At 44.4% G+C, this 288,358-nt stretch overlaps 5 protein-coding genes and 2 long non-coding RNA genes across 9 annotated transcripts; 3 read left to right on the forward strand and 4 right to left on the reverse strand.

The window, feature by feature from the left end:
- Positions 1–2,327: 2,327 nt before the first annotated feature.
- On the forward strand, positions 2,328–107,997 carry Lonp2 (lon peptidase 2, peroxisomal). The gene is made up of 15 exons (XM_040735334.1): positions 2,328–2,672; positions 14,814–15,048; positions 17,506–17,637; positions 19,574–19,696; positions 20,955–21,118; positions 22,510–22,604; positions 30,521–30,779; positions 38,802–38,943; positions 51,726–51,876; positions 53,719–53,845; positions 57,512–57,645; positions 98,329–98,471; positions 104,157–104,364; positions 104,743–104,933; positions 107,596–107,997. Exons 1-15 carry the CDS (start codon positions 2,440–2,442, stop codon positions 107,815–107,817), a joined length of 2,559 nt encoding a protein of 852 aa, XP_040591268.1. The 5' UTR covers positions 2,328–2,439; the 3' UTR covers positions 107,818–107,997.
- Positions 90,569–91,027, reverse strand: LOC101843077 (histone H3.3A-like). The gene has a single exon (XM_005079188.4). It carries the CDS (start codon positions 91,010–91,012, stop codon positions 90,602–90,604), a length of 411 nt encoding a protein of 136 aa, XP_005079245.1. The 5' UTR covers positions 91,013–91,027; the 3' UTR covers positions 90,569–90,601.
- A 6,928-nt stretch (positions 107,998–114,925) lies between the features above and the next one.
- Siah1 (siah E3 ubiquitin protein ligase 1) lies at positions 114,926–141,523 on the reverse strand. Of its 3 annotated transcripts, XM_040735336.1 has the most exons (3): positions 137,458–137,521; positions 131,558–131,648; positions 114,926–116,827 (listed from the first exon to the last, which is right to left on the reverse strand). In XM_040735336.1, exon 3 carries the CDS (start codon positions 116,823–116,825, stop codon positions 115,977–115,979), a length of 849 nt encoding a protein of 282 aa, XP_040591270.1. In that variant the 5' UTR covers positions 116,826–116,827; positions 131,558–131,648; positions 137,458–137,521; the 3' UTR covers positions 114,926–115,976. The 3 variants fall into 3 exon arrangements, with proteins under 3 accessions (XP_040591270.1, XP_021088116.1, XP_040591269.1); XM_021232457.2 differs by lacking the exons at positions 131,558–131,648; positions 137,458–137,521 and adding an exon at positions 141,282–141,523; XM_040735335.1 differs by lacking the exon at positions 131,558–131,648 and having other exon boundaries at positions 137,458–137,592.
- Positions 124,372–125,519, forward strand: LOC101842538 (60S ribosomal protein L37a-like). The gene has a single exon (XM_040735337.1). It carries the CDS (start codon positions 124,479–124,481, stop codon positions 124,746–124,748), a length of 270 nt encoding a protein of 89 aa, XP_040591271.1. The 5' UTR covers positions 124,372–124,478; the 3' UTR covers positions 124,749–125,519.
- A 60,886-nt stretch (positions 141,524–202,409) lies between the features above and the next one.
- On the forward strand, positions 202,410–205,588 carry LOC110342660. Its single transcript, XR_002384800.2, has 2 exons — positions 202,410–202,453; positions 205,137–205,588. It is a non-coding gene; the product is annotated as an uncharacterized LOC110342660 (long non-coding RNA).
- Positions 205,589–205,745: 157 nt separating this feature from the next.
- On the reverse strand, positions 205,746–209,017 carry LOC121135948. The gene is made up of 4 exons (XR_005873064.1): positions 208,563–209,017; positions 207,793–207,882; positions 207,456–207,522; positions 205,746–207,108 (listed from the first exon to the last, which is right to left on the reverse strand). It is a non-coding gene; the product is annotated as an uncharacterized LOC121135948 (long non-coding RNA).
- A 26,353-nt stretch (positions 209,018–235,370) lies between these two features.
- Positions 235,371–273,455, reverse strand: N4bp1 (NEDD4 binding protein 1). Its single transcript, XM_040735280.1, has 7 exons — positions 273,177–273,455; positions 251,193–252,865; positions 242,663–242,793; positions 241,139–241,235; positions 239,684–239,791; positions 237,968–238,075; positions 235,371–236,151 (listed from the first exon to the last, which is right to left on the reverse strand). The coding sequence occupies exons 1-7, from the start codon at positions 273,372–273,374 to the stop codon at positions 235,794–235,796; spliced, it is 2,673 nt and encodes an 890-aa protein (XP_040591214.1). The 5' UTR covers positions 273,375–273,455; the 3' UTR covers positions 235,371–235,793.
- Between the last annotated feature and the right edge of the window lie 14,903 nt (positions 273,456–288,358).

Here is a 288,358-nt window from a genome sequence, read left to right on the forward strand (position 1 = left end):
ACGGACTGGTCCTGTAGAACGATACCCAAAGGACCTCCATGACTTGGGCAGCTGCAGGATATCCTAGAGGAGTTTCAGTGAAGATCCAGTGATGATAGTATACCTGTAGGGAAAGGGGACCTGTCAAAGAAACACACCCTGGGCAGAGCCAAAGAAACACACTTTGGCCCTGAAAACAGAACCAAAGAAAATATACCTGGACCCTGAAACCAGTGCCAAGGAAACACACTTTGGCCCCGGAATCAGAGTCAGTGAAAGAAATGCACCCTGGCCCTAAAATTGGAGCCAAAAGGCTGAAAAGGACCAGAGAAAGAAACACACGTTGGCTCTGAAATTGGAGCCAAATCTGACCTTAATCCTGTGCAGAAAACTAACCAATCCCTGAGCAGAGCTCTAGCCAGTCTGAGCTCAGCATTGAAATCGGACCAATCCCTACCCTGGAAAAACTCCCCCCCTTCACCCCCAAGAATCCCTATATAAAACCTGTGTATGTTCAGCTTGGCTGGTCCAGCTGCTTCCTTCCAATAAATGTAGCAGCGGCAGAGCAGAGGCTACCCTAGGCAGATCAGAGCAAGCAGGGCTGTAACACTTTTGCCTGGGAAACCTTCCCTTGGCAGAGCAGTGTTGTTACACTCTGCTCTCTGCAAGTAAAGTCTATTGGACAAATGGGTATACTATGTGGCATACCGCAGCTCCCAATGCCATCAGGACAAATGAAGAGGTGTTGGAGAGGAGCAAAAAGGGTTTTATTGTTTGTTAATTTTTCTTTTGGGGGTGCTGCAGGGATGCTGGGAGGATATGGGCAACTGGGAGGTGAACAAAATCAGAGCGCATGATGTGAAATTTCCAAAGAATCAATAAAGAAACTATGTGTTGTTAAAATGTCTAAAATTTACCCAGTAACAAGACAGGAACATGAGTCAACGGTCCCACGTGGAGTTTATTGGTAGGCAGGAAAGGAAGGGGGTGTGAGAGGTAATTAGCCTGTGCGGAGCTGAGAGGAAGAGAGAGAAATAGTGAGAGAGAGAGAGAGAAAGTAAGGGAGGGGGTGGCCACGTAGCTTAAAAAGGGGGAGCTGCACATGCGCACTGAGTCCGGTAACCCTCGATGATGTAGCCGTGTCACTGTTCATGCCCTGCCATTCATCAAGGGGCAGGGTTAGTATAATGTCAGGGTTCTTACACTATGTTTCTTGAAAAAGAATTCACAAATAAGAAGACACAAAATTTTGTTTACAATACCATAACAAAAAGGTGTAAGGAGCCAGGATGGGGCTCAAGTGGAAGAGAAAAAAAAGAACAAGGGAAACTCAGGAGATAATGGGTATGTTTCTGTCTTTGCAAGGCGATTGCTCCATTAGTCTGCACATGTCAAACGCTTTCAAAGCATATGCTATTAATATCTCCAGTTCACTGTATGTCAGCCAGTCTGTAAGACTGCTTAAAAAAAACAACTTCAGCCTTGGCTGAACTGTGTTAACAAGAGTTGGCCTCTTGGAATTAACCTCATTTGCAAATGATAATAATGGATTTCTTTAAAGCTTCAAGCTCACTGTATCATGTGAGATGATTTTTAAATAAAGAGCCATCTCTAAATAATATTTTGAAAGTATCAATTTAAAATACTAATAAGATAAAGCAAAATGGATGCAATGTCCCAGACTTAAGAGATCTAGGAGATAGGCAAAGTGAAAATTAAGGACACTAGTAAAACCCAGAAGATTGAGGGAAGGTCAGTGGGTAATGGTAATACTAACTTCCTCGTTTTGATAATGAACCCTGATTGTGTAATATAACAGTGGAAACCGGGTGAAAGGTGTATGAAACTTGTTAAAATCTAAAATCTATTCAACAACAGGTTAAAAAAATACTTCTAGTGTACACCGTTCAAATACACTCCTACTCAACATTGCTTTTATATCTAAATGTAGGCACAGTTCACGCTGACTGCACACCAGTTTCTTTAACTCGGACTGGCATCATAAGTTCAGTGCTGAGCACAGCAGCAGAGTTTGGACCCGGGGACCCACCGTATCTCTGGACTAGGCGGAAGTGGAGGTGTTCTGGTGTAGGGACCAGCCTAGAGGCCGCTGCCAGAAACTGAGGGGCCCAGGCCTGGGGGCGGGGCCAGAACCCGGTACTATTGGGCCAGGGGGGCGGGTCATAGCCCAAGGCCGGAAGCCTAGTCGCTCAGGCCTCCCGGGAGGGTTGTGGGCGGGCCGGAAGCGGCGGCACATGGGCCTGGGGGCGGGGCCGAAGCTGCCGGGCTTGAGCCTAGGGGCCTGGGAACGGGGAGGGGGCGGGGCCGGAAGCGTCGGCACTCCGGCCTGGGGGCGGGCCGTAGTGCGCTGTCTGCGGTGCGCTCGGGTGGCCTTGGCATAGGACGATCAGAGCTCTCAGCGGAGTCCTCCTGACAGTCCTGGTGCTAACAGCCGTCGCCATGTCGTCTGTGAGCCCCATCCAGATCCCCAGCCGCCTTCCGCTGCTGTTGACGCACGAGGGGGTGTTGCTGCCCGGCTCCACTATACGCACAAGTGTGGACACGGCCCGCAACCTGCAGCTGGTGCGGAGCCGCCTGCTCAAGGGTACGTCGTTGCAGAGCACCATCCTAGGGATCATCCCCAACACGCCGGACCCGGCCAGCGACGCGCAGGACCTGCCACCTTTGCACAGGTAGGCCGCACACCCCGAGTTTTCCCCACCCGCGCCCCGGCGGCCTGCGTGCACGGTTGTGTCTCAGCCGCTCACGTGAGAAGTGGGAGTGGCGCTTTTAACCAATGGCCATTAGCGAGCTAGATAACTCTCTGGAGCAATCGCTGATGCGGGTAGAAACTCTGTGCTGTCGCTTGATTGCCTGTCTGTTGCTGGTGATAATCTGATTGGAAACCCGGTCCGAACCGCTATAGGCCAGTTCTGTTTACTTTCCTGACCCCTCCCTTCTCCCTGGGTGCTGCTCCCTTCCCCCACCCACCTTTCACCCTGTTCCCTTTCTCAGTTTTCAACCGGCCTCCTGTCATGTTCTCCAGTTGAAACACTATAAATCTAGAGATTTCTTTTTTTGTCCTGCTCATGCCTAAACTGCGCAGTTAACTTTTGGGTGTTTTGTTTTACACTATGCTACCCATTTTCTCCGCCTCCAGAGGCCTTCCTATTCGCATTTTCCTTGGGGTCTCCCTCTTCAACCTTCCTAGTCTCTTCCTCTCACCTGGGCTCCATCCTAGCGCTTTTATCTTAGGCTCCAAGCCTGTCACTGGATTGTCCCGCGTCCTGGCCCTAGTCACTTGTGCCTGACTCTTCGTCTGTAACCTTAAAACTGCATCTGTCTCTCAGGTGCATTATGAAGGCCCCGTCTGTGTAGACTCTTTTGCACCATGCTTTGATCGATGGCTGTGCTCCCTGGACTGTACAGTGGTTTCGGATATAGAGCACTTGAAGTGTGACGGCTCTAGTATGAGTTTTAGCGCTGGAGTGGTTGTGTCCCAGAAAGGCTCCCAACTCCAGGCAGCTTAGGGCAGTTGGTCACCCTACATGTGTCGTAAATATGCAGTGCACACTGGGTTTTGAGAAAGCATGAAAAATGTTGATAATGTTAAAAGAGTAAATGTTGGAATGCTAATATTTTGGCCATTTCACCTGTTACTACTTTATTTGTGGATACTAAAATCACAGATGTGACTGGTATTTTTATTGAACAATACTGATCTACATATTGTATGTCTTAGCTTATCTTCAAACTCTGCTCCCAAGTCCTTGCTTCATATGTTGTACTGAAGGCATTTCTCCAGTTTGGAGAGCCTCCTTCCCCTCTTTATTTTCAAATTAAGGAATCCTGACTCTGAATGGATTCTAATAAAGTTTAGAATGCCTTCTTTTTACTTAAGTGGGACTACATTTCTTTGACAAAAATTGTAGCTTTTCTTCATATTTTCAAAGGAGACTTATAGTTCCTTAAAAACAAAACAAACAGTAAAACAAAATAAACCCACAACAACTAAATAATGGTATTTTACATTGCATCATCATGAGAATTTTTTAACTCCATTTGATCTGTTTTGACCATTGCCTAAGCAGGGTTAGGTTTCAGTACTTTATTCCAACATATATTTGATAATCATTTCCCAACATATCAACTCATTCCTTAAACCTCTGCTTATTTGTCCCATTTTTTTTAACATTCTTTGTTCAACCACTTAGTTGAGGCAAGTTCTCATGATTAGATTTTTTTTTTGTATTTCTTCTGGGGGGAGTACGTTAGAGATTGAACCTATGTTTCTCATGCTTGCTAGATAAGTACTCTACCATTAAGCTACATCCTCAGCCCTTTTTTTAGTTTTTTATTTTGATTCTGAGTCTCGCTGAGTATTCTGTGCTGGCTTCTGCTGTGGAATAACCCTCTGTACACTGTGAAAATGTGTTGCTCTCATTGTTCATAAAAAGCTGATTGGTGGAGGGCTAGGCAGATTTTTGGAGCAGAGAGAATGCTGGGAAGAAGGGTGGAGTCTCAAGAGTCAGGAAGAGATACCATGAGATGCAGAGTGAGTGGGACGGGAAGTACGAAGGTGAGGTAAACAAACCTCGGGGCAGAACATAGATTAATAGAAATGGGTTATTTTATTTTATAAGAGCTAGTTAAACACAAGCCTAAGCTATCAGCTTAATATAATTAATATAATATAACTAATATAATTAATATTAAGTCTCTGTGTGGTTATTTGGGAGCAGCTGGTAGAACAGAGCTGATCAGCTGTCCCCCCCCCCAAAAAAACCCTCTGCCTACAGGCTTTGAACTCTTCTGTACCTCAATCAAGTATTGAACTGGTGATTGTCTTGCCTCAGCCCTCCAAGTAGTAAGGTTTATATGTCTGTGCTACCAGGTCTAGCTTGATTTATTTCTAATGTGAGCAGTATGGTTTTTTATGTCATCTTGACACAGCTATAGACTTCTGTCTTAGGTAGGGTTTCTGTTGCTATGAAGAGACACCATGACCACAGCAACTCTTATAAAGGAAAACGTTTAATGATGTGGCTTTTGGTTCAGTCTATTATCTTCATGGAGGGACATGGTGGTGTGCAGGCAGACATGGTGCTGGAGAAGGGGCTGGGAGTGCTACACCTTGCACAGGCAACAGGAAGTCGTCTGAGGCACTGGGCAGTGTCTTGAGCATATGCAAGACCTCAAAGCCCACCTCCACAGTGACACAATGCCTCAAACAAGACCACACCTCCTAATAGTGCCACTCCTTTTGGGGTACATTTTCTTTGAAATCACCACATCATCTGAGAGGAGGGAGCTTCAATTGTGAAAATGTCTCTATAAAATCAGACTGTAGGCGAGCTGTAGAGCATTTTCTTATTTAGTAATTGATGTGGGAGGGTCTAGACCACTGTAGGTGGTATCGTGCCTGGTTGGTGGTCCCGTGTTATAAGACAGAATGACGAGCATGTCATGAAGAGCAAGGCAGTGAGTGGCTCTCCTCCATGGCCCCTGCATCAGCTCCCCCTTCACGTTCCCGCCATCCTTTAGTTCCTGCCCTCACTGCCTTTGATGATAAAAGGTTATATGGAAGTGTGAGTGAAATAAACCCTTTCCTCCCCAAGTTGCTTTTGGTCATGGTGTTTCATGTTTCTTTGGAGAGAATTGTGGAAGGACTTTGGAACTTTGGGCTAGAAAGGCCCATTGAGTGTTCAAAGCTTGGTGAGCTTTTCTGTGGAAACTTGGAAGATAAGAATATTGAGAGCAGTGCAGATAATAGAGGCCTGGCTTACAAAATTTCAGAGAAGAGCAAAGACTCTACTAGGACTTCTGTGTGAAGAATCTGTGGTGTCTGGTCAGCTGGAGCTGAAGAAAATTGGCTGTGATTGACAAGACCCCAGAACTACTAAAGCCTTTGCTTTGCTGGGACAATGAATGCTGGTCAACTGGGGCTGAAATATCAGTTGTGATTAAGAAGAGGCCAGCATCATTGACCTGAAATCTTCTGGGAAGTCCTCCTCAGAGTCAGCACATAGAAGTTGTATTCCAGAGGTGACCAAGGCTTTCCCTTGGTCTGGCAGCTGAACTTGGTAGTTTGAGTGTCACCTGGGTATTACTAGTTTTGAAGGCATGAGCGGGTCATGGAGAAGCTGGGACTTGGCACTGTGTGGCAGGACTGGAACCCCTGAAGAGAGCCCAGCTGGACAAGAGACCCCAGCGTTGATTACCACCAAGAATAGCAGCAGCAGTGGTGTGGAGCCGTCGGGAATGTAAACGACTGACTGTGTGCACTGCAGAGGGCACTACTGCAGAAGTGACCCAGGCCCAGAAGACCATGATGGAATCCCACATAATCGGACATGGTGTGACTCACACCTTTGGAGTCTAGTTTTGCTTTGTTTAAGTTGTGACTGGGACCTGGTTCTTCCGTCTTTTTTTTTTTTTTGGTTTTTCAAGACAGGGCTTTTCTGTGGCTTTGGAGGCTATCCTGGAACTCTCTCGGTAGACCAGGCTGGCCTCAAACTCCAAAGATCTGCCTGCCTCTGCCGCCCGAGTGCTGGGATTAAAGGCATGTGCCTCCAACGCCTGGCTTTCCCTCTTGAAGTAAGAATGTACTTAAGTTGTATTTGATTTTACAGGAGCTGACAGTTAAAAAACTAATTTTTAGAGCGATTTTGGGGTTTTAAAAGAAACTTTGGATTTTAAAGAGACTTAATTTTAAAGTGTTTGAGTTTGTAAAGACTGGGACTTTTAAAGTTTGTAAAATGTTTTATATTGTGATTTTGTTGTTAATGTGTAATTTTGGGGAGGAACAAGAAAGGAAAGACTATGGCTTAGCAGAGATATGTTTGTGTGTTCCCAGTTGACAAAGGGTCAATTGTCCTGGCTGGTTTTATGTCAACTTGACACAAGCTAGAGTCATTAGAGAGGAAGAGAGGAGGAGACCTCAATTGAGAAATGGTTCCATAAGATCAGGCTGTAGAGCTTTTTTTAGTTAGTGATTGGTGACTTACCAATTCTTACCCAGCACCAGGTTGGGTCACTCACAACTGCATATAACTACAGCTTGCAGGGATCCAATGCCCTCTTTAGCCTCTGAAGGCACTGGCATACACCTGACATGTGCTCATGCCCCCCCACACATAGATATACACACACATGTACGTGTAAGTTTAAAAGGTAGTGTTAGTTATATTTTAGGCTTGAGGGTTACCAATTGCTTTCACATAAATAACTACAAATATAGCAATAACTAAATTCTCTTTGCCTGAAACTAAGTAATAAGTGATGTGCAGTCTCAGCATGCATGTAGTGCCTTTGTTTTAGATGATTCAAAATTAACTGGCAGTGCTGTTGGTTTCTTTACAGTGTTGGGGAATTGAATCTAGGCTCTCAGCATGCTAAGCAAAGCACTGTACCACTGAGTCACACCCTAGTCCAATCATTTAAATTAGGTGTGTGTAAAAAGATTCCACAGAGTTTCAGCAGTGTAAGAACTCACCAGGCCATAGCTATATCAGAAATATTGTTTGTTACTTGAAAAGTTTATATACAGAAGGATTATACTATGTTCCCCAGAGTAGATTCTGAAGTCTTTTCTCTGTCGTGGGTTTCAAAATGCTTTGTTCTTTAGTAGTATGAACATGGGACTATCTAGTGTTCACCGGTTTCTACACACACGTGTCCTTCCCCGTTACTTCCTTTTCTGGATGCTAATAATGCCCAGCAGTGAATGCAGGTCTCTGCTCCTGACTGATTTCTTTTACAGTCTCCTTGTGACCAGCCCCAGTACCCAAGGACTTTGCTGTCCTCTGTTTCTTACCCCCATTTGCTGGCTTTTCCACGTAGCAAGACTCTTCTTTCATGGTTAGTGGATAGGCTTGTTACTGTTACTGGATAGGAGGCTTTTAAAAAGGAATGTGGGACTTGGCTTCCATGCCACTAAGGACCGCCTGTATTTCTTTGCTTAGCTGAATGGTATAATTACTGGATCCTGTGTGATTAGCTGTCTCAGTAGTAAAAATGTGCAACCATTTAACACCATTTGCATGGTATCATTCATTTTTCAGCCTTATATTTTAAAAACTTTTGTTAGTTTTTGTATAAATGGGGGGGCAGTCACACATGCACTCCATGTAGTACCTGTGGAGGTCAGACAACTTGGAAGAGTCATTTCTCAACTTCTGCCATGCAGGTCCTTGGTATTTAAAACACATTTACAAGGCTTACCAGCAGGCACCTTTATGCCTAAGCCATCTCCTTGCTTAACTGTTGTAGAATATTAGTTGAAGATGTGTTACATGTGCTTATGCTCTAGAATATTTGTTTAATGGTGCAAAGATGTGTTACATTCTTTTATGTTGTATTTGTTTAACTCTGTGAAGCTATGTTACTTTACCTGTCTAAAGCACCTGATTGGTCTAACAAAGAGCTGAATGGCCAATCACAAGGCAGTAGAAAGGACAGGTGGGGCTGGCAGGCAGAGGGAATAAATTGGAAGAGAAATATGAGAGGGGGAGATCTATGCTCAAGGAACGAGAAAAGAAGGAAGAGGACATCAGGGGCCAGCCACACAGCCAGACATGGAATAAGAAGGAAAGAGAAGATATACAGAAATAGAAAAAGGTAAAATCTCAGAGACAAAAGATAGATGGGATAGTGTAAGTTAAGAAGTTGGCTAGAAATAAGCCAAGCTAAGGCTGGACATTCATAAGAAAGAATCAGCCTCTATGTGATTATTGGGGTGCTGAGTGTGGGCCCCCAAAGAACAAAGAGTCAAAAGAGAGGAAAAAAAAACCCTTAACATTGTTCAGGGTCCATGGATGCCTTTCTTCTGAGTGTCTAGTGTCTCAAACCCTTTTATTTGTTGATTTTCTTACTCATTTATAAGACCCCAAGTTAGTTTCTTTGACATTTATGTAACAAAGTATACAGACATCAACAGATTCATAGTTCTATAGCTGAAAGAATCAATTTTTGCCCACACATCACTCCTACTTGTACCTAGCAATATTCTTAGGCATTCAAGGAACACTATCAGATAATAATAAAATGTTTATGCTTAATATTTAATATTGACATGTATGCAATGAAGAGTCTACTTAGATCTTCCAAAGTCTTTATCTACTCTTCTAAGAAACATCTGTTTGCAAGTTGTGTGTCTTACATTTGGAAATAATGTTTTAAGAAAAGGTGACAGTTAACAATTTGTAGCAACAGATGTCTTTTCTAATTTATTCAATTTGGGACTGTTCTAATAGAATCCTGACTTGTTTCTAAATAGTTATTAATAATGATACATTTTCATGAAATCATCACTGACATCAATGCTTACAGCATGCCACTAAGACAAAAAAAAGTAAAACCATATTTCCTAGAGATGTGTAACTGTTTCCACTGTTTCATTAAAGCTGTGTTTTCTGTATCTCACCTAGTTAGAAACTATCTATCCAAGTATGCTTACTATTGCTGAAACACCATGACCAAAGCAACCTGGGGAGGAAAGGGTTTATCTGGCTTACACTTCCATATCACTGTTCATCATCGTAGGAAGTCAAGGCAGGAACTGGGAAGCACAGGAACCTGGTGGGAGGAGCTAATGCAGAGGTCATGGAGGGGTGATGCTTATTGGCTTGTTCACCATGGCTTGCTCAGCCTGTTTTTTTGTCTGTTTGTTTGTTTTCTTTGGTTTTTTTTTTTTTTTTTTTTTTTTTGGTTTTTCGAAACAGGGTTTCTCTGTAGCTTTGGAGGCTGTCCTGGAACTCACTTTGTAGACCAGGCTGGCCTCGAACTCACAGAGATCCGCCTGCCTCTGCCTCCCGAGTGCTGGGATTAAAGGCGTGCGCCACCAACGCCCGGTTGTTTTCTTTGTTTTTTAATAGAACCCAAGACCACCAGCCCAGATATAGCACCTATAATGGGTTTGGCCCTCCTACATCAGTCACTAATTAAGAAAATGCTTGCCTACAGCCTGATCTTATAGAGGCATTTTCTCATCTGAAGTTCTCTCCTTTAAGATGATTCTATCTTTTTTTGTATTTTTTATTATTTTAATTTTAAATAGCTTGTTTTACATGTCAATCCCAGTTCCCTCTCCCTCCCCTCCTCCCGCGCCCTCCCCCCCTGCCATCCCCCCCATCCTCCCACCCTATTGCCAATTCCTTCCACATAGGGGATATCTAGAGTCTGTCATTTCACTCAGGGTAGGGTCCAGGCACTCCCCTAAGAGTCCAGGCTGAGAGAGCATCCCTCTTTATGTTATGGACACACGATGTCCAGAAGATCAAGGGGATGGGTGTCAGGCAGGGCATGGGGAGGTCCCCCCCCAGACTCAAGCTCACCTGACTGGGGTCGCTGGAGTTTGGGGCCTGGAAGGGCTGATGTCTTTCCTGTGTGGGCGGGTCTTCTGGATGCCAGGAGCGCCCCGGAAGATCGAGGGGATGGGTGTCGGGCAGAGGATGGGGAGTGTGTCCATCCCCCCCCACCCAACCCCAGACCCAAGCTCACCTGACTGGGATCGCCAGAGTTTGGGGCCTGACTGGGGTCTCTCTAAGATGATTCTAGCTTGTATCAAGTTGACATAAAACTAGCCAGGACACTCTGCTAACAAGTGTTCATTTTTATAATTCCTAATAGTACAAATTCATATCATCCATTGTGGTGAGATAGAGTGAGAATTGTCATAAGACCTAAGCCAGGAACTCCATTGCTAACAAATATCTTTGTAACTTGAAACTATGGGTAACCACAGAAAATACTTGGAGTTCTCATATGAATAGAGGGCTTTTGAGTGAAACAGAAACAGCAATGACAACAAAAATCACTTGTTTGGTAGATAGGACATGGTTTAAACAATTCCTTTCTGCTCTCACCTTAGAAAACTGCCTTTCTTGAGTGTTCCGTTTGGATTTTCCTACCACCATAGAATTTTCAAATAGTTCTCCTGGATTGCCCAAGGCAGTTTCCAGATTATACAAACCATAGCCCTCCTACTCAGACTTCATATGGAATAACATTCTGTAATGTTTTACAAGTTCGGAAGGTACATTGCAACTGGAAACTTCAAATTTTCTTTGATCTTTAACAAAAGCAGAATATTGCAAAGATGCATTTATTGCAGGGCAGCTGCATAAAGGGAAAGGCATCACTCATCCAAAGGTGTGAATTTGTGCCTGAAGTTGCAAATTCCATATCTTATAAGGTACATACTCTAGTAGAAGGGCAAGACTGTTTAGAAGAGTGAGTATCCTGGGTACTTTTCTTCTGCTGTGGTGAAGTACTCTGACAAAAGCACTTCAGGTAGGCAGGGTTTATTGTGACTGACATTTTAGGTGAGAAAGTCAGGGCAACAGGAGTTTGAACTAGCTTTCACATCACATCCCAAATCAAGAAGCAGACAGCAATGTGCTCAACTCATTTTCTTATTTATATAGAACAGTGTCATAGACTAGGGAATGGTGTCACTCACAGTGGACAGATCTTACCTTCTTAATGAACCGAATCAAGTTAATGTCTCACAGGCATGCCCAGAGTCCCATCAAGGTGACAATTGAGATTAGCCATCATAGTGACAGACAGGAGGAAATTAGATTCATTGGCTATTTCACTTGCTTACTTTCATATATAAAACCTGGAGCTAAGTAGTGTATTAATTACTTTTCTATTGCTATGATCAAGCACCATGACCAAGGGAACCTTGGTTTTGTTTGGGCTTGCAGTTTGAAAGGGATAAGAGATCATTACCACAATGGTGGTCAAGCATAGCAGCAAGAACCAGGAATGGTGGCAATAACAGCCAAGTGCTCACATCTTAAACCATACTAGGAAATGTTGTGGAATATTACTTTAACTATGTGAAAGTGTATTACATATGTTTATGCTGCATTTGTTTAACTATGTAAAGATGTGTTGCTGTTTCACCATGCCTACCTGAGGTACCTGATTGGTCTAATAAAAAGCTGTATGACCAGTAGCTAGGCCGTGGAGGGATAGGTGGGACTGGTGGGCAGAGAGAATAAGTAGGAGAGACGAGAAGAGAAAAGGAAAGGAAAGAGAGGTAGACACTGGAGCTACTCAGCCAGGCAGCTAGCAGACAGATAGACGTGGAGTAGGAGAGAAAGGAAGGAAGGAAGGAAGGAAGGAAGGAAGGAAGGAAGGAAGGAAGGAAGGAAGGAAAGGAAGAAAGAAAGAAAGAAAGAAAGAAAGAAAGGTAGGTAGAAAACCTCAAGGCAAAATGTAGATGAAAAGAACCAGGTTAAATTAAGTTATAAGAGCTAGTGGGACAAGCATGATAAAGCCAAGCATTCACGACTAATAAGAAGTCTCTGTGTCCTGATTTGGGAGCTGGTTGGTAGCCCCAAAGAAAGCATGCTATAAGGAAACAGCAAGAGCACACTGGGGATGGCAGGAGGTTTTGAAATTTCCAAGCCCCCCTCCAGTGATGCACTTCCTTCAGCAAGACCATACACCCTAAGCCTCACCAACTGGGGCTCAAGTATTTTGTGGTGATATCTTTCTTGTACAAATAAAGCCTGTCTGGGGGTCAGAGAATGGAGTTTGCCACTAGCTAACCATAGAGATCTGAAGGTCTATACAGATAGACAGGAAGTGACGTAGCTGGGCAGAAACAGGATACAAGCAGGGAGAAACAGGAAATCGATCTCCTGTCTGCTGAGACACTAAGGAGTAAGGTGTGCTGTGGCTTGCTCCTTCTCTCTGATCTCTCAGCATTTCCCTCTATATCTGACCCTGGCTTTTTATTATCTAGATCAATTAAGAGCCCCATTTACAGTATTTAAATGTGCAAAAATGTGGGGGGCATCATATTCAAATCACCACATTCTACTCCCCAGCCTCCAGAGTATCATGGCCATATTTTAATGCAAAATGCATCCAGTTCAACTTAAAAAGTTCCCATAGTCTTTTACAGGATCAAAACAGTTTTTAAATCCAAAGACTGAAATTTCTTGACTCAAGGAACTGTCTTAACTGTAATGCCTTGTAAAACCAAAAAACTAATTACATAATTCCAACATACAATGGCAGAGGATATGTAATACCCTTTCAATAGGGAAGAATTAGGGCATAAAACCCAGCAGGGCTAACACCAAAATTTCTAGCTTCTTATCCAGTGTCAAAGCTCTGTCATTCCAGCTTTGCTGTCTGCAACACACTCCTAAACTCTCCAGGCTGGTTCTACACCCTGTATATAGGTCTACTTGGCAGATGTCCCACAGTGCTGGCATTTTCAACATTTGGGGTCTCCACTGAAACTCAGGCTTCAACTTCACAACTCCATAAGATGGCCTGTCAAGGCTTCTTGCCCTCTCAGGGCCTTGATTCAGGGCCTTCCTTCTCACATGTCTGGCCTCAGTGGTTCTTTGAATCTCCAGAAAAGGTTCCACAACCTCTTTCCTCACATATCCCTCATGACTGTAAGGCCAAACCTGTGAACAATACTTCTAAGTTCAGCTGCCAGCTTGGGATGTACCCTGGCCCCTTGAATCACATATGCAGTAGCTTTTGTTTGTCGTGCCTTTCTAAGAGCAGGCGATTCCTTAGGTCTTCTTTTATGAGGTAGAAGCTTAGCTCAGTGGAATTTTGCCCAAAGGATGCTCTTTCCTTTACTCCAGTGTGGATTTGGTCCATCCTTAATGACACCAATCTTGGCCGTTTTTCAGCCTTTCTCCCAGCACAAGCCTTGCCTTTAACATTATGCTTTCCAGTGGCCTTTTCTTCCAAACTACATTTTTGTATCATTCCTGTCCCACTTACTCTGTCATCACTGTAGTCTGCATAAGTGTGATTACTAATAACTGTGTGACAGTCAATATTAGGCTGTCTTGAACTCTCCTCCACCAAAGAAATCAGTCCACTACCTTTTAATTTAGCCTCAGGAAAAGTTCTTGGAACGTGGATAGAAAAAGGCCTCATGTTTTGCCAATATCACCAGCAGTCCTCTAGCCCCTTTGCTAGTATTGTTCCCTCTAAAACATCTTGAGCTTGGCCTACACAGTCTTCATAGCACTGTTTTCCAAGCTCCTAGTAGGATGGCACCTTTATTTCTGATTACAATATTCAACTAAATTCTAGTCTAAATTTCCAGATTCTTGAGCATTTGTCAAAAAAAAAAAAAAAAAGAATAGTTGGTCAGGTCTGTCATAGCAATAGCCCAGTCCTTGGTACCAACTTCTGTCTGAGTTACTTCTTTATTGTTGTGATAAAACGCCATGACCAAGGTGACTTATATAAGGAAGGATTTCTTTTGGCGGATGGTTCCAGAGGGATAATGGTCTATCACCGTCATGGAGGGAAAGTGTGGCTGCAAGGTGACTTATATAAGGAAGGATTTCTTTTGGCGGATGGTTCCAGAGGGATAATAGTCTATCACTGTCATGGAGGGAAAGTGTGGCTGTAAGCAGCAGGCATGGTGGCAGAAATAACTGAGTGCTCATATTTCCTCCTCCCTCGCTCCCTCCCTCAGTCTTCTTTCTCCCTGCAGTGCTCCCTTTCTGCATTTGTGTGCTGTAGACATAGTGTACACATGCATCTATAGGTTTAGATCTGCATTTTGTATGTGAAAGAAAGCACGATATTTGTCTTTCTGAGTCTGGGAAACGCAGCACTTTTGTGGGGGCTGGGGATTTTCCTGTGTAGCCCTGGCTGTCCTAGAACTTAGTCTTTAGACCAGGCTGACCTCGAACTCAGAGACGCCCCTGCCTCTGCTTCCTGAATTCTGGGACTAAAGATGTACACCACCACACCTGGCTACGTCAGACTTTTTGAAGGGAATTTCTGTTCTGCACGTTAAGTGTAATGCTAATGTTTTGTGTATTTTTCAGGATTGGGACAGCTGCCCTGGCAGTTCAGGTTGTGGGCAGTAATTGGCCCAAGCCACACTACACTTTGCTGATCACAGGCCTGTGCAGGTTCCAGATTGTGCAGGTCTTAAAAGAGAAACCATATCCCGTGGCTGAAGTGGAGCAGCTGGACCGACTCGAGGAGTTTCCCAACACCTGCAAAACCAAGGAGGAGCTGGGAGAGTTGTCGGAGCAGTTCTACAGATATGCAGTTCAGGTGGGTGCCTTCAACTTTTCCTTAAAGCCTTTTGCCCCTTGGTTCTTTGCTGTCCTGAGATCAGGTGACTCTGTGAGGTGGTGAAACTGTGGGGCTGTCGAGCTGCATACATTGAAATGATTTGTGGTATTTTATAGTGTATTCCAGTTTTCCTTTGCCTAGGTTTGTTCTTAAATCATCCTGGACATCCTGGCCAACTCTTTCTAAAGGTATTCCAAAGTTATGATTACAGTTTCTTGAGAATCCCCAGACCTGTTAAACCTAAGTGTTTAATGTTTAAATGAAAATAATACAGAGTTGCCACCAAAATACTCAGTCCAGATAATAGAAGTTATACTGTTTCAGGTCCAGTCAGGCTGCACAGATTAGCGGCTGTGGAAGGGTGAAGCCATAGTGAACCAACTTCAAGAACAGTAACACTTTGACTAGCTAGAATGCCAGGAGGGAAACATGCTTTAGCTATGCATAAAGAATTACTCTCCTTAATTCTGTGTCAGTTTTTTTGTCAACTCTAGATTAAAAACTTTTTCCACCTAGTTTTACTTAAAACTGTAATAAAATGTGAAATTGTATTATCAAATGTAGTCTCCTACTTTTCTATTAGTGTAATCCACTGACCCTGACTGAGTCTGAGGACTGACTAGCTGGTGCCTAAGGTCTTGATTTCAGACACCCACTGATGACTGAAGTGTGGAACAGATGTACACAGCCTGTGGAATTTGCATCTGATGATCATTCAAAGTAATATGCGCTCCCTGGGAAACAGCAATAGAAATATGGAGGGTCTGGAGTTGTCCCTTCAGGGCTGAAGGAAGAGTGTGTGTACTGGAAGGAAGAACCTCCAGTACGTGAGGCAGGCTTATATGCTCGTGATTTGCAGAGGTGGGAAGCAGGATGACCCCATTTAACACAAAGGTGCAGCTCAGTAGCCTCTCTTCTGACCTTTACTTCTCCCGTGTGAGTCCACGGAAGCCTGTTAAACGTGAAGATTTTACAGTGACATTAGAAGAACTTTTGCAGGGAAATCAGATTTAGCTTCTGCCTTTTCCCCCCCTGTATTTGGTGTGTACTCTGCTTTGTTTCATTTTTATATGTGTGTTTTATTTTTGTGTTACGAACTTTTAATTAAGTATGTGCATTGAAGCCACTGGCTTTGCTCTCCTCGTTAGACTGTAAGAGTGTGTTTAGTGAGAGCGTCTCTTGCCTTCCCTTCAACTCCTTGCTTTCTAGCTCTTTCAGGGAGACCTGCTCTTCTGGAACTTTCTGAGTTCCTTCTACTCTTCCCTATCCCTGACTCGTTCTACTTGCTGAGCCTTTCTCCTTATGAGTCAGAAAAGGGAATCTGATTTAGTATTTCTGCCCAGAAGGAATGTTGATATGTCTCTTATGTTTCAAAGATTCGCACAAGCTAGGCAGTGGTGGCACGAGCCTTTCTTTAGTCCCAGCACTTGGGAGGCAGAGGCAGTTGGATCTCTGTGAGATTGAGGCCAGCCAGTCTACAAAGCTACACAGAGAAACCCTGTCTCAAAAACAAAAACCACCACCACCAACAACAACAAAATGGCAAAGATCAGCCCAAGACTGCAGCAGTTTCTGTATTCAGAGGAAGTGAGAAAGGGCAGCCCAACTGTGTGCCCAAAAGAAAAGGGAATCTCTGTCACTTGTCCTAATAACTAAGACAGTGGCTGGAAGCTTATCTTCAACTTAACTAGCCTGGAAGTTTTGTTTGTTCGGTGTACGCTCCCCAAATAAATTATCAGTGTGCAAACTAATTAACCCAAATAGTACACTGAAAACTAATATTTCAAGTAGTAATTGCCTGTTATATTAGCATCAACTGTGCTATCAATTTCCAGAGTCTAGTTACTACATTGTAGTTATGTAAGAGAGTGTTCTTTCATTAGGAACAAGAGGCATGATGCCTGCAGCTTCCATGTAGTATGTCTGGGAAGTGCACAGAGAGAAAGCAACATCACAAGACAGGAAGAATTAATGAATCTAGATGAGTAATACAAGGAGTTCATCATGCAACTTTGCTATACATTTGAGTTTTAAAGTCATAGAACAATTTGCAAAGCCTTGTACAATTTTAGTATTACTTACTAGCCGTTTTTGCTTTTCATTCATAGACATTTAAAAATATTTTGGTTTTTTGTGCATATGTGTGGGGTCAGAGGGCAACTTTCAGGAGGCAGTTATCTCCTTCTACCATGTGGATCCTTGAAGTCACGGGTCATCATACCTGGAAAGTGGTACTTGTACCTGCTGACTTGCCTCTCAGGCCTGAAGTACTTGTTTCTTCTGTGGCCTGTGAAATTCTTGCTGTTATGAATCAGTGGTCTTTCAAAGCAAAAGATACAGACGCAAACATTAAACCTGTATAAAAATCTGATTATTTTGGTTCACAAATGCCACTGCTTGATTTAATTAGACTCTCTTTTGTTTTTTTTCTTTTAGTTGGTTGAAATGTTGGATATGTCAGTTCCTGCCGTTGCTAAATTGAGACGTCTTTTAGATAGTCTTCCAAGGGAAGCTCTACCGGACATTCTAACTTCAATTATTCGAACAAGTAACAAAGAGAAGCTCCAGGTACTGTGGCCTTCTGGAATAGATCTGGATGGTACTTACCCTTTCACCTTCATAAACGCATTCAGGAGGCTCAAGGATGTAGTTAAGATGCTTTTACTCTAAAACATTGACTTCTTCCAGGCATTGTGACACTTGCTTGTGATCGAAGCGCTTAGGAGGTAAAGTGGAGAGATCAGAAGTTCAGGGTCATCCTTGGCTGCATGTGAATATCAAAGTCAACTTTGGCCACATGAGACCCTCTCTCGAGGAAAGAGGAGGAGGAAGTGGGAGGTGGGAAGGAAGAATAGGAACTGACTTTCAAAGGTGGTTATTTTTACCAGGCCAGTAGGTAGCACACAGCCATAATCTCACCACCCTGAATCAGCAGTTTAAGGCTATTTTAGACTGTGTCTCAGGACCAGAAGCAAACAAAACAGAGTTTATATTGTTGTTTGCATAATCAATGCATTTTTGGGGGGTACAATCAGTAGTAGTGGTGGTCAGTTTATGAAAACAGAAAGCAGAAGATGGTTTTTAAAGTAAATATCTAATTTTTATTTAAATGCCACATATTTGGGGTTATGGGGGATCAGAGATTGATGTTAGTTACCTTTCTCCATCACTTTATACCTTCCTTCTTTAGACAGGATGTTTCATTGAACCTGGAGCTCTCTGGTTGGCTACACTGGCTGACAGTGAGGTCTGGGACATCTGCCTGGCTCTTCCCCTGACCTCTAAGTGCTAAAGTTATGGAGATGAGTCAGCACCCCCAGCTTCTGTACGGTCCCTGGGAATCCAGACTCAGGTCCTCAGCTGATATGTGCTGCTTGGTACAGATTCAAAAGGTAGAAGCAGGAGAGTGCAGACATGCTTTGGAGTCACCTGACTGCAGCATTAGTGAGCACATTATCCCAAGGGAGTGGAGGGGAGCAGCTGCTGAATCAGGCTGCCCTCGAGATCTGTTAATCATCTATAGAAAAATTTAATATTTGGAGCTGGGGAGATGGGTCAGTGGGTAAAGTACATGAATGGGTACCTGAGTTCAGAGTTCTAGCATCCACGTCAAATTGAGGCACAGAGGTAAGTGAGCATTTGTAACTCCAGGACTTTAGGAGACAGTGGATCCTGGGAGCTCACTGGCTAGTGAGTGTCTAGCCAAAATGGCAAGTTCTGGCTCTCTGAGAAATCTTATCTCAAAAGAGGAGTTGGAAAGAGATAAAGAAGACATCTGACATTGAAACCCCTTTGGCCTCCGTGTATGTGTGTGTTCATGCACACCACACACCACACACCCCATGCATACATATTCAGACACATACACAAAGTAATATTTTGAACCTAGAATTTGCTGAGATCCAAAATACACATGGACTAATTCTCAGAAACGGTTGAAATCAATCATGTTTGGTTCTCTTCCTCTTTTTGTTTCTGTTACCAAGCCCAGCTATATATTTAGTTCTTGATCATTGGATTTGACATTTTAAAATAAAAATCAGTATTTTTGCTTGTGTCTTTTTAAAATTCTGCTCATTTCCACCTTGCTGATAATATAATTTGGTGGTGTTAGCTATTCTATAGCATGATTTCTATGTTAATGGAATTGTTGAGGTTCTTTCAGTTTAGAGGAAAATTGGCACTGAAAATTGGCAAGTTGGCTGCATCCCATAGTTACCTGAAGGAGACTGGCTGACCCAGGCCCAGTGTGGCCAAAGTGCCCGAAGTGGCCAGTAGGTTCAGGCTGGGCTAGAGGTGAGGCCTACCACAACACAGAGTGCCTCAGAGCTGTAACTACTCAGGCACTGCACACCACCCTGGTAGGGTCCCAGTGGGGCCAGGGCCATGTGGATTACAGTTTTGCCTTTCTTGTAATTTAAGGACTTAAATCATGGTTCAACCTGCTTGTGCTTAGAGCATGTGCTTCTGGAAAAGGTGCTATTAATTGACTCACGCTTCCTAGATCTTAGATGCCGTGAGCCTGGAGGATCGGTTCAAGATGACCATACCCCTGCTTGTCAGACAGATTGAAGGCCTGAAATTACTTCAGAAAACCCGAAAACCCAAACAAGATGATGACAAGCGGGTAAGTATCTTTCTTTCTTTTCCTTTTTTTTTTCTTTCTTGGCAGGGTCTTGCCTTGCCACCCACGGTGGTCTTGAACTCACGGCGGTTCTCTTTCTCTAGCCTCAAGATTGCCAAGAGTATAGACATGTGCCATCATCCTATCTCACTCTTTTATTGCATTTTCTTTCTCTCTCTTTAATATGAGATTAAGTTCTTTTTGAGAAATGAAAAACTTGGAAGCCAGTATGTGTCTGTATTTCTAGCTACTAGGGAGCAATAAGTAAGGTGATCTCTTGAGTGTAGGTGATAGGAGCTAGCATGAACTACCTAGCAAGAACCTATTTCACAAAGAAACAAGAAAACAAAAACCTTGAGAAGAATTTGAAAATAAAGAAGACAAAAGTTTATTGTTTCTAAGAAGATCTTGACGTGTTCAGAGCAGTTCTCTTTATTGCCTGGATTTTCTTTTAGTATATAAACCCCAATCATGGTTCTTAATAACATTCCCAAAATGCTGTCATTTTGGTCTAGCAATAGTTGAAATTAGTTCATGATACTAATGAGTTGGGAATTCAAAGAACACATACAGCATTTTTAAAATATGATAGCAAGATTGTGGGGAAAAGTCAGGCGGTGATGGCGCACGCCTTTAATATCACAAGAAGGCAAGTAAGCAAGGTGGCACTCACCCAGCCACGAGACAGATGAAGTTAAAATTAACGTGGAAAGGTTGGGAATGCTAAGAGACATTTACATGCAGGAGACCCTGGCAGTTACTGAGTGTAAGTGGCAGTGTGTGTGAGAAAGCTGTGCAGTCAGGTGTGGAGGACACCTGCTTCCTAGTGTGTCTCGTAGACACGTCCTATCTGTTGTGTGCACTGACAACCCTGCCTGCTTTATGCTGGTCTGTTTCTTAAGTTCTATGTCTGAATGTGTGCACCTACCTCCCAATAGTTCTGAACCCATTTCTGAAGGTACCAACTGTAGCCCTAAGTGTCTATGTAGCACCCATCCTGGCCTACCTTAATCTGGTACTTCTTTCCTCTCTTTCCCTCCCTCCCTCCCTCCCTCCCTCCCTCCCTCCCTCCCTCCCTCCCTCCCTCCCTCCCTCCCTCCCTCTCTCTCTCTCTCACTCATCCCCCCCCCCCACCTCTCCTCTTTTCATTCCTTGTCTTGCCTGTTTTGTTTTATTAATGCTTTGGACACTGGGCTCACTTTGTAAACTCTTTGCCTCCTGCTTCAGCTCCGATTTGTTTTGACATATGCTTTCTACTTAGGTTATAGCAATCCGCCCCATCAGGAGGATTACACATATCCCAGGGACCTTAGAAGATGAGGATGAGGAAGAAGATAATGATGATATTGTCATGCTGGAGAAAAAAATTAAAACGTCTAATATGCCAGAGCAGGCTCATAAAGTCTGTGTCAAAGAAATTAAAAGGTAAAAGTTCATTAGTGTCTTCATTTTGCTTGCTAATGTTAAAAATGATTGCTCGTGGAAACTTGATTATGCTACCTTGAGTCATGCTAAAAGCTACACTATTGTTTATTCACTGGTCTTTGTCTTTTCTTGTGCTTGATAGGTTCTTAGACCACCTATGCATATTACTTCATTGCCATTTGGTCTTTCTTGACTTTTATAATTAACTTTCTCTCTCTCTCTGTATTTATTTTGTTTGTGCGGGTATTTAGCCTGTAAATACATGCAGTGCTTGAGGAGATCAGAAGAAAGCATTGGATCCCCTGGGATTGGAGTTACAGATGGGTGTGAGCCATCATGTGGGCGCTGGAAATCAAAACCTGGTCCTCTGTAAAGGCAGCCAATGCTCTTAACTGCTAAGCCATCCCTCCAGCCCCACCCTCCCTAACTCTTGACTTGCAGCTGTGATTAGTGGAGTGTTCTTTTTTCATTGCTTTATATAGCTTACATCTTGAAACATTTCTTTTTCTCAGCTTTTTTGGAAAAGGTCTCTCTATGTAGGTCAGACTGGCCTTGGCTTTGAATTCAGTCCTTCTGCCTCAGCCTCCTAAGTGACTAGACCATAGGCATGTACCACCTTGCTCACCTGTGAAAACATTGTCAATATTCCTAAATTAAAACCATTTTCACTGATCTTTTCTCCAAAGACTGAGAGGCAATTTGTCTGTTCTCTTTGTATTCTGCTGTCACACCTAACTACTATAGCTGCCTTTTCAGTGTCTAAAAGAACTGACCAGATTCCTTTGTTTAGTTACAAATTGTTTACAGGTCAGGGGCCTGTTTGTTTCGTGGTTCTAAGAGTTTAACCCAGGACCTTGTGGACAGTAAGCATGGTTCTGCTACTGAGGTGTATCCCAGCTCTGTTGTTTCATTTTCTCATTAGGTATGAATTCCAGAGGAGGGCTAGGGCTGTAGCTCAACAGTAGCATGCTTGCCTATCATGTACAAGGCCCAGGTTCTGTCCCCAGTACCGCAATGAATTAATTCGTTAATTAACACCAGGGAATGGGACCTGTCAGTTTTTCCTTCTATAAGCAAAGTACAGGAGAACCGTAACAACAGAATAGGATATATTTTATTTATTTTTTACTTGTATGGATATTTAGTTTATACATACGTATAGCGGATTGAACATTCAGGATAGCCTTGGAGTTTAATAAAGCATCCATTTTCTGATATATATATATATATATATATATATATATATATATATATGTTAAATTTGTCAACTAGTTCTTTAAAACCTTGTTAAGGTTTTTCAAGCACACTTTATAAGGAGACATGCTTGTTTTTTCTGTTATTGTGGAATTATTGTGTTCTTGAACCTGTTGACTACATATTTTTCCCCACAGACTCAAAAAAATGCCTCAGTCAATGCCTGAATATGCTCTGACTAGGAATTATTTGGAACTTATGGTGGAGCTTCCTTGGAACAAAAGTACAACTGGTGAGCTCACAATGACACCTGCTTTTAAGTCTCATGGTCACTCAGAAATCTGATGCAAACTTTGGTTTTACAAGCATAGCAGGGCATGGTGTTACATGCCTATATTCCCACATTCAGGAGGGTTCAAGGCTTAAGGTCAGCCTGGGCTACATTGGGAAACTCTATCTCAAAAAACAAATAGCAACAAATTTTTACTTTAATTATTTTGAAACCACTTTATTGAGATGTTGTGGCATAGAAAAAGTTGCACACATGTTATGATTACATCTTCATGAAATTCAAAATACCTTTCATGAAATTATCAGGATCACCTACACTGTAAGTATACCTATCACTTCCCAAAGTCGGCTCCCATTCTTTGTGTTCTTCTTCTTTTTAAGATTTATTTATTTATTTAGTGTACTTTGGGGTTTTGCCTGTATGTCTGTCTGTGTGACGGTGTCAGATCCTGTGAAATTGCAGTTACAGGCTATTATAAACTGCCATGTGGGTGCTGGGAATTGAACATGGGTCCTCTGGAAGAGCAACCGGTACTCATAACCACTGAGCCATCTCTCCAGCCCTCATTGTATTCTTCTGATCGGTATGTGTGTGATAGAGAAGCAGAGTCAGAGAGGGAGAGGTGACAAAAACATGTAACAACTGCTCTTAGCAACATTTTTTAAGTTTTTTTATTTTATGTGTAGAGTGTTTTCGCTCCATGTATGTCTGTGTATCACTTGTGTGCAGGGCCCAAGTTGGCCAGCAGAGGTCTGTTGGATTCTCTGAGACTAGAATTGTAGAAAGTTTTGAAAAGCCTGTGGGTGCTGGACATTGAGCCTCGGTCATCTGGTAAAACAGCCAGTGCTTTTTACTGTAATCATCTCTCCAGCCCTCTTCTTAATAAATTTTGGTTTGGTTTGGTTTGATTTGGTTTTGGAAACAAGGTCTCACTAAATAGCCTTGACTGTCCTAGGATTCATTCATTATGTAGACCTCAAACTTACTGAGATCCACCTGCCTCTACCTGTTAGCACATTTTAAAAATACAAAGCAGTTTTGTTAGCTTTTGGCACTGTGTCACATAGTAGGTCTCCAGAACTCACACTTGTCTAACTGAAAATTGAGACTCTTTTACCATCACCCTCCACACCCTTCTTCCCCTAGATCCTGGCAGCCGTTATATCTACGTCTGAGAGTTTTAAATTCCACATTTTAAGTGAAAGCATGCAGTATGAGTCTGTGTCTGGCTCATTTCTGTTAGTGTGAGAGCTCTGTGTATTGAAATTAATTAAATTTCCTTATTTTTAAGTCTAAATATAATAGTTACATGGATATACCACATTTTCTTCATCTATTCATCTCAGTGGACATTTGAACAGCTTTCATTTCTTAGGTATTGTAAATAATATCATATTGCACTTTATGTCAGCATGTAGACATTCTCCAAGGTCCTGCTTTCAATTATATATACCCAGAAGTGGGACTGCTTAGTCATATGGTTTGTTTGTATATTTGTTTATTTGTGGTTTTTTGAGACGGGGTTTCTTTATGTAACACTCTGTCTTGGAACTGGATCTGTAGACCAGGCTGGCTTCAAGCTCAGAGATTCAACTGTCTCTGCCTCCCAAGTGGTGGGGTTCAAGGGGTGCACCACTGCTGCCTGGCTGGTAGGTTTATTTTTTAAGTGTTAAGAAACCTTTGTACTAGCATCTAAGAACACAGCAGTTACTGAGAACACATTCAGGAGTAAAAGAAAGAGTTAGAAACATCTTCTTGTGCTAGGCATGGTGGTACACTCCTGTAATCACAGCATTTGAGAAGCGGCAGCCAAAGATCAATAACACAAGGACCATGTAGTGGATTCAAGGCAAGTCTATGCTGCCTGAGGCCCTGTTTCAAAAAAGAAACAAAAAATTCCTCGGACCATTTTTTCTGTTTCTCAGATCTAACAAAGCTATTTATTATTTTTAGGCTGTCATGGTTTTTGTTTTTGTTTTTCCAACTTGACAGAAGCTACAGTTATTTTAGAATAAATAACCACAGTTGAGAAATTGCTTTCATAAGACTGGTGTGCCTGTGGGGCATTTTCTTAACTAGTGATTGATGGGGGAGGGCCCAGCCCATTGTGAGTGATGCCACTCCTGGGCTGGTGGCTCTGGCTGTGTTAGAAGGCAGGCTGAGCAAGCAGTGGGGAACAAGCCAGCAAGCAGCACTCCTCCATGGTCTCTGCATCAGCTCTTGTGGGTTTCTGCACTGACTTCCTTGAATGCTAGACTGTGATGCAAAAGTACAACCTCACCACTCCCATCCTGCCAAAGAAGAGAAACCTCTATACTGTTTTTAATTCTGGACATACCAATTCCCATCGCTGTAACTGTGTGTGAGGCTCCCATTTCTCCATATTCTCACTGTTACTTGGTATAATTTGGTTTGTTGCTTGTTTGAGACAGGGTCCTATGTAGGCCAGTTTGGCTTGAACTCACTGTATAGCTAAGGAGGATGCTCCTGCCTTCCACCTTTCCAGTACTAGGATTACAAGCATGCACACGCCCAGCTCTTGATTCTGCATTTGATGAAATGCCGTTGATGTCATTTTCAAAATTGTCATTGCCAAGAACAACTCTAGAACTTCTCATTCATCTGCATGTACTGTCTGGTGTTCCCTGCAGCATTTGTTGGAAGAGACTATCCTTTCCCTAGTATTCAGTTTTGAAGGCCTTATTGAAAATTAGTTGGCCATATATGTATGAATTATTACTGGGCTCTGTTCTATTCCATTCTTTTTTTTTAAATAATAATTATTTAGGTTAGAAACAATCTTGTTTCACATGTCAATCCCAGTTCCTTCTCCCTCCCCTCCTCCCCTGCCCTCCCCACCAGGTCCCCCAGTCCTCGACCCAATCTCCACTCCAATTCCCAGGGAGGGGTGAGGTCCTCCATGGTGGAACTCCAGTAACTGTCATGTCATCCAGGGTAGGGCCTAGGCCCTCCCCCAAGAGTCCCAGCTGAGAGAACCTCCATACTGTGGCATGGGCACTCAAAGTCTATTTGTATGCCAGGGATAAATACTACCCAAGGCCCCATAGATTACCTAGGCCTCCTCACTGACACCCACATTCAGGGGGTCTGGGTCAGTCCCATGCTTTCCACACAGCCATCAATCTGGAGTCCAGGAGCTCCCCTTTGTTCAGGTCAACTGTTTCTGTGGTTTAAACCAGCCCATTCTTAACTCCTTTGTCCATCAGTTCTCTCTTTCTGACACTGGATTCCAGGAGTTCAGTTCAGTGTTTGTCTGTGGGTATCTGCCTTTGCTTCATCAGTCGCTGGATGAAGGTTCTGTTTCCTAGACCCTCTTGGCAGTGGGATTGTAGGTTGGTAATCCCCTGATCCACGTCTAAAATCCATATATGAGTGAGTACATACCATGTTTGTATTTTTGTCACTGGGTTACCTCACTTAGTATGGTTTCTTCTAGTGCCATCCATTTGCCTGCAAATTTCAAGATTCCATTGTTTTTTTATTTTTCTCTTTTAAATATTTTTTTTTTTTGGTTTTACGAGACAGGGTTTCTCTATATTGTTTTGGAGGCTGTCGGTCCAGCCTGGCCTCGAACTCACAGAGATCCGCCTGCCTCTGCCTCCCGAGTGCTGGGATTAAAGGCGTGAGCCACCACTGCCCGGCTAAATAATTTTTATTTAAATTTAAAAGTCATATTTTACATACCAATCCCAGTTCCCTCTCCCTCCCACCCTCCCATTCCCTCCAACAACCCCCCCATCCAATCCTCAGGTAGAGTGAGGCCTCCCATGGGGGAATCGTCAAAGTCTGTCACATCATTTGGGGCAGGACCTAGGATGAGAGAGTATCCCTCCATAGAGAATGGGCTTTTGGGCATGGCAGTATTAATGGTCAATTTGATCATGGACCTGAAATAATCTTTTCCATGTGGTAGTGTTTCTCCAGCCACATGCAGCTACACCTGTACCGGTTTGTGCAGTTAAAGACCAGCTTCCACCTAGGTCATGAGTTTACTAAGTCACCAATAGAAGACAGCGACAGGCAGCCATGCCTTCGAGCACCTTACTTGGATTGAATGCATTATTTCTGTGTAAATGAAGTTCTTTAAATTATTTTTAAATTTAAATTTAAATTAGAAACAAGGTTGCTTCACGACAATTCCAGGTCCCTTTCCCTTACCCTCCCCTCCTCCCATGCCCTCCCACCAACCCCCCCCCCAGCACCCCCTCATTTCCCCAGGGAGTGTGAGGTCCTCCATAGGGGTGTCCATAGTCTGTCATTTCATCCAGGGCAGGGCCTAGACCCTCCCCCAAGAGTTCAGGGTGAAAGTGCATCTCTCATTGTTGGATGGGCGCCCAAAGTCCATTTGTATGCCAGGGATAAATACTGATCTACTGCCCAAGGCCCAATATATTCCCTAGGCCTCCTCACTGACACCCCCATTCAGGGGGTCTTGATCAGTCCCATGCTAGATTCCCAGGCATCAGTCTGGGATTCAAGAGCTAACCCTTGTCAGGTCAGCTGTTTCTGGGGGTTAAACCAGCCCAGTCTTAACCCCTTTGCTCATCAGTCCTCCATCTCTGTCACTGGATTTCTTGAGTTTAGCTCAGTGCTTAGCTGTGGGAGTCTGCCTCTGCTTCCATCAGCCTCTGAATGAAGGTTCTGTTTCCCAGACTCTCTGACCATGGGATTGTAGGCTGGCATTCCCCAGATCTATGTCTAAAATTCATATATGAGAGAGTACATGCCATGTTTCTCTTTTTGTGACTTGGTTACCTCACTCAGGATGGTTTCTTCTAGTGCCATCCATTTGCCTGCAAATTTCAGGATTCCATTGTTTTTTCTGCTGAATAGTACTCCATTGTGTAAATGTACCACATTTTCTCTATCCACTCTTCGGTTGAGGAGCATCTAGATTGCTTCCAGGTTCTGGCTATTACAAATAATGCTGCTATGAACATAATGGAACAGACGTCCTTGTTGTATGAATGGGCATCTTTTGGGTATATGCCTAAGAATGGAATTGCTGGGTGTTGTAGTAGACTGATTCCCATTTTCCTGAGGAATCTCCATACTGATTTCCAAAGTGGCTGTACAAGTTGGCACTACCACCAGCAGTGGACGAGTGTTCCCCTTTCTCTACATCCTCTCCAACTGTCATTGGAGTTTTTGATTTTAGCCATTCTGACTGGAGTAAGATGGTATCTCAGAGTTGTTTTGATTTGCATTTCCTTGGTGGTTAGGGATGTTGAACACTTTCTGTAGCCCACTTTTTTTTTTTTTTTTTTTTTTTTTTGGTTTTTCGAAACAGGGTTTACAGGGTTTCTCTGGGGCTTTGGAGGCTGTCCTGGAACTAGCTCTTATAGACCAGGCTGGTCTCGAACTCACAAAGATCCACCTGTCTCTGCCTCCCGTGTGCTGGGATTAAAGGCGTGCGCCACCAACACCCGGCCTTGTAGCCCACTTTTTAATTGGATCCTTTAGTGTTTTGGAGACTTGCTTCTTGAGTTCTTTATAAATTTTGGAGATCAGCCCTCTGTCAGATGTGGGGTTAGTGAATATCTTTTTCCATTCTGTGGACTGCCTGTTTGTCTTGCTGACTGTGTCTTACAGAAGCTTCTCAGTTTCAGGAGGTCCCATTTATTAATTGTCTATCTTAGTGTCTGTGCTATTGGAGTTATGTCCAGGAAGCTGTCTCCTGTACCAATTCATTCAGGGGTACCACTCACTTTCTCTTCTAAGAGGTTCAGTGTGACTGGATTTATGTTGAGGTCTTTGATCCATTTGGACTTAAGTTTTGTGCATGGTGGTAGACATGGATCTATCGGCATTCTTCCACATGCCAGCCTCCAGTTATACCAGCACCATTTGTTGAAGATGCTGTTTTTTTTCCATTGTCTATTAATGCTTTCACATCAAAACCACACTTTCTGATTATTGTGTAACACACTGAATCTGCCCAATGTTGCCCCTGTGCACGTGGTGTGGGTCTCCACTGGAGCATTGGCAACATACCAGTGGCCACAATCCCAGGGGAAATGATAACTCCCTCTCTTAGTAGCCTGTGCACTTAACCCGAGTGAGTTCCAGCCTCCTCCCTGCTTCCACAGCTTGGCCCATGTGTTGCGGGGCTGCCTGCCTCTGGGTGCCTGAGTCAGTTCTAGCCTTCTCCTTGGTCATTAGCCTCTACCCCAAAGTTTGCTGAAATTTTGACATGAAAACATAAAAAGTGAACTTTGCTGGGCTCATGGTGGTGCACACTTTGCCTTTAATCTAGCACCCAGGACGCAGAGGCAGTCGATTCTGTGAGTTCGAGACCAGCCTGGTCTACAAGAGTTAGTTCCAGGACAGGCTCCAAAGCCACAGAGAAACCTTGTCTCAAAAAACAAAAAACAAAAAAACAAACAAAAAACTTGGTCAAATGCTTTTCTGTATTTATTGAGATGATTGTATGAATTTGGCTTGCATTCTGCTAATGCTTTGACATGAAAGGGGGTTGCTGGGAAGAAAGATGCCTCAGGGGGTAAAAGCACTTGCTACACAAGCCTAACCACCCTAACCTACATAAATGTAAAGGAGAAAGCAGAGCCACACAGTTGTCCATTGACATCATCCCCTCCAGGTAACAACAGAAATGTAAACATTTAGGGTATTTTTCTCATTTCAGCAGTAGTATTATATATTCCCTCCCCTATTCTAGAAACCCATTAAAACAAACAGGAAAGCAGTTACCTGTAATCATCTTCTCCTAACAGTGTGGTGTGTCGTCTCAGGGCGTGTGTAAGTTCATACTGAACTTACAATGAGGGCTTCTGTAAAATGCTTTTCTTTTCTTCCCCATTTAATGTTACACAACTTTCAATGACATATATACATTTCAGCAAAACCTCATGGCTACTTTACAGTATATTATTTAATTATCCATATTCCCTTAACATTTCCTATACTGAACTGGATTCAAAAACACATTAAAAGACATCCCACATGGTTATGGCCTCTATATCATCTCCTGCCTCCCCTAAAGGAAAAATGGCAGCACAATAAATTATATAGAAAACATATGCCCCAAGCCGGGCGTTGGTGGTGCACGCCTTTAATCCCAGCACTCGGGAGGCAGAGGCAGGCGGATCTCTGTGGGTCTGAGGCCAGCCTGGTCTACAAAGTGAGTTCCAGGACAGCCTCCAAAGCTACAGAGAAACCCTGTCTCGAAAAACCAAAAAAAAAAAAAAAAAGAAAGAAAGAAAGAAAAAGAAAACATATGCCCCAAAGAAATGATGGATATATAGAAAATCATTACAAATTACATGATTTGAGCATGGGGTTTTAATAGGTGAGTGTCTCTGGAGACACTGAATCTTAAATAGAATAATCACGCACAATAGAGACTCTATCTTAGCTTTTTTCTATTGCTGCAATAAACACCATGACTAAAAGTAACTTGAGAGGAAAAGGATTATTTCTTTTTACAATTGGCAGTCTGTTACCCACGGAAGTCAGACAGGAGCCTGGATGCAGAGGCCATGGAGGGTTGAGGTTTACAGTCTTGCTCCTCATGGCTTGCTTCCTTATAGTACTCAGGACCACCAGTTCAAGGGTGGTACCACCCACAATGGATTGGGCCATCCCATGTCAGTCATCAGTCAAGAAAACACAACATAGACATGCCTATAGTCCAATCTTATGGAAGCATTTTCTCAGTTGAGGCTCCCTCCTCTTAGATGACTCCAGCTTGTACCAAGTTAACAAACAAACAAAAAACTAGCTAACATAATCAATTTGAAGACTTAGAGCGATCCAAATCTGTTTTTCATCAATTTTCTTTCTAAATAATATTTAGGCTCTTGTAAAGCTTGAAAAGAGTTCTTTCACTTAAAAGTCCCAAGTGTTGAAATGACTTCTGTTGGATTGTTTGACAGACCGCCTGGACATTCGGGCAGCCCGGATTCTTCTGGACAATGACCATTACGCTATGGAAAAATTGAAGAGGAGGGTTCTGGAGTACTTGGCTGTCAGACAGCTGAAAAACAACCTGAAGGGCCCAATCCTCTGTTTTGTTGGCCCTCCTGGAGTAGGCAAGACAAGCGTGGGGAGATCGGTGGCCAAGACTCTGGGTCGAGAGTTCCACAGGATTGCACTTGGGGGTGTGTGTGACCAGTCTGACATTCGAGGACACAGGTAAGACTCTGCTCTCAGCCTCACTTCAGATTGTGCTTCATGATTTAACTGACATTTGTGCAGTGGGCTGACTAGTCTTTTTGCAGTCTTACTGGAATAGAATTGTAATTTACTTTATGATTGGACATTAGTTGCCTTTATGCTTTCTTTGGTCTAATAGCATTGCCTAAGTAATGATAATAATCTTTTAGCCTTTAAAAGAATAATCAGCAGTGCCATGGGCAGATATGAGGAAGTGAGCAATCTTTGAGAGCAAATTTGCTCTACCTGTGGTCTTTCTTTATGCAAACCAGGCTACGGTAAGGAAAAAGATTCACATAACCATCACAGCTTACCTTACACATTGAACTCACTATCGGTTAAAAAAATGACCTATAGGAATGTTATATTTGATTAAACTACATTAATTATACATTATTATAATCAGATTTAGCGTTCCTTTCCATTATTTAGCTCTGTGGTTCTCCGTGTTGGCCTAATTGGAAGAGGCTTTAGGGAAGCCCAGGTCTATACTCTGTGGTCAGAGGGCTCCATGGCAGTTGCAAACTAAGAACACACACCTAGAGTATGTGTGTGTGGGGTGGGGGGTTTGCAGTGTACCTCTGCAGTACAGCCTGGCATGAAGAGAATGTAAAACATGGAAATCCTGAACTGCTGGTTAAAGTCCATGATGCACTTTTAACATCTTATTTTCCTAGTAGCCTTTTTCATAGGGATCACAGACCTTAGGTAATGATGGGGAAACTGAAAAACTTTTCTCTGGGAAATGGTTATTTTCTAGGTGGTCCATGCCTATAACCCTACCATTTAGGAGGTGGAAGCAGAAAAGCCAAGAGATCAAGGCCAGCCATAACTATATACCAACTTTAAGACCAAACTGGGCTACATAACTGTTTAAAAAGAAAAAGATTATTTTCTTTTATTTGTTCATAAATGAAGACTGTATGTATATAAAAGAAAAAGTCTGCAAAGTATCTAATAAGGAATGAGAGTACACATCAGCCATAGAATTGATTTGGGTCATTCTTTTGACAATTTCAAAAGATTTCTTTTTTTTTTTTTTTTTTTTTTTTGCCTAGACTGTCTTGTTCTCACTAGTACCACTAGAGGCTGTAGTTCACTTTTGTAATGAAATCACACCCTTATTTGTGAACCAACCGCAGAGAATTTGGGGACTGAAATCTGATTTTGACCATAAAACTCCTGAGGCTTACCCCTTCCCAGTGATGTGATTTGTATGCTCTCATTTCGGATTATTGCCTTTCTTAGTGCAGTTCTTACTGTGCCTGGTGGAGTTTAGGCCGTGCGAGGGAGTTTTGTTGCATGTACGTGGCTGATAGGGAGTCTTTGTTTCCTCCTCCATCGGTGCTGGAATTCTGCAGTGTGCAGTGCCTGGCATACAGGCATGCACTCTCCTCGCTGCTTACTGCCATTCTTGGATTTAGACACGTCTCTGCTCTGCAGTTTCACTTCAACCTTAGCTGTGTTTTCATTTTCAGTGTAAGTCCCCAGGAGGATGGGCCTAGGTTAGTGAGCTTCAATATGACTTTTTATAAACATTAAATTGATTTTTAAATTGCATTCAAACAATTTATCCTATTCTTGGTGTTATTATTTATGTAGCAGGATTATGAAAAAAAAAGTCTCTTGCCTAGTAGTGAATATATGCTATCATGAGTCTTTTCACTATTTTTTTGTATGTGTGAGATGAGGGTCTCCTATAAACCAGTACAGCCTTGGACTTACTGTGCAGTCAAGGCTGGCCTTAAACTGAAGATCCTTCTTTCTCTACCTCCCAAATGCTGGTATTGTGGACATGCATGGTCTCATCATTTCTTACTGACATTGTTGAATTTGAACACATCTCTGGTCTACATTTTTGCTTGCAAGTAAAATTTTCAAGCAAATATACTGTAAGTATTGTATAACTGTATTGAGAGCTAAGTCTACTGAAAATTAACATTTATGGTCTCCGTTACCTAAAATATTTGTAGCTATGAGTTCATTTAGAAATAGGTGAATGTGATTGTTGTCCCCTCCCCCCAAAACATATTTAGGTTTGGTTGTGAATTCAGTCTGACTGTAACTATGTTCTGGGCATGCATCTTCTGTAGTTTATTGAACAACACAGCAATTCACCCTTGTGCTGTTGGGGATAAATACAAAGTTCTAAAACCGAGTCACAGCTTTTCTTTGAAGACTTGTTGGAGGCTCACGGACAGTGCGGGGGGGGGGGGGGGGGGTGCTTGCTAAAGAATGGAGGCAGTGAGGACAAGCGTGTGTCCATGTCCCAGTTGTGAACTGAGGGTAACTAGGAGGAGGCAGAAGGAACACTCCAGGGTAGAGCATAGCTCTGGGTGTCCCCTGACAACTTGTGATTCCATGTGACAGTGAAGCATTTAGGAAACAGCCAGGTTTTGGCATTTGAGTAAGGGTCTATTGGCATTCATGGGAAGTTTTGTTCTTCCTCAACCTCTGAGTAGGGGCCGCTGCTCTGCAGTCTGAGAGAATAAACGTGGTGTTTTGTGCTGTCTCCCTGTCAGTCACCATTTTCCCATGCATGGAATGCCAGCCGTTTACTAGCATCACCTGTTTATAGAAAAGGAAGGTGCTAATAAGCCAGGGATTGGTTTTTAAAAACAACTCAAGACTTTTTGTTTTTTTTTTACGAGGCTGTTGTCCAGCCCGGCCTTGAACTCACAGAGATCTGCCTGCCTCTGCCTCCCGAGTGCTGGGATTAAAGGCGTGCGCCACCACTGCCCGGCTAAGACTTATTTTAAGTTGAAAGATGATGAGGTGAGAGGGAGACGGGAGAAAAAGAAAGGCTGCACTTACTCTTGTGTGTTAGTCATGATCTGATGAAGAGAGCCTGTCGCTTTCTTCATGCTATTCTCGGTGGCTTAAAGGAGCAATGAAGTGAAGCGTGACCATTAATTCACACATGCAGTTTTAGCTCTAGCATATTTTTCTGTCTGTAAGCCACGAAATTCCCATTACTGTTGGGTTTTGTGTGTGTGTGTCTAAATACACGAGTTATCAGAAGTACAGTATGAACATTTTTCATGTGTTGGAGCTCAGGTTGATGTCAGCAATCTTTTCTGATTGCACTTCCACCTTACTCTTTGGGGCGGGGTCTCTCAGACTGGAGTGGAGCTTGCCAGCTGAGCTAGTTTTGTCAGCCTCTGCCATCTGTCTCTGCCCTGCCACCCGAGGCTGGGGTCACAGACACTCTGCCACGCCACCCGGCGCTTACATAGGTTCTCGGGATTTGAACTCTGGTCCTCTTGTTTCCAGCAAGCACTTTAACATCGCAGCCATCTCACAGCCCATAAGTCTGTTTCTAATGTGTGTTCTTTGGTTTAAAAAACCAAACACTTATCCTTACATTATATCTCAAATCACTGTTGATATTGACTCTTTGTAATAACTTTGCTTCCTACATGTACAGATAATAAAGTTCTGTCATTGCAAGTTATCAAGGGGCCACATTTAAAACAAGATGAAAAGAAAATCTTGTGCCTTCTATGTTGATAAATTTTCACCTGTAACTTAAATAGGATAGTTATAAATAAACCATCTGTTCCTCTACAAAGCAAAAATAGCTGCATCAGTAGGTTCTTAATATTATTTTTACCAAAGTACTTTAGACCTGCTCTGGTGTGCTGATATCCTCCTCACCACCTGCCTTTGCATATAGCTCTTCTCGAAGAGATTTAAGCCCCCCCCCCATGTTTAATACTGACAGTCAACTTGACAAGACCTGGATCACCTGGGAGACAAACCTCTGGGTCTATGTACAAGGGAGGTTTTCAGTTGAGTTAATTCAGGTAAAAAAAACCCAATATAAATGTGGGCAACACCATTTAGAATGAATAAAAATAGAGAAAGTGGGCCGGGCATGGTGGTACACGCCTTTCATCCCAGCACTTGAGAGGCAGAGGCAGGAGGATCTCCGTGAGTTTGAGGCCAGCCTGGTCTACAGAGCGAGTGCCAGCACAACCAGAGCTACATAAATAAAATAACAAGGAGAAAGCATTGAGCATTCATCTCTCTGCTTCCTGACGGCCTCGCACTCAAGCTCCTGTGCCTTCCTGACCATTAATTATGGACTGACCCTCCCCCAAGCTATAAGCTAAAACAAATGCTCCCTCTAAATTACCTCTTGTCAAGGTAACAAGAAAAGGAAGAAATGCAGGCCTGAGTTTATGCTTCCCTTATTAGTATATACAACCAGTTACGATTATTCTTTTCTGTGTATGAACCATAGGATATTTATTGTATCCTCTTAGTGATTAAATAATGTAGGTCTCTGCCACTTCTAACACATATGAAAATATACAACATAAATACAGATTGGACACCCTTAGTATGTAAATTTGGAGTGTTCTAAAATATCAAAATTGTTTGAGTGCTGACATGATGCCCAAGTGGAAAATGCATACCTAGCTTCGTGTATATGTCTTAATCAAAATATGTGTGCTCTTCAGGGATAAGGAGGGACATAGTGGTTAAGAGCATTGACTGCCCTTCCAAAGGACTTGAGTTTTACTTCTAGAACCTACATATGACTTATGTCCACTTCTACCTATAATGTCCTCTTCTAGCTTCTTAAGGCATTGTATATATGTGATACATATAAAATAATAAAATAATTTTTAATGTAGGCACTTTAAAAATACTGTATAAATTACCTGTCTGCTATGTGTGCAAGGGCTTTATGTGTAAGAATACATATGAAATATAAATGAATTTTTGTGTTGATATGGATCCTAGTCCCAAAGCATCTGTTACACATACATGCAAATATTCTAAAACCAGAAAAAAAAATTAAATCCAAAACTCTTCTGTTCTCAAACATTTTGGATCGAATAGTCAACCTGTGTGTAAAAACAAGCTGTGACCCAGAGGATTTACTGTGTATCTTACACATGCTTGTATTAACTCGTGTTTATTTGTTTATTTATTTGTTTGTTTATTTATTTGGCACAGTGCTAAGCATGGTTTTTGAGTGTTTTGTGAATTCATGTAGGGTTAAAACCTAATTGCATGTTGGAATTCAGCCCTTTAGGTAAGTCCAAATTGTCTTTATAAAGATTTAGAAACAACTGCTGTAAGAATAACAATCAGATTTGTTTAGACATGATACATTTAAATCACATTTTTTTTCTTCTGAAGATCACTGAAATCTCCTTTAAGCATACTACTTTTTCAGATTGGAAGCATAGCTACATATAGATGCACAGGGGTAGTCAAAGCTTCTAAAACTAATGCTGTTCTTGTCCCTCAACCTGCCTTTTTCTCAGTTAAATCTTTTGCATAAGGAAATAAATGCACACATACCACTACAACCACACCACACCACACCATTGACAGAGATTGTGAAAAAATTAAGGAAGAAATACTGGTTTTTTTTTTCTTTCATACAAAGACAATCACTATCTATCTATTTATCTATCTATTTATTTTGCTGTTAGACTTTCATTAGAGACTTTTAGATTTTATTTTGAAGTGTGTCTGTGTGGGGGTTTGTTCATGTGATGACAGTGCCCACAGAGGCCATAAGAGGACATCAGATCTAGAGCTGGAGTTAGAGGTGGTTGTGAGCTTCTTGGTGTTGGTGCTGGAAAAGCCAGCAATATGCTTCCTTAGCCACTGAGCCTTCTGTCCAGCCCCTCATTGGGGACAATGATGATGGTGGTAGTGATACCATTTTTAAAGCAGCAAAGCTGTAGTATTACCCTTTCTGCTTACTATTATAATATCTTGTTTATGAATGGAGCAAGAGGAGGCTGGCTGCTGTAATGAACTCTAGACAGAAGGGTTTGGATCTCTTCTGTGGGCTTTGCGGGAAAGTGAGCCATAAAAGGGCCTGTTTGTTTGCTGTGCTCTAGAAAGGGTCCTGGGATATCATTTTCTCCCTTGATTTTAGGCATAGGATTGTAAGTACTAGCTTTTGAAATCTTACCAAAACCAGAAAAGCAAGAAATGACCCATAGAGAATTTGAAAGTTAAACAACTTTCTTTTCTATCACATTTAAATAATCAGAGTAGCGGAAAGTCTGTGTCCACTAGAGAAAGAATTTGAAAAAGTTTAGTGATTTCCCATGTTGTCCTTCTGTATTCCATTCTCACATTTCTTCTTCTTCTTCTTCTTCTTCTTCTTCTTCTTCTTCTTCTTCTTCTTCTTCTTCTTATTATTATTATTATTATTATTATTATTATTATTATTATTAGTGTTTAAACTTTTTGTTAAATTTTTTTCCACATAATATATTTTGATTGCATTTTTCCCTTACTCCAATTCCTCCCAAATCCTCGTCATCTCTGTACCCACTCAACTTAATGCTCTCTGTTTCTCTGTCTCTCTGTCTCTCTGTCTCTCTGTCTCTCTGTCTGTCTCTCTCTCTCTTTCTCCCCCTCTCTCTCTCCCCCCTCTCTCCAAAGACAAAAAAAAAAAGACCAGAAACAAACCCTCACCAAACCACAAAAATGAAAATCAACATAAACAAGCAGAAGACCAATAACACTAAGACCAAAAAAAAAAAAAAAAAAAAAAAAAAGCCCAAACAAAGCATAATGAGACAAAACGTCTCCAAAAATACAATTGAGTTTATTTTGTGTTGGCCAACTAACTACTCCTGGGCGTGGAGCCCGCTCTGAGGTGTGGTTGCTATACTGAGGGAGACTCCATTAGAGAAAACTGATTTTCCCTTTGCCAGTGGGTACCAGTTGCAGATAGCTTCTTGGTTAAGTGTGGTAGCCCATGCTAACTTCCCCCTCAGCCTGCTTGAACCTGTTTAAGTCCTGTGTGTGCTGCCACAGTCTCTGTGAGTTGATATGTGCATCAATCCTGTTGTTCCTGAAAGACACAATTTCCTTGGAGTCATTCATTACCCCTGGCTCTTACAAAGATGATGATTATTCTTAAGACGGGTCTCTTGCATCTCAGGCCACCTTTACTTGCTATAGAACCAAGGATGACCTTGAACTTCTGATCCTCTTGCCAAGCTTAGGTAGGGCTGGGGATCAAACCCAGGACCTTGTACATTGCTAGTCAAGTGCTCTACATCCCCAGACCTCCATTCTGAAACCTTGAATGTGCTCATTTCTTATTGTAAAAGAACACTATTGTTTCAGCTCCAGTACTGTTCACCTTCCTAGGAGAAAAGCTGTTCCCAAGAGTTTTCAGGCTTTGTGTTTTCAAAGGTCACTCTGTTCTGCCCTACTTTGTACAGTCATGTGACAGAGCTGAGGCCTGCTCTGTAAATGGGCTTTGTGGTTGTGTGGGTATGATGTAACTGCTGCCGCTCCCCTTACTGCTGCTCATTTCCTTCCAGGCAGGCTGCCCTTGAAGCCCTTCCAGAAGCAGAGTCTGCTCTGCCTGGTGGAGGCACCAAGGCTATAGTAAAGTCAATAGAGCGCTGCAGCACACTTGCCCCCTCTGGGGAAGACGCCTCTTCCAGTTGTGTAAGCATGCTTACATCTGCTGTAGTTACATAATGATTCTGATTCAGATGTGACAACACAGCCTCTAACATTTTCACTCAGTAATACCAGACTGAACTGAGTTATACCGTTTAGTGCATGTTGGCCAGGAGTAGGCCAGGGTCATGGAGTCTTGATAGATGTTCTGTTTACCTCAGATTATTGCTTTTAAAAGCTAGCGATTTGGTTCTCTCACTCTCTCACTCTCTCTCTCTCTCTCTCTCTCTCTCTCTCTCTCTCTCTCTCTCTCTCTCTCTCTCTCTCTCCATCTCTCTCCCTCAACCAGAACTATGTATGTGACTTATAGTTCTTTATAGTTCTTCCAATGTCATGGGCAACTCACAGTTAAAATCCAGCAGAAAATTAGGCTTGAATCTCACATCTTTTTGACGTATTATAATGCTTTTGTGTACATAGAGCTTCCTTCCCGGATGCTGGTGAGAACTAAGGACTCCCAGTCCCGAGGTCTCACTTCTCAGTGGTGCTGCCTTTTGCCTCTGATCCTCACTGCTGTGACCTTGCTGCTGCTCTCTCCAGGCGCACCTATGTGGGCAGTATGCCTGGTCGCATCATCAATGGCCTGAAGACTGTTGGAGTTAACAATCCAGTGTTCCTGTTGGATGAAGTTGACAAGCTGGGAAAAAGCCTACAGGGTGATCCTGCAGCAGCTCTGCTTGAGGTAGGGTCTAGAAAATTCCCAATGAAATCGTACTTGCGTATGAATGAATGAACGTAGGCCATACCCAAGTCACGTACATATTGGGGTGCTTATAAGAAAAACAGTAGAGCATAGAGTGGTTAGCATCTACAAAAAAATCACTAGTTCCTTCATCTTTTGATGTTTTTCCTTTTCATTTTTATGAAGTAAAACAAATGTTAGACATTAGCTTGTTGTTCACAGACTTAGTAGTAAGCTTATTGCAGAAAGAAGGTATAAAGTCCCCTTCCCCTGGACCCATCCTATTCCTGGGCTTTAGCCCCTCAAAGGCTTTGTTAATTTGCTCCATTGTCTACATTGTTTGACATAGCCAGGCACAGTGTTACAGGCCTGTGATTCTAGCTACTCAGGAGGCTACGATAAACAGACTGCATTCAACATCAGGCTAGGCTATAGAGCAAGGTCCTGAAGACAGGGAGAGGCAAAAGAGGGGCTTCAAACCTGCAGAACAGCTCGTTCCTCTGTGCAGACTGCTGTGGCAAATTGAGATTCTGCCTTTGTAAAAAGGAGGAAAATGCTGAGAGATCAGAGAGAAGGAGCAAACCACAGTCACGCCTTTCCTCCTTAGCATCTCAGCAGATAAGAGAATGAATTCCTGTTTCTTTCCGCTTATACCCTCTCTGCGCCCAGCCATCTCACTTCCTGTCTGTCTGTACAGACCTCCAGACCTCCATGGTTAGCTGGTGGAAAACTCCATTCTCTGATCTTCAGACAGGGTTATTTGTACAAGCATGCGCCTTTGCTTTCTTGACCCCATCTTCCTTTTAGAGCGTTCTCTTCGGTTGGCTTATCATTGGCTGCCCAGCTGTGGTGCTCTTCACACCCAATCATGCAGTTAGCCCCGCCGCCTGTGTCCCTGGTCTCATTTTGCTCACACTGCTCTGAGAATGTCTTCTCTTTACTTTCAGTCTCGCTCTGCTCTCAGGACAGTCAGGCACTCCCATGTCTGGGTTTTCCCATTGTCAGTCTTCCGGTCGGAGCCCACTGCTTTCTACCTGTGGTACATGGAGCTTCCCCATGTTGTCCTTCATTCCTGCCATGTTGAATTTCCTGCCTCCCCAGTCCGTGTTTTGGTTTACCTCATTCTGTATTGTTAATTCAGCAGGAGTTTCTGGAGAAAGCTCCTCTGGGTAGTATCTTTAAATGTACATTTTAAAGCATCTTGATGTTTTCCTCAGACTTGCTTGATAATTTGACCATGATGGAATTCCAGTTGAGAATAATTTCTTTGAGGGTTTTTGTTTTTGTTTTTTGTCCCGGTGACTTTCTGGATCTAGTGTTGCCATTGTGAAGTCTGAAGTCATTTTGTTTCTATCCTGCTTTACTCTCTGGAAACTTGTGGAAGTACAGCCAGCAGGGAAAAAAGTTGGGGGTGAGGGAAGCATGAAACTCCGTCAGCCTGATTTAGAAAACTGGTGTTAGGTCAAGACTTCAAGAGTTAGACCTCAGCTCATTTGTTTTTGCTATATTTAAGCATAGCACAATACCAGAAAAATGTTTTTTCAGATAACAATTAACTCAACCCATGAGTACAAGGCCTAAGACGTGTTTACATTGAGGCTCTTTACAAAGAACATATGGCTTCATCTGTAAGGAGAGTTCTTGTTGACTGAGGGATACATGCTCAAGATAAGGGTCTAGGGCTGTGGTTCTCAACCTTCCTAATGCTGCAACCCTTGAATACAGTTGCTCATGATGTGGTGACCCCCAACCATAAAATTATTTTGTTGCTACTTCAAAACTATAATTTTGCTACTGTTATGACATGTAAATACCTTTGTTTTACATAGTCTTAGGTGACCCCTGTGAAAGGGTCATTCATCCCCTAGGTTAAAAACCACTGTATGGGAAGAATGAGGTAAATGTAATCCCTGTGGGAGCAGGGATTTGGCCTGGACATAAGATCTCACAGAAATCAGTTAGGCTTTGTAGGGCACGAGTGACATCTCTCACAAGGATGAGTTTTATTGTCTAGAAGTAATGCTCATGGTTTTAGGGAGAAAGGGCCTGGGGTAAATAAAACATAAATTCTGAGAGACACAAGTAGAACTTGGCCCATCAGACAGCAAAGAATCACCAGGTTGTAAACTACATCCATTCCCAGCATTCCAGGAGGAGGTTAGACATCTTTCCTTTGAAAGAGGAGTATGAATTTAGCTTTCCTGGCTTCTCCAGTGCTGATCTGTTTGCATGCATGTTCACCCTCTATAGAGACTCATAATCTTCTCTATATTTCAGACTTGTACAACTTTATAATATGTATAAATATATACTAATGTACATATATAATCATCTTATGTACATTTTATACTGTTGTGGGGCTCTTCCCTGACATTTTTACTGATTATTTAAAGAATCTTTGCATTTTTCTTGTCCTTCATTTTGGAAGGCTTCCTTTGATTCTTTTATTGATAACATTTCCTTGTTTTTGTTCGAGCTCACATTTTTATTTCTATTTCATGTATATGAGTTTTGGTGGCACATATGTTTATACACCATGTTTGTGCCTGGTACTTACAAAGAGGGCATTGGATGCCTGAATCTGGAGTTACGGATGGTTGTGAGCTGCCATGTGGGTGCTGGGAAGGGAATCTGGATCCTCTGCAAGTGCAGCAAGTGCCCTTCCTCCTGAGCTATCTCTACACCCCAGAGATATGAGTTCTTTCATTGTTGTGTCTTTTCTGGTACTCATCCCCTTCAGTTTTTGTTCTACTTTCCGTGAGAACTTCTTCAGCTTTATCTTCTTTGGTGTGTGGGAGGTGCGTTTCTCTGCATAACAGCCCTGGCTGTCCTGGAACTCACTCTGTAGACCAGACTGGCATCCTACTCACAGAGATCCGCCCGCCTCTGTCTCGTGAGTGCTGGGGTTGAAGGCGTGCGCCACCACTGCCTGACAAGCCGCAAGTTCTCAGGCACTGAGTCCTCTCTCCAGCCCCCAGTGAGGTCTTCCTTCCCAGCTTTCTTTTCTTTGAAGAGACTCTCCGGCCCTCTTGAGCATGAGGGCCAGCACTGGGAGAAGATAAGAGACGATCTAGAGTATCGCCGCATTCAGCAGCTATGGGTGCCTTTTCCTGAGCCTTAGGAAAATAGAACACCATCTTCTCAGCTGTGCCGTGTCGCATGGGAAAACAAACAAACAAAACAACACTGTTTTCTTAGGAAAATAAACCTGTGGTGTTGGGAGGGGTGTGTAAACGAAGGGACACATGTATAAATTCTAGAAGTGACTCGATAATGATCTTACAAGGGAAGTGCAGAAGATAATGCATGCTTGCTTTTTCTGTTTTTTTTCTCTTCACCAAGACAGTGCTGAATAACCAAACCAAACTAACTTAAAAGAGCCAGGTCTTCTGTTGTTAGTTCTTAACTTTCAGTGCCAACGTCCTTGTTCCCAATTCATAAGGCGTCCTTGAAAACTAGACAAAAAAAGTCCTGCTTTCTCATTAGCCTGTTGCTCTCTCTCTCTCTCTCTCTCTCTCTCTCTCTCTCTCTCTCTCTCTCTCTCTCTCTCTCTCTCTCTCTCTCTCTTTCCTTTGTTTTGTTTTTCAAGATAGCATTTCTCTGTGTACTCTGTAGATCATGCTGGCCCTGAACTCAGAGATCCACCTATCTCTGCCCCCCAAGTGCTGGAATTAGAGGTATGTGCCACAACTGCACAGCTCTGTCTTTCTCTTACTTTTGTCTTTTTTTCTTTTCTACATTGTGCACAACTGCCACCCAGATGTGTACAAGTATGTAACAGCTCTTAGTTGTTTTCCTAGAAGTTTGTTCTTTTTCATTTCCAGCTTAGCTCTCCCACTACTAGATTTCAGTAGTGACTAAATTTCCATGAAGCTCTTAAGAGATGGGGAATTACTGTATGAACCATGACTGACTAATAATCCCCGACACTTCCTTTCCTCTCTGACATCCTAAGAGATACCATGTCAGGGAATCGTTGGCCAATATACATCTCAAATCCTGACACTGCCATCTTTGAGTCTCTGGAGGGACCTACCAGTGACTTCAGTAGTCCCATGTGAAAAGAGAAATATCCAGTTGAAGTTATAATGGGTAGTTCCATTAACAAGTGGAGAGAGAGGACCAATAGTGATGTAAGCTGCCACCCTCCAACTAAACCAGAGAGCTTTATCTTTTCAAAATGCATCTAGATACATTTTGTTGATTTTTAAATTTTACAGCCTTACTGAGGTATCAGGAAAATGTCAGATACCAGTAAGTACACCAATACATGTATTATAGGACAAAAGAAAAGGAATAATTGTCTCAAGAAATAATGACTAAAATCCCACAAAAAGGAGTTTTTAAAAACTGAGCTTGACTTAATTATTTCACATCATATTCATTAATCATATCACTTTGTACCCCACAATATATACATCTGTAATTTGTCATTGTACATTTTTTCTATATCAAGCATCAAAAAGAAACCATTGTTAAGAAACCATGGTTCTTTTTAAAAAATAAAATAATGTTATTAATTTTTTTGATAATTGATGCATTCAATGTATCTTGTTCATATTCACTGCCCACTCCTCCTAAATCCAGCCCCATCCTCCTACCCCCTCTTAACTTCATGTATTTTTATAACCTAACAAACTATTTCAAACATGAGAGTAAAATAAAGGCATTCCCAAATAAAGAGTAAGAATTCACTTTAAGCAAACTCATCCCACAGGAAACACAAAAGGAGAATTTCAGATTGAAAGTGAGCAGCTCAGAACTACAAACAAAAGTACCAAAAAAGGGATTACATTAGTGAAGACAGGAAAAAGAGTTTCTGCTCCTCACTGGTTTAAAAAGCAGTTATAGCCGGACGTTGGTGGTGCACGCCTTTAATCCCAGCACTCGGGAGGCAGAGACAGGTGGATCTCTGTGAGTTTGAGGCCAGCCTGGTCTACAGAGCTAGTTCCAGGACAGCCTCCAAAACAATACAGAGAAACCCTGTCTCAAAAACCAAAAAAAAAAAAAAGCAGTTATATAGAACAAATATATATATGGTGGAGTATGCATATGAACATACAATAATGGAGATAGGAGGAAACAAAGCTGTTCTTTTTTTTTAAATGTTTTATATATATTTTTTTTTAAGATTTATTTATCTACTATGTATACAGTGTTCTGTCTGAATGTATGTCTACTCGTCAGAAGAGGGCACCAGATCTCACTACAGATGGTTGTGAGCCACCATGTGGTTGCTGGGAATTGAACTCAGGACCTCTGGAAGAGCAGCTGGTGCTCTTAACCTCTGAGCCATCTCTCCAGCCCAACAAAGCTGTTCTTTACCAGGGTTAAAGAAGTGACTAATCAGAAACACAAGGCAGCAGAAAGCAGAACTACACAAGACCTACCAAATAGCAACAAAGAGTAGCTATGACTAACATCAAACAAAATAGAGTGTGAAGGGCAGTGTTTCCTAACAAGGAAAATCGACCAGGAAGTTACAGTAGTCTTCCCCACTACACACACACACACACACACACACACACACACACACACGCACGCACGCACGCACGCACGCACGCACGCACGCACGCACGCACGCACGCACCCCGGAGCCCCAAGACCTATGGAACAAAACTGATAGAAACAGACAGTTACCACTTTCAGTGGTACTGGAGGTTACTTAGATACTGGGAGGAATAAAAAGTCTAGCTACGCTGTGGAACACTTTCTGCCAACAGCAGCATCCACAATTTTCCAGAGCTCACATGGAACATGCTCCAGGATATAATATATGCTGCACCATGATGCAAGCCACAGTAAAGTTAAAATGATGAAAGCATGGGGTATGCTCTCCTGAACCATCACAGCAACTAGAAATCAGTAATGGGAATTGGAAGAAGTCACAAGTACATGGAAATTACGCATTCCTGAGTAACCAATGAACCAAAGAAGATACAAGAGAAATTAGAAAGTCATGTAAAATGATGAAAAAGGAAACAGGAAAGCAAGTGTGTTCCGGTAGATATTAGACTCCATGTTCTCAGCACTTATTCTGAACTAATAACTTACTGCAGTTTCAGTGCTGGGTATCCTAGAATGTTACTTAAACCATTTCTTAAATTTGGTGTTTATTAGAGTCCTTTTTTTTATAAATATTTAAATTTTGGAAAAGCTAGTGTTTTGAGATCCTCCAATTAAATTAAATTAGGGTCCTCCCAGAGCTTCAGTAAACTGGATGCAAGTGTTTGTGTGACACCTTCCATAGGACACTTCTATACTGGAGGTGGCCTGCTACCCTGCACTGTGTCCCTCACAGGAATCCTGGTAGTGGCAGATACTCCGTGGCTCTTGTTTGGTCTGTAACCAGTGAATGCCTCCTTGACCATCCAATCATTTGGCTCTGGGGAACTGACCTTGTATTCTTCCCAGTGGTGTCTTTGGGAAAAACTACACTGGGAAGTGTCTCCTTCAACTGACAGGCACAAAATTTATATACCACCACAGTAGAAAGTAAGTTCAGCTTTTGGTAACAAATTTCGGGCAAGAAGGGCACCATGAGACAGAATAGCCGGCAAGAAGAGAAGACAGTGCGTACAGTGCGTACAGGAATAGCTGTAAGCGACTTTATAGGCAAGCACCTGAGTGGTCAGGTTAAAAGAAGCAGCAAGAAAGGTCTTCTTAGGCCTTTCTGGTCATATGTGGCCCAGTCATGGCTTTCTAGATTCCCAGTAATAAATACACTGGGACTTTCAAAACAAAAATAAAACAACCAATGAGCATCTTAGTCCTCCCCCCCTTTTTTTCTTTTTAATGTTTTGTTTTGTGTGTTTGATGCCAAGGATAGAATTCAAGGCCTTGCACATGCTGTACAAGCTTCTGCTACTGACTACACCCTTCCTGCCCTCCTGTACATTGTTGGGTTTTTTGTTTGTTTGTTTTGGTTAACCATGTTACCTAGCAGGTATTATTACATCAAGCAGTTGTAGTGTTAAAAACAGTTGCCATTAATTGCTAGAATAGAAGTGGTTGCATGAACATTCTCTGAGGTCAAAAATGAGAGCTTTTCCAAGAACATGCCATGTGGGTCAAATACCAACAATTCTCCAGAGTTGGGGCTAGAGAACTCTAATTCTGCTCTGCTATATGTGTGGTGGTTGCTAGGTTACAGGTTTTCACACTTTCATAGTTACAAAGTTGGTGGTTTCCCAGGCTTCTGTCAATTTGGGAAAGAAGGTGGAATTAAAACAAGTTTAAATACCGCAGCATTGCACCTCTTGCCAGGATCCAGTGTTTTTCTGAAATATACACCACTCGGGTTATTCCAGGTTGGAATGAAACATCTAAGGTTGATTTGGCCCTTTTTGCTGGTGGGCTGACTCATTGCTGTTATGGAGGAGCAGATTTTTGGAGTTATGGCTGTGCTTTATCCCACTGGCATTTCAAATGATTGACACTTTTATTGTGATTTATCTCCTGTTTAGAGAACATTTATTTTCAAACTACTTTTTTCAAAGATTCGTCTATTTGAAGCCTCTTTGTCATCTGTGCCATTAGCTTCTATGTATTCTTTTCATAAAGCATGTTAAAATTATGTCCTCACATATGTCACACATAAACATTGACATAAAACAAGGATGGGTTATCTGTTAAGGCTGCCACACAAAATACTAGTGTAGTTGGCTTCTAAAAACTTGACAGCTTTGAAGACTAGAAGTCTAAAATTGGGTGTTGGCAGGTTTCATTCCTCCTAGGACTTCTGTGGCTTTTGAAGGTCTTTCTCTTGTGTATGTGTGTTACTAGGGACTTCCTGTTCTTGAAAAGATAACAGTCAAATTGCATTAGGACCTCACACCCAACCTCTTTTAGCATTAATATCTCCTTAAAAGTTCTATTTCCCAATAACCACAGTGTATATGTGTGTGTGTGCTGTGCATGATGCATTTTTAGTAAAAACCAATGTGTTTTAAATAAATAATTGTTTTTAATTCAAAATGTTATCATGAAAACTTATTTCAGAAAGAAAAATGACAACTTATTTTCTTGTTTGCAGTAGTCTTTTAAAACTACTCTGTATGTCTGTTTTAGGTTGTATAATTGCTTAACCTGGCACACAATGAAAGCAGGCGAGTGGGCACATCATAACTAGCTTTGCCCACTGGCTCTCTGCTCACTTTAACTTGGTGTGCTATTGACAGAGACCATCACTTCAATTTATTGTTTTGAAAGCCAATGTCTTATTAGTATCTTCAGATAAATGAATATCAATGTTTCTGCTTGTGCTTTGTAGGAGGGTCATTTTCCACTCTGACAACTCATCTAAAACAAATGTGGTCCCACCAGGGTAAAGGATTCAAAGTGTTCTCTTTGTTAAGCTTTATATCTTATATATGCTACATATTTTCTGTTGTATTCAGGATTTTGACAAGTTTAAAGTCCAGGCATTGTCCTTTTGTAAATATTTCAGTTCCTATCTCTAAAGGGAATAGATTTTTGTAAATGATAATAGATGGATAACTATACCGTCATGCCTCAATGTGGTGGTTACCCAGGTATCTCTGATCAATGGAATGTTTCCTGGCTTGCCTATAAAAATGTAGTTCACTTCTTTTCAGAAAACATTATTGATGAACACTGCTCAGTGGATACCTCCGTCTCTACACACACACACACACCACACAGATCACATTCCTGCCTCCTGACTTCACCCTCTAAGGAATAAAGTGTTGCATCTCAGCTGCTTCCATACTTCCAGGACATGCCATGTTAGACAGGAATTCCGTTCGTAGGGTTGATGTGAAGTTGGGAGAAATGGGGAGAGATTGCTCTAGTCAGCCAGGAAAGCCAACCATGCATGCAGCTGAGCTGGAGGGACAGATAGCCCTGGTGCTAAAAAAAAAAAAAAAAAAAAAAGTACGCTAAAAAGCAGAGGTTTTGTGATGATCAAGACCAAAGGGCAATGCTGTTCTTTTGTGTGTTCATCCCTTAGCCCTGAGGCTTAATCTGAGAAGCGTTGTTAGAAGTAGTAACTTTTCTCTGCTAGGTTATTGATTAGTATTTCTGGAGCTTTTAAAAAGCTCTGGCGTTGGTGGCGCATGCCTTTAATCCCAGCACTCAGGAGGCAGAGGCTGGCGGATCTCTGTGAGTTCGAGGCCAGCCTGGTCTACAGAGCGAGTGCCAGGACAGCCTCCAAAACTACACAGAGAAACCCTGTCTCGAAAAACCAAAAAAAAAAAAAAAAAAAGCTCTGATAGTGATTTTCTTGGATAAAAGATTGAGAACTACTAACTTTCTCTCATCACTTAAATACCTTATACTGTTTTTCCTTTCCTAAACTCCAGTGATCTTCCCACTTACCCTAGGATTACAAGACATTTGCCACCAAACCCATTTTTCCTATGATTCATTTAAAAAAGTATCACCTTGGAACTGGAGAGATGACTTTGAGGTTAAGAATGTTAGCTGCTTTTCCAGAAGACCTGGCTTCAATTTTGAGCACCCACATGGTGCCTCATAACCATCTGTAACTCCACATCCAAGAGATCTGATGCCCTCTTGTGGTCTGTGGGCACTCTGAATGCACATGGCATACAGACATATATGCAGGCCAAAACACCCACACACATGAAATCAAATAATAAAAAATATTTACTACTTCATTCACAGCTCATAGCTATTGCTTTTAATTTTCTACCTTTGAAAGACCCCTATGGGTATGGTGATACATACCTACAACCCAGTACTCAGGGAGCTAAAGGCAAGAAGACAGCAAGTTCTAGTCCAGGACTAAGTAGGGCTAATCACAAATGGTGAGTTCCAGGCCAGATTTAACTTTATAGCAAGACCCCATTCCAAAAGACAGATAAAGGCCAGGCATGGTGATGCAGGCCTGTAGTTGATTTTTTTAAAACTCTTGGGGGACTGCCTGGCTCCCAAATAAATACACAGAGACTTATTCTTTTGTGTGAATGCCTGGCCTTAGCTTTGCTTATTAATAGCCAGCTTTTCTTAAATTAACCCATTTCTTTTTTACTACATTCTGCCTCTTGACTTTTTACCTTTTTTCATTCTGTGTATCATTCTTCCTTTCTTACTCCATGGCTGGTTGGGTAGCTGGCATCCACTTCTCCTTCTCCTCCTTTTCTCGTTTCTCCCCCCCCCCCCCCCGTTTTTCTTTTTCTCTCTTCCTATGTATTCTCTCTGCCTAGCAGCCCCACCTCTCCTTTTCCTGCCTAGCTATTGGCCATTTAGCCCTTTATTAGACCAATCAGGTGTTTTAGACAGGCAAAGTAACACAGCTTTATAGAGTTAAACAAATGCAACATAAAAGAATGTAACACATCTTTGCATCATTAAACAAATATTCCACAGCATAAACTAATATAACGCTAGTATCACATAACACTTGCCTTTAATTACATTACTTGGAAGGCAGAGGCAGGGGGATCTCTGGAAGTTCAAGACCAGTCTGATCTACACAACAAGTTCAAGGACAGCCAGAGCTACACAATGGAGAGACCCTGTCTCAAAAAACAAAAAAACAAAAAAACAAAACAAAACAAAACAAAACAGAAAGCAGATGAAGCAAAGACCATTATATTAGTGAGAATTCTCTAGAAGAAAAGAACTTTGTAGAATTCAAATTGATAACAGGCAGGTGCACATACTTAATCAATGATATTTATCAGATTAGCTTATAGGTGTGCTCTAGGTAGTCCAACAATGTCTCACACTAGAGATGCCAAGAATCCAATAGTTTTTCAGCCCACAAGGCTGAATATCTGAGCACTCAGTTTCACTCTGGCACTGAAGGCCTGGAACACCTCTGAAGAGCTGCTGGATTTCATTTTATGTTGGAACCCAAAGAAGCTCACCCTAAAATCAATGAAGAGATGCAGCAACAGGCAGATGAACTTGCCTTCAAGACCGAGGGCAAGCAGCACAGAGCAAAGCTTCCATGTCCAGAGGAGCTGCCCCCGTTAATCTGGTCAAGAAAACCCTTGGAGGCATGCCCAGTGCTTGCCTTTAGCTGGTTCCAGATCCAGTCAGGTGGACACCAATATTAACCATTACACCCATTGTCTTATTTTTAAGGGGAAAATATCACTTCATCTCAACAGTCTGACTGTGATTATTCTTGACCAAGAATGTTGTTATAGCTTTCTTTGTGGAGTTGAAAGTACTTTATTCTTTTTACAATATTATACATACATTATAGTGTCTTATAAAAATGTGAAATTGGGATCTTCTTGGAAATGCATTCTAGAGAGATACAATGAGTTTCTGAAATTCAGGACTGTAATTCAGGCTTTGAATTAAAATTAACTTAGGTATGTGTGTGTGTGAGAGAGAGAGACAGAGAGACAGAGACAGACAGACAGAGAGAGATGGAGAGAGAGACAGAGAGAGATGGAGAGAGAGACAGAGAGGGAGAGACAGAAGACAGAGAGGGAGAGACACAGAGAGAGAGGACTTTCTTATTTAAATTAGAAACAAGCTTGCTTCACACATCAATGCCAGCTCCCTCTCCCTCCCCTCATCCCCTGTCCCCCAAGAGAGGACTTTTTAAAAAGAGAGTTAGAAGCAAGAAGAAGTTATTTTATGGTGAGCTTATAATGAACATTTTAAGAAACTAAATTTGGTATTTTGGATTTGCTTTTTGTTTGTTTGTTTCATTTGTGCTTTGTTTTTGAGACAGGGTTTTTTCTGTGTAGCCCTAGCTGTCTGGGAACTCATTCTGTAGACTAGCTGGCCTCAAACTCAGAGATTTGCCTTTCTCTGCCTCCCAAAAGCTGGGTTTAAAGACATGCACCATCACACCTGACCTATGAGTATTAAGTCATGCAGTTTCTATTTTGAATATGTTTATCAACCCTAGATAGTTCTGAGTGAATATATGTTGAAGGTTCAGGACATGCCTAAGGACTTGGCTAGCTTATAGACCTATGTAGCTTGCGAACATGAGCACCTGTAACTTGAAGTACATGAGCAATAACCTGAAGATTATCTCTTCAACACACAGTTGTTCATTTTAATAAGCTAATTACTAAGGGGGCCATGCAAATGGCTCAGCTGGTAAAAACACCTGCTGCCACCTGGAGCCATGTGATGACCATAAGCACGTGATGACCACATGACTTCCCTAAGCATGCATGTGTACACATATCTAAAATAAAAGTGATTAAACCACATAATTAAGACTAGTTATTAAATTAGCTATTGCATCAGTTTAACTAATTTTCTTAGGTCTATTAGTGTTTTAAGAAGTCAGTTTCTCATTGTGCTACACAGGATACAGTGACAATATGTATAAGTTTGTTTCATTTGGCATGCCCCTTCCAGCTATAGAATTTATACCAGATATTCAGGTAATGTTTGAAGAGGTATCTACTGATTACTAATCTACCTAAGAATTTCAAAATAATCTGCATATTTACTTTGTATTCAATAGTGACTAAGACAGTTGTATTCCCAAAAGTAAAAGTGGTTCTGCAGGGTAGTAGCTTGTGATCCACATAAGCTGTAGTAGAGAGGTCTGCGGACAGAGCTCGCCAGTGCAGTGTTTGTGGCTTTGTGTTGCTGTGGCTTCCTGTGCTTCCAGTTATTTGACAGTAGAACTTGTGACATTTTTTAAAAAGGATTTATCCTGTAGGAAGATTAGGTATTTTTGTTATCCCTGTATTTATCAGCTAACTCTATTGAACAGAAATGTCAACCTTATTAATACATTGAGTGGGTTTTAGTTTTGTGGAACTCCTGTTGCAACTAAGTTTGTTTAAATGTTAACTGTTCTTTCCTAGGTGTTGGATCCTGAACAAAACCACAACTTCACAGATCACTATCTAAATGTGGCCTTTGACCTTTCCCAAGTTCTTTTCATAGCTACTGCCAACACTACTGCTACTATTCCACCTGCTTTGTTGGACAGGATGGAGATCATTCAGGTTCCAGGTACTTCATTCATAAATATATAGACACACACACACACACACACACACACACACACACACACACACACACACACACACACACTTTGGAGCATACCCTTTCAAATTGGTCGTGTTCTGGAGTTCATTTGTCCAAATAAACTATTTAATCTTCAGGAGTTCTGCACAAGGGGTATAAACCTTCTTTTCTGCAGTTCCAGAGTCAAACAACAAGAGTTCATTTGTTGTACCACGGCAGGTAAGAGTCAGTGTATCTTGGAAGGCATCACGCAAGAGTCAGTGTGGACTTCACACTCAGCTCTAATGCTACCTTCAGGGATGATTACTTCTTAGAATGTCAGTCATTCATTATTCCAAATTGACAGGTGAAAAGGATTCATTTCTACAAAGCCAATGTCTAAGACCTAGATATAGCTTCACCTCTCTGAGGTTTTGAAGGCTCTCCCTTTTTTCTTGATGACTGGCCTCACTCTTATCTAAAAGCTCCTGGTGCTCTCAGACCACACTCTTCCTTCCAGTGGATTATGTCACATAGTTACACAGTTGTTGGTGTTTCTCAGCCATGCTTCTCCTCACTGCAGATTACAAAAATAGTCTTTTTAGTTATACTCAGAGCCTAACCTTTTCACCGTATTCAATTACTCAAAATTATTTTGTCTTAAAAGAGAACCAACATCAGTGAGTACTCTCTACAGTGAAAATAGGGTAGACTCTAAATATATTTGAAAATGTAGCAATATATTTTCTAAATACAGTTTTACTCTTAGGTAAATGTTAATTGAATTTCTCAAATTACCACAAGCCTTTTATTTAGCTTTAAAATGTAGTGGAGCAAAATGTTGCTCTTGTGTATTATAATACTAAAGTCAACAAAGAAGATTCAGCTGTCCAGAAACTACCAGTGAGGCAGCCAGACATGAACTGCCTTGGCGTGAAGTGAGGTGACGAAGGCAGCAGCTACACACGAGGGCTCTGGGCTCTGCAGTGCTGCCTCCTCCTTTGACAGCTGCGGTCCTGTCCTCTAGCCTGGGTGATGTTTTCAAGCCTCCTCTTCCTACCTGAAAATGCTTTATCAACCCATGTTTATTAGACACAGAAGGTACATTAGTTTAGCTGGGATTTTTTTTTCTTACAAAATTTAAGCTCATTGGGGCTTAAATAAGAACATAGTCTCTTAGATATGTAATGTGAAGGTAAAAATCAAAACTGATTTAGTTTAAATTTCCCTATCTTGGGGCTGGAGAGATGGCTCAGTGGTTAAGAGCACTGACTGCTCTTCCAGAGGTCATGAGTTCAATTCCCAGCAACCACATGGTGGCTCACAACCATCTGTAATGAGAACTGGTGCCATCTTCTGGCCTGCAGGAAAACATGTAGGTAGAACACTGTATACATAATAAATAAAATCTTAAAATAAATAAATAAAAATAAAAAAGCATGTATGATAAATATTTTTAAAAATTCCTTATCCTGGTTACAATATTAGTTGAAGTAACACTTAAGCTCATTCTAAATCTCAGGTCTACTGAATCTACGTTTGATTCATTAAAAATTGTGGCAGGGGCTACAGAGACAGCTCAGCAGTCTAGGGAACTTGTTGCACTTACAGATGACCTGTGTTTGGTTCCCAACACCCACATAGTGTCTTACAACCAACTGTAACTCCAATTCCAAAGGATCCTGTACCCTCTTCTGATTTCTATGGACACCAGCATGAACATGGTGCACCAGCATACATGCAGCCAAGACATTCATACACATAAAGTAAATAAATCTGAAAGACCAAACAAGATGTGACATGTGGAAGCCTGGAGGGTAATTACAGAACAGGTCTCTTCTTTTCCAGGGTATACACAGGAGGAGAAGATAGAGATTGCCCACAGACACCTGATCCCTAAGCAGCTGGAGCAACACGGCCTGACTCCTCAGCAGATTCAGATTCCTCAGCTTACCACTCTGGCCATCATCACCAGGTTAGTCATCTTGAAGATGGGATTTTTGTTTTTTCATGCACTGAAGAAATGTCTAACTGGCATCCTAGAGCATGGATTCCTCGCAATGGAAAGCATTGCTGTAGCTATAGCTAGCTCTGGATGAAACCATGTAGAATTGTATTCATTGAAAAGGGTCTTCATTGAGCCAGAACTTCTATGTTGTCACAATTGCAAACTAAGGGATTCTTTTAATAGGTTAAGAACCAAGCTCATGAAAAATATAAAAGTGCCTTTTTATACACATTAAACACTAGAGTCAAAATTAGGGGTGGTGGCTCACCTTTAATCCCAGTAGGGAAGCAGAGGCAGGTGGACCCCTTAGTCGTAGGCCAGTTGTAGCTTGGTCTCCAGGGCTGTACAGAGAAACCCTGTCTGGGGGGCGGGGACAAAAAAGCAAAGCAAGCAAACAAAAATAAGTTAAGCTGCTACTTTCAGACACCCATTTTTAGTTGTTCATCTTTTTCTTTTCTTCTCTGAGAGACTAAAAAACAATAATAATACTTGGAGTTTTTGATGTTAAAACTTAACACTGCAGCACTAGAGGATGTGCTTCCCAAATCTGCTACCAAGGGCTTAAGCCTGTGACAAGTGCCACATAAATGTTATGAGTAGAGCCTGCCATGGTGGCACCCGCCTTTAGTCCCAGCACTGGGAGACAGAGGCAGGTAGATCTCTGAGTTCAAAGCCAGCCTGGTCTACAGAGCGAGTTCCAGAACAACCAGAGCTATGTAGAAAGACCCTCTCTCTCCCCTGACCCACCCCACAAAATGAGGAGTATTACTTCATCTCACTTATAGATCATGAGTTTGAATAAAAAATAGATCCTGCTGGAATTTATATTGGCCATAGCCTCTTAACAGTTTTCCTGACTCACTGTTACAGATTGATTGCATCATCCAGAAAATTGGGTCTGCCAAGAACTCCAGCAGCCCTTTCCTAGTAACTGTTGTTTTCGAGAAATGTGAAATTTCTCTCCATGCATGGCCTCGCTGACTGCCTTATGGTCTGTGCCAACTTTCTTCTAGGTCTATTTACTTACATACAGAAAGCAGGACTAAGTCTGACCCAAGAGTTCCTTTTTCTTAATTTGTTTTGACATAAACTATGTGGATAATGCCAGAAGAAATAAACTGAGTGATTACCGAAAGCCTTCCAGCAGTGACATCACTCTGAACTTGTAATGAGCCACTTGAAGCTTTATGAAAGGGGAAGTGAGTGAACAGACACCTGCCTTGCTTACTTCTAAGACTGACACTGAAGAGTCCATTATTTGTAGTTCTCAGTTACTGCCTCTTACAAACTTGTTAGCTGTTAGCTCAACATGTGAGATTGTAAAAGCTGTAGACATTAGGGACTTTTTGCGCAGTCTTACTGTTTTTAATACTTAGAAACAGGGCATAGCAGCAGACAGTGCAGTGGACACCTCTCCACTTAAGCTCTGGGTACTGAGTTGCCAGACACAGGAGACAGCATTATGGCCAGACGTTTTCATCTGTTGCTGTGTGCTATAGTCATGCCCTTGGTGTTCATGTCCCCTCCCCTCCCTGTTTCAAGTTGATTCGAACCTTGAAGTTCTCAGGTGCTTACTGAGGGCCACTTCCTTGTGAGAACCCTGAATGTCGTATGTTTTCATAGTCACTGTCCTATGAATTTATACTCCTGACTTATAGAGACATCTGAAGCCAAAGTATAATTCCTCTGAAACTTAATAATCCTTCTGGAACTAAAAAGAAATACTTTCAGGTCTCCACACTATAAACAAACCTCTTCTCCAAACCACTTCTCAAGGGCTGAGGACAAAGAGCGTGTTTACGTCACATGCACAAAGCCTTGAGCTCAGTCCTAGTGTTTCCTCCCACTCCCCACAGTTACTTCTGTTGACTGGCTTTTAAGACTTCACCTTTCTGGTTAGTTGTCTCTTGATGAGCTGTGGAATCCTGTAGCCCTGCTCCCAGCTCCATTACTAAGCTGTGTGTGTGTATGTGTATGTGCACATTAGTTATTTTTTCAAATTAATTTTCTGGTTAGGATACAAAGAAATGAGGTTCCTGTGATATTCTCACACATGGGTGTCACACACTTTGTTCTTGGCTGCCCTTTGTCCCCCTCACTCTCCTCATGGCCCCATCTCTTTCACGTAGTCCCTCTTCTGCTTCTACGGCATATCCCCATACTCCCCTCTTGTTTTCCCTTCCCCCGTCATGTCACACAGACTCAAATCTAGATTCTATATTTGAGAAAAACATGTTATTCTTTTTGAGTATGGTTCATTTCATTTAACTTGAGTGATTTCCAGGTGCATCCATTTTCCTGCAAGTGTCATAATTTAATTTTTTTTTACCACATAGAATTGTGCTGTGTCTGTGTGCCACGTTTTTATATTCTGTCTGTTGATGGACACGTAGGCTGTTTCCATGTTTTGGCTACTGTTAGAAGTACAGCAGTCAACATGGATGTGTAGGCATTTCTGTGGCATGCTGACTTCCAGACCTGTGAGTGTTCACCCAGGCATAGTATAGCTGGATCATCTGGTAATTCTAGTTTGGGATTTACAAGGGACTTCTACAGGCAGTGTTTCTCAACTTGTAGGCCATGATCCCTGTGGGGGGGTCAAATGACCCTTTCACAGGGGTCAGATAACAGATATCCTGCATAGTAAATGTTTTATATTACATTTCATAACAGTAGCAAGATTACAGTTATGAAGTAGTAGCAACATAATTTTATGGTTGGGGGGTCACTGCAACATGAGGAACTGCATTAAAGGGTTGCAGCATTAGGAAAGTAGAGAACCACTGGAATACACTGATAGTTTACCTTCTCATCAGTATCCCTACATCCTCACCACCATCTGCTTCTGCCCCCCGAGTGATGGGATTAAAGGCATGCACCACCACCACCAGGCTATCTGTTGTTTCTTAAAGACAGCTATTCCAATTGACTGAGATAGAGTCTATATGCAGTTGTAATTTGCATTTCCTGGTGGCTGAGAATGTTAAACACTTTTTAGGTGTTTATTAGCCATTTGTGTTTCTTCCATTAAGAGAGAATTCATGAGCCTTTTCTTGATTTACAATTTAGAAGTTTTTTTGTTATGGTTTTATCTCTGTCACAGGTTTTAGAGATACTGTTTGTTTGTGACCGTATATCAGTCAGCCTGGGCTGGCCTCCAGCCCATTAGGATGACTCTTAGTCCCTCTACTTTTACATTCCATGTGTTAGGATTGCAGGTGTCACCAAACTCTGACCAGTTTCTCTAATCCCTTTATCTGTAGTTCCAGAACAGTACATTCAGAACCAAGTTACACTGGTAAGTTGTAGTTAATAAGCTACTTAATATACACCAAGAAATAAGTGGTGTGTAATGTGCTGCCAGGTTCACTTTACATGTGTGAAATTACAGGTCCAAAGGTCTGCTTTTAGATAAAGAATAATGGTTTAAGAGAAGGTATGTAAAGTAAATAGCTGTGGCTGAAAATAGTTAAAAAGCACCAATTTTAATGAAATGTGTCATGTGTAGAGAAGTTAGTATTTTTTTAATTAACTTTCAAATCTACATTGTTTCTTTAGTGAAGTGGTTGTTTCTCTTTTTTTAAATTTACAGGTGGTATTTATCCAAAAATGAAATGTTTTTGTTTGTAACAGATACACCAGAGAGGCAGGAGTCCGTTCTCTGGACAGAAAGTTTGGGGCCATTTGCCGGGCTGTTGCAGTCAAAGTTGCAGAAGGACAGCATAAGGAAGCCAAGCTGGACCGTTCTGACGTGGCTGACGGAGAAGGTTTGTGGCCTTGTTCTGGTATTCTCAGTCTGGCACTAAAGGTAAATGGTACTAGCAGTTGAGTATGGAGCAAGGAGGGCATCAGACAGTCCTTGAAACAATCGTGTCCAAGTGAGGATGGGATAACACAAGGTCTGATGCCTTTCTCAAGATGTTTTTTTTTCCAAATAGCAAAAAGTTATCTTGTCTGCAATAGTCTTCAATGTTACTACTTTAATGATACAGTTACCTTCTCCAGATTGCTGTAGTGTACACTTTACATATGGCTTGCTGTTCTCTTTCTCAGACTGGTGCAGGCAGTTGTTAATTCTTTATAATAAAGTTGTTAGAAGCCAAATGTGATGACACACACCTATAATCCGAGCACTTCTGAGGCTGATACACATTCAAAGCCATCCTGGTCTACATAGCAAGTGCCTGTCCTAAAAATGTTGGTGATGATACGATGATGGTGTTACATTTTTTTAAACATAAGCTGTCCAAGTCTTCCAGCACATATCTGTACACTAGAAGAGATTCATGGGGTTTTCTGACACCGCTTCTTTTATAGGTACACACTTGAATGTAATATAAACTTTGCTGCAGTGATTCCGCAGGTGACCATGTAAGGAGAGTTGTACTGCTGTAGTTATCCAAATGCACGTGTCTCCTATGCTCCCCAGCTAAAATGTGCACCCTCCTTGCCCCTGAACTTTAAGAAGCTTATGCTTCAGTTCATCACAGCATGTTGTTACATAATTTGCCAAATTTTGTTTTTGTAACATGAAGTAGTAAGGAAATGAAAATTGCTCCACAGGAAACAGATTTATTAGAGTTCTACCATTTCCAAAATTCTTTTTAGAATGCAGTTAGGTGACCATGAGAGAGTAACTGCACTTTGTGGTAGTTGTAGTAGACTAGATGATGTCTCAGTACAAGGAAGAGTAAGTACTCTTGGTTCTGTGTGATCTCACCTGCTCCCACTTTGCCTGGAATCTCACTGGTTCATTTGTTCTTGAGAAGAAACCTCCACTTTCGCTGAATTGGAGCGCTATAGTTGTGGTATGTAGAGTATAAATATTGAAGTCTAATTGTTTCTTATTAGGACAGAAGACATCTGTTGTCCTTTGTGTGGTTTGTGTCTCCCAAGTTCATATGTTGGAAACTCAACCTTCTGTGCACCAAGTGTTCCAAGGTGGGGACTTTTAAGAGATGATGATGAGCTAGGGCTGTAGCTCCGTGGTGGTGTGCTTGACTAGGATCCACAAGCACTGAGCTCTATCCTGATTAAGTCATGAAGGCTCTTTTCTTATGGCGGGGTTAACCTTGAGGAAGTGTATCTTACATCTCACAGTAGTAGGTGCCTGGTGAATGGATGAGTTTGGGTTTCCTTTACCTCTGTCTCTCAGGAGTTCTCCCGTCATGTGATTCTTTCTGCCATGTTGCACATAGGACTTCCTTGACATAGTTCTTTATCCTTAGATTTCTCAGTCTCCAAATTAGGAGTGAAACACATTTCTATTCACTGTAAATTACCTAGTCTGTGGTATTCTGTTATAGCAGCACAAAATAGGCTAGGTCAGTTCTCACCCATACTTTAAGGCATACCCCAAATTCCTGAGTCTTTTTAGGAGTTCATGGCTCAGATCAGTTTCTTGTAGATAGGGAGGTTTCTGCCTTCTTTAACCTGCTACATTTTCATTGTATTTGTATACTTTCCAAAATTTTGTCAACATCTCTTTATCAGTTATCTTTGTTCTCACCTTAGTATTATTGCGTTTGTACTTTTTCAATTCTGGTTGCTTTAGTAGAAAGTTAGTAGAGTCTGGTAGAGGAAATATAAAGACATGTTCAGATTACACTTTGTAGAAATTGTAGTTTTAAAAGTCTGTCCTAGGCCTATGAAGAGGCATGGTATGGCTCTTTCTCATGCCTCTTTAGAATTAAGAGCTGTGCTCTTCCTGAACTCTGATGTGCTCAGCCCTCAACCATCTAAGCCTCTGTCTTGTTGTATCTGTGATGTAATAGAAAGTAAAACCTAAAATGAAATGTGTTCACTTAACATTCAGGATATTATGTTTAAGATTAAGATGTTTTTAGAATTTTCAATACATTCAGAGGTGTCAAATGAATAGTTATAATGTAGTTTAATGTTTGTATATACATATATATACATAATATTTACAATATTTATGCTTATATTATTTTTACAAATGTCCAAGAACTTATTCAAAAAGCTTATGAACTGTTTGTGAACATACAGTTTTAATGAGAATATTTACTTGGGTTTGTTGTTATTTTCTTTAATCATAGTTCATCTAGTACAAGATTAGGTAACTAGGGAAAATTGAATATTTAAACTACCACCTAAGGTAACTATGTGCCTTCATAATTAAGAAGACATTGATGTTTCAGATACCTTGGCTGCAGTTCCTATCAGAGGTGCAGACATGGCCCTAGGTGGTTCTGATATCATGAAACACCAAGTTACTATGAATGACTATCCTCCAGACTTAACAGAATAATTGTAAGGACTATTATAATTATAATATATGTGGTATATAATATGATGATAATGATAATAAATGGTGTTTATGACCTCAACCAAACCAAAAGGAACATTTCTAAAAATAATCTGCATGAGGTTTTCATGCCAGAAACTTTAAATGGAGCTCAGTAACTGAGCATTTTTTATTAGAAAATGATTTAAGGCAGGAGTTATTTGTTTAAAACAGTTGTTTTCAGAGATTTCAAGTAATTCAGAGGTGAGTTATTTTTAATGTTAGAAATAATGCTGGACTCAGAGTTACTGCCAGGAAGAAAAGTAACTTTGGGCCATGAGCTTCAAAACAGGCAGAAACTGCCAGTGTTTTTAACAAGCTTCCTGGAGCAGACCCAGCATCTCTGGTCTATGAACGGTGTCTTTATGTTTGTGGGATTGTTTGACAATTAAACTGGCCACATAGCAATGGAGATGGGTGAGAAGGCAGATGAGCAATAAAATTGATCACATAGCAATGGGGGGTTTGAGATGGTAGATGAGGGATATAGGTTGATTAAGTGCCAGAAGAGGAATATTGACGCTTCAGTTAGCTGGGACCCAGAGTCTCTCATAAAAAACATTGGTTCCTGTTTTTCTACATGGTGTAGGACATTCCAATTTTATTTTTTCTTCTTGGGGTATTAGTTGGGCTGAAGAATAAAAACATGTGACTAAAGTTTTATTCTGCTATTTGCCTGTCTTTTGCTAAGCCAAATATTCCATGTGTTCAGCTTCACATACTTAGGTATTTCTCTGTGGAATTACACAAATGTCTGTTTATTCAGTTCCTTATGTGTTATGTGTGCTCAATGACATAGATTATCTGGTAAGGCTTTTCCTCGGAAGCTAGCCTTAGCAGGAAAATTGTCCATTTTGATCCTGATTCGACTCATAAATCTCTTTCTCATGTTCGCCACTAAACCCTGCCCTAGCCCTCCAGTTCTGGGAACAGACATATCAGACATGTGACAAAGTGATTTGTCCATTTATTTGAGGTTCTGGAGGTTGGACAAAGAGCCTTGCACATACTAGGCAAGTTTCTATTCTGAGCTACATTTTACCTCATTTTCTTTTTAGTTTTTAGTTTGGTTGTTTGTTTTTAGACAAGGTCTTATCAAGTTGCCCAGGCTGCCCTTGAACCTGCGATTCTCCTGCCTCAGCCTCCCGAGGTACTAGAATTTCCGCTTATCTGATTAATATTGTTTATATTTATTCTTAGGATTTCCCAGCCTTTTGGAATGTGTGAACTACTTTCTTTCATCAGTTTTAGAAAAATTATGACAATTGTTTTTTCACATATTCATTTTTTCCTTCTCCATTGGGACTCTAAGAAAAAACTATGCTGTCTTTTAACGCCCTTTTTGACCATTTATTTAACTCTCTAGTTCAGTTTGTGTATTTTTTGTTGTCCTCTATTCCAGTTTATAACTGCTGACTTCTATTATTTAAACCTATGGAATTATTGTTTTCATAAAGTGTGCTTTTTGCTTTTTAAATGGCCATTTATAAATGTGTGTATATGTACATATATTTATCCCATGGAATGTCCATCTAATTATATATATATGTTATATTTTTGTGTATATGTACGTATATATGTATATATATATGTGTGTATATATATATGTATATATATATATATAGTCACCCAACTGATTCTTTGCTGAAATCATCTTGAAAGCTGGCATTAAAGGTGTGCACCATCACATCCAGCTGCGTTTCATGTTGGATACTCAGCATAGGTTTGGGGTATACCTTTGAGCAGTCAGTCTGTCGTCATCTGATCCAGCTGTGAGTCTGTCTGTGTCACCTGCCCATTGTGGCTGCTGCTGTTGCTGGCTGGGTGTATTTGTTGTCTTCTGTTTCTGTGTTGTTTTGCTTTATTTCATGTCCGCTGTTTGTACAGAGCTGTAGGTTGAACCTAGGACCTCATGTGCTAAGGAAGCGCTTCTACCACTGAGTGCTGCCGCAGCCCTGTTTCTTCTTCTTGTTCTCCTTGTTATCGTCGTCATCATCGTCCTCCTTCTGTAACCTATTCTGTTTCTTAGGATTCCTTTTTTCTTTTTTGTTTCTTTTCCTCCTTATAATGAAAATATAAAGGCTATAACAATCATTGCACTCTAAAAAGGGTGATATTTTCTCCTCACAAATCCCTAGGGACCAGCAGGCCACTGTCAAGACTTTGTTTTATACTTTGTAGGACTACTCTATTTCTGCTTTAGCTTTATTCCTAAAATATGATCTTCTAGAGTGTGGTTCTCTAAGAATGCAACTCTTACTGCTGCCCTGACTCCTTACTTGTGAGTTCTCAGTTTTGAGTCTGGTTGGGCTTTTCTTTCTGGTTGGTTTTCCTCCTGGGTTTCCAGAATCCCACCCTGAACATGCTCCAGTCAGGAGCTATTCACATTTGGGAAGGATTTTAAGTTTTCTAGCTCCTTTGCCAATGAAGTCAACTGTGTTTCCACAAACTCAACTTCTCATAGTTGCTTTAACTAAATCCCTTCAAGACTGAAAACACAACTCATCTTCTAAGCATTCTGAAGTATGACAATGTACAATTCTAGCCCATATCTCCAAGTAAGGAAAGAGAAAAATACATCTTGGTCTGGAGAGTTGTAGCTCGATGCAGAGAGTGCACACTTGGCCAAAAGACAGAGGTGGGGGACTGGGCCACCCGTGCACCACTTAGCTTGTAAGTGACCCTGGTCTGATTCACAAGTCCCATCACAGTTCTCCTCAGCCAGCACTGTTCCTTACCAGTTCCTTACCTCTTTCATCTGGTTAGCCGCTTGCCTTCCAGTCCACATTAGGATGAGTAAGAGCTGTACTCTCAAAGAGAAAAGCTAGTGGTTGAATTATTTCCTGAAGATAGGCCTGTCCTCCCATAATAAACCTCTGAGTTCTGTGCTGGCATGGAATCCTGGGCTGGCAAGAGCACAGCCTGTCTCTGTTGAGGACAGTCTGTATTTCAGTGTAGATCCTGTTTTACCTGAGGTACATTTTGATATGTATAATTTCCCTTGTACTAGTCCTACAGTCTTCCAGAAGGTGTACTTACAGTGCCTCGGCCTAAGATAAATACTATATCTTAGTGCCTTACCACATCCTTTCTAGGCACTGTCACAGTTTAAAATGCAATAGAAAAGAATTCTACCTTACAATTTCTCATTCATTCATTTTAATTCTTGCCTATAAGCAGGAAAGGGGTGGGTGAAGGGAAGGTAACCCACACCCTGAGCTGTATACTTAGGGCAGGGTCCAGATGTCCTCAAGGACACCTGGCTGTCATTCCTCTCCCCTTTCAGGATCCAGTTCTGTAGGAAGAGTTGGTCCCCTGGTGGGCCCGAGCTGTCAGAGTTCTTTGTGGTAGCTTCCTGCCATTGACTTCTCAAGTTGAAAACATGCTGTGCTAGGTATTCTAAGTGTAGCTCCTTCCTAACCAAAACAGGAAGCTGTTCCTTCAAGAGAAGCCGGGGATTTTTACATTTTCAACTTCTTTTCTGACTAGTCTCCAAATTTGAAGATTTCCATTCGCCTGCCTATTGCCATAAGTGTGTTATGTGGTAATGAAAATAGTGTATACAGTCAGGTGCCATGGCTCACACCCGTAATCCCAGCACTTAGGAGGAGGGATGCGAGAGGGTGGTCAGGAATTTGAGGCTAGCCTAGGCAGCAGTATGAGACCTTGTCTTAGAACATAAAATAAATAAAAAATGCTATATATGATACTTGGAGGTAGTAAGGTTTGTGCTTTGTGAAACTTTTGCTAAATCCTTTTTGTCTTCATGTAGCAAACTTCTACTTGCTGCAAGATTTGTTTTTTGAATTTCAAATTACTTATCAGTTACTTTGTAGCAAATTATCCCCCATCTCAGCAAATTAAAACTATTTATCAAATATTTGTTTCAAGTTTTCTGTGAATCAGCAATCCAGGAGCAGCGAGGGTAGCTGAGTAGCTGTGGCCCAGGGCTTGCCCTGAAGTTTTGTAGTGAGGCTGCAAGCTCACCTTGGGACTGTCTGCTCACTCACAGTTGTTAACCAAGCCCAGTTCCCTGCTGACTGTTGGCTAGAGTTCTTTCTTTCCCCTAGCGGCCTCTCCCTGGGCTTAGGACATAGCAGCTGGCTTCTCACAGTGAGGATGTGATATGTTGTGTAAGAGAGGTAGAAAAAGCCAGAGGCAGAATTGGCGACCTTTCATAGTACTGGTGCCACATTCTTTGGGGTACACATACCACCTGTGATAAGCTGTGAAAGGGGACTCAATAAAGATGTCAATTCTAGTTGGTGGGGATAGGCTATTTGGGAGTCGTCCAACAGACCCTCTCCCACCAACTTACTTGTTTATCTTATTGCCTTCCTCCCTTCTTAGATTTTTTTGCTTTTGTTGTTTTGGTGCTAGGAATGAGCTTAGGGCCTCACACATGCTAGCCGAGCACTCTACCAATGAACTGTACTCACAGGCCAGCTTAAATATCATATATATATATGATATTTATATATATATATATATAGCATTTACTGTATGCTGCTCGGTTTATATGGCTTATCTCCCCACATCATAGAAGCTTCATAAAGTTAGGTACATCTGCCTTACTTTATGAAAGAGGAATTGACCATCCAGGGACCTGTTCAAGATCATACAGTAAACAACTCATGCATCTGAATTCACACTTCAACTAAATGCTGTCCCCCACAGCCAATAGCTAGGGCACCTTTCTGTCCACATAAGTGCCTGGGACTCTGCCAGAGCCTAGGAAGTAAGTCTTGAACACTGAAGGATTAATAGGGTAACATGTATCCCTTGCAGAATTTTAAATGACAAGGCATATTGAAGAGTCCTGTCTTGGCCTCATCTTTAAGACCAACAGGCAGTGCTGTTAGTCAGCTTGCCACTATTGCTGTGACAGTATACCTTGCAGAAGCAGGTGAAGGAAGGGGAGGGAGAGAGAGTGGACTTTTCACCATCTAAGGGACAGTCATGATGGTTGGGAACTTTCAGCCAAGACTCCTCAAATCTTTGATGGATCAAAAAGCAGAAAGCAAAGAATGCCGGGGAAGGGGGAAGTGAGCATTTTTGTACCCTTGAATGTGCCATCCTCCTACCTCAGCCTCCCACATACTGAGATAAAGGCATATGTCACCACACCCGGCAGTTTACTATCCAGAGACTGTCCTAGCCAGGTGGTGGTGGTGCATGCCTGTAACCGCAGCATTTGGGAGGCAGAGGCAGGTGGATCTCTGTGAGTTTCGAGGCCAGCCTGGTCTACAAAGTGAGTTCCAGAACAGCCAGTGCTATTACAGAGAAACCATGCCTCAAGAAACAGAGAGAAAGAGAGACAAGGAGACAGAGAGACAGAGAGACACATAGACTATCCTCCAAACCAAGCAGCCACTATCTTGAGACATTCAGCCACACCTCCTTGCTCCCTCGTACTTCTTGTGTACAACTCTAAGTTGATTGTATGTGGTCTGGAGGCAGGGTTAGAGTATTCAGACAGGTGAAGACCAGAGGAAGGGTGCTCCATTAATGAGGATACAGGGAAGCCTTCATCTGTTAGCTAATCGTTTCCTAATGGTGGCTTGTGATGGTAGGAGCACCTACATGCCTTTAAGTAACCGATGCTACGTAAAGAAGCCCAATAGACTCATTGGCTCCCTAGAGTGAACCTTGGTGGAACATATCTTAGTTTGTTATTGGAACCACAGGAAAAATGGTAGACTCTGTGTGTGTCTCTGCCTAAGAAGGAATTTTAACAAGAGGCCATGCTAATCTCTATATCCAGTTTTAGTGTATGTTCCACGAAGCACAATTTATTGCTGTTTTGGGGTTTCTATATATTTCATTTCTGTTGATACAGCCCCATTTCCCAGAGATTAATTAGTTTGTTTAGAATTCTAAATAAATCCTGTGTTTGGGTGTTAATAGAGAATAGGAAATTCTGAGACACAGAAGCAGTAAGAATAGGGTTGGATATTATTTAATGTCCTTGAAAGGAAAAAACAGTCTATAAAACCCATAAATGAGTAAATCTTTAGCAAAAATTGAGATTGATTGTCAGTATTCAGTGTGGATTTTGCTGTTCTTGCTTGAAGACATGAAGATTTCATTCCTGGGGCTGGAGAGACAACTCTGCAGCTGAGAGCACTTACTACTCTTACAGAGGACCCAAGGTTCACTTCCCAGCACCCACATGGTGCCTCATAACCATCTGCAACTCCAGTCTAGAAGATCTAATGCCCTCTTCTGACCTGTGCAGATACCAGGCATACACATAGTAGATAGACATATGTAAGCAAGATACTCATATACACACAAAATTAATAAATCTATTTAAAATGCCTTTCTTCACGTTTTAGTGAAGTGAAAGGAATTGGCAGGCTTCTAGTTACAGACAGGTCTTCAAAGACTTTAACCTGCCGTTCTTGCCTTTCTCTCTGGTTGGATTTAGAGTAAAGAGAATAATGGTGTATCTGCCTCCATAGGCCAAAGCCACAAAGCACAAGCCTCAGCTTCTTATTTTGGATTGCTACAGGACTCAGAAGTGAGCTTTAGTTTGTAGAGTAGAGCCTGGGTGTGATGGTAAAGGTGACAATTCACAATTTCTGTGTGACAGGAGCTGAATAGAGCTGGCCTCCTTTTTCCTAATCTTCAAACTGTGCAGTTTTGAACTCTGCCTGTCCCCACCAAACTTGGTCACTGAAAAGCTGTAACAGTTGACAGTCATTGTAGTCTGAGACACTCTATCAGAAGACTGTTTTAGCCAACAGTGAACTTTCTTACTCAAGACCCAAGGTATACAGACAGGGCATCGATGTGTGGACTCTGTTTAAAGTCTTCCTTCATCTTGTCAACTTTTTCCTTCTCTTTGGTTATATTGGTAGCTCAGAACAATTGAAAATCTGCCACAGCCATGGGCCTGAGGTTACTGTTGGGGAGAATGGATTTCAGGGACACGTTTCAAGACACTTGACCTTCTGGTAAAGTTTTAGGCTTTTGTGGTCTTCTGCAAACTAAAATTATAAATTTTAGGACCAGAGTTGATAGTTTCTATAGTAAATCCTTTGTGTTTGGTGGCAGTGAGTTGTGTCCGAACATCTAAAACCAGACCATATTCTAATGTTGAAGTGAAAACTGTTAATCACATCTGCCAATATCATGAAGATGTACTAAGTATTTCCTTTTTGCCTGACGCTTAGACTTGTTTACTGGTTGCTCCTGTATGGGACTGGCCTGGCTCAGGAGCACAGTGTTTGCCTGTACATGCATATATGGGAGCTGCAGTAAAGGGAAAACCAGCCTCTCTTGGCTATAAGAATACTTAAGGTTCTACTTAAATACTGTGCATGGTCATTGCAGCCAAACTAAGTCAAATAATTGCCTGAGAATATTTTCTGACCTCCACTATAGAAAATGAATTTTGTTAAGTAACTCCTGTAAACTCTTTGAGAAACTGGGGTACAGATTCCTTTGATACCAAACAAGACCATATGGCTTGGAGTATGTTGGTTCATTTAATCATTGGGTCAACTAGTACTTCTGAGTGCTTACTGTATGCCGTGCTCTCTATCAGACCTGCAAACTGAGTAGAACTTAAGACAAGTGTGTCGTCTACTAGTTGAAACAGACACATAAAGATATACCTATTAGTGTCACAGGTAGTGCTGAGTTTCATAAAGGCAGTTTCTTTCAAGTGTCTCATGTATTTTAAGTATATTCACTACCTGTGCCGCCCCTTTTCCTCTCTTCCCCCTTCCTTCTGTCAGTATGGATTGTTTCACTTAATATGATGATCTCATGTTGGTCAACTTTCCAATAAACCACATAGTTTCAGTTTTCTAAAACTCCGTTGTATGTGCCACATCTGTCTGTTAACAACACGTAGGCTGACTCCATAACTTGGCCTTTGTGAATGTGCTGCACCAGTGGGTATGAAAGTACCACTGCGATATGTTGACTTGGGTTCTGATAAATATTTGGATGGAGCAGAACTGTGTCACTCGGGAGTTCTGCTTTTCATTCTGGAGGAACCCCGTGTTGATTTCCGTACTCTCTGGCCTGATTTACATTCCCACCAGCATTAACTGGGTGCCAGCTTTTAAAGTTTATGTTAGCAGGCCTTCATGTTTTATAGATACTGTGGCTTTAAAAATAATGCTTTTAATAAATTGAAACAAAAATAATTCATGAGTGAAAAAGAAAGGTTGCAGATATTTGTTATTTTCATAATTGTTACTCAGATTGAAATGTGACTTAGTCATGACTTTCAGCTGTGCTACAGTGACTAGTGTGTAGAATGCTTAGTGGGCAAGCAGAAGTAAAACATACTTCATAATGAGGATTTTTAAATTTTCATTGCACTTTATTTATGTGTGCATGCATACATGTGTGTCTCTGAGTGCCAGTGGAGGTCAGAGGACAATCTGAGTGAATTGTTGTCACCTCCTTCCATGTGGGTCTGGGGAGCAAACTCCAGTCATCAGGCTTGGAGTCAAGTGCCTTCCTTCACCTGGGCACCATCCTCCCAGCCTTTTACATTGTTTTCCATTATCATTTTCATGTGTCGTGGGACTCCGTCCTTGTTTACCAAGCTCTCACCAAGCTATCCCCCAGGCCCTGTGGCTAGCTTGTTTCTTTCTTTAAAAACATAAATAAGCCGGGCGGTGGTGGTGCACGCCTTTAACCCCAGCACTCGGGAGGCAGAGGCAGGCGGATCTCTGTGAGTTCGAGGCCGGGCTGGACTGACAGCCTCCAAAACAATACAGAGAAACCCTGTCTCATAAAACAAAACAAAACAAAACAAAACAAAAACATAAAAATAAAATCTTGAAGCCAGTGTTGTGGTTCATGGCTTTAATCCCAGCATCGGGGAGGCAGAAGCAGGAGGATCCTTCAGACTAGGCCAGCAGCCTAGTGAAGTTCAGGACAGCCAGGGCTACACAGGGAAACCCTGTCTCCAAAAGAAAAAAAAAAAAAAAAAAAGAACACGTGAATGGAAGAAAGCAATGAAGAAAAGGAAGGAAGGAAGGAAAAAAAGAAAGAGAAAGCTTTTTGACTCAAATGCTTAGTCCACTCTGGTTGGTAACTTGACTCTCATTTCCTTTGGCATGCTTCCTTTAGTTGTGAAAAGGGTTTTCTGGAAAAGATTAACCTGAAACTGACAGCACAAATTATTCAGTTGGATGTATTCTGGCTTCTCTGATTTTTAAAAATACGCAGTTTTGCCCTTTCTGGGTTACGCTAAGAAGACTCTCATATCTGCCATATTTAATGGTCTAGTTTTAAGAGATATAAATTCTGCTGTTTTAGAAAATAACAAAGGTACTTATATCCTATCTTTTTAAAATGGTGTGTGTGTGTGTACATGTGTATGTGAAAGAGAAAATAAGGAATGTTGCTATGATTGTCTGTGGAAGCTAGAAGTCAACATCAGGTCTCCTGTGGTGCTCTCCACCTTGCTTTTTGAGACGGAGCCTCACTGAACCTGGAGTTCACCACTTGACTAGATCTTGTCTGCCAGTAATTCCAGTGGTGAATTGCAGATACCCCACCACACTCGACTTTACACTGGTGTTGAGAAGATAATCTCAGGTCCTCCTGGTTGTATAACAAGGTCTGAACTAACCGTCTCCCCAGGTCCCTCCCTCTTTCTAATGTTTTGGGGCTCAAACTCATGGTCTAGGCAAGTGCTCTAATCATTTCACTTTTAAAGATTTAAGATGGGGCATTGAGACAGGATCTCTCTATTATATAGATTTGACTACCATAGAACCAATTATGTAGACCAGGCTAGCCTTAAAAGATCTATTTTTTATTATGTTTATGCATCTGTGTAAGTAAATGTCACATGTGTGAGAGTGCCCATGGAGGTTTGAAGAGGTTGTCAGATCCCTTGAGCTGGAGTTACAGGCTGATGAGAGTCACCCCATGTGAGTGCTGGGAGCTGAACCTCTGCAAGAGCAGTTGAGTAGCTTTGGGACAATCATACCCCCAAACCAAAAGGCTATTGCTCACTCCCTGAAATCCTGCAGTGACACCCTCAGCTCTAGGTTGGCTGCTGTCCTAGTTTGCTTTCTGTTGCTATGATACACACCATGACTAAAAGCAACGGAGGAGGATGCTTCCATGTTGTAGTCCATCATCAAGGGAAGCCAGACAGGGACTTGAGGCAGGACACTGCTCACTGGTCTGCTTTCTGTGGCTTTCATAAATGCCCAGGGGTGTCACCAATCACATCAAGCATTAATCAAGAGAATGCCATCACAAACTGGTTTGATAAAAGCAGTTTCTTAGTTGAGGTTCCCTCTTTCCAGATAATTTCAGTTTGTCTCAAGATAACAAAAATTAACCAGCACAACTGACTCCTTATTCACTTGACACAGAACCTGACACGCACTGTTAAGCCATAATCATTCCTTTCTTTGCCACCAAGATCTTATGTTTGTATTAATATCATAATATAAAACACAGTCCAACTTTTTTTTTCTTTTCTTGGTTTTTCGAGACAGGGTTTCTCTGTATTGTTTTGGAGCCTGTCCTGGAACTTGCTCAGTAGACCAGGCTTAGTCTCGAACTCACAGAGATCCTCTGCCTCCCGAGTGCTGGGATTAAAGGTGTGTGCTACCACCGCCCGGCCACAGTCCAACTTTTAAAAGTTCCATAGTCTTTAAATTTTTCCAATGATGTAAAGTCATAAGGCCTCTTTAAAACTCTAGTCTTTTAACTATGAGTTCCTGTGAATCCAAAATAAGTTACATACTTATTTTAAAACAGAAGAACCAGAGCATAATTAATCAGATCAAGCCAAACGCTGTCGCGTCTGCTGCGCGGCCTGTGTCCGAGAACGTGTGGAGGGTGTCGGGGATTGACAACACAGAGACTCGTTCAACGATGTAAAGAAAACTTTAAACAGGCCCCAAAAAGGTTCAAGAAAACTTCCTAAGAAAGGCTCCCACCAGAGAAGCTTCTGCTCTCTCCTCACCCCTGGCTGGTTCTCTCTGACCCCAGAAACTGATCTGGGTGTGGCAGAAGAGGTGGTTAGTCTTTGGACAAGGTCCAGGTCAGGGTGGCTTCTGTGGGCAGGCCTTTTCCAGGAACTTAATGCCCCCAGGCATTGTATTGTTTTTAGTAAACATGTTTTTAGTAAACATTGTCTTACAGCTGCCTACTCCCAGGCAGAAGGGGAAGTGGGTCTCTGCTCAAGGTCTGGTGTTCCCACAATTCACCCCTTTTTATTTTTAAATGAGGCACTCCTGGCTTAGGTCAAGTAGGGTCACCCTCCCTTTCCCGTCCTTGGGGGACCTTGAACCCCTGTCTTAGGCGGGAGGGGTCTTCCCCACAGGTGGCCCGTCATCAGAGCACCCCAACTTTAAATCATCTGTAACCAACCTTCATGGCTATCGGGATTGCCATGGGCTAGGCTAAGCAATACTTGGTTACGGATCTCTTGCCTCTGGAACAAGGCACGTTTGAGCCCGGCATAAAGCCAGAATGCCTACCACCACTGCCACCATTTCCAGGACCCCCATTGACATAGCGCCTCTCCATCACCGTAGCCATCACCAGATCTGGGCCATAACATTCTACCAGCCTTCGTCTGTTACAAGGGTAACATGCACGTGATTTACATTCTGTTACAACGGTAACCCGCATGTGATTTACATTTACAATTTGATAAAGTTTACAATCGTTTCAAGATCTGCTCAGGAAAGCATTTAGAAAGTGCACTTGCACAGATACATTGGGCACAATCATTGATGTTACACATGTAGCATTATGAAAAATATGAACAATAGGCTTGTTGCACTATCCACAGAGCACCAATTTGTTCCTGTGGTGATGCAGTTTGTTGATTTAACGTCAGCTGATTATGCGACTTGAGTCAAAGTCTCCTTTTTGTCGCATTAGGACAAGTTGCATCTCTCTAGAAAAATACACTGGCCTAGTCGTGATTCCAGAAACAGGAACCATCAAGTCTGATATTTCAAGTGACCATGTCCTGTTCAATTACTTAAAAGAGGCTTTTGCCCCTCATCACAGTCCATACCAATGTCCAAACGTTTTAAATGGGTCCTTTTTTCTCTATTGGCTTCACGATGAAAACTCATGGGTCCGGAAGGTTGATGCAGCAGGTCTGTTGAGAAACTGGAAATCTCGAACCGACTGTTTTCTTTCTTTCTTGGGCTCTAGATTCGATGACAGCAAGGGTCAGGAACACTGATTTAGGAGATCTCACTCAAACTGGCTTAGGTAGACTCCCATGGTCTCAGGTCCAGTTTTTCTCTGCTCCATGCCGAAGCTTTTATTCTTTTCCTACAAGAAAACACAAACATGCCCTCGACCCCAAATTAGGGTCTTCTCCACTGTTTAGTGCATGGATGTCTCCATTTGACCTGAGCAATGGTTGCTCAAGTTCCATCATGCCAGAATCTGTCTGAAGCTCACTGGCATTCACATTATAAAATTTTTAAATGAGGAGTGTATTATTTGATGAGTCATGTGGGGACTGGGGACATTATTCCCCCTTTTTTATTTTCTAAAAAAAAATTTCTTTTTTGAACTGTTGAAGCTGGACCATAACAGTAGAAGGATTTGTCTACCCTCCTTGGTTAACTATCTAGGTAAATTGGGATTACTACTTAGATTATTTGTAGATGCCCATTAAAAAGGACATATCCATTAAATATTTCCCAAAAACTTCTGAAAATCACTCAAAGATTGTAAACTATACTGTGTCCAAATAACTTTTTAAAATTATTTGAAGTCTGTGAGCAGTCTTTCCCAATCTAACCTGTAGAGCTCTCACTAGCTGACAAGGCCTCATTTGTATCTTAAATTTTTCTGTTAAAACATTAACACACTGGCTGGATGTTCCTTTTGGCTATATATAAAGCAATCTAGGTAGCTTCTGAACTATTTTTGAAGGGATTTAAGTATCCTTTTAATCATATAAGCAGTTCACACTCACGCATTCACAATCACATTTCATACATACTGGTGTGGCCACACCATACATTCAGAACATACATGCATCTTTCAGTCATCCTTTTTTCCTAGGTCATGATTAGTCTGTTGCAATGAAGGTCCCTTAATTGAAATCTATGTAAAAGAACAACTCCAGCCAATCCTTGAGCTAAAAGGGTTAAAAAGTCCTGTATGTTCTTTATCATTCCTCCATTTGAGCTATAGTCATGGGGTACAGCTGTACCTACTCCTTGTAATTCTGTAGATGCAAGGTGGAGAGGCCAGGCTTTTGGCCAAAAGTTTTTAGAGATGACTCACAAAATAGAACTTAAATGTAAACAAAATTTTCCATTCCATATACCTTTGTCTTTTTCTTTTTCTTTACTTAATACCAGTACCTGATTTACTGTTACCAATACCAATTTTTTTGTTTTTGATTCACCCATTTTTTTTTCAAGACATGGTTTCTCTGAATTATTTGAGGCTGTCGGTCCAGCCTGGCCTCGAACTCGTGATCCTCCTGCCTCTGCCTCCTTCAGCAAATCCTACCGGCTGTGCCATCACAACCGGCTATTCACCAATTTTTAATCCATTCTTCAACTGAGGGTGATCTCTCAGGTTCCCCTTTCTTTCCTGACCTTGGTGTCAGGCGAAGGCCTGGAGATTTAATCCAATCCACCCCCCATCTGAGGGCAATCTCTCAGGGTCCCCTTACTTTCCTGACCTTTGTCAGGTGAAGGCCTGGAGATTTAATCCGGTACCCCTAGCTTGGTACCCCTTTTTAACATATCCGTATAGCCTTACTGGCCAGCCTTTTAGATCTCTCAGTTCCCCTTTACTTTCCTGACCTCAGTGGCCAGAATCTGTCTGAAGCTCACTGGCATTCACATTATAAAATTTTTAAATGAGGAGTGTATTATTTGATGAGTCATGTGGGGACTGGGGACATTAAAACGCAACCCATCCGTGGAGACAACACAGTGTGTAACAGCTTGGGATCACTGTGTTCCGGGCTCCAAATGGCTGGAGTAGTTCCATTTCTTAGACTCAGTCATCACAGCATTCGCAGCTCGTCCCAGAGCTTCATTCCGTATCTGTCATGGTCCTTGATCATTCCATGTTCCTGGCATCTCTAATATGCTGGGGTGTCCACTGCAGTGGAGGCTGCGTCTTCACCAGGGGCCTCGCCTGATCTCTTAGGGTGCCAAGCCTCAGTGGCTCTCCATAACCCATTCAGTGCTGCAGCTTTCATGCCTCCAAAAAACGGTACCATGTGGGAGACTCTTACACATGACCAAGTCCAAATGCCCGCTTGGGATGCATCCATGGCCTGCTCTGGATCACACCTTCTCTGTGCTGACTCTGAGGAAACACTTCCCAGAAGATTTCACCTCAGTTGTTTTGGTCTCTTATTAAGTGCAGCTGATTCTTTAGCCCCAGTTACCCAGCATCATTTGTCACAATAAAGCAAAACTTTCTGTTACAGTTTATCACATGAATGACCCTGACAGAGTCTTTGCTTCCCTCTGAAACTTGTCTGTATGTCTCTCAACATTTCTGTCTTCCAAACTCCCATAACAGTACTTTAAGCTTTGAGCAATGGCTTTTCCAGCCCAAAGTTCCAAAAATCCTTCCACAACCCCCCCCCCCAACCAACATGGTCACCATGATTGACAGCGGTTGGGGGGAGGAAAAGGTTTGTTTGACTTATATTTCCACATCAGAGTCTATCATTGAGGGAAACCAAGGCAGGAAGCAGAGCAGAGGCCATGGAGGTGTGCTGCTCACTGGATTGTCTTCTGTTACTTGCTCAAACATCTCCACATACAGCCCAGGCCCATCCGTTCAGAGACGGCACCACTCACAATCAAGAAAATGCCCATAGGCAGTCTGATGAAGGCAGTTCCTCAATTGAAGTGTCTCTTCCCAGGCAACTCTAATGTGTATCACATTGACAGAAACTGACAAGCACCGCTGCTCTGCTGGATAAACCACCAGTGTGGCCAAGACAGGCTTAGTGCATTATTCTGAGGAGACGTTTGAATTGAAGGGCCCTGTGCTCAGGAACATAACTTTGTTAGGATGCGCACATTCCATGCAGTTCATTCCAAACTCCAGATGCCCTGGTTTGGGCTTTTGATTTTGAAACAGGAGTTTACTATCTCACTATGCAACTGAGGCTGGCCTCAAACTCACAGTTCCCCTGCCTCAGCCTCCCAGCCCCTGGGGTTTTGGGCATACACCACCATTACCTGATGCCAAAACCTATCTAAAAGACATGAAAATCTTCAAATTGCATAGAATTGAAAGACGGATTAGATAAGTTCTGGGGTAGAATAAAAAGGTGATTTTTCATCTTTGTGACAATAATGCTGCCACACACATGAAATCCCCATATGCAGTTCTTTAGATATGCGTCGTTTTGGAATGGAACTCCAAGATATACTGTACTTCATGTTGCAGTTTTTAAAGAACTGCCAAACCGTTTTTCTGACTTTGAATTTACTGACTTCAAACCTTGCTGCACTGCAGTAGTAGTTGAAATAGTATGATAGTGGCCTAATAACAGAAGAACCCATGAATGTAATGGGATAGAGACACAAAGAATAAATGCTAACATGATGAATGGTACTTTAGCAAGGTCTCTAAGCCCATTCAATTAGGAAAGGACACTTTTCAACAAGTGATGTTGGGAAAACTTGATGCCCACATGCCACCAAAGAAAAAAGTTTGACTTGGATATTTAACACTGAAATTAACTAGGAATGGACCATGCTCTCAATTGAAGAACTTATTTGTAAAAGAACCTTAGTAGAACTTTTAATGCTATCATATTTTACACTGAGTTTGAGGACATGACACCAGAAACAGGAAACAAAAAAGAAAAATGAACTGACCATCATCACAGTTAAAATATTGTGTATTGATCTGGGGAGGTAGCTTGGGGATTAAAAGCGATTGCAGGCAATCCTGACAGCCTGAGTTCCATCCCTAGAACCCAGCTGGTGAGCAGAGAAAACTGACTCCTGCAAGTTGTCCTCTGATCTTCATACATTCACTATGGTAAGGTTGCATGCATGCATGTGCGCGCACATACACACACACACACACACACACATACACACACACACACACGCACACACACACGCACACGCGCGCACACACACACACACAGTCAGTAAGTGAATAAATAAATAAATATGCAGTTTTTGGAAATGTGTATATAAAATGACATGAACTGAAAGAAGGGCTGGTGAGATGGGTAAAGGTTCTTACTGACAACCCTGACAACCTGAGTTCAACCCCTGACTCCTGTTAGTTGTCTTATGACCTCCATACCTGCACCATAGCATGCATTTATCTGCACAATCCACACATAAAATAAATTTAGAAAATTAAAAATGAAAGTGAACAAAGTTTACACAGTGAAAGAAAATACTTGTAAGTCCCAAAGCATATAAAGAACAATAGCATTATTGCATAGAAACAACCCAACTAAAAATAGGTCAAGTATTGGAGTGGATATTTCTCTAAAGATGTGCAGATGGTCTGTGGGCACATGAAAGGATGCATAATATAGTTCACTGGGGAAATGCATATCAGAGCTACAGTGAAATCTACCTCAGGCTTAGTAGGGTGGCTGTAATAGTTTTTAAAGGACATGTTAATGTTGGCAGGGATGTGGAAAAATTAGGACAACTGTGCATTTCTGTCAGATGGTGTAGCCACTTTAATAAGAATGTGGCAGTTCTTCAAAGCAATTAAAAATAGAACTGCAGTAATCCAATAGTTCTATTCCTGGGCACTATGGATACCTGAAGGGAAGAACACACACACACACACACACACACACACACACACACACACACACACACACGTATGTTTACAGTGGAATTATTTCCATCAGCTAAAAGGCAAAACAATCCAAGTGTCTATCATTAAGTAAATTGAGAAACATGGTTACCAGGGCTATAGAGAAGGGGAAATGGATAATTGCAGTTTAACACAGTGGTTCAAAGTGGGTCAAGACCCCTTTGGGTGGCATATCAGATATCCTGCATATCAGATATTTATATTACAGTTCATAACAGCAACAAATTATAGTTATGAAGTAGCAACAAAAATAATTTTATGGTTCCTTACCACAATATGAGGAACTGTATTAAAAGGTTGCAGCATTAGGAAGGTTGAGAGCCACTGGTTTATCAGGTTCATTTATGCTAAAGATGATGGCAAGTTTGGGTAGAGATAATGGTGATGTTGTATCATCACTGTAGATATATTTTATGTGCCTGGATTGTTCATTTGCTGGCTACAATGGTAAGTACTGAGCTATACATTTTACTCTAATAAAAGCAACTTCTAGCAAAGGATACAAAGGAACTTTTCCAAAGTCTGTGTGCAAACAAAGGAGCTGGACTCTACACCAGGTTGTCCATCACGAGGCATCTTTGAGATAGAGTGAAAAAGCATTTGTACCTCTGCTGGGCATTTTGGAGGATTTGCCCCAGTTGTTTGAGGCAAGGTCTCTCTCACTGTTCTCAGTAAATCACTACTCTATACACAGTTCTCCTGTCTCTCCTCCCATCTCCCCAAAGGGGCATGCAGGATCACAACTGGTCACTCTATGAGTAACTCACCATGTAGATAGTCTGGCCCCAAGCTCACAGAGATCTTCCTGCCTCTACCTATTAAGTGTTGGAATCAGTGTACCACCATGCCAACAACCCCTAAATTTTTAAAATCCAAACTACATCCATTGTTCTTAGATATTAAAAAGTGTCTACTGAGTCAGACTTTTCCTAGTAGGCCTTTCTTTGGACTGCCATCTCCTGAATAATAACAGGAAGACTTCTTATTAATTATGAAAGCTTGGCCTTAGCTTAGGCTTGTTCCCAACTAGTTCTTAAAACTTAAACTAGCCCATTTATATTAATCTGTGTTCTGCCACATTGCTCGTTACCTCTGCCCAGTATCATGTATCCTACTTCCTCCATGTCTGACTGGTGAATTCCCGTGGCTCAGGTTCCTCTCCAAGTTCCTATCTTCCTAGAAGTCCAGCCTATCCTCTCCTGCCTAGGTATTGGCCCTTCAGCTCTTTATTAAACTAATCAGAAGGTGCCTTAGCAGAGACCTATCTTCACATTGTACAAAAAGATGATCCCACAACAGTCAACTCAGAAAAATCTACCTCTCTGTTTCCTGTACAGTATTTTAACAAATAATTAAAGTCACTACTAACATATAAATAAGTCAGTGTGTCAAAGATTTAAACAACTCATCAGTTGAGAGAACCTGTAAAGTTTTGCATTCTAGTTCAATAGAGAATCAAAAAAAAAAAAAAGGCCAATGTATTTGCAATCATGAGTGCTGAAACTAGAAGCCATTTTGTTTGCAAAGCATACTTCCTAGAGTGGGAGGGGCCGCCTATATCCCACAGACACAAATTATTTTTATTTCTAACAGTTTATGCAGCTTAACAGAATTGGAAGATAGATGGAAAACTGTACAGACAGCTTGAGGGTAAGCAGACAAAGACCCTTTCTCTTCTTATTTCCAAGTCTTTAGTGGTTTCACCTAGTGATAATCAAAAAAGTCCAGAGATGTTTTTTGTTTTACTTTGTTTTTGTTTTTGTTGGTTGTTTGAGTTTTTGGTTTTTAGAAACAGGGTTTCTCTGTGTAACAGCTGACTGTCCTAGAACTCATTTTGTAGACCAGGTTGGCCTCAAATTCACAGAGATCCACCTGCCTCTGCTTCCCAAGTACTGGGATTTAAGACATGCGCCGCTACCACCAGGCACAGAGGTATGTTTTGATACCACTTATGCTGGTTATCTTCAGTTAAGAAAATCTTTGTAGAAGTCGAGGGGTGGGGGCTCAATGATGAAGCAATTGCCTAGCATTAGATTTGATTTCCAGCCCAATAAAAAAAAACAAAAACCTTTCCTTTCTCTCAGTAGTCTCTCTCTCTCTCTCTCTCTCTCTCTCTCTCTCTCTCTCTCTCTCTCTCTCTCTCTCTCTCTCTCTCTCTCTCTGTCTGTGTCTCTCTCTCTCTGTCTGTCTGTCTCTCTCTCTCTCTCTGTCTCTCTCTCTTTCTCTCTCTCTTTGCTGGGATACTGTCTGTATTGCTCAGACTGGTTTCTGTCTCATGGCTTGAAGTGGTTTTATTGCCTCAGCTTTCCAAGTAGAGTTGAGTATAGATGCTCACTGCCGTGTCCAGATAAGTAATCTAGTCTCTTGATTTGCCCCTCTTTGTCTTGTCAAGGAACTCCTGTGCTATGGGTGGCTTTCCTAGACTGGACTTTGGAGTTGAGGCCGGATACATCTGTGACTGCTGTGGATTCGGGTGATATGTTTCATCTCCCAGGGTCTGTTTCCCTGGGCACAAAATGGAGAATTAGATCAGCTCAGCCCAGATTTTCAAATTTTAAGTATCATACTTCTCTGGTACGCTTCTTGAGTTCCTTCCTAGTCCTTCCCAAGTTCCCTAACCTCAGGAGGTGATCTAGGTGTTATCAGAAAGCTGTCACTTAAGGGCATCGTGTTAGTGTGACACAAACAGTAACATTTCTATGGAAATTACCTCTGTCTATGGACTGTTACTGGTTAGAGTTAACTGTGTTCAATGCTCTTGCACCCTCTGTTGTTTCAGCCTTCGCCTGCTCCACAGACATTAAAATCCTGCTTTCTTTGGGAACAAATATACTTTTCATAATCTCTGAAATAGTATGCCCAAAGACCACAAAATATACCGTTTAAAGAACTGGGGTTGGGTGATCAGGGGAGAGAATAAAAAATTGTAACTAAGATTTTCTGCCCCCAGCAAGGATAGAGTACAGGTGTCCATTGTAGAGCTGTCTTTTTGGTGTGTTGACAAAAAAACAAAACAACAACAACAAAAAAAAAACAGCTCTTAGAGGGAATAAGAGATAGTTTATTTATTCTAGAGTCATTATGAGTGACCATGAACACAGATTATGTTGCCCTAAATCCCATGTTCCAATGTAGAAGAAGTTTCAGGGTTTATTTTTTTTTCAAGTTGTATAGAACAACTTAAATCAAGCCAATATATTGGTGGTTACATCACAGAGGCAGATACATCAAGGTGGGGGAAACTTTTCTGTAGGCCCAAGATGTTATCTAATGACATTCTTAGCTCTTGGATTGAGGAAGCTAGTGTCCCACTGGTAACACTTCTTCGAGTTTTTTGTTGATGTTTGTTTGGTTTTCATTTTGTTTTATTGTTATTTTACTATCACAAGGTGTTAGTTCAGATACAGAGTGAGGCAAGGAATGCCTGTTCCAGAGGCTAAAAGTAGCTCAAGATAAAGTAATTAGCCTCTAAACTTAGAAAACTTGAGTCTTCGCAGCACTGATAACCTGATTAGCCCACTGATCTCTGCAGACACAGAAGTGCCTTCCGGGGGGTTTTGTTCACAGCCAGACACAATTTCTTTTCAGGACTTTTCCTCCACAAGTGTTGGGCTTGTGACAGCTCAGTGTATAGCTCAATGGTGAAGCAGTTGCCTAGCATTCATGGGTATTGGGTTTGATTCCCAGTCTCAAGACAGGCCACCTGCTTGATCAGATCACCTTAAGGAGGTACATTCTAATGAAAGATTTGTTTGAAAGGCAATTCTCTGGACCTTTAGAGAAGACTATAACCTTTCTTTTTGTCTCACCTACTGTTTTTTTTTTTAAGACTGTGTAATGTAACCCAGGCTAGCCTCAGACTCAGAATGTATCCTTGAACTTTGGCTACTGTGCTGGGATTACAGACATGTGTCACCACTTTTTGTTAAGGTGGTGCTGGGTCAAAGCCAGAATTGCATTCATAAACAGATAAGCATCAAACCAACTAGAGTTACATTTCGGGCCTCTTCCTCGCCTTCCACAACCTCCCCCTTCTTAGACCTTCTCATGCTTTTCCCATAGCTCTGGGACCTGCTTTCATTAAACTCTTGTTCAGTGACAGAGGGGAAAGGTGAAGTGGACACCTGCAAGTCTCTCAGCAGTAGGTGACAGCTGCTTGGGGTAAAGCTCTCCTCTCCTGCTAAGGGGTCCGTGGCTGGAGACAGCTCGAGTGCGATGGGCCCTGGGAAGTTCACCCGCCTCTGACTCTGCCTTGCCTCTGTAGCTGCCAGCATCCGCACTGGAGCACCCTATGCTGTGTACTTCCCTGCTCCCTAGTGCAGTTCAGTGCCTCGATCTTTCTCTGGCCATCTTTGTTATATCCTGACTTAACTTAAGACAGTCTGGATTACATCAGAAGGGCTTGAAGATGTCTCTGAAAGTTGGTTTTTAAAATTTTCAACTTCTTTTTGGTTTCAAACAAGTTTGAACAGAGAAAAATGTTACGGGATGGGATTGACCTAACTTTTCTTTTTTAAACATTCTCTTTTTTTTTATTTATTTTTTATTTTTAAGATTTATTACATATACAGTGTTCTGCCTACATACCAGAAGAGGGCACCAGATTGAATTGTAGATGGTTGTGAGCCACCATGTGGTTACTGGGAATTGAACTCAGGACCTCTGGAAGAGCAGTCAGTGCTCTTAGCCTCTGAGCCATCTCTCCAGCCCCTTGACCTAACTTTTCTACTACTCATATTATTTGGTTTTATTAGCATCTTCTATTTGTTGACAATTTCATATGTGCATACAAGGTGTCTTGATTGTGACCACCCCAGCTGTCCTCTCTAGCCCTCCAGAGCACCCTCCAACACATCCCTCCTGCTTTCACACCTCTTCTTCTTTAACCCTCTGAGTCCAGTTAGTGCTGCCTGCGGGATGTTGACTAGTGGTTTTGACTTGATCTGGTGCAGGTAACTGTAGCCACAGCGCATTCAAGTGTGCCGTAGACATGTCGTGTCCACAGGGCAGCATTGCACAGCGCTTCTTCCCTCCCTCCAACTCGTCCACTCTCTCCGCTTCCCTTACCCAGTGTTCCCTGAGTCTGGAGTAGAAGAGGTTAATATAGATGTCCAGTTTAGAGCTGAGCACTCAACAGTCGCTCTGCTCAGCACTTTGACCAGTTCTGACTTTCTGTATTAACTGCTACTCGTTGCAAAAGAAGCTTATTTGGCCAAGATCAAGAAAAGCACAGATCTAGGAATGTAAAAATAAGTTTGATAACATGTCCGTTTAACAAAACAACAGTGGTAGTATTAGGCCTGTCACCACCCACACTGTGAACTTCTTATTAGGTTTACAGCATCAGGTATAAATTCCTTCCTGTGGAACAGGCCTCAAATCCAATCAAAGAGTTTCTGGTCATCCCATAACTTCTGTACCATGACTGTACTAACATGCATCCCTCTCCTGATGGGTCTCAGTTAGGTTCTCTATAGCTCTGATAAAAACTATGACCTAAGACAGTTTAGGGAAAAGGGGGCTTACATCACTTTTTTTGTTCTGGTTTTTTTGTTGTTGTTGTTTTTACGAGACAGAGTTTCTCTGTATTGTTTTCGAGGCTGTCGGTCCAGCCCAGCCTCGAACTCACAGTGATCCACCTGCCTCTGCCTCCCAAGTGCTGGGATTAAAGGCGTGCGCCACCCATGCCCGACTTGCTTACGTCACTTCTACATCACAGTTCATCATCAAAGGAAGTCCTGTTAGGAGCTCAAGGCAAGGAACTGAGGCAGAGGCCATGGAGGAACGCTGCTTACTGGCTTGCTCCTTACGCTTCCTCACCTTTTTGTTTGTGTGTTTGTTTGTTTTTCGAGACAGGGTTTCTCTGTGGCTTTGGAGCCTGTCCTGGAACTCCCTTTGTAGACCAGGCTGGCCTCGAACTCACAGAGATCCATCTGCCTCTGCCTCTAGAGTCTGTGTTTGCCTCCCGAGTATGAGGACTAGAGGCGTGCACCACCACGTGCCGGCCTGTTTTCTTATACAACTCAGGACCATCTGCCCAAAGATGGTACTGTTACAGTGGGATGAGACTTCATTAATCAAGAAAATGCCCCCACAAGCTTGCTTACAGGCCAGTCTGTTGGGAGTATTTTCTCAATTGATGCTCCCTCTTCCCTAATGGCTCTAGCTTGTATTCAGTTGGCAAAATACTAACCAGGACAGTATTGTCGCTTTCAGGGTTCACCACTGGATAATATTATTGGTGACTTTTCTCCCCCAGCAGCCTGCATAGCATCTGCTGGCATTATGTAAACTAGCTCACAGGGAGGAAGTTTTCAAACAGTTCCAACTTGATTTTTCTGTGTCTTGGGACAAGAATATGTCATGTCATCAGCAGTGGGGTCTTACCATCTAGTTATGGTGGGCAACCAAGAGCAATGACAATAGCCTATGTTGTCTGGCTGGTGTTAGTATTTAGGCATCTGTACTGTCCTGTCTTTGGGGTTCTCACAGGATACACCCTCAGCTGCAGCCACTAAGAGCACCACCTGTGCCTGTTCACAGTGTTCCCTTTTAAAAGGGCCCTGCCCACCCCCCATCCCTCTCTCTTTTTCTCCCTCTGTCTGTCTCTGTCTCTCTCTGTGTCTCTGTCTATCTGTCTCTCTGTCTCTGTCTCTCACTCTGTCTCTCTGTCTCTGTCTCTCTGTCTCTCTGTCTCTCTCTGACTCACTTTCTTCTCTTTCCTGTCTTCTGCTGCTTCTGTCCCCAGAGGCCAGTATCCTCCCACCCCTTTCCCTTTTTATAATCCTTTATCCTTAATTTTAAAAAAAACTCTACTCTTAAACTCTGTTGCATGGTGTCTTTCTCTCTTGAGCCATTTTTTTTTTAAGTTACGATAGCTGGCACTGAGATTTTTATTAATAGCCCATGTCTTCTGGAGTCCTCTGCTTTGTCCATCAATGTAGAGTATCTCTGTTCAAACTCCTTTTTTATTGTATTTTTAATTTGCTTACAAAGTAGTGGATTTCCACAAAGGTTTCTCATAAATCCTTAGTGTTGACTAACTTCCTGCCGCTTCTCCCATCCCCATACCTGTTTAAACCTTTAACCCCAGTCATCCCTCTGTTACTTCCACAGCACATGTGTTCAGTGTCTCCTTAGTCCTGAAGGCTCCTTACCTCCCTATTCATAGGCCCTTTCCTTCCTTTTTAAAAAAGTTTCCTGATCTTTATGGATAACTCCAAATTTAACACAGAGATAAGAAAAAATGTTTGAGGCCTAGGATCCACATGAGGTCCTATATATGAATGAATATATAAATACATCCTGAGTCCTTTTAGTGGTGTGTGTGTGTGTGTTTAACTGACTTCTTGGAATTGGGTAACCTATCATGGATTTTATCTTCTCTATCTTAGAGAAGACTGATTCTTCTTACCAGCCATTAATTTCTTTTAGCTCTTCATCTAGGGGTGGGGCCTTTGAGACTACACCCATCCATGTTGGCATGCCAACTGGTGATGTTGTGCAAGTCTTGTTTAAGCAACCATACTTTTGAGATTTCATAGGCGCAGCTTCCCTGTCATATATAGAAGATATTGTCTTCCTCTTACTCCTCTGGCTCCTACACTCTTTCCAATGAATGTTCCCTGAGCCTTTATACTACAGGTTGTATTATAAATGTATCCACTAGAGTTGTCACCCACAGTCAGATGGTCTCTACAGTTTGACCAGTTGTGGATTTCTGTAATCGTTGCCATCTGGTGAAAAAAGAGGCTTCTTGATGAGGGGTGAGAGCTACACTCATTTGGGCAGAAGGATAAATAAACATTTAGAATGCAGTTAGAAATTGGCAGTAGTAGGTTCACCTCCAGGGTCCTGACCTCACCAGCCACAGGTAGTTGACTATGTTTACAATAATAAGCATGTCTTCCCTCCTGTTGAGCAGGCCTTTAGTCTAATTAGTCAGCTGCTGGTTGCTGCCAAGATATAAATGCTACTATTTTATCCTTAGGAATATCTTTCCAGGCTGGTAATTCTGTGGCCAAGTATCTTGACATTTAGTTTCTTGAGATCTTTGTGTGTTCTAGACACTATTCTTTTGTCAAATACAAAGCTGGTAAAGAATCTCTCCCACTGTGTAAGCTCTCTTCACTTGAGTATTCGTTTCCTTCGCTATACAAAAGCCTTGGGATTTTCAGTATCACATTTATTGATTATTGGCTTTATTCCTTGAGCGATCAGAATCCTAGTCAGAAAGTCCTTACCTAAAGCCTACTTTTTCCTGTAGAAGGCCCTTAATCCATTTGGAGTTGATTTTGTGAAGGGTGAAAGATAAAGGATTTTGTTTCATGCTTCTGCATGTTTATCCAGTTTTCCCAGCATCATTTATTGAAGATGCTAGCTTTTCTCCAGTGTATTTCTGGCTTCTTTGTCAAAAACCAGGTGACTATAGTTTAATGCCCTTACATCTCCGTCCTCTACTCATTAATCTATGTATCTGTTTTTGTAACAGTACCATGTTTTTTAAAAACTACTTTACTGCCGAACAGTGGTGGTGCATGCCTTTAATCTCAACACTTGGGAGGCAGAGTCAGGCCTCTGTGACTCTGAATTCGAGGCCAACCTGGTCTACAGAGTGGGTTCTATACAGCCAAGGCTATACAAAGAAACTCTGTCTCAAAAACACACAAAAAAATTACTTTACTATATTTGTTTCTGTGTGTTTGTATTGAGTGCACACATGCTATGAGGTATATGTGAAGTTCAGAGGACAATTTGTAGGATTTGGCTTTCTACTTCCACTATGTGGGTCCTGGGGATTGAAGTGACAGATAACTATCTCACCCTTCTAGCCATGCTGTTTTTATAATTATGGCTCTGTAATGTAAGTTAAAATCAGGTATGGTATTAACTCCAGCAGTATTCTTATTGCTCAGGGTTACTTTGGCTATTCTCTTGTGGTTCTATATTAATTTTAAGATTGCTTTTTTTCCTATTCTGTGAAGGATAGCATTGTGATTTTGATAGGGATTACATTGCATCTGTATAGTGCTTTTGATAGAATGGTCATTTTTTACAATATTGATTTTTTTCTTTTATTTTTTCTGGCAGTTCTCACTATATAACTCTGGCTGTCCTGGAACTCACTCTGTAGACCAGGCTGGCCTTAAACTCTGCCTCTTCCTTGAAAATGCTGGGATTAAAGGCGTGTGCCACTAGGCCCAGCTCTCTTCAGTTTCTTTCATCTATGCTTTAAAGTTTTTACTGTAGAGCTCTTTCACATCCTTGGTTAGGTTTATTCCAAGGTGTTTTTTTAAGACTGTTGTAAATGGAATTGTTTACTGGTTTCTTTCTTCAGTTTGTTTGCCATTAGTGTATAGGAAGGCTAATGATTTTTGTGTGTTCATTTTGTATCCTGCCATATTGCGTGAGAGTGGAGAAGGTAGACAGACTCCTTTGTTCCTGATTTTACAGGAACCACTTTGTGTTTTCCCCAGTTTCATGTGTGTTGGCTGTAGGTTTGTCATATCGGTTTCTTCTATTCTGAGTTGCTTCAGAATTTTTAACATGAAGGGATGTTCAATTTTGTCAAATGCCTTTTCTGCATCTACTGAGACATCTGTGTTCTGTCTTTGAGTCTCCTTGTAATTTATAACATTTATTGATTATATGTATTGAACCATCCCAGCATCTTAGTTGGAGTTAAATATAACTAGATCATGGTGAATCATCTTTTTGATGTGTTCTTGAATTCAGTTTGCAGGTATTACATTGAAAAAGTTTGCATCTAAGTGCATCAGAGAAATTTTTTTTCTTTTTTATCTATCTTTGGTATCAGGGTCATACTAGCTTTATAAAAGGAGTTTGGTGGTATTCTTTTCTATGTTATTTTATTGACTATTTTAGACATATTATGTTAGTTCTTCTTTGAATGTCTGAGAAAATCCACCTGGGAATCCATCTGGGCCTGGACTTTTTCAGTGTAGAGAGATTTAACACTGCTTCAGCCTCATTGCTTGCTACAGATTAGTTTACATTGTTTGTCTCAACTTGGTTTGATTTTTATAGGTCGTATGCATCTAGAAATTCTTCCATTTCTTACAGATTTCTCAATCTAGTAGAATATATGCTTTCAAAGTAAGACCGAATGGTTTTTTGAATTCCACTGCAGTTTCAAATAGTGGCTCCCTTTTCATCCCTAATTTTATTAAATTGGGTCTTCTCTCTCTTTTGGTTTGCTTGGCCAAGAGTTTGTCAATATTTAAAAAAAAAAACAGTTTTTGTCCCATTGCTTCTTTGTGTTTTTGTTTGTTTCCATTTCATTAGTTCTGGTCCTGCTCGTAATGATTTCTTTGTATTGACTGATTTGGGGATTGTCTGATTGCTTCCCAGGGCCCTAAGGTGGTTCATTCATTATGTTATTTATTTGTAATGTCTCTGATTTCTTAATGTAGACACTTGGAGCTATAAACTTCTTTTCCTAGAGCTGCTTTCATCGTATATCATAGGTTTTGTATGGTGATATATTATTTATGATTTGTTAAAGCTTGCTTGAGGATTCAGAAAGCAAAGTCAGCCTCAGTCTATAGAGATCAGGCAGTGGTGATACACACCTTTAATCCCAGGATTTAGGATTAAGAGATAGATGGATCCCCTACCCCCCCACCTTAATCCCAGGATTTGAGAGGTGTAAAAGGTAGAGGTATTCGATCTGAGAATTAGTCTCCAGCCACACGGAGAAGAGCATGGCAGTTTGAGTGAATCTGAGGAGCAGTGAAGTAAGGAGCAGTTTGAGGATTCCCCCTTCGTTTGAGTTAAGGTAGAGGTAAGAGCTAGTGGCCAGCTGCTTTACTTTCCTGATTTTCAGCTTGAAGCTTGAACCCACAATATCTGTCTCTGGGTCTTCTATTTATCATGCTACAATTTTGGAATATTGTGATTTCATTTTCATTTGATTCTAAGAGCTTTTTTCTTATGTTCTTGGTTTCTTTAGGGACCCAGTCATCATTAAATAGGGTACTAACTCCAGGAGTTTATGTATGTTCTAGTGCTTCTCTTGCTGTTGATTGGTAGTCTTATTCCATTGCCATGAATATGAGGAATTATTTCAGTTTTCCTGTATTTGTTGAAACTTGCTCTGTGTCCCAAAGTGATTTATTTTAGAGAAAGCTCCATGGGCTTCTGAGCAGCATGTATGTCCTGCAGTGCTTCACAGAATGTTCTTAGTGTCTGTTCCGTCCATTTGATCTATACTCACTTAATTCACATTTCTCTGCTTTTTAATTTAAAAAAGTTTTATGTTACTTAATGTATATGTGTGTTTTGCCTGCATTTATACTGCAAACAATGTATGTGCCTGGTGCCTGTGGGGGTCAGAAAAGGGTGTTAGATCTGAAACTGGAGCTACAAAGGGTTGTGAGCTATTGTGTGGTTGCTGGGATTGAACCTGGGTCCTCTGGAAGAGCAACTAGTTCTCTTAACTGCTTAGCCATCTCTCCTGTCCCTCTGTTTATTTTTTGTTGGGAGGGACTTGCCAATTGATGAGAATGAGGTACTAAAGTCACCCACTGTTATTCTGCTAGGCTTAATCTGTGGTTTTATGTCTAACATATTTGTTTCATGAAATTGAATCCACCAGTTTCAGGGCACATTGTAGAATCACAATGCTTCTATAATCAATATTGAGTGACTATCTTTTCTTCCTAGTTTGGACTTTTAAAGCATGTTTTGTCACACACTGGGGCAGTGGCACCTGCTTGTTCCCTAGGTCCATTTGTTTGGAATGCCTTTCTTTGTCCATCTTTTCACCCTGAGGTACTATCTCTCTTCTGTGGTTAAATGTGTTCTTGAAGGCGGCAAAGAGATGGTTCCCGCTTTTTGATCTATTCTACTAGTCTGTCTTTTGATTGGGGAATTAACATCATTAAGATTCAGAGCTAGTATTACGGATTGATTTCTGTTATCTTGTTGTATTTGGGTTTTTATTTCTTTTCTTCTCTATCTTAACTAGTATTCTAGTGGCTTATTGTTTCCTGTGACCTTGTGGGTGGATTTCTTTTTCTCTCTTCAGTTCAAATGATTCCTTTGGGTAACTTCTGTAGAACTCATACATTCCTTTAGCCTGTTTCTATCATGGAAAGTTTTCTTTTTTCCTTCAATTATGACAGATAGAATTGATGGGTGTAGTAGTCTGGGTTGGTAGTTGTTTTTTAAAACTTGAAATACATCTGTCTAGGCCCTCCTAGCCTTTAAAGTTTCAGCTAATTAATCTGTTACTATTCTGATGGGCCTGCCTCTGTGTGGTTTGGTGTTTCTTGCTTGTTTCTTTCCGTATATGTTATGTTTTACATGTTTAGTGTTTTGATTATAATATGACAGAAGGGGGTTCTTTTCTGGCCTTAACTGTTTGGTGTCCTAAATGTCTCCCATGTCTGGATTGGATCTCTTTTCAAAACTCTGGGAAATTTTGTTATGATGATTGTTTGTTTATTTGTTTCTTGGGATGGAAAGAGTCTCACTGTGTAGTCCTGGCTGACTTAGAACTTTCTATGTAGAGCAGAATGACTTGAGACTTAGAGATTCATTTGCCTCTGCCTCCCCAAGTGCTGGGAATACCACCATGCCTGACTTGTTATGATTTTTTAAGGTTTTCTGTGTCCTTAGACTTATATTTTTCTTCTATAATATACAAGAATAGAGTAGAATTATATTCTTCTATTCTAAATGCTTGTCTGTTACCCATAGATTTAGTCTTTTCTGCATGCCATGTATGTTTGGAATTCCTGCGGGTACCTTCTTTTGTCTTTGTCTTTGTTGGATGCTTCCAGTGTCTTCATCTTGTCAAGCTCAGGTATTCTGTCCTTTCCTTAATCAATTCTGTTGGTGAGATTTTTCCACAGAGATTTTATTTGACTGTTTGTTTTTTTTTTCCATTTCTATCATGTCAGATTGGTCAGTCTTCAGTACAGTTTTTTGTTTAATTCCTCTTTCATGACTTGCATCCGTTTCCTTGTCTCATTCAGCTGTTTGGTTCTCAATCAGGTACTTATTATCTTCTTTTATTGTTTTGAATATTCTTACAATTATTATGATCATTAAGTTCTTTTTTGTAGTTTAATGTATTTTAATAGCAAACTTACAGGAACAGCACAGAAGACAAACTATTAAAAACATGTACTTGCATGTAGGACAATTCAGTTAGAAAAGTATAGTGAATGGATGGAATCTACTGTATGATAAAAATGCTACAAACACCATTTAGTTGCCGTCAATAAGACATTTTTACTTATTTAAAAAAAATCCAAATGCTGGCATTGTCCAGAAAATTTTAACAGGTTTATTTATAATTGTTGTAAAGTTGAACTGTTGAAATGTGTTCACTGAAACATTTTGCTTGCATTAATGCTTCACATCTTGCATTTATATTAAAAAATTCACACACAAATGAAAATGGAAAAACTGCCAATACCTGATTTCTGTCCCCTATTTTTTCCACTCTGAAATCATACACTTAGGTCCCTTTTGATCCCATGGGAAAAATATCTAACATTCAGAACTACTGATAACAGGAAGAAGAGGTAAAAAATATTTGAGAATGAAATGTTTCCCCTCATAGTGGACTCTTAAGCATGTTCTCCGCGTATGCGGCGTGCTAGCTGGATATCTTTTGGCATAATCGTTACACGTTTGGCATGGATAGCACACAGGTTGGTATCTTCAGATAGGCCAACCAGATAGGCCTCGCTTGCCTCCTGCAAAGCACCAATAGCTGCACTCTGGAAGCGCAGATCTGTTTTGAAGTCCTGAGCAATTTCTCGCACCAGACGCTGGAAGGGTATCTTGCGAATCAGAAGTTCAGTGGATGTCTGATAGCATCTGATTTCACGGAGTGCCACAGTACCCGGCCTGTAACGATGAGGTTTCTTCACCCCTCCAGTAGAGGGCGCACTCTTGCGAGCGGCTTTTGTAGCCAGTTGTTTCCTGGGTGCTTTACCACAGGTGGATTTGCTGGCGGTCAGCTTTGTAGGAGCCATGGTACAAGCACCTCCTTACTTAACCACCTTCTCCTTCGGCTGGAGCTCGGCAAGCGAGAGGCAGAGCTGGTGTTAGAAAGCGGCGGCGGGCCAGGTGTTGGTGGCGCACGCCTTTAATCCCAGCACTCAGGAGGCAGAGGCAGGAGGATCTTTGTGAGTTCGAGACCAGCCTGGTCTATAAGAGCTAGTTCCAGGACAGCCTCCAAAGCCACAGAGAAACCCTGTCTCGAAAAGCCAAAAAAAAAAAAAAAAAAAAAGAAAGCGGCGGCCACGGGGCAACGACTGAGAACACAATTCTATCATTGAGTTCTCTAGCTGATATTTATTTAACTCACTGTCACTACTACTGTTAGATTAATAAGTTTTGTAGTCGGCTTGGGTTTTCATGTTATGTCATTGCCTAGGGATGTACATATATGGAGTTATTTATTTACTTGATTTATTTTTTATCAGCTGCATTCTTTCAGTTGATATAGTCACTGTGTTCATGTGAGACTTTAATGCGGTAGAGTTGAGTGTTTCATTCAGAAAATAGTTCCTCAGTCCAAGAGTTTAGGGTACCTGGAGGAACTCTCTCTTGTTCTCTAAGTGGAATATTAACTGTGAGATCAACCCCAGCTGTTTGACCACTCTGTAAGTGTGGTACAAACCAGTTAGTAACGGCAGCTCACCTGACCTCAATCACGGCTAGAAGATGTGGAGCCAAGGATAGTGTGGAACATACTCAGATATTAGACCAGGAGTGGAGGGATGTGTACAGGTAAGGGGAGGGTGGGTGAAGATGAATTACTGCATTGCCTTTTAAAAGAAAGAAACGGAAAGTTGGGATACTGTTGAAGTGCACAGTGTTAGGGATTGTTAAAGCTATAGGATGTTTTAATTAAGCAAAAAGAGGAGGGGCTAATGATAAGAGAGAGGAAGAAAACCTAAGTGGAAGGGCATCAGTAACAGTTCTGAAACCTACCTGAACAATATGAACAAATCCAAAGCCATCATGATCCTTAGTGTGCAAGAGCAAACATTAAATAATACAAACTAAGAAAGCAGTGCTTGGACGTGAGCTGTGGGCACAGCTGCAGTAAGCTGGAAGGTCCTTTTATTTCCCAGGCCTCTGTTTGCCTCCCCTGTTGAGTAGCACTTCACTACAGAGTGCTCTGTGTTTCCAATAATATGCTCCAGCCATCTTTATGTGCCATTTATAGATGCCATTCATATTAAATATATGGGAAAATATGCACAGTATACAGTAAGTATAGATATGTCTTAAGTGTTAACATTTTTCTTTCATGTATTTAGTTTACATAGTTGGAAACAATTGTGTAATTGTGAACAGAGCTCTGTTTGTTCCTGGATAGAATTAGGTTGTAGAGAGCACTTTCTGTTCTTGTAATGAGAGTTCTAGAAACATGTCATGATTGTTTCTCTGAGAAGCAGCTAATAGTATCACTTAGTACCAGTCTTACTTCTGGAGGTGCTGTTTACTTTTGTTTTGTTTGATTAGAAAAACACATGCAAAGAGGTAAAGTAACTCTGTTCAAGGGGGATTTGGAATCCAGAGACAGGACTGCAGCACTTTGTGTGTGTGTGTGGAGGGGTGCTGTATGAAATTACACCCTCCCCTCATTTTCCACCTAAATCTTGTTTCAAAAGACCTCTTTTATACTACTTTAGGACGCTTGGAAAACAATTTTAATGGATGTGTCAGGTTATATGTTAGAAGGAGTTATGGGGATTTTGTTTTATTTGTTAAGATAGAATCTCACTATGTAGCCATCATGGCTGGTCTCAAACTACTATGTAACCCAGGCTGGTTTAGAATTCTTGGCTGTCATTGTGCCTCAGCCCCCTTAGTGCTAGGACTGGAGATGTTATGAGAGTTTGCTTTCTGTTGCTATGATAAAAAACATGACCAAAAATAACTTGGGAGGAAAAGGTTTTTTACATCTTTCAGGTTAGAGTTCATTATCCAACCTTAATACTCGTTGCCTGGGCAGCTTTCTGGACCTTTGGTGCACACCCACAGAACCTGCCCAGTAATGCAATTTTTATACTTGCAAAAACCAGTACCATTTGTGTGCCGCTGCTATAGTCTCTGAGTGCAGCTTTCCTCGCTTAGTGTTCTGCATCTCTGCCATCTTGAGGTCTCTGTTACAATTAGGGTTCAGTTTCACAGCTTCACACACAGCCTGCTTAGGAGCTCCATCCAATGCTACCACATGTTGCCTGGTTTTGGTGACTTTCTGGAACACTGGTGTAAGTCTCCATGGTCGTATAATTCTTACATTTTTGCATGTCTGCAAGACCAGTGCCGTGTCAATGATGCCAAGTTGTACTGCCAGTTTAACCCTTTTCCCTTAGGTAGCCTCTGCCTTGGCATATTTCTCTGAGTCCCCTTTCCTGTAGGATGTCCTAGAAGCTCCCCTTGTTCAATCTTTCTCTGTCCAGATGAGTTTGCATTGATACATGCTGGAGCTCTCTGGGGTGAGCCTTACCTCAAGTCAGCTTTCCAGTCCTGTGCAACTGCCAAGCCTCTCTGCTCTCTCTAGTGGCACTGATCTCTTTAACCATTGTACACACTTGGTCAGCACCATCCCTGTCCACAACTCTGTTCACAAGTTTAAATTTACTCATATTCCTTTCCTCACCAAACTGCATCTTTTTAAAAGTATCTTCCTGCTTGTCTGGTTGTAAATCTGGCAAAGACTAGTGAACATTAATCCTGCCGCAGCCTCGATGTCATGCGGCTTCTGAATCTCCTCCTCCAAAACCTTAGACCATCGTCACTTGTTACTGCAGCCTTACTCAAAGCTTCAGAACACAGAGCACAGTCACATGCCTTACCAGAATGTAACACATGTGGCCTCTAGTGCAGTTCCCAGTACCCTTTGGTCTTTACCGAAACCCCATGAGCACAGCTCCTCTCTCCACATTCCTACTCTAGCTTCCCAAGCTTCCATCAGAATAACCCATGTGCCTCTGCTTACAGCATTCTACAGCATCTCGAGGCCACTACTCCAAACGCTTCCAGATTTCTTCTCAAACCAGTTATAAAAAGCCGCAAACCATCTAGTCATGTTTATCCCACCAGCTCCACTTGGCCATACCAGTTTTATTTTAGGTACCCAACAAAAGGAATTTAAAGGAGCAGAGGTTTGTTGTGGCTCACAATTGGAGGAGACAGCACGGTGGTGTCTCCATGGCAGCAGGAACATGTGGTGACAGGTTCCATCCGATAGTGGCCAGAAAGGACAAATGCTGCTGATCAAAGCCCTATGTTTTAATTATGAAATGTTTTTTACTATAGGTTAGCTCTGAACTTACTGGATTTTTTTAATAATAGTTGCTGGTATGTAAAGGGCCATCCTTTCTGTAGAAAGTTCTCCTCCCTCCTCCCTCCTCCCTCCATGCACAGAGCACTGAGTCCAAGACTGCACTAGGAAAGGGTTTAATAACTGTTTCTCGACTTCCACCCACATGGCACTATCCCCTCTTGTGACAGTAAATGAAATCCAACAACAGCGATTCCACCCCAGTGGAGCGCAGAGAGCCCTTCAGGGCAGCTGACGGCTGTCGAGACACTTCCTGCACTCTTGGGTGCAGTACCCTGAAGCAGGTAGTGCTTTCTCCCGGATGCTAACCGTAGCTAACAAGTGACACCTGCCGCCTCTTCTCTGCAAGCTAATGCAGCTGGAAATGGTCACTTGGCAGAAAGTCTGCCATTTCACAAGACTCAGAGAAGCCAGTCATTGAACAAAGTACAATGAAGGAAGTGAGGAAGATCAGAAAGACTTGGTGGCATGTGTTGAGCCAAACCTTGGAAGATCATGTGTATTTCAGGCATGGTTATGAGGGCGTATATAAGACGACCACACTTCTCATACATGTGCATCGCACGGTGGAATCTACAAAAGACCCATGGAAATAGACAGTGACTGTCCTAGGGCTTTCTAGCCGTCATAGTTCATCTCGTTCTCTCATCGACTTGCCAGTTATGTTACCCATAATTCATTTGTGAGGAGAAGACCAGAAGAGCCTTTACTGTGTCATTTAATGGTCCCCTCATAATGACTCCAGTTAGCATTAGAGACTAAATTTAGGGTTTGCTGCTGTTACACATACTTGGTAATCACTTTTTGGAAGAAAAGAAGTTAATAAAAAAAAGTCTTAATTTTATGATCTGTAAGAATAGAAGAAAGAAAAAGAAAACGGGAAAATTGTAACAGAATTAAAATAAATACATAAACATACAATTTTAGCTAACTGTAATCACTGTATCTTTCTTATTCGTGTGCACAGTAATCATTTCCCTGGGAGAATGAAAGGGTCATGAGAGACGAAACAATTTAAGTACATCATAAGATAGCAGACAAAGAACCAAGGCAAGACCAAAAGGAAAACAAGGCTAGTGTCTTAGTTTGCTTTCTGTTGCCGTAATAAACACCATAACAAAAACTAACTTGAGGGAGGAAAGGATTTATTTGGCTTATACTTGCGCGTCACTGCCCGTCGTAAGGGAAGTGAGGTCAGGAGCTGAAGCGATACTATGGAGGAGTGCTGCTCACTGGGTCTTCCCCTTGATTGCTCAGGTTGCTTTTCTATACAATCCATGGCTACTTGCCTAGGAGTAGCATCACTCACCGTGGGCTGACCCTCCCACATCAGTTATTAATAAAGAACACTGAATGAAAAAAAGAAGTAAAAAGGAACATAACTGCTCCTAGGTATGGTAGAGAACGTTTGTTGTAGATGTGTGGGAGAGCATAGCCAGAGGCAGGGACATCTGGGAGAGTCCAGAGTGAACATGACCCTGAGCCAGATAAGGAAAGGGAAGAGAGGGGGACCAGGTGCAGCAGTCAGGAGGCCCAACCAGTAGACAAGAGGGACCGGGTAAGCAAAACGGTTGGACTGTCTAAGGACGTTTAGGGAAAGGGGTGGGGTATGCCAGCCAGGAGGGCCCTGTAGCAGGTAGGGTCTCAGGGATGCTGGGAGACCTGGAGGCCAGGTTATTTAAATGATATGTTAAATAGGCACCTTAGCATCTGTCCCTAGTTTGAGACCTAACAAAAACAAACCTGCAGACATGCCCACAGGCAATCAGATGCAGGCAATTCTTCAGTAGAGGTTTCTTCTTCCAAAGGTGACTCTAGTTTGTGTCAAGTTGATGAAAACTTACCAGCACACTAGCTATGAGGCAAAACAAAGGCACAGTTTTCTACAGTTTTTAAAACATTTTTATGCCCAGCATGATGACACAGATCATTCATTATTCCCAGCACTCAGGAAGGGCAGTTCCTTTTTAGTTTGAGACCCACCTAGTCTATATAGCTAGTTCCACACCAGCCAGAGCTACGTGATGAGAGCCTGTGTGAAATATGTGTATTGATTTTAAAAGTGTGTGTGAGCACAAGAGCGTGGGCACTTAAGGGAATGGGCCCTCTTCCACCATGTGGGGCCTGGGAATTGAACCTGTCAGAATTGGCTGCGGGACCTTTACTGATAAAGCTCTCTCTCTCCAGCCCATACAGCTTTGGAGCACTTGTTTTCTGTTTGCTTTTTTATGTGTATGTTTTGCCTTTTTGCCCATGTATGTCTATGCACCCCATATTTGCCAGGCACTCGAGGAGGCAAGAAGAGGTCCCTTGAAAGTTGTGAGCTGCCATATGGGTGATGGGAAACAAACCCAGGTCCTCTGAAGAGCAGCTAGTACTCTTAACTGCTAAGTCATCTCTCCAGCTCCGCTGGTCCCTACAGATTTAACCCTTAACTCTTTTCAGCTCTGATTGAGGTCATGTAATATCTTTCACCTGAGGAATTACAAAAACTGATAGGGGAAGTAATGTAACCTCTGATGTCAGCATGGTCCAGCCTCCATGTGCTAAGCCCAAATGAAAATAAGTGCTTTTTACTTTAACATCCAGGCAGCAAGCTCTGGTAGGGAGAAGTAACTCAAACTCGGCTTCTGCATCTTTCACTGCAGCGTGTCCATTATTTATGGGCAGGAAATAACCTTAAATTTGAGCTTTCTCCTTACAAAGGAGCCATTGCTGGCTAGGTACCATGACCCATGCCTCAACCCCAGCGCTCAAGAGTGAAGCAAAAGGATCGTGAGTCGGGAGCCAACCAAGGCTACATAGCAAGGCCCTGTCTTTAAAAACACAAGCATACAAACAAACCCGTACGTAGATCATAAGGGTCTGTCATTTCAGGTTCACACTGCCCATTGGAAAGTGAAACAGGACACCTAGATGGAAACAGGGGCATGTATCTGTATTGCGGCACACAGGAGACTGAGGCAGAGAGAATGAATATTTGAGGCTACCTGTTCTACGTAATAAAACCCTGTCTCCGAGAACATGTAAGAAAGAAAATGGAGTTCCACATCCAGCTCCCCTAAGAGGGAGTTGTCCTAAGGCCCAGACTATGCAATCCGACAGAACTGTACTAAGTAAGGTGTTGTGTCTGCACCTTCAGCCACTGGTCTCTGGGACAGTGGTTGAGCTGTGCCTGTTGCTCGTTGTTGTTGTTGTTTTGTCTGTTTGTTTTTTAGTGTGCTAAGTTTTGAGAGTAAGTCCTTATACATGCTAAGCTAGCACACTCCCAATTAAAATATCCCCAGCTGCTTTTACTTTTCAATTTATGTATTTATACTATTCATGGTCTCACTATATAGCCTTTGATGTCCTGGAACTGGCTGTACAGGCCAGGCTGGCCCGGAATTCACAAAGGTCTGCTGTCACCTTCCAAGTGCTGGGATTAAAGGCGTGTGCCATTGTGCCTGACTTTTTATTTTTGAGGCAGTCTCACTAAGTTGCCCAGATTGCTCTTAAATTCCTCTATAGCCCAGGCAAGCTTTGAACTTGTGGTCCTCCTTCCTGAACCTTCCAAGTGCTGAGATATAGTCCATTCTACCTAGCTTCAGTGTGTACTACTTTGGAAGGTGTTTGCTGTTTGTAGACAGAGTCTTATTTTGTAGCCTAGGCTAAGCTCAGATTTTTCAGCAGCCCTCCTTCTTCAGCTTCCCGATTGCTGGAAGGTTTGAGCCACCACACTCAGCCAAACATTATTCTCAATGATTGAATTTATATTTTAAAAGAGGACAGTCAAGTTTGCCTCTTGTGATGGGGCAATTGCAGCATTCCCTTAAGGGCTTCAGAAGACTGAGGCCTCTGCCTGTGTGCAGGTTAAGGAGGTCTGTGCCCATAAAGGCACACAGGGCTGGGCCGGTGGCATTCGCTGTGCCTCCCATTGTACTTTATTACTAATGAATGTTGCAACCAGCAGCTCTCTCGGAACCTCTAAATAGACATTTCTCTTAGGTTGCAGAGAACACGTGTTGGAAGATGCAAAGCCTGAAGCCATCGGTGATACTGCGGACTTGGCCCTGCCACCTGAAATGCCGATTCTCATAGACTTCCACGCTCTGAAAGACATCCTGGGGCCGCCACTGTATGAGCTGGAGGTGATCATTCTCATATCTGTGCTTACACTGGTACTTGCTTGGTATCGCGTGGCTTCTGAGGCTGCGGTTCTGTCTTAAATGGGAAATTTCCCTGTGTGCTATTGCATGTGATAGTGCGGCTCCGTAACGGAAGAAACCCCAGTCATGTCCTCCTCTGGGCAGCCAGGCTAGCTTGACTTAGTCATCCCCTCCATCTCGCGTGAGTGGCTCACGCTTGTGGGCTTGCTGCTGAAGAAGAACCCTGTCTTCTGTTGTATGCATTTTCATCAAGGATGTCTTGTGCCACTGAGGGCTTGGGAAGGAGGGGGAATCGGCCTGCTTCCCGCTGTCTGAAAACAAGAGTCCAGCCTTAGTGTCAGACTGCTGCTAGCGCCCACCAGATAACATCTTCCAGGAGCCTGCTGTCCTGTGGGCTATTCCTTTAGGGTTCAACGAGGGCTGGGCTTACCCTATTACTGTCTTTTTCTGCTTTTCCCTTGCCTGCCTCACAGAAGGCCTAAGAGCCAGGATGAGCTGAGGCAGCAGATAGACACAGGTTATAGAATAGGATGTTGAAGGCATCATGACATGTTTGGGGGGAGTGTCGATATATTATTTATGATGTAATAAAGCTTGCCTGAGGATCAGAATGAAAAACTAGCCACACTAATTAGGTATAGACACCAGGCAGTGGTGACACACACCTTTAATCCCAGGACTCAGGAGACAGAGGCAGATGGATCTCTGTGAGTTCAAGGTCACCCAGAGCTACACAACAGTGACTCAGTCTAAAAGAGGAACAGAGCTCACACGTTAGTCCCAGCACTAGAGAGGTATGTAAGGAAGAGTCAAAGGGTCTCACGTGAGATTCAGTTTCCAGTCACAGGGAAGACATGACTGCTTTGCTCCTCTGATCTTCAGCTTGAACCCCAATATCTGTTCTGTGTTTTTATTTTCATGCCACAGGGTTAGTTAGTGTTCAGGGTGCTTTCACAAGGCAGTTCCTAGGAAAGGTTTATAGAGATGACTAGAAAATGAATCTGGTAAACCGTGCATAAGGCAGCCATGATGGTTTCTCACAAACAAGGGGAGAAGACAGACTCTCTGCACCCACCTACCTTGCTCATGCATTACATTTTGAACTGGCTGTGGTAGCTAACGCAACGCCCACAGAACTCTCAGTCACCAGAACAGACCTTGTTTGTTCTTGCAAGCAAATCTGAACTGGAATCATATAACCAAAGGCATTCGGGGTGTTTGAAGTCTGTTTCTTTTTCTTTTCTTCTTCTTTTTGGTTTTTCAAGGCAGGGTTTCTCTGTGTAGCTCTGTAGACCAGGCTGGCCTCAAACTCACAGAGATCAACCTGCCTCTGCCTCCCAAATACTGGGACTAAAGATGTGAGTCACCACTGCCCAGCTTGCTTGAATTCTTAAGACAGCATGGATTTGAATTTCAAAGTGTTTAAAGAAATTGAGTTTAAATTTTGTTGAGAAAAGTAGTTAATCTTTCTTGTTCTTCGAGGCAGTGAGTTCGTGAGTGAAGACAGGTTCTGATCCTGTGTTCCATGGCCTCTTTCTCTAAACTTTCCAGAAAAACTCATCCCAGCATGCTCTCTAAGAATTTAAACTATTAAGACATTTGTTTCTGTGGAATAACCCATCTCAACTGATGCTATTGTTGCCATTCCGCGAGCCCTGGCAGAGAAACAGCTGTTAAACATGGCTTAACAGTGCTCTGATGTCATTTGACTTTCCTTATGGCATCTTAGCTGTCACATGTGACTACCAACTTGGCTGTAAAGGATTCCAGCAGCCGATTTGCAAACCCCACTCTTGTTAAAGAGTGTCCTTGCCCTCTGTCCTGACACTGTCCCCTCTCCCCAGACAGAGACCTTGCCTCTCCAGGGCCCCTGCAGAGATAAATACTTTGTGGATTGGCACCTTTGTTCCACACTCTTCATCTTTATGTGTGTGTCAGACCTGGGGCATTTATATTCCTGTAATGTTTGCCAGAGCCTTATTGGACACCATGACTCCTTGTGAAAGGAATCAAGTGATGGTAAAATCTTGGTGGGTCCACAAGTCTTCTCCAGATGAAAAGAGTCACAGGAACTCTGCACGTTTGCAAATACCCCTGTTTTAGTCATGGGAGGTGAAATCAATATAAACTTGGCCACAGTTAGATATGCAAATGCTCTGTAAGTGTTGCTCTTTGAAGTACAGCTGAAGAAACAGTGCAGCATATTAGAGATTGCCGCCATCCTGCTAGCCTCCAGAACTCACACAGGTGTCCTCTGACCGCCACACCTGTGCTCCACAAAAGCCTTCATTCTTTTCCTTTAAAAAATGCCACCAGGAGACCCAGTCTAGGGCAATGGTGGCACACGCCTTTGATCCCAACACTCAGGAGGCAGAGGCAGGCAGATCTCTGTGAGTTCAAGGCCAGCCTGGTCTACACAGGGAAACCTTGTCTGGAAAATAAAAATTGAGAATTGAGACCCAGTGTAGTATCCATTAACCTTTTTTTTTTTTTTTTTTTTTTTTTTTTTTTTGGTTTTTCGAGACAGGGTTTCTCTGTAGCTTTGGAGGCTGTCCTGGAACTCACTTTGTAGACCAGGCTGGCCTCGAGCTCACAGAGATCCGCCTGCCTCTGCCTCCTGAGTGCTGGGATTAAAGGCGTGCGCCACCAACGCCCGGCTTCCATTAACCTTTTCTTTAAACATGTTTTCTCATGTGTGTTAGCCTAATTGGCAGTATGAGTGGGAAAATAACAAAAATCCACTTAAGGGCTGGGTTAGAATTCAGTGGTGCACTGCTCGCCCAACATGCACAAGGAAGGCATGAGAACGAGGATGAGCCTGAGATACTTTTATCCTGCTCACACACATAGAGAGAAACATCCTTTTGTTATGAGCCTGAGATACTTTTATCCTGCTCACACACAGTGAGAGAAACATCCTTTTGTTTGGTTGGTTCTGATTTTTGAGACAGGATTTCTCTGTATAGCCTTACCTGTTCTTGACTGTCTTAGAACTTGATGTGTAGACCAAGCTGGCCTCCATCTTATGGAGATCCACCTGCCCCTGCCTCCCAAGTGCTGGGATTAAAGGTGCACCACAACCGCTCAGCAAGAAAAACATTCATAAGAGGTTTACTTGTGTGTGTTTGCACACAGGTGTATGTCACAGTATGCATGGGAGGTGGGGATAGATCTGGGAGTCAGCTCTCTCCTTTCACCTATGGGTCAGACTCTGTATCAGGCTTGGCAGCAAGCACCTTTACCACTGAGCCATCTCTCCAGGCCTAGAAGACAGTGCAGCCCTCAAGCGTCTGCCTGTCTTAGCTGACAGAACTTGTGACTCTGAAATCAGTAGTGGTGATGGCAAGTTAATAGGTATGCGCTGGTGGGTAAGCAGGGTTTTGAAATTGTTTTTGTTGAGTCACTTCTTTAAAAAATGCTGTAAAAACACAACGTGCTCTGTAAAGAGGCCAAGGGTTAGGCTTGCATTTAAGAGATGTTTGGCTTCCCTGTGTGTTCAATTATTGAGAACACAAAACCTCAGGACCCCAAGTCTAGAAACACCAGGTTCTTTCCTTGGATAACTGTATTAACCTTGACCACAGAGATCCTCTGTTTGATCGTCACTTCATTCTCCTGCTTGTGTGTGTCATGCACCTCAGGTCAGTCTTCAAGGGTCTTGACACTTTCAGCCTGGCCACACCCACCCACCCACCCTTCCAGTTAACGGTCTCCCAGTCTCCTGCCCAGAATACCAAGATTCTCCAGCAGATAAGTGGTTTTAGAAAACTAGCGTGTGTGTGTGTGTGTGTGTTGTGTGTGTTGTGTGTGTGTATGTGCGCATGTGTTTGTGTGCACGTGCGCACACACATGCATGTATATGTGCATATTCAAGTGTGTGAGTGTGTTCATATGTGTGCATGTGTATGTGCACATTGTTGGGGGATGTGCTTATGTGCGTGTGCACGCGCACGGCCTCTTGCCTGCCATGGTGTCCATGTGGAAGTCAGAGGATACTTCCTTCCTACCCTGTTTTTGAGGCAGAGTCATATATCAGGCTAACTGGTATGCAGGCTTCCAGGTGATTCTCCATCTCTGCCTCCAATTGCCTGTAGGAACACTGGGATTAAATACACATTGCCACACTTGGCTTTTTACTTGAGCCTGGGATTTATGGAGCAAGCTCTTTACCTACTCCATCATCTTCCCAGCTTGGTTTCCTTCTTTTTAAATTTTATGTGTATGGATGTTTTGCTTGAATGCATGTCTATGTACAACATGCATCCCTGGTGCCCATGGAGACCAGAAGAGGGAATGGGGTCGCCTGAAACTGGAGTTAACGAGCATCTGGCTATGAGCTGCCATGTGAGTGCTAGTAACTGAACTGGATCCTCTACAAGACCACTAAGTGATCTTGACTGCTGAGCCATCTCCCTCCCCTTGCCTGCTTTCTTGAAACAACATGGTTAATGGTTTTGAGGATCCAGCTGTAAGAATATGATTGACAGCTAATAAAGTTGTCACAAATGGCTTATTGTGTTAAACGTACCTTTGCATTCTGAAGATTATTCTTTAGAGTTAGTTCCAGCCCTGGAAAGCAGCCATGCAGTAAAAAGAATAAGAAAATTGACCCTATACTACTAACTTTAAGTTGTGAACAGTTTTATTATCTATTTGTTTTGGTCTTAAACCGCACTGACCTATCTTTTCCATCAATTAAATATAGCCCAGAGCAGGTGCCGGTGAAAGAGGGAAGTAACTGTGGTGTGAGCTGGGCTGGAACCCAGGGCTCGCTAAATCTGCTGTCTACCTGTGAAGTGAAAGGTCAAAGTTAGCTCTTACAGTAGGCTGACTCCCAGTGGCTTCCCCGATGCCTCAGTGTGCACCGCACGCACCCGCTAGAGAAAGACTGGGTGTGAACACCCGGCCCTCTCCAGAAGCCAGCCAAGTCTCTGCTGTTTCATAGTGACACACTGGATTGGTACTTGGTGACATACTGTATTTACTTCCTCTTACACAGATAACACAACAGAATGGGCAGTCTGGAGACATGGAGTGCAGTCCAAGTTAGCATTGCTGTGTTTCAATGGTCACTTTGCATTTTCATACCTGGGATGTTAACCTATAGCTTATCCCCTAGACTCATAATCCCAGCTAAGCAGCTTGTTCCACTTACACTGCAGCCAGGCAGCACGGGGCCGCCCCATGCCCCATGCCCCCAGTCTAGGCTACCACTATGGAGTGGCAGGGTTTCTGTCGCTATTGCCCCTGGGAGAGCTACTGCTTCTCTTCTCGGGTGAGCGCAGTGAGACTGCTGCTCACTGAAGCTCATAGTGGAAACCCAGTCGGGCTTCGGGGATGCAGAGATGCACGGTCCACTAGATACACTGATGAGACTCCTGTCTATTCAATATCAAGGCATATATAACTGGACCCAGCTCCCGGAAGTCAGCTCCTCACCCATGCTCTAGGGTTGAACCGAATCTGTAAATACTAAAAAGAAGAGTGCATATCTCTGTGGCAGCCAGCCAGATAGTGAGAGGTGTGACTCACAACAGTGTCAGGTAGTGGGTTCTCGAGGCTAGTGCTTAAGCTGGCTGGAAGAGCAGTCTCACAGGACAGGGTGATTAAGCGCTCTCGAGATTATCCCTACATGCTGACAAAGTCTATCATTTTTCACTCTTCAAGGTGTCTGAGCGTCTGAGTCAACCTGGAGTGGCAATAGGATTAGCATGGACTCCATTGGGTGGCAAAATCATGTTTGTGGAGGCAAGTCGAATGGACGGCGAAGGCCAGCTCACACTGACTGGCCAGCTCGGGGACGTCATGAAGGAGTCTGCCCATCTCGCCATCAGTTGGCTTCGAAGCAATGCAAAGAAATACCACCTGACTAACGGTACATGGCGCAGCCGCAGTGGGGACACAGCTGGGAAGGAGGGCCCTGGGACCATGGCCGAGGAAGTGTCTTACACTGTGTGACAGAGGTGACCCATTCAGTAACGTCCAGGGCTTGGCTTCTGAACACCTATGGAGACCCTAGTGACCATGTTAGAACTGTTGGGTTCAGTGCCTAAACTAGAAACAAGAGCAAAGGTTTGTTTTAAATCATAGAGAAGAACTAATCTTTCTCTCCAGACCTCACTCTAAGTACACTATCCATTAATATTTTTGAAGGATCCATTTACACCAAACAGCCATTTTTGTGTTTGATTTTATTCAGAGAAAAAATGGGTTTAATTTTTCCACATTAAAATTCCTTTTTTCCTTTTTAAAGCTTTTGGAAGTTTTGATCTTCTTGACAACACAGACATCCATCTGCACTTCCCAGCTGGAGCTGTCACAAAAGATGGACCATCTGCTGGTGTTACCATAGTAACTTGTCTCGCCTCACTTTTCAGTGGGCGGCTGGTGCGTTCAGATGTAGCCATGACTGGGGAAATTACGCTGAGAGGGCTTGTTCTTCCAGTAAGTATAGAAAACATTCATGTGCTTTTAATTTTTACTCATTATTTTTAAATTTACATGAATAGTAGTTTGCCTTCTTCCTGTAAAATCTTTTAAAATAGATACTAAAATTTTAATAGCTTTAACTAATTATTTTAAACTTTGGGTCAAGTAAAAGAAAGCCTAACTATTTCTCCCGTCCATGTTACCTTGTCATCTAAAATGATTTAAGTGAAAAAAAATATTGCTGTGGTTGACAGGAGACCGCGTGTCTGCGGTCTCTCTACTCACTAGTTAAAGTGCCTTGCCTGTACACACTCACACTGGTGCTTTTAAGCTCAATCCACACTTCTCCAAGTTCATTTAAGACATTCCAGCACCTTGTAGAAATCTTAGATTACCATAATTGGAAAGATTTGTAGCAAAACTATCAGCATAGAAATGGGAACTGAAGCTGGGCGGTAGTGGCACACACCTTTAATCTCAGCCTGGTCTAAAAAAAAGGGGGTGGGGGAGTACTGAATTAAAGTTGTCTGTTATATTTCAAAAGGCCTGACAGGTGGTAGTGTTATACACCTTTAATCCCAGCACTTGGGAGCAGGCAGATGATTGTGAGTTTGAGGTCAGCCTGGTTTACAGAGTGAGTTCCAGGACAGCCAGAGCTATACAGAGAAATCCTGCCTCAAAAAGCAAACCAACAAAAATTTCAAAAAGCCTGCCTGTGTCTGTAGGGTCTTGGGCTCATCTGCCTACACAAACGCTGTGGTTAAACACGCAGGACTCAAGCAGTAGGGTGACTAGATACGAGGACTTGTCTACAAGATTGACAGATGCATAGCAAAAAAAGAGAAGAGCTTTTTACTCTGTAAAAGTCCTCATATGAATAACAGTAGATTATAGAGTTGCCAGTTAAGATCACCAAAGGGGTCAGGCACGCCTAAAACTCCCAGCAACTCAGGAAGATTGATGCAGCACTGGCAACATAGTGAGACCCTGCCTCAATGTAAAAATGAGCCAGAGACAGGGTTCAACAGCAGAGGACTTGCTCAGCCTTGCATGTGAGACTCAGCTCAATTCCTAATATCGGAAACCCACTAAAACTATTACACCCCAATATTTTCATTCAGCCATACAAGGACCATGAAGAATTGAAAAGAAAAAATACTAAGGCTGAAACAAAAGGGAAGCTTTTGGATTGAGTGTGGCTTGACTGTGGTTAAAGAATGACTAGGAAAATAATATATAGTATAATTATCTGATATATTCAGCATCTGACAGGAATTACAGCACACAGGAAGATGGAATAGAATAAATAGTCAGAGACGTAACAGAGCACATCCTGGAGTGGAAAGACTGCCCTAAGCAGCCAAGATGTTCTCAGGCACTCTCAGCTCACTGAGCAACAGTGGACATACATATAACAGTATTATACATAGTGTCTTGCTGCCAATCAAGTGTACAATCAAAATATACATTTCATACTGGAAGGATGAAGCCTGTCTCAGAATTTTCTTTGAAGGCAGCACTCCAGAAAAAGCAGTCTAGGGCAAAGTGACAGGCCTTCCTAGGCCTAAAGCTAGCCAGTTAAGCTACAGCCAGTGTGGGAAGGCTCCGGTTCAGGGTCTCAACTGCAGGCCACAGCACCTGGGTGACTGAGCAGGAGAACCTGCTTCTGTATGATGCACAGAAGGCCCAAGCTCTCACCTTGATGGTTTTCCCAGTCTGTAGATAACCTCAAACCTTGCTAAGTCTAAGGCAAGTGATGCAAGATATGAATCCAGGCAGAAGCTTGCTTTTTATGCCTTAGCATTGAAATTCACATAGCATCACTTCCATATGCTTCTCACAGACAAGTTTCAAAGCCAGGTCTACTTGGGAGGGAGGCAGGGAGGGAGGGAATCACACTCCACCTCTTGTGAAGGAACCATTGTGGGCATAGCCTTTAGTTTGTTTTTAAATCGAAAGAGAGGCCATCCCTGATGGAACATGCCTTTAATCCCAGCACTTGGAAGCAGGGAACAGAGGCAGACAGGTCTCTATGAGTTCAAGGCCAGGGTAGTCTACAGTGATTTAGTCACAAAACAACAACAAAACCACCAGAGCTAGTTCAGAGTGTTCTCATTCTTAGGTGACACAAAGGTCTTTGCTTTGGGGGAATGGAGACAATAATCTGTAACACAACTGAGCATCCTCTGTAAAACCAGTTCTGTTCCATTCGTTTAACTTTTAAAACTTTATTTTATAAAAACAAAATTGATATCTATTAAGGTAGCAAATAATGTTCAACACATGTACACATTATTAACATTTAAATCAACATATTTATTTCCTCCATTTGTCATTTCTTTATGGTAAAAATTTCCAATATCCTTTTTTCTAGCTAGGAATAGCATAATCAAGCTAATGTAATGCTTCTACAGAATCAACCTAAACACAAGGTTGCAATGACACACATACATATACATATATTTTCAAAGGTATCTATAACCGTAATTTCAGACTTTTCTCTCATTAAAAATACTTAATATGGAAATAACACAAACATTTAAAATAGGCTACCATTAAGCCTTTTAGTGTCATCCCAGCTCATACTATATCAAAGTGGGAGTGGACTGAACATCTCAGTGAGCAGATCTCCTTGGCAGACCCTAGCCCTTGACAGCTGTTTTCTCTCGCCTGGCAGGTGGGCGGAATTAAAGACAAAGTACTTGCAGCACACCGAGCAGGGCTGAAGCAGATCATAATCCCACAGAGGAATGAAAAAGACCTTGAAGAAATCCCAAGCAACATCAGACAGGATCTAAGTTTCGTCACAGCAAGCTGTCTGGATGAAGTTCTAAATGCAGCTTTTGATGGTGGCTTTACTGTCAAGACCAGACCTGGTCTCGTTGACAGCAAACTTTAGGCCCCAATGTCAGTTGGAATTGTGAGGTGCCAAGTGGTCCTGGCAAGGCTAGCTTTAGGCACCAATAAGAGTAAGAAAAATATCCCTAATTTGTGGACATAATCAAAATAGCAATGAGTCTGTTCAAGTAGCTGTTGATGTTTATTACAGCAATGTTGGTTTAATAAAGAGTTAAAGCTAGAAGTGTGGTCATCAGTGGGATGGATGTCCCTGGAAACAATACAGAACAGAGGTTCTCTGTGGTTCCAGAACAAAGAACTTGCTGGAAATGTCAACACTCAGGTCCACCACAGAGTGTTATAGAGGGATGTAGAGATGTAGAGATTCAGGAGTCCCTCGGATATGTCTGCTATGCTTAATGACTGGGTCAGTCAAGTGTGTGTGTGATACAGGCACTCGGGAGGCAGAGGCAGGTAGATCTCCTGACGTTCAAGGTCAGCCTGGTCTACACACCACATGCCAGGACTACATAGAGAGGCCTTATCTAAAAAAATAACGGTTGGCATATACTCTGAAGACCCATGTAGACTTTATTGGATCCTCGAACCAATCGCTTAGACAGGAAACTAGCAAAGGCAAAGATAGCTCTAGGTAAGTGCTCTTGTTAAAGGAGTCTAGGACCAGAACCATACATGACAATACAGGTCTTAGGTTGAGAGAAGCAGCAATGGCAACATTATTTATATGGAACAGTGGCATGTATTGGCAGTCATTACAGGAACACAAGGTTTCAGATGCCTGCAATCTCAAAAACAGGCCCATGGGAGCAGCTGTGTGTTCTGGGACGATCCCTGGCTTGTTTATGCCAAATCCCAAGTGTGTCAACTTCGCGTGCCTGTCATATCCTGTCACACAGTCCAGGGCAACAAGATACAGGCCCCAAGCTTCTGAATCCTGCTTCATACATGTTCATGCGTGAAATAACAGTATTATTGCTGATTCAACAAGAATGCATTGTAAACAACTCAATTTTAATTCTAGAGTCATAATCCTTCATTACAAAATGTAGGAAGAGCTAATATAAAGATACTTTTAATACTTCCTGGATAAGAATGGGGCCTGCACAGTCCCTGAAACCCTGCTCAGGACTGCTAATAAAACCTCAGGAGGAAATGCCAAACCAGGACTGGTTGGTTGAGGTATCAGCCTCTGTGAAGGAGCAATTCATTGGCTGTGTCCAGTCACGGAGCCTTCAACACCAAGCCCTGCCTCAAACCTCATACCTGAGGAGGTAACAGAACATCTTTTAACACTCAGGGTTCTCTGGGTCCTAGACATCAACACTGACCTACACAGGGACTTTCACAGGGCATATCTGTACTGTCTGAACTGAAGTATTTCTTTTCTAAAGATTTGTGTCCATATTTGTGTGTATGTGCGTGTGTACATGAGCCAGAAGAGGAAGTCAGATCCCCGGAGCTGGAGTTACAGATGTTGTGAGTTGCCTGATGTAAATGCTGGGAACTAAATCTGAGCCTTCGGCAAGAACCTAGAAAGCGCACTCAACTGGAGAGCCACCTCTCCAGCCCAACTTTCCTTTTGAAAGGAGCCATTTGGAATTTAACTGTGGTTTTTGTTTTTCTAACACTGTTTTTAGTTTGCTAAAGAGATTTTGATCAGAGAAAATGGACATAAAATTCACCACTGTAACCACTTACAAATATTTAATTCAGGGACATCTGTGACATCCAGGGTTTTCACTGTCCACGATTTTTTCAGCACAAACAACTGAACTCATTCCCCCAATTCCAGACATGGTAACCACTCTTCCACTTTTCCCTATTCTAAGTGCTCTGAAGTTTGTTTTCTTGTCTGACATCTCACCAAGTTGTGAAGTTTATCCCTGTATCATGTATCAAATTTGCTTTTTATGGCTGGACAAGCCACTGTATACATATGGCACATTTTGTTTATCCATGCCTCTGCTGTTGGCTATGAACAGGAATGTACAAATCCCTGCCTAATTATTTTGGGATGTGTGCCCAGCAGTAGAACTTCTATGGCGGTGCTCTGATGAGTTTATCTTCCTAAAATGCATGTGTCTTCCACCCTCACTAGGAAAGGGCCAAGCTACATACCTTGTGCAGTTATACTTCTCCACTAGGTTAGCACTGGGGCAACATCTTGGAGGTAGGGGCATCTGGCCCCCACCATTCAACTCACCAACCCTGACCTCCAGATCTGTGAGAAATACATTTGGCCTTTACCAGCCACAAACAACTGAGATAAAGTCTACCCAACTTTCTGACAGTGCATGTATGTGTGTACATGGTGCTAGGGACTAAAACCTTGCACATACTGGGTAAGACCCAAACACTGAGCTACACCACAACTCAACCCCAGCCCCGTCTCTTCTACCTCGGCCATACCATTTGAAATTCTCACATGCACAGAAGTTTCAAGTATCAAAGTCAAATAAAGCTGTAAGTACCTTGGTTTTCAACTATATTCATTTATCATCCCTCTGTACTTTTTTAAAAAGATTTTATTTATTATGTATTATTATATATACAACACTCTGCCTCCATGTATGCCTGCAGACCAGAAGAGGACACCAGATCTCATTACAGATGGTTGTGAGCCAACATGTGGTTGCTGGGAATTGAACTCAAGAGCTCCAGAAGAGCAGCCAGTGTTCTCATCTCTCCAGCCCTCCTCTGTACTTTTCTATGTACTAAAATAAGACTGAGATCCTGAGATGCATGATAAGCTATATGCAAATTTAGGAGCAAATGCCTTGTTTCAGTTGTTCCTAAAATATTTACTAACAATTGGTAAGTCAGTGACTATAAGATACCAGATTATGAATGACATAAAACATACCTGAATCTTTAAAAAATACCAACTCAGTATATGTGCTAAAATATGATTTTCTTAAATTTGTATTCTCCAGAATGTTTGCTCACATTGGAGAGGCCATGGCTTCAATCTTTAAAACACAAACCAACTTGTGACCAGCCATACCACATACCCTCTTCATAATAGTGGAAACACAAGCGGGTCTCATTTGCAGCACCAACTCCCAACTCAGAGTCATTGTTTGAGCTACAGTGAGTGCATTGATTTCCATCGGGGCACAGTGGTTACGGATGTCTACCATTTATTTCGAATACTAGGTAAAGGGACAGTCATTTTTCATTGCTGTGATAGAATACCGGAGAAAAAGACTTCTTGGGCTTATGGTTTCAGGTTTCCATCCACAGCTGCCCCATTGCTGTGGGCTTGTGTTGAAGCAGAGCACTGTGGTGTGGAAAGGGAAGGCATGCCAGAGTAAAGCTGTTCACCTCCTGGCAGCTGGAAGCACAAAAAAGCCAGAGAGGAAGATTCAAAGACATGACACACCCTTCCAAAATACATTTCCCACTGAAAATACATTCCCCGATGACCTAACTTCCTCGACTAGCCCTCCCCCAACAATCTATTCACTGATGAAGTTATCAGTGATCCACTTTTCAACACCATCATGGGGGTCAAGCCTTTGACACCAGTCATTTGAAGGATGCTTCAGGTCAAGACCAAAACCAACTAAAGTCAGACAGTCACCTGCAGAGGGTAAAAGCATTCAGTGCCTTCCCCTATGAAACTTACATGAAGTAAACCACACAATTAGTAAGTCTTGACAGTAAATCACACAAAAGTGACAATTCTTCCAAATACAAAATTCAGCTGGGATTATTCACTAGTTTTGTTTAATGAAGTAACATGATTGTCACATTACTCAGACCAAAAGGAGAAACTACTATGTATGAGGCCCTCCCCAAGAGAACCCTAGCAGCAACTTGAGCAAGAAGAGTAGGCTTAGTCCAATTTGATGGTTAAGGCCCAACACTTAATGCTCTTCTTGCTGTATTAACACACAGTGTGCCTTCCAATAAAAATTATTATTATTATTATTATTTTGGTTTTTTGAGACAGGGTTTCTCTGTATTGCTTTGGAGGCTGTCCTGGAACTAGCTCTTGTAGACTAGGCTGGCCTCGAACTCATAGAGATCCACCTGCCTCTGCCTCCCAAGTGCTGGGATTAAAGGCGTGCGCCACCAATGCCCAGCCAAAAATTATTCTTTATTAAAATTAAGAACAAATAAGCTGGGCATGGTTTAATACCCACCAATTGCCGAGAATCCAAGGTCTTACTGAGAAAGTTACACGCCAGCCAGAGCTACAACAGAGTTGCGCTGCAAGACCTGGGCCCATAAAAACCTGTCAAAGAATTTTAATTCTGGGAAAATTTGTCTCCAATAAAAATTCACTTGAAATACACTGTAGTGCTTGATATGAAAGCTAAACTTTGTTTGGATAATGCCAGCTTGATAAATGTAAGTTTCTGTTGGTAAAAGATGTAACTTGCTTAACTAGGAAGTCAGACATCAAGAACTCTTGTGTTTTATACACCCACCATGGAACACAGCTCAGTCTCTTTTGTAGCCCAGGCAGGCTGCTTAATGCCTACGAAGTGTGGTGTGTGTGGTGTGTTATGACTCTTCTCCTACAGCCTCCCTAGTGCTGCTCTGGGATTACCATTTTAGATCACGCACACAAATAGTGACAGGACCTGTTAAGTAGTATGCTCTACTCACTGTTACATTCTGATCTTGTTTTTGTTCATCTAATGAGATTGTCAAAAACCGATGTTTGGTTTAATCCAATATTGGGTTACTTATAGGTTTTATGTTTTGGGTTTTATTTGCTTTTATTGTGTAAAGGTGTTTAACTGACATGTATATTAGAATACCATGTGCATGTCTGGTGCCCACGGAGGCCAGAAGGCATCAGATCCCCAGGAAGTGAAGTTACAGAAGGATGTGAGCCACCATATGGGTGCTGAGTACTGAACCCAGGTCCTTTGGAAGAGCAGCCAGTGTTTAGCCACTGACATTTCTCTCTAGCCCACCTTGTTTTTAAATTTGGATTAACAGGTTTTCCTCTCAGAATCTAAATAAAACTCTGCATTTTACTTATCATCATTGTAGATGTTCCTGACTTTAAAGAGCTCTAGAATTCTTTGAGGACAGAAAATGAGGAATGACTGTCACATTTTTCTGAATGAAATTCACCTAAGTGCAAATGGCATTAATGTGAGTTTTCAAGACATACACAGTTTAAAAAATTACAGCAAAGGAAAACTTCCCCAACCACAGACACACATTAAACTGGCCCAGAACTTAATTCAGTATGACAAATTCAAGCTTAAGAGCCAGGGGTGTGGCATGAGAGGCCCTAGTTTGATCCTGAGCAACACAAACAGGAGTAACAAAAGCAAAAGAACAAAGTCACAAAGAATATGTATACCTACCCACAAAATTCCTGAGAGACACCAAAAGGTCCAGGGCATCAACAGAAATTATTCACTCTAACAAAATAATGTAAAGACAAGAGTTCATTTGTGCATGCCAAATCTCAAAGGAACAAAGAAATGGAGCCACATTTCTCATCTGCGGGGTCAGGACTATGAAGACTTAACAGCTAATAAATGTCAATATGCCAACCTTACCTGCTGCTAAATATACATAAATATGCCTTCACTTGCTAAAATTAGCAAAAACAGAAGGTAAACAAAACCCTTCACGATTCTGGGCCCCACTGATGATACTGATAAAAGTATCAAGACTTTTAAACTATTAATGCACAAACATACTAAGATATTAACACTAAGAATGTACAAGGTAATTTGTAAGTAGCGAAAATAAAGTCTCAAACGACATATTAGCTAAGATTACAATGAGTTTTTGCTAGGGATTCGACTTGGTGGAATGCTTGCTTATGGGGTATGCTGAGGCCCTAGGTTAAAGCCCAATAACAAAAAAAAAAAAGTTCAGGTTTTGTTCGGTTGGTTTTTCCTATTTTTGAGACAAAGTCCTGCTATGTAGAGCAGGCTGACCTCAAACTCTTGAGTCTGTCTTGGCCTCTAAGCTTTAAAATTATGTAGTAAGTATGAGCTACAACCAGCCTTCCATCAAAATGGTGATGTCTAGGGTAATCATGTTTCATACATTATGAGGGTTACAGAAATAACCAATCAACATTTTCAAAATAAATATGCACAAGAACATGCACATGCATTCAACTACTAAAATAAAAATGTTAGCTCTGATTTCACAGAAGAGAGTATGGATTTCTACTGGATATGCCATTTGAGATGTTAAAGTCTGAGCAAAATACAGTGAAACCACAAAATGACATTCCCCCAGAGATATCATCAGTTGCTTTTTGGCCAAGCTTTGTGGCACTTATCTGTCATCCTAGCAACACCTTGTCTCAACACACACATACAAGTTGATTTTCTAAATATTCATGCAAACAAAAATCTGGTTGTAATCTGTGGCTGAACTATTCACCCAAAATACAGCTATAAAATATAACACATGACCACCAATCCAATAGAAGGCTTACCTGTACTGAAAATGTCTAACAGAACCAAGCTCCACAATCCAGAATTGGAAATAGGATAAAGGAGAAACCCAAATTAATTCTCAGTGACTTTCTAAGCTTGGGGTACCCACTAGAAAACATGCCAATTATCAAAGGCAGATTTCTGCTGAGTGCCTGAGAAACTAGCGACTTGACACTTATGGCTCCATGTTGGCTGAATGCTTATTTTGTGTGAAGCACTGTTTCAGGCTAAAGTACTTGTTCCTCATTTAACCCTTCACATACTCACCATAATTCAACACATCAGGAAAGTGGGCCCAAGGTCACACAGCTGGTTAAGTCGGGTAGAACTAAACTAGTACATGGGAACCTGGCGACCAGGCTGCAGGGTCAAGACTCTGAAACCACTCACTTTTTATAAAGGAAAAGAGTGATCAGCATTAGTTAGCCATACTCTGAATATCCTTGTAGAAATCAAAGGAGGTGGGTAGTCTTTTCTGTGCTTCAAAACAAAACTAACATACTTCAAAATGGTGGCATACACTCTTCTGCTCTAATACAGACTGGAACAGGAAAATGCCTTTGGACTTTACCAAAGAGCTCTATCTATTAGAGCAGGGTTGGGGATGTAGCCCAGTGGGAGAGTACTTGCTTATCAAGTTCTAGGTACTACGTTCAGTCCTCAGCTCCGGGGGGGAAAGAAACAAACCAACCTAGAGCTAAAGTAAACACATTAAGATTTTTTTTAATTTGCCAGATAATCTTTTAATGAGAATTATAAAAGACCAAAAACATTTTTTTGCAAACTGCCTTTTTTTAAAAACAAATGATTTACTTTAATTACAAATACTGTGTATGATGATGCACTCTTTTGAGAAACCAATAAATACAAGAACCAATTTAAACATGTGATTCGCCCAAGACATTTGAAGAGAGGAAAAGCCTGATTGTTTTTAAAATTTATGTGAATCCGATTTTCTCCCTAACCTAACCTTTCAAAGAGTAAGCCTGGTGGTTAACTCACATAGACAAGACCATCTTATACCTGCTGCATCTTTCACAGCACTCTCCTGTTACCTTTCCTTTCTGCAATTCCTATGTTCACAAAAGGGCTGAATTAAAAACATTTCTAATAAATTGATTGAAGGAAAAGAAAGTATGTACTCAACACAAACTTTTGACATAAGCAATTATGAATATCAAAAAGACACTAACTTAAAAGGTACAAAAGTGAGAAAAACCTGAATTACAGAAAAGAAAGTCAAATTTATTTAATGAAAAACTAGAATAAAAATTAGCAAATAAACACACACACAAAAAAGAAAAAAACAAAAAACACAGCAGCACTATGTATTGACTCACAAGGGGAAAGCAGTGGTCCATGACCACGCAGATGGCTTGTCAGTTAAAGAAAAACCAACCACACATGTGCACGCATGTGTGCACACACACACACGCACCCCCAAAAAATTGTTGTCAACAATACAATCAATCTACAACAAACACAAAGTTCAGAAATATCTTACAATGTTTCCTTTCTTAATACAAAAGATGCCCATCTTAGGTTTATATATATTTTTTCAGTGGTTTACTGTTGAATTATTTTTAAATATATTAGTGTTACTACATGCAACTGTTTCCTGTATTAACAGCCTTTCTTTTTATTTACCTTCATGTGTCTAGCTTCTACCTACCAGGAGAGTTTTAGGTTGGCAAGCAGATGGGTGCCTTATTCTCTGTGAAGTCAAATGCAAATTTTAAACACTGGCCAGAAATATTTGATTGCCGTTTCAACACATGGAAATAGTTACATTGATGCCTAAATTGCCATTTTCTGCAAAAAGCTGTGCAATGCTGGTGTCAAACACTAGGCAGTCACTATTCATAATGGCTGTTGCAATTCCCTCATGAATAGATCGAGGAGTCGCTTCCCAAGTCAATCGCCGCCTATGACCATTTAGCTCAAGTCGATAAGCAAAATTTTCAGCTTGCTTGCGTGTTCCTATCAGCTGTACAATTGCGAAGAACTGTTGGTGACCATCGTATTTTTCCTGTTTCTCCAAGACTAACATGAAATGAAAGCCAAAACAGGACTGCATCATCACCCAGTCAACAGCACCAGGAAGGTTAATGTCTGTAGCAAGGAAAACTATATCTTCCCCTTGCAGGGTTGTGATGGACTTGTGCTGATGCATCAGGTGGGGCATGACAGCATCCAAGGAGCCTTGCCACTTACAGGAAGCACCAGGGCAGGGGCAGGAGTAAGGCCTGAACTCACAGAGCTCCTCATGCTCTGCCTTTTCTGTGTGCGGCAGAGTTATTTCACATCCAGAAGAGGCATATTTACAAGGGAAAAGTACTGAATTGGCCACTTTCTCCATAGCCAAGTTGCGAATGGATCCCAATGGGCCCCGGCAGGTGGGACAACATGTGAGTTTGGGGCGACAGTTGCTACAAACAAGATGGCCACTCTGACACTGAAGAATGGGTGGCAACACATAGTCAAAGCAGACAGGACACTCAAAAAGACTCGCCAAGTCATTGTTGGATGCAGTTGTGCCAGTCAGGGCAGGTACCCTCTGGGATGGCGGACACTTTGAGGTGCCAGTGGGTAATGCTGTAGCAGTCTGACGGCTCATTTCTGTAATGAAAAACAAGAAAATAAAAGGAGGCAGGAGAAAGTTATAACTATAGCACATTTATAAATAATGTATATACCATAAATACTTGTAAAACATCCCACAAAATTTATTATAAAGTTAAATAAATATGTTTTTATAAAACTATATACAAATAAATAAAAATTAACATGCTAAAGGTGAATTTTATTAGTAACATATTGGGTAAACCGTATTTCAAAATGTTCTATAGCATGCTTAAAATACCTTCCTGTTTAAAAAAAAGTTCTGAAAACCTCCAGGTGGGTTACATAAATAAGAAGTGCAGCCAGGCAGTGGTGGTGCATCCCTTTAATCCCAGCACTCGGGAGGCACAGACAGGTAGGCGGATGGATCTCTGTGAGTTCAAGGCCAGGCTGGTCTATAGTAGGAATTACAGGACAGCTTCCAAAGCTACAGAGAAACCCTGTCTCAAAAAACAAACAAACAAACAAACAAAAAAGAATGTAAATACAGCCAGGCAGTGTGGTCCATGCCTTTAAGCCCAACACTCAGGAGGCAGACGCAGGCAGACTTCTGAGTTTGAGGCCAGTCTGGTCTATAAAACAAGTTCCAAGACAGCCAGGGCTATACAGAGAAGTCCCATTTTGAAAAAAAACAAAAACAAAAACAAAGAATATAAATACAAGGCTGGAGGCTGGAGAGATGGTCCAGCAGATAAGAACACTGGCTCAGAGGACCAGGGTTCAGATCCTACTACCCAAATGGAGGTTCAAGAGAGGCTTCCAGGGCACTGCATATATGTGGTGCATAGACATACATGCAGGCAAAACACCCATACACATAAAATGAATTTTTTTTTTAAAGAAGACCTTAAATACAACATAAGACCTATTTGGGCTGGACTTTTTCTCCCAGAGTTCCCACCTCTGTCTACTTCTTCACAGCTTCAGGACCTACAGCTGGAGTCCTATGTAGTCCATATGCCAAAGGCTATCAGAGCCAGACCGACTCTTCATAGAAGGGAGCAGCATTTTCTGGGATTGGGCTCGGAGGGTCCAGGGAGAAGAAGAGCTGGCATCCCATTATCCATCCATCCATCCATCTATCCATCTATCTATCTATCTACTGGCTCTTCTTTCAAATCACCTAGACATCATTTTGTCTCCTGCCAATCAGTGCCCACCTCCAAAGAAACTGGAAGAAGTGGAGAACCATCCTTCAGTAAGTTATTGTTCTGGTATTTAAGAAAGTCCTTATTCTACCTTTTTGAAATGGACACGGTGTGTTCTAATAAAACTTTAGCAGCAGGAGAAGGAGAAGGAGAAAGAGAAGAAAAGAAGAGGAGGAGGAAGAGGAGGAGGAGGAGGAGGAGGAGGAGGAAGAGGAAGAGGAAGAGGAAGAAGAAAGTCCCTATTCTACTTCCATTCTGTAGCACAAATTTCATGTAACAGGCAAGGGGAAGGGAAAGTCGGGAAACAATAGGAGGAAGTAAGGGTAAAGGCATCACAGAGACTCAAACACTGGATGGGATGAGGGGCAGACTCAACAAGCAAAGAACTCCCCTGCACCCTTGGGTCCCCTGTGCGGCTGCAGCACACACCAACTATACACACAGACTGAAGAGCTATCTGGAGAAAGGACCAGCAAGCGAGGGTCAAGCACAGTAAGTTCCTTTCCCCAGGACCCTGCCTCTAGGGGATATGGCAGGTCATAATTTATCTCAGAAGTTGACAAAATATCAATGTACTCCCTGAGACTACACTAAATACTTAATATAGTAATTCCTCCCAGTTATAGTCATTCTCTTGCGAAGACCTTTAAGTTTCAAAAACTGGTTACAAATGTAACCAAGTCAATACAAAAGGAATTTTAGTAAATAGTAACATTGTAAATAAGGGGGCTAAGAGCAACATTGGAGGGTTAATTTTTTTCTTTTGTTACTAAAGCAACACTAGCAAGTTCAAAGGGCAAAAAAGTACTAACAAATTTTTAGCTTGCCCATATCTCTCGGTTTCATCTCCAACACATACAGTATAACAAAACTCCATCACAACAGCTCAGACTCATGGAAGAATATAACATGAATCAACTCTCATCATCTAAAGCCCTGTGATCCAGGTATCACAATAAAATGGCCCCTCTGTAATCTACTTTCCGTCTGAGCAAATTCTTTATGTAGCTGATTTATCCATTTTAGGTCAATGGGCTTGGCATTACCAAAGCCATCAGTTTCCCATCTACCTTAACTACCTTAACTGTGGCTCACTTAAAGGAACACAGTAATTGGAAAGTGATTTCTCAAAACAAAACAGCTCCGGTCACATCAGAGCTCAGTTTATATTTAAACACAATATAGCCAAGTTCAGAAGAAAAACACTAGCCCGGTGCTTTGACCCGGCAAAATACCTCTAACACTTATCAGGGTAAGTTCTGGTTCGTGTTACATCGTATTTTTATTGCCTTCCAAACATTGGAGAAAGCACACTGATTTCTATTCAGCATGATAAACAAACTGTGGTTGGAAGTAGGACAGCACAGAAAACTGCTACACCATTCCCTAGTTAGAATGGTGGAATGCGGCTCCATCTTGAGCCACAAAGCCTTTTGCCCACAAGCCGCCGCGAGGTAGAAACCAAGGACAAGTCGGCAGAAGTCCTGACACACCTGAAGTTAGATTTAAGCAGGAGTTGCCACAGCTCCACTGAGCCCTCACGGCCAACCCACAGAGCCAGGCACAGCCGCGTGGCCTAAACCAGAATCTATGGATTCGTGCAGTCCAGTTTCTGTCTCGAAACAGATGTTTATGTCAGTACCTTTCCTCTTCCTGGTTCTGGTCCTAACTGTTGGCAAGCATGCGAGCAGTACTCCCTTCCAGGAATGCAGAAGGGGTTCAGGCGGCTTCCAGGTCATGAGAATAGAGGCGTCAGGTTCCTGCAACCCACAAGGCCAGCCTGCACCAGAGGACCCTCCTAGGCCCTTGGCTCCTAAGCATAGAAGGCTGTTTACTTCCATTCAGTCTTAACGTAGCTCAAGGCCTGTCACCAGGAGAGACAACACCTCCAATGAACTCTAAACTGGGTGAGCAGCAGAAGGCGGCCGGCGGTTTTGGCATCCTGCTCCAACACCTGGCAGGCCACTGGGCAGGGCCTCGAGAAGGGGCGGACTTTGCTCTAAGCCCCGCCCCACAGACCACCTGGGCAGCTCTGGCAGGCACCACGGCAACACGAAGCATGCGCACTTGGCAGCACTTAAGTCCCATAGAACATGTTTCCGGAGGTGAGGATCTCGGTGCTTTCTTAAGGCTCCAGGGTAAGAAACATAAAGGGAGGAAAGGAAATGCACAACCAGGCAAACACTCCTAACGTCAACTTCGTCCTGTAAATCTCAAGAAAAACATTCTCCCCCCAACTCACTCAATACTTCCAAGCCTCGACTACTATTTTCCTCAATTCTAACTCTGCCACTTGTGTGCCAACCTATTTCAAATGCCCCCTTCCAGTGCAGTGAGAATTGTAAACGCACTCAGGACATGTAAACCTCCACTTCTACCTCCAAATTGAGTTATATACTCAAACAACTCTGGGAAAGTTTTCTTAACTGTCCTCATTAAACTAGAGTAGCTTGCCTTGTTTTTAAACAAGCATTACCCTGTGGCCCATAAAGTCCTATGCACTTCAGACCTGGATGGTGTCAGCTGAAGCTTCAAAGCTCAAGCTGGTATTACATCACGCTTAAGACAATCTTCAAAATACAACCAAAAACTGGCAGTGAGTACCCCAAAACAAGGGCTTTTACACACCTTCAGCAACTTCAACTCCAACCACTTGCCCACCTTTATTGTATTTAATCACTTCTACCTAACTTTAATACTAGACTACAATAAACATCTTTAAGAACAGAAATATACTCCAAAGCCACAGAGAAACCCTGTCTTGAAAAACAAAAGAACAGAAATATAAACTACATTCTAAATTGTACATCAAGCCCATTTTGGCAGAAAGGTTAAATACCTATTATCTAAATGGAAATAAATAGCATTAATGCCTTTGTCGAAACATTTTTAGGGCATTTAGTCACTTGTTCTTTTGGGGGATTTTTGTTTGATCTCTAAGAGTCTAAGAATGACTTTGAGCTTTTTTTTTTTTTTTTTTTTTTTGGTTTTTTGAGACAGGGTTTCTCTGTGGCTTTGGAGGCTATCTGGAACTAGCTCTTGTAGACTAGGCTGGTCTCGAACTCACAGAGATCTGCCTACCTCTGCCTCCCGAGTGCTGGGATTAAAGGTGCAGCCACCAAGCCCAGCTGACTTTGAGCTTCTGATAATCTAGCTTCCACCACCTTCCAGTGAGTACTGGGACTGCTCACCACCACACCTACTTTTGTGTAGTGCCATGCCTTTGGAAAAACTAAGCAAGCGCTCCACCAACTGAGCTATGTCTCCAGCTCATATACATTTGTTAACGTGTATCAGTGTCGTGTGTGTGTGTGTGTGTGTGTGAGAGAGAGAGAGAGAGAGAGAGAGAGAGAGAGAGAGAGAGAGAGAGAGAGAGAGAGAGAGAGAGAGAGAGAGAGAGAGAGCAGAAGAGAGAGCGAGCAGAGACCAGTAGAGGGCATAGGATATCCTAGAACTGGAGTTTGTTACAAGCCATCATGGAGGTACTGGAAAACAATCCACAAGAGTAGCAACTGCTCTTATCTGTTGAGCCATCTAAGTCCTGCATTCTTTATTTAAAGAAAATAAGGTAGAATACAAAGATTGCTCACCCCTCAATTTCCCTAAAATCCTTAGAAATTACATGTTTATTATAAAGCTATAATGCTGAGGGTATAGATCAGTGATGTGAGGTCTAAACCCCAGGGACACATAGCTAACTGAGGTGCCTCTTTAACCTATCAAAGTGGACCTGGCTGCCAGGTTCTCCCTGCATCCCTCAGTCCCTACCTGTTACAGGGTATGGCTGGCACACCCCACCTCCTACCCTAAATTTCTCCAGTCCAGGAGCTGAGCCACCCTTCAGCCTTCAGCTCATTTTCATTACACACACACACACACACACACACACACACACACACACACACACACACACACACACACACACACAGTCTACCCTTTACTCTCCTGGCTCTCCTCCTCCCCTTCCCTCTCTCCTCACACGGCCTGGCTCAGGGTCATGCTCACTCTGGACTCTCCCAGATACCCCTGCTATGCTCTCCCTTTTATCTACAATAAACCTTCCCCTCCACCATACCTAGGAGCCTCATGTCCTTCCTTTTTAATCTCTTTTTTTAAATTCATCAGGTACCAACAGCCAGAACTGGGCTGCTCTGAGCCAAGCGCTGATCCGCCTCTCCTAAGGTTTGTAGAGATCACTTGTTTCCACTGACTCCTGTCATCATCAATTTGACCCCAAATTCTAGAGTCCGCTCTCTTACTACCCCCCCCCCATGCTCTAACCATGCCTCTCCTTGTCTATGCCATAAATGTATCTCCGACTCCTAGAGCCTTCTCCATCTCCCAAGGCACCCAGCCACCTGGGTACTGGCCTCACATCTCAGCTCTGACCTGCTACATCCGTCTGGTCTCTCTAGCAAAGACACTCACCGTCTCCCTTTCCCCTGCTCGCCCATTATTCTTTACTGGTAAGTGTCACCCCAAACTGCCTGCTTTGTCTATTATTACTCCAAAAACCACACCAGTGTGCCTGGAAGCTCTCGCCCTACTTGAGGCCCCAGTCACATGGGAAGGGACACCTTTCCTCTGGGATTTGGAACACTTTTCTCTCTGACAAGTTTCCCATTCCCCTTGAGGACACCCTTGTCACAAAGGCTCTTTATCCACCTCAGTTCAGCTGCATTCTCTCGCCTCCCCCAGGCACTGCAGTCCACCACTCTCTCTGAGTCCCTAGTTTCGGCTTTCAGCTCATTCCTGGTCTCCTCTCCCCTCTGGAGCTTCCTGCTGTCTCTTCCTTAAGCCCTTCCAGGGCTCCCAGCAATTCTGCAGCTTCTCTAAGCCTGAGCCCACCAGGGCCACTACACACACTCTCTCAGCTCCTCTTGGAGCTTACAAAAATGCCCTCCCGTGGAGTTTCATTTCTCAACATCTAGACTATAAACAAACTTGGCCTCGGTACAGATCAATGGCCAAACATTGGCACACTTGATTTCCAAATCCTCACAACTGCCACAGCATAAACAAATGATCCCCAAATCTCTCTTATCTAAACTACTTCTATTTCCTACTCTTAAAATCTTTAGCTCTACAATTTCTCTTTGCTCTGCTCTCAAAGTCTCTTAAGACTATGCTGTAAATTCTCTCAGGATTTGTAAATTCATTGGGTATAGCTTTTTTTTTAAATGTACAAATCTTGGCTTTAAACTTGTAGCAAAAGGCTTATAATTAAAATCTATACATAGTCAATCTTAATAATTTGCTACAAGTTACTATGCATGTGATTCAACTCTTGTTTAGAACTCTGTACATGAAACTTTTGGTTTGTTTTTTTCAAGACAGGGTTTCTCTGTGTAGCCTTGACTTCTGCTTCCTGAGTACTGGGATTAAAGGTGTGCACCATCACCACCTAGTTGGATTCAACTATTGAATAAAAAGTAAAAAGGGATCTAAAAAAAAATAGATCTTTAAATAACAGCTCCGTGGCTGGCAGTCATCCTTACTAGGGTTAAAAGGTATATGCCATGGGACTTAACCACATCTTATGATGACCAAAAAATATAAACCAACTAAGGCAACACCTGTATTTCTTTTTAGTCCTACTGAGCCCTGTTTCCCCTTTTAGATTAATGAAACAACAACAGGTCTCCAAAATATTTTGGATTGGTATGGATTATGATAATAAAAAATTTTTTTTGGTTTTTCAAGACAGGGTTTCTCTGTGGCTTTGGAGGCTGTCCTGGAACTCGCTTGGTAGTCCAGGCTGGTCTCGAACTCAGAGATCCGCCTGCCTCTGCCTCCCAAGTGCTGGGATTAAAGGCGTGCGCCACCAACGCCCAGCGATAATAAAATTTTAATGTTATAAAAGTTTACTTGGATTAACAAAGCTGACTTAGAGACTTTGCTAACTGTTCGACCCCAGGCTTCTAGAAAACTCAGATAACAATGTGTTTGATAAATAAGGTATATTTGATAATAAGGTCTATAAATTCCTAAGGTCTACTCAGAGTCACAGTAATATCTATCTAGCTTGTCTTGCTCACTTTGTTAAGCTTTAGCTATCTGGATAAACTGAGTCATACAAAAAACTAATAATCCATACAGCTATGCTACAAAAGGATCAGAAAAGTTCCCAGACTTCCTATAACTGTGTTTATGGCTTAAAGCTTTATTTTAATGCTGCCAGGGACACTTTGGAGTTAACTGCTCTACTCTGTCTGGTCAAGTTCCCCAAGTCCTTCTTCACAGGAACATCTCTCAGATGGCGCATGCCTTTAATCCCAGAACTCTGGAGGCAGAGGCAGGCGGATCTCTGTGAGTTTGAGGCCGGCCTGGTCTACAGAGTGAGTTCCAGGACCTCCTCCAAAACAATACAGAGAAACCCTGTCTCGAAAAACCAAACCAAAACAAAACAAAACAAAAAAACTTTAATTTCTGAGCTATTGCTTAAATTTTTTCTTAAAATTCTATATGGCTCTCCGGGCTTGGGCTTAGGTTCCGGCAGCATGGCTAAACGCACCAAGATCGTTGGGAAATACAGGACCCGCTATGGTGCCTCCCTCCAGAAAATGGTGAAGAAAATTGAAATCAGCCAGCATGCCAAGTACACCTGCTCCTTCTGCGGCAAGACTAAGATGAAGAGAGGAGCCGTTGGCATCTGGCACTGTGGTTCCTGCATGAAAACGGTGGCTGTCGGGTCCTGGACGTACAACACAGCTTCTGCAGTCACAGTGAAGTCTGCCATTAGAAGACTGAAGAAACTGAAGGACCAGTAGAAGTGTACCGCCTGAGACCTGCCTAGCCGCTGATAAATGGTTAATCTGCGTAAAAAAAAATTCTCTGTGTATAAATGTTTTACTTGTGTATATGTCTCTGAACCACATGTACATGTGGAGACTGCAGAGGATTTTAGATATCATGCAACTGGAGTGACCCCACACCATGTGGGTGCTAGGACTCAAACCTGGGTCCTATGGAAGATCAGTCAATGCTCTTAACTGCCTGCTAAGCTCTCTCCCCAGCCCCCTTGAGTGACTTTTTAAGTAAAACAAGGATTATTCAGACTTCCTGTGGTGCCACGACAGTTCATCTTGTGGGTAGATGGTATGGTAACTTAGTTGGCTCCTGAGTGATTTAAGGGCATAGGTAGGCAGCACATACAGCATAGACACACTAGATGGGGGACAGCTGATCACAGATAAATGAAACTTCGGTAACTAAAATGAGAGAAATAGGGAAATATCATAATATTTTTTTCCTTTCCCATTTACCAGGAAAAATAAATGTGGTACCCCTTTGTTACAACCACAGTATCTCAAGAAAGTTTTGAGAAAAGTTAAACTGACTAACTCTCAACATCTGAAGGTCTTGCCTTTTCCACTTAAGCTATGTGAACTCTCTGCTGTGTTCTATTATTTAGTGATACAGATAAAATATTGATTTTAGGTATTCTTCACCCCCCCCAACAGGCTGTTTGTAGAACTCTTTATTTTTACAAGAATGTCTAGACACACACAAAGAATCAATAAATTCAAATTCTAAAATGATATGCATGTAATGCTTTTTTAATTTTGATGCATTTCAGACTTCTAGGTTAGAAATGCGCAATTCAAAGTCTATGCAAGTATCCCCAAATCCAAAGAAACACCAGAATTTGAACTATTTTTCTAGGTTCAAGGAGACAAACTGGCCTGGACATTTAGCTCTCTAATGAAACTTGGTGTGTTTATTTTGCTTTTGTGAGGCAGGCAGGGTTTCATGTAGTCCAGAATAGTCTCTAACTCACCATGTAAACTCTTCAACCTTCTGCCACTGTGCTCAGTTTTATGAAGTGCTGTGAGTTCAACTCACAGCTTCATTCATCCTAGGCAAAACCACTACCAACTAAGCTGGATCCGCAGTCAAGTATTTTGACCTCCAGAACAAACAGCCAGCATGCTGACCAGCTCATTCCACAACTGCCTTAAGACATAAATTTAGCAAACAGTGTCCAATATTTCAGTACATTTTGTTTGCAAATTGTGAACTGTCACCAACATGTGACAGTTTACAGATCAGGCTCCTGCCTTAAAAACTTTAATCACTATGATGGTTTTCTATCTTACCAATCCTTCTCATCATCCTTTGTTTACTCCTTTGCTCTTCTAACTCCTGAACTTCAGAGCTGTCCACAGTCACCTTTTCTTACACTGGTAAATTTGTATGATTCTTTAAATTCCCAAGAATTTAATTTGTATCTCTAGATACAGCCTTCACCAGAATCTAGCCAGGTAAATGGATGGAACTAGAAAATAATCATACTGCGTGAGATGACCCGCAAGTCCTCTCTCATCTGAGGCTCCTAGCTTCAAATCTTCATAAAACCTGGAGAAACTGAGAAAGTAGAGGGGACTATGGAGAAGGAGGAAAAGCAACAGGAGACAGATTATAAGTGATTTGGTCAAAGAAATGGAAAAAACAGAGAGGGGGCTTTACCTTTGGAGGAAGAGGGAGATAAACTACAAGAGGGTAAAAATAAAAGGAATGTCAGAAAAATCATAAGGAATCATTTATATCTATTAAAATCACACAAAATTACATATGAATCTATGTATAAATATACATTTATAGCTTAAGTGAAATTTTTCCTTCACAGCTGACAATACTCCCACAAGAGCCATAGCATATCTAACAAAAACTCCAACACCATGCATAAGAATCATTTTAAGTTGTTAGAGTTGCACAACAGACTCCCAAAACATGACTGGCTATTGCTATTGCTACCCTTGGTTGCCTCCCAGAAATGGAAGGTAAGTCCCTATTTTTGAAGACACCATGTACTTTGGACACAAGACCTAGAGGACAGAAAGGAACTAGCTTTCATGGTACCAGACGATGCCATGCAAGCTTCCAAAGGATGAAAGCATCCAATACTCTTACACAGCTATGATGCCTGTGAGTCACAGTAGCCACGGAGCGCAGTGGCATCTACCTTGGCAGTAACCAACAGCTCTCTGAATTTAAGACCCGTTCAACAAGAGGGAAATCATGCCTGGTACTGGAAACCTAGCCAATTACCTTGTGCTAGTAAAACCATGGATCTTGGAGAAGAACCTACAACACCACTTTACTAAACCAACATAATTCCTAATTACATTCTAAGTATTCATCCTTATATACACAGATAAGTAAGCTCACCCCTCATCAAAGGAAATTCTCTTTGCAATAGACAATTATAGAAAGCTAAAACCAACTGACACATCTACAACAAAATCTCTGTACCTAAAGCTCAAGGATCACTGCATTAAGAGGGAAGAGGGAGTGGAAAGATTTAAGAGTCTGCTGTGAAACTGTCTCTCCTAAAAATGTCAGGAGCTACACCCATGAAGTCTCATCAACATGGCTGCCTAAACAAGACCTGAACACGGACACCACCAATGGACATGCTAACATGGAAAGGGGAAACTCACAGGGAGCCTCGATCCCAGAAAAAGAACTACAGGCAAATGGGGGAATGCTGAGAGGAAAAAAAGGTTGTCTCCAGGAAAGAACCCTCCCCCTAATTGGTTATCCAATACCAAGTGATCAACTCTGAGGTCATAGTCATAGTTAGCATTATACAAACTGAGCTTGTTTTATTTATTATATAATACACACAACTAAACAAAGAAAAAGAGGCCATGAGTTTGACAGAGTAAGTAGGGGGTGTGCATAAGAGGGTTGAGGGAGGAAAGAAAAGGGAGAAATGATGTTAATTATAATTATAATTTTTAAAAAATTGTATCTCTAGCCCAAATTTAAAAAAAAGCCTAGCTGTCTCTAAGATCAGCACATGAGAGGAAGAGACGGAAAGGAAGATCAGGAGACTTAAGTCGCCCCTATTTTACATCATATACCTAAAACAACCAGTCAATCTTATTGTCACTCCTTAAAAATCACATAAGAACCCCACCATTCCTCAACACCTCGACACTACCATCTGGCCTAAGACACTATTTTCTCCCCTGGAAGATTATAACATCACCCTAACCCAGTCTTCCTTTCTTCCCATCTTTGTCTCCCACATTCAACCACTAATATGTTCTAAGCACTCATATCACATTATCCCATCCTTTGCTCCATACCGTCCCATGGAGCTCACACATATTGAAAACTAAAATCCTATAAATGGCCTATAAGGCCCTAAACAACATGATGATGCGTCTGAAGTACTCTGTTTCCATCATTTCTTTCTCCTCACTCTTCCATGACAAGGCTAGGTTGTTCCACTGGATCTCTTCTGTCTTCAAACACTTTTCTCCTAGAGTCAAATCTTCATGCATACATTACCTCCTCAATGAGACCAACCCTGGTTCTCTATTTTAAACTGTAACCTAATCTGAGTATGGTGGGGCATGTCTGCAACTCAAGAGGAGATGGAGAGATGGTGGCTCAGTGGTTAAGAGCACTGGCTGTTCTTCCAGAGGATCTAGGCTCAAGTCCCAGCACCCACATAGCAACTCCAGGAGATCCAACACCAACATATATGCAGGCAAAACACCAACGCACATAAAAGTAAAAACAACAACAACAAAAACCAAAACCTTGATGGGGGAGTTCAATCGTGAGGTCAATCCCCAGGACACATACTTTATTTACAGTAGAAGGAAAAGAACTGATTCCTGCAGGGTGTCCTCTTGCTTACACACACATTATCATGCCACATGGACATGTGCACACCCCACACTAAAATGTAGTAAGATTTTTTTTTTTTTTTTTTTTTTTTGGTTTTTACAAGACAGGGTTTCTCTGTATTGTTTTGGAGGCTGTCGGACCAGCCCGGCCTCGAACTCACAGAGATCCGCCTGCCTCTGCCTCCCCAGTGCTGGGATTAAAGGCATGTGCCGCCACCACCCAGCATATAATAAGATTTTTTAACCACCCCCAAAAAAACAATCTGTGCCCTGACTGCTAACTCCTCTTTTGTGCACTCCTAAATCTCTACATATCTTAAGCCTTTTTTCTTCTCACGCTCACTCACTTCTGAGGCATCTCCACTGTTCATTCCTGTATTACTTTCTATGTGCTATACAGTTTACTTACGTTTATTGTTCCAGGTCCATCACCCTTATTTGGAAGGTGGAATTTGTCTACTTCAATGATGTACCTCAAATACTTTTTTTGTTTGTTTTTTTGCTACAAGGTTTCTCTGTATTGTTTTGGAGCCTGTCCTGGAACTCACTCGGTAGACCAGGCTGGTCTCGAACTCACAGTGATCCACCTGCCTCTGCCTCCAGAATGCTGCGATTAAAGGTGTGTACCACCAATGTCCGGCATACCTAAAATACTTAAAACTGTACTTAGTACACACAGCATCACCTCAAAAACCATTGTTGGATGTGTAAGCAGAAAACACAGAAGCACTGCACTTTTGAATAGCAATATTGAGTTACAAACAAATATGGTATTGCTTTTTAAATTCTTGAATAAAATGATTATATAGATCAAACTATGCTGGAAGTGCTAAGAACAAAGTAATGATGCAACGTTTTGAAATGCTACCTTTTCTACATATGTTCTCAGGAAACTGGACAAGCTCTTCAAATTCAAGGGAATGAAGCAAGAAGGAACAGGCATTGCCGCAAACAGAGCCTGAAATAAATTCAGTGCAGTAAAGGGAGCTCTAACAATGACAACTTAGACTAGGAAGGCAATATCCTACAGTGGGCAGCCTACAAGTGACTTGAACATTTAGAAAAGGAGTGAGGGGTGTGGTGACAATTAACTAAAGCACAGAAAATAATGTAAAGCTTAAAACAAAAAGAGGGCATTAACTGTAAGAAATACAACTTTAATAGTGCAAGAGAAAATCAAAATCTACTATATAGATCCAATTATAAGCAACCTGTCCAGTCACACATACAGAGAGAGAGAGAGAGAGAGAGAGAGAGAGAGAGAGAGAGAGAGAGAGAGAGAGAGAGAGAGAGAGAGAGAGAGAGAGCGAGCGCTGGGAAGAGTAAGTGGGGAGGGGGAACACCTCAGCTCCCCCCATCCACAACAGGAAACCAACAGACAAAAAATTATCAGCTGAGCTGCTGTCCCTGAAAAAGTAGGGGGAGTCATCCTTCTTAAAAACTTTATAGAGAGCTGGAGAAATGGTTCAGGGTTAAGAGCACTGGCTGTTCATTCTAGGAATCTGGGTTCCGAGCACCCACATAGCAGTTCAAACTGTATCTCAAGATCCAGAGGATCCAATGCCCTCTTCTGGTCTCCTTAGGCACTAGATATGCACACAGGCAAAATACCAGGCACATGAAATTAAAAAAAACAAACAAACAAAATCCCAGCACAGGGCTGTTACAGGCTTCCATGAAGCTCAGTGACAGAACATTTGCCTGACATTTAACCTAACACAACAAAACTCTTGAGAAGTTAAGCAGAATGGCTCACACTTGCAGTCTCAGTGATGGGAAGCAGAGACAGGTTGAATTTCTGTAAGGAGTACGAAGTGAGTTTCAATCAGAGCTACATGATGAGACCCCGTCTCACAACAAAACAGAAACACAAAAAAACCTTGTGAATTTTACACATAATACAAAACTTTTTCAACCAAAGAGAAAGTTCAATAAGTAAGGAAACACCATATATTAATTTGTTTTCAAAGATTTTAGTCTTAGCTCTTGGCAAAAATGGAGGGTTTTATTTTCCAACTCTTTGGAGGATACTTAATGTAAAAGGCTGTCACAATTAATGTATATCTCTGTGACCTAGCACAATTTCAACCAAGGGTCTTTCTTCTGATTCACATGTTGGCAAAGATATATGAACACAAATGCCTACAACATGCATAAAAAAAAGAATAAACTAAAAACAGCTCTTCCTTAAGAAAGTGGGTTAAGCTAGATTCAGTGGCACATGCCTGTAATCCCAGCACTCAGGACCCAGAGGCAGACCCCTGTGAGTTCCAGACCAGCCTGGGATACATACACCCAGGGCTACACAGAGAAACCCTGTCTCAAAAAAAAGTGTAAGTGTGGTCCAGATAACATATTACACATTAGAATCAACTACTAAAAGTGGTAAGGTCTCTGGGGACAAAACTTGGTGATGGAGCATTTATTTTCCTAGCATGCCAGGGGTTCTAGATTTATGCCCAGTGCCCCTAACAACAACAATAAGAAGTAGAAGGAGGAAAAGTAGAGAACAGAATCAGTTCAAAGGCATGAGGCAAATGTACCTACAATCACAAGTGAAGTATCAAGTAAGATCTCAAGACTTTAAGTACAAACTCCTTTTGATGTGGCCAGCTCCAGTCACTAACAGATATCTATCATTTAATGGGAAAATGCTCATTTCAGTCAGATCAAAGAAATTAACTTTAAAATATTTATGGCTGGGGCTGGAGATGGTCTGCTCTTGCAGAGAATCTGAGTTCAGCTCCCAGTACCTATACTGGACAGTGCACAACCACCTACAACTTAGCTACAGGAGATCCAACACCCTCCTCCTGGCCTCTGAGGGCACAGCATACTCATATACAAACCCACACAAAGACACAAATTTGAAAATAAATAAACATTGTAAAAGAGAAAACCTGCTGCGAGGTTTGGTGCTTAAAAGCACTTACTGTTTGTTCTTGCAGAGGACGACCCAGGTTTGATTCCCAGCACCCATATGGCAGCTTACAACCACCTATAATTCCAATTCCAAGAATTCCACTTCACGGAAAACCAAAAAGGAAAGAGAAGAGGGAAAAGGAGGGAAAGACATATTTGTCACTGGCAGTCTGTTTATAAATATAGATTAATTTTTCTCCTTCTGGTTCATGTGCCCAAACTTTTGTTACAAAAAAAAAATGTACACACACACACAAATAAGTTCAATGGGTTGAACTTAATGAAAAGTCTTTGCCAGCCAGAACCACTTGGTCAGACTTTACCAGCATTATTCAAACTGTAATTTCTGTTGACTTACAGCAAGCATGCACACCATGTATTAAGTACTGGGATGCTACGTCAGTTGACGGTGACCTTGTCAGGAACAAACTCAACACTGAACTAAAACAGATGGGAAGGAGCACATGCAGCATTAATCCCTTCATAGAAAGCTCAAAAGCAAGTAAATTCCATCTGTGGCATTAAAGGCAAAGGGTACTTCCTGTCGGAAGTGGTAAATAGATGAGGAAAGAGGGTTTCTTGTTCTTAACTCCAGGGAATGGTTACAAATAGGGGTTTACTTTAGCCGGGCGTTGGTGGCCCACACCTTTAATCCCAGCACTCGGGAGGTAGAGGCGGGCGGATCTCTGTGAGTTCGAGGCCAGCCTGGTCTATAGAGCGAGTTCCAGGACAGCCTCCAAAGCTACAGAGAAACCCTGTCTCGAAAACCCAAAAACAAACAAACAAACAAACAAATAGGGGTTTACTTTGTGAAAATCCAAGGCCTACACACGATTTGAGCACCTTTCTATACATAGTTATGTAAAATGGTCAATCTGAAAGCATACATATAAGAACCAAAGTGCATCATTCAATCACTTTAGTACTCTCCTAGGATCTCCTTGAGCAGCAAGAGTCATCAGCAAGCACTTGGTAGCAGGTCCTTTCCCCCTGCACAGATGCCCAACCCATTTCTATACCTCTGACCTGCTACACACAGTAACTGCATTCACTGAGGGTTTCACCTCTCCTGCTTTCAGAAAAGACAGCAGAAACCACCAAAGCCAAAACTACTATCTTCTATCCATCAAGCCTGCAGGCTAACTTCTCTCCCTTGAAAAATCAAGAAGAACCCTGCCTGCTATCTCCTTGCTTCTCCATGCTACACTTCCCTTTTGGACCAGGCCTTTCCAACACAAGCATGCACCACGAGCCCCCATCTGGCTTCTATGACACTGCACGACTCTGCTTTTCTTTGGTTTCACAGACATCAACTCAAGCGCATCAGAACTCTGAATGTTATTGCTGTCCTGGCACATCATCTCCTGCAGTCTTCTTCATCTTGTCAAGTGGCAACACAACCCAGTCACTCTAGTCAGGAGTCGTCATTCCTTCCCTTCCCCACCTCTCATGTCTAACCCATCAGCAAGATCTGTTCAGCTATCGCAGACTATAATAAGAAATAGTCTTCTCCGAAGAGCTAAAGCAATTTTATTTATTTGTTTGTTTGTTTTGTTTTTGAGACAGGGTTTCTCTGTGTAACTTTGGCTGTCATTGAACTCATTCTGTAGACCAAGCTGGCCTTGAACTCACAGAAATCAGCTTGCCTCTGCCTCCCAAGTGCTGGGGCTAAAGGCATGTGCCACCACCTGGCTTAGAGCAACCTTTAAAAGTCAGTGGATTATGTTATCCTTATTAATTAAATAAACCTTTTTGAGAGTTTCCTCAAAACTCTTAAAATTCGCATTCCTTGCTGACTCAACAAAATCTGAGCCCCACCCGTCCGCTTCCTCAGACCATCATCTCATGTCAGTGACATTCTCCTGGCTTCTTAAACACTCCAAATCCTCCAACCTCAAGGACACTTACTAGGCTGCTCCCTGCTTCAATGGGCTAGCACCAGTTCTTCATCTTCCTTTAAATGTTACCGACCCAAAGAGTAGCTGTCCCTCCCACCCTGTCTCTGCCTCAGTACCTTTGACATCTTTAATACTACTAAAATAACTTGTAATTTCATTTCTTCACAAGAATGAAGGCTAATATTTAGAAGTGTCTTACTGCAATCATTTATGCTGTGTGTGAAGGTACTGCGGATTTGCTGGTTGGTTTCTTGAGACAGGGTTTCTCTGTGTAACAGCACTGGCTGTCCTGGAACTCAACTTTGTAGACCAGGCTGGCCTCACAGAGAGCCACATGCCTCTGCCTCCCGAGTGCCGGGATTAAAGGAGTGCAGCACCACCATCTGGCTGGTATTTGTGTTTTTTAATGTAGAAGTAGGCAGTGTCTCTGCTCTCAAGGATCTTAGACAATTGACAGATGACAGGGCCAAAAGACACATTCAGGTCTGACTCGTAATGGTCTGTCCTTTTAATCACACAATTAAATGGTACTTCAACAGTAGGACCAGGATGGTGGGTACAATAATATACTTAACAACTGTTCACATAGTACTAGAAACTAAAGCTCAGAGAAATTAGTCTCCCCAAAGTAGCAAAAGCAGGCATTGAAGATTACACACAACCACAAAGTACTATAGAAATGTACAGTGCTCAAGGAACTAAATAATCTAGTTTGAATAAGTAGGGCAAAGATGACACACTGGGATACATCTGGAAAAGTCTAATTCAATATAAAGATATAAGTCATTTAGCCTTGATTTACTGAGACCAGCTATATGCCAACATGGTGCTGAACAAGCAGATAAGCAAAGCTAGCCCTCCAAGACATTACAGCCCATCTAGAGAAGCAAAGAACTATACAGAAAACAGCAGCTCAGGAGACATGGCAGTGGGGACAAGCCCAGTGCTATGGGAACTTGGAGAGATGGCACCCAATTAATTCAGTGTGGGAAGTTCAGGAAGAGCTCAGCTAATGATGACGAGGCTATTATGATTTAGTAGGAAGAGAGGGACCTGGAAGCACCCAGTCCATCAAAAAGGCAAGGAAGTAACAAAAGGGGCCAGCTCAGGCAAGATGCTGCACTTACTCAACACATCAAGGGGCTCAGGGACTACACATTGAAGGCCTTTCAAGTCAGGTTCACAGGCTTACTGAGAAAACTCATTTACAGTGATAACACCAGGCAGTCATAAGAATGGCTAAACCAAGCCGGGCGTTGGTGGCACACGCCTTTAATCCCAGCACTCGGGAGGCAGAGGCAGGCAGATCTCTGTAAATTCGAGACCAGCCTGGACTACCAAGCGAGTTCCAGGACAGCCTCCAAAGCCACAGAGAAACCCTGTCTCGAAAAACCAAAAAAAAAAAAAAAAAAAAGGATGGCTAAACCAGGGCTGCAGAGCTGGCTCAGTTGTTGAGAGCACTTGCGGCTGGCTCTTCCAGAGACACCAGTTCAATCACTCATGTCAGGCAGCTCACAGCTACCTGTAACTCCAGCTCCAGATGATCTCATTACCCTCTCCTGGCCTCTGTCATCAGACCATTACCAGTAACTATATTTACTGTAAATAAGACCCCATATTTGACTGTCTCTAGGGAAGGGTGAGCTCTGAAGTTTTCATACAGATCTGGTTGAAGGAAAGGTCTAAATGAAATACATCAAATATTTAAATATTTTACAAATTACATGCAGAAATTTTATTTGTATTTAAAGATCTGAAACAGATCTTGTTAAGAGAACTTCCAGTCCTTAAAATTGAGTGTATCAACTACCATAAAATAAGTTGTAAGTCATCTACAACTATGCAAAGTCACTTAACTTGTTCTGTTACCTTAATTATGTAAGACTGGTTTTCAAAATACTTTACACACTGAAAAGTCTTCCAATCAGTGGCACATCTGGGTATTTTCTTTGTTCTTATAACCAAATAGAATATTCTTCTGAATTACAGACAATAAGAATACAACCTACAGAACTAGTTCCAGGACAGTCTCCAAAGTCACAGAGAAACCCTGCCTCGAAAACAAACAAACAAAAAAACCAGAATACAGCTATTTTTTTTCAGGTTTGGTGTAGGGGGTGGGGGGAGGTGTAAGACATGGTTTCACTTAGATAGCCCTAGCTAGCCTAAAACTCTTCCCCTGCCACTGCCTTCCAAATGTTGTGATTCCAGGCGAGTAACATGAGTGCGGGTTTCCACCACCAAGCTCACCTTTTTGGTGTAAAAATTTCCTGAAGGCCTGAGAGAGCAGATATTCTGAGGCAAAATGTTTCTAAATGTAAGTTTTTCTTTCTTTTTCTGTGAGATACTATCCCTACTAATTTGTAATTCCCCAAATTTGCTACACTGTATTTCAGTTTTAAATACTGTTACAAAGCTATGTAGCAAAGTCGTCAAAAGAGGTCTCTTAAAACAATTGTAATACATAACAAATCTGGCAAAGTCCACGTTAAGTAAAAAGCTCTGAACAAAACTGCAACTATCCTATCCAAATTAGAGAAGTTTGTATTGTTATTTAAATTTCAAAAACAAAAAAAGTATGGGTAATTTATGTAATGCACTAGGAGAAAATCTACCGGTCACAAACTTATCCCACAGGTAAACACTCCACCACGTGAGCCAATCTCTCCGTGACAGTTACTATGTCATTCCATTTGTCACAGCAGCTTCTGAAGGAGACGGCGACACCACAGGTAACTACACTAATTAAAGAGATTCACTGTCCTACTTTTCCAAGTTAGGTAACTGAGGTCCTTGGAAGTGAACTGATCCATAATCTAAAACTACTAAAAGAAAACTTCATGTTAACCTAGTTGACTTTCCAAATTCCAAAATGTACAACATCTACCAATTCACATTCCCCAATCACTCAAGTCCCACAATTCCACCATGTCAGAACGAATGTCATTTTGTCCTCAAATCCTTTCATTCAACAACAAAACCCAAGCACTAACGATTTATAATTCCAAATATTTTGGCCTATGTACTTCCAACGTATCCATGCCAAGATAACTTAAGCGTATTTTATGAGACAAGAGCCTTAGCAGGAACCATTTGCTGAGCACTTACTATAAGAGTTCTTTGCACTTCAGCTATTTCCCACCTCATCAGTTCTCAACAGGCTTGAGGTAGCTACTCTCCATTAGACCCATTTTGCAGATTAGGAAAATGAAGCATCCAAGAAATTAGGCACCCTGCCCAAGGTCACAAACCGGTGGGGCAGGACTTGAATCAAAGCTGGAGCGCAGAGTTCGGAACCCGTGCTCCTAACGCTTTAACGAGCTAACATTTCACCCTTGACAGTTCCCCATCAAGAAAATGGCAAATGTTCAACGCTAGAAAGAGCAGTAAGATCGCTGTCCTACATCCACATTCAGGGCTTCCATGACTTTGACAAATCAGCTACATGGCCTCATTTTCCGAAGGCACAAATGTGACTCCCGCCAGGGTAAACAAATTCCCTCTCTTTCCAGGAACCCGCGCCCCGCAGCGGCCCAGGGTGTGCACACTAAGTTGCATCTGGGAACGTGGAGGAAGGACCCCCAACTATCCCGCAAAGGAAGCTGGGCGGAGCAAGGCTGAAAAGCTGAAAGCCCGGAGCGGCCAGGGCGGGCGTCCGCGCGCTCGCTCGCGGCGACATAAACAAGGGAGGAGGCTGCGTTCTTCCCCGCACAATGAAGGCGCAGGTCCGGGTGAGGCCGCCCGCCCGGGAGCCGCCGAGGCGAGGCCCGACCGCGGGCCGCGCGGCGCGGCTGACCTCCGCCATGTTGGCCGTCCACCCGACCGCACAACAAAGGCTGCGCGAGGGCGCGGGCGGTAGGCTCGGCGCGCCCGCCCGCCCGCCGCCTCCCCACACGGCCGCTCTCGGCTGGGCCCGCCAGGGGCGGCCGAGACAAAGGCGCCGCGACTCCGCGAGGGACCCGCCGGCCCTCCCCGGGCCGCGGCCGGCTCCTCCCTCCAGGCCGCCCGCTTACCTGTGGGCGGAGAGCGCGCCGCGGACCCCGGCCCCGTCTAACGCGCCCGGTCGCCAGCTGCCGCCGCCGCCACCGCCGCCGCCGCGGGCCGCGCCTCCACCTCTCCCAGCGCCGAGACCGACGGGACACCCTGGGCCGCCGCCCTCGAGAGCGCGCCCGCCCGGCAGCCCGGCTCCGCTGCCGCCACCGCCGCCGCCGCCGCCCCGCGCGTCCTCGAGCCCGCCGCGCGCGCCCGCTAGACACCACACACTGCGGCGGCCGCCATGAGCGGGCGCGCGCGGAGAGCCCGTTGGGGCGGGGCTTCCCACGGCCGCGCAAGCGCAGAGGCGGCCGGCGGCTGCGGCCCGCGCGCGGACGGCGATACCGGTTTCCCGCGGTGGCGGTTGGCGTCGGGACGCTTCGGTTACCGGAGCTGCGCCCCGAGCATCCCCGCCGCGAGGCGGCTGTGCCGTCTCCGGCCCTTCTGTGAGGCTGACTTGGGTTTGCGCCTCGCCTCTTCCCCCGGCCCGCGGCCTCTATCGGCCGCCACGACCCCACTCCGGGAGGAAGAGAGGGCCGCGCCTCCGGGTAGCCTAGTTAGAAGCACGCCTTTTGCTCTACGTCCCCACTCCTGTAGGAAGCTCCTCGTTGGGGACTGTCCATCCTGTTGCTTTAAACTAATGAAAAGAGAAAAAAAAAAAACAGGAATCTGGGCACGGTGTAGCACGCCTGTGACCCCAGCACTCGGGAAGCAGAAACGGGATCTTCACAAGTTTGGGGCCAGGCCAGAGAGTTCTGGGGCTTCACGGAGACACCCTGTATCTAAAATGATTAAATGACAACCTCATCGCCAGGGCTAGGGATGGCATCGTGAGGAATGCTTGCCTAGAATGAGACTTGTCAGCGGCGGGTGAAGTGGTAGAAACCCTTACATGTGATTCTGTGATGTGAGGCTGTGTGTGTGGAGGTCACAGGGACAACTCTGGGTTCCCCGGGCGGAACACAAGTGGTAACCCTTGGTGGGAGGGCCTCTGAGGCTGAGCCATCTCTCCAGTCCTGGCTACAATTTTATGATGGGTGCCTGAGTCTGACTAGGTTCCTGGATGAATTTCCAGGAAAGAACTATGGAAATGGAATGCTGTGTGAAAACAAAGTACTTTTTTTTTTGTATCTGACGTTTCAAGAAAGTCTCCTCCCAGCCCCATCAACGCAAACACCGCCCCTGCCAGAACCCAAGTTTGTGCTCAAAGGCAGAATTAGCCATCAGCTTCCCTCAGCATATTTACTTCTGTTCTCGATCTAATGGTTTTTCTTATTGTGGCCTTCCTCTGGGACCATTAGTACATCCAGCTGAGAAGTTTGGTGGTTTGTTTTGTTTGTTTTTTTTTAATGTTTTTAGCCAAAAGCACCATATACTACCAATATGGTAGTCCCTAGAGCCCAAAAACCAGATAAAGAGTTTGTGTTATGTAGGTCCACGAAGACTTTAGATTTTAGTAGTGTGCTTGTTCATTTCAACAAATATTTATTTGCATAGGGTGTCTAAAATTACCATACTGTGCTTAGTCACAGAACTTACCAAGTAGTACATTCATTCACTCTCCCATTCATTGGACAAACAGTAGTCACCATGCTAGTCCTGAGAATACAGAGCCATTGGCTGGTCAGTTAGAAGTATTTATAGTCTCGAAGAAGACACAACGTTAGTCTCATAAATATACCCCTTACAGCTGTGAAAAAAAAATCAAAGATGCCGCCTAACTCAGGTGTGTGAGTGAACAGATGTCTGCACAAAGCTGAAGGAAAAGGGATTAACCAGCTAATTAACTAAAGAAGCAGAGAAAGGCCTGGCGGTGGTGGCGCACGCCTTTAATCCCAGCACTCGGGAGGCAGAGGCAGGCGGATCTCTGTGAGTTCGAGGCCATGCTGGACCGACAGCCTCCAAAACAATACAGAGAAACCCTGTCTCGTAAAAACCAAAAAAAAAAAAAAAAAAAAAAGAAGCTGTCCTGTCTGGATTTTCTAATTGGGGGGTGGGCTGAGGAAGGGAGGGCGTAAGGCCCCGGAGTTTAGCGATGCCGTGCTTTGAGGAGTAAAGTATTCACTTGTGTTTCCTAAAGGACGAAACTTCTCAGCCTGGTGGCAGAATGGTGGGAGCCTGTGTGGGAGAGTAGGAGGTGGCCACGGAGAAGGATCTAAGACCTGTGATCTCAGATGGGCACCTGAAAATAGTATCAAATGCTACTTTTAAACACCTCAGGGCCAGACTCAGGTGTTACTTCACCAATCCCACCAGAACTCCCTGAAATAAACTGAGTGGTTGTGCTTGCCTGTAATCCCAGCACTCCGAAGGCGGAGACAGGTGGATCTCTGTGGGTTCGAGGCCAGTCTGGTCTACAAAGCATGTTTCAAGACAGCTAGGGCTACACAGAAACCATGGAGGGGGCAGGGGTAAAAACCTCCAGGAAATAACTAGCATTATTGCTCCCATTCTTGCTCTGCTAGAGCAAGTAAGGCACATGAAACCTAGAAGTTGCTAGATGTCAGTCAGGATCCAAATCCAACCCAGGTAGTATACAGTGGGGCATGATGTTAGACACAGTACTTGGAGAGTGACACAAGTGAGTCACCATTGAAGACACTGTCTTTTAAAAAAAAATTAAACACAGCTTCAATGTCCTGACTGCTATTCCAAGGTTCCAGTAGTAAGCAAGATTCATTCTTGTTTTTCTGTGTAGCCTGGCTGCCCTGGACCTCAGAGATCCACCTGCCTCTGCCTGGGATTAAAAGCATGTGCCCATCACAAAACACGTTCTTGAGGTGGAAGGAGTTTGGAGCACATGTAGACAGCGTGGAAATGGGGACTGAGAATTCAAGGAGGTCACAAGTCCCTTGCCCTTGAGGGAATCCCTGTGTGGCTACATAAAGGGAGAATTTCTGGAGTCCCAGGTAAACTAATTTTAAATTAACCAAAAAGCATTTGTTTTGGAATGAACATTTTGAAATGTGCCGATATCATTGCTGTGTAACTAGATACTATAAAGTAGAATTATGGAATATAATTTTAAGTAATGATGACTCATGGCTGAGGCAAGAGTTCAAGTCCAGCCTGAACTACATTGTAAATTCCAGGTCAGCACAGAATGAAACATTGTCTCAAAAGCAACAACAAAATGCCCACAACTCTGATCTCAACAAAATGCCGGAATAAAATAGAAAAGTTGACAAGCCAGGCAGGTGATTCACTCTTGTGGCCTCAGTTCTTGAGACATCATTGTTCAAGAATAACCTTGTGAAACTTCGTTTACAAAAATGAGACTGATGTGCACACCTCTAATCTTAACACTCAGGAGGCAGAGACAGGCGGACCACTGTGAATTCAAGGTCAGCCTGATCTTCGTATCTAGTTCAAGGGCAGCCTGAGGTACATAGTGAGACTTTGCCTGAATAAATTATAAAGACTACAGAAATATCTGAAGCTCTGGGTTAGTGGTAAAGGACTTGCCTAGAACTGGTAAGGCCTAGAGTCTAATCCCCAGGAGGAATGAAAAAAATATTTTAAAAATACTAATTTTCTTTCACTTTTTAGGAGAAACTTGCAATTCCTTTGTAAGGAAAAATGGAGACAGTTCAGGAGTGAACTTTGCATTTTCACAGGCACTGGACCCAGGTTTGGAAGGATACAGGCTTGGGAAAAAGAGAGTATCCCCTCTGGTCCCCACCCCCACCCCCAATCTCTTGGTCTTTCTGAACACAGCAGCAAGATGAACAAGAGAACCTACGATTGAGACAACATAAGCACACTGTCAGCACAAGGACAGGCATCTCTGCCTCTCACACCTTACCCCTCCTTTGTCCCAATAGCATCTGTCCATCTGAAAATGACAGCATCTGGCTGACTGATGCTGACAGTCAGCCAAGAACTTTGTAAATCTCTGGAGTCTTTGAAGTTGCCGGTTACCCGGGACAGAGTGTTCCCAGAGATGCCAAAGGAAGGCAGGCCTCAAGACGTTGGCATTTTTACATCAGCACCCAGATGAGGTTCTGCCTCCTTTTCTTCTTGACTTGTTGCTTTTCCCTTCGTTTCAAGCCTCCTCTCCTCCAGAAACCAACGGTCTCTCCTCTTTCTGATTCCTTTTTATACAAAGCCAATTTCATCAGATTAATTTCATCTCAGTTTTAATGAGATCTAGAAACCTGATTGGCTAAGTTCAGGTGATAGGTATGGGTGGGTAGGGCATAAACCTCACTGTCAAACAGTGAATGCGCCACCCATTTTAAAGTCAAATAGTAGAACATGAATGGTGGCATTTGTGTGACACTGTAGAAAAGCACTATTTTACTACTTGCCCTGTTGGGGATCAGACCCGGAACCCCTTGCTTGCTACAGAAGCACTGTGCCACTGCGCTGTGAAATACTAGTTGAAGATGTTTTACATTCGTTTATCTGTGGAACATTTGTTTAATGATGCAAAGATGTGTTGCATTCTTCAATGTTGCATTTGTTTAACTCTGTAAAGCTGTGTTACTTTGCCTATCTAAAACACGATTGGGTTTTAAAGAGCTGAAAAGCCAATAGCTAGGCAGAGAAAATAAATAAGAGAAGGAGGAATGAAAAAAAAGAGGAGGGGAGGATGGTAGGGGTCTGACACAACCAGACACGGAATAAGAAGGAAAGAAAGAAAAGATATACAGAAATAGAGAAAGGTTAAAAAACCCAGAGGCAAAAGATAGATGGGATAATTTAAGAAAAGCTGGCTGGCTAGAACTAAGCCAAGGTAAGGCCTGGCATTCCTAAATAAGAATAAGTCTCCATGTGATTATTTGGGAGCTGAGTGGTGGGTCCCACAAAGAGCAAAGAGTTAAAAAAAAAAAAAAGCAAAAACATCACCAGGAGGTGGTAGTGCATGCCTTTAATCCCAGCACTCGGGAGGATTTCTGTGAGTTCAAGACCACCCTAGCCTACAAGAGCTAGTTCCAGGATAGCCTCCAAAGCCACAAAGAAACACTGTCTCAAAAAAACAACAAAAACAAACAAACAAACAAAACAAAACTACACTACTAAGCTGTATCTCTAGACCAGAATGGCACTTTGTAAACAATAATGTTATTTATAAATGAGGTGATTTCAGGTCCTGTGCAGACAAGACTAAAGAGTGCCTGAGGAGTCTGCAGTGGCAGTCACATCTCCAGTTGGATATAAAGCACCTGTCCTGTAATGACCCTTTATAAGGGCTCCAGCGACAGAAATGACTTACTTTCCTTTTAGGAACAAAGTGGGCATCCATTACTGTATCTTTATTGGGGTAGTTAATATAGTTCAGATACTCAGTTCCTGACATTGTCACAAGAAGTCTTTGATGCCTGGTGATTTTCTTAAGAAATGAAGTAGGAACACATAGAATAAGCAGAATGGGTCTTACATTGCCTGCCTTCCTTTTCCCTGAGACAATGCCTTGTTTATAGCTCCCACTGGTTTCCAACTTGCAGTCCTCCTGAGTGCTGGGATTACAGGTGTGTGCTACCGCACCTGGCTTAAATGCAGGTTTCTAGTACTCTGGGATGCCTGTAAACCTGACAAGATAAGCATGCTGAGAACTCTTAATCCCCTTGGCTGGAGAGCAAGTTCAAGGACAACCTGGGAAACATAAGACCCTGCCTTAGATAGTGAAAGCATACACAAAGATGAATTCAAGCTTCCTCCCTCCAGTATGTGATACCACAGTAACTTTCAAAAGGTCTCAGCCAGTATGACCCTCACCCAACAGTCTGCAATACCCCATTCCAAAGCACAGATACCACCTTGATCTCATCTGTGCTACTGCACTCATGAATAGTTTTCCAGGGTCTCTGTGGCCCCTCCATTTTTAGAAAACCTATTAAATCTCCTCCATCAAGCCACTAAGGTTCACTGACTCACTCTATGAGAAATGAATATATTATTGGTATTTAAAAAGCCTCTACCATCGATGCATGGTGTCCTCTGCATGCGCTAAACAGCAGTCTGTGTCACACCTGTCCTCCCAACGTTTGAGAGGTCAAGACGGGAGATTATCAAGATGGAAGCCATCCCGGGATACACAGGAAGACTATATGTTTTAGCAAGTAAGAAAAACAAAAGAACCAAGCCCTCTAATGGTGCCAAATCAGCCAAACCAATCAAGATGTTCCTGCTGCTGGCCAGATGCCGTGTGACCTCAGCAGACCACCTCACAAGACAACCTCCTGCTTAGGTCGCCTGCCTGAGCTGTTTCTAAGCAATCAGAGTGTCTTTCACCCTGGAAGACTCTTTCCCCTTTCTCCTATAATTTTAAATTTATTTTGTGTGCCCGTGTATGTGTATTGAGTGTACTTGGCAAGCTGTACGTGTGCAAGTCAGAGGACAACCTGCTGAAGTCAGCTCTCTCCATTCGCCACGTGGATTCCAGGGACCCAGCTCAGGTCCTCAGCCTGATGGCAAATGCCTTTTCCTATTGGGTCACCTCACTGGCTGGGTGTTTTTCTTTTAAGACAAGATTTCATTCTGTAGCTCTGGCAGCCCTGGCATGTAGCCCAGGATGACCTATTTGCAGCTGTCTTCCTGCCTCTGCCTCGTAAGTGCTAGAATTATGCAGGTAAGGGCCCAGCTACATTATCTCTTTTTATTTATGACAATGGGTTCACATGGACAACCATGGAGACATAATCGCATTCCTCTCAATACTTGGCTCTGCCATTAGCCAGACACAGAGCCTTTCTTGGCCTGAAACTGGGAAGTGCTCCTCCCTCCCAGATTCCTATCAGCTCTGCAAAGAAAAGCAGATCCCAGGCATGTCAGACATGCCTAAATCAGAGCAAAAACATTGTTCTTTATCAGACACACCTGTCCCCATTCATTCACTGTCATTAAACAGCATGCAGAAAAGACTCTAATAGGGTGGGAAGTTGGAAGAACCGAGGTATCCAAGAATGGAACTAGCTTCAAAAAAGTTCCTGAATGGTTAGGAAATGCATGAGCACATGAATATAGATGACTGTAGTATATATTAGCCACTACATTTTTTTGAGAAGTTAGAAAATCATTTACAGGGAATCAGAGAGATGGTTCAGTGTTTTAGAGCATTTGTTGCTCTTTACAGAAGATCCAGATTCAATTCCCAGTACCTAAGTGATGGCTTATAACCACCTATAACTCCAATTCTAGGGGATCTAACACCCTTTTCTGGTCTCTGTAGGCACCAGGCATGCACATGGTACACATACATACATGTAGGCAAAACACTGACACATATAAAATAGAATAAAAAAACTAAAAAAAAATTTAAAAAGCTCATTTACGTTTTTATCACTTTGCCATTTCGGTTGTCCAGACAAGCAGATGTTATTGACAATTACTTTCCAAGTGTCTTTGGGGGGAGGGGCAAGATGATCTCTGTCTTGAAATTTTTATTCTTTCATAATTCCATGTTTATATATGGAATACCTTGATTATATATTCCCCTTCCCATCCAGCCCCTTCCTACTCCCATCAATCCCCTCCCACTTTCTTATTTGGTTGGTTGGTCAGTGTCTTAGTTACTTTTATATTGCTGTGATAAAACACCCTGACCAGCCGGGCGTTGGTGGCGCACGCCTTTAATCCCAGCACTCAGGAGGCAGAGGCAGGCGGATTTCTGTGAGTTCGAGGCCAGCCTGGTCTACAGAGTGAGTTCCAGGACAGCCTCCAAAGCCACAGAGAAACCCTGTCTCAAAAAAACAAAAAAACAAACAAACAAACAAAAAAAAAACACCCTGACCAAAGCAAGCTATAAGAGGGTTTATTTGGGGCTTGCAATTTCAGAGGACTAGAGTCAATGACTATGGATTGAAGGCAAGGTAGCAAGCATCTAGAACAGTTCAGAGCTTACATCTTGATCTATAATTACTAGCCAGAGAGTGTACAGGGATTGGGGGAGGTTTTTGAAGCATCAAGCTTGCACCCAGTGAGACACCTTTTCCAACAAGACCACACCTCCTAACCCTTACCAAGCATTTCCACCAACTGAGAACCAAGTAGTCAAATGCATGAACCTATGGGGTCATTCTCATTAAAACCACCACAGTTGGTTTGTGGCCCATTTAATTAGGGTCAATCACATGAACATAAATGGGGCAACTTATAGGTGGCAGTACCAGCAGCCCTGAACTGCTCACAGCTCTTCAGAAACAGCTGAAGCCTTGTGAAAGTTTTTCCCATCCATAACAGAATCTTGATGAACCCAATCTTGGGCTGTAGCTATTCCTACTGTGAGTTAATGAATACAACAGTCAAAAGAGAGGTTTCTGTAGCACTTCTTTCTATCCTTTAGCTCTTACTTTCTTCCCACCCCCTCCCGCAATGTTTCCTGCTCTTGAAGGGAGGGTTGTAGGTGACCATTTAGAGCAGAGCACTCAAAGCCACCTATCCTCAGGACTGTGATTGGTTATGACTTAACCATTGCGTCCACTCCAAATAGAAGTTTCTCTCAACAAGGCTGAGAGTAACACTGATCAATGAAACATAAATATTTAGAAGGCAATTTGGCATCATGACCATATAGCAAATAGCAGTAATGTGACCTCTCCCGATAGGGAGATTTTGACCGGGTTTATAGTACCCGACTTTTATGAAACAGGCCTCAAATCCAATGGAGGAAAATCTTAAGATTTCTATTGCTGTGAGGAGACACCATGACATGGCCACTCGTATGAAGGAAAACATTTCATTGGAGTGGCTTACAGTTTCAGCGAGTTAGCCCATTATCATCATGATGGGACATGGTGGCATGCAGGCGGACCTGCTGGAGAAGGAGCTGAGTGGAGAAGGAGCTTCATCTTGATCTTGCAGGCAACAGGAAGTGATCTGTCTCACAGGGTGTAGCTTGAGCACAACAGATCTCAAAGCCCACCCTCACAGTGACATACTTACTCCAACAAGGCCACACCTGCTCCAAGGCCACACCTCTCATAATTGCCACTCTCTTAGGGTGTCATTTTCTTTCAAACCACCACAGTTACCCATGGAACAGTCATGCTACTATTGCATCTGGCCTGGCAAGTTAGTATTGTAGCTCATAGGATTCACAGGTAGATCAGATTATTGCTGACTTTTCTCCCCTTACAGTCTATATAGCATTATGAAAACTAGCCAGCAGGGAGGACACCTCTAGCTCAATTCCAGCTTGTTTTCTCTATGTCTTGCAAAATGTGTGGGATTGTGGTAGTTTTAATGTAAGCTCCCATAAGCTCATGGGGAGGTGTGACTTTGTTGCAGTAGGTATGGCCTTGTGTTGGAGGAAGTGTGTCACTATGGGGGTGGACTTTAAGGTCTCCTATGCCCAAACTGTACCGAGTCACACAGTTAACTTCCTGTTTTCTGTGGATGTAGAACTCTCAGCTCCTTCTCTGGCACCGTGTCTGCCTGCACGTTGCCATGCCCAGTCATGATGATAATGGTCTAAATCTCTGACACTGTAAGCCACCCCTGCTTCGGGAAATTTGATCGCACCGTGAAACTCCCAGACTGTGTTAATAAAGTTAACCTTGAGTCAGGGTGGGAGGCAGGGTCAGTGACTAGTTGACAAGAATTAGTCACAGAGAATATGAAAGACCTAGGATATGTATATAGTGGCATGGGAAGGACTAGGGAAGGACTTGGAGATTTGAGAGCTTTTTGTCCTTCCTTTTGGGGCCTAGTAGATGTGGAGAGACGGTCAGCTGGTCACTCCTCCACTGCTTCTTTGAGCTATCAGGTTTTCACCCCCAATATCTGACTCCCGAGTCTTTATCGATAATAGAGCAACTTAGCTAAACACAACAGACCCCAATTAAATGTTTTCCTTTATAGGAGTTGCTGTGGTCATGGTCTCTTCACAGCGATAGAAAGCCTAAGACAGGTTTCTTTAGTACTGGAGTTTTGTCTTCTAGTTCTGGTGGGTAGCCATGAGCAATGGAAGCAGCCTATGTGGTTTGTGGGCCTGGGGGTTTCTGGGGCCTCCTTAATGCCTCATAAGGAGGTATCCTATATACCACATTGGAACTTTTGCTTAATAACCTATGGCCTTTGGAAGCATTGTCCTTCCATGTGGACCATTTCCTTTCAAACTCTATTATATTTTTTCATTATCTAATTAACCTTTCAGAGAGTCTTCTAAGACCATTGGAAAACAGGTATTTTATATAATGATTTATAATAGTAGCTAAACTACATTTACAAAGTAGCAATGAGAATAATTTTATAGTTGGGGGTCACAACATGAGGAGCTGAATTAAAGGGTTGCATTAGGAAGGTTGAGAACCTCGTGTGTTACAGGCTTGTACATACCACCATGCCTGGATATGTGGAACAGGGAATGGAGTTTAGGATTTTGCATTCCAGAAAACACTCATCATCTGAGCTGTGTCCCCACCTCCTGCTTTTTCATTTGAATTATTTTAACCACATGTAATTGAGAGACTCTGTATCCATGTTCTCTACATCATGGATTCTACAAAAAAATGTTTTTGAGATAGGATTTCACTCTATAGAGTTATATAGCCTCAATTTCTTTGGATCTACCTGACATTGCCTCCTACATGCTGGCACTAAAGGTGTGCACTACCACACCTAGTCTGGATGCTTTTCTTGTTGTCACCTGCTAAATAATAAAGTATAACACTGCTTACATACATTTTCATTGTATTAAGCATTTAAAATCAGAAATGATTTGAAATTGGTGGTAGAGTGCCTAGGACACCCAGACCCTCAGTCAGCTCTCAGTACCACAAAAATTAGGGAAGCAATCTCAACTGTAGGGAGGATAAGAAAGAAGGTAGGATAAGAAATAAGGTGGAGGGATTAGAGCGGCCTGGAGTATACAGTCTCCATAAAATAAAAATTACAAAGGGCTAAGGCTGTAGGCCAGTGACAGAGTGCTTGCCCAAGGCACTGGACTCCATCCCTGACGTGACACTAAATAAATGCACAGGCGAATGTGCACAGATCATATGCACGCAGACCTTCTGCACGAGTGCCTGCCCATCCTGGACCCTGCAGAATGTCTTTAGGATGCTCCCCTGGATACAGCTGAATACCGCATTGCTTTTTTCCCCTTTTTTGGGTGTGTGTTTGGGGGGGGCGGGGCATCTTTCTCTGTTGTCCAAGCTGGATTGGAATTCACTACCAGCACAGGCTAGCCCAGAACTTACAGTGATCCTCCTACCTAAGTCTCTCCAATGCTGGTGCTGGGACTACAGGCCCACCTCTACCATGCCTGGTTTTATATTATGCTGTTTTTACAGTTAAAGATGATAAGAACAAAGTAAAGTCTGCGTGGTTACTGACTAAGAACATAAGCACAGAAGCCATTTTTATTTTTAATCACATGTAGATGTGTGCATGTTGGTGCAGGTGTCTGCAGAGACCAGAAGAAAGTGTCACACTTCCTGCCTGCCTGCCTTCTGGGTGCTGGAAAGAGCTGTCAGCTCTTAACCACTGAGCCACCTCTCCTGACCCTGGAATGGGCTCCAGCCAGGCTGAATGGGTTCTAATCCCAGTACTAACACACAGCAGGCTGAGGTAAGAGGGTGAGGATTTTTGAGACCAGCCTGAACTACAGAGCAAGACTCCAGTACAATGAATAGAGGATGTAGGAACGCAGTAGAGAGATTGCCTGACTGTGTGACTCCTGGTTCAACTCCCAGTATAAAATAGGAGGGATTGGCTAACCTGACTTTTCAGTAGTTATTGCATTTCTTGTCTTTGCCTCTTTTATTAATAAAAATGTAGGCTTTAAGGATATGTTGAAAATACTGCTCAGGCTTACATCATTATGGTTTCAATGAGCCAAAAATTCTATTCTCCCCCCTATTACCCAGAATAATAACTCTTAAGAGCTAAAAACTTCAAAGCACTTCTCGAGCACATAATTAGTCCTCTCTGGTGCCAAAGAGAAAGACACATATTCACAGAACTTCATCCTGACATTCTTCAATTTGGCGAGACTTCTGCTGACTTCGAAAAGCCTTGTCTGTCCCACGAAGGTTATTTGGGCCACCTCAGCATCGGTTGCCCTTACCTAATGAAACCGGGTAATCTGAGCGGTTCGAATTGCTGTCTCCTTGGACTCTGGCGGAGCAAGGGGAGCTGCTGAAAGCCTGGAAGAGAAAGGGCACTGATTCCCGGGAGAGCAGGAATACAAAGCGCATCTGTAGGGAACCTGCGAGAACGGCGCATGATTGAGCCGATTGCATCAGCATTCAGTTGATTCCTTGGAACTGGGGCACGGTGGTAACCCAGGTCTTCTCAGAATTCTGCTCTCCTGAGGCCCTGAGCACAGGCAGCGGACCTCCACGTGCTCACAGCTCACCTCCTGTGCGTGGGAAGCTCAGGCCACACTTTTCTCTCTATTCAGACTTGCTTCCTGCGGAAGGTCTAGCGAAAATAGAGCAGCCATCCCCGGAGGACTCAGATCTGGAATGGCTGCCTTCTCACAGCCTCCCCACCCCCATCAAAACCTGGTCCAGTTCTTAAAATTCCCACCACCTGATCTGTTACACAATGGCAGGAATGGCATAAAATATTATTAGTGTTTATCTTGATATATAATCCAGGCTGGTCTTGAAACTCCCTAAATAGTCCAGACTGACCTTGAATTTTGGCAGTCCTCCTGCCTCGGCCTCAAGTTCTGTAATTACAGGCTTGTGTCACCAAGCCCACCTTCGGATTTTTTAAAAAGACAATAGTATGTAGGAGTGTTTTGCCCACATAAATGTATGTGTGTGCCTGGTGCAGTCAGAAGTAGGAAGAGGGTGTCAGATCCCCTGGAATTGGAGCTACAGGTAGTTGCAAACCACGGTGGCATGCTGGGAATCAGCTCGGGTCCTCTGTAACTTTTGTAACATGTGCTCTTAACAGCTGAACTATCTCTCTAGCTCCCATCTTCAGATCTTACTTCCAGTTTTGATGCAAAAGCTTAAGGAATGCTTACTGAGTGTTTGTTACACGGCAAGCACTTCTGGAGTCCTGGATCTGGGAAGGGCCCAGGCCTCAAGAACCTTCATTTTGGCTGGGCATTGGTGGTGCACGCCTTTAATCCCAGCACTCGGGAGGCAGAGGCAGGCGGATCTCTGTGAGTTCGAGGCCAGCCTGGTTTACAGAGTGAGTTCCAGGACAGTCTCCAAAGCCACAGAGAAACCCTGTCTCAAAAAACCAAAAAAAAAAAAAAAAAACAAAAAAAAACCTTCATTTCCAGAAAATAACTACACTGCGAACTAAGCGGTGGGGGCACCAACCAGCCACCACCAAAAGGAAGTGCACAGGAAAAGGCGCAAGACAGGAATGTGCTGTTCATCAGGAGCAGGAAGGAACCATCGACCTACGGAGTTTCTGCTTTGGTTTTCCATATGAGAGATCAAACCCAAGGCCTTGCAGTGCTAGACAAGCACTCTACTGGGGAGGGGCATTCCGTATCCAACTTTGGTCTTTTTCTTATTTTCATCACTGACAGACTATTCTACAGAGCCACAGGTGTCTGCACTGCTCCCCACTTCACATGATTCTTTTCTTTTGTTTGTTTTGTTTTGTTTTGAGACAGGGTTTCTCTGTGTAACAGCCCTGCTGTCCTGGAACTCACTATGTAGACCAAGCTGGCCTCAAACTCACTGAGATACAGCTGCCTCTGCCTCCCGAGTGCTGGGATTATAGGTGTGCGCCACCACTGCCCAGCAACTTCACAAGATTGGTTCTTAAGTCACCTCGCTGCTTTGTGTTCAAATGAAAACTCCTGACAGCAGAAGTTAGTAAGAGCCCTCATGGCTGTACACTAGCCAAAAAGCGGATTTACATTTTTAACTGGTTAGGAAAAAATAGTCATGACACATGAAAATTACCTTAAGGTACAATTTTTAGTGTTCATTAGGAAAGTTTTACTGTGACACGGCCACGCTAATTCATTTACATATTGTCCACTCACTCCGGAGTTTGCTACAATAGCGGAGCAGAATACTGGCTCCCTGGACCACACTGTTTGTCTTGGCTAAATATTTACTCTCTTGCTCCTTATAGAAAGTCTTCCAACCTCTGCTAGAGTAAACTCATGGATACAAGCTTTTGAAAATCTTATCATTTGTCACAAATCTATAGTAAACTAGAAAAGATAATTTTAAAAGGAAAGTAACCCAGAGATCCATCCTCCTGTGAAGCCTTGGGAAACACTGTTAAGCTCCTCCTGCCAGGACATTGGCTGGGTAAACTTCTTTATATGGACGGATGAGAGCAGTAGCAAAGTAGTTCATGGTCTTAATGTGAACAAGGGTAAGGACTTTACATACAGAGTGCTGTTATGTCCTCCAGACACTTGAATGACATAAGAAGGCAAGGGCTCACCGAGGTGGAGCAGCTTGCCCAGGGTCTCACCAGTAGAAAAGGACACCTTCAGGATTTTTACCAGGTCTTGGAATCTCAAGGCTACTGCAACTTAAACATGAACCTACTGTAAGTTGACACAGCGTAGCGCCAGTATGGTACCAAGCTAGAAAGGCCATCCCTCAACCTGCCCTCAGGAAAATCCATTGGCAGGTTCTGGGCAGGCAGTATTGCACACAGAGTCCTGCTGCATTGTGGCTCTTGGGGCACAGGAACAAGTTTGTTTTCTCCTCCAATTAAAGAATTAAATCTTGGGGTCCTGTCAGAGTCATCATACGATAATGGGGAAAACGGGACCCCCTCTCAGCATTTGTCATCTTATTAATTAAAAAAAATAAGACAGAATACCGAGAACAGTTTATGAGAGCTTAAGAGGAAAACTCCAAGGCAGGCAAACTCTCACGGCTGCAGGGAAGAAGAGTGCAGAGAGGCTAAGCCAGCACGGAGGGCAGCCACACAGCCGGGAAGGCAGCCCAAGAGAGAGCACAGGGATGCCCACAGATACACCTCCACTGTGAGTGCTGACTCAACATTGGCCCAGCATTCAACCGATCACAGACTAAAGCCTCCAAAGAGCTAGTTAGGGAGTTTAAAAACATGTGAAGGTTCTGGCCAGCATCAGAAATAAAAAGAAGAAAGGGAATTGTTATGTCATGTCCTTCTGAATCATAACTCAGGAAGGCAAGCTGATCCAGCTGGCCCTCATAGATAATCAGAAGACCGGGTAAATTAGCCCAGCAGTGGCGGTAGCACGAAATAGAGTGCTTATTTAATAAAACAGACATGTGAGAGGAGGCTCTGGGGATTCCAACGTATAGTAAAGTGCTCGCGTAGAATTTGTGAGGACATGAGTTTAACCTCAAGCACAGCAGAACAGATGTATAGGAAGAGAACAAGGTCAGAATGCCCAAGGTTGTGAATCCCAGTGACTGGGAATGGTGCTGAGGTTGGGGGAGGAAACAGAGATGTAGCTCGTTAAGTGTTTAGGTGGAGAACTGGGGCAGCAGACAGGAGGGAAGTACAGAATGCAAGTTGATAGAATAGTATGCTTTGGGGTATCATCTACCTAGAGCGGTGTTTAAAGCCGCAGCAGGAGCTTTTGATGCTAACTGTCTGCCAAGTCCATGTTAGAAATGCTTAGTGTCCAGCATAGCTTGCCAGGAGGTAGTGAAATCTTTACCACGAAGAGCCTAATGAGGGGTCTTTAGGTTATTGAGAGTGCATCCTTGAAGGACATAGGGCACCTCCTCCTATTCTCTTTTCCTTTCTGGCCACAAAAAAAAGACGCACCCCAGGCACCTCTGCTGTAGTGTGTTGACTCACCACAAGACCCAATGCTAAACCAACCACAGTTGGAAGCTTCCAAAACTGTGAGCAAAAGGAACCTTTCCGTAGGCCCACAGACTCAGGTATTTGCTGTCAGAACAGAAAGCTTATCTGGAAACCAGTGAGCATGCCAAGGCAAGAGGTAGAGATAGTGGGAAGAGCATCAGAGAAAGAGGAGAGTTGGCCGAGGGGTGGGGAGAGCAGGAGGAGGGGGGGTTCAGGTCACAGAATGAGAGGAACAACAAGCAGGTACAAGTGGGAACTTCTTTTATTATTTTTTTAATTATGAAGCTGTTGGCTATTTGCTAGTGTTTCTCGTTGGTTAGCTCTGACTTAATTATTGACCCATAATTACTAATATATATATTTTTACAAGGTCTTATCTTACCGAGAACACAGACTTGTGTCCCCTCATCCCGGGAATCACATGACGACGACTCCCTTCACTACATTTCCCAGAATCCTCCTAGACTCCTAGTCCCACCCATCTTGCTTCCCTATTGGCCAACAGTGCTTTATTTACATATACACAGGACTTTCCCATCATCTCCTCTTTTCTGTCTAAATAAAAAGAAAGGTTTCAACTTTAACATATTTAAATTACATATTACAGAACAGTTATCAAGCAAGAACTATAGTTACAATATTGTGTCCATTAGCATTTAGTAAGATTTAAAGAAAGTATTTTATCATCTATCTTATCTATGTGAGTCTAAAGTCTTGTATGTAACTTATCTTTTATCATAACTAAGAAAAACTATCTGTCTTCAACTCCATCAAAGACCACAGAAGGATAATATGTAAACACTAGGATTGACAGAGACATCTTGCTGCCTGGGCAGACATCCAAAGTTCCTCTGTAATGTTGGGGCACCCATCTTTAGCCTACAGTGTCTGGCAGACTTCTCAGCAAAGCAGGAAATTTTAAACTGTCCATCTGTACTGGCAGTTTGTCAGTCATTTTTCTGTGCCCTATAGAAAGTCTAGCAGACTCTTCCATGAAGCAGGAACCCTGAAGGACTGTCCAAATTTAGCAGTCACTTTTCTGTGGGTCCTGCATGTCCAGTTTATACAGCAACAGTCAAACAGTCTAGGCAAGAGCAGTTTCTTGCCCAAATGGCTAATCTTACCATGTTGAAAGCAAACTCCATTACGAGTTCCTTTATGTTCATCTTCTTCTCAGACATAATTGATGTGCCAGGAGCAGAAATTTCTCATTGTCAAGAAAAACCCTAAACCATTTTAAATGCCATTTTCTGAAGGTCTTTGAAAGGTTTGAAGACTATCTATCTTAAAGACATCTCTGTATATCTAGAAAACCTAACTTACCTGAATATAAGTTTTGACTATTGTAGGTAACTATGATCTGTACTTAATTATACACCACATGTTAAAAAGATCAGTATAAACACAATACAAGTGGGGACTTCTAAGAATGCTGGCGTCTGTGCATTTCTAAGGACACAGGGAACAGGGGAGCAGGCTGGAGAGAGTGATGGAAAATGCCCAAGAGAAGCAGAAGGAGGTGGTAAAAGGAGCATGGAGGCCAGACTCAACCTTTGCAAGGCTGGCCTTTCTTGACCATGTAATGCTCTAGAACATGTTTTAAAGCCAGGCAGAGCATATAAGCCTGCAGTCTGTAGGCAGAGGTTTTGTTGGGACAACTGGCTCCAAAATAATCTTACAGAGACTTGATATTAATTATAAATGCTCAGCCGATAGCTCAGGCTTGTTTCTAGCTAACTCTTATATTTGAAATTAACCCATATTTCTTATTTACCCTCTGCCACATGGCGGTACCTCCTTCAACACCAGCACTTTCATCTTGCTTTCTCTGTGTCTGCTCACTACTCCTCCAACTCTACCTTCTTCTCCCTAGCATTCTCTCTGCCCCTAAAATCCTGCCTAGCTATTGGCCAAACAGCTTTTCATCAGCAATGAGATTAATACATGTTCACAGTGTACAGAGGATTATTCCACAGCATTTCTCCCTTTTTGTCTAAATGAAAAGGAAGCTTCTAACTTTAACATAGTAAAATTATACACAACAAAAACAGTTACCAAGTAAGAATTACAGTTACAATATCCAATCCATTTGTATTTGGCAAAATTAGAGAATATACTCTATTATCCATCTTATCTTTGTGAGTCTAAAGTTTTAGAACTAATCTACCTTTTATCATAACTAAGGAGAACTTTAAGTGTAATTATTTAGTCTTTAACTCCATCAAAGACCTTAGAAGGGAGCCCGGCGTTGGTGGCGCACGCCTTTAATCCCAGCACTTGGGAGGCAGAAGCAGGCAGATCTCTGTAAGTTTGAGACCAGCCTGGACTACCAAGCGAGTTCCAGGACAGCCTCCAAAGCCACAGAGAAACCCTGTCTGGAAAAAAAACAAAAACAAAAAAAAAGAACTTAGAAGGGTATAATGTTACCTAACAATAGAAACATCTGGCTGTCTGGACAGTCACCCAAAGTTCTTCTGCAACTGTTGGGACATCCAACTTTGGCTGACAGAGCTAGTATATCTGACAGACAATTTTGAGTAGCAAGAAATTTTGAAGAACTGTCCTACCTTGTCTTGGCAAAATTTGGCAGTCACCTTTTTTTGCATCCTGCTGGTCCAGTTTGGACAGTATATGGTCAGCAATTTGAGGCAAGGGCAGTTTCTTTGCCCAAATGGTTAGCTTTTGCCATAAAGACAACAAACTCCATACAGAGTTTCTTTGATGCCCTCATCCTCTTTTGAAACAAATCAGTGCTGTCAGGAGCAGTTTCTCACTATCAAGAAAAGCTTTATGTTGCTAAGACATTTTATTTTTTTATTTTTTTGGTTTTTTCGAGACAGGGTTTCTCTGTGGCTTTGGAGCCTGTCCTGGAACTCGCTTGGTAGTCCAGGCTGGTCTCGAACTCACAGAGATCCGCCTGCCTCTGCCTCCCGAGTGCTGGGATTAAAGGCGTGCGCCACCAACGCCCAGCTGCTAAGACATTTTAAATACCGTATTTGTAGGTCTTTGAAGTGTTTGAAGACTATCTAGTTAAGTATATACGTTTAACCTTGAAAAAATACCTAATATGACTACAAGTTTGATTATTATAGATGATTAACTGCTAACCTGTATTTCGCATTTATACATTATATTTTTAAATGAGTTATATAAACACAATACCCAAACAAGAATAGAAACATACATACATGCAGTATTAAAAAACAACTTTTGCCGGGCGTTGGTGGCAAGCCAGGAGTTGGTGGCACATGCCTTTAATCCCAGCAATCGAGAGGCAGAGGCAGGCGGATCTCTGTGAGTTCGAGACCAGCCTGGACTACCAAGCGAGTTCCAGGACAGCCTCCAAAGCCACAGAGAAACCCTGTCTTGAAAAAACAAAAACCAGCTTTTAATTTGTATCAATAAACCAAAATCCACACCAATGTAAAATACTTTGAGATTAATAGTTATTTTTTTTATTAAACTAGATTCAATAAGCTACTCTTGCCCTCTATCATTGCTATGTCAGCAATCCCAGCACTTAGGAGGTTGAGGAAGGAAGGTCACAAGTTCAAGGCTAGCCTGCATTGTAGAAAGCATCCCACCACTCAGGAGGTAGAGGCAGGCAGATCTCTATGAGTTCAAGGACAGCCTGGTCTACAGAGTGAGTTCCAGGACAGCCAGAGCTACACAGAGAAGCCCTGTCTGGGGAGGGGTGGGTTTCCAGGCTGACTTAGGCTACTTGGCAAGACTCTGACTCAAGAAAACAACCCAAACAAAACAACCAAAATCTTCCTTCTATCAACTTGCTTTTGCCAAATATTTTGTATTAAAACAACTGATTTGTCAGAAAAGTTGATTTTCTTCATACCCTCCCTCCCCCCCCTCTTTTGTTTTGGTTTTTCGAGGCAGGATTTCTCTGTGGCTTATGGAGGCTGTCCTAAAACTCACTCTTGTAAACCAGGCTGGTCTCGAACCTGCAGAGACCCACCTGCCTCTGCCTCCCAAGTGCTGGGATTAAAGGTGTGTGCCACCACCGCCTGGCTTTCCTTCTCTTTTTAGAGCCAATCTGAAAAACATTTTCAAATAATTTTCCCTACTCTTGTGTGATAGAGCTTGTACTAATGTCTCCTTATTCTTTGTGTGTGTGTGGTCTTTATTTTTAGATTGATACAAGGAACACAATTTGGCCAGCATCACCTCACTTTTATTCTTTTTTTTTTTACTTTGTATCCTTACTCTTTAATGAGAAACAGAGAAGAAAATAAACAAACCTAATCAACATAACAACAATTGTTTTATATCCCTCATAGATGATCTTTTTTTAAAAAAATTTTTTACTGGTTTTTTTTTTAATTTTATAAAATTTTACAAGTCAGTTCCAGGTCCCTCTCCCATTCCCTCCCTTCCTCCTGTGCCCTCCCCCTAACCCCCCCCCCCCCGTTATCCCCTCATTTCCCCAGGGAGGGTGAGGCCCTCCATGGGGGTGTGCATAATCTGTCATTTCATATAGGGCAGCGCCTAGACCCTTCCCCAAGAGTTCAGGGTGAGAGTGCATCTCACATTGTTCTATGGGAGTCCAAAGTCCGTGTGTATACTTGGGATGGGTACTGATCTGCTGCCCAAGGCTCAATAGATTCCCTAGGCCTCTTCACTGACACCTTCACTTTTATTCTTATTATGTTTGCTTTTAGTTTTGAGATAAGAATTCTTTATATAGCCCCAGGCTGGCCTAGAACAGCAACCACCCTGCCTTAGCCTCCGAGTATTGTGATCACAGGCATGCACACTACATCTAAGGATTTCTTCTCTACACATCTTGTCTCTATACCTGAATGGCCCGGGGACTATGACTTTAGCACAGTGTATTCACTAAGAAAAGCAGTCATGTGTGGTGGAGGGCAGGGAAGATGGACAGACTTTACTCCAGGGCTCCAGAGATTTCAGATTGCCTGGCGATATGCTTTGTTTGTGATGCGGCTGGGGTTGAGCCACACAGAAAGCCCCAGATTTGACCACAGTGCTCAAGGATGGTCACCCATTCCTTCAGAAACAATTTTCTGTCTTTTTGTTTTGACTTGAGCAACTATCTTGGAATGTGTGTCCATTTCTTGTCACTTCAAATCTTTTTTTCACCTAGTTCTTAAAGGGAGGCTGCAGGATAAAGATAGACTAGAAATGAAAGCCCAGATGCCGTTGTGTTGGAAATATCTATGAGTTAAGGTTCTGGGACTTGAACCCAGGTCCTCTGGAAGAGCAGTAGTGCTATTAACCAGTGAGTCATCTCCCCAGCCCCTCTTTATTTCTTTTTCTTTTCCTCCTCTTTCTTTCTTCCTCTCTTTCTTTCTTTTTTCCTTCCCCTGTTCCTTTTTTTGAGAGAGAGAGAGAGAGAAAGAGAGAGAGAGAGAGAGAGATTGAGAGAGAGAGAGAGAAAAAGTTTTCCTATGTAGCCTTGGCTGTCCTAAAACTCTCTTTGTAGACCAGGCTGGCCTTGAACTCAGAGATCTGCCTCTGGCTCCTGAGTGCTCGGATTAAAGGCGTGTGTCGCCACCGCCGCCGCCGCCGCCACCGCCACCTGGCAGCAAATGCTTTTCTAAATACAGAGAATTTAGATGGTCTCCATGCCAGGTTTACATGTTCTCATCCTTCATCAGTAGTCCTCCTGTTTACTTCTACCCAATAGAATAAAATTTGGTAGAAAAGCAGTTGTTTACGTGGACAGATGGAACTGTTCTTCATCACCCTGACATAACAAGTTTTTGGCCAAAGGAAACACAGTACCCCTAGCAAAGAAGCCGGCTATGAGGGCCTGGAGAAATGGCACAGTGGCAGAGAGTGGAGGTCCTGACAGAGGACCCAGTTTGGTGCCCGGAACTTATAAACGGGTTTACAATCACCTACAACTCAATTCCAGGGAGTCTGACACCCTCCTCTGGCTTTCAGCACATACTGCATGCACATGGTGCACACACATATACAAGTAAACAAATAAGCAAATACATTTTCAAAGAAGAAGGAGAAAAAGAAGCCAGCTGCGGTGGTACATGCCTTGACCCCAGGACCTGGGAGGTAGAAGCATGAGGATCTAGTGTTAAGTCCAACCTCAATTACAGATGGAGTTTGAAGTCAGCCTGGCTACTGGAGACTGTCTCAAAAGCAAAAGCAAAGTGTACGGTGAAGAATACCCTTGCTGCCAACCCCTGACACTTAGTGCTGGAGGAGAGACCTGTCTAGGCTGGTCTGAAAGATTCATAGCAGTCCTTTGCAGGCATGGGAAGTGAGGTAAGGCCTGAAACTCATACAAGGCCTGGGGCATTCAGGCCTGGGGCATGAAGGTTTTTAAAAGCCCAGAGCAGGTAAAAGTCTTGTTATGAAAATTCTTCAGTTCAGCTCCATTTCTTTCAATGCTGAAGCTTGAACTAGGTCCTTGTGCTCGCTATGGAAGGCCCTAGGGCCTAGAGCCCTCCCACCTCACCCCAAAGAGAGAGCAAATTCTAAAGAGTCCCCATTCTTCCCTGGGTATTAAGAGAGAAGGCAGGAAATTATGCACCTGGAACCCTTCAGGACCTTGGAATAGCAAGAGAGACATCTAGGGCCTTGAACTCAGTGCAAGGATGTGCGTGGACAAAACCCAGTGGTCAAGGATGTGCGTGGACAAAATCCAGTGGTCAAGGATGTGCGTGGACAAAATCCAGTGTTGGATGGAAAAGGCAATCACTACTGTGTTCTCTGGATCCCTTGCCTGGGTTAACACAAGAATCCATTAAACCAACTGACACAGGCCCAGATGGGGTGCAGTTTCCCAATCCTCCCTCAGGGAGACTCTCACTAAGTCTTTCTTCCATGTTCAGCAAGTGGGTCACAGGGGCCCACAGACATGAGAGCCAAGCGGAGTCTGGGAGCTGGCAGAAAGTGCCGGACAGGGCAAATACCTTATTTCTGAGTTTCTCTTGTCTATGAAATGAAGGAACTTTTCTGGCCCTGGTTCTGTGTGCACAGGCCCTTCTTCATGGGGTGAGGGTCTAGGAGGATTAAAAGCAAGCCACCTTTGTCACCATAGTCATGACAATGCAGTTGCTGGACTGCTCTCCCCGTTCCATAAGTAAGGAAATGTACTTCAGGAAATGTCACCTGCTTCACCAAGGCCATTGTGGTTAAATGGTCATAGAGCTGCCCTTCACATTGCGCTCTGTGTCAGCCTTTCGGTGCCCCCCCCCAACTCTGACAAAAGACAACAGCCAAAACCCCCGTTGCTCTTTCTGGGTCCTTCAGAGCCTCTGTCTTGTATTTGGGGCTCACAATCTCACCTTCAACCACAGGCCCTGGCCCACTCCACCTTGGTGACAGTGAGTATAGACTAAAACCTTGTTGTGAGCCAGGTACTGTGCAGGGCTCTTCTAGTGATCTTGTGACCCTCAGTACCAGTCTTTGAGGTGAGCACCATGTGGTTCACACTTCCCAACAGGGACTGCACAAGCAGGTTGGAATAGGAGGCTGACTGTCTCCTATTAGGACAAGTGGCTTCCCTTTAAAGAAAATGATCATTCCCAGAGGCTAATGCATGTCTCCCAGAGGCTGATGCATGTCTCCCAGAGGCTGATGCATGTCTCCCAGAGGCTGATGCATGTCTCCCAGAGGCTGATGCATGTTTCTCACAGGTTGATGCATGTTTCCCAGAGGCTGACACATGCTTCCCAGTGGCGATGTATGCTACCCAGAGGCCGATGCATGTTTCCCAGAGGCTGACACATGCTTCCCAGAGGCTGACACATGCTTCCCAGAGGCTGACACATGCTTCCCAGAGGCTGACACATGCTTCCCAGAGGCTGACACATGCTTCCCAGTGGCCGATGCATGCTTCCCAGTGGCTGATGCATGCTTCCCATAAGTTGATGCATGCTTCCCAGAGGCTGATGCATGTTTCTCAGAGGTTGATGCATGCTTCCCATAAGTTGATGCATGATTCGCAGAGGCTGATGCATTCTCCATAAAACAGGCTGTATCACTATGAAGCATTCACACTCCAGAAATCAAGAATGCAATGTCAGTCTAATTTGTTCCTTTGCCCAGCTCTTTTATGCATGCCCATCCTGCCAATGTTGGGGTCACATCTGCTTTCAGATCCAGCCTATGATTACATTTTAAGACAACTAGCTGGATATGACCACTCTTATGATGCCCCAAAGCCTAAGACATGAGGACAGGGAGGTAGGTGATCCTTTGGGCAGGTGTATTTCCATTTATATCTTATGACCCAGACATATTTAACCCTCCCAATGGATTTCCACACACCTGAACAAAGTCAAGGTTTCTTCCTTAGGTGATCTGGCCTCTTGTCTGATTTTTACATGGGTTTATTTGTTATATCTGTTTATTAATTTGTTCCTGGAGCTGGGAATACAGTTTAGAGGTAGAATACTTGCCTGGCATGCAGATGGCCCTGCCTCCAGTCTCCTCAAAGGACCTTTTACCTCCTCACCTCCCCAACCAAAAAGACTCTTTGAAGTTGTTGCCACTCCTCAGAGTCTTCCTTTTTTTTTTTTTTTTTTTTTTTTTTTTTTGGTTTTTCAAGACAGGGTTTCTCTGTATTGTTTTAGAGGCTGTCCTGGAACTCGCTCTGTAGACCAGGCTGGCCTCGAACTCACAGAGATCTGCCTGCCTCTGCCTCCCAAGTGCTGGGATTAAAGGCGTGCGCCACCAACGCCCGGCTTGAGTCTTCCTTATTTTTATCTAATATTCAAAGTAGTGAGTTTCGTTATGACATTTTCATAATGCATTGCACTTTGCTTACAGTGGTGCCCTAATTATCCTGTCCCCTCAACCCCTCCCACTGGTCCTCAGTTAACAGAAAACATCACCACAAACACAATTCCGCCCTGAGAACCGTTCTCCATTGGAAGAGAGGCTCTGCCTGCTTGTTCCAGACCCTTTCTCAAGGGTCTGTATGGTGAGCAGCCTTTGAAGACAGAGATGGTGCCTCCTTCAAACAGCAGGGCTGCTTACAGCATCAGAAGATGGAAAATGCATCTCACTGACCAGCAAAGGGAAGGACCTCAGGTTCCTCACTCTCGGGGCGCGGGGGGGGGGGGGCTCCTGTAGTATAACTAGCTGCAAAGGCAAAGGTGTGTATCATTTGTCCCCTGGGCTTCGGGAACTGGTGGGGAAATCCTGATGTTCTGCCACTGCTAGCCTTGCAATAGAGATCTACTGTCTCATGTCTTCCAGGCCCCAGTGAATCTATACACTCGCCAGTTAGCCTGCAGGCAAGCCTTCCATACTTCCCAACAAGCCGCCCCATGCTCACTTCCAGTGACACACTTTTTGCATTCACCCACCAGCATCCAGGGCCAGCACAAGTTCCAGCAACCCTGAAATCCATGCTGCTTCTGGGCTGCGCATTGCCAGGAAGTGGACTCAGAGACTGTCACAAGACCGCACAGTGGCACAGCCAACAGACCCATTAGCACTGAGATGCACTAGAAAGATCTCATCGATTTCCCTGCATCCTTACAAGAGTGAGGACTGTCCGGAGCCTTGTCCTGCCCTTTGGTGCACCCCCATTGGTCCACATTGCTGTCCACTCCATGGTACTCCGGTGCACATGAATTCTCTTCCACAGCCTTGGCAGAGCAGTCTGGCACCATCGAGGGGATTTCTGTTCTCAGGGGACAAAATGTAATAACTATTAGTACTTAGTTGTATGGTAAAGCAATTTCAAACACTAAAAATAAAATGCAATTCATTATAATGTCAAAAATAAATTCTATTACCATATTCCCTTTCCCTGTTTTATAAAGAGATTAGTATCACTGGGACATATTATTCTGGGGGGAATCGATAACTGGACTGAGGTGAAGAGAAAAGAGTTCTTTAAGAATTCAATCAGGGAAGGGGAGTGTAGCTCAGTGGTAGGAGGGTGTATCTAACATGTGCTATCCTCAGCATGATTAAAAGCAAACAAATTCATTCACTCCTTTTGTCCATCTGTCTGTCTACGTACCTCTCTATCTATAATGTTACCTGCATTACACACATAGAAATGGTGGGGCTCCAGGCCGGAGCACTTACCCAGTGAGGTAGAAAAGCGCATGAACCCTGGCCCCTGCTGGAATAAAAGCAGAGGTGAGTCCATGGAGGACGTGGGATTTCAGGCAGCGCTACATTGCCTTTGACCTGGACACAGGAGCCTGGAGAAGGTGGGGAACAGAGCGTGGGTCTGAGGGACTTGTTCTGGGGACACAGAGAAGTTCTGGGGAGGGTGGAGCTGGAACTGGATCCATGACCTGGAGTAAAACTGGGACATAGCTGTGGGAGAACTTTGGACTAAGTAACTGGTGTGTACTGTGGGAATGTGGGCTCAAGGCACCAGCTAGAGGAGTTGGGTCACACAAGGTGACACTCCAAGAACAGGGAAGTGTTGAAAGTCACAGCGGAGGGAAAGGTGACCAGAGGGAATCCACCCACTGGGAAAAACGCATTCCCCTTCGCCCTGGTTGTGGAGAGAGAGAGACGCTGAGACTCATGCTTCCAGACAGAGGCAGGGACAGAAGGCCTCTGTAGTCTCCTTTCAGAACACTAGCTCAGCAAGGGATAGCCTCCTCCACCTGAAGTCAGACTTCGTCCTGCCTTCGGAACAGATCTGAGAGACACAGATCTGAGTCATGAAAGTTTAAAATTTAGATGCAGGAAGTGTTGTGCTTGTGGATTAATGAGATCTCATTTTAATAGCTAACTATTAGAATCTGAGAGATTTCCAGATCGGGCACCTTGAATTTTTCTTTCCCACATCTTCCAGCTCCCTTTCCCCTTCTCTTTTAAAAATTACTACTTTATCTTATTTTTTTAAGGCAGTGTCTCACTATGTAATCAGTCCAGGGCAGTCTAGAACCCATGCTCTTCCTGCATCCATCTCTCAAGGGCTGGGTTTACAGGTGTCCACTACCACACATGGCTCTTCCTTTTTTAAAAAGTTTTTTTTTTAATGTGTATGAGTGCTTTGCCTGTATGTATGTGCACAGTGATTATACAGGCCAGGAAAAAGTATGGGATCCCCTGGAACTGGAGTTACAGACAGTTGTGAGCTGCCATGTGGGTGTTAGGAATAGAACCTGGGTCCTCCAAAAGAGCATTAAGTACCCTTAACCACTGAGCCATCTCTCCAGTCCTTTTCATTCTTTTAATTTAAAAAAAAGAAAAACAAATAGACAAGCCTGCTTGCAGGGTGAAACTTTTGAGAACCTTGCCAGGCAAGGCCTTTGTGCTTTGGGATAGCCTGGGACACTATAAGCAGACTTCGCATTCCATTCTCTCAAAGGTGACACTTGTCTTGAGTCTACACTAGCTGCAAGGAGGCATCTGTCCACTTTGACAGTCGGTTCAGTGGCTCCGCCTCTCAAGTCCCTGACAAGCAACAACTCTTCAGAAGTAGGCCAAGGGTCATGGCGCACACTCTTGAGCAATCCTGAGGTGAGGGTTGTGTTCTCTGCCCTCTGCATTCCTGTCTCAGGTTCTCGGCAGGCACCTGTGAGGCACCTTAGGGTCTTTTAGAGTTCAAGGGTGGGTGACATCCAGGAAGGGGTCTTTGACCTTGGACTCTTAGAGAGAACCAGGAGCCTTCCTGAGTGGATCCGAGTCCTGCCCCTCCTTGGCACTCACACAAGAATGCTGCGACATCTCTCCACACCTCTTAAGAGCTAATTACAGAGGTTTGTCCACACACGTGACCAGCCTCCTCAGCCAGCTCTGCAGCAGCCTCTGCTAATGGAAATACCTTGAGGTAACCAGGGCAAGTATATCATTGCACAACCCTTGCCTCAGCCAACTTTTCCACTAAAAACCAATTGTTACTTAGCAACCAAAGCAATTTGGCCCAGCTCAAAATTTTATCCATCTCTAAATAGTACTCTAAGATAGCCTATATACCCACCAGCTTTCTCTGAAGGGATTTGAAAGTGGGTCCCTTAGAATTTCATGTATTTGTTGACAATTTTGTAAAGGTAGGATTAGGCAACAAACAGATGAAGCCTATTGTTGACTAACGACAGTAGCTGGTTGTCAAAGGTGGAGTGGAGGAGACATTCTAAGTGCCAGCTAAACTTCATTCCTCCTTTTCAAGTCCTGTTTGCTAATCATAAAAGCCCTCGATCAGAGAAACGATCAACTCAGGGGCAACACTTAACACTTCTCTCTCCACCCAGTGTTGGCCTTGAGGTCATGGCAATATCCTCCAGAGGCAGCAGATAGCCAGGCAGTGGTGGCACACACACCTTTAATCCCAGCACTCAGGAGGCACAGGCAGGCAGATCTCTGTGAGTTCGAGGTCAGCCTGGTCTGCAGAGGGAGTTCCAGGACAGAAACAAACAAAAACAAACACAAACAAACAAAACAGTCGCAGCAGATAGATTGGGCAAACTTTCTAAGCATGTTTCAGGACTCTCACACAGTACCCACCCCGACTGGAACCATTTCTCACATCTCTTTAAGCATTGTCAAATGACATGCCCCTATTTGGTTTTGAACTTAATGTTTAACTAGGTGCCAGGATGGGTAGTGCACTCTCAGATTCTTAGGAGATTGAAGCAGGAAGGTTCTGATTGTGAATTCAAAGCCTGCCTAGACAACTTAGAAAGGGTAGTGTGGAGCTGAGGGAGTAGTCCAGTTGCTAGAGTTCTGGCCTAACATGCACGAAGCCCCAGCTCGGGTCTCACCAACACAGAAAACAAAGCATGGTAGCACAGGCTTGTAGTTCCACTGCTCAGGCAAAAGATCAGAAACTCAAAGTCATTTTCTGCTGCATGAATTGGAGGCCAGGCAGGTTACAGGCAAGCCTGTTAGGACAGTCTGTCTCTATGTAGACAGATAGGTAGATGACAGATAGATAGATAGATGATAGATAGATTTGATAGCTGATGATAGATGACAGATAACTCATTGATAGCTGATAGAGAAATAGATAAATGATAGATAGCTGATAGATAATAAATAGCTGATGATAGCTGACAGCAAATAGATGGTAGATAGTAGACAGATAGATAGATGGTGGATAGGTAGTTAATAGATAAATGATAAATATATAGATAGCTAATTGATAGATAGGTGATTGATAGGTAGCTGATAGATGACAAACATATAGATGATAGCTGATTGATATGTGATAGATAGCTGATTGACAGGTAGCTAATAGCAGGTAGATAGACAGGAGATGATAGATAGGTAGGTAGATAGATAGATAGGTAGATAGATAGATAGATAGATAGATAGATAGATAGATAGATAGTGATAGATTACCTCCCTAGCATTTGCAGGGTCCTGAGCTCAACTGCCAGCGCAGAAAAATTAAACCGGTGATTTGCTGCTTGAGGGACTTGGTAATAAGTAGAGGAGGCTTTGATGAAGGTGGACTCTATGCTTACCTTTCTGCTGGGAACTGTAGAGAGGGTTGGTGGTGCCATTTGGGGAGCAGGTAAGGAGATAGAAAAGAAACTGATTGCAGTGAAGAAGTTCAGAGAGAACCCTGCCCAGGCGAGACAGGTAAGATACATGAGCGTGAAGTGTCAGTGTGAGCCCACTCAGAGGTGTAAGAGATGACGTCAGAGACAGGATGACCTCTACACCGTGCTACAGAGTTTCCATTTTCCCTTATAGCTGTTGCCGAAAAGAGTCTTAGCAAACAAGTAGCTAGATCTGTGTCTGGGCAAGATCATTCTAGTCACCAAGGTCTGGAGGGCTGGGGAGAGGCCAAAGAGGCTTCAGGGAACCAGGGAAGGGCTGTTCCAGTGACTCAGATATGAGACAATCTTTGTTTTGGTCCTGATCTGGGCTTGGAAAGGAGGGTAAGTAGGTAAAGAGAGCTATGGGCCAAACTGTGGCGTGGAGAGGGAGGTAAGAACTGAGACAAGAGCTAAACATCTGGGGCTCTGGGGGGTAGAAAGGAAAAGAGGGAGGGAAGAGAGAAGAAAGAAAGAAAGGAAGGAAGGAAGAGAGAGAGAGAAAGAAAGAAAGAAGAAAAGTAGCTTGTGCTTGTGATCTCCACAATGTTGAGACAGAAGACAGAGACCAGAGGACCCTGGTGGAGTTTCAGGCCATAGAAGCCCAATCTCATACAAAAGGTAGAGTGTACCTGAGGTTATTCTCTGACTTCCACATGCAATTATGTTCATACTTGCACATATATACCCACGCACTTGCTCATATATGCATGCATTCCTACACATACACACATGTATTCACTCCTCACATGTAGATCCACACACATATGTGGACACATACACCACCTCACACACACACACAACATAAATGTCTTGTTGGAGCACAAACTGACTGCCATTCATTGACAAGGTATAATGAACTAATTGTCTCTTTTCCAAATGTATAGGCTGAAACTCTAATTCTTTTTTGCTGTTTTGTTTTTGTTTGTTTTGTTTTTTGAGACAGGGTTTCTCTGTGTAGCCCTGTCTGTCCTGGAACTTGCTGTGTCAACCAATCTGGCCTTGAGCTAAGAGATCTGCCTGCTTCTGCTAGGTGCTGGGATTAATGTGTATAGCACTAAACCCTAATTCTTATGAGACATTAAGAGGTGGAGTCTGTTGGGTGGTGGTGGCACACACCTTTTATCCCATCACTCAAGAGGCAGAGGCAGGGGGATCTCTGTGAGTTCAAGGCCAGTCTGGTCTACAGAGGGAGTTCCAGGATACTCAGGGTGGTTACACTGAGAAACTCTGTCTCAGAAAAGAGAAAGAGGAAGGGGGAGAGAGGGGAGGGGACAGGAAGAGAGGGAGATGGAGAGAGAGAGAGAGAGAGAGAGAGAGAGAGAGAGAGAGAGAGAGAGAGATGGAGAGAGAGAGAGATGGAGAGAGAGAGAGATGGAGTGTTGGGGGTGACTACTGGTTCACAATTGTGGAGTCCCCATGAAGATGGACTCCCTTAGAAGAATTTCCCACACGTGAGCACACAGCCATGAAGTTGTCAGTCACCTGCTGCCCAGAAGAGGGCCCTCACTAGAACCCAGCCGTGCAGGCACCCTGATCACGGATGGCCTCCTTGCTTTCAAGAATTGTGATAAATAAATCTGTCATTTATAAACCTCCTGCTTCATGGCCTTTTTCTATAGCAACCCAAAGTAAGAGACAGGGTAAAACCTAGGCATGCGTGCTCAGGATTGAGTTGGGAAAATCAATAGCGATGTGTGAAACGTTTTGAAGAAGTTTGAGGGATCTGTACGTGTGCTGAGGGGAAGCTCCAAGAACAACTCAAGAACATGGGAACGCATGGCAGACCAGTGTGTTCAGACTTGGTGCCTCCCGAGAATGCTTGCCCACAGCACTGGTTTTGACTAGCTGTGTCCCTGAACCCCGGGATGCCTCCTACACAGCCTGCGACTTAAGGCCCAGGGCTTCTACAAGATTTGTGCTGAGCCAGCCCCAGTGAACTGGCCCCACATAGATTTTCAGGCTATTTATAACTTTACATTTTTGTTTGAAAAATAACTATTTATATATAGTAAAAGTTCAAAAACAGAAATATAACAATAACTTCCTAAAAGAAATCATCAAAACAGAAAGCCAGAGTCCCTCCCACATTAATAGACTTCTTAATAAGGTAGTGCTGTTGACTACATCTGGGATCCTGGAGTTGTGTGTCCTTCCCTAATGATGGCTATAGGGTGCCAGCAAGCTACTTAGCTGGGAAGTATTCCTCCCTCATGAGTCACTTAGGAGAAAGTTAAGATGGCCTGAAATTCCAAGAAGTTTCAGGAGAGAGGAGCTTGCCCCAACTACCCTGTATGTTTATTTTGATTTCTGAAAGCCAGCAGGACATAGTGGCTCACACCTGTAATCCCACATGTGAAAGGTTAGGCAGGAGGGTTGCTATGAGATCCAAGTTAATCTGGGCTGCTTAATAACACTGTCCAAAAAGAAAAGCCAGATGTGGTGGCGAGTGACTGTAATCCTAACACTAGGGGAATAAGGAAAGACGTTGGAGAATTCAGTCTAGGCACCACAGTGAGTTACAGGCCAGTTCAGCCTCCATGGTAAGATCCATATTAAAATGATAAATAAAAAAAACCTCAGGTCAGCAAAATAGCTTGCTCAGTGGTTAAAGCCACTTGCTGCCAAGTATCATGATAGCATCTGTGTTCGATCCCTGGAATCATCACAGAGAGATCTGATGACTGAAAGTTGTGGCACATGTATTCACACACTCACAAACAAAAATACAGAAATGTAAAACAAAAATCCTTTCTAAAAGCCAACATCTGTCATGATTACACAATATGTACCCATGAAAAAATATAAATAAAACCCTTAACCTTTTCAAAACATCTACAAGAAAAAGGAACAATTTTATCCCTGTCACTCAGCGTCCCAGGGCTGTTGGAAAACAGCCTGTTTCCTTCTAGAAGCACAGCAATACGGGTATGTCTCACCTCTGACTTTCTTCTTTGCTCCATGACTCTGTCTTGATGGTGCCATGCGTTTCAGGCTTTCTTGGGTCTCCTTCTCCCTCATAGACGACAAAGGCTGAGTCACCTGCTGCTCTGTGGTATTCTGAAGGTCTCTCGTAGTTATGACCCTCACAGCTTAGACAAGAGCTCCATGCAGCTATTGGTAATGCAGGGGGTGGGGGTGGGGGCGTGACTTAGATTCCTCACTGAAGGCATGTAAGTTCTCTGGGTGGTTTTTGGAACAGGGGAAAAAAACTAGTTTGTGAGTAGCACCCACAATCTAGGGCCCTCAACTTTCTCTACCTCCCTTAAGCACATAGAAAACCTGACTGGACTCTTACCATCCAGGATAAACCCAAGGAAGGGGTCTTGTGGAGACAGACAGACACTAAGACTCTCATCCAGGCCAGGCAGAGTATGAGAGTAAGGCAACACAGCTCACACAAACCTACCCAGCGTGTTCTCGGGATTCCCAGAGCTGGCAGTCTGGTGGAGTGATGGGGAGTAGGCAACCCCAGCTCTGTCCATCAGCTGTGGGAAGTGCTACAGAAGGGTCTTAGCAGGGGATGTTGCCCCGCAACAGCCACGACAGACAGGTCCAGGAACCCAGACAGGCTTCCTGGAGGAGGCAATATTTTAGCTTAAATATAGAAAGTCTCCAGTTGGGCAAAGTAAAGGGCCAACTGTGGCAGCATATGTCTGTTATCCAAGCACTTAGAAGGCTGAGGCAAGAGGAGTTTGAGGTCAGCCTGGATTATAGAGTAAGAACCTATCAGAGAGAGAGAGAGAGAGAGAGAGAGAGAGAGAGAGAGAGAGAGAGAGAGAGAGAGAGAGAGGCACTTAGTGCCTGCCTAGCATATTCACAAGGCCCTGGGCTCCATCCCCAAGACTACAGAGCCACAAAAGGATGTGGAAGTCCCTGATGACTGGAGAGCATCCATGAGACCTAGAGCAGGCTGCAACTAAAGGGTTAAGAGCCTTTGAGCAGATTGCTGGCTTTCTCAGGACAGGTGTGTTGGGCCTGAAATAGATTGTTGCAGCCTTGAATGAGATGAGGGAGGTCAGAGGTCTCATGGTACCCAGCAAAGGCCAGTGTCCTCTGGTGCCTGCCCCCTGCACTCAGCAAGTCTCCCCAATCCCTGGTGGCTTCACCATGCTTTCCCAGAAGCCTCATCCTAACTCAGCCAGGCTTCCTCTCCCCAAGAGCTCTGAGATTATGCTCCATGGACTCCACCTCATCTGAGAGTCAGGCCGTCAGCTTTACTTCAGTGTCCTCTCCCTTAGGGGGTGATTTGGTATCCCTAACATCTTCCAGTGTAACCCCAGGGGTTATATTAGCATTGGTGAAGTATCCCAATTAGTGAAACCTCTCTGAGGAAGAATGGGTGGAGCCAAACCAGTCATGCACCAGTGTGGAATGCTCTTAACAGCAGCAGGTCTAGAAGACTGCCAGGGATACAATGCTGTTTTTATGTAGAGGTTGTTTTAATCCTGAACTAGTTGGTGTCTCGAGGGTTTACCATCAAGAGCCAGGAAAACTCTAACTCAGAGCAGTGACTCAAACATTGATTGAGGCCCTTCTCTGGGCCAGACCTAGGCGATCCCAAGGACATAAAGATGAGCAGAAGGACTCAGAGCACAGCGTCTGTGCGCAAGGTGATAAGCTGAAGCCCACACAGTAAATATTAGAAAAGCACTCTGGGAGAGCCTGTAGGCAGGGCTCCTGGAGGACATGAACATGGGCCATCTACGGCACAACTACAGGGCACTGTTCACACAGTTTAGATGAAGTGTCCTCCAGAGGGCTCAGGGATTTAAGGTTTAGTCCCTAGCTGGTGAGGCCAACCGTTCAGATAGTTGCTATTAATTTGATAGCATTGTTAGGAGGATGTGGAGACTTTCAGAGGTGGCCTAGTTGTAGGAAGGAGCATGTTTCAGAGGGATGGTTTTTATCCTGGGGCCCTTTCTCACCGTCTCTGCTTCCTGGTTGTGTGGTGCATAGGTCTGTTCTACCACACCCTTCTGCCGAGATGCTGTCCCTCATCATAGGTCCAGAATCAATGGAACCAGCTGACCATGGATTGAATGCTCCAAAACATCCATTCTCCAGTATACCAGATAAATCCTTCCTCCTTTTAAGTTGTTTCTGTCGGGAATTCTGTCAGGCTGACCAGCACACAGAGGTCAGCAGACTTTCTGCCAAGGACTAGGTAGGAAGAGATCCATGTGAATGGGCCCAGGCCTGGTTCTATTGTAATCACTCAGATCTGCTTTCACAGCACAAACAACCACACACACTGTGTAAACAAGGGTTTGGCCCTTGCACTGTCCCTGGGTGACGCTGACATAGTGGTATAGAAACGGTCCTCCCCTGGAGTCAAGCATCACTCAGGCCATGCCTGGGGGTGACATTAGACTGGCTTCCTCAGACGATTGATTTCGTTTTAGTTATCTGAGACTCTATCTAGCTCTGTGGTCCCCGTTGGCTTCAAACTTAATGTCATCTTGCTTTAGCCTCCCGCTGCTAGGATTGCAGGCATGTGCCACCACACCCAGATAGAAGATTCTTCTTGCACTAAGATTTAAAGAGTAAGATGGGCGTTGGTGACGCACGCCTTTAATCCCAGCACTCGGGAGGCAGAGGCAGGCGGATCTCTGTGAGTTCGAGGCCAGCCTGGTCTACAGAGCGAGTTCCAGGACAGCCTCCAAAGCCACAGAGAAACCCTGTCTCGAAAAAAACAAAACAAAACAAAAAAAGATTTAAAGAGTAAATGTCAACCGGGTAGATTGGAAGGGACGGCAGGCAGAGAGAGCTGGATAGGCAAAGGCATGGAGTTGAGGATCTCATGCTCGTGTTCAGAAGTCCGAATTCTGCCCTGTGGGCAGTAGGGAGCCATTTGAGGCCGGAAGTGGCCACCCGAGACTGTACTGCAGGGAACAGAGCAGAGGATGGAGAGACCTGTTAGGAGGTTCCACACCAGGCAGTGGAGAAATGGTGAGGACCCAGCCAATGAGGGCGGGAGAGTCAGAAAGGAGCGAGAACGGAAGACGTTCAGCATCACCAACCACTGGGGACCTGCGCAGTCCAGACTATCTCGAGATGCACCATCATACCCACCGGGGATGATTTCTGCTGTGGAATAACCCTTCTGTACACCATGGAAATGGGTTGCTCTCGCTGTTAATAAAAAGTTGATTGACTGATAGCTGATTTTCGGGGCTGAGAGAATCCTGGGAAGAAAAGTGGAGTCTTGGGAGTTGAGGGCAGACGCAAAGATGGATGTGCAGTGTTGAGAGAAGGAAGGTACCGCCATGTGGCAGGGGGCAGATAAGAAACACAGATTAAGTGTAAATGTAAGAATTAGCTAGAAACAAGCCTGAGCTATCCACCAAGCATTTGTAAGTAATAGTAAGTCTCTTGTGGTTATTTGGGAGCGACGGCCTGGAGACAAAACAAACTTTGCCTGCAGGTTACAATAAAAAAGACAAGTAACAAGTGCCAGCCAGGGTGCAGATAATTGGAAGCCTCCTTTACTGCTGTAGGGAGTGGTGATGGTGCAGCCACTCTGGAAATCATTCTGGAGTTTCCCAAGTCAGCTTCCACATGACCTAGCAATCCACTCCTTAAGTACGTACCAAGAGAACTGAGGGCACATGTTTGTGGATGCTTGTGGAAGCATTGTTCATAACGGCCAAAAGCGGTAAGCCCACTCACTGACAAACGCAGAGATGAATAAAATGTGGTCTACACGTGCAATGGAATATTATCCATCACTCAAAAAGAATACAGCACCGTCACACTCGGAGGCGCAGATAAACCCCGGGGACATTGTGCTAAGGAAAGAAGCTGGTCACCAAATACCACATTCATGACTCTGCTAGGTGAAAAGCCCCAAGTCAGCAGATCTGCAACAGACAGAAAGATTAGTGACTGCCTAGGCTGCGGGAGGAGTGTTGAAGTGACTTCTGAGGGGCATCTGCTAAAGTGTCTGGAGTTCCTTATGGGGGTAAATAAAAAGTTTTAGAGTTGGATGCGGTGATAGTCTCAGAATTTTGTGAACTGTATATCTTGAATGAGTTAAGTGTGTAATGTGTGACTCAGGTCCCAGTAGAGCTGTTTAACAAGATTACATGAATGTAACTCAAGTACTGCAATTTTCTCTTGGCATCTCCCTAATCATTGAAACTAGTCATCTTTTGGTTGTAAAATACATGAAGAATTTTGTAATTTAGACTTTTGTCTGTTGTTAATTTAATTTAATTTGATGCATATGTTTTATCTTAGGAATACTATTCCAACAATCTCTCTTTAAAAACTAGTTCAGACCAGAGAGGTGACTCAGTGGGTGAGGCTGGAGAGAAAGCCTGCCACTGAGCTCGACAATCTGGGTTCCATTCTGGGGTCCTGATTGGAGAAAAGAAATAAAGGAAGGACATGACTGCTTCTAGGTATGGAGGAGGGGAAGGTTTATTGTAGATAAAAGGGAGAGCATAGCTAGAGGCAGGGATATCTGGGAGAGTCCAGAGTGAGCATGACTCTGAGCAGGGCCATGTGTGGAGCAGGGTGGGGGCAGGGGAGCCAGACCAAGAGGTCAGGAGGGTAAAGGGTAGACAAAAGGAGACCGGGTAACCAAATGGCTGGATTATATAGGGAAGGGCATCTGGGGGGAAGGGTAGCCCAGCCCTTGGGAAGAGTGTGCCAGCCACAGCCTGTAACAGGTAGGGACTGAGGGATGCAGGGAGAACCTGGCAGCCAGGCCCACTTTGATAGGTTAAAGAGGCACCTCAGTTAGCCATCTCTCCAGGGCTTGAGGCCTCTCAGGACCTACACGGTAGAAGAGTCTCATGTGTTCAGGTTGGTCTTGAACTGAGGCCAAGGTTGACCTTGAATTCCAGGTTCTCTGCCGTGGTCCTCTATTATAGGTATGTGCGCCTGGCTCTCACCACGTCTGATTTTAATCTTTAGTTTGACACATGGTTTTCCTAAGTTGCCCAGGCTGGTCTTAAACCTGTGACCCCTGGGGCCTCAACCTCTGAGTAGCCAAGATTATATCCCCTTACCACCACTTCCAGCTCATCAGCAGAGCTCAGAGGGAACCTCGCCACAGCCCATGATCTCCTTTTAGCTTTTCATTCCTTTTCATAATAATTACAGGATGAGAGGGGTGCAGGTAAGCATGTCCTTCCTTCCTCTTTACATGCCTGCTTGCTTGCTTCTCACCGGGGAGCAGCAGAACCAAAACTACAATCACTGCAGCAGGCGCGGCACCTGCATGTGGAGGTCCAGTGCATCCAAGCTCCCCATGCAGCCCTGCTCCAGAGTGCAGCCAAGCTCCCCATGACTCTTTCTTCAAACATTGTTGACAAAATCTGTACAACAACAAGATATATACTTTGCCTCCATATTTTTCCCTTCCAGACAGGGTTTCTCTGTGTAACAGCTCTGACTGTCTTGAAACTTGCTTTGTAGACCAAGCTAGCCTCAAACTCACAGAGATTCACCTGCCTTTGCCTCCCAAGTGCTGGCATTAAAGGTGTGTGTCACCATCCCCGAACTGTTTGTTTTTTTTTGTTGTTGTTGTTTTGTTTTTGTTTTTTGTTTTTAAACAGGGTTTTTCTATATAGCCTTGACTGTCCTGGAACTGGCTCTGTAGACCAGGCTGGCCCCAAACTCAGAGATCCACCTGCCTTGGCCTCATGAGTGCTGGGGTTAAAAACGTGCACCACCACGCCCATCTAAAATACTTTTATTCTAGGGAGCTTGAGATGGTGCTCACTGTGGGTTGATTTGCCTTTTCTTGGTGATTGATTTTACTGTGCACTTTCATGTGCCTGTGGCCATTCCCATACCTTTGGACAAACATTTATTCAAGTCCTTCACTCCCACTTCAACACCCCGCACCGTGTGTGTGTGTGTGTGTGTGTGTGTGTGTGTGTGTGTGTGCAAGTGTGCTTATGTCTACATGTGGGAGTGGGTCTACACACCTGTGCATACATGTATGGGGGACAGATGTCAACTGGGGTGTCTTCTTCTATTGCTCTTTGCCTTAGTTTTTGGGACAGGGTCTCTACTAAAACTGGAGCTTACTGCTTTGGTTAAGACTGGTAGGTCAACAAGACCCATGTGTCTCTGTTTACCCGTCCCCTGTCCTGGCACTCACTTTGCAGACAAGGCTGGCCTCAAGCTCACAGAGATCTGCCTGCCTCTGCCTCCTGAGTGGCCCCCTTAGCCCACTTTTAATGGACTTGTTTTTCTTTTCTTTATTGAGTTCTTTAGACATTCTGAATCCCAAACCTCAGGGTTTGAAATCTATATATTTTTCCATAATTTTGTATGTATTATTTTTCATTCTCTAGGTTATCTTTTCACCTTCTTAATAATGTTTGTTGAAGCACAAAAGCTTTTCATTTTGATGAAATGCATCCATCTATTGTTTGCTTTTGGCTTTGTTGATATGAGCGCTTTTTTGCCACCTTCAGACTCTTACACAGGAGAGCCAGGGTACGTGCATAGATCACAAAAGAATAAACAATTAAATCAGCACCATGGCATGTAGAAATATTTGGAAAGCTACATATTTGCACTATTGGCTAAACATTTTATCAGATATTGTTTCCATACAAAGCTATTTCTTATTTCATTAATTATTTGGTCCCTACCACAGTGGGTAGTTAGAAAGACACTTGCCTAATTCAGAAAACATCGTTCTTTCTAAATGACCTACCCACATACCATCTACTCCCACATGTGGGAGCATGCCCAATCAGTATTTGAGACTAGAAATGTTGTGTCATTTGCTACAGGGGCCTGAGAGTGTAGTTGGCCCTGTCCTGTTGCTTCTGCTTCATTGCCTGCCTACAGGGCCATGTGAGACCCACATTTTTTAAAATTTATTTATTATGAATGGTGATAGATATGGATCTATCTGTTGTCTTCTACATGCCAGCATCCAGTTACTCCAGCACCATTTGTTACAGATGCTTTCTTTTTTCCGTTGTATAGTTTTAGCTTCTTTGTCAAAGATCAGGTGTTCGAAGGTGTGTGGGTTGATATCAGGGTCTTCGATTCTATTCCATTGGTCTACCTGTCTGTTTTGGTGTCAATACCAAGCTGTTTTCAGGACTATAGCTCTATAATAGAGCTTGAAGTCAGGAATGGTGATGCCTCTGGAAGTTCCTTTATTGTACAGGGTTGCCTTGGCTATCCTGGGTCTTTTGTTTTTCCATATAAAGTTGAGGATTGTCCTTTCAAGGTCTGTGAAAAATTGTGCTGGTATTTTGATAGGGATTGCATTGAATCTGTAGATTGCTTTTGGTAAAATTTCTGCCTGCATGCCAGAAGAGGGCACCAGATCTCATTATAGAAGGTTGTGGGCCACCTTGTGGTTACTGGAACTCAGGACCCCTGGAAGAGCAGCCAGTGCTCTTAACCTCTGAACCATCTCTCCAGCCTGAGACTCACATTTATTTATAATAAATGTTCCTCTCTTTCAGGGGTACCTCAGCTCACTGCACACCAGTGTAACCTTTTGAAGCACTGTTTCAGGGAGGCTGTGACATTGGAGTTGGAGGGTGGTGGCTTAGTGGAAATCATGGACACACAGGAGTGAGCATGAAACATCCCTTTCCTCCACAATAGACTGAGAGGAAGGGGTCTCGGAGTCGTATGAGAAGGTTGGTGACTGTCCTAGGGGCTGTGCTTCCAGTGAGGATTAAGGAGAATGTGATGGAGTCTAAGGCTCAGACTTGCCACCCTTAGACATGATCTAGGGGAGGCTGCTGGCCCAGAAGATAACTCCACTCTCTGATTTGGCCTATTTTAAAACTTTACTTTCTTTTTGAAAGTGAGTTCGTGAAAACATGAGCCTTATTATGATGTACTCATTTATATATGCGTGTGGTACTTCACACATATTCACCCCATTACCCACACCCTCACACCCCATAATTCTGCACATCTGATATTTGTCTTTCTAAAGCTGCTGATTTTCCTAACATAATGATCTCCAGTTCCATCACTCCCCTGAGGGTAACATGATTTCATTCCTTCATTCCTGAATAAACCTCCTCCTCCCTGTGTGTGTGTGTGTGTGTGAGAGAGAGAGAGAGAGAGAGAGAGAGACAGAGACAGAGACAGAGAGACAGAGACAGAGAGACAGAGAGAGACACAGAGAGAGACAGAGACAGAGAGAGAGAGAGAGTGTGAGAGTAGAGATTTTCTCTGTTTATTTATTGTTGGTAGATATCCAAGCTGGTTTTATAACTTGGCTATTGCAAAACTGGTCCAGTGACTTAGATTCCTTTTGATGTGACATAGAGATGGCAAGGATGTAGCATCAAAGGTAGCTACAAAAGACAGTTGAACAGAACATCTTGGCCCTCTGAAGTGTGGAATTTGAGGACTCTGGTCTTTCTCCCTGTCCCAGTGAGAAGACTCCGAGAACCCGTGAGCCATCAAAGACCTTGACTGTGTGAAGACCCACAGCGCTATGGGTCCTGGCATTAACTGTGGAGCCAGAATGACAGTCACACTTCAGTGGTCGCAATCTGAAGGGCAGGTGGAGGAGGTATTTAGCTTCAAGTCAATGAGCATCTACAGGCACCAGATTGCAGTGACCCTGCTTTGGTTGCAAGACTCAGAGCCAGCTGAACCAAGGCACTACTTTAGGGAAGATAGTGGGTGTCCTGGAAAGAGGCTGTGAGTCACTGTCATGGCTCCTTTTGGAGGGTACAGGGGCCCTGCTTTTCTTTCTGGTCTCTATTTTTCTGTAGAGCATGTATTCATAATATACCAAAAGACTAAGAATCCATATTTTTTGTACACCTGCTCAATTGTAACTGCGTTTGTAGTCACCTAGGACACACATCTCTAAGCGTGTCCATGAGGTGTTTCTAGAGACAATGAGTCGATGAGTGAAGCACCATCCCATAGGCTGAATAAAGTAACAAGAAAGGATGAAGTAAATAGAGTAACACTTGAGTACACACACACACACACACACACACACACTCATATACACACACCACATACATACATATAATACACATAATACACACTCATATACACACATAACACACATCACACACATATATACACACACCACACACACACCTCACACACACACACTCATATACACACACCACATACACACATATAACACACACACTCATATACACACACCACACACACATCACACACACACATACACACACCACATACACACATATAACACACACACACACACACACACACACACACACAGGCACACACACGCACACAGTGGGTGTCACAAAGAAGAAAGGGATAACCCCAGTGGCTCATTTTTGCTCTCTATGCTGTTAAGGCTGGCTCCAGGCCATTTTCTCCTTTTCCCTGTTTGATGAGTCCTGCTTGGAGTAATTTTACAGCTGTCCCTGGCAGGAGAAGCCTCCATATCCCTCATCCTTGACCAACATGTCTCTGGGAAAAACCTAGGAGTTGAAAGATCAGCATCAGCTTGATCCTAAACCCACAGTCGTCACTGTGCCTCTGCCCAGGTGGTGGGTACGATACACAGAGTAATAGGTCCACAAAGTGTTTATTCTTTTTGGTAGCAGGCTTTCTTTGGACCATCAACCAGCTCCAATGCTCAGCCTTATCTTACGCTTGTCCCACCAGCTCTTTTTTTTTTAATTTTATTTATTTATTGTATATACAGTCTTCTGCCTGCATGCCAGCGGAGGGCATCAGATCTCATTCAAGATGGTTGTGAGCCACCATGTGGTTGCTGGGAATTGAACTCAGGACCTCTGGAAGAACAGTCAGTGCTCTTAACCGCTGAGCCATCTCTCCAGCCCCCCCCCACCAGCTCTTATAACTTAATTTAACCCCTTTCTCTTCACCTACATTTTGCTTTGGGGCTTTTTACCTTACTTTCATTCTGTATGTCCTACTTTTCCTGCTTCCTCCCTGTTTGCCTAGTGGCTGCCTGGCTGGCTCCGGGCCTCTCCTTCTCTTTCTTTCTCAGTCTCTTCTCTCAAGTCTAGATTCCTCCTCCTACTTATTCTTTCTGCCTGCCAGCCCTGCCTGCCCCTCTACTGCCTAGCTATTGGTCATTCAGCTTTTTATTAAACCAATTAGGTGCCTTAGGCGGGCAAGGTTAAACAAATGCAACACATCTTTACATAGTTAAACAAATACAGCATAAACAAATATAACATACCTTTACATAGTTAAAAGTAATAGTCCACAACACTTTTTAAACAAAGTACATGTCACAACTGAGGCCACCTTGGGGGAAGCAGATCTCACTCGCTGGGGAACTCTCATGTGTGCCTGCCTTGGGATCAGTCTAGGGACAGACACTTGAACCAGGCACCTAGGCTGCTCCAGTGTGAAGCTCCTCTGCTCCCAGGCCTGCCTCCCTAGAACTCCCTTCTGGTTATCTCTAATCTTAGCCCATTTCCAGAAAAAAGTGGCATCTAATTCCCAGCAGGCATAGCTGTTACAACTTTAAAAAGTGGCTCTAGAGAAAGACACCAGTGGCAGAGCTTGGGTGGAAGGGTTTTTATTAGGAGAAAGTGAATGGAAAAGGGGGAGAGGGGAGACTGGCCTCGGGGGACAGGAGTGGCAAGAGAAGAGATGAGAGGAGACAAGAGGGGGAGAGGGAAGGAGAGAGGAAGGGAGGGAAGGAAGGAGAGAAGGAGGGAGGGAGGTAAAGAGAGACAGACAGGCTGAGAATCACAGAGAGAGAAAGAGAAAGAGAGAAAGATGGGAGGTGGGAAGGGCCCATTTAAAAGGAAACATAGTGAATGTGCACAGGTGGTGCTCTTAGTGGCTGCAGCTGAGGAAGTATCCTGTCAGAACCCCAAGGACAGGACAGTACAGATGCCTGAACACTAACAATAGCATCAGGGTCCCAGCCTCAATGGTAACCCCACTTCTCTTCCTCCTCCCAACTCTGCCACCCAGAGCACAAGTAAAGTTAAGGGGAGATTCTCCATGAAATCCTCACTGATGGGGCTGGAGAGCTGGCTCAGAGGTTAGGGGAGAGATGGCTCAGCAGTTAAGATTACTTACTGCTCTTGCAGAGGACACAGGTTCAGCTTCTAGCTTTCATGTGGGCATCTTACAAACACCTGTCACACCGGACGTTGGTGGCGCATGCCTTTAATCCCAGCACTCAGGAGGCAGAGGCAGGCAGATCTCTGTGAGTTCGAGGCCAGCCTGGTCTACAGAGTAAGTTGCAGGACAGCCTCCAAAACAATACAGAGAAATCCTGTATCAAAAAACAAACAGACAAACAAAAAAACCAAAACATCAATCACTCCAGTTCCAGGGGATCTAATATCCTTTCCTGGCCTCCGTGGGCATTGCACACACATGGTGCACATACGTACATGCAGGCAAAATACTCATGCATACAAATAAAAATAAATACATCTTTAGAATTTTTTCATTGGTACCCTCAGAAACAACGTGAGGGAACTGGGCTTTATAAAACCATCTACTCAAGTGGTTTCAGATTAAGTCTTACTGAGTTTTCTCTCTGTTTACATCCTGGTTGTTAATGAGAATCTAGGTGAGGCAAATGAGAAATTATTGTTGGTTTGTTTTCAGGTGGTGGTGATATTTTAGAGGCTCTGGAGCGTTCAGGACTTGGGACCTCAGCAGTACTTTGGCCAACTCCTCCTTCCTGCCATGTTCCCACTCTCAGGATGCTCTACCCGAGTGCTTGGGTCATGGACTGAGTCCTCTGGGACCAGGAACTACAATAACACCTTCCTCTTTAGAGTGGCTCTTGGGAGCTTTCCCACAGCAGTGAGAGAAGGAACTTTAGGGTCAGAGCCCAGGCCCTGGCAGCCCTGACAAGTTGGCTTCGTCACCCACCCTACAGGTCAGTTAGATAGATGAAGATAAACAGGGAATGGAGATTTGTTCAGGGTGACCCCACTGGAAAGACTCAATGAAGAGGTCCAGTGACCCCTGCAAGCTTATCTTCAGGGCTGAGACAAGAGGTTTAGCAAGTGGAAGGCAGGTGCTATACATGTGTCTTGGTTGGGGTTTACCGTTGCTGTGAGGAAGCATCATGACCACGACAACTCTAATAAGGAAAACATTTAATCGGGGTGGCTTACTGAAAGTTTCAGAGGTTCAGTCCATCTGAAGGGGAGCAGGGCAGTGTGCAGGCAACAGGAAGATGACTGACTGTCACACTGAGTGAAGCTTGAAAAAGAAACCTCAAAGCCTGTCCCCACAGTGACACACTCCCTCCCACAAGACCACACTTCTTCCAACAAGGCCACACCTCCCTTTGGGGCCATTTTCTTTCAAACCACCATAGAATAGCCAAGCAACCCTGGTCAAGATGTGACTCCACCCACTGACCTATCATTGTCTCCACTGCAAGACTGTCAGAACTATGTGAAATCTTTTCCTGGAAGACTAGTCCTAGCCATGGCTGACAGCAGGCTCCTATCTCTCTCCTTCTCTCAGCATGAGTGTGTAGGGGGTGGACAGGGGATGGGCACAGGTGAGGATAAAAGGAAAGCAAAAGGAAAAAGCTCTCTCTCTCTCTCTCTCTCTCTCTCTCTCTCTCTCTCTCTCTCTCTCTCTCTCTCTCCCTCTCTCTCTCTCCCTCTCTCAGAAGCCCGCCACACTTCTGATCTTCCCAGCTTGTGTGTAAGTGCTTTCTCCTGTTAATAAAAATATTTGCTTCCACAGTGCCTTGATTCCACTTACAGCAGTGTCCTGAGGAAATTCCAATTTCTTAGGATCCAGGCTTTCTGTAGTCTGGTAGAAAAACATGAACACATGTGTCTCTTAGAATATCTTCACTCATGCCAAGACGGTTATGAACTTATATGATAGCAGAAAGGCATTGTTCCTAACTAACCACAGCAGGGAGAGGAGAAGGGCACGGGCAAGGTCAAGACCGGAGCTGTGAACTCATACCTGGATTTCCAAGAAGCCTGTGAAGAGATGATTTTCCCAACTCTACCTGTATTGTATCTAGGATTTAAGCAGGGACAATGGGGTCTTGGCCTTGGGTGACTTTTGCAGACAAATCATTGGACTTTTCATAGATGTGTACAGGATTTCTTAGAGGTAACGTCGTACACCATGCATGTGCTCCCTCATTGTTAGCTTGTTGCGTGTTTGAGAGAGATCTTTCTATGCAGCCCAAGCTAACCTGGAACCCACTTTGTAGTGTAGGCTGATCTTGAACCTGACCCCTCAGAGAGCAGGGGTTATAGGCTCATGTTACCACACTCAGCTGTAGCTTGCTTCTTCTCTGAGCCAGTAGTGAAGAAAGGACTCTAGGTTTCTGATCAATCAACAGAGGAAACTGAACACAATCAATTGTCTATGCAGACAATGGGTGAAAGGGCAAGTTCAACAGAGTGGTCCTCAAGAGCTGGGCCACAGGAGTGGCCATTGTAGAATGTGTCACCATGTGGAGATCTGAATGAGAATGTCTTCTCAGAAGCTTAAGTACTTGAACATTTGGTCCACAGTTGGTGGTGCTGTTTGGGGGTAGGTTACAGAACCTTTAGGAGGGGGAGACTTGCTACAGGAAATACGTCATTAAGGGCAGGCATAGCCTCAAAAAAAAAGTTTGTGGCCTCATTCCCCTTCCAGTTCTCTCTCTCTGCTATACGTTTGTGGTTGAAGATGTGCTCTCAGTGCTCCCTGCTCCAGAAGATGTGCTCTCAGTGCTCCCTGCTCCAGAAGATGTGCTCTCAGTGCTCCCTGCTCCAGAAGATATGCTCTCAGTGCTCCCTGCTCCAGCTGCCCTGTCTACCTGTTATGATGGACTCTTGCCCGTGTGCAACCACAAACTAAAATAAACTCTCCCTTCTATAAGTTGCTGTTGGCTGCGGTATTTTATCACAGCAATGGAAAAGAAGCCACTACCCACTGAAGAAGCAGCAGGGAAAAAGCCCCAATTCTTCCCCTCTTCCTTCAACCTGGTTCTCCATTAAGTAAAGCTACATAGAAACCCTTTTGGGGAATCTGGAAATGCAGCCTTTGCAATACAGAACAGAGCGTTAGGAGAGACAACTAAATCCCCTGCCTCTCCAACAAAGTAAGGCTGTTAGATGAAATTGCCGGAGAGGGGCTGGAGAGATGGCTCAGCGGTTAAGAACACTGACTGTTCTTCCAGAGGTCCTGAGTTCGATTCCTGGCAACCACATGGTGGCTCACAACCACCTTGAATGAAATCTGTTGCCCTCTGTTGGCATGCAGGCAGAAGGCTGTATACACAATAAATAAAAATAAAATATTTAAAAAATTATTAAAAAAAAAGAAATTGCCGGAGAATCGGAGACCTTCATAGAGAGGCAGGGTTGGGTGGACAGCCTGGAGACCCCACAGCATCAAGTGCCAAGGCATTGAACACATGGCTGAGCTGCCCAAGGCATTGAGGACAGTGGCAAGCAGACCAGGAAGAGCACTGGGTAACACTTCACCTGTGAGTGACCAGCCGGCCACATCTTTCTGGTCCTCTGATACCTCAAGGAGAACGTCTCCAGAGAACCATTGCTGGAAGCTTAGTCCCTGAGGTGACCAGGCTGGAGTGGTAGACCAATCAAGGTGTAGAGCTAGCACAGGTAATTAGGTGACAAGGGCATTGCTCCGAGATTTCAGGGGCTAGTCTCCCACAGAGAACTTGCTATGGTGACAGCAGCTTGTTGGACAGCAGAGACACTCTGCTTATCCATGTGGGCACAGCCGAGGGGACCCTGGCTAGATATGATGGGGCCACCTGTGTGCCGGGAGAGTAGGCTAAGAAACTGGTTGGCAGAAGAACGAAAATATTTCCCCACTCGGGGAAACTAACTCTGTGTAACTAACAGAGCACGCACTAGGGAAGCCACAGTATTCGACACCCAAGAGGAGGTGCTGTGAAAATGACCTGTAAAAGGCCATGAGCCTTGAAGGCCTGTGCTTTGAGTAGGTGTCTTCCCTTGCTCATAACCCACACTGATCTTTAGGAGAACTGCACCTGTAACATCTGCACTGGGACTTTCAGTCTCCAAAACTGTAGGCTGAACAAAGCCCTTCCTTCCGATTAGTTTAGTTACTTAGTTTCAACAAATATTTACTACTGCTACCACTACTACTGCTACTACTACTACTACTACTGTTTTGTTTTTTTGAGACAAGGTTTCTCTGTGAAGTCCTGGCGGTCCTGGAACTCACTCTGTAAACCAGGCTGGCTGTGAACTCATAGAGATCTACCTGCCTCTGCTTCTCAAGTGCTGGGATTAAAGGTGTGAACCACCACAGCCCCTCCTTATTTATTTTATTGTATGTGCATATGTGTCTGAGTGCATGTATGTGCACCACCTGAGTACAAGATCCATCCCTCAGAGGTCAGAACAGATGCCTGACTCCCTGTTGGAAGCCACCATGGAGATTCTGGGAATTGAGGCTGGTTCCTCTTTCTGAAAGGTGTTCTTTTTCAACCCCCAGAACATACTTAATTTCAAATAGTAATTCTAAACAATAATAATGATAATAATAATTATTATTTTTAGTGTGTGTATTCCTGTGTGCGTGCTCAGAGGCCAGAGGTGGTATCAGGTCCTCAGAGCTGGAGTGACGGTTTCTATATGACTACCCTTGTTAATTGGGTACTGGGATATGAACTTTGGTCCTCACGATTTCACAGCACATGCTGTTAACTACTGAGCCACCTGCCCAGCTCTGACCTTAAAAACAACACACATACAAATATCCCTCGCAAAAGAGGGGACCTTAGGAAGGCGGCAGAAGTTACTAAAATAGGTAGCAGATTAAGGTCTTCTCCTGAGCACTTCTGAGGGGGAGGGGCAAGCTGGAAGTGTGCTGGGTGGCCACAGAGGGACAGCTAGCCACGGCAAAGCCCCCCAGAGCACTCAGCCCAGAGTCTTCCTCCGCGTAGGGCTTTCAACCTCCAAGTTTCTCGGCCTCACATCTGGCTCTTTGATGGAGGGCGAGGCTAGGAATAGGTGGAATGCTGAAACAAAGCCCACAAAGGAGCCTGTCCTCATGCCCTGTGATCGTGAAGTCACTTCTCCAGACCCCACCCGTCCTACTGCATCAGGGTAAGCGCCTTCCCACAACGAAGTGGCCCTCTGGGTGTTTGTTTCGTGTCTTGTGAACCAATAAGGAAATTGGACAATGACGTTGACAACAGAAAAGAATGAATCCCAGGGAGCAGATGGCTGAGGTCTCTCTCTGGTCCCCACCCCTTACTCCAGCAGGCTCTCCAGTCTATTTGGCTGCTCACATGAGAAGCGTCTGGGGGAGTCTCCACCCACCTTTCCCCACTGTGGCCGGCTTTAGTTCAAGAATAGAGCGCGAACCATGGTGTGGTTGTAGAAAGTATCACTGGTGAACGTTCCTGAGAGGCTTATTTCCTTTCTTTCTGGTGCTAGGATTTGAGCCCACAGCCTTGTGTGTGCTGACTTACCTTCCGCTCTCATTAGTAAATACTAATGAAAGACAATGAGCAAAATGCTTCTGGTCACTTTCTAAGTTGAATGCATAATTGCCCGTAAGTTATTCTTCACTGTGTTGTAAACATGTACAGAGCATGTATCTCCTCCCTGTCTGCATTACCACGCTAACTCTCTTTGCCGTTTACTCAGTATGTCTCCCTCTGAGCCCATGAGATTGGGGTACAGGTGAGGGGGGAATGGAAAGTGGCCCAGACCCTCTGCAGAGTCACCTTTGAGGAAGGACATGGGCATGGTTCCGTATCAGTTCTTGTCAAGTGCGAATGTCCATTTCTGGGTGCAGGTGTGTGGCCTGCCCTTGTCCTTAAGGTCCTCACAACTTGTGCACACCCAGAATCCATCCACAGCTCTGTCGCCAGTAGGTCGTTCAACTGTCTGCCCATCAGTGAGAATGGGCCGTATGCTGATGGGTTAAAATGGCCAAGAAAATGGAGCAGCTGCCAGCTGTGGTGGCACATGCCTGTGAATGCCAGTGCTTGGGAGGCTAAGGCAGGGGGATGGCAAGTTGGAAGCGCCTGTCTGGATTATACAGTAAGACCTCGTCACGAAAACAAACCCAAACAGAAAGGAGAGTGAAGCAGCTAAGCACTGAAACGTGCTGTCTCCTCTGTGTCAGCCCGTACCTTCTCTCTCTCACCCCCAGCCCGTTTGCAATGTTCAGTGGCAGTGACCGCACCCACCGCTCGCAACGGGGTCCAGCACAGAGTAAACACTCAATGGTGGCCTGAAAACCACAGAGGCTTTCCGAAGACAGGGCCTTGGGGTGGCCTCGGAGGAGGTCTCAGGGAGTTTGGTGCTGGTACAGCAAGGTACTAGCAGTTAGCAAGCTGCCAGGTGTGTGTGAAGGTACTAGCAGTTAGCAAGCTGCCAGGTGTCGGCGGTGGCAGTGGTGATGTTATATACTGCTGCTGCTTAGGCTAAAGAGCTGGGCTGTCAGCCGGGCATTGGTGGCATACGCCTTTAATCCCAGCATTTGGGAAGCAGAGGCAGGTGAATCTCTGTGAGTTAGAGGCCGGCCTGGTCTACAGAGTGAGTACCAGGACAGGCTCCAAAGACATACAGAGAAACCCTGTCTCGAGAAAAAAAAGAAAAAGAGCTGGGCTGTCTGAAGACAAAAACTGGGTCCAGTGCATGGGGTCTTTTTCTGAATGGCCAAGGAAGGCTACAGGGGTACTAAAGATGCTTTTACCCAGCTAGGGCCTCAGTACCCTCTCCTGGTCTCTCTGTTGGTGGACGTGGTTCTGATTACTTCCCTGCGGCTGTGCTGGGTGGTTGGGGACATAGGATGGACTCCAGTTTCCTTCTCTGGCAGAGGGGAAGAAGTTCATTGTTTTGCAGGATAGGGGAACTTGACAGAAGCACTGTTAATTATAGATTAAGTGACGTCACTCTGCTTCCTTCCTACAGCCTGAAATCCCCAGAGCTCCCTTCTAGCTAATCTCCAGCCACCCCCCATTCCTTCCCAGGCGCAGATGTTGTTTGGTTTTTGTGTTTTTGTTTGTTTTAAATTTTTATTTGTATTTTATGTGTATGTGTATTTGCTTACATGTGTGAATTCATGCAATATGCATGCCTGGTGCCTGAGGACGCCAGGAGGGGTGTCAGGTCCTCTGGAACTGCTGTTACAGACAGTTTTGAGCTACCACGCAAATGCCAGGAATCAAACCTGGGCTCCTGCAAGAACAGCAAGAGCTCTTAGCTGCTGAGCCCCCTCTCCAGTCTTGTTATTTATTCGTCTGTTATTTTTCTGTTTTCTGTCCGTTTTTGAAACAGGGTCTTACAATGTAGCCCAAGCTGGTGTTGATCTGCTTCTCTCTGACTCTCAAGTGCTAGGATTAAAGATGTATGCCACCATTCCTGCTGTTATTGTTTTAACAATGAAGTATAGAGTTCCTTAGTGCCAGATTCCTCAGAAATTCAAAGGGCCCACTGAGAAGTAATAACTATGTCACCTAACAACTCAACTTTTATTTTGGATTATGTAGCCCAGGCTAGCCTCGAACATACGAAGCAGCCGGACTGGCTTCATACTTGCAGTTCACTCAGACATTTATGGCGTTGATGGTGTAGGGCCAAGTGCTGCACCTGACTCTCTCATCGTGTTACCTCCACAGCCCTTTCAAGCCTGCACTGTCGTCCCAGCTTTGCGGGCGAGAAAGCTAAAGCATGGCAAACATTAATCTCCAGAGTCCATAAGCATAGGGGCACACAAAACAGAACCCGGCCTTCAGCCGCAGGCAGGGAGCTCAGAATGCAGCTCCTGTTTCTGAGCGTTGGGTGGAAAGATGACAAAGTTATTGGTTTGTGGGTGGTGGCTGACTATGGGATGCAATGGCTGTCCGTGGTGGCAGAAAGTGGTTTCTTTGTTTTGTTTTGTTTTAGTGTCAAAAATGAACCTGAAGAACAACTTCATTTTGGGTTCTAATCACAAGCAAGATAGCTTTTCCTGCTGGTCGTCTTCCATCATCCCTGGGCCCAGAAGTCAGCTCGTGGCCAAGAAAACACAATTCCTGGAACCAGGAAGGAGTGTGAGAGCCAGGGAGAGCCCAGCCCTGTCCTACAGTGCCCCCTCTCTGGTCACCGGGCAGCCGCAGGGCTTCAAGGCCAGGCCTGCCGAGGCTGTGGTTTGAGCTGTGGTTTGTTTTGTTAGAGGGAGCTGAGTTTGCTTATTTGGCTTTGTTTTCAGCTTCAGGGAATATCCAGCCCCTATTGTGGTGTTTTTGACCTTTGACTTCATTCAGGCAGCTAAGCCCTGAATTTCTGATGCCTCAGGGGAAGTGATGAATTTGAGAGAGAACAGTTTCTTTTCTCAGCTTTTGCATTTAAAGCCCCGTGCTCTTGTGCAAGCACCAAGGATTATTCTATTGTTTAACATGGGGGCATGGAGCCCCTGGAATAGAGGACTGTCAGAGAGGAGACCTTTGACCCCTGCACCCCACCCAAGCAATCCCAGCAGAGGGTCACTGTTGGGCACTCTCGTGGACCCAACTAAGAGAGCTCTAGTTATAGAATCCAGAGGAGGGTTCCCAACAACAAGCTACGAGGAAGGACAGTTAGGTCACTGTGTCCTTAATGACAGTCACTGGATAACATTCCCCCCAGACCCAAAGTTGCCTGACATGATGTTCTCATTGTGCAGTATAAAATAACATTTCCAGAAAAATAAAACAAAGCCCCACACATGTGCTGAAGATTCCATAGGCAGACTTAGAGACTAGAACTTCTTGGCTGGAAAGTTGGAATGTTGTAGATCCAGGACCAAATTATCTTTTGTCTCACTCATAGGCGTTTACTGCTGACCTCTGTGTTTGAGTTAACATCCTATAGATCACTAGCTTCTACCAACTCCAAAGCTAAGAATGTTATCAGATAGCATCTGAGACCATAGCTGAGATTTCCCACTTTGCTGTATCCTGCCTACATGCGACACTCATCAGTCTGTTTGGTATTAACACGCAGAATTAGGACTTTCTCTTTAGTAACCAATAAAAGCTCACACAGCCATGTTTACATCAAACTTGCTATTTGAGGGAACCTGAGTCTAGGTTTCCTGGGCCATCATCACTCATACTCAATTCGAATAAACGAGAGCCGTAATTGTGTCAATGTGAGCAAACGTTGAGAAGAGAAAAGTAACGAGTTCTAGGAAGGCAGGCGTCTTTCTTCTAAGACACCAGGTTTGCAGACAGAGAGCCTGGCTCACTGTCACCCAGCATGGGTGGCATCTCTCTGGGCATATACCATTGCTTTGAGGAACCTGGGGAGGCTCAGAATAATCCTGGAGTCTAGGGAAGACCAGCCCATGTCCACCCAGCACAGGTATGCTCCCTCGGGGAGTCTCCACAGGCTCTCCTGAATGACTCCCAACGGATAGCCCCATGATTCCTCCACCTCCCTGTGTTCAGTTTGGAGTGTCACGTCCCAAACAGCAAACACGCACAGCTGAGGTCGTCAGTTCTGGTGTGTGGACCACGTGGGCCATCATGTGTTGTCTGGCCTTCTGCAGGTGCTCCCACAACATTGCCAGCCGGGACTCGTCTCCCAGGAGGCACTCTGAGGTCAGCTTTTCAAAAATGGCTGTCCTGGTACACCCTTCCCTCACACCCATCTTCATCCTCCTGTCTCCCACACGTACCCCTGACAGGTCAAGGCCTAGCTGAAATGTCAGCTCTTTCGTGAAGTTCTCCAGGTAGAGCTTCGTCCTGAGGCCTCACTGCCAAATTTAGATAGTTAGCATGGTTTTCATGCCTTTTTCTTCCACCACAAGACTTCCAGGTTTGGGGACCAGAAAGGGCTGCTAACTGCTTTGCTATAAGATGAGTGTTTGTGGGCGAGTCATGATACCAGTGTCGAAGATGGCCCTTCAAAGAAAGGGATTTTTACCAGATTTTACTTTCAAATACAGATTGTCTTTGAATTCCTGGGCACACAGAGATCTCGCTTTATAACCTCAGCGGCAGCTAAGGTCACTACCTCTGGGTTTCCGGGATCACAGTGTACACCACTAACTCCAGCCAGGGGACCAACTTTTAAGATTCTTTGTCGTAGGATCTGAGCTCCAGCAGGGATGCCTGGTGGCCCTTGAGATCATACTCCAGTAGCCACAGTTGCCCTGGCAACCAGGACCCCAGAGACGCACTGCAGATGCTTCCCCTCCCTTCTTGCTCTGGTTTGAGCTGAGTCCCTCCCGGAAGCCATTTGAAGTTAATAGCATCATCAGGAGAATCCCTGTGTGCAGTGTTCACTCCAGTTGAACATAGGGTTTTCTCAACTGGTAAATCTCACTGGGTTTTAGAGCCTCATTTTTTAGACGCTCAGGGAACAGTCTTTGGCTCTAATGTGGCCTCCTCAGGCTTGTCTTAAAGTTTGTGGGAGGGAGGGCTTCTAATTCTCATTCAAGGGCCATGGAAGGCAGGATTAGGGTTCCTGTCTGAAATTCTGTCTCTCTCTGCCTCTCTGCAGAAGTTCTCACCCATGCCCCCCCCCCACCTCCTCCGGCGGCTTGACATAGCTGTTCAAGTCCCCACAGTATAACAAAGATTCTGAAAATTCCTTTGTTGTTCCAAAGCCAAAATGTCCACATAGTAGAAGTGTGGTAGTTTGAATGTAATTGCCACCCCGCCCCCATATGCTAGCTCATGGGGAGTGGCACGATTAGGAGGTGTGGCTTTGATGGAGTAGGGGAGTGGCACGATTAGGAGGTGTGGCTTTGATGGAGTAGGTGTGACCTTGTTGTAGGAAGTGTGTCACAGTGGGGGAGGGCTTTGAGGTCTCAGAAATCAAGCCACACCCAGTGTGTGACATACTCCTTCTGGGACCTGAGGATCAAGATGTAGAACTCTTGCTCCTCCTTCCGCACCATGTCTGCCTACACGTTGCTGTGTCCCACCATGATGATAATGGACTAAACCTCTGAACTCTAAGCCACCCCCAATTAAATATTTTTCTTCAAAAGCATGGCCATGTGTCTCTTCACAGCAAAAGAAATCTAAGTAAGACAAGAAGTAAACCTGTTTTCCCTTTGAAATCACAATCAACACAAAGACTTCTGTAAGTCCCAAGCTGTGCGGCCTGGGATGAATCCCAAGTCCCTGGGTTTGATCTCCAACACTAAAGGTGGGGTTTCTTCCTACTGTCTGCTTCCTGTATCCCAGTGAGTTCTGGACCATCCACCTGCTGATGGGTACAGACCTCACAGGCCTCCGGAGAGCTCAGTACTTGATGCCCCCACCTCCTGCGACCAAGGCCACAAGCCCCCTTTAATGGCAAGCCTGTAAACTGTATTCCTCCATCCCTCCTCAGAGCTAATCAATTTGCTTGTCCAGCTCTGGGACCCCAGAGCACATCTAGTGGCTTATTGTAAAAAGGTTGGATGAAGAAGTATGCAGTGCAAGGCACAGGTGAGGGACACATCGCTTCCAGATCCCTCAAAAACAATGGTCCTCAAAGGCATCCACGTGCTTAGCAATCCCAATCTACTCTGTTACAGAATTTTTAAAAAATTAATAACTCCTATCTATGTGCGTATGGATAGGTTGTGTGCAAGCGTCTGGAGGTCAGAGCACAGAGTTGGTTCTCTCCTTTCACCATGTGGGTCTCTGGGATTTTACTCAGGCTTGGATTTTACTTTACCGATGAACCATCAGTCCCTTCCTGCCTGGGTTTATGGAGGTTCACGTGTGTGAGCTGACTGCTTACAATATTGACCCCTGGTGATCGGCTCTACTTCAGCTCCTCCCTGTCCCTCAAGGGTTAAAGTCCTAAACTCCATCACACTTAGCTCTTCTGGAGACCCCTTTATCCTGAAGCTATATGGCTCTCAGGCTCTCAGGACAGGGTCAACTCAAAAACTAAAAAATAAAATAAAATAAGGCTCACCACTCTCCCTCACCAGTAATATACCAGGAAGTTGGAAGACCCGATCTAAATTTCATAGTATCACACAGACATAAAAGAAATCCATAATAACATAACCCAAAGTAGCATCTTTTAACTATCTAAATGCCCTGGCCCAACAGTATTAATGGAATCAAAGGAGTTAGTGCTTGTATCTCGGTGGGGTTATTCTAAATGAGTGTGTTCTTTAGTTAAGTGATTAAAAATTGTTTTACGAGCATTTGTGGAACTGGAGTTACAGACAGTTGTGAGCTGCTATATAGGTGCTGGGTCCTCCTATAGCCTTCCTCTGCCCTCTGGGGACTTCCGGGCACGGTTGGAACACTCTAAGCAAGTGGTTTCTCAGAACAGCCACTGGCTGCTGGCTGGGACCTCTGGCTCCAGGAGACAGACAAGGATGTGGGCAGAGCCCCAGGCAGCTGCCAGGGCTGGTTCTGCACAGTACTCTGGGGATCCCCTTCCGTGGTGCCTGGGAGCCTGCTTGGTCTCTTAGCAACTGTGGGTGGCATCAACAATAAAGGGGTTTTGAGAGCCAGGATGGATAGCGTTTCAGAGCTTCTACGGTCTTCAGAAGAGATTGGCCTTTTCTCTTGCCAGGAGATGCCCTTGAGCCCAGGGTGGGCCGTGCAGAGCTCAGGCAGGTGCTGGGCTTTGCGGCGCTCCCCACTTGCCTGGTCTTAGTGGACCCTGTCCTATCGCTAGGCCTGAGCTCTGAACACACAGACAGTACTCTCACAGTACTCCTCACAGTTCTCCAGCAGCAGGGCTAGAGGTATTGGAGCTCAGGCATCCCCTGCGTTCTGATCCACCAAGTATGCTGGCATGGGCCCTGTCTCTACTACCAGGGGGGGCTGAACTCAGAGCTTGGATATGTCTGTAAAGTCATCCATCATCCAGACTTAAAGGTCCCATTACAGGCACCTGTCACCCAAGATGGAAAGTGTCCATCTTTCCTTGCGTCAGACCTTCCAGAAAGGGGCTGAGGCTTATGGGAAAGCAATCAGACTTCTTAGGGTCCCGTATATGCTGTCAACTTGACACAAGTAAGAGTCATGTGAAAAGAAACCTTAATTGAGAAAATGCCTCTTTAAGATTGGCCTGTAGGCAAGCCTATTGGGCACTTCCTTGATTAATGATTGATTTGGGCAGGATGAGTCCACTGTGAGCTGTGTAACCTCTCCCAGGGCTGGTGGTCCTGCGGTGAATAAGAAAGCAGGTTGAAACCGGGCGTTGGTGGCACACGCCTTTAATCCCAGCACTCGGGAGGCAGAGGCAGGTGGATCTCTGTGAGTTCGAGGCCAGCATGGTCTACAGAACAAGTTCCAGGACAGCCTCCAAAGCTACGGAGAAACCCTGTCTCGAAAAACCAAAAAAAAAAAAAAAAAAAAAAAAAGAAAGCAGGTTGAGCAAGCCATGGGGAACAGGCCAGTAGGCAGCATTTTCCCACGGTCTCTGATCAGCTCCTGCCTCCAGGTTTCTGCCTTGAGTTTCTGCCCTGACTTCCCTTCTTGTGGACGGTAGGCTGGATGATAAAATAAACCCACTTCTTGAATCGGGGCCTGGAAAAGATGTTCTCTTACTCCTAGGGGCTGATAGCACACAGGAAAAGTGATCCCGTACAAAGCGTTCGTGTCTCACTCAGCTTCTTAAGTGGATGCTGGGCATTCAAACTGAGGTCCAGTGAGCTTGCACTGTGCAAGAGCTCTCACCCACGGAGCCATCTCCCTGGCCTTGGGCCTGCACTTTGAAGTGTGTCTTTCCCCGAGTCTCTTTCCCTGTGCTCTGTTTCTTGTCACAATGAGGGGACAGCTTCCTATGTCACATTTTCCTGCCAGCACATAGGATCAAGAAAGATTGACTCAACCTCCTGACACTGTGACCCAAAGTAAGTTCTCCCTGTATTAGGGACTTTTTCACTGTCATGACAAAACAACTGACAAAAAAATCTTAAAGAAGAAAGAGTTTATTTTGGTTCAAATCGTGTCAGGGAAGTCATGCCAGTGGCAACTTTTTTTTTTTTTTTTTTTTTTTTTGGTTTTCCAAGACAGGGTTTCTCTGTATTGTTTTGGAGGCTGTCCTAGAACTTGTTCTGTAGACCATGCTGGCCTCGAACTCACAGAGATCTGCCTGCTTCTACTGGGATTAAAGACGTGCACCACCATTGCCTGGCTGCCAGCGGAAATTTATGACTCCTGGTCACATTGCATCCATAGTCAGGAAGCAGACACAGATGAATGTTAGTGATCAGCATGCTTTCCTTTTAGTCAGGACCCCAGTCCATATTTAGGGTGAGTCTTTTCCTTAATTAGCCCTCTCTAGAAACTCTCTCACAGACAGGACTATAGGTTTGTCTCCAGGTGACTCTAGATCAGCGGTTCTCAACCTGTGGGTAGCAACACCTTTGGGGGCAGGGGTCAAATGACCCTTTCACAAGAGTCACCTAAGGCCATCAGAAAACATATATTTATATTACAACTAATAACAATAACAAGATTATAGTTATGAAGTAGCAACAAAAATAGTTTTTTGGCTGGGGGGTCACCTTGACATGAGGAACTGTTAAAGGTCACAGTACTAGGAAGGTTGAAAACCTTCTCTAGATCCTGCCAGGTTGGCAACACTAAGCATCACGTCCTTGATGCTGCTCTTCTCAAGTACTCGGTCAGTGTGACATAAAGCCAAACTGATGCAAAGAGAAACCAAGTGTGAGGGCGCCCTTCACATTGAATACAGCGGACAACCCCACCTCCTCCTTTTAGTGTCCGTTTTCTTCTGAGAAAATGGGGCTAATTGTCATTCACTTGGAGGGACAATATTGAGAGTAAATGAGACAATGGGTGTTTTACATCTGCACAGTCTCTCCCACAGAGTTCAGTTTATAATGACTCGATTTCCATTAGGGGTTGAATTGCTTCAGAGGAGCCAGCATGAATTTTGTCATTTTCTTCCTCATACCTCCCCTCAGAGTCCCCCATGCTGTCATTAATCTTTCTGGTCTAAGTTTTCCAATAAATTTGGTTGCTAAGAAATAGTTCACCTTTCTATGCTAAGCATTTAAAAAATTATTGTTGTTATTATGTGTGTGGATACTTTGCCTGCATGTATGTCTGTATACTATGTATGTACCTGGTGTCTATGGAAGCCCAAGAGGGTGTCACTGGAACTGGAATTACAGATTACTGTGAGCAGTCATAGGGTGCTGAGGATCGAACCCAGGCCCTCTGTAAGAGTTGTCAGTCCTTTTAACACAGAGCCATCTTGTTAAAGCCTCTCCAGCCCTTGACTAAGTATTTCTAAATATGTAAGTAAAATAACAGAAGCAAGAACAAGTCCAGGCCCCAAAGGGCTGGTTTTCCACTCCTTGTTATGTATCATCAATTTCTTCTTCTCATTTTGTTGATCTTCTCCTCCTTTTCTTTCCTCCTCCTCCTCCTTTCTCCTCCTCCTCTCCTCCTCCTCCTCCTACTCCTCCTCCTTCTCAAATAAACAAGTCAGACCACACTCTTCAGTCCCAGTGCTATCTCTCTTACTCTAGGATCAGGTCTGGTCCCCCGAGGGTCTAGGGTTGCTCAGTACCTGGAGGGGAGCAGGCAGCCTTGCCTGAGAATGCTGACACACTTGAGCTCAGCAAGTTCAGGGATAACTGGTGCTGCACCCACATCAGCACAAGACATCTTGTTACGAAGAAGCACGGAACCGCTGGAGCGTGTTTGCTGTTAACTCACTGGGCACTTGCTTTGTGTTTGCCACAGAGAGTAACCGTGTATGGCTGAGATGTTTTACACCCTCCAAATCAACAGAGACGGCAGCAGCCATGCAGAATGTAATGCGTTCCCATAATAAGGTGTGGGTTGGATTCTGCTGTTTTTCATCTCTCTAGCAGCCGCTCATGGTCCTGCTGCATCTCCCATCTTTGTGTAGGATCCTGGCCTTCAGGCTTCTTTCTATGCCTTTCTTCAGGCTGCAAGATGAAAGGAAAACTGAATGTTAACTGAACATTGTCAAGAAACCTCAGCCTGTGATGTTTGGTCACAAAGCTTGTTGGAAGCTGCAGACATGTGACCTCATTTCCTCCCCCAAAAGTATGGGAGGTCTTTGCTTCCTTGGACCAGGCTATGCCCTGGCTGCTATGGCATTTGCTCTTACTCTTCCTTCTGGGATGTGTGGGTTTTCTTCTCATAAAAGTTTGTAGGAAGGGCTAGAGAGATGGCTCAGAGTTTAAGAGCACTGGCTGTTTTTCCAAAGGTCCTGAGTTCAATTCCCAGCAACCACATGGTGACTCACAGCCATCTGTATTGAGATCTGGTGCCCTTTTCTGGAATGAAGACACATGCAGGCAGAATACTGTATACATACTAAATAAAATAAAAATTAAAAAAAAGTTTGTAGGAAATAAGAAACAGCAGCTGTCAGTGTCTGTTACATATTTCTTTATTCATTTATTGACAGAATAGCTTGCTATGTAACCCAGGCTAGCCTTGAACTTGTGACCTTGATGTCTTTGCCTTCTGCATGCTGTGATCACAGGCTTGTACCACCACATCCTGTAACATACGTCCTTCTCCATGCAATTTTCCCAGCTCTCCTTTCATTTTTTTTTTCAATTTTGGGTCCCAGCTGCTTGTAAGTAGCAGCCACTGTTAGCATGCCAGAGAGCCAAATGGCTTTAGGAGTCATGTGCCAAGGACTTGAGCTTAAGACCCCTCATTGATCAATAGATTGAATTCAGGGCGTCCCATGTATTAGGCAAGCAGGCTACCACTCAGTCTGCCAGAAGAGGCAGTGTGGCAGGCCTGAGGTCAGTGTGCTGGGGTCCTTACTTGAGTCACTTTATGCATCTTTATTCATGTCATTTCTAGGTCCTCCAGAAAGATCCCAGCTGCTTACTAGTCAGCCGAAACATGAGAAGACATTTCTTTGAGTGCAGTAAACAAAAACTGCTGGCAAAGTCAACTTCTGCGGGAATCGTGCCGCAGGAGGAATGCAGGACAAGACCGTGGCCTCTGCAATCTACCTGAGTTGAGAGGCGAGCCCCTGGGTTAGGAAATACACGTTACCTTTCAAACCAAAGACACCAGTGGACCAATGGAAGCACTGTTCCTTCCTTTCATCTTTTTGGAAAACACTTGTTTTTCTTCTCACTATGGAACCCAAACTGACCTTAAACGCCTGGTCCTCCTGCCCTAGCTTTCCAAGTGTTGTCCCAACACTTTTTATTGATTTCATAGAATGACCCCAGAACACGGTTCTGTTTCACTCAGCTGATAGTCAGGGGCTTCTGTGAAGCACATTGTCCCCCATCATTCTTCCTGCAGGAGTTTTAAATTGAGTGACCAGCTTTTTGGTGTGTGTGTGTGTGTGTGCACGCGCGTGCGTACACAGATTTTGCTGTGCACCACCTGGTTAGATGGTAATGATGATAACACTGTCAGTGCATTTAATCATTTTTAACTTAATTTTTTGTGTGGGGATGTTCTGCCTGCAAGTTTGTCTATGCACCACATGTGTGTCTGGTGCCCAGGAAAGTCAGAAGAGGGTGTCCGGTCCCTTGGAACTAGAATTTCTAACAGTTGTGAGCCACTATGTAGGTTCTGGAATTGAACTCAGGTCTTCTGGAAGAGCTGCTAGTGCTTTCAACTGCTGAGTGATCTGTCCACTCCATAATTCATATATTGTTTTTTTTTCTAGTATGATATAGAACAATGTGTGCCATACCAATTACATGGATATGTATTCATGGGCAGGGCGAATTAATGATCCTGTAACATCAACTATTGAACATCAGTGGTCTGTATGCTCAGCCACTTGAATACCTCTCTCTCTCTCTCTCTCTCTCTCTCTCTCTCTCTCTCTCTCTCTCTCTCTCTCTCTCTCTCTCTCTCTCTCTCTCTCTCTCTCTCCCTCTCTGAACTCACAGAGATCCGCCTACCTCTGCCTCCCCAGTGCTGGGATTAAAGGCGAGCGCCGCCACCACCACCACCACCACTACCACCACCGCTGCCTGGCTTCCCTTTCTCTATTAAACACACTCCAATACATCACTTGTCTCCACCATTCCCAAAGAACCAGTGACCTTACTGTGATCACTGCACTCACTTGGCTGTGGGGAGCATGCCCTATTGTCCTCTTCCTCCCTTCTTTCCTTCCCTCCTTCCCTTCCTTTCTTCTTTCTTGGGTCTTGTTTCAGACAGCATTACATGTAACCCAGGCTGACCTTGAGCTCGGTATAATGCTGAGACTGATCTCAAACTCCTGAGTCTCCTGTCTGCACTGCCCATGACAGGCTTCTTTCCTCGATTCTTGCAGCCTTCTTTCCTGAACTCCCAGGACACGGGCTCCACACGGTTTGCTCCCTTCTGTCCCTGATCAGACTCCTTTGCTCATCTGTCTTTGAGATCTGCAATACCCAAGCCTCAGGCCATCCCAGGACTTGCTCTTCTGGATGTGTTTACTCTCCATCTCCACTCCACTGGAAATCACAGTCAGTCTCGTGACTTTAGATAGCAGCTGACCTTAAATGCTACTTGCCTACAGACTCCATCTCCAATACAGACCAGCCCCTGACTTCCAGGCATGTGAATGAGAGTTCCTGATCTGCAATCTCTACTTTGATGTTTAATAGACACTTGAGTGGAAGCCTTCCACTCCAGAGGGAAGCTCTTAATCTCATCCTCAATACAGTTTCTCTTCTCAGTCAGCCTTCTCCAAGCCAGAAGAGTCACTGCTGATGCAGTACTGTGACTCCTCCTCCCTCCACTTAAGAAAAAAACAGCACCCTAATGCTCACTCATTATAAGTTGTGTCCACATGCCAAGACGTACATATGGAAGAGACAACTTACTCCTTTCATCTATATGTGGTTCCAGGGCTCGAACTCAGGTCTCCAGGCTTGAATTACTAGAACCCGCTGAACTGTCTCTTCAGGCCAACTTTGCACTCTTCTAAATACTTGATGACAGCAATTCATTAAAAACCCACGATGACTCCATCATCGTTGTCATCATTACTACCATTTCATGGACTAGTGAGCTGAGGTATAAAGAGGTTAAAAAACACAGAGGTGTCCCATAAATGATTCCTGATCAGTGCATGAATGAATGATTGCATGATCTCATTTATGCAATGATTACAACCTAGGGAGTCAGTAGTTGGGATGTCCCCAGGTGAACAGGCCATGTGTACTCAAAGTCGCTGGGATGCAGAGGCAAGCTTCTATCCAAGTCCACCCATGACACGTGAGCATCTGGGGACACTGTTCCTTCTCACATCTCTCCAATTTATGGGCCTCTAGAGGAACCTCAGGGTGTCCAGGAAGTTAATTATTTTTTAATGTCCTATGCTGAGATGAAATCCAGGGTCTTGAAGATGTTAGGCAAGGACTTACACTGGGTTCCATCTAGCCCTGCCTAGGAAGTTACTGTATCTGTAGTAGCGCTGTATCTGCCCCACACTCAGCAGAATGCTTCCCTAAACAGTAGAGCCTTTTAGTAATGTTGGTCTTTAGTTGGGGAAACAAAGCCTTTCCAGTGACCTACTGCATGGGATTGACTCTGATCTGTCCTGAGGTGGTCAATGGGAGAAGCAGCTGTTTGTGGAGACCTACAGTCACGGGCATGGAGGAGGACGCTGCACGGTCCCTGCTGGCTAACACACCTGCCGTGGAATAATCCTTTGTACACTGTGAAGATGTGCCACTTGGATTGGTTCTAAAAACAAAAACTGAACAGCCAATAGCTAGGCAGTATTTCCAGGCACAGAGGATGCTGGGAAGAAGAAGGGCAGAGATACAGAGCAAGCAGCATGGGCATTACAAAGTAAAGGGAACTGAGCCACAGAAAAGAAGTAGATTAAGGGTGGGAGCCTGGGGGGGTTGGTGGGGGCAGGGGAGGAGGGGAGGGTGAGGGAGCTGGGATTGACATGTGAAGCAAGCTTGTTTCTAATTTAAATTAAAAAAATATTTAAAAAAGAAGTAGATTAAGAGAAATGGGTTAATTTACGAAAAGGGATTCCCACAGTGACTGGGTAGCCGGATTGAATTGCTGACTCCTGGGGCTTGGGGAAGGGACTCTTGTGAAAGGTCTGAGGACAGAGAGGTAGTGGGAGTCCCAGCCACCAGACACACATACTGTAGGCAGCACTTCCCCTGGTGAGGCCAGGCTCCCCCTCTAGCCCCTTCTCTCCCCTCCTACAGTCTTCCCATTGTAGTCGGTCTGGTGTCAGCTGTCACCAGGCTACTCAGTGGACAGCTGTCACTTTATAACTGTTGCACATTCCAGCCTGAACGGTAACCAGCCACTAAGAAGCTGCTGTGCTTCAAACGGCCAGAGCTTTGGACATCTTCACAGAACTAAAGCCTCTTACACACCATGCTGGCAAAGTCTGTGGGTCTGACAACTGGAAAGGCAGCCCCCCTTCCCCATTCTCCTTCTGTATTTCCTCTTCCTGGCCACCAGTCAGGCTGTCGCCTCCTGCTGACCCAGCACAGCATCAGCGCCGTTGACATCTTTTCCTGGACAGTTTCACCACTGACAGGAGTGGACCAACAAGCTTCAACACTACAATACCTCGGTGACATGTCACACCGGAGCCGCTTACATGAAACAATACCCTTTTCAGAGCTGAAAATAAATGGTCAAATGAAATTCACACGTCAGCTTTCCCAATAGCTAAGAGGTAGAAACAACTCGAATGCGGGTCAGTGAGTGGGTGGGTAAATAAAATGAGGCATGTCCATCCATCTAGTGGGGTGTCACATAAAGAGTGATGCTCTGATACATGCTACCTAGAAATCATTGTGCTGGGTGGAAAATGAAGGCTGAGCACAAAGGCACAGTGCATCCTCGATTTATGTGAAATGCCATCAGCAGGAAAAGCTAAACAGACAGAAAGTCGAGGGGTGGGGAACTGGCTGCTTACATGTGTGGCTTGCTTTTGGTGAGAATGTTCTAGAGCTTGGCAGTGGCTGCATGAGGAAGGGCTAGATGTCAGCAATGGCATGTTTTCTCTGATATACATTTTACCACACTTTTCCTAGATATCAAAAGAAAAAAATTCAGGAATGTGCGGGCATTATCCCAAATTAATATTTACCCCTCCTTCCCAAAGAGAAAACTAACCAGCTAAAATGTTAATTGTCAGAACTCTTTGAGTTGTACTTAAGATCCATAACATTTCACTACACTTTACCTCAGTTAAAAACTGGCTAATCAGTGCTTGAACTGGCAGCACCGTCCCTAAAGCCTGAACAATTTGACCAGTGTGGCACTGGGCAGAGGTGACATGAGAAGTCCCATACTCTAAGAAGGAAAGAAAACCAGCAGCTGATGGAGAGAGAACCAAGGAAGAGCTCTGTGGGAATGGGATCATTTGCCAGCAGGACCGCTGGTGGGGCCAGGTCCTCCATCAGCTGGGAGGAGCACATCACAGCCACTTAAACTGCCACAGAGTATCTGTGATAGAGATCATGGTGTGTCCCCATCACGCCGTGTAGGTGTGTTCATGTGTTCCCAGTCCCAGGAAGCCTGAGCATAGTTTCACTTAGCGGTTTTTAACCTGGGTGTAGAGACAGAGGCAGGAGGATTGCCAGTCTGAGGTCAACCTGGGTTCTGGAATGAGACACCATTTAGCCCCTCCCTTCTACCCAAGTCCTTTATTGTAGGAGGAAGTCTGATGCCGCCATTAAACATGTGACTTATTAGAGGCGCATACAGATGAGGTAATAAAAGGGCGGTTTACCACACCGCTAACCACACCCACTTTAGGCAGGACTAAAGACGTATACGGCTGGACGTAAAGACGTATACGTACATAGGCGGAACTACGTCACTAGCCAGGCCCACTTTTGGGCATGGCTAGGGGCGTTATGGGGGAAGGCATAAAAGACAGCACACAGGAAGTCTCGGTCTCTTTTCCTGGAGTTCGGCTTCCGGTCCGGCAGCTAGCTGAGAACTGCTTGGCTCCTCTAGGTTTGGTATCTTGTGAGTAATTTTCTACATTAAATACTTAGCTTTACTGTCAGTAATTGTGTGTCGCGTATCGTTACAGCGTCCGTTGAAGCATACACTTTATGATCTGCTATTGATCGGTCAATAATGACAAATACCCATTGCCAATAACTGTTTAAAAAGTACAGAGAGAGGTAGAATTAGCATGACTAACTGGTCACATGACATTACGTCTGTGCTTTCACTGTCACTGCAAAGTGTTTAAAGCACTGTGTGTTTGACAAGGGAAAAGGATGGATTTTTCTTCTTTTTAAATTGGAAGTTAGTTGCTCCAGGGCTGTGGCAGTTGGGGGCGGGGAACAGAAGCTCCCATTAAGACTATTCCCGAACTGATGCAAACATTTAATAACCTTGACTATATCGGTTGGCTGGCTGATTTAGCAAAAGAGGCATAGAATGACAGGTAGTCTTAGAAATTTACTTTATAGTCCTAATTTGAATCAGACAAGGACATTTGTCTAGTTCTAGTTCCTGTTACTTCCCTTCCGATTCTTTCACACTGTATAGAAATGGGGCTGTGGTGAAGTAGGGGTATGAAGCTCCAGAAAAAATCTAAATAAAAAGTAATTTAAAAATATTATAAGCCTCTACAGTGAATTATAAATAATAAAATGTTATTGCCTAAATTTCAACCTTTAGAATCTATAGTTAGGGCTAGAACTCAGTTACAGAGCACTAGCCTACCTTGCACAAGGCCCTTGATTTGATCCCCTGCACCCCGTTAAAATGGGCATGGTGGGTCATGCCTATGATCCTAGCATGTGGGAGTACAGGCAGGAGGATAAGAAGTTCAAGGTCACCCTCAGCTACACAGTGAACTTGAGGCTGGCTTTGGATTCATAAGACCATTTCAAAAACAGTCCCAACCCCCATACGAAAAAGAGAAAGAAGGAATCATATCTACTCCCTCCATGCTAAGTAAATACATTTAAAAGTTTTTTTTTTGTTTTTTGTGCCCAGAGGCTGAGGTGATGGTTCAGTGGGTAAATCACTTGCCACACCAGTGTGAGGACCTGAGTTTGGAACACCAGAACCCACATAAATCCAGATGTGGTAGCATACATGTGTAATCCCATCACTCCCACAGCAAAAACAGGAGGTGAAGATAATAGGACCCCCAAAGCTCACTGGTCAGCTAACCTGCCTTAGTCAGGGAGAAGAACAAGAGACATGGTCTCCAACAGGTGGGAGATAAGGATCAACACTGACGGTTGTCGTCTGACCGACACACATGTCCTCTGGCATGCATGTCTCTCCTCTCCCTCTCCTCCCCACTCCCTCTGCACACACACACACACACAGGCGGGTGTGAACCACTGTGTGGGTTCTGGGAATTGAACTCCGGTCTTCTCCAAGAGCCATCTCTCCAGGCCCCAGCTTACAAGGTGACATGCATCCTATTTCTTTCCCATTTCCTTCTTCCTCTCTAGTGTGTTGAAGTGATGTCTGGAGCTGGAGCTGCTTTTTGGTACTAGAAAGATACTATGCACATAAAAGCTAATCCGTTAAGAGCAGCAGAGAGGAAAGAGAAAGCCTGGGGGCTTCCCGGAGGTTTCTGACAGCTGAACTAACAATAAAAGGACTTATTAAGTGACACAAATAGCTCCTGTGCAAAGCATGGTGGTCAGGTTTCTGTCATTTGAGAATAAAGCAATCACAACTACTGAAGTTACAAGCATAATGAAAAGAGGAAGTTAAAACGGGCACTTTATCCTGGGCTACTGGCTGGTTGGTGGTGTTACCCACACAAACCCTGGCACACCCCAGAAGCAGGGCCCTCCACAAAGGTATTGCCTCCATCAGATTGGCAGCAGGACCAGAGACTGGCCCTTCCTCCCGGCAACCTCACCTCCGCTTCCTGCTCCAGGGCTCAAAGGGAGCTGGTGTTGAACCCATTGAACACTTTCCAGCAGCATCGGGCTTTCTGTCTGGAAGGCACAGACTCAGTGCAGGTGTTGTGGCTGAGACTCACCGGGCTTACAGCCCTGCTTTTCACACTGGCTGCAGAATGAGGGGCCAGAAGCAAGCACTGGTGAGCAGCTGCCAGTAGGCAAGCTCATCTGTTCATTTGCCAGCATCTGCGGAAAGCAGTTTCCCTTTCCCACAGTTCAAAGCAACAGTCTCAGAACTGAAGCCGTGGCCTGGCCTGAGTCAAGTGCTCATCCCTGCCCTGGTGGCTGCGGCCAGAGGGCTGCAATAGGTCAGGCTTCTCATACGCCTGCCAGAGGTACAGGGACTGACTGTGGGGCCCGAAGAAGGTATGAGCTGGGTCTGGGGGCATATCCCTGTAATCTCACCTAGGGGAGACTAAGAGAGGAAGCTTACAAGTTCAAATGCCACATGAATAATTTAGTGATACCCTGTCTCAAAATACAAAGAGTCTGGGACAGAAATAGAGGGCTCACCAGGGTGTGAGGGGACACAGCCTCTCAGATATCTGCAGTGCTGCTTGGCCTTTTGTCAATGTTAACCATTTCTCATCATCAATTGAGAAAAAGCCTCCATCGGACTGACTTATATGATTGATGCTGGCGGGTCCAGCCCACTGTGGGTGGTACCACTCCTGGGCAGGCAGTCCCGGGGTGTGTAAGAAAGCAACCTGAGAAAGCCTGGGAAGCAAGCCAGTGAACCGAGTTCCTTCTTGTCTCTGCTTCAGTTCCTGCCTCCAAGTTCCTGCCTCGGCTTCCCCAGATGATGGAGTGCTGTAAGCTGTAAGCTAAGCTCATCTTTTGGTCAGTGTTTAATCAACAAACAACAGAAAACGAAGGCAGCTGCTGAGGAAGAAGGGATGCCCATCTGTCATACTGAATCCTCACTTCACCTAGAGAAAAAGCCAGGCTCAGGGGGATGTGCAAGTGTTCTCAAGAGCACATCCAGGGCGGCTGGATGTTTCCGCAGTTAAAGGCATTCACTGGCTGCTCTTCCAGAGGACCCAGGCTTCATCTCCAACACCCACATGGCAGCTCAAGACCTTCTGCAGCTGCAGTCTCAGGACGCTGACATCTTGTGTCTCCGTGGGTACCAGGCACACCTTGGTACAAGGCATACTTGCAAACAAAACACTGCTACAAAACTTAAAAACAACAAATAAACAGCCAGTTCAGCTCAGACACCTTTTTTTTTTTTTCCGAGACAGGGTTTCTCTGGCTTTGAAGGCTGTCCTGGAACTAGCTCTTGTAGACCAGGCTGGCCTCGAACTCACAGAGATCCGCCTGCCTCTGCCTCCCAAGTGCTGGGATTAAAGGCGTGCGCCACCAACGCCCGGCTCAGATACCTTCTATACAGCACACACCTCACCTTGCTTTCCACAGTGGGTTGGGCCCTCCCACATCCGTCATTAATGATGAACGTGTCCCACAGACATGTCTACAGGGCAATCTGGAGGAACCAATCCCTCACCCGAGGTCCCTCTTCCCTGATAAGACTAGTTTGTATTAAGTTGACAAATTTACCAGCACAGCACCCCTCCCCCCACAAGCCACACTTGGTTCATCCCCTATCCCACATGACCGGGAAGACTTTGGTGGCTCCTTTGGATCAGCATTGCTGTCTCAGGAGGAGCATTTCTGTTTTGGCCAGACATCCCCCAGCCATTTGGTCTGGGTTTTTCCGGGTGACTTTCTCACTGCCCCACTCTCTGAACACTGCAGCGTCCGTCCCCAGCTCCACAGGGCAGGTGATGGGGAATCTTCCCGCCTGGTTTCTTATTCCTTTCAGGGATAGAAATGGGAATGTTCCACTTCCTTCCACCCGCTCCAGTTAGGCCTCCCACTCCTCCGAGACTGCAGAAAACTGCACCCTCCACCCCAACTGGTCCTGTGACCCTCCTGCCTTACTGCTGGCTTCTCATACTTCCCTGTCACATTGCCTAAAGGGTGGTCCCATATTCAGCAGAGGTGGCTGCTCCAGCAACGCCTGGTGATGCTGACCGGTGAAGGATCAGGCCTCAAGCCCACCTTCTCTAGCACAGGTATGCTCTAAGTCTGCAACTCTGGGAACACTACATGGTGCGAGCAGAAGATTAAACAGCACTTTGCTTTATGGAGTTATCAAACACATTATATAAGAGCCACCTCGGGCTAAGCATTTCAGGTGTGCATGAAACAAATCAATTCCATGTTTCCATTTGAACTTTCCCTGAAGATACCTCATCATGTATTTGCAGAATATTCTACATATAAAGCATTCCTGGTCCTAAGCATGTGAATAAGATGTCCTCAGCCCAAGGGTACTTCTTCCTTTTTGTTTTCCCTGGGATATTTGTGACCATCACATTAACTTAAGCAAATAGAACCAGCTAAAAGATGTTTATTGAGCACCTACTATGTGCCAAGGAATCCTGCTTTCAACTTTTCAGCTAGATTTGGAGACAAGAGATAAATAGAGAATGGGGCTTGTTCTCATGGCCCTACCCCACAGCCCAGCTCCACACCCCAGCCAAAGAGTTTTCCAGTAGGCCATAGCCCTCTCTTACACAATGACTTTCAATGGCTCCCCACTTACTTTGGCTCCAGTCCAACTTACTTGGCATGAGTGAGCAGCTCTTCCTGACCCTCCAGAGTGTGGTTTCTTCTGCGGAGTCTCCTCCCCAAATGTGGCCTGAGATGTTCTGACTCCTCATCTGTGTCCTAGATGTGGCATGACAACAGGAAAGGTCTGTGCTGGGTGGGTGGGCCTCAGAAGCACCCCAGGGAGCCCGCCAGCCAGATTCCTAGGGGATTATGCAGAGGCATAAGGGGGGGGGTTGGTGGGCGAACTGAGGTGGTAGGTGAAGGAGATGTTTTGTCCCAGTCTGCAGCTCAGGTCAGAGGCAGGTAGGAGAGGGCAGGTTGCCCAGGTGGGGATCCAACACCCAGAAACCAGGGAGTTTTCCCGCCGCCTCTTGATGCATGCACAACCAGGGAGTCTCCGCCTCCCCCACCCCCATTCACTCTTGCCCCTCCCACAGTAGCTGCAGACTAAGGCAGCTACCCACCTTTCCCTCCAGGAGCCTGGTGGCCGGGGCCATAGGGCGCTGAGTGGGGGATGAAGCCTGTGGAGACCTGCAGGGAAGTGAGGATGGAGTGTTTTCAGGAATAGCTGAGGTCAGGGCAGTCAGTGGGAGTGATGGAGACCAAGCCTCCACTAACTCGGACTTAGACTCTTACAAGCCCCTAGAGTAGTCCTTGGCTGGGAAATAGAAGTTTCTGGGTCTCTAAAGCTGTGGCACTTTAGACTTCTTGTGTGAATGCCGAAGGCTGGAGCCAAAAGAACTCACACGAGCGCAGGGTAAAGGCATTGTTCAGGACACACCTCAGGAAGCAGCAGCTAACCTGAACCTGAGCCAAATCCTCTGAGGACTGCAGGGTTGTTCTTCAACTATCAACGGGCTGTTTAGCCTCTCTGAGCCACAGTGTACCCATCTGTAAGACAGGAATAAGAACATCCAGCTCAGATGGTTATTGTACCAATTAAATGAGCTTATTCTTCTATTTAGCAATGACTACTCTCCTAGTCTTGGAAATAAGGCCTCAAATTTCAGTTGGGGACCTAGCCACCCACAATGGTTACCCTTTATCCATTTCTAGTGTGTCGGTGGTGCTTAACGTTTAGGGATTTGAATGACTGATGTCTCTGTTGAAAGCATCAGTGCCTGTACAAAGTGTCCCAGGGGAGACCTCTACCTCGCCTCACATTAACGCCACCATTTTCTGAATTGGTGACCCAAGAGAGCTGCAAGGTTTGAGTATACATGCACAACCGTATCAGTTCCTTTCAGCTCTTGCTCTGCTTCACAAATATCCCCAGACCCTACCCTCAGGCTCAAGGCAAATTTGAAACCTGGTCTCCCATCTCCATGCCTGGCCGTTGTAATGATTCACCCTTATTGTCAATGTGACTGGAGAGAGGTCTGTGAGATCAGTGACACATCTGTGTGTCTTTGGAGGTATTCCTAGGGACGATTGACATGTAAGACAGTAACCGGACAGGGTTAGACACAGGCTGAATGTGGGCAGTGCCATCCAACAGCACGGGGATTGCAACGGAATGACGAGAAAGGCAGCCAACACATGCAAACTCCACCGTTCTGCAGAAAGCTCACCTACAGTGCTGCGGTTGCCCATGGATGCCATCTCGAGCCTCCAGTCTCTCAGCACAGTCCTGTGGCAGTGACTCTTAGAGGCTTCCAGCCTTCATCTTCTGGGTGGGGCTGCATCAGTGACTGCTCTTGTTCTGATGCCTCCTGAACAGAACAGCTACCAGATCCTCTAGCTTTCCAGACAGCCAGGAGACAGACAAACATCTCACGCTTGTGCGCACTACTCTAATAAATCCCCATTTGTAACCTGAGGGTCTGAAGGGAAGGAAAAGGGGTGGAGCTGGGCATGGTGGCTCATGTCCATATCCCAGCATGTGGGAGGATGAGGCAGAAGAGTAGTGAGTTCCAGGCCAGCCCAGGCTGCACACTGAGTTTCAGGTTACAAAGTGGTTCTCTGTCCCTCTGGCAGGAGGGGCAATGGCACTAAGAAACAATGAATTACAGAGGTGAGACCGTTGGGTGAGAGTGACAGGAGAGGTGGCTCAGTGGTTAAAAGCTCTTGTTGCTCTTGCAGAAGATTCAGGTTTAGTTTCCAGAATCCACATGGGAGCTCACAACCATCTCCATTTCCACGGGATCTGATGCCGTCTTCTGGCCTCCCCAGGAACTGTGCACATACATGCAGGTAGGCAAACGCTCGTACACATACAAATATAAGAAATATAAGGAGGGAGACACACAGACAGAATAGCTATGGGGGGGGGGGAGAGAGAGAGAGGTAGTTGTGGCCAGAGAGGGGACAACCTGTCAACCCGTTTTAAGAATAGACAAGGCCAGGCCAAACAGGCTACAGTGAATTCAGCCCTGTTGCTGAATGGGAGATGAGGCAGATGTGTGTGTAGGGCGGTGCTGTACAGTTATAGGCAACCTTGCTTCCTGCCCTGTCTCTGCTTTCTGATCCACAGAAATGGGAGCAAACCGCCTTGGGTCCCTCCCAAAACAGCAAGAGCTAGTTGCCCTGCCATGTCTTCTTTGTGGTGATGGACTTTATCCCTGAATCATAGGTCAGAATGCCCAATCCCCTTAAGTTGCTGTGTTGGGTGTTTGATGACACAGTGGGACCTGAGTCAAGGTTGGAGGATTCAGTGTCCTGGCCCATAAAACTGACTCCACTTCATCCTGACTTAAAGTCAGAGAGTTCAAACCTTTCAAGGTTAGACAACATTCTGTGGTCTAAGGAGTAACTAATGGATGTCTTAGCTTAACAAGATATTTGGTTTAGGGTGTGGTTACTGATGTTTTGGGTATTGAGAAGGTAATTACCTTTGCTTGTTTGCCACCCCCCCTTTTGATTGGGGTATAAAAGAGCTTTGAGTAATAAACTTGGGGCTGATCCTGGTATCCATCAGGTGCCCTTCTGACCTTATCTCCCGTCTCTTGTATTTCTGTCCTCAATCCACACTCCCCCCTCAGGTCGGCTGGATCAGACAGATTCCGACCGCCCCTGCCCCACCAATGTGGGTCACTACATTCAGGCCTAAGGGGATCCCAGCTTTCTGATCCTGCTCCTCTGAGTCCTCTGAGACTATTCCCTAAGGAGGTGCCCAGGATGTCCTGCATCTACCCGGTTGCCATGGCTTGTCCCTAATGAGGGGCCCAGGATGTCCTGCATCTACCCGGTTGCCATGGCTTGTCCCTAATGAGGGGCCCAGGATGTCCTGCATCTACCCAGTTGCCAGCTGTGACTGTTTGTTTCTAAGCTCTGTGGCTGTTTCCTGTTTCCCTTTCCTCCCTCCCTCCCCGTGGGCCTCCTTCCCCTCCCCATGGGCCTCCTTCCTCCCTTTTATTTTATTTTTAATTACATGTTATGTGTGGGGTATATGCAGGTGTTTCCCCAGGAGCTGGACTTACATGTGGAACTGTTATGAGAACTTGGGGAGCGTTTAGGTAGCAGAACCTGACATGGGTTCTGGGAACTGAACGCAGGTCCTCTGTGAGAACACACTCTCCTCACCACTGAGCCATTTCTCCAGCCAAAAGAATAAGAGGTTTTTTTGTTGTTGAGATTTTTTTAAAACTATAAAGATAAAAACCTCTAGGGGCTGAGAGATGGCTCAGTGGTTAAGAGCACTTGCTGCACTTGCAGAGAACCCAAGTTCAATTCCCAGCAACCACATGGCAGCTCCCAACCACTTGTAACTCCAGTTCTAGGTGATCCAAAGCTCTCTTCTGACCTCCTTGGGCACCAAGCATGGTGTATATGTGTATATATATGCAGGCAAAACACTCATACACATAAAATAAAATTTTAAAAATATTAAAAGGAAAATCATTCTAAGAAAAGTAAAATAAAGATCTCTAAACTGCTGCTATTCCTGAAATAACACCCTTTCTGTGATCACTTGTTTTATCAAAACATACATTTTTAAAGTGAATACTTTGTGTTTGAGGATACACTTGGATTTGCAGAAGGTTTGCTGCACCAGCACTGGCTCCCATGGGCCCTCTCACAGTCTCTTTCCTGTCCTCAGTGACTCACAGCGATAATGAACCAATACGGTACTGGTTTCCCAAAGGTCCTCCTGTTCTAAATGCTGAAATAATACATTTAGACAGCATGTGTCCCGCAGCTCCTCAGGGCTGCTGGCTGAATGATATCCCCTAGTGTGTGTGTGTGTGTGTGTGTGTGTGTGTGTGTGTGTGTGTTAAGTTGTTGTTGTTTGAAACGGGGTCTTGTTTGTAGCCCAGCACGGACTTGAACTCTGTATTGTCCTGATTCAGTCACTGAGTCATCATGACCTTTCACCCTGCTGTTCAGTTTTTTGCCAACTTCAGCACAAGCTAGAGTCACCTGGGAAGAGGGAACCTCAACTGAGAACACGCCTCTATCAGATAGGCAAGTCCGTGGGGACATTTCCTTGATTAGTAATTGATGTGGGAAGGTCCATCCCACTGTGGGAGGTGCCACCCTGGGCGGGGGTCCTGGGATGTGTGAGGAAACAAGCTGAGAGTGCAAGGGACAGTCAGCAGTAAGCGTGAGGCTTCTGCCTTAGTCCCGGCGCCGACTTTGAGAGGTTCTGTAATCTCTAGGTTGATGTTAGTGCCTTTTGACCCAAGTTGCCTTAGATTATGGTGTTAACCCAGCACTAGACAGCAAGTAATAGAGCCGTGCCTGTTTTGATGATCTTCCTCACCCTTGGTATCATTGGCCAGGGCAGGGTTTCTCATTATTTTGCTGGGGTGGGACAAGACCTGTCCAGGAGAGGAGGAACCTACTAGGAGGAGACAACCCAGATTTGAACTCCCCCTGGAGAGAGGGCTTACCTGTCCTTCCCCCATCTCTAGACATGGCAGTGACCTAAGACTGCAGAGCTGCCAGGTTGGGGTCCCCGAGGGTAGCCCCCACCCTCAGACTTCTTTCCTAAAAGGTTTAAGTTCATGGCTGATTATTGATAACAATATACATTGGCCTCGGAGATTACAAAGGACCATTATTCGTGTCACAGTGCTTCACAGCACAGTGCTGGGCAGTGTCAGGGCCATCAGCAGCACCCCTGGTTGGCACCATTTCACAGACTAGGAAGTAACGAAACAGGCTTACCACAGTCCTGTCCCAATGTGATCCCAAGCTCCCACTGTTACTATGTCTGTCTTGCATTAGCTTCAAGTCTCCTTTGTACAAATGAAGAAACCAAAGCTTGAGAGGGTTTGCTCTACGAGGGGTTATGATGGTCAGCTTTAATTGTCAACTTGACACATTCCAGAATGATCTGGGCTGAGAACCTCATCAAGGAACTGTCTATATTGGGTTGGTCTGTGGCTATGCCACAGGAGCTGGCCTTAATTAAATTAATTGCTGTGCAAATATCCAGCCCACTGTGAGCATCCTGACTATATCAGAATGCAGAGATCAAGAAGAACATAGGTGAGCAAGCAAGCCAGCTAGCCGAGCAGGAAGCATACATGCATTCATTTCTCACTGCTCTTAACTGCTTCACGTTCCTGACAGTGATTCTCCACTAAGGTGGACTATAGCCAGGAATTGGAAGTTGAAATAAACCCTTTCTCCCCTAAGTTGTTTTTTGTCAGGATATTTTTTATCATAACAGCAGATATGAAACGGAGATAGAGGTTCGGCCTGGGACAATGATGGGTCCACTGGTAACCAGCTGAACCAGATGGCACCCACAGACAGGTCTGTGTAGACAGAGCCTTTCCCCAGCTTTGGGTCCCTGTCCTCCCAGAGAGACCTCAGCAGGAGTGTGGTGACAACATAGCCCCTCACAGGACCCTGGGCAGCCTACAGCCTGATCCTGCATGAAGCAGGAGCCCGGGCACAGCAGAGGAGTGTGAGCCACCAGCTTCACTTTTGTGAGGAGACCCCACTTCCCACTGCCAAGCACCTTCTTTCTGTTTGGGGCTGTCCTGCCTCTTGACAACGGTATTCACTGAGTCCCACCTCTTCCTCCTGACTTTGTTCAGTGTCCTGGACCACAGGACGGGAGGAGCTTCTCTTGTGATGGTCTGGATGAGTGCTTTCCTCCCACAAGCAGCCTCAGGGTCAGTTCACTCACTGCCCAGCTGTTGATGTTCAATCTGACATTCTCCATAGACCCGTGTTCTGAACACGTGTTTCCCAGTAGCAGATGCTACGATGTCTCTAAGGAACTTTGAGAGGCAGAAGTAGGGTATCTTCGTCAATGTTCTCTTGCTATGAAGAGGCACCATGACCACAGCAACTCTTGTAAAGGAAAACATTTAATGGGGCTGGCTTACAGTTCATCACCATCATGGCCGGAAGCTTGGTGGCGTGCAGGCAGACATGGTGTTGCAGAGTAGCTGAGAGTTCTACATCCAGATCTGCAGGTAGGAAGCAGAAAGAGACATTTCCTCCAACAAGACACACCCCCTAATCCAGCGGTTCTCAACCTAATCCAGTGGGTTGTGACACCTTTGGGCATTTTACAGGGTTTGCTATCAGATACCTTCAAATCATATATTTACATTATAATTCATAATAGTTGCAAAATTACAGTTATGAAGTAGCAATAAAAATAATTTTATGGTTGAGGGTCACCACAGCATGAGGAGCTGCATTAAAGGATCACAATATTAGGTAGATTGAGAACCACAGAACACAATTTAAAATCCCTGCCAAGTAGCGCCACTCCCTACTGACCAAGCATTGAAATCTATGGCCCTATGGGAGTCATTCTTACTCAAACAACCACGTAAGTCAAGAATGAGCCTTTGAAGCCTCCACTCAGCCCCTAAAGCCTATCGTGGCAGCACACCTAGAATCCCAGTGCTTAGGAGGCTGAGGCACAAACGGGTTCAAGTGTCTTAAAACAAACAGGCCCAAGAGAGGGCTCAGCAGGTGAAGGCATTTGCACTAAGCCTGATGACCTTGACTTTGATCCCAGGGACTTGGATGGTGAGAGATGAGAACTGACTTCTGCAAGTCCTCCAAGTATACACACACACACACACACACACACACACACACACACACACACCACAGGTACACACATGAACACACACACACATGCATGCAGACACATGCATGTACACACACATGCATGTGCATCCACACAAGTAAGTGTAATACACACAAAACATTAAACAAAAGAGAAAAGGGCACCTAACTCCTGCCTCTCTCTCTGCCACATGCCCCTGCTGCTGTGAACCAAACCGCTTTCTGGTGTCTTCCCCACCATGATGGACTGAAACTCCCCCTCCCTAGGTTGTGTCTGCAGTCACTCTGCTCACAGCAACAGGAAAGGAAGCGATGAGCCAGCCCAGGCAAGCCCAGCCCACACCTCTGTCCCCAGCCCACACCTCTGTCCCCAGCCCACACCTCTGTCCCCAGCCCACACCTCTGTCCCCAGCCCACACCTCTGTCCCCAGCCCACACCTCTGTCCCCAGCCCATACCTCTGTCCCCAGCCCACACCTCTGTCCCCAGCCCGAGCTGCATTTCCACCATCCTCCTTTCCCTTGGGGTTGTTCTACTCTTATTGGGTTGGAATGGAGTTACCAAAAAATTCAGAGAATGAATTGCTGCAGAGGTGCTTAGTTAGATGGTCGTTGGTGTGATACCACCCAGGGACGTGTATCCTTAGGAGAGAGGGCCTGGTAGCCAACATCTGTAGTCCTGGAGCTAGGGAGGTGGGAGAAGGAGAATGAACGGTTCAAGGCCAGCCTGGTCTACATAACAGGTTCCAGGAAAGCCAACTCTACAGTGAGACCTTGTCTCAAAAATAAAATAAAATACACACAAAAAGTAGGGAGAGTGGGACACAAAGATTTTACAGAGGGAAGATGCTGTAAGGCTGGTAATGGGGTGGACAGGAAGACAAGAGAGGACAGTTTAGGAGAGTGACCTAGAGTAGCCCTCACTTCACTGTCCCATAAAGTACCTGCCCAGGGACACCCTGCAGCCCAGCCACCAGTGCTGGGGATAAAGAAGGGATGAAGAGTCATTGCATCCTGGGGCCTTGCAGTTAGGTGGGGACAGATAATGCCACATGGTGGGGAGACCTTTGACAGGAGTTCTGTCCCTGTCAGTCCTTTCTGCCTTCCTAGGAAAGGCCTCCCCCACATTAAACAGGACTCTTCTCACACCTGCCGTGCTCAGAGGCAGACTTGGGGGTGGACTGGAGGGTGACTCCATTCAGGCACCAGGGAGATCTTGGAGGGGTGGCTTCCTCCCCTCCACTCTCCTGCAGCCCTGAGCCTAGTAGCCCCTCCTGTTCTTCCGTCCCCTGCTCACCCCTCGCTGGTCCTGCCTCCTGCCCTGTCCAGCTGCAGGGCCCTTTCCTCTCTGAGGCTGGGCCCTCCATCTTGTCTCTTTCTGCCTTCTCTACCTGCTCACACTTCTGTCTTCTCTCTCCCTTTTCCTTGGAAAGTTTTAAACTTAGAGCAAGTTGCACTACTTCAATGCGTGCGTCTCTATCTTCCATCTGAATTCACCGGCTGTTGCCGTTTTCCGTAACCAGCGTGTCCACGCTTTGATGGCATTATTTGTGGAGCCATTGAGTCATCGCCCTTAGCTTCAGCTGTGTTTTCTAGGAACAGGACATTCTCTTACACAGCTACAATTTAGATGTCAATGAAAGAAACCGTATATTGACACACTATTCTTATATAAAATACACTCCTTTTTAAATACCACAGTTGCCCTTAAAATGTCCTTTTTTGCACCCTTCTTTTCTGACCCAGGAGCCAGCCTGGAATACATATCACCACGAATCAGCATGTCTCGATTCCTCCAGAGCCACTGCCCCCAGGCTGTCACTCAGTGGAAATCCTCAAGTCCCTGTTCCAGTCACCAATCCACTAGAGATGGCTCCTGGCCCTTCCAGCCTCTTTTGGCTCCTTCTCTCCTTTTTCTCCTTCCCATGCTGGCATCAGTCCAGAGCAGGGCCTCTGGTTTATCTCCTTTCCCAGAGCCATGCCTGTTAGAGTCTGGGGGAAAGAACCTTTGCCTGGAATCAGCCAGAACCAGATCTCAACTGTGGCTCCTCCCAACCCCTGCCCAGTTTCTGCTTTTCAGACCACTGCGTTGCAAGTTGTTCTTAAGGACAGTGGGTTTTGTTGGCATCCAGGAGGCTCTGCCTGGATGCTGTCAGAATGCCTGACTCAAAGTACACCTGGGTGGAAGGAAGAGTATATGGTACCTAGTGGAGTTCAGAGAGCAGGAGGACGTGGGACATCCAGTCTCAGCTCCTGGATGTCCCTTCCCCCAGTCTGACCCTCCCAAGCTTGATGGAGAGCAGGCCCCAGATTAAGAACACATTTAATAGCACACGGAGTCAGGCTGTCTGGGCCTGCTGTACGTACCTATAATGCCAGCACTTTGCTTGAGATCCTACCCATCATCTTGTGCAGTCATTTATTTCACCAACCTGATAATAACCGGGAGGTCTGGCCAGCTAATCCCTCAACTTGCTACATCAGAAGTGCCCCCCCAAAGCTGTGTAGGGTGTGGGAATCTGAGGCTTCTGTCCACCCACAGCAACTGCCTGTGGAACACTGTTGACATCGGATTACTAAGTAACATCTGGGTCCCATTTAGCAGCAGAATATTGAAAACCAGGGCTGGCCATCAGCCAGCACCCAGCAGGCGGGCAGGACAAGCACTCCCTTTTCAGGGTGATAGAGTTGCCTGGAGGCCCACTCAGTTTCCACAAGAAACCCTGAGCTGGGGGCGGGGGTAGCTTCTACTGGAAGCCCAATACTGAGTTCCCTGAAGAGTCCCTGCCTGCCTCTCAGGCTTTCCCAAACAATAGTGAGTGCTATGCAGACACGATGGCAGAGAACTAGGGGACGCTCTGCCTGCATGGGCTTGGTAGTAGCATCTCCACCTAGTATAAAAGGCCAGGCAGGTACAGAGTGTCTGTCACTCACCCGCACACTGTGCACATGTGGACAAACCATTTGTCTGCCAGGTCAGAGTGCAACAGAGGCACGGATGTGTAGTTGCATCTTTAGTGGCCCCACTTTGTGTGGCACCAATCTGTAGTTACCCGATTTGCTTGTGCCCCTCGTTGAGGGGTCATCTGTAGGAACCCGTCTTTGGGGAGTTTCAGTCGGATCCAGCCCACTTGCCAGATTCATACTGTGAGGCTCACAGAATTCAGAAGGACTTCCCCATCATGGATCACCCTGTGCCTCCCTCCCCGTCCTCAGACTCGAGAACAGCCCCTGCTCTCAGTTGGATCCAGGCCAGCAGCATCCCTCTGTCTACATGGAAAATGTCTGTACCTAGCACCCACATGAGCAGCTTGCAAGGACAAGCAAGTGGCTAGAAAGAGCATGTTGGATTTTGTTTCAAAAGGATGTGTGGAAAGACCAGAAAAAGCAGCCTTTGTCTGTGAAGCAGAGCCTGGCGAGTGAAGCTAAGCAAGGCAAGCCCTACCCAGCCATGGCTCTCTGTCTGCTGCGGATGCAGGGCCTGCCAGGCCAACCCAGCAGGTATGCTGATGATACTGCAGGCTCATGCACAAGCAGTCAGAATATCAGGAGTGGAGCAGCCCTCCAGGACCAGGCAGGCCGCCTTTCCCCCTACTCCTGGGGAAATTGAGGCCTGAATGCACAGTCACTTATGGGCACGTGACAAGATGACTTCCTGAGCCATGTACCTTGGGGTTTCCACTGCACTTTCTCCATCTCCAGGTTGCACAGGTCAGGCCTGTGAGCTCCTTTAAGGTCAGGCAGAAGTCCTGAGAGGCGCTGTCTGTTCGCATGGCACCATTGGTAGACTTGGCACAAGCAGCTGGATCCAGAAAGCTGGGGAGATCGAGAGCACCCTAGCTCGGCATGTGAAGGTGGCTAACCCGTGAGTGGCATGGGGCTGGGTGTTCAGTCTTTGATAGCCTGGACAATACCCACTGCGACCCAGAGATACTGCCTTCTTGTGACCTCTCTAGTCTAAGCAGCAGCCCCACCAGAAACCTTTGCTGGAAAGTAGGGCCATGTGCAGGGTGTGGGCGGCAAGGCCATGGTATCCTTGAATAGCCCCAGGCAGAAAAGGCCTTGACAAGTGTCTTAGTTAGGGTTCCTATTGCTGTGAAGAGACACCATGACCACAGCAACTCTTACAAAGGGAAACATTTAATCTGAGTGGCTTAAAGCTCAGAGGTTCAGGCCATCATTGTCATGGTAGGACATGGCAGCATGCAGGCAGACATGGTGCTGGAGGAGGGGCTGAGAATTCTACATCTGGATCCACAGGCAGCAGAAGCAGCTGTGTCACACAGAACAGACTTGAACTTCTAAGACCTCAAAGTCTACCTCCACAGTGACATACTGTGTTGGTCTCTCTTGCTGGCAAACCTGACATTCAGCAGCAGCTGCGGCCAGGTCAGTCTTGGTGAAGTCCATGTTGTTGTGTCCATGAATAACCACCCCCATCTCTTCTATTATTTGTACATGGGCCCATTTGGTTAACGATAGGGATGGCCAGGGAAAGAGATTGATGGTGCATAGAAGAGTACGTCAGATCTATTTCTCTGCTGAAGTCACCATCTGATGAGCATTTACACGGACCCAAGTGTCTTCACATCCTTCATCCATTTTGAGATACCCATCCACAGACTTCTCCAAATGTCTTTCTCATCATGCTCTTTCCAAGTCTCTGCCCATCCTGTCAATCCACTGGCTACAGCCATGAGTCAGTGAACAATCATACATCTGGCCATTTCTCCTCTCAAACAAAATGTATGACCATGTATACTGCCTGAAGTTTTGCCCACTGTCAAGATTTCTCTTCACCGGTATCTTTCAGGGTTGTCCCAGAAAGGGATTGTAATACTGCAGCTGTCCACTTGGGGTGGTACCCACATATTGTGCAGAACCAGCAATGAGCTGTGCTCTAATCCTCTTTTCCTCAGTCAATTGATCATAGGGCAAACCCAGTGAAGTTGTTGGTGCGTGCTTGGCAGCAGATGGCATTGCAATGGGAGTAGAAACAATAGGCATTTTGGCAACATCTTCATGTAACTTGCTAGTGCCCTCAGGACCTCCCTGAGCTCAATCTCACATGTATCACTCCATACTGATATGCACAACCTACTTTATGGCTTGGTGGATCTGATAATACCTAGTTCATGATGGGCAGCTCAAGTTGCGTGGTGACTCGGTGGCCCACTGTCAAATGCTCAGTTCCTACAAAGGCCCATAACAGGCCAAGAATCGTTGTCTGCAGATGATGGTAGACCCTTGCTCCAGAATCCCAAAGGTCTTTTCTGTGATCCACCTATAGGCTTGCCAAAGGCTCCAAACAGCATCCCCATCTGCCACTGACACCTCAAGTGCCATAAAGTCTGCTGGATCATATGGTCCAAGCAGTAGAGCAGCCCCCAGAGCAGTCTGGAAGATCACCCTCACTGAAGCCTGGTCCTGTTGAAGACCTTCTTTTCCAGGCCCCACACAAAGCTAGCAGGTCTCTGAGTAACTTGGCATATGGGCCAGAATAATACAGCCAATTGAGGAATGTGCTGCCTTCAGAATCCAAATAAACCCACTAAATATTGTGCTTCTTTCTTAGTGGTGGGAGGCGCCAGGTGCAGCAAGTTATCCTTCATCTAGAAAGAACATCTTTGCAAGCCCCCACAGCACAGGACTCCTAGAAATTACACTGAGGTAGAAGCCCTTGAAGTTTGGTTGGATTTATTACCCATTATCTTAGTTAGTGTTTCTATTGCTGTGATGAAACACCATGACCAAAGCAACTTGGGGAGGAAAGGGTTTATCTGGCTTACACTTCCACAAAGGAAGTCAGGGCAGGAACTCAAACAGGGAAGGAACCTGGCGGCAGGAGCTGATGCAGAGGCCATGGAGGAGGGCTGCTTACCTAAGAAAATGCCCAACAGGCTTGTCTACAGCCTGATCTTTTCTCAACTGGAGGTCCCTCTTCTCTGATGACTCTAGCTTGTGTCAAGTTGACATAAAACTCGCCAATACAGCCACACTCTGGTGCATATGGGTTATCAACAAGTCCAAAGTGGTTGCTACCTCCAGCTCACTTGGCCCAATCAGCATGTCATCACTATAGTGAACCAGTCTAACATCTTTAGAAGAGACAAATGATCAAGATCCCTTTGAACAAGGTATGACACAAGGTGGGAGAGTTAATATAACCTTGAGGTAGAATTGTAAAGGTGTGCTGCTGGCCTTGCCATCTAAAAGCAAATTGCTTCTGGTGGTCCTTATGGGCAGGTACAGAGGAAAAGGCATCTTCTAGGTTAATAGCTACATTTCACATAGCAGGAGATGTGTTGAATCATGCCATGTCTTGTACACCAGCTGTGACTGGACTCACTAGTTTATTAAGTTTATATAGTCAACACAGCTCTTCCAGCGTGCTGGTGCCCCTCTCACCATTTTCTGCCTTATAGGATTACTGAGGGGCGTGTCTTCTGGGTCTTCCCATTGTGGAGGATTAGGTTTTAAGTTTGGTTTTTAATTTTTTAGTTTATTTTTTATTTAATAATTATTTTATGTATATAAGTGTTTGCTTGCATGTATATCTGTACACTATATGTATGCCTGATGTCCACAGAGGTTAGAGGGTGTAGGATAACCCAAAACTGGAGTTGTGGATGGTTATGAGCCACCATGTGGGTTCTGGGAATTTAAACTGGGTCCTCTGGAAGATCAGGCAGCATCCGGCATTCCAACTTCCCTGAGCTTTAAAATCGCTTCATCAATCTGAAAGCAAGGATATTGGGCATCTCCAGCTCCTCAGTAGGCCAACCATCTGTTGACAAATGTTTCAACCAACGAACTGAATAAATTTTGACACCATTTTTTAACTGTGAAAGCTTCCATATAAACCTAGAGTCTACCCTCAGTGGGCCTACAGCAATAAACTCAGTGATAACCAATTTATATCCCTTTGGCCTTTACCCCACACCCTTAAAATCCATTCCTACACACATTCCTCAGATTCCTGCTTGAATGAATTAGCAAACTCACGGAGGCCTTTAGCTGTGCAGTGTAGCTACTCATGGGCCATACTCACTTTCTATCTCACTTCTAGGGCTGCTCAGTTATGTCTGCCTACAGGTCCAAAGGTGATGGTTGCTCGACACGTGGGCACATTGGCCTTGTCTTGCCTGGCAGCTCCTTCAGGGAAGGTCATTCTAGGTTCTGCAGACAATGCAGGGCAGAGCTGGAAGTTCTTCAAGGGGGTGGGGATGAGTCTTTTTCTAAGGATGAGGACACTGCTTCCTCGGGTGAGGTAAATGTAATATCCTAAGTTAACCTGTAAGCCCCATCTCCCCAAGGACCAGCTAACCTCCTGGGATGCTGGGAGTTGTAGTTCTTGAACAATAACAATAAAGCCTCATGGGAAAGTACAGTGATCTATGAATTCTGACCTTAAAAAATGCCGATAACACATGATTTGGAACTACTCAGCTGGGATGTTTCCAGAGAGTGGTCCTGAAAATCCATCTTGGTCAGTATTTAATATTTCAATACAGCTTGTAGAACTGGTTTTTCTATGGTCAGTCTCAGGGTTAATAGTAAACCCTTCAAAATTTGAATGTTCAGTATTCTCAGCCTCATTAGGGTCCTCCCACACATCTCCAGGCCAGGTCGCAGGCTCCCATTCTCTTCCAGTCCATGTTCTCACTTTAACTGCTGACACCCTTCAAGGCTGGAACTTATAACTGTGTCATATGTCAGCCAATCATCTAGTGAGGGCTTGAGTTTGTTTTTTGGCAACTTGAGTTCAGCTGGAGAACTTCTTTTCCAGGATACCCTTAGAAACCTTTAGATTGTTTATGTGACCTGGAGCTGGCTAACTCTATCACGATCTTTTCCTTTGTCACTTTATCCAGAGATGCTAGAAACAACCAGCCAGCATGGTTATTTTCCATATTTTTCTACAAATGATCAGCAGTTTTATGTATAAAGTCACTAAGTTATTTCATCCTCACAAAAGGTGAATCAAGAGTAGCAAATACATTTCTCTTTCATAGGTTTTTGTTTGTTTGTTCTTGTTTTTATTTTTCAGGACAGGGTTTCTCTGTATAACAGCTCTGGCTGTCCTGGAAGTCACTTTGTAGACCAGGATGGCCTCGAACTCACAGAGATCTGCCTGCCTCTGCCTCCCAAGTGCTGGGATTAAAGGCGTGCGCCACCAATGCCCGTCTTCTCTTTCACAGTTCTTTAAATAGTTCACACCATGGACTTGCAGGGTTCTCTGTGCTACCAAGGGAGTTTTTAGTTACTATAGATTTCGTTGAGTTAGAAAGCCAGCTCCAGTTACCACGAAACCCTCTAGAAAAATCCATCCATGCTGGGTGGTATAAATTTGAGGCCAGTCTGGTCTATAGTATTCTAGGACAGCCAGGGCTACACAGAAAAACCTGTCTCAAAAAATAAATAAAAAGGAGGAAGGAAGGAAGGAAGGAAGGAAGGAAGGAAGGAAGGAAGGAAAGAAAAAAAGAAGCCCACACTTATGAATCAGTTTCTCTAGAACCAAGTCTGGTACCAATTTCTGTATTAGTTGCTTTTCTGTTGCTGTGATAAAATGTCATGGCCAAAAGTGAAGGGTTTATTTTACTTACAAGGTTGCAGAGGGAAATCCATCACAGCAGGGAGGCGTGGCAGCAGGAACAGGATTTCAACTGGACTTAGGAAGCAGAGAGCAAACGGGAAGTGGGGTGAAGTTACGAACTCTTTTAAATATTTTACTTATTATTTTATTTTATGCATATAAGTGTTTTGCCTGCATGTATGTATGTGTACTGTGTATGCCTTGTCAGAAGAGGGTGCCAGATACCCTGGAATTGAAGTTATAGATGGTTGTGAGCCACTGTGTGGGTGCTGGGAATTGAACCTGTGTACTTTGCATGAACAGCAAGTGCTCTTAATCATTGGACCACCCCTCTAGCTCCAAGCTCCAAACTCATAAAGCCTGCTCCAGTGACTTTTTTTCTCCAGAAAATCTCCATGCCCTAAAGGTCCTATAACCTCCCCAAGCAAAACCACCAACAGTGAAACAAGTGTTCACAAGTTTACAATGAGAGCTCGCTCAGATCACCCCATGGGGTTCTCAGCCCAGGAGGGACTCATGCATCTGTCTTGGACTGTGACCTTCCTTAAGAGGGAATGAGTGGTTGCTGTGTTCTCCAGGCCACAGTCCTCAGGGAGACTCTGAGACCTCTGTCTCCCCCTGACTGACGACACATTCTTCACTCAGCCCAGATGGAGTCTCTTAGAACACCTGTTGGGTAGTTTGAACTGCTGTGTGGTGAAGATGTAAGTAGGTGACAGGTCTTGTGTGTCTGACTAGACCTCTCTCTGCCTTTAAAAAAAAACTTTACTGATCTCTCTCTCTCTCTCTCTCTCTGTGTGTGTGTGTGTGTGTGTGTGTGTGTGTGTGTGTGTGTGTGTGTGTGTGTGTGTCAACAAGTGCAGATGCCCAAGGAGGTCAGAAGACCCTCTGGAACTGGAGTTACAGACTGTTGTGAGCTTCTCAGCATGGGTTGTGGGGATTGAACTCAAGTCCCCCGAAGAACAACAGTGCTTTTAATTGATGAGACATCCACCCAGCTCCCCTCTGTCTTTTCTGCTTAAGCTTCAGCGGAATTGGAGATGGCCAGTGGCAAGACTCTTCCAGGCCTTTTAAAGGCAGAGACAAAAGGTGGCTTCTCACTACAGAGAGCTGGCTTCAGGTCACTGTAGGCCATGTTTATCAGCATCTAAAATGTAGGACAAATAGTCATGGACAGGGAAGTGCCACTACCAGTGGGCACAGGAGAGCCCTCCTGAATGATTCACCACAGAAGGTGCCTGAACAGACAGGAAACAAATCAAGACTTAGGTAAAGCTTGAGGTAAACGGCTGTCTGTGAACCTTGCTGTCTGTGGAGACAAAGAACTGGATTCTTGTCAAGGTTACAGTTGCTGTGGTGGCATTGCTCCCATATATCCACAACAGTCTGACTGGGGGAGGGGAGAGAAGAAGGCAGGGGGAGACCAGCTAAAGACTAGGCCCATCCCAGGAATAAGTGATCCCAATGGACTATATTTCTGTAAAAAACATAACTTTGCCCTTCAGTGATCTCTAGAAATGTTGGGAGATGGCTGTTTTGGGGTTTACTATTGCTGTGAGGAAGCATGGCAACTCATAAAGAAAACGTTTAATTAGGGAGCCTTGCTTACCATTTCAGAGCTTCAGTCCAGTATGATCATGAAGGGGAGCAGGGCAGCGTGCAGGCAGATGTGGTGCTGGAGCTGGGTGCTACATCTTGCAGGCAACAGGAAGTCAACTGCAAGTCCCACTGAGTAAAGCTTGAGAAAAAAACCTCCACAGTGACGCACTTCCTCCAGCAAGGCCACACCTCCTAATAGTGCCACTCCCTTTGGGGGCCATTTTCTTTCAAACCACCGTATTTGCTTAGCATTCTAGTCAAACTTCCTCTCTGTGTTTTAGTTTTAAACATACTTTGTGGTGATATTTTGTTTGTGCTCTAACAAGGAAAGCTTGTCTGGAGATCAGAGTGAGGAGCTAGCCACTGGTTAACGAGACTTGTCGGGGTGCAGAAACTTTTCACTAGGGAAGAGGAAGCAAGAAGTGATATGGCTGGGTGGAGAGAGGAGCGTAAGGTGGACACAGACAGGAAGGAGCTCCGCCTCTTCCGTCTGAGGGTTTGGTAGAGGTAAGGACTCTAGTGTCTGGCTGTGCTGCTTCTCTGAGCTTGCAGCTTTCATCCCCTAATATCTGTCTCCAGGTTTTTATTTTTAAGACTAATTAGAATGAGCGCTAGAATATTTATATGCTGTTGTGGCCTCAAAGAAGCTATTCTGAAGTAGTATATTTCGTTGAGTTTGACTGCATTTAGTTATTTAGGAACAGGATCTTGCTATGTAGACCAAGCTGGTCTAAAGCTTATTGATTCTCCTGCCTCATCCTCCCAAGTGGTAGGGGTTTAGGAATGTGCCAGCATATACAAGATTTTAATGGGCTGCTGGGGTTAGTTGGCAATCCTTGGTTTTGTCCACTCTGATCAATAAGCTCAATGGACTGGGTGTGTTTGCTTGTGAAGTATGTGTGAGGTTCGGGGTTCTATCCTTAGCACTGCAAATGGAAGAAAGAAGAAAGAGAGAGAAAAAAGGAAGGAAGGGAGTTAATAGTTCAATTAAATTAACAAACATCTACCTGATCAAGTCACTTCCTGGACTCCCAGAATCCTTAGGCTCAAGGCATAATCCACCTATGGGCCTCAGGCCTGTGCAACCTCATTCCAAAACACTTATCTTTCCGTGGGTGTACAAATAGGGCCACCTCTCTCCAGTCCAGGTGTTCCCACTGCCCAGAATGCCCTTCTTTGGTACCTGGTCCACTAGCTCCTGGCAGCTCAGTCCATGGAAGCAAATGGTCTTTCAGACAACCCCAGACCCTTGTCTTCAAATCCCTGTTGAGTTCCAGACACACAAGAACCTGGCCACTCCCACCGTGCTCCTGTGTGGGAGTGACCCTTAGAATCCATAAGAGCTAATGGTGGGGCTGGAGATGGCTCTGTGTTAAGAGCACTGGCTGCTCCTCCAGAGGACCTGAGTTCAACTCCCAACACCCATATGGCAGCTCACACCTGTCGGTGACTCCAGTTCCAGGGGATTCCATACCCTCTCTGGCCTTCGAGAGCAATACACATGGGGTACACAGAGGGCAAAAACCCATATGCATAAATAAAACTAGATACTTTTAAAAACACAACAGAGGTCATAGTGGTTTTGCTGTTTGTTACCCTGTGCCCAGGGTGACTGGACTGCGTATTTGGGCAGAAATGTCTCCTTTGCCTCTCTTCCCATTTTACATGTTAGTTTTCTTCATTCCTACATTCTAGTGTGATAAAAATATTAGCATGCACACAGGGCCACAGAACAAAATGTGTTGAGATTTCCATGAGACCAGAAGAGAGCATCACATCCCCCAGAACTGAAGTTACAGGCAGCTACAGCTGAAGTTAGTGACAGGCTGCCTGATGTGGGTGCTGGGAACCGAACTCAGGTCCTCTGGGAGAGGACCGGTGCACTTAGCCGCTTTACCGTTTCTCCAGAGAGCCACCTTATGTTTCTGAAACAGTCTCATGCTTGAACTTTGGGGGAGTCTTACCTCTAGCTCACTCTGTCCCTGCCCTCAGCCACTCCTCCCATGGAACTCGGAACTTGGTAGACAAAGCCTGTCCTTAGAAGAGCAAGGGAGGGACACATGAATCTGCCTGCACAGCAAACACTCAGCAGGGTCACTGTGTTTGGTGCAGGCTCAGCCGGGCTATGCGCATCCCTTCCTCAGGGGCCCAGCACCCTCCACTCACCCCTACTTCAGTTTTAGTAGACCCCCTTCACAGCGTCCTCCATAGAGGCCGCTTACCACAGGCCACCATTTCATCGGCTTCCTTGGCAGTATTACAGTATCCTCTCCCCCCCCCCCCCTCTCTCTTTCTTTCTTTCTGTCTGTCTGTCTGTCTGTCTCTCTCTGTGTGTCTGTTTCTCTCTATCATGCTTGGGAATTTAGAGGCCCATGGGCTCTGGTTGTCACTGATGACTCCAAGCTGGGCTGCCTGTTTCCCTGGAGAACTTACTAGAAAGAGCCAGGTTTACAGAAGCTTCCTGTACCCCTCTCCTACCCAATACATGCATTTACAGTAAACTTCAAAATTTCTCATATGGGTTCCCTGCTCAGTTATCAGTCTTGGTAGCCTTGTGGAAACTTCTGGTGGGAGGCATGCAGTTAGCACAGGATTGCTAGCCTGTGGCCCTTGGCTCCTGGGGCAGCAGAAACAGAAGAATCCGGGCGTGGGGAAGCGGCTGCTGACTGGCCACACACAAACAAGGAAAGTGAGCAGATGAGGACCACGCCGCGGAAGACCTGAGGCTGGGACCACGAGGAGCATGTAGGGACTGAGCAGCTGGAAGCAGGGGACCGGAAGGGCCTGGGGATGCCATCAGAGGTCTGGTGTCAGGGCTGCCACCACACTGGTGTTCTCTTCCCCCCTCACCATGGTGCCCATCTTGGCCTCCACCTGTCCAATTGGGTCTGTGCTCAGGGTTCTTGTTGCTTCCTGTAAGTTTCCATTAGGCCTATGATTCGTCGTGAGCTAATTCTCTATCTGCTCTTAACCAGGTGGAGGTCCACGTTTTGTCTGGCGCATGGATTGTGCTAGTTTTCCATGCCAAACAGCAAGTGACCACATTCTTATTCACTTGATAAACTCACACTTGTCATCTTAGTTCCTGGGGGTCAGGAGTTTGAGTGGCTGAGGCTCTCCTAGACCAGCACCAGGGTGTGACCATGTGGTGCTCCTCTCTCCTCTGAGGCCTGATGACAAAGAATTCACTTCCCAGTTCATTTGAGCTGCTGACAGAACTCATTTGCCTGCAGTTGTAAGAGCAATGGCCCAGCTTGTCACAGGCCACCCTCTGCTCCCACAGGCTCTTAATGGACCCTTGTTTCATAAGCTTCCCAAATACACCTGCTTTCTTATCAGTCAGGGAGGCAAGGGACTTCTGCTGCTGGTGACCTAGTCATTCTTCAGTGATCAGAAGGCACTTCCGGGCTCGGGGAGGAGGAGGTTCTACTTTGGACAGATGGTGACAATTACAGAGCTTGGGAGGACAGAGGAAGAGCAAGCTTGCTGGCTGGGGCTCAGAGAGGGTGCCATAAACAGACCTGGAATGTAGGCTTGCTGGATGTGATTCTTTAAGGTCCCAAGTTAAAAATATAAAACTTCCTATGCATGTGTTTATGTATATGTGTGTATGTACATGTGTGTATGTGTGTGCATGTATATGTGTGTGGCTGGGTGGTGCTGGGGTTCAATCCCACATTCAGATCCTTATGCCTGATAGGCCTTCTTTTAGTTCATCTTATCAGCCCTACCAAATAGGCCTGTGACTCAAAAACTCTCATGCAATACCTTTTTCCTGGGCAGTTATGGTGTAGTCTTTCTGTAGATGGGCTCTCAGGAGGTCCCTCTTGGGGCTGCCTGGGTGAGAAGGTCAAGGCCTATGGAAGGTAAGTCCCACTTGGCCACAGGGACCTGGAGTCCTGCACAGGGACTTAGGGCCTGCCTTGATTGTACTTTACCTGATTCTTTTCCTTTTTTAGGGTTCTCGTCAGCCTGTGCTGAAGGAGCCAGAAGACTTTTCAAGCCTGATAGAGGCCAAACTGTGGGTATCATGGCAGAAGTGGGGACTGAGAGGTGGAGAGGCTCTGGCAGCTGGCAGTCCTCTCTTCTGGGTGTCACCGATGTAGAATGATGGTTTTGGCAGTTTAGTCAGCCATGTGCTTATGAGCTGTGTTCTTTTCTATGTGTTGATTATGTGTCCACAGAGTTTACCAACGAGAGAGAAACTCGCCCACATTGATATTTGGGCTTTGGGGGATGACTGGTTTTTTGTCTTGGCTCGATTTCCTTCGTTCCTTTGTTCCTTCCTTCCTTCCTTCCTTCCTTCCTTCTTTCTTCTTTCTTCTTCTTCTTCTTCTTCTTCTTCTTCTTCTTCTTCTTCTTCTTCTTCTTCTTCTTCTTCTTCTTCTTCTTCTTTTTTTTTTTTTTTTTTTTTGGTAAAAGTAGGCAGACCAAGTAAAAGATTAGAAACTCAAAGCTCTGAGTGATTAGGGGATTCATTAACAGAGGTTACATATTATGCCATGATTAGTAATCAATCTTTGTCCCTAAAAAAAAATCCTCATTTGCACTCTGTGTGTGTGTGTGTGTGTGTGTGTGAGAGAGAGAGAGAGAGAGAGAGAGAGAGAGAGAGAGAGAGAGAGAGAGAGAGAGAGAGAGAGAGAGAGAGAGAGAGACTTTCTGGGGATGGATCCCAAGGCCTGTGTATGTTCTCCAACAGACACCGCCTAGCTTCACTTCAGACCTTTCACAAACAGGAATCATGCATTTTCCTCATTAGCAAGGAAGGACTTCAGACTAATGCACACATGGAGACTGGGTAGGAGGGTTCCCTGCAGGGGTGATGACCCATCTCAGGAGACTTGGAAAATGTATCTCTTGGGCTACACATACTACTGACAAGCCAAGTCCCCGAGAACTCTTTCCTGGAACTCAACAGTGCACGTTGGGGAAGTTACCTTGGCACTACTCCTCAACACCCACTGTGATGAAGGTGGCTTGGCTGGAAACTGAGGCCATGCTCCTAGTCCTACATTGGTTGTTTCTGCGGTGCAGAGCTTAGAGCCTGCTGACTTTCCATGAGCCTGAAGAAGGAAAGCAGGTCACAGCCAGGCCCCTTGCCTTGATCTCTCCAGCCTTGGAGCACCTGGGCTCTTTGACCACCCCAAGGTGCCCCTTCCCTTGCCAGGACAGATCTCTTAGGCAGTGCCTGCCTTGCCTAGGCTGGCTCCTTCCACATGCTCCATTCACACTCTCCTTGCCTAGACACCCATGGGGTACACGCCACGGATGTCCTGACTTAGGTATCTGCAGGGGTTGCCAGCACCCTGGGATGACTGGCTGCTGGGCCAGTCAGAGGGTGGACACAAAGATGCTCCTGCATGGAGACTGTGGCCCAGGTCTCAGCTCTGCTGTCCTTTTCTCACCTGCACCGAACTATTTCTGCTAACCCTAGACTTCCGGTTACTGCAGGATGGGGTCACCATGAGATGACGGGCAGTGCTGGCTGGGCACAGGGAGGACTGCAGAGGACACCTGAGCACAGGGCGCTGGGCCACGCATCTCGAGGGCAGCTGAGTGGGAAGCAGAATGCCTCACAGCCATCTGGGCTGGAGCTTGTTCTCAGGCCCTGGGCCCATGATGCTGATTTCCTTGGTTATCTGACAGGCTGCCATGCCTGCTGAGGCAGTTCATGCTAAGAATACTAGGATCGCACACAGATGCAAGCCTGGGTCAGGATCATAAACAATCATGGCCAAGGCCATTTCTACAGCAGCCCAGGGTCTCTCCCCATCAACACTCGCTAGTGCCCCCAGAGTTTGCAAGGAGCTCAGCATTGCTCTACATGATCTATCTAGCAGGGGTGCTGGTTGGTTCTGGTCTTGAAGGTCCTGAAGGTGTCAGACAATGCACAACACTCTCAGGCAAAAGCCACCCTCATCTTCGGAACAAATGGGGATAAAATGGGAGTTCAAGCCTTGCCTCACCTAATGGCTGCTGGTGGTGGACAGCCAGAGCCAGCCGGGCCTCCACACCCTGTGAATGATGGCTACAGAGAGTAATGAGCCAGTGTGGTGAAAAGATCCGCTGTCTAACCCTTTCCCTTGTTTCTTTCTTCAGGAATTGTCCTAGATGTGACTAGTCCTTTCTTCCAGGACGTGAACCTGCAGGTAGAGACAGGGGTCAGCAAGGGCATTCAGTGGGAGGCAGTCAAGACAGGTGCTGAGGCCAGCATCAAGGCTTGACACTCAGTCCTCTGCATTGCCCTTCCCTTCTTTCTTTTGAGATAGACTCACAAAATAGTCCAGCCTGGCCCCAAACCTGAGGCAATCCCCCTGCCTCAGCTGCTCAAGTACATGATCTCAGCTATGCACGGCCACAATAGCTTGCAGTAACACTTCAGTAGGGCAGTGGTGTTCACCTCTGAGGGCACGTGGGGGCAGACAACAGTATCCGTGTCATCAAGTCTTCCACAGACAGTAGCATAGAGCCTTCCAAAGAGACTGCAGAACTTCTCAAGGTCACACAGCACTAGGTGTGTTAGCCTAGGGCCTACACACTCACCCTAGGGTCACTATGGCTGCCTCCTTCCTTCCTCCACCATCGTCTCTGTGGTTTCTTCTGGGTAGAAGGGACCCAGAAGTCTCCAGATGGGAGATGGTACTGGGGCTATTTCCTGTGGGTGTCCACCCTTTTCAGAGGGCCCAGGTGACTTGATATAGCCGCTGTGGATGGGGAAGCCCTGAACACACAGCCTTGTTTTCAGCTCCTGTGGGCCACTCAGGAGGACCCTTCTTCCTGCTGCCTGTTTGGGTGGCTGCCACTTGAGCCTGATCCGGGACAGGCGTCAGAGCAGTGCAGGTCTGATTCCTTTGCTAGAAGTGATGAAGGATGGGTCTGACCCCAGACTGGGCTCCAGACTGTATGGCTGAGCAGGGCTAGCTGGGGACCTGGAAGGAGATGGCAAGCAAAACCCTAGAAGCTGCAGTCTGCTGTGGACAGTCCTGTGATATGGAGCGAAAGCCACCAAACAGGAGGAGGCGGGAGGGGTGAGTCCAGCCCCCGGGCTGCATCTCCGGCACTGGCTGGAGGACTTTGGTTCAGCTGCTTCCCTAGAAGTCATGCCTGGTCCTGGCAGCACCATGTGTCTGAAGAATGGAAACCTGAATTGTTTTTAGTTCTCACAACCCATGGAGCAAAGTACGGAGGCTCTCACCAGTAACCTCAGCTGGATAGCTCCCATCTACTCTGCCATGCTCTAAGTACAGTGAGGCGCTTCACTCAAGGTAGAGGCCTGATTTCAAGGGATTAAGCCCATCATGAAACTGCTTCAGCAACAGGGTACACTTAGAGAATACTGGGCCTGGTGACAAAGGGAGCTCAGAACTCAGGGCCAGGAGTATCTTGTTCATGTTTCTTTCCCATGGCAGAACATGGTGTTAATGGTAGTGGGTGGATCACCTCAGGGCTCCTACCCACTATGGGGAAAATCCCAGAGGAAGATTGGTGGGTGTGGCCTAAGCCAACGCTCTGCTTTGGACGGCTCTATCTGGTCAGGATTCCAGGTGTGGGCAACTGTGCCCAGAACAGCATGTGCCGAGGCTCTAAGGGAAGGGGGCAGAGTGAATCAGACAAGCAAGCCCACCCCCAACCCTAACAGAGGTGGGTAATATCTGTGAAAATGATCACCAAGGTTCCTCCAGGGACCTGCTGCTGAAGCCACAGTCAAGAAGGCACCGTCCTCCAGTTCACTTAACAGACATTTATTGAGCACCTACCAAGTGCAAGGCACTGTTAGGTGCCACAGGAGATACAGAGTGACCATATGGTCCCTGCCCGCGAGGAGCTCACAGTCTAGAGGGAGGCAACACAGTACACAGTTGGCTGCAGCTACACCTGCCAGAGTGGCAAGAGCCAGAAGCGAGACACCAAGTGCTGTGGGGTCACAGAGCACCACAGGGTGCTTCTGTTCAGAGCACAAAGACCACTCAGGACCGAGCCTGGGGCGGGGCCGTAGGGCAGAGGGGCATTCTAGGAGAGAAATAAGCATGGACAGGGCCCATTGGGAGCCCAGGTCTGGGTGGCTGGAGTGAGCATCATGGCGGGGGACAGTTAAGTGCGGCACAACAGCCATGGACACTAGGCTCAGAGGGTAGGAACTTGATGCTCTGGGCGCAGCTGTAGAAGACCACGGAAGAAGAAAATGATGATGGAAAATGGTCTTCTAGATGAACCTGGAGCCCTGTGGAGTCTGGGAGAGGAGAGCTGTAAAGTGGTCTAGTGTTGAGGGCCCAGGGTCATGGGTGATTGCGGGAAGTGGTGGACAGTAGCAATCCAAGGGCCAACAGGTAGATACGGGACTCTCAGGGTAGGCGAGAGAAGATGGCAGAATGGAGGCTGAGGTTCTGGGAACCAAGATCCCACAGGGCTGGTAACAGGATTGGTGTCACCATAGCAGATGGTGGCACTAGGAAAGAGTGGTGACTCCTAGAATAAGAGCAGCCACTCAAAATGTAGTTCCAGACTACTAACTGAAAGTGACAAGCCTCTGGACTTCCCTCCAGAGCAGAGGCCATGCCTCAGGGTGGTCCCTGATAACCTGCATTTTAGCAAGGGCTGCCCTTTTGGCTGTGAGGCCTAAGGGTGGCCTGCTTTGAGAACCACCTGTTGAGGAGAAACTATATGAAGGACTGGCCTTCAAGAAGAAAGAATGAAGCCCGGCGGTGGCGCATGCCTTTAATCCCAGCACTCGGGAGGCAGAGGCAGGGGGATCTCTGTGAGTTCGAGGCCAGGCTGGACCAATAGCCTCCAAAACAATACAGAGAAACCCTGTCTCATAAAACCAAAAAAAAAAAAAAAAAAAAAAAAAAAAAGAAGAAGAAGAAGAATGAAGAACCTCTAGAAGGAAAATAGATGAAATAAGGCCAATGGCCTCACTGTCTGTAGCTACTACAGTAAAAATGATACAGCAACCAGTGATTTCCCAGGCTACTCCCAGTAGTGGAGAGAAGCCAGGTTTGTAAACTGGGGAGGGAAAAAGTGGGAAGGTGGAGTAAAGCATTAGCAACAAAATGCAGGGGGCTTTAACTTCAAGGATCAAAGGTACCTGGGGAGTGACAGGGAGGTGGTAATGCAGGTGAGCAGTGCAAGCGACGGAGCCAGCTGAGATGGCTCAGAATGTTGACGATGGGGCAGCATCAGAAGAGATGTGGGAGGCAGGCTAGGGCCTGGGTAAGCCTGGTGCAGAGGGCACAGAATCTGCAGCGGTTGCCCCTACCCCACGAGGGGCTAGGTACTTGGCAGTGGCAAGAATGGGTAGAGACCTCTTTCTTGCCTTACACATTTACAAGACTATATAAACACAGTTCCATCCTGCCTCACAGCGACTCCCAGAAACACAGCCAAGCCTGCCAACAATGCTGCCACAGCTGCACCAGGACAGCTGTGGCAGCACACATGCACGTGCACAGAGGCTGGACGTTCATCAGTTACACTAGCTACTTATCCTTTCAACCTCTGTAAGCATCCAACACCTTGAGTAACGGCCAAAAGTATCTGCCTTAGCTGCGCTGACCACCTCACCCAAATGTCAGGATACACAGAAGGCAGAGGCACTCGCATAGGGAGGAATTCTAAGACACTCCAAACTTCACTGTGGAGGCACTGAGGGATGGAGGTTGGGCATCTATAAGCACCTAGCAGCAACAGAGCTTGGGATGAGGCAGAGAAGCAGGTCGTGAGCTTCCTTTAGTGGCTGGATAAATGCTACACCTAAATGTGATGGATTTCACAAAGAATCCAGAATTATATATTTCACATTATAATCTACAAAGTAATTAATGCCTCTCCGTTTCCTCCAACCTTTTCTTCTCTTGTATATGGAGAAAGGGGAAACGGGCAGGTATCTCAGAAACAATACTAAGAACACAAAGGCTCACACAACTCAAAGACAGGCTGCCTGTAGAGCCTTAGAAGTCTCCTGCTCCTTCCTCATCAGGATGAGGCAACTGTGGAGCACCCTGGTTCTCCTGGTTCCCAGGAGCACTGGACTGGACTGAGGAGACCAGGAGGCCCCGGGGACAGTCCCACCTTGGCACCTTTGCTATACTTTGAAGCTGGGCCCAGGGTGGGGGGCTGTGGTGGGTCTACTCCTAGACCTTGCCAAAAGTCTTTGTTTTCTACTTGTACAGCCTGCAGGTCTCAACCCCCAAGTGATAGATGACAAACAGCTCCCTAGCAGGTTGCATCATCCAAGAATTCAGGAGATCACGACTGAAGTACAAATGTGGCCACCTAGAGAGCTCTGTGTGCGTCTCCTGAAGGACGCAGGAATCAAATGAAACCAAGATACACACAGGGTGACAGCGTCCTGTGATCTACACAGTCCCTGCACCAAGAGAACAAACCAGCACCAAGTCCTCCGTTACTACTCATGGGACCAGGAGAAAGACACAATTCACAGGGCAGCAGAACTGACCATGAGGGCTGGGAGACAGCACGGGTGGAAAACACGAAGCCCTTTAAAGGTCCAGGTGAGAGTCAAGATGCTAAGAATGACCAGGAAAAGTCTCACAGACACAGAATTCAAGCTACACTGAGAAGAGACAGTACTGGGATAGCCGGTTCTGAAACACCCAGGAAGAGCTGCTAAGAAACCTCTAAAAAGACAAAAGAGGGAAATGGGGGGCTTTAATACCCCTTCTGAAACTACTAATGCTATTTATTGGCTTGGGTCATCCTTGAGAATAGAAAACTTTTTGGCAGAGCTGTACAAACTCCACATGGGGGTCTTTCCCATACTTGTGGGCTGTGGACTCATGCTGGCCACAGTAAGGGACTCCTCAGCAGACTCTCCAAACCTACCTCACCTTCTGAGGCTCTGGTAGCTGTGGAGTCAGGCTGGGAGCACGGCGGCCTTGGCTGGTGAGTGCATTAAGGAGCTAAGCCAGTCAGGGAGAACGCTGGGATTTAGTGCCCTTCTCTGTCTGGCGGAGAGGAAGAGGGTAGGGCTGAATGGACTCAGCTTCTCCCCTGCTCTTCTGAGTCTGACTGTCTTGTCACTGATGGCATCCAGGCACCAAGTGCCATCTAGTGGCCCCACTTCTCCACTGGCACAAATGCCTGCTGAGAAGACCCACAAGAGCAGAGCAGGTCAGCTCGGGGAGGACGGCAGGGGACATACACCGTGTGAGTGGACAGGACAGATCACCTCAAGAAAATATATACTTTAAGAGGTCTTGCTTTCCTTAAGGAAGCAACCACCCCCCCTTTTTTTTCTTTTTAAATTTTATTTAGAAAGGCTAACCATATTCATTTGTCAATTTTTCTTCAGCTTTAAGGAAAATAGTTTAAAAAACATAAAATTGTAAATACACTCAAGAGTGACTGCTATTAAACAGTTCTGAACAGGCAGAAAATGTACTTTCCTTTTACAGAAAATGTTAAATCTGTAATAGCAGCATAATTTATATATAGAAAAAAGCTGGCTTTGAAAATCCAGATTTTTGTATGTACAAAACACCTATCCTCCTCCTTTTCCTACCCAGCACACAATGTTCACTCTGGGGCAGCGTCTTCCCACTAGGGACTTCCCACGGTTGGCAGCGCCCTCTGGTCCCCACCAGCAGTGGGCTCTCAGTCCAGCCTTCAGTCCAATACCAGGGCAGAAAGGGCGTTCAGGTCTTTCATGTACGGATGAGCCACCAGGATCTGGTCAATCTTCAGTTTTTGCTCAGAGTCAGGGAAGATCTTCAGCAGGGCCTCCCTCAGCTCGCTGGTCTCTGCAGAGGATCTCTGTGCCGGCATGGGAAGGTTCTGCTGTATACTGGGAAGGGTGGCCAGGGGTGTAAAGTGAGGCTGCTGAGGAAGCCAAGGGCCTGAAGAGGCTCCCTGGTTCCGGGATGGAGGCTGGTGACTGGTGTTGGCTATCTGGGTGCTGGGGCTCCGGAAGCCAGGGTCAAACGTGCCCACATTTGGCAGGACATTGAGCAGCGGCTGCATGTCTCTGTGGATGAAGTGAGTCGTGGTGAGAGAAGCAGTAAGAAACCCTTTTAAAGCACACATGGCTAACACTGAGAGTCTATGTGTTAGCTAGTTCCATGATTTCTGAAGGCCAGAGGCCAGAGAGTCATGGGGTGGTGAAATCAGCTCCCACAGAGTGGTCGGTAGGGCACCCGGCACCATTTCCAGACCCATGAGGGAACGAGCACCCCTGGGGCAGACAGTCCCATCTCCAGTCTCCTGTCTGAGGGCAGGCTACAGCTGTTGGTTCTGCAAGGTTCCTACTCTTCTGGAGGCTTTTATTCTGGGCAGTATCAGCTGACAGAACTGGGAGAGGCCTGCCTCTGGGCAAAGAGGCAACTCCAACAGGCTCAGGGAATCCGTCTCCAGTGAGGCCTGGGTACTCGAAATGCATACGCACATGGTGTTGAATGTGCATCCAGGGGACATCTGTCCTGCTTAAGCACTCAAAGTGCTTCTAGCTGCAGTTGAGAAGTGGGGCCAACAGTGCCATCAACTTTAGAAGTCCAACAGCCTGCAAAAGCACCATTCCCTTAACAGCATCCCCTCATGAAGGACTGGCCCCAAGTGGCCACCAAGCACTTTCAAGATGACACTAGGTGAGATGGAAAATGGCCATCAGGGCTGATCCCGCCACCAGGCTACAAGGTAGCAAAGAATCCACCTTTAGCTTGACCTGGGCCTTGGCTCAGCATGGAGCCCACATACAGCCTCAAACACAGGCCTTGAGGCCTAAAATGCTATGAGGATTTCCAATGTAAGATGTGGGACTTGGGGGTGAGCTGGACAAGTGTACCACAGGTGGACATTTCTTCGGTATGGACAGATTAACCCCGCCTGAGTCAACACCTCGAGTGTGTGATAAAACCCAAAAGCTCACAGAGAGATGAAAAAAAGATCAGGAAGCTCAGAGTGTGCTGGTCTCCATTACAGAAGATCCCTGGATGAAAAATCAACCCACCTTGGTGCACTGCCAGGTTCAAACTGGTGGTCCCAAAGGCTCATGCTACAAATGAGCGATTAGCAGCCTTGAAAGATGGGAGAGAGTATGCCTTCTCCTTTTGGGTACCCAGACCAACCCCATGCAAAAACCTGCCAGGAGGTCCACAGAAATAGAGCTTATTTTGGTTTTAAAACAGAGAAGGTCTGCCACTGGGTAGCATGAAGGAGGCTGCAGGTCTGAACACAGAAATAACCTCTACTTGTCAGTCAATGTCAGACAGCAAGTAGGCTTTCCCATTCAGTGATGGTAAACAGTAACTGTCAGCCCCCGCCCCACCCCATAGGGATCTCTGAGCAGGACACAAAGTTTATTCAGTACTGCACACTCAAAACACTGCAGAAAGTGCATGGGAAAGTACCCCACACAGAGAATCCAGGCCGCAGTGACTGACAAGTTATCAGCAGCTTGAAAACCAGTTTCTTCTGAGAGCGAGCCTCAGGACTGTCTGTGCTCTCTCAGGGTTAAAATGTAAAGGAGCCCCACACAGGGCAGGCCTAGGCCCCAGAACAGGAGGCAGAGGCAGCAGGATCCAAGTTTGAGCTCAGCCTGCTGACACAGAGGAAACAGTCTAAGGCAAGCAGGTGGGCAGGCAAAACAGAACTGAAAAGGTCACCCTGAAGATTAGCCTGCGGTACTTACTGACTGGCTTTCACATCAGCCACATATTGCTAAGTCTGATTAAGTCTTAAAAAAAAATCAAATGCCATTTCTAATTTTCAAGGACAGCATTTGTTCCAAAGCACAGCATTTGGTTAAAACAAAAAATTTTAACACATGAGGGAATACACAGAAATACCTAAGAAAGACCTCCTTTCGGAGAAATTCTTCTAGCCGAGGTCCGTTTCTTCCCAGGGGGTCATCAGGAACCATAAATATGTCCCCCACGAACGTGTACTGAAGCAGTCTACAACACAAAGTCACAGTGCTGACAATTAGTACTCTTCACTGCTGTAGGAAAGGGAACATTTCTCAAAGGAGCCACCCATTTTGAGACAATGGTCAGTCTAAAAATTCTGACTGCTAACTGCCCCAAGGGAAAACAACCCCACATGCAAGTGAAACCGTTTTAACTTCTGCTGTGGACACAGTCAAGCAAGAAGCTTTTCTCAGCTGGTCACAAATGTCATCCAGGTGCCAGCCAGGTATTTTCTACCACATGAGAAAATACGATGAAAGACATTCTGCTTGGGGTGCAGCAGGGGTGCCACAGAGTGAAAGTGGAAACAAATGTGTTCATAGGCAAAGTCTGAGTCTTAAAAGAGACACCAAGGTTGATCCAGCATTACTCATCAAGGACAAGGGGCCTGCTCAGCAGGAAAGTCTTGTCGGGCACACCAGTGGCCATGGGGGGGGGGGTGATCTAGCACCTACAGACACAAGAAATAAAGAACTCACTGGGCATGGTAGTACATGCCTTTAATCCTGGTATGCCAGAGGCAGGAGAGGTGGAGCCTGCCAGAGCTACATAGTGGGCTCCTGTCTCAAATAGATGAATACATGAAACTAAATTAAGTAAGAACCCTAGTGTCTGTCTGTGGTGCACATTCTGGTTTCAGAGTTGCTTCTGTGAGCTCTGAGAGCAGTGGGTTGGTTTGAGTCTCCTCGTGTGCAGACTTGTGTTAACACACACCAGTGTTCAAGAAGTTTAACGATTCATCAACTGTGCCCACTAGTCAAAGATCAACTCTCCTCAACCGATCACCAAGACCCTTTTAGCAACATAGAGCTGAAAATGTAGGAAGTATTCATTTTCATCCTGAGTTGTAGTTAAGTGTTCTGTTTTGTTTAGAAATGTGAAGCTATACTGTTCACTTATTTGTGTGCCTGCAACTTTGGCTCTCTCTTCCTCTGGTGTGGTTCTGGGGATTGATCCCAGGCTCTCAGGCTTGGCACATCTCATCAGTCCACTGGCTCTTTCAAAACTCCTGTCAGGATGTAGCAAGCTCTAAGTAACAGACAAGGGCCAACTGTGAAATCCAGCAGAAATGGGTGTCTAGATGTCTAGGTATCTAGTCCACACTGCCCCTGCACATCCGCCTGATGGTTCAGATCTATTGCATATCTGTCTTATCCCTGGAACCACGGCACAGCACGTCTGCTTCTTGTGTGAAGCAGCTGCTCCATTGGGCAAGGCTTCTGGTGGCTCATGGAATCCAGTATTCACTGCTCCTCAGTAGGTCAGCAACTGAACACATTCACAGCACCAGCAACAAGAAAAGCTGTGTGCTAAACTCATGGAAAACACCAGACATTGAAACTAGGCTCACCCCAGTACCCCGTTAGGTTAGGTGCCGCCCTCCCTCAGCATCTTGCTTTTGTCCCGTGCGCTTGTTGGAGTCGCAGTGCTCCAGACTGACACTTCAGATGGCTTGGGGTCCAATCTTGCAGGTACTCTTAGGATGCCCACCATCACCCTTTCCTGGACCCACCATCCTGGCAAGCAGCAGTCAGATACAATGCAAACAAGAAGCAAACAACAAACTTCTGATCAAAGCAAAGAAGAAAAGATTACCTTTTTGTAATAATTTCTCTCCAGGACACTGACTCAGTCACAAATTCTCTGAAGTTATCATTTGTTACAATTATACCCCCAGTCTTGTCCGCCAAGTGTAGAAGGAACCTATGGTAACAAGAGGGTTCAAAATAAGCAAACAGTATGCCTGGCTGAGAGAAGCTGTGCTATAATGAAATAGCCAGTTTAAACAAGGCTGGACACATAGAAATTAGGTCCCTGTCAACTGCAGATGGGTAAAATGACATCTTTTTTATTATTAGTGTGATTATATCTCTGGAATTATTAGTGTGATTATAAAACAACTTTTTTCCATGCAATCTAATCCTACAAAACTGATTCCAACTATGACCCCCCCAGGACAGCTTAGAATCCACTATGTAACTGAGGATGGCTCTGATTTCTGATCCTCCTGCGCCTCCCTCTAAAATTGAGATTACAGGTTTGAGCCACCCACTGGGTTGAGTTTCTTATTAATGAACATTTAGGTGCTATTTGCCCTGATGCCAATAAAAGCAGAGAGTGAGGGTTCTCATCCTATATACCAGGGCACACATCTGTGTTCTCTGATGCCCAGAGAGCTACACAGGCCAAGCAAAAGCTTCATCTGCATGTCTGTTTCTGGATTTGAACCCCTGGCTGTGAGAAGAAAGCTAGGTGGTAGAGACCTGAAGGCTTTTCCTGGTCTGACTACTATTTCATCTGAGCAATGCAGGGTTCCTGAGCCCGTGACAGCGCTGACAAGAACTGCCCTTTCAGGACAGATCCCCAGGACGTCGCCAAACCATGGTTGCCCTCTCTCAGCTCTCTTCACACTGTCTGACAGCACCTTGGATCCACCCCATCTAACCCCATCCCTTTCCTGTGAGTGAAGCGTGAATGTCTGCTGTGGCCGAAATCACCTCTTTCCCATTCAACCACATGCCAGCATGGGCAAGTTTCTTCACTGGGAGGACTGTGGAAAAGGACAGAGTAATGCAGACAAGGAACAGACAGCCCGAGGGTCCCACACCAAGCTTGCTACTACTTACATAACAACACGAGAATGGGGTTGTAAAACCTACATATCAACGGATAAGCTTGAAATCAAATTTCTCCTTCTGGGGATTTTACCATGTAACCCTGGCTAGCCTGAAACAGACAGATCTACTCTGGCCTATGATCTACATAGTGAACACTAGGCCACAGATGCATGGTGAAACCAAAAACCCCACTACATGTATCTGCCTTTTCTCACCTCAGAAACGCTTATAAATTTTAAACAAAACCAAACCTAGCACAGTAGTGTCTTCTGTGTCACTCCTAACTTCATAGGTATATAAGCTTAGCAGTGACCTTGATCACATTTTCAAACTGAGCCAAGCAGGTCCCTTCAGAGTCTACACCTGCTTAGTGGCAGGGAGATGGCTCCTTTCCACGCCATTCCCACCTTGGAAGGAAAACAGCCCTTCATACCTGTCATCATGAGAAGCAATTCTTTCTCCAAAGACCATCCGGGCAGGAGTTAAAGATAATATTCCAAGCTCTTGGAGCTGAGTTAAGAAGTGCTGTTCTGTTCGTGGAAGAAGTTGATATATATTCAGCAAAGGTTATCTTCCAAGATGTATAAATAAATGAATACAAACCCAAATATTTCACTTGGGGACTCGCAGAAACCTTTTTCCTACTGACTCAATTTTACTAACTCACCAGACAAAGAAGGAAAAACAAAAAAATCAAGTAAGACTCACACTCAGGCAAAGTCTACACATGAAGTGACTGGTAGTTTTTAAACAACCAAACAACCAAACAAACAATGTTAAATGCATTTGCCTCTTGAGACTAAACCATAGCCTGTAATTAATTAATCCTGCCCCCAAGAACTTTTCCAAAAGTATATATACAAGTAGAATACAAAAAGAGAAATGACAAGGGTCCCCAAAAGAGTGGGAGCGGGGAGGGGCGAGCCTCTGGAGGCAGAGGCAGTAGCAGGAACAGACCACTTTGCTCCAGTCAAGAAAGGCTGTGAACACTCTCCAGTCTGCGTGTAGCGTCCTCCTCTGCTAACCACTCGTAGTTGTCTGTGCAAGTATTTATTGACTTTCGCAGGCGCAGCAGTGACATAATGGAGGGCCTATGCTGCACTGTGGGAAGGCAATCACAGGCGAGAGAAGCTGAGCTGACCTGGCCAAGCTGGGGGTTCCCCTCCTCAGAGCTGCCCAGTGCATATGTGCTGAGACTTAGCTAGAAATGAGTGACTCTGCCTCGCTCCTTGTGATCTTCTGTTATAGCATCTTCTCCCAGATAAAGGAAGCTGGGAACATTCTGGAGTGGAGTGGCCACAGCACTTACACCTCCTAGGAACTAAGTCTCACTTCCTGTTTCCGTACTGGACAAATCTAGAAAAGACTCGGCCTCTACTCCCGTTTCACCTTCCTTTCTAGGTGCGCTACGTACTATGCCTGTCACAGTATTTTCACCTGCTTTTCTATGATGACTTAAGTTTCTCTGAAGAACTTCACGATATAGTAAGTTCCAACCTTTTGTGTGGGGCCTCTGGTTATACACAAGTACCATAGGGCAAACAGAAATGATTCCTGTAAGCCATCAGACTACTGAGAGGACAGATCTGAAGGTGCAAAACTGAGCAAGCAACTATTAAAAGTACCATTTAAAAACTCAGAAGCCCAACCCAGTAGAGACAGGCACTTTCCAACAGCCCCTCAACTGAGAGGCGTCTATCCCAGGCTGGCCTCAAAAATCCTCCGGTGTAGCTAAGGATGGCTCTGATCTTCCTGCTCTGTCCCGAGTGCTGATCTTACAGGTGTGCACGACCACACTGAGTTTTCAGTTGATCCTTTACCAGACCAGAACCAATGGAGAATGCTGTCGTTCAAGTTGTTGCCCATGAGTGACTCCATCCTAGGTACCCTGTGTTGCAGTGTAAAGCCAGTTAACTAACTATCCAGCCAGAAGTCTGGAAAAGTCACTGGGCCTCACCTGTGACATTAGGATCGCGCCTTGTTCTCCACTGTGGGACAAACACAGTGATGTTTCGGTTGCCAAGCTTCCAAAAGTACTCAACTGCAATTGCTATTCCACGGCAACTAAAGAACTTTTTCAGGCCATGGCTGGAAGGAAACAAGCACAATTTCATTCAGGTTAAAGTCGAGGTAAAGTCTAAGCTTTACCACAGAAAAGAGCAATCACACACAACAGAAACAATACAAACTGCTTTTACTTTTCGAAGTTGTACCGTCTGCTACTTTGCGAAGCCAAGTTAAACCTGTTGACAGACTCCTCCAGTGTCTTAGAGTCTTAGGTCTTTTTTTTTGTGTTTAGCAAACTGGGCACACTGGGCTTGCTGTAATATTTGTTTATTATCATGGGGGTTTAAAGTATATTCTATTGGAAAAAAACTACTACTATTTCTAAGTTCTGTCTAATCATTGGCCTCTAAGAATTGTATCTTCTTTTTTTTTTTTTGAGATGTGGTCTTTGTATGCCGCTGAAGCTGGCAAGAGCATGTGACCCTCTGCCTTAGCCTCCTGACGTCTGAAATCACAGCTGTATACTTCCACAGCTAGCCTAATGTGATTGAGTGACTATCCTGGTGGAGTTTTGCTACTGTTTTTTGGTTTTTTGCTTGTTTGTGTAAGGGATCAAAGCCAGGTCCTCACACACGCTAGGCTTGTACTCTACCATTGAGCTCCATTGCCAGTACTTCTAAAAATTTCTTGTGGATTTCATCACAGAATTTGTTGCTCGAGTAAAAACAGTCAGTAGCTGTGATAATGCCTGTGCTGTGCCTGCCTACGGTTGAGGACAGGAATAAAGATGTGACCCTACTGCCACTACCAAAGAGCCCTACATCACTGCTAGCTCTGGAGGGTGAGTGGGTGCACCACCCACTTTTCAGGGAACGGAAGACCTCCCAAGTTTATAAACTTAGAAAAAACAAATTGAAAAAAAGATTCAAATGAAACTAACTAGGACCATGAAGACTGCACTGAATGAAGCAGAAAGCAGGAAAAAGGTAAGCATGTAAGAAACAGGCTAGAACCTGTCAATCTGTAAATGTCACTGTGGTTACTGTCTCACCACTCAACTCTGCCACAGCAATGTGACAACAGCCACACACAGCTGTAGATGACAAATATGGCTGAGTTCCTACTCATAAGACAGAAATGGGGCTGCACTCAGCCCAGTGTGTGACTTCCTGGTACAGAACACACACTCACACTCACACACACACACACACACACACACACACACACACACACACACACACACACGCAAGAGAGATGGCTCATGCTTAAGAGTGCTTGTCACTCTTGAAAAGGGCATGGGTTTGATCGCCAGCACTCACATGGTGACTCAAACCATCTGTAACTCCAGTTCCAGCAGGTCAGAAGCTGTTTTCTGACCAGGCATGTATATGCTATACACACATACATGCAGGAAAAACACTCATACACATTAAAAAGAAAATCAGTTGGTTATACGGCTCCGCAGGCAAAAGTGCCACAATACACCACATAAAATAATAAGTAAACCAATATAACAACAACAACAACAAAAAAAAATAACCCTTCATTTTTTTGTCTCAGGTAATTAAATAGAGGTGGAGGACAGGTGTCCTTCCCACACACATCCTTTGATAGGATTGGCTTCCAGTCCCCTCCACATTTGACAGGTCAGAGAGAGCAAGCCAAGGCAAACTTTCCGTAACACGCATCCCAGCAGCCCTTGCTCTTGGGTGGTCTTGTTTCCACCCCTCTTGGTTGCTAAGTCTCCTCGTGTACCTTCTCCACCAGGCCTTCTGAGGGCTCAGTCCAGCCTTCCTGTCTTCTCACTTCCTACCCTCTACTGTGTGGTGCATGACAGAGTGGCCTATCTGGGTGTGTAGCCAGAGAGTGGGTGTTCTGGGGCAGACTCATCCCCCATACCTGGCTAGGGCCTTTCCACTATTCCACAGCATAGTGAAAGCCCATCTGCATCCCTGACCCTTGAGAGTAGGAAGCACTGGATATAAACAGCTAAGTTGTCATGAGGTAGCCAAGAGTAGCTCACAAGCTCTCTTTGCTAGAGGATAAAACCCACTCTTTCTCAGAGACTCATAAAAAAGAAACTGTCATCAGGGCAGTGGCAGCGCACACCTTTAATCCCAGCACTCAGGAGGCAAAGGCAGGCCTGCGTCTCTGAGTTCAAGGCCAATCTAGTCTATAGATCACGTTCCAAGACAGCCAGTGCTACACAGAGAAATCCTGTCTCGAAAAACCAAAAAGAAAAAAGAAAAGAAACCATCAGATCATAATCCCAGAAAACACATGCAGGCGGATAAACCCACTGCTGATATGGCAAGGATGTACCAGCATGACACCTGTGACTGGGTGAAAACAAGGGGTAACTGTCGTTGATTTTTTTTTTTTTTTGGTTTTATGAGACAGGGTTTCTCTGTATTATTTTGGAGGCTGTCGGTCCAGCCCGGCCTCGAACTCACAGAGATCCGCCTGCCTCTGCCTCCCCAGTGCTGGGATTAAAGGCGTGCGCCACCACCGCCCGGCTGCTGTTGATGTTTTTAAAGGGTAAGTATCACTCGAGTTAAGGCAGCCAGTTCTAACATGAAGACCCAAACCAAGAGCTCGCACGCCCGCCTGCTCGTTCCAGCTAACAGGCTCGTCCTCCTCTCCTTAAAAGCTCCTGCTGACCACAACAGCAGGAGTGGATGCCTACAGCGCTCCAAGCTCTGCTTGCTGGGTCAATGAAGAAAAGGAGGCAATGCAGACAGGAGGAATTCTGCTATCCTGGGCTTCTTACAAGCTTGGTGTGTGTGTGTGTGTGTGTGTGTGTGTGTGTGTGGGTGCAAATAGTTTAAAGTCCAGAAGCACCAATGTTGCACCAGTTTTCAGTGTTCTCTATGGTAAGATTACAGTATTTTTTTTCACTCTGAAGACTCCGGAGTTAAAAAACAGTGTTCAAGGTTCAGGTTAGAGAATATAGATTTATCTAGAAAATAAAACTACAGAAAAAGGAAATGAGGGCTGGGGTGTGACCAATATAGCATGTGTGTGGTCTGAGTTTAACTCTCAGTACCAGGGAGGGAGAAAAAAAAAAAGAAGAGCCAAACTTTTGTCATAATATTAAATAGTCCAGTAAGAACATTACTTTTGAGCCTATACTCTGGCTGAATACAGTGTGCTTAATCCTTGCTGCTTCCGGTCTCTGCAGTAGAGAGGCTGGTGGACAGGGAAGTGCAGATCAGTGGTCTGCCCTGCCCTAGAGGACATATATTCAAAGTACATAGACTTTGGGGCTCCAAATAGACCCCAGTTCCACTGAGCCTGGAGAGTAGGTGTCAGCTCTCCAGGGAGATTTGAACTCCTGTTCCATGCCTCTAGAAACAAGTTAGATTACCTGACTATTTTTCACATTATAGCAGCCAGTCAACATGTTTAAAACAGAGGGGAGCTGGGTGATAATAGCTAGCTAGCAGTGGTCGTCAAGCCAGACAGATATGTGGGGAAATACTTCGGAAAGCCCTTTCTGAATTAACCAGGAAAGCATAGTTTCCTTCTAGCTTCTACTTAAGAAAAATAGTCGTGGACTGCTATAGAAAGACCGGCAAGCAAAGTGGATAGAATGCACAGTTCTGACAAGCAAATGGGCAAACCCCATCTACACGGAAAATCACCAAAGGAGACCAGTCAGGTGCTCTCTCGCTGGAGTTTCAGCCAGCACTGTGATGTTGAGCCAGACACCGCAAACATTTCCACTGACTCATCACTTGACTCATTCATGGTGACAAGGGGGAAAATGAGCCGAAAACCCACATAACAGCAGCATAAGGCAGGTATTTTGGTACTTTTCATGGTATATGAGCTGCAGACATCATGCTGGACCAAATAGACAGCAATCCAGGGAAGGTGTGAGGGGACTGCTTTTCGGTAGTTGACACCAATAGACCCTACTCTTGCAGGCCTTGGATTTCCTTCTAAACTACCATAGCACTCAGCTGTGCCGTAAGGGTCAGGGCCACTCAGAAGCACTAATGTGTCCAATGACAACAAGGTCTGAACATTCCAAACCTCAACTTCCGTGGGAGACATAGGCAGTCCAAGTCTGGGAGGAAGACAAGGTCCCAAGTCTAGGTGTGACCCTGGACAAAGTTCATGTAATTTCATGTTATATAAGTTATACCCAATTCTTGTTCCAAGAAACTAGTATGAAGACTGCATTACAAAATAATGATGATGATATACTAGGCTGAGAATGAAGCTCAGAAGTAGAGCATTTATTTACCTCGTATGTCTAAGAACCAAAGTTCAATCCTTATTGCCAAAAAGCTTATGTAATCCAAATTGGTGATCAGAATGGCAATTGTGTCAGAAGTCACAAGTGGTGGCAAAAGCCAGTGAAAAAGTTCCAGTCTTTCACTCCGCAGCTCTTTATGGAAACCCGCCATAGCTGAGGGTAGTTCGGTGGAACAGTCTACCTGAACTCACTAATAGGAGTGAAACGGATGGTATGTGCGGGAGTCAGTCCTCCCCCTCCTTTGGGACTTTCAGAGGTGAGTCCTCGGAGCACTTAGTCCCCAGTGCTGTGCAGCCCACAGGACTTCCCAACTCAGAACTAAGCCCTACCCCGACTGGCAATTTCCTCACCAAGAAAAAGGGTTCACCTTGTTTACTAACTGTAGTGGTTTGGATAGACATGACCCCCATGGGTCCATAGGGAGCGGCACTGTTAGGAGGTGTTGCTTTGGAACAGGCGTGGCCTTGTTGGAGAGGAGTGTGACTAAGGGATGGGCTTTGAGGTTCCAGATGCTCAAGTTAGTTTCTCTTCCTGCTTCCTATGGATCAAGATGTAGAACTCTCAACTGCCCCAGCACCATGTCAGCCTGCATGCCACCATGATGATAACAGACTAAACCTCTGAACTGCAAGTCATCCCCAGTTAAATGTTTTCCTTTGTAAGAGCTGCCATGGCCATGATGACATGATGTCTCTTCACAGCAATAGCAACCCTAAGACACTAACATTTGGGTGAATCTATGTTTAATTAAGTACAACTACATCTTAGAGTAACATCCCCTTTTAAAGTGTTGTTCTTAAACACACACATCAGTAAATTTGAAGAAAAGTCAAATCCTTCAGAAATAATCAGTTTTCAAAACTAATAAGTGGACTGGAGAGCTGGCTCATTAGAAGCACTAGCTGCTCTTCCAGAGGAACAGCACCGTGGTCAGGCAGTTCACAACCACCTGCAACCACAGCTCCAGGGATCCAACACCCTCTTCTGACCTCTACGGTCACCAGAATGCACGTGCAAAACCCTTCCTGTACCCCCACCCATATGTAAATAAAATAATGTTTAATGTAATAAGGATAAAAATAATTCGTCTCAGCAGTTAAGAGTACTTGCTGTTCTTAACTGAGTTCAGTTCCCAGAACCCATGTCAGAGGGTTCACAGCTGTCTGCTATTCCATATAGCATACATATACCCAGACATAAAGACACCCCACACAGTAAATAAATATAAAACTAAAGTATATACTACTAAAAGCTTGCATACTTGCTGTAAGTGATAATAATTGTTTTTCAAAAGCAACAGCACTATATCCAAGAGTTTCAGGAAATATGAGGCAGTGTTTTGGGTTGTTACGTGTCTGGGAAGGTACATTATGGTCAAAGTGGAAGGGATCAGATACGTAATTCATCCTGCAATGGTCAAACAGCACCACTGTACATTCTAATATTGACCACTGTTAAGAGACTCTAGTTACTACACCAAAAGTTGATGGATCAGTTGGTAAAGTCATGAGGACTTGAGTTCAGATCCCCAGAACCCATGTAAAAAGTGAAGCTGGTGGCACACGCTTGCAATCCTAGTACTAGTGAAGAGACAGGAGGAACCCTGGAGCTCCTTAACCAGCTAATCTAGTCAAGTTGGTGAACTCCAGGTTCAGTGAAAGACCCTAACTCAAAACAACAACAAAATCAAAACAAAACGAAAACAAGCAGAAAACCAAGGTAGGAAGCAATAGAGGAAGACACCCAATATTAACGTTTGCTCTCCATATGCACACACATATACTCATGAACATACAGCATGCACACACAAACGTCATTATCATGTTCATCTGTGTTCTTATTGCTTGAACATCAATTTGAGAAATCTTTTCACATTAGAAAGATTTTTGTAAAATTAACATTCCTCAAAACCAAAACTTAAACAACATGTCATCGCTTAGCTTAAGAACTAACAAAGAGGAACTAGAACCAGTTTTGGACTACAGGTACCTGAAGAGCTCTTACAGTTTTACTTAGATAAATCTAGGTAGCTGTGGGCATTCACCAGGTTTCCCCCAACAGAGTTGCCAAAAACCAAAGTAAGATGATAATAGGCAGTACTACTTGGAAATGAAGATACGGGCACTACAGTTTTACTTCCCGCCTTGACATTTTTCAACCTCTGACCCTTCTGCCTTGACCTTCCCAAGGTTGGAATTCAGGATGGGACTATGAAGCCCTGTTATATAGTGCATGGGATAAAACCCAGGCCTTCATGAATGCTAGGCAAGCATTCTACCAACAAAGCTATATACAGCCAAAGCACCAAAACTTCTATACCTAAAATGGTGGCACTTCTTTTACATTTTAACAGCAAAATGTAAACATACAATCAATAATTTATTTTTTTTTTAAAGAAAAGCAAAACAATGCTTAGGCTTGTACAATTCCACACTGTCAAGCATGGTAGCACACACCTTTAAAGCACTGCACTTGGAAGACACAGGAGGAGGATCTTCATGACTTTGGGACCTGCCTAGTAGACATAGCAGGCCAGCAAGGGCTATCCTGGCCTCAAAACAAACAGGCCAGCTGTGGAGGCGCATGCCTACAATCCCAACACTTAGAAGGCAGATGGATCTTTTGTGAGTTTAAGGGCAGCCTGGATTTCACAGCGAGTTCTAGACCAGGGCTACATGGTGAGACCCTGTTCCAAAACAAAAGCTATACACCGAGAGCTGTCAGGGCAGACTTAAAGGGTGGGCTGGAGGACAGTAAGCAAGCTTAAGGCACCAGAGAAGACCAAAATGGGCCTGGCATCCACTCCTATAGCCTACTGCTGTCAGCAGTCATGGTTCTGTGCTACCCTATGGCCGAGGACTTCAACATGGGCAAGCTAGGCACAGTTGCTGCTGGAGGCATCTCACCAAGCACACCAAATTCATATGGGACGTGACCTAAGAGGTGTGTGGCTTTGCTCCCATCAGCAGTGAGCTCTGATGCTGCTCAGTGTAGCCAAGGACCAAGCAGGTCGCAGAGTTCATCAAGAAAAGGACAGACACACATACATCCAGGGAGGGAGGGAGGAAGGGAGGGAGGGAGGGAGGGAGGGAGGGAGGGAGGGAGGGAGGGAGGGAGGGAGGGAGGGAGAGGAACTGAGCCAGAATCCTCGCCACCATGAGGAAGGCAGCTGCCAAGATACAAAGTCCCTGCCTTCCTCTGAGTAGTAAATAACCTCAGAAAACAACATGGAATGTACCTGAGACACATCCTGAAGCACTTATGGATGAAATATGTATCTGAGATTTCCTTTCAAGTACACTAAGGGCTAGGGGGAGCTCAGCAGCAGAGTACTTGCCCAACACACACAAGAACCTCCACCCCCAACACCACAGGGAAAATTGACAGAATAAAGCAAAGAAAAATCAAATCAAGTCAAATCGCAGAAAAGTGGGTTTAAAGTGGTAGGTAAGAATGCAGATAGAACAAGATTGGTCATGAACTAGCAACTGTTGAGGATGAATGACTAAACCCATGGAGTGTCACCATAGCTTCTTGTTATATTTCTTTGTAAATTTTAATAGACAAAATAGTAAAATAACTAAATGATTAAGTAAGTAAAGCTGAGTTCAGTTCCCACATCAACAGAGGAAGGCTCACAACTGCCTGTAACTCTGGCTCCAGAGGATCCAATGCCTTTGTCTGGCCTCTTCAAGTACCCACACACATGTGGGATGCAGTCACACAAACATACATGCATGTACGTTAAAAAAAGAAGAACAAATAGAAGTGGCTGGAAAGATGGCTCAGCAGTTAAGAGAACTTGCTATTCTTGCAGAGGACTTGGGTTCAGCTCCCAGAACCCACACAGTGGCTCACAACTGTAACTCTAGTCCCAAGGGATCCAATACCCTCTTCTGGCCTCCATGGACACCAGGCATGCATGTGGTAGACACATAAACATGCAGACAAAACTCTCATACACATAAAATAAACATATGTCCCAGTATTTAATTTCTCATGCCTGAATACAGGCACTATCAGGGCTAAGGTAGGTAGATTATAAATCTGCAGATAGCCTGGCTAGCTGGCCTGGGCAACTTAGAAAGGTACAGATCCACTACAGCACACAGAGCAATCTACACATACATGCATACACACACATACACACACTCACATACAATTCTCAGACACTGCTTAGAGAGCTAGGCAAGAATAATTTGCAGAGTGGACTTACGTAATTGCAACATTACTCCCATCTATAACAATATGCTTCAAATCTGCTCTCCCTGGTTCATTTTTTAATTCCAGCTTGTATGGTATTTTCAGGGTATCTCGAAATCTTTGAACCCCTGTAACTGAGGAATCGATATGATCAGAGGATCCTGCCAACCGTGTATCAGTAACTGAGGGTAACAGCTGGGGCTGGGGCAGTGGCATCGGTGGAGAAAGGGGGGGATAATTTGGCTTAGGCTGAGAGTTACAACAGCCAGAACGTTTCTCACAGGCAGGCTTCGTATTATTTGGAAGTGAGGGTTCCACTTGTTGAAAACCATTTTCAGGAAGAGTTGGGCTTCTCTGTTGGTGACCTGCGGGTCCCCTTGAAATAAAGCTGACTTCTTTAGGACTGGAAGAGGCAACAGAGGGTGAGAGGCCGTCGGTCTCAAGGTCGACATTACAACTGTAGTTCTGGGGTGAGCCCCACATCTCATGTTTCTGTCCTACTGGTACTGTTCTGAAAGAATTAATTCTGCAATTTGAGGTACACGGTTTAGAGTCTTTGAACGGTAACTGGGAGAATTTCTCCACCATATTTTGCTCTGTGTGACTCTGTGTTTTCTTTGGAGTAGAATCTGTAATGAGCTCATTTGTGCTGCTCCCAACACCCGCACTTCTGCTCTGAGCAGCATCTGGATGCGCAGTGCAAGGCTCTTGGAGCCTTTTGTTCTCTTTCTCAATTTCCTCCAAGAGCAGTAACGGTTCTGTAGAAGGGCCATACTCCCTAATGACCTTTTCAACAATCTCTTGGGAATAGCCCATGGTTTTAAAGAAGTTTACAAGGATATTGTATTCCATTTCTTCTGTAGTGTCTTTTCCATCAGGGCTCAGGTTTGGAGCGTTAGAAGCATCATCAGACAAGTCAATGATTTCATTTCCAGCCGATGCATTACCATCATGCACAAGCTCCCCCTCTGGAACATTCTCCAAGGAAAACTGCTTCTTGGTATGCCTTTCTTCTGCATCAGAAGACCTCCTCTTGTGACAAACTCTGTCCTTGGAAAGTGCATCTTCATCTGGACTTAGACCATTTACTGGGACAAAGAGCACATCTGCTGAGCTAGATAAGACTGCGTCCATTTGCTTTGTAAGCTCAGAAACGGGGGTCCGAGCTTTACTTCTGGAATCTTCCTGTAAAACTATTTCATCTCCAGCAATACTAGGTCCTGTGGCAGCATTCTGTGTCAACTCTGATGGCTGCACATCTCCAATTTTAATGACATCATCATCTCCTGTTTCAAACAGATTCTCTTCCCCCTGTGTGAGACTCAGTAGTTCTTTCTTTAAGGAAGTAGGCAAAATCAACAAATCCATTGTATAATTGTCTGCATGAGCTTCAACAAACTGTCTGAATTCCCTCTTGATTTCCGACTCTTTCTGACTACTGGGCAGATTCTCATTATTCTCAAAGAGCTTCACAAACTGCTGAATATGACTCCTGGCCATGACCACAGCCTCAGCGCTTCCTCTGATGCCAAGAAGTCCCGTGTCTAAAATGCAGAGGTCAGCACAAGTATCCTGAATTAGGCTCTTTAAAAATAGGCTCTGTGCCCCAACAAAAATGCAGTGCATGGCCTTGGGGTAGCATTCTCTTTCTTCCAGTTCAGGCTCACAGAGCCCTTTGATATATTCCTGTAAAGAGAAGACAAAATCAGACCAATTTACCAGATTCCTTAGTAACATGAACCTATGATAGCCAGGCTGATTTTTTTTTAAGTCATTAAACATATTTATAATTTGGAGTAAAATTCCTTGGCTTCAATAAAAATAAAAAAAATTACATTTTTGAACTTGTGTGTGTGTGGGGCTGTTTGTTTTACTCTAACTATGTAATCATCTTTAGAGGAACTGAAACTTTGTATAATCTACAGAGTGATTAGAACCTTTTCACTGTGTCTTCCACTGTGATCTTAGGGGCTTGCCTAGCTACACAGCGGATAATCCCAATGCTAGATTCATTTACATCTAAAGAGCATCTGTTTGCTACCCAGTCCTTTATCACAATGGGGACATATTCCCGAGATGAGATAATCATATCAGAGAGTTACAAGAGAACAAAGGCTTCAGCACCTTGGCCTTTGGTTTGCAGATTCAACAAAAATGATCACCCTGCTTCCGGGTTCTTGAAGACACTTAGAAACAATAAGATTCAAGTATAATTAGAGAATACTAATAGCACTTCTATTGGCTGCTACTGAAGAAGGCTTTACTAATGCTAAAAAAGGGAACTAGTGAGATGGATCAGCAGTGAAAGGACTTGCTGCCAAGCGGGATGATGACCACACACACACACACACACACACACACACACACACACACACAGTGAAACATATTTGTTAATATACCTACCAGCTTTAGCTCTGGAATGTGTTGGTCTCAAATTGCAGAAATACTACTTGTTCAAGTTACCCAAGCAAAGCCCAGGTTCTTCAACAGCAGAAGTAAGAATAGAGCAGTCACAGAGGGTTAGGGGATTTAAATGTCCTTACGGGGTACCTGAGCACATGGTGAGACTGTTACTCAATGATGACTAACTTCTGCATAGACATTTGTGAAGGGAGATCTGATCTATACTTTCAACAGAGATTAGAAAAGCATCGCCAAAAGTAGTGCTATTCAGAAGCTCGGCCTGTGCAGAACTAGTGAGTTTGTCCAGCTTGAGCTTAAAATTCACTTGCTGTTGATGGCCACACTCCTTCAGCTAGAATCCACATTCAGATACATATACTTCTGTGCATTTATAATTTAGAATCACAAAAATCAGAGTAGATGAAATGGTAGGAACAAGGACAGCCCCATACAAATAGTAGGATACAAACCCAGGTTTTTCACTGCTCCTATGGGTCTTGACTGTTCTGGGGTTTGTAGTCTTGAGGGTGAGGCACAGGAGTCTTGTCTTTTTAATAAGCATAATTTTCTACTTTGTTGACATGACAATTTAGATAAGACAAATAACTGATTGTCTTACCTTCCTGAATGTGTTAGCAGTGTTAAATACTGATGCCAGCAGCCTTAGAGGTCCAAGTGGGATCTGGGGGTATGACTTAGCTGGTAGAATGCTTGCCTAGCACGCACCAGGCAGGGCCTGAGTTCAAACTTGTTGCCATATAAATGAGACACAGTGGTGCATATCTATAATTCTAGTACTTTGGAGGTTGGGACAAGAAACCCAGTTCAAAGTCATGCTCAGCTACATAGGGTAAAGGCCAGCCTCGGCTACATGAAACCATAACACAAACATTTCCCTCTCCAATTACTACAGATTGTTTGAACTTATGCTGTGTTTACATATGGCTTTAAAACTATTTCTGTAGAGGCTGGGAGATGGTTCAATAGTGAAGAACACTCCCTGTCCTTCTAGAAGACCCAAGTTTGGTTCACAGTACTCATGTCAGGCAGCCTGTCATTCCAATTCCAGAGCAAGCGACATCTTCTGACATCTGCACATACATTTGCATATGCCCACCTCCCTTCCACATATACATAGATCAAAAAATAAGTTCTTTAAAAAGAGAAAATATTTTTACAAGGCATTGTATCTTGAGCTAACAGTTTCACAAGAACTAAATTTTAATGGTAGTATACAGATTGTACTCCATCTATTTTTCCCTTAATGTGTGGTGGTACCCTAAGAAATCTGCAAAGCACATGAGCCCACAGATCTAGAATAGTTCATCAGATGGTTTTTATAGCACCATCATCTCATGTCAGTGTTTACAATTATTCCATTACCACAAAGACTACCTTCATCTGTTAATGGTCACATCTACCACTTCTGCCTTCAGTCTCCTGGGAGTCCCTTACTTGTTTTCCAATTTATACTTTTGTGACATTATTAATGCTAGGAAAATGGAACTATACGTTATATGACCTTTGACATTTTAGCACATATAAAGTGATGGTCCACAGCTCCGAGCCCAGGTCTCGTTTCGTCCACCATCACCTTTCTTACTGTAGCCCTCTGCCTCCCGCTGGTCCATCCGTCCATCCTCCCTCTACCCGGCTCCCTCAGGTCCCTTACTCTCCTCTCTTAACCCACAGCCCTAGGACTTTTCTACTTTCATATCTTTTTTTTTTTTTTTCCCCCAAGACAGGGTTTCTCTGTAGCTTTGGAGCCTGTCCTGGAACTCACTCTGTAGACCAGGCTGGTCTTGAACTCACAGAGATCCACCTGCCTCTGCCTCCTGAGTGCTGGGATTAAAGGCGTGCGCCACTATTGCCTAGCTTACTTTCACATCTTAAGATCGAATAAAACTCTGTTGGGTAGATGTATCACTTTTCCTCTATCCATTCATCTGTTGATGGGCATCTAGGCTGGTTCCATAACCGAGTTATTGTGAATGGTGCTCCAATAAGCATGAATGTAAGTGTAGTAGTGACGCCGATTGTTTTCACTCAGCATGATGCTCTTAAAACTTAAGACGCTGCTGCCGGAAGTGGTGGCTCATACTACACACCGTAAAGAAGGGACACCAAAGCAAGACTGGCGTAAGTTTGAGGTCAGCCTTGGCTATAGGGTGAGACCTGTCTCAAACAAAACAAAACAAAACACCATAAAGACCACATGGTGGCCTACAGCCACCACCAAAAAGCCACGTTACTGGTAGGTCTTTATAGAACGCTCCACCCAACAGTCAAAATATGTTCGTCTCAAGAACCCACAGAACGACCAAGATAAACCTTATGCTGACCATGAAACAAATCTCAACAAATTTAAAGAACTGAAATTATGTAGAATGATCTGACCACAAAATAATCAAATAAATCAGTTACAGATGAGAAAAATTTCCAAATGACTGGAAGTTAGCACACTTCTAAGTAACTCACAGGTCAGGGGAATTCTCCTGTTTCTGTTCCTTTCCTTGGAAGGGTACGCATCTTCCCGACCTGAGCTCTTTCCTACAGTGCCGGGATGAGCCCAGGGCCTTAGTCATGCTACGTAAGTGTTCTGCTGCTGAGATGCGCCACAGCTCCTCTAGGGAATTTCTCTTAGGAATACACTGAAAATAATATGAAATATCAAGCACAACTGAAGCAGCACTGATGTTTATTTTTATTGGCTTTTCCAACAGTTTCAACACAGCCTCAACTGACCTAGAAATCACTATGTGGATCACACCAAGTGAGCCTTGAACTCTGTGTCTCCCCTATGCTGGGATTATGGGCATAGACAGCCATGCCTCGATTAAAAAGGAAATGTATAAGACATAAATGCACATATTAGAAAACAATAAAAAATGGGTATGGCAACTCACACCTGTAACCCACCTTAACCCCAGCATTTAGGAGGTAGAGGTGGAGATGGGAGGTAGAGGTGGAGGACAGATGGGGTATAGCATGAACCCTGTCTGCCTCCTCAGTGTAGCATTGTAGATGGTCTCCATGCCTGCCCTCATGGGTCCCAAACTTATGTAACTAGTGCTCTATCCACTGAGCCATCTTCCCATCCCCCGCGTGTATAAAGGCTCTTGTTTTTCCTACGCTGGGAATCGAAGCGTGAGACTTGTATGCGTTAGACACGTGCTTGTCCACTGAGCTACATTCCCAGACAGGTTCGTTTATTCTTGGATCCTTTCTTTTCCCACTTCTTACAATAGCAGCTGCCTCACATTCTAAGCACATACATTAAAAAGGCAGCATATGATGCATACTTTTTGTTCTTAGCAATCAAACTCGAGTTGAAGAACTCAGGAAGAACAGGTGTGGTAGTATAATCCTAGTCTATAATCCCAGCACTAAAGAGGCTGAAACAGAAGTCTGAGTTTAAGGTCACTGGTCTAGGCTACACCATGACACTTTGCATAACAAAACATCACAAAGGAAGAAAGTAGCCAATTGCATTTACTCAGGCATTCACTACTTTCGTGTAAACTTCAGCAATTTAGAACTTCAGGAACTTTTTAAAAAGTTATTTTTTGTCATTTTTAATTATGGGGTGGGGAGGATGTACACCTGAGTGTATCTACAGAGGTCAGGGGTATCTGATCCCCTGGAGCTGGAGTAACAGGTGTTTGAGCCATCTGACAGGTGCTGGCAATTGGACTCAGGCACTTGGGTCCATACACACTCTTAACCCATGTCTCCAGCCCAGCAATTCTTATGCAGGTGACTGTTAGCAATGGTTTCCCTTTACTTTTTCTTTAACTAAGAATGCTCTATTTTACTCTTAAATGATAATTTCCTTTGATAGGGATTTCTCCATAAAGGATCTTGCTGCACATGATGGCACCAGTTTTAATTCTAACACCCATGAGACAGAGACAGGAGCTCTCCGTGAGTTCCAGGCCAGCCAGGGTTACACATGGAGACAGCTTTGAAGAATAGGAAGCTTGACTTGCTGGTACACAGTTGCCGATTTCAGCAACAAACTCATAAAACACTCATTTCTCCATCAGAAGATTAACTGAGGAGGACATACTATTTTTTATTCTTTGTGACCAGGATCCACAACCCAAGCTTGAAAAGGGACTAACCCTGTGTGTCTGCTTTGTGAGACAGGTCCCCTGTGATATGGTTGCCCTTGAACCAACTCCTGATCCCTCAGTGTTCACATTCCAAATGCAGTTATTAAAGTTTGTGTCCCTATAGCTAGTTCTATATACTGCTTTTTACAAATGTTTGGGGCTGGAGAGATGTGTTAGAGGTTAAGAGCACTGGCTCCTCTGCCAGTGGGCCCACGTCTAATTCCCAGCACCTACCCGGTGGCTCACAACACTCTGCAACCCTAGTTCCAGGGAAACCGATCCCCTCTTCTGGCCTTCAAGGGCGCTGTATGTGTGTGCTGCACAGATACACATGCAGGCAAAATATTCAAATATGCAAAGGGGGGACAAACCTCAAAGAAATAAATAAAACAGGGAAATGTCATTTTGTCAAAATGTAGACAAAAATCATTTAAAAAATAATTTATTTAAATTTATTTATTTGCATTAGTGTGAAAGTGTCAGAGTCATTTCTCCAACCGGCAAAAACATTCTAAGAGGTCTATTTTCATTGACACATAACCAATGCATATTATTTATATATACAAGAATTATTCAACTTTCTTCAAATTAAGTAATTGTACGATGCTTTGACAAAGAAAATCTAAGTGTCCTCTCCTCCAGGAGTAGTCTGGATGGTACAAGCTCTCATCCATACAGAGAACTGAATATTTTATGGTTTTGTTTTTTTGTTTTGTTTTGGTTTTTCAAGACAGGGTTTCACTGTATTGTTTTGGAGGCTGTCCTGGAACTTGCTCTGTAGATCAGGCTGGCCTCGAACTCACAGAGATTTGCCTGCCTCTGCCTCCCAAGTGCTGGGATAAACAACGTGTGCCACCAATGCCCAGCTACTTTATGTCTTTTTGTTGTTGTTGTTGTTTTGTTTTGTTTTACGAGACAGGGTTTCTCTGTATTATTTTGGAGGCTGTCGGTCCAGCCCGGCCTCGAACTCACAGAGATCTGCCTGCCTCTGCCTCCCGAGTGCTGGGATTAAAGGCATGCGCCACCAACGCCCGGCTCTACTTTATGTCTCAATGAAGATTAAGATCCAGCACGAGTGTCCCTGTCTATGGCCACACCAGTTATTTTAAGTGGACTGCCTAATTTAATACTGTATGTAGGGGGAACAGAAAGCAACTTTATGTTGAGGATATGGAAAAAGAACCTTGACTTCTAAAACATTAACTACTTATTTAGCAACCAATATGAAATTCCTACATTGGTTTCATTTGCTCATTCTATTAATTGATTAATTTAGTATGTGTGTGTCATTTTTCCTTCTGGCCCTAGGAATTGAACCTAGGGCCTTGTACATCACAGGCTAGTATTCTACTGCCGCGCTACTTCCCAGACCCTTTGTTCATTTTATAAAATGCAGATTTTAGTCCTGGCAAGATGACTCAGCAGGTAAATGTGCTTGCTGCCAAAGTCTGATGACCAGAATTTGGTCCCTGGGACCTACATGATGGAAAGAGAGTACAAACTCCTTCAGGATGTGAGGCTGAGGCAGGAGGATAGCTAGTAACAGAGCTACATAGTGAGTCCAGTCAGCCTAGAGATCTTGGTTCCAAGAGTAGTGTGAGATGCTGAACCTAAGTCCTAAGAATGCTGGCACGTTTGACAAGTAACACATCTGTCTTGAGTTGTGGCTCCAATGCCCTACGGTTTGGAATGTTCATGCAACAGGATTGCCCCAAGTTTAATGCTTCAATGCGGTCTGAGAGTAAGACCTGGCCTCAATACACAAAATAAATAAATAAACAAACAAGGAAGAGGAGGAGGAAGGCTGGACAGATGGCTCAGCATGTACTGTGAGAACCCATGTTGAGTGATTCAAAACCACTACCTATAATTACAGCTCCAGGTCACCCAATGCCAGGGTTAAAGGCAAACAGCTAACATGCTCAGTCTTTCCTAATTATTTAAAATTTCATATACTTTATTCACATAAATCAAAGTATTACAAATTTGGTACAAGAAGAATTTATAAACAAGCTTTATACTTTCATTTCTAACACAATTTTAAAAACTAGAATAGAAAGAAACATGAAGTTGGCAGGCATAATGATGCACGCCTTTAGTCCCAGTGCTTGGGTGTTAGAAGCGGAAGGATTCTGTGAATTCAGGGCCAGGCTGGTCTACATAGTGAGTTTCAGTCCAGCTAGAGCTACACAGTGAGAGGCTGTCTCAACAAACAAAAATGAAGTAAAACAAAGCTAAAGACAGGGTCTTCTAGAGGTAGATTCCCTCACCATGATCACACGCTCCAGAAAAAGGGGACTTGGAGGAACATGCAGGAAAGGTCCAGACTGTATTAAGTGTAATTCTACTAGAAGCGTAGCAGAACCTGGTCTATGCATGCACTTGTTCATCCAGTCACTCACACGCTACTACAGCATCTAGCATATGCCAGGAACTAACAATGCAGAAGGTGGTACCCATTTGTTTTCCAATGACAGAAAGCAAGAAAGGCTATGGATTTGGGAGGATCTGGGAGGACTTGGGGAAGGAAAACAGTAATCAGAATATATTGTACAAAACTTTATTTTCAACTAAAAAAGAAAAAAGAACTTTCTTTGTCTTAACCTTATTACAGTTAAGTGACTTTGTGTGTTCGCAATATCATGCAACCAAGAGAAAATGTAAAACTGACCTAGATGTTGAGATCAGTGAATAACAATGATTTATTTTCCTCCCTCCTTCCCCTTTCTACTGATGCACAAGGGGTTAAATCCAAGGTCTCATGCATGTTAGGCAGGTGTTACTATCACTGAGCTAACATCCCTCCTTTTGAGACAAGGTCTTCTTGATTGGGCTGACCTGGAACTTGCAATCCTTCTGCCTCTGTCTCTGGAATGTTGGGATCAAGCATGTACCACCACATCTGCATTCAGTCTCTTCCCACAAGCCCAGAGAAGTTTCCCCAGCAACTTGTGCTATTCCAAAAGTAGCTCAAACTAGAAGAGGGTAAAGCAGCTACGAGCAGGCCAGCACCTGGGGAAGCTTCCTACAGCACTGTTCACCATTACAACCTCCTCTTGGAAGCACACAGCCAGGGGGCTCTGGCGACCAATAGAGAAGGGTACAGCCTGCGAAGCACGTGAAACTGATGATCAAGCAACCCAAAAGCAACCACCAGTGTGTAGAACTGAGTAGCTCTGCTAGCTACCAGAAGCATCACCACACGGACGAACAGATGCCCAAGTCATCGCTGAGGCAGGAGACACTATGAAGGCAAGGAAGCTCTAAGCTGTCCGGGCTGGGCATTGTGGCAAACACCTGTCATCCAGTACTTCAAGTCTCCTTGGGCTACATGACACCCTGTCTCAAAAACAAAACAAGAAGAGAAGAAAATGTTCTATATTATCATAGGAAAATAAGAAAGACTTCTACTTTTAGGCACTAACATGCATCCAAAATCATATACACGAATTAAAAATAACCTGTAGCCTGAGAAAACACAAATTCCTCAGCACCAATAATCTACAAAGTTCCAACAAGTCTACATTATGTCTCCATCTCTTGTCTATATTAATAATAGACAAGTTAGGAATGCATTCTGTCACTTTTCCTATTCACTTTCTTTCCACCATCTCTCTCCACTGTCTACCAAACACTTCTAGAGAAACAATAACAACAAAGCCATACTCAGAAACTACTCATGACAGGTTCCTGTGTTAAAAAAAAAATCTGTCAATCTCTGTAATTTGACAACCTCTAGAACCTTTCCAAGGCAATGCATCTTTCATTCTTACTATCCCCCAAGTGTTTTCAAGACCCCAATTATTTTTACTGTCACCTTCTTTGCTCTTAGTGGAAAGTGTACAATGATATCAATGTGTGAACAACCCCTTATCTGCTCGTCTGTGTCCCAGCTACTTGATAGCCTGAGGTCTGAGCACTGTCTTCAAGACCATCCGGACAACTCACCAAGACCCATCTCAAAAAAAGAAAAATAGTAACACCAGGTTTGGTGGCTTTTATATATAATCACAGCTTAGAAGAACAGCCATGATTCTGACACTAGCCTGGGCTACAGAATAAAATCTTGTCTCAAAAAAACAAAATAATAAATATTAAAAAACTAAGCAAAACAAAAAAAGACTTGTCTCCAGTTTCAAAGTCATGCCCTTATGTGCCACGTTTCCCCAGGCACCAGACTCTTATCAAAAACAGGAAAGAGAGAGGTATGTATGTGGTGGAGCTTACCTTTAATTCTAACACTCGGGAGGCAGAGGCAGGCCGTTCTCTATGCTATGAGGCCAGCCTGGTCTACACAGTGAGTTTCAGGACAGCCGTGGCCACATAGACTATCTCAAAACAAGTGTGTGTGTGTGTGTGTGTGTGTGTGTGTGTGTGTGTGTGTGTGTGTGTGAGTGTGCGCGCGCGCATGCGTGCTTGTGTGTGCAGACTTCTATGTAAGTTCACAATGAGTGTACTGGTGTCTACGGAGGCGAGAAATGGGCACTAGATCCCCACAGGGAATCCGTATGAAGTTACAGGTAGCTGTGAGTCACCTAACTTGGAAGCTTGAAACCAGACTCAGGCCCTCTGAAAGGACAGGAAGTGCTCTTAACCTCTGAGATTCTCTCCAGCCTACACCAGATCCTCTTTTCACCTCCTGTCACAGTGTCTATACACATGCCTAGGGTTCCCAGTCCTACCAAATGGTTTCCTTCAGCTTTGCTACCACGTGTGAATGGTTCTTATCTTGGTCCTCCTTCTGCCTTCACAGTGTATGAAAACAGTAGCTTGTACACCCATTTTAGAGTCAACCCCTTGAAAGCTGGATTCCTATTCACACGGAATCTCTTGAATGCAGACAGCGACAACTGCACCAAAGTGTTCAATTTGGGCTACAGAACATGACCCTCGCAAGCAAGCAATCCGTCTCTGGTAAGAACTTTCCTCTTCACACATGCTATGAATGCATAAAGCCTGACATGGGTGCAAGCATCTTAAGTCATTGCTACAAAGGCTCTCCACTAACCCTGATTGGTTTTTCCTTCACTTTCCCAGCGAACAAGAAATGATCAAATCACTAGTCATGCTCTGGGCTTTAGTCAGAGCCTGGCTCTGGGATCTGCATGGCAAACAGGTATTATTTTCAATAAACCAGGTACATTCCCGCAAATCGGAAGTCATTTAACCCATACATATGCCTCTTTCTGATTCAAACTGTGGAAATACAACTGGTCTTGCTGCCCCACTAGAACCTTACCGCTGCCAGAAAGTTCACCCAGCAAAGCCTCTCTGGCCTCTCAGGACTGGAGTGCTGTTCCTCATACAGGAGTGTCGGGTTTGTCCAGGGTACCACTGAGTGTCTCTTGTCCTGACTATGTCCCAAATCCTTTCCTATAATTTCCTATTGCCCTCAAAGGAGGGTAGTTCCCAAAATTATCTCCAGGTAGCTCCTCTCAATTACATTCCCAGCCTCCCCAAGTGCCAATCCTAACTTTCATTGTCTTGGTAATAAACTCAAACTTCTGCCTCTAGCCTCAACACTGTTCGGTCACAAGACTACTTACCCCCTGGCATTTCCATCAGGATATTATACTCCAAAAATGCCTCAATTTGGTCTGAGTTGGAGCTGATAGCTCTCCTCCAACCCATCTTTGATCCCAGTTCTCTTTTAATGAACAGTGGCTTAGAGTCAATGTACACACTGTAATCAACCACAAATCCAACTTTTTTCTACCCATCAATTTTATTAGGCCCTTGATACAATAACTTGTCTACCCCTTGTTACAATGTAAGAAGTGTTTCTAAATGCACACTCTAGAAAGCTTCCTAATGGGCAGGACTGTTGTGGGATATTTATATACTGTGTGAAGATGTATTGATGGGATTGCTTTAATAAAAGCTGAACAGCCAATAGCTATGCTGGAGGTATAGGAGGGATTTCTGGGGAGAAAAAGGAAAAGGAATCTAGGCATGCAGGAAATGCCAGGAAACATGGAGAGGAAACAGGAAGTACATGATGGAAGAGAAGTAATGCCATATGGCAGGATGGGGATTAATAGAAATGGGTTAATTTAAATTATAAGAACTAGTTAAGAACAAACCTAAGCTATACACTGAGCTTTCATAATTAATAAGTCTTTGTGTCATTATTTGTGAGCTGGTGGCCCAGGAAAGTCCAACTACACAGGACTAATGTTCAAGCTCCGAGGGGTCTTGTTCAAAACCTCTGGTTTGCATTAGCATGGCCACTTATTTTTGTTACAAACTTTAACCTTTCCTTCCTCTACCCTTGTCCAAAAAACATCATCTGAGGAAACGGGGAGTATGTATATTAACCTCTGCTTTATATATACAGGAGTGCCTTATTAAGTTGTAATGTTTATCACAAGTCTAGTAGACAGCACATTTTTAGGGGGTGGGGAATGCCCTTAGCCATTAAATTCAGTGATTCTCAAACAGGCATAATTCTCCAGGCATCCAGCAACATTGGGAGATATACCTGGCTGTTACAGCTTGAGGAGATGCTCCCGGCAGCTCTGGCATCTTGAGGGTCAATCATCCTACAGACCTAGTACGCTCCTCGCCTACACACCCAAATTATATGACCCAAATGCATCACTGCTCAGAAACCCTGAACAAATCAATTAATGTCTAACTAATAGTTATAGGTGGTGGTGGTTTGGAAACATGAACCAACATCTTGCAACAATGATGTGGCAAAACATTAAGAAAGAGTGGCTGGGGGCTGGAGAGATGGCTCAGTGGTTAAGAGCACTGTTTTTCCAGAGGTCCTGAGTTTAATTCCCGGCAACCACATGGTGGCTTACAACCACCTTGAATGAGATCTGGTGCCCTCTGCTGGCCTGCAAGCAGAAAACTATACACATTAAATAAATAGAATATTAAAAAAAGAAAGAGTGACTAAAATGACAAAAAGGTATGTGTGTGCGTGCTCCATTTCAACAGCATAAAACTGAGTATAGTAGTGCATGCCTATGATCCCAACACCTGGGACTGGGGAAAGAAGACTGGAAATTCAATGTCATCGTTGACTATGCCATGGTGGCAAGCTTTAGGCTTGGCTTTCATAACCCACCCGGAGAGTGGACAGAGCCAGTCAAGAGAGCACACACAGAGGATTGGATGTAGCTTAACAATCTAAAGCTTGCTTTCTTTCTTTCTTTTTCTTTTCTTTCTTTCTTTTTTTTTTCTTTCTTTCTTTCTTTTTTTTTTTTTTTTTTTTTTTTTTTTTTTGAGACAGGGTTTCTCTGTAGCTTTGGAGCCTATCCTGGCACTCGCTTTGTAGACCAGGCTGGCCTCTAACTCTGCGTCCAGAATGCTAGGATTAAAAGCGTGCACCACCACTGACTGGCAACAGTCTAAAGTTTGCTCATGTTGTCAAAAAGCCTAAAAGATATGCAGTAAAAGAGGTGCAGACACAAAATCCTCTAAATAGGTTCTAGTGTTTCATAATGTGTGTAGACTTAAGAAAGAAAAAGAGTATGAACAGTCATTAAAAACTAAATAGATTAAAAAATAAAGTCTTTAAAAAGATAGTAAAAGTAAGAGGAAAAGAAAAGAGCCATGTAAAGATGGAAAACACCAGGAGTCTGGATCCTGTGTACTATTGTGTTGATTTTAAATTTTATGATTGCTAAAAAGCAAAGGACAGCTGCTAAGAGACCTGGAATTTAAAAAGGGACTATGGAAATAAGCCAGTCTAGGTATTTTTTAAATGCCTTAAATTTAAAAAGTCAAAAACTGTATTTGTCAAATGAAAATAAAAAATGCTTTGGAGAAGTGGTTTTACTTGTTTCCACAGGAGAAAAGAGGGTGTGGATTTGTTCCAGGTTGGTATGGATCTGGTCTGATCAAGGGAGACCTCCTAAAAATTGACAGGTGATATCTATCAACAAAGGTTATAACTTGTCTTCCAGGACTTTTTATCTCAAATTTTCTCTCTGGGAACCCTAAAGATGCCTTCACCCACATTCAACAGGAAGCAGTTTGGAGAATACTATACCCACATTTCAATAAATGGTTTGGGAGGCTTTGGTTATTTTGTGAATTATAGATGTTTGTTATAATTTAGGGGAATATAGGATTTTAAAAAACATTAATCTCAGATATTTTACGTTGGCATGGATTTGGTACATGGATACTAATTCAAAGTCAATTTTGTTACAATGTATATATGTTTTTACTCTTGTTTAAAGGACTTTTGTACATTGATACAAATATAGGGTCGTTTTTTTGTTACAGCACATTGTATATATGCTTCTACTTGTTTAAAGGATTTTTGTATATTGATATCAATTTAAGGTTATTTTTGTCATAACATATTGTGTATAAGTTTCTGCTCTTTAAGGTATTGGACCTAGGCAGTTCAATTTTTAAAAAGTAAGGTAAAATTCTAGTTCTTAAAAGCTATTATTACAAACTATTTTGGATTAAAAAAAACCAACAGGTCAGTAGTTAGTCATCTATAACAAGTTTGTAGATATGCTAGGTATGTTTTCCAGATCATAGAGATATATTTTAGGTAGACAGATGGGCTTCAAACTTTTCAAAGACCTAAAATGTTTTGTTAATTTAGGGCTTTTTGTGACAATGAGACAAATCTGCTCCTGGCAGTACAGATTTACTACAGAGATGATGGGCACTGAAGAAATTCCTAATGGAGTGTGTTTTCATTTGTGGCAAGGTTAACCACAGGGCAGAAAAACTGTTGCCTGTGACTGATGACAACGTGCTGTACAGACATTCTGCAGGATACACAGGAAAAAGACTGTTAAACTTTGTCAAAACAAGGCAAGACAGTCCTTCAAAATTTCTACTTCAAAAAAAGAAACTGCCACCGGGCGTTGGTGGCGCATGCCTTTAATCCCAGCACTCGGGAGGCAGAGGCAGGTGGATCTCTGTGAGTTCAAGGCCAGCCTGGTCTACAGAGTGAGTTCCAGTACAGCCTCCAAAACCACAGAGAAACCCTGTCTCAAAAAAAAAAAAAAAAAAAAAAAAAGAAACTGCCAGACATTCTACAGGATACAAAAGAAAGTGACAGTGACTGACAAACTACCAATATAGATGGGACAGTCCTTCAAATTTCCTGCTTCATCAAAAAGTGTTCCAAACACTATGAGCCTTGGGCTGAAGATGGATGCCCCAATGTTGCAAAGGAACTTTGGGTGACTGTACAGGCATTCAGATGTCTCTGTCATTTCTAGAGTTATTGAAAATTGTTTAAAATTCACTTTTTGTTAACTTAAATAATATTATATCCTTTTGGTGTCTTAGATGGAGTTAAAGACTAGATAGTTAATAGTTACAGTTTTCCTTAATTAAAATAGAGAATAAGTTGGGTATAAAACTTTAAGTTCACTAAGATAAACAATACATTATTTTCTCTAAATATGGTAACTGTAATTTTTTTAATTTATTTATTATGTAGACAATGGTCTGTCTGCATGTATGCTGCAGGCCAGAAAAGGGTGCCAGATCTCATTATAAATGGTTGTGAGCCACCATGTGGTTGCTAGGAATCAAACTCAGGACCTCTGGAAGAACAGCCAGTGCTCTTAACCCCTGACCCATCTCTACAGCCAACATTGTAATTTGATAACCGTTTTTGTTGTATATAGCTTTACTATTATAGAGTTAAAACCTTTCTTTTGATTTAAACAAAAAGGGGTAAATGTGGCATTCATAAGTAATAATAAGCCTCCATGTGTGATTTATTTGGGAGCTAGGTAGTAGGGCCCCTCAAAAAGCCAAAAGAGTAAAAAAACATTTCAAACAACACTCTTCTTCTCTCCATAGACACTAGGTACACACCCACACCCACAGGCAAAATGCTCATACCATACACATTAAAATAAAAATAAAATATTTTTATATTTATTTTGTTCTGGTGTTTCTAGACAGATTTCACACACACAATGGCAAAATATCCATACATACAACATCTTTGAAAGATAAATACATTTAAAAAATCCTACAATAGGATCTGCAAAATGCCTCAGCAAGTAAAGTTACCTGCCACCATGCCTGACCTGAGTTCAATCCCTAGGACCTACATGGTGGAAGGACAGAGCCAACTTTAACAAGTTGTTCCTGACCCCATGCAGAATACAGCATACACAACTCTGACAAAACAGGTAAATACAAGTTTAAAACAAATCCTACAATACTGGCTGGGAACAGAACAGGGAAGGGCAATGAGTACCTCCCATTTCAACATTCTGGAATAACCCCAAAGTATTAGCCATAAAAGTCACTGAGCCAACCACTGTTTCTTAAGATGATTTTCACAACTTTGCAGAAAAAAAAAGTATCATTCTAGGAAATGCAAAAAAGCTACCACATTCCTTTCTGGTAAAATCAACACAAATGTTTCACGATACTACCCAGCCACACAGTTCTAATTATTTCCTCCATGAACAAGTCTATTGTTCACTCATGAACCAGGAATCACTCTTCCTGAAATCCCTCCACCAGAATTCTCCAGTGCTTCCTGAAGAGCCCCGCTGGCATGACAGTCTAGTCTGGTTGTGAATGTGTGGTGCTCCTCCTTGCCTGCCTCAGAATGCTGGGATTGCAGGTGTGTGCTACCAGATATAGATGATTTATGACTGTCTTCTGTTCTGACAATGAAAGCTTACATAACTGTTTCCATGTTAAGGCATATTATTCAGCCTGGTAGTGGCGGCACATCTCTTTAATCCCAGCAGCCGGGAGGCAGAGGCAGGTGAAATCACTGAGTTCAAGGCCACCCTGGTCCAGGATGGCCAGGGCTACACAGAGAAACCATGTCTCAAAAACAAGCAAGCAAACAAACAACAACAAAAAAACCCAAGTTATTTAGGGCAACCAGATGTGTGTTCCTAGAACAACAAAAACATGCTATTCAGGGCAGCCAGATGTGTGCTCCTAGGTCACAGTCATTCATATTTGGTTCAGAGTAAATGACCTTTACTTCCTTTGACAGCTGTGTTTTGTGTAGGTGACTTTACAAAGAGTATCAATGTGACCAGATGTGGCCTGTTAATCCCAGCATGTGAGAGGCTGAGGCAGGAAAACTGAGAGTTCCAAGCTATTTTGAGTTACACAGCCTTAAGATAAAAAAAAGAAAAAAAATATTAACACAAAATTGTTGTTGATACTTGTACATGGAATTAAAAATATAGGTCGGGCCGTGGTGTGCCCGCTTTTAATCCCAGCACGCGGGAGGCAGAGGCAGGTGGATCTCTGTGAGTCTGAGGCCGGGCTGGACCGACAGCCTGCAAAACAATACAGAGAAACCCTGTCTCATAAAACCAATATATATATATAAATTTGCCCCCACTGCATGGGTAAGTCCTCTCCAGATTTTCTATCTTCTCATACTGTCTCAGCTAGGGTTAATATTGCTGTGATGAAACACCAAGACCAATAGCAACGTGGGGAGAAAAGAGTTTATTTGGTTTTATATATACATGAAATCACAGTCCACTGGGGCCAGCCACGGCAAAAACTCAAACAAGGTGGGAGCCTGGAGGCAGGAATAATGCATAAGCCATGGAAGGGTGCTATTTACTGGCTGTCTTCCCATGACTCGCTCCACCTGCTTTCTTATAGAACCCAGGAGCACGAGCCTAGGGCTGGCCACACCCACAGTGGAAAGGGCCCTACCCCATCAATCACTAATTAAGAAAATGCTCTATAGGCTTGCCTACAGCCTGATTTCATGGAGGCATTTTCTCAATTGAGGTTCCCTCCTCTCAGATGACTCTACCTTGTGTCAAGTTGACATAAAACTAGCCAGAACACACCTTACCTCTTAAGTCCCCAGAAAGTGTCAAGTTGTTGGACATCACTCACACATCTGTACTTGCCTCACTGCGAACCAGCAGTGGCCATCAAGTCCAGAGGATAAATGCTAAGGCATTTCGTAGCCCCATCGTTCACACTGAAGACTTTCTACATCTCCCCCTCTCAGCAGGCCCAGATACCCTTCCTACCTCTCAAAATTTCCTCCATGCTCTCTTCACTCAAGGAACTTTGTAAAAGTACACCTTTCAGATACCTGGATTTTGCCCATGTTCCCCTCGTTCATCTTCTGGAGCCTCTCTGGTCAGAGAAGAGAAACCTTTCCTTGTTCTCATTACTGCAACACTTTGAACACATGTCAACTGCTACATGAATCATGCTCTCCTGTGTCCATGTCCCTCTGCTACCCTTGAGGGTAAGGGACAACCACACACTGACTCCCTCGCAGGTGAGCTTTCCCCCACATGCTAACCACCTGCTAGTCGTGGAGGTTCATCCCCATACTCCCAGCACTGAGGAGCAGAGGCAGGAGGATCTCCAGTTAGAAGCCAGCCAGAGAGCTATACGGCAAGACTTTGCCCTTAAAACATAAGTAAAAATTTGTAAATTGACTGGAAGCCCCATCACTAACATGTCAAAGAATATGAACCATTCCTTCTAGCTTCCAGGGTTTAAACTACTTTAAATCCCTACTTTCACTCAGGTTCCAAGTCCCTTGCCACCCTACCCAACTCCAACTCAACCTTAAAACAGTATTCCTTTCACTACTGGCTCTCTTCTTGCCTTCAAATTACCCATCCAGGCATTTCAGGTAAATTCTTTTCCTGTCAAAACTCTCACTGACTCCCTCCTACATATCCAAGGTCTTGAGTTGAGCAATCATGTTTCCCAGCCGTCATATCTCACAAGGGACCTTGGCATGCTGTCATGACACTCCACCTCATATGGTATTTTCTGGCTTCCACATCTTTGTCAACAATGAAGTGCCTGGTAATCTGCCTGGCTTTTCAAAGTCCACCACAAGTGCCGCCTCCTCCAACACACAAAACTAGGCAGTCAGTTCATGCCTTTCCTGAGCTTTCACAGGCATTATCTTGCTCAAACAGTAGCTCCCTCTTGCCTCCCTCGGATTGCTGTAGACCTAACTAAGTCACAGTCCATTCTCACAGTTGTAACAGAAAATCCAACCTTGAGAGTCAGAGCAGGTGGCCTCCCCAACTCCCATTCTCTTTCTTGGCACTAGGGACTGAAGCTACAAAGTGTTCTACCACTGAGCTGTGCCCCCTGACCCCACAGGAGCTGCTTAAAACTCTTCTTGGGTTGGGGTGTAGCTCAATGGAAGAGTGCTTGTCCAGCTTACCTAGTGTATACAAGGCCCTGGCTCTCATCCTCAGCACAAATAAAAACTTTTGTTTGTGAGACTGGGTTCCTCTGTGCAGCTCAGGCTGATCTCAGACCACCACCCTCACACCTCAGCCTCCAGAGTTCTGGGATTACGGTATGCTTCACCACAGTCACCTGACTAAACTTTTCTTAGCTGTGTTTCCCTCTCAAAGCCATTTCTTCTTATACCAAGTTAACAGCTCCCCCCCCCAAAAAAAGTTACAAAGTAAAACAAGCTGCCCTTGAGTATAGCAGTCAACTCTTACCGCGAACCTCAAGGGAGAGGAAAAAGGATTTCTTGTAAGTGGGAAGGTTACATTGTGAGTAATACATGTTGAAAAGATAACAGGGCGGTGGCATTACCATTACCAAAATACCATATGCCACACCTTTCCCATTGGCTGTGCTAAATTGTGTGGCACTGGCAGACACCCTAGAGACCTGGGGTTGGAAGGGTTGGCAGGATAGGTGAAGTAGAAGGGGAGCACTTCCTGCCTCTGGGGTAGACACACAGCCGACAGACCAGCCCCACACACTAGAAAACAAGATGGCACACAATTAGTAGGTCCCCTGTGGTGGCACATGCCTGTCCTCTCAGAGACTAATTCAAGGCCAGCCAGTCGCCACAGCAACACTGTCTTACAGTATTCTCTAAGAGGGCAGTTCACACTGATAGGAAGCCCTACAGGTTCCAGCACACAAGGACTTTCTGAAGGAGGACGACAGTCTAATAGAAAGTGAACCAGGAGGCAGGGACCAATGCAATAAAAGTAATGAAGCCAGAAGGAACACCACGGGAACAAGAGCCCTAACGGAAGCACAGGCCAGGGTAAGGAGAGGGATGGGTGCATGGTGGAACATTTAGAGCTGACAGGCCTCAGGCATGTTTTTAGCCCTGAGTAGTAAGAGAGTGGGTGCTGAGGAGAAAGGAGGGAAACGGGAAGGGGCTATACCATTTGTTCGAAATCAAAGAACCCACTTAAGGAATTAAGCACAAGAAAACCAACTGGACCCAGCATCAATGATTTCAGCCCACTCTTGGAAGAATCATACAAGTGCCTTATAGACTACTCATATTAAAAACAGGCATCTTTTAAAATTAAATCTAACTACATCAGGAGCTACAGTCACTCAAGGGTAGTGTGAAATTTGTGATGTAGTGTGTAAAAACGGTCTCCCTAGAGCTAAGCAGTTTGACAAGCATCACCCATTCGGGTTCTAGAAACAAACTCCTTACCCATGAATTCTGGTGCCTTACAGATGGGAAAGTTTGGAGAAACGTGGGTACCTGAAGGTGTTCAGGAAGTAAAGTTCAAAATACTAGGCTTCGAGAAGCTGGTGACTTCAAACCGGGAGAAGCAGCGAGGGGCTTTCTCCCAAAGTTCCCAGATCTGACCCTCCAAATACCACAGGAGAGGAAGCACCACCTTATCCCTCAACTTCCTACTCCTCCCCTGGAGCTTACGATGCTACACCACACAGCTTTGGCCATCAGGCCTATCTCCCACGCATGTCTTGTAGGGCTCTCTTGCATAGAAACAACTAAAATGCCCTTTTCCCCAGGCAGCCTGTCGACTCCTTGGCTATTTCACTGGCTCGATGAGATTTTGTAGGCATAGAAGGCTTCACAGTCAAATTTTGCTACTGTTTTCTGACGAGGGGGAGGGGCCTGACGGCGGTGTTGAGTAGGTATGAGGTCTGATATACTGATTAAACACAAGGTGAGTCACCGCTTAGTTTCAGTTTCTCCAGCTGTTCGTTTAATAGAAGGAAAAGAGTCCTATCACAGCGTCCTCGCTGGGTTTTTAAAGGCTGCGTTGCTCCTTTTTATAGTACTCGGCGGCATGTCAGATGTGCTACAAGCATCAAACACTAGTAAGACGTCAACAATACAGGAGTAATGTTATTTTCAAAGCAGCTGCTAAACATCCTTCCCTCTGAAGTGTCTGGCCGTTACTTATCACTATGCTTTCTCTTCCCAACTTCCAAGAGGGCCTAGGATCTCCAAAGCGTTCGGAAACCCTGCCGCGGCGGCCTGGAGGGTGAAAACCAACCGGGAGCGTCGAGCCCTGCGCGCACATCCAGGGGACTGGAGGAGAGGCAGGGCGACCGCGCAGCGCGCGTGCTCCGGGCCCGACCGCTCTGCCTTCCTGCGCACCTCGCCTACTTTCGAGTTCGCCAGGGACCAGTGAGGGAGATGCTTTCGCAGCGCCCTTTGCAAACGGGGGGTGCGAGGGGAGGGCACCGAGGCTCCCGGGATGAAACCGCTAAGCCCCGCGGCCGGGCGAGCCAGGCCGGACCGGACTCACCTTGGCGCTGTGCACCGCCTCCTGCGCGCCGCGGAGCTGCAGCCAGATGCGCGCGGGCAGCGGCTCCTCCGCCCCGAGGACGCCGAGCACCGCCAGGCCCACGCCGAACAGAGCCTCGATGCGGCCGCGGCTCCGCTCCAGCAGCGCCGCCTTCTCGGCGGGCGCCGTGAACTCGTCCAGCACCACCCGGGCCGCCATGGCGGGCGCGGCCTCCCGTGGCGCCGGGGGCCGGCGGCGGCGACGCCCCCTCAGCGTGCCGCCGCCGCTGCACCGAGCCGCTCAGGAGGCGTGGGCCGCCTCGCCCGCCCGCCCGCCCGCAGGCCCCGCTACACCATCACGACACGGCCGCCGCCGCCGCTTAGCAACTGTGGGCAGTGACTCCCGCCGCCCCGCCGCCCCAGCCCCCGCCACGCATGCGCTCAGCCCGCCGCCGTCATTGAAGCTCGCCGCCCCGCCGCGAAGGGTGGGTTGGTGGCTGAGGGCGACGGAAGTCGACGCCACACGCGGCCACCATGTTGGTTAAGGGCAAGCGTTTTCAGGCGAGGCCTGGGTAGCCATATTTGACGAGGGGCTGGTACCTTTGGGCATCTGTTAGTTAGATGGAAGTTTCTGGTTTTACATTGGTAGGCAGATGATTCTTCTTTCCCTCTCTCCTTCTCGTTCTCTTTAATTCCTTCCCCTATTTAACTTCTTTCAGAAGAAAAACAAAAGGATAACAGGAAAAGAACATGGGACTGCGAGCGGAGAATTGAAAGGCTAAACAAATTGCCTACATAGTGTCAATTGTCTGGGATCCCAGGGAGGCTGGGGAATGAAGTAGGCAAATAGTCGTCTGCTGAAGGGAGGCCTGAGATACATAGTTCCAAGTGAAACTTTGTCTCAAAAACCAAGTGGGAGAAGGCTCCGATTAAGAGTGCTTTGGGGGTCCTCATAAGGACTGGGAGTTTGGATAGCAAGCTAGTCGTGGAAACAAACCTATGACCTCAGCCCCGGGGAAGACAGGAGGGCTTGCTGGTTTCCGGTTTAGCTGAGAATTGCGAAGCGGGAGTAGATGGGAAGCGGGAGAGGAGATGACGAGAGGCCCCTTCTGGTTTCTACCTGGAGAGGCATGCTTACCGTTACATACGTGGGCCCATACACTCACACAACAAATGCATGCATAAAATAACTCTAAAGTGAATCCATTCATTAAAAACGGGGCATGGTGTCACAACCCTGCAATCCTGGCAGCACTCAGGAAGTTGAACCTAGAGTGTGAAGACTTCAATGCCAGCTTTGACAAGAGCCAGACCCAGCCTCAGAAATGCCCCGGCCCCCTTGCATTCTCCGCTATGCTCTCCCAGTCCCCCATGTCCCCTAACCCTGGCCATGTCCAATCTGCTTTCTCTCCTCTCTGCTCTGGACTCTTCAGATCTCTCTCTCTCTCTCTCTCTCTCTCTCTCTCTCTCTCTCTCTCTCTCTCTCTCTCTCTCTCTCTCTCTCTCTCCCCCCCAAAAAAAACAACGCACCAACAACAAAAATTTCCCCCTAATGGAGGGGCCAGGAGGACAGTTTCTTCATCTCACTCCCTCAAATACAAGAAAAATGAAAGGCAGTTTCAATAGGATTGTTCGTGTTGTGTGAGAGGCACGAATCTGGATTGGTGGGTTCACTCATGATTATACTGTGGGACTAGGGCAAATAAGCCCAAATCCTCTTCAGGTCTGTCTTTCCATCTGTAAAGTCAAAGGTGTCACTCACTTGACTCCAATGCCTTTTCCCAGACCATAAGTTTTCTTGAATCCTTGAAAACAAACTGTGAAAAATAAAGTGCTGGTTTTCTTCCTGAGCTAAGTACTGTGAACACGGTAAATAGGATTAACGGGACCATTGCTTAGATTCTCTGTATTATAACTCTTCCCTGGTACAATGTAGTAAACAGTAGTCCTATTGTGACAGTATAATACCAACACAAAATGCTCATTAAATACTAGCTAGAGTGTCAGGCTCTCATTCGCTATCAAAATTAGCCAGAAAAGTCACTCTACCAAGAACAGCCGAATACCCCCACCCATGTAAGGGGGGAGGGGTAGTCAATTCTGCCTGAGATTCCCGAACTGCAAGTTGCACCCTGATGCTGCTCCATCAGTTCCCTAAAATTTCATCTTTGCTGGCATACTCCCTGATCCCTTACCCCCAAAGAAATTGCTTTTCTGGAATCTGCTCAGTGCATCATGGGAATCATGTAGTATTGACGGTCAACGTGATTGGACTACAACAGTACTTGATCGCCTTCAGCAGAAACTTCTTTTTTGCTGTTTGTTTATTGGGGGTTTTCAAGGCAGGGTTTCTCCGTGGCTTTGGAAGCTATCCTAGAACTAACTCTTGTAGACCAGGCTGGTCTCAAACTCACAGAGACCGGCCTGCCTCTGCCTCCCGAGTGCTGGGACTAAAGGCGTGCGCCCAACGCCCTGCTACCTGATTGTCGTCAAACCTCAAATTTCCTTTTTTTTTTTTTTTTGAGGCAGGGTCTCTCTCCATACCTCTGGTTGCTCTGGAACTTGCTGTATAGAGCAGGCTGGTGAGCACCGAGATGAAAGGCGAGCATCAGCATACCTAGCTCAGCTGCCCATTCTTGACTAATGAAAACATTCTTGGTGGGGGCAGGAGGGATGCAAACTGCTGAGTTAGGAAACTGTTGTTTGTTTTGTGAAACAGGGTTTCTCTGTAACAGTTCTGACTGTTTAGCAATTAGGAAACTTTTAAAGCCTCAGTTTTCATGGCAACCCTGTGTAGGTTTATTTCAGGCACGTTGAAGTGTGGTCCTGTACTATCCGTGTGCCTCCTCCCCGAAGGAGAAAGGAAAGGATCGAAACATATTTGAGTTACAAATGGCAATGGGGGGTGTTGGTGAGAGGGATTACCCCCGATAAAATCTGTCAGGGGTCCAGGCTGCTGGGGTTTTCCATGCTTCAGAAACTTGGGCAGGTGTTCTCCTGGTGCCTTACCAAAAGATGACTCAGTACAGAGAAGAGAAACACTGGGCTCACAGACCAGCTTCCTCTTCCCTCTGGGCTTTTCCCCTGGTGTCCACACAACCTGCAGTATTGCTCCATCGGATCAATTATCTGGGATTGGCTGCAGCAGACCAGGTGGTAAGTGTGGCCTTGCTGATATATGGTACCCAGAGCCCAGCGTTATCAACACAACTTGTTAATTCCTTGGTTGTACTCAATGGAATCACTATTGTTCATCAGTTGGGCAGGGCTTTCCCCAACACTGTTCCTGTGTGTTTCCAGTAACTTCCCTGCCAGTGGTTCTGTAATTGCTTAGTTGTAAGGGGTGGGGAGAGAGACTGTCTTCAAAAGCACAAAACAGCACACTCCTTTCTGAACTCTAAAACAACAGAAGTAGTGCAGCTAAGCATGATGGTACACACCTGTGATCCCAGTTTCTGTGAGGGTTGATCAAAGTTCAAGGCGAGGTTATGCAATAGTGAACTGTAGTCAGGGTTACCGAGCTGACACATCCTTGGATATATACAACTTTGGGGGTGTTTTTCTCCTAGTTAGACTTCTTTCCGGTTTGTACTTGTGCAGCATTCGCCTTTGAGAACCCCTCTTGCTTTTGAGGGTAAAGAACAAGTGGGGGAGGGAGGAAGACAGAGAGAGAGAGAGAGAGAGAGAGAGAGAGAGAGAGAGAGAGAGAGAGATCACATTAAAGCAACTCCCTTACCTCATTGCTTCATGCAGCCTCTAACCCACAACTTCCTCAGTTGACTGGCCTTGCCTGCCTGACAGGCCTTGCCAGCCCAGGATTGACGGTAGGGATGAGACCTTTCTGTAGTCTGCATTCCACACTCCGCTGTCTTTTTCTCTATGCTCTATAACAACCACGTGTGACAGTACTGAAGAAAAGCAGTTCTCAATCTTCTCTGTAGAGGGCAATTGGTTTCCCTCTGCGCCCTCAGACAGGTAACATTCGGAGGACCTAGCTCTTTCGGTTTCCGCCACTAGCCACTCATCCGTCCTCAGAGCAGGAGGACGATATCTCAGATGATGACTTTCTGGGACGCTCCATGCTCTGTCAGGTATTGTGCCCCTAGGAGAGAGTTCGTACACTGGTAGTAGCTGCCTGTGGTTGCTCGCTGTGCCAGTGACTCTTTAGAGGCTTCCCACTTCAGTCATACCTTGCAGTATCACTTTTATCAATAATAAATATGAAACCTTAAAAAATAAAATAAATAAAACCTGCTTTAGAGGCTGGAGAGCTGGCTCGGAGATTAATAGCATTTGTTCTTGCAAAGGGCCCACTTTGACTCCTAGCATCTACAGGGCAGCTTACATGTATAAATCATGACTCCAGTCCCAGGGGATTGAGCTGATCCCTTCCTTGGGTACTAGGCACATACTAAGTGTGTAGAAATATATTCAGCAAAACATCTATACACATAAAAGTATCTAGATTAAAATTGTGTTTTACTATGTATGTGTTTATGTGTGGTATGTGCACTTGAGTACAGATGCCCTTGGAGGCCAGAGATGGCAGATCCCCTGGAGCTGGAATTACAGGCAGTTAGGAACCTTTGGACATGAATGTTGGGAACCAAACTCACATTGTAACAGTACACACTCCTTACTACTGAGCTGTCTCTCCAGGCCCAAAGATAACATCTTGTAGCCCTGACTGTCCTGGAATTAGTTCTGTAGATCAGGCTGGCCTTGAATTTACAGAGATCCACCTGCCTCTACCTCCTGAGTGCTGGGATTAAAGGCATGTGCCACCACCTCCCGGCTAAAGATAACTTCTTAATCTCTACCAAACTATCTGGTACCACTTCTGGTGGCAGTGCAGTGTGGGTGAGTAAAGCTGGGGACTCAGCCCAAGTTTTCACCCTCACTAGGTAAGTATTTTACCACTGGTTACATCTCTGGCCTCTGCCTCTTGGCTTTTGTTCTTCTTAGCTTCTAACTCAGAAGGGTCAGAATGAATGTTCCCTGACCTCCTGAACTTCCAACAGTGGATATCTTACAGATGAGGATAGAGAGATCTAGAATGTTCTACAGAGTTGGTAAGTATTGTCAGTGGGAATAGACATTGGCATTCAGGTACCCTGGCTCTGCTTATCCTGAATGCTATACCTTAGTGACAAACCTTATGTACAACCATTCCTTCCTTTCCACCCTTGAACTAAAGAGCAAGAAGAGAATGCATTCTGGAGGGATGGCTCAGCAGTAAGTGCAGATTCTGCTCTTCCAAAGTACTTGAGTTCAGTTCCCAGCACCCATGCTATGCTCACTTGGCTCTAACTCCAGGTTGGGAGGTATCCAAGACATCCAGCCTCTGTGGGCACCTGTTTCATGTGTGGGCACACACCCATACACATAATTAAAAATAATAAAGATAAACCTTATATGTAAAAACAGATAATGTGCTATCATGTACAAACCCCTCATTCTTGGACCACATTGGCCCTGGATGTCTTCAGAGTAGAACTGCATTTGGAATGCTGCTCCTTTACCAGACAGTCTGACTCACGATGCTAAACAGACTTTAGATGTTGCTGGCCCACAGTGTTTACTCAGTGTATTTCCCTGGACTCTGTGTTTACACTGTAATCACAGGAGTTGTGCTTCAACTACACACTGTGTTAACTAGCCTGTTTGTTGTTCAGAAAACCTGGATCCCAAGCTATATCATATGGTATGCTGGAATCTTTAGAGCAGTGGTTCTCAACGTGTGGGTCCCCACCCCTTTGGGGGCTGAATGGTCCTTTCGAGAGTGGCCTAAGACCATCAGAAAACACAGATGTTTACATTATGATTCATGTAGCAAAACCACAGTTATGAAGTAGCAATGCAATAATTTTATGGTTGGGGGCCACCACAGTGTGAGGAACTGTATTAAAGGGTCACAGCATTAGGAAGGTTGGTATCTGCTGATGTATACCTAGGTTTCTCTGCTCATTTCCTTCCCATCTTAAAGAAGCACTTTCTCTGAAGTTTGTCTGCCTAAAGAGAAACTTCAAACAAAGCACTCAGTTGTCATGTTTCTTGTCCCCAGGAAAACTCATCAGCTAGGGAAGACGAACTCACTGGAAAGGTGACATATTTTGTCACAAATTGTTATCTTTTCTGCTGGTGGACTGCTCTTTGGCAAATTTTATCACCCAAGAAACACTCTGCTGTATAAGATAAATCTGGCCCCAGGGATACACCTCACCAAGAGAACTGTTTACCCAGCTTGCACCCACCCTATTACTAGTAACTGTTTACCCAGCTTGCCTCACAGGCATCAGACCTTGGGCTCAATACCCAGCTCTGGAACCACCACAGAGTGAAAATAAGTTGGGGTTTGGCTAACTTTCTGGTCAGTCAGGCCCCTTGCCACAAGTCCCAGCATCCCCACTGTGTTCCTGTCACTGACATCGTTAGGATCAGAGCAAAGCCTGGGCAGCCTCAGTGAGCGAAGCTCAGCCACCAGGTTGAGTAGTTAAAGAAACAAGTAGCAGCTAAAAGCAGAGAAGAGTTACTAAATTTGGCATCCTGGGAAATGAACGATGGAGCACTGTGACTTCCCCAGCCCCAACACACACCCTCCAAGTCCTGTGGGGTTTAGGTGGGTTGGTTGGTTGGTTGGTTGGTTTGGTTTGTATGTTATAGGCCTGTGGGGAGTGGGGGAAGCCATAAGTGAATGTGTACTGCTGACATAGCACAGCCATGTCAAGAACCCCATAGGAGTGGCAAAAAATTCCCCAGGGTGAGGCTCAAAAGGATGATGGCAAAGCCTTCCTCTGATCTGAGTGAGAATGTTGACAGTGTGTGCAGGAACCAGCAACCACAGCTTCCTCCTCTGGGATGACTGAAGCCTGAGACTGTCCTACAGAGACCTCCTACCGAGATTGGCCAAACCTCCCTGCTGTTCAGCTGTGTACCTACCATAAACCTGTGCTGTGGAATAATTCTTCTGTACACTGTGAATGTGTATTACTCTCATTGGTAAATAAAGAAGTGACTGGCCGGTAGCCAGGCAGGAAATTTAGGTAGGACAACCAAACCAAGAATGCTGGGATGAAGAAGGGTGGAGTCAGAGGAGTCACCAGGGAAAGGCAAAGTGAGCACGCCATTCTAAGAAAAGGTGCCAAGCCATGTGACAGAGCATAGATAAGAAGTACAGGTTAATGTCAGTGTAAGAGTTAGTTAGTAATAAGCCTGAGCTATTGGCTGAGCATTCATAATTAAGTCTGTGTTGGTCATTTGGGAACTGTTGGGTGGGAAAGAAAAGTCCACATACAAACCTGTCCTCTGTTCAGCCATGTACAACAAACCCGCCTCCTTGATTCATGTGTGTAAAATAAACATGTTGAGTTTAGTCTCCATCACAGAGCATGGCCCATACAATCCCAGCTTTACTGTATATGTGTCTTGGTTCTTCTTCATTTCCTCATTGCCCCATTAGGCCTACCCTGAAGCTGTGCAGAGCATGGCCTAGGTCAGCAGAGGGCTTTGTTTCTTGGAGGCAGGGTTCTTGTACTCAGTCAAGAACTCATGATTTTCCCAGCTCTGCAGTATCCTCCTGTCTGTCCCCTCTTCCCCAGTGCTGGTTTTACAGGCCACACCCACCCAGGCTTCCTCTCTTCCCCAGTGCTGGGCTTATAGTGTGGCCCACTCAGGCCTCCTGCCAGCACAGCAAACACTCTTAGCCACTGCTCTAGCCCCATTCCTCAAGTTTAAAGAAAGGGCTGGAAAGATGACTCAGTGGGTAAGAAGCCCGTTTGTGGTGTCGCATGCCTTTAATCGCTCAGCTGGTGTACAGAACGAGTTCCAGGACAGGCTCCAAACAAACAAACAAACAAACAAACAAAACCTCTTGTCTATTTTTCCAGAGGATCCAGGCTTAACTGCCAGCAGCCACATGGCGGCTCACAACCGTAATTCCAGTTCCAGGGAATCTGACACTTTATTGTGGCTTCCCAGGGCATTAGGCACACAAGTGGTGCATAGACACGCATGCAGATAAAACTCCCGTAACAGAAAATACAATAAAAATTTTAAAAAAGATAGCAAGAGGTATGCATAAATAAGCACTCCTATTCAAGGTGTGGTCCCGCTCGTTAGCAGTGTCTCAACTCCAGGCTCTCCTGTAAGGTTTGACAATTTCCTGGGGAAAGTCCAGTGTTTGGTGTCCATTGTCTCAGTGGTCTGATAGCCAAAGGGGAGCAGACACAAGTCTCTGTGTTAAAACACAAAAGGCTCCTCTCTGTCTGTCTGTCTGTCTCTCTCTCTCTCTCTCTGTCTTTCTCCTTTCATTTTCTTTTTCTCTTTCAGTGCTATGGATTGAAAGCAGGAAATAGAAGTAAGTTAGGCTGACAGACTTTGGGAAGGGCCTCCGAGAGCAGCAGGCCCTGAAGTCCATCTCCAGCCAGGCATCCAGGGAACTCTCCTCTTCAGTGAGCAGCCCTGCCTGGGGCACGTGACAGTGAGATTGAGCTCCGGGCCAGACACTGACTCTTTCTGGAGGACAACTTTAAGACAGACCTCTCGATTTTCACAGTGGAGTGGGTTCTATGCATTGCCTGGTTCCATACCATTCCCTGAATTATTTTAGAGTGACCTCTTCAGAGGGAAACTGATGCAATAGCATTGGAGGTCTATTAAAGACAGCCCCTTCTGGTCGAGGGAATGGAGTCTGTCCATCCTAGGTGGAATACTATGTTGTAGAATATTGTTTTAAGATGTGTTCCATTTCTTTATGTTGTGGACTGTTTGTTTAATGATGCGAAGATGTGTTGCGTCTTTTATGTCACATTTGTTTAACTCTGTGAAGCTGTGTTACTTTGCCTGTCTAAAATACCTGATTGGTTTAATAAAGAGCTGAACGGCCAATAGTGAGGCAGGAGAAAGGATGGTGGGGCTGGCAGGCAGAGAGGATAAATAGAAGGAGAAAAGAGAGGGATGGGGGCAGAAACAGCTGACCTGAACAAGCGGGAGCTCTTGGACTCCAGATTGATGGCTGGGTAGAAAGCATGGGACTGACCCAGACCCCTTGAATGTGGGTGTCAGTGAGGAGGCCTAGGTAATCTATGGGGCCTTGGGTAGTATTTATCCCCAGTGTACAAAAAGACTTTGAGTGCCCATGCCAAAATGAGGGATGCTCTCTCAGCCTGGACTCTTGGGGGAGGGCCTAGGCCCTGCCCTAGATGAAATAACAGTCTGAAGATCCACCATGGAGGGCCTCATCCTCCTTGGGGATCGGAGTGGAGACTGAGTGGGGGGCTGGAGGGCCTGGCAGGGAGGAGGGGAGGGAGGGGACTGAGAGGGAGCTGGGATTGACATGAGAAACAAACTTGTGTCTAATTTAAATTTAAAAAATTAATTTAAAAAAGAACATAAATTGGAATATAAAAATTGAAAAAAAAAAAAAGAGGCACGGGGAAGGAAGAGAGATCAAGGAGCAAGAAAAGACGGGACCAGCCACCCAGCTACACAACCAGCACCACGGCAAGCAAGTAAGAAAAATTATACAGAAATAGAGAAAGGTAAAAGCCCAAAGGTATAAGATAGACAGGATAAAGTAAGTTAAGAAAAACTGGCTAGAAACAAGCCAAGCTAAGGCTGGGCATTTATAAGTAATAATAAACCTCCATGTGTGTAATTTATTTGGGAGTTGGTGGCACCCACCTACCAAAAAAAGCCAAAAGAGTAAAAGAGGAAAAACAATAACAGTACTAACATTGGAAACAACCCAAAACACGAGAGTTCCTGTGGGCAGTGCAATTGCCTGACTAAGAGACTGCCCTTTAGGAAGGCAGATTCACCAATGCCATGCTGAAGAGAAGGGTGGAATAATTACCTCTTTATGAGATAACAATCCCTTTAATGAGATAATCTACTTTTTCCCCCAGAAGTTCCCAGCACAGTCACTTAAGGAGCAGAAAACGGCCAGGAGGTGGTGGCACACACACCTTTAATCCCAGCACTCGGGAGGCAGAGGCAGGCGGATCTTAGTGAGTTCAACGTCAGCCTGGTCTACAAAGCAAGTTCCAGGGCAGCCAGAACTGTTCCTGAACGGTTACATGGAGAAACCCTGTCTAGAAGAACCAAAGAATGGAGCAGAAAATGATGATTGGGTTAAGGCCACCTGCTTTCCTAAATTACTCAATAAAATGTGACTTTTCCATTTTTTCTTCTCTTTCCTTCTCTTGAGTATTTGCCAAAGCTTGGTCATACCCTTCCCAACACTCTGACCTACTCTTTTTCTAGGAAGTTATTCCCTCCCGCTAATGCCCTGTGGCTGCTACACATAGCTACGCTTTCGTCTTCTTCTCTGCCTCCCTCTTCTGGGAAGCTGCCAAGATTTACAGCTCACTGCCCCGCAAGGCTTTGGTTTGGTTTCTGTTTTTTTTTTTTTTTAACTCTAGTAAAATTGTCCCTATGCTTTCTTCTGAGTCTGTTCTTAAATTCTTTTACTAACGAGACTAAGAACCCCCAAGAGTCAAATGCTGGTGGCGCACGCCTTTAATCCCAGCACTCAGGAGGCAGAGGCAGGGGATCTCTTGGAGGCTCGCATAAGCCTATAAAGGTCTATAAAATGAATTTCAGGACAGTCAGAGCTACAATAGAAACACTGTCTCAGAAATCAAAACAAACAAACAAAAATCCCTCAAAGAGACCCCAATTTCCCCAGTAAATATGGACCCCAGGTGGGACTCTCCCAAATTTCTGGGCCTTGCACAGGCTGGATAGGCATTCCATCACTGTTCTACACCTCTGGCCAGAGCTCTTTGGCATTTTTATTAACCATGTTGTTGAAGCTGTAACTGTTCATGATTGACTACTTATAAAGCCCACTCAATGTAAGTGGGGAAATAGGTACCAAGCCAAGTATCCCACAGGGATTGCCTGCCAGTCCCTAGATGCCTCCAATTCAAGGCAGTTTCCCAGCATTCTCTCCACTAATTTCTCAACTGTAGCACTGTCGATGATTGGTTGAGCCTGCTAACATTCTGTTGAGAGTGTGCTCACCCTGTGAATTGTCCGAGGCTTTGCAGCAGTCTTATGCTGCTCTACCAGATGTAAACAACAACCAGCCCCCTAGTGTGACAACTGTACAAAGGATTCCCAGACAAGGTCTGTTAGATGGAGTATCCTCCAAGCCATTGCCAACTTCAGGAGTCCAACTAAGAATGTTCCCTCAAGATCACCACCACTTGACTTGTTGACTGTTTGACCTTCCTTTTTAGAAGGAGGGGGCAGGGAAGCTGATGGGATCCTCACAAGAGCATCAAGCCACCCCTGAATATTATTCTGACAAGTAATATGCAGTTCTGCCCAAACGGGACATAGCCTCAGGATCTCTGGAAGGGGCTAGAACATACAGATAGGAAGGATGAGGAGGGGGGTAGCTATGGGGCAGCCACTATTTCTGCTGTATGCAGACGTGCCAGTGTGGCTGTGTTGAGATCATCTACGTTCTTTTCTTCACCACTACTCTTGTAAATAAGCCTAATAAACTCACTGGTTTCCCTGAGTAAACTTTGGTGGTATTGTTCGTTGGCTTGTTGTTGGGACCTTAGGAAGAGGGGTTGGTTGATGTATTTACATCTACCCCAGGAAGGAATTTTAGCATTTCCTGATGTTAGAATTGTTCCCCATTGGAATTTTTTGTCTACAGAGTAAGTTCAAAGAAAGAGGCATGGGACTAAGCTTGTGGTAACTGTAAGTATTCAGGCATTACACTGGCCTGCCCCTGTCACCTGGCAGAACGCACTCAGGCAGTACCCTGGTCAGCCCAGGGTTTCATGACTGCTAGTCTGCATGCAGGTGCAAAGGACCCCTTTAAAAGACAGACCTCCACACACTTATGCTCTCTCTTTCCTGCTGTTCTCCTGAGGCAGACAGGACTTTTCCTGTCTCCCTTGTCTCTTCTGTCTTCTCTCTGTGTCTCTGAGTCTCTTTACCTCTTTTCTCTTTCCTCCCCCACCCCAGCCTTTCTCTTCTAATAAAACTTCTCACGAGGTTCTGTCTGCCTGGCATGTTTGTCTCCTACGGTCACCCTCACCTGCCATGGAATCTGCCAAGGTTCCACACACGAATTGTCATAACAGTAACTTAGAATCTTCTTTTCAGTATACAGACAGACAGACAGACAGACAGACACACACACACACACTTGTATCAACCCTAATGAAATTGTAACTAGCTGATAGAAAGGAATATATTCTAAACAGACACTGTGTCCCTCAATCTGACTATCAAACTATTAAAATGATAGATCCCAAGGAACTGGACTTCTGTGGTGGTTTGAATAAGAATGGTCTCCATAGCTGGGTGATGGTGGCACCCCTTTAATTCCAGCACTTTGGAGGCAGAGGCAGGCGGATCTCTGAGAGTTGGAGGCCAGTCTGGTCTACAAAGCAAGTTCTAGCACAGCCAGGGTTACATAGACAAACCCTGTCTCAGAAAAAAAGAAAGAAAAAGAATGCTTAGTCACTGGGGAGTGGTACTATTTGAAAGGACTAGAACGATTAGGAGGTGTGGTGAGGAAGTGTGAGGGTGGACTTTGAGGTTTCAAAAGCCCATGTCAGGTCTAGGTTCTCTGTGTCTGTCTGTGGATCATGATATATTAGCTACTGCTCCCATATCATGTCTGCTTGCACGCCACCATACTCCCTGCCATGATGACAATGGACTAAATCTCTGAAGTTGCAAGGAAGCCTTAATTAAATGCTTCATTTCATAACAGTTGCCTTGGTCATTGTGCCTCTTCACAGAAATAGAACAGTGACTAAGACAACTTCCCCCTTCAGTTTTAAAGAATTATGCTTTCAAAGATGAAACTCTGCACTTCTATTGAGCAAAGAAATTAAGTAAGGTAACCGTATAAGAGACAGAGACAGAGAGGCTGCAAAGAAGGTCATTCACATATTGGGGAGAGCCCTGGTGGACACACATACTTACACACACACACACACACACACACACACACACACACACACACAGCGAGACAGAGAGAGAGAGAGAGAGAGAGAGAGAGAGAGAGAGAGAATATGAATGCAAATGCACAAAATGGCAGGGTCAAAGTCAAAGCCTTGTTCACATGGCTGATAGTTGGTTCTGGCCAGTAGCTGGGAACTGTGCTGGTTTGAAAGAAAATGGCCCCCATAGGCCCATAGAGTCTGGCACTATTAGGAGGTGTGGCCTGTTGGAGTACATGCAGCCTTGTTGGAGAAAACATCCCCAGGGGGTGGACTTTGAGATCTCAGTGTCGCGCCTGCTGTGCGGCCTGCATCCGAGAATGTAGCGAGGTGGTCGGGATAGATGACACAGAGCCCGGTCGGTTGCTTTAAGAAAACTTTATGCTTCCCAAGTCAGCTTAGGAGGAGACCCCAGTCCGCTTAGCAGAGCTCTCAGGAGAAGTCTCAGGAGAAGTCTCTCAAGAAAAAGGAGCTTCCCTTTTTAAGGACTTCTGCCATTCATCTACATACCATTCTTTCCACTTCTCACCCTCCTGGCTGGTGGTTTAATCTCCGGCCCCAGAATCAGGGAGACACCACAGGGAAACAGGAAACCACAGGGGGCGTGAAAGGCATGGTATTTCAGTGAGCAAGCCCTTATCTGAGCCCTATGAAGAGCTTTAAAGCACTGAATTGTTTTCAGTAAACATTGCACAGATGCCTGCTCCCAGGCCGAAGGGGAAGTGGGTTTCTGCACAAGGTCTGGTGTCCCCACAATTCACCCCTTTTTATTTTTAAATGAGGCACTCCTGTCTTAGGTCAAGTAGGGTCACCCTCCCTGGCCCGTCTTTGGGGGACCTTGAACCCCTGTTAGGTGGGAGTGGGTCTTCCCCACAGGTTGCCCGTCTTTGAAGTAGCCCCACCCTTAAAATCATTTATAATAAGGCTTTATGGCTATCGGGATTGCCATGGGCTAAGGCACTTTGAACTCAGCATGAAGCCAGAATGCCTACTGCCACTGTTACCATTCCTAGGACCCCCACTGACATAGCGCCTCTCTGTCACCTGCCCATCCCCCGATCTGGGCCTTAGCATTCTACCACCAGCCTTTCTTTGCTACAAGGGTGATTTATAGTTACAATTTGAAGGTCAAAACAGTGATAAAGTTTACAATCATTTTAAGATCTACTTAGGAAAGCATTAGAGAGTGCACTTGCACAGATACATTAGGTACAATCATTGATGTTACACATGTAGCATTATAAAAAATATGAACAAGAGGCTTGTTGCACTATTTACAGAGTACCAATTTGTTCCTGTGGTGATGTAGTCTGTCGATTTAATGTCAGCAGTATCAGCCGAACATGCAACCCGAGTCAAAGTCTTTTTGTCGCACCAGGACAAACCACATTTCTCCAGAAAAACACACTGTGATTCCAGAAACAGGAACTACCGAGTCTGATATTTCAAGTGACCATGTCCTGTTCAAACACTGAAAAGAGGCTTTTGCCACTCATCACAGTCCATACCAATGTCCAAATGTTTTAAATGGGTCCTTTTTCCCCCAAAGGGAAAAGCTGGCAAAATGAATTCTGTTGTTTTAAGGTGTATCAAAGGCTAGCTGCTAATCTTCCAGTTTTGTTGGCTTTGGGATGAAAACTCACGGGTCCAGGAGGTTGATGTAGCAAGCCTGATGAGAAACTGGAAATCTCGAACTAACTGTTTTATTTCTTTCTCAGGCTGTAGATTTGATGACATCAAGGGTCAGGAACACTGATTTAGGAGATCTCGAACTGGCTTGAGCAGGCTCCCATGGTCTCAGGTCCAGTTTTCTCTGCTCCATGCATCTCACCAAATGTTGTGACAGCTACTGAAGCTTTATTCTTTTCCTGTAAGAAAACACAAACATGCCCTCGACCCCAAATTAGGGTCTACTCTACTGTCTAGTGTATGGATGTTTCCATTTGACCTGAGTAATAGTTGTTTAACTTTCATTATGTCAGAATCTGTCTGAAGCAGATTCCTCACTGGCATTTATACTTTATAAATTTTTAAATGAGGAGTGGATTATTTAATGAATCATGTGGAGACTGGGGACATTACTCCCTTTTATTTTTAAATTTTGTTTGAACTGTTGAAGTTGGACCATAACAGTAGAAGGATTTGTCTACCCTCCTTAGTCAACTATCTAGGTGAATTGGGATCACTATTTAAAGTATTAGTAGATGTCCTTTAAAAGGGACATAAC

Source organism: Mesocricetus auratus, unplaced genomic scaffold, assembly GCF_017639785.1.
Source record: "Mesocricetus auratus isolate SY011 unplaced genomic scaffold, BCM_Maur_2.0 Super-Scaffold_100045, whole genome shotgun sequence".
Taxonomy (NCBI): Eukaryota; Metazoa; Chordata; class Mammalia; order Rodentia; family Cricetidae; genus Mesocricetus; species Mesocricetus auratus.

Excerpts from the sequence above, each read along its gene's own strand:
- Siah1 (XM_021232457.2), bottom strand. The coding sequence starts at position 141,327 with ATGCTGTCATTTTCAGATGGACAGATGCTATTGGGACAAAGGAGGG. Across the intron at positions 116,828-141,281 it reads GCTATTGGGACAAAGGAGGG|AAATGAGCCGTCAGACTGCT; the intron begins GTAAGGTGTGAG and ends TTTTCATTACAG.
- LOC101842538 (XM_040735337.1), top strand. The coding sequence starts at position 124,479 with ATGGCTAAACGCACCAAGATCGTTGGGAAATACAGGACCCGCTATGGT.
- N4bp1 (XM_040735280.1), bottom strand. The coding sequence starts at position 273,374 with ATGGCGGCCCGGGTGGTGCTGGACGAGTTCACGGCGCCCGCCGAGAAG. Across the intron at positions 241,236-242,662 it reads GCGCGATCCTAATGTCACAG|AACAGCACTTCTTAACTCAG; the intron begins GTGAGGCCCAGT and ends TTCCACGAACAG. Across the intron at positions 236,152-237,967 it reads CGAAAGGAGGTCTTTCTTAG|AGACATGCAGCCGCTGCTCA; the intron begins GTATTTCTGTGT and ends CTTCATCCACAG.
- LOC101843077 (XM_005079188.4), bottom strand. The coding sequence starts at position 91,012 with ATGGCTCCTACAAAGCTGACCGCCAGCAAATCCACCTGTGGTAAAGCA.
- Lonp2 (XM_040735334.1), top strand. The coding sequence starts at position 2,440 with ATGTCGTCTGTGAGCCCCATCCAGATCCCCAGCCGCCTTCCGCTGCTG. Across the intron at positions 15,049-17,505 it reads TCTACAGATATGCAGTTCAG|TTGGTTGAAATGTTGGATAT; the intron begins GTGGGTGCCTTC and ends TTTTTCTTTTAG. Across the intron at positions 104,365-104,742 it reads GAAATACCACCTGACTAACG|CTTTTGGAAGTTTTGATCTT; the intron begins GTACATGGCGCA and ends TCCTTTTTAAAG.